This window comes from Manihot esculenta, chromosome 15 (assembly GCF_001659605.2).
Source record: "Manihot esculenta cultivar AM560-2 chromosome 15, M.esculenta_v8, whole genome shotgun sequence".
Lineage (NCBI taxonomy): Eukaryota > Viridiplantae > Streptophyta > Magnoliopsida > Malpighiales > Euphorbiaceae > Manihot > Manihot esculenta.
In genome coordinates, this window is record NC_035175.2 from 12,885,074 (window position 1) to 13,168,672 (window position 283,599).

Here is a 283,599-nt window from a genome sequence, read left to right on the forward strand (position 1 = left end):
AAAATTAAAATATTATATTAATATATAAATCTTATCATATTTTGAATAATTTTTTTTAATTTTAAATTGGATAAATATATACACTGTGTGTTTATAAGAATTTTTTAATTCAAATAGTTAAATTATGAGAGAAAAAAGAAAATAAAAAATTTCCTTTATCTTCTTATTTTCCTTTTCCAAAATAAGGAAACGCTCCATGCTGATTTTTTATTAATAAATTATTTTTAAAATTATGCGTATATATATTAAATAATAATATATTAATAATTAAAGAAATTATTATTATTATTTAAAATATTTGTTTCTTTAAAAAAAATTAAAAAAGAGAAAAAAGAGATGAAGCATGTCTAAAATCTGAAAAAGGGAAACAACGGGGGGTGGGTGGTAATGAAACTTGTGTCTTTTTCCCGTTTTTGCTCCCATTTTCTCTTTTGACGATTAGAGTCGTCTCCCAGGCTCCAACTTGGACTATTACCAACTCGGATGACGTGGCGAGTGCAGAATTTTGCGCTTTCTGGGACCCACTTGCAGGCTTGTTGGCATTTTTTAAATTATACTATATTTTTTCCCATTACTAATTAACACGAAAGGTATCGTATTTTCCTGCGGGTGAGACTATTTGCACCTTGCCACGCTGGTGTCTTGTATATCCATTCTCCAATAAATCATCACGCCTATTTTTTTTTTTCAAAACTCGAGTATGCATATCTAAATAATTTAATTTCGAGTTTAATTAAAACTAAGTAATCCAAAAATATTAAAATTTTTTTAAAAAAATAATATTATTGAGAGGGACTGTTACTACTTAAAAAAAACCCTTTTATGAAAATTATAATACAGATAAAAAATTAATAAATAAAAATTCATTAAACAAATTCTTCAATAGCCAATCACATAACATAATTTGGTTGTCACATTTATATTTTTTAATATTTATAACATGATTTGGTTTGAATAATTATTATTCAGAACTTATTATTTAAAATAATTTGTCCATTACTCGACTTTCAAGTTTGGTTTCTTTCTTTTTTTAAGGAGAGTTTTCAATTCCTTTCTCTTTAACTCAATGACAAGTGGCGAAAGACTACTGGATCTAGATGTTTGTGATTAAGCTGGAGAGAAACTTGTGATTGCAACCCGATTGACAATGTAACGACCGCATAAAAGCCCATCAACGGTCGAAACACCAAAGATCAGATGATGAGTGATGTTAGCCGTCACTCTCTCTCTTCACCACTATGCCGACTTCTTCTCGCTTTCTGTCTCGGAGAAAACTTTCCGTAGACGGCTCAAGTGCTCAGTAGAATAAAAACACTCACAAATTTCAGATGAAATAAAACCACACCCTCTTTACCTCTATCTTCATGTTTGAGGATAAACGAGTGGGTTTTCTCGGCTTTTTTTGGGGTCTTGTGCGTGTTTTTCGTGGTTGTTGCTGTTGCTCTTAACAAAAGCTTCCGCCGCCGTTTCTTCTTGCAGCGATGAAGGACCGTAGAAAACGCGACGTCGTTTCGTGGAGTCGGTTCTTTTGGTGTACTCTCTTTGTTGTTTTCTCTTGTGTCCTCTTCACAGGCTTCAGTTTTTCCACTTTTCGAATATTGTTTGGAGGTAACTCGTTTCTCTTTACACAATGATTAGGGAGTAAAGTTCAAACTAACTTGGTTTAAGCTCTAAATTTCCTTAATTTTTATTTTAGTAATTTTTGGTTCGTTCTGTTTAATTTGGAAATTTCGTTAAGAATTGTAATATTTCTTAAAGGAGGAAAAACTGAAATTTATTACTAGTGGATTGTTCTCTGTTTTTGTTGAATCTTTTTTTTTTCTTGTGTTCTCCAACAGATAAATTTCACCCGGAAATTGTTTATGCATGGCGACCTCCGGCGTTGCGGGCCATAACCGGCGAGTCTCCGGGGAATTCGGATACTATCTCAATACGAGAAACCGTTTTACTACCAGACGAGGCTGTTCTTTTCCTTAAATACCCTCAATCAGCTCGCTTATTTACCAAAGAGGACTTGGATTGTGCTTATTTCTCGACCGACTCGTCGTCATCAGCCCAGCCACAGTTCAAGCGCCCTCCTAATCGAATAGATAGTGATGATCCGGATCATCAGATCGTACGGTGTCCCCTTAGTCCACGTGGCTTAGTAGTTGCTCTTGCCTTGAAATCTGGTGGATATATCAACTCCGGCCCAATCCACCGGTGGGATTCGCTCGTGTATGAAGCACTGCTAGACCGCGACAATACCACAGTCGTATTTGTGAAGGGGCTCAATCTACGGCCAGACAAGCTCTACAACACGTCAAGATTCGAGTGCCTGTACGGCTGGGATTTCAGGACGCCCAAGTTTCTATTACGATCAAGTGTCATGTCAATAGCCCAAGAGATCGTACGGTGCCAAACGCCTCTGAGCATATTGAGCAACCCACAGAAGGTAAACAATTCAATCAAGGTCTCAATTAGAGTGAAAGGCAGAGGAACATTACACTCTATAGCCAGACCACGGCTCCAATTGGACCCAAACCCGGACCTGAAAGCCCGAAAGCCACACCACATGTGCATATGCACAATGTTGCGCAACCAAGCAAGGTTCCTTGGGGAATGGGTCATGTACCATGGCCGAATTGGGGTCCAACGGTGGTTCATTTACGATAATAATAGTGAAGATAATATTGATAGTGTGATAGAGTCATTAATGGATAGCAATTACAATATTTCAAAATATGTGTGGCCTTGGATCAAGACCCAAGAGGCGGGGTTTGCCCATTGTGCACTACGGGCACGAACTTCTTGTGAATGGGTTGGGTTCATAGACGTGGATGAATTTTTTCACTTGCCAAATGGGTTGAATTTGCTTGATGTGCTAAGAAATCAATCCGAATCCAATAGTAATGTTGGAGAACTACGTGTATCATGCCATAGTTTTGGACCGTCAGGGCTCCAACACGTGCCGACCGAAGGAGTTACCGTGGGGTATACGTGCCGAATGATATTGCCAGAGAGACACAAGAGTATAGTGAAACCTGAGGCATTGAATGCAACATTGATCAATGTGGTGCACCATTTTCATTTAAGGGACGGGTTTAGGCATGTGAATGCTGACAGGGGGGTTTTGGTGATTAACCACTACAAGTACCAAGTCTGGGAAGTGTTTAAAGAAAAATTTTATAGGAGGGTGGCTACTTATGTGGTTGATTGGCAAAATCAGCAGAACGTTGGGTCCAAGGATCGTGTCCCTGGGTTGGGGACTAGAGCTGTTGAGCCACCGGATTGGGCCAGTAGATTTTGTGAGGTCACAGATACTGGACTCAGGGATAGAGTGTTGGAAATGTTCAGTGACCCAATAACAAGGCTTTTGCCATGGCAGGAAGATACTGGTGGTCTGGATGTGCAAAATTGAGTTTTTCTCCATCAGGAGAGAGGGTAAAAGGTTATTTTTTATTTTTTTACTTTCTTTTTTTTTGGATAGTCTCTGTTTTGGGTTGAAAAATATGTAGAGATCAATGAGTAGATAACTCTTTCTGTAGATATATATAGAGAAATGATAGTTATCTTTCGATGCTTTTGTTAGAATGTATAGTTTTCTTGATAGATTTAGATTTGAGTTTACCTAATTCCTTACTCAAAGAAAATTTTATTTAATTTAATGTAAATTTTCTATTTTATTTTGATTTTTTTATGATTATATTCAATTGGGGTTTAGTTTTAATTACCAGAATTGTTTCTTTGAATATATAAAAATTTTATATGTAAGCTAAATTGGTGATTGAAGAATTTAAGTAAGGTTAATAGATATGAAAGTGAGAAATTAAATTTGGCAGACCAGGATCTTTCATGAGCAGCATGTGTTCGTGAAATTAAATGACGATTTTTTTTCTTTCTATTAGTTTCCTAATTATACTCATCTTGATGCTTGGCAGATTTGTTTGGAGATTTGCTTTGCACCTAGTACCACTTCTTGTGGACACAGATAACCAAAAAGTTTAACCCTTCTGTACTAACTATAGAAATTTCCATTTGGCGATATTGATTTCATTAGTAAGAGAATGCAGCAACCATGATTGTAATTATTTAATCATTGGAAATTTCCATTCTTTGGACATTTTTGTTGATCTACTTAGTCCCGAGAAGTTTTCGTTGTTTGCAGTTTCTGTAAGAAATGCTTAAGGTCTGCTGCTGATAAATGTGGAAAGAAGTGTCCAAGGTGCGGACAGCTGATAAGGTGTGAACTTCACTAAATTAAACTGTTTTTTTAGTAGGTAAGATATTTAATTATGGAGCTTACATGATTATCATATTTTCTTCTGTGGTGTGAATTTTCAGCAATGGAGATCTTGCACTGTGAACACAGTTCTTTGGAACACAATAGAGCTTCTGTTTCCTCAAGAAATTGAAGCAAGAAAGGCAGCTGGGGCCTTGAATAGTCGAGAAGCAGATCGTGAAACCCAGGAAACAAGAATCAATACTGGTGAGAGAAACTCAAGCATTCGCCCTTCCAGGATCCAAGTAATTTCCAGAAGACATGTAACTGCAAGGACAAGAGATGAACTGAACCAAGGTGAAGATTCTGCACTAGCTCAAAGAGGTTGCATAGAGAAGAGCTTACACTATTATTATTGAATAGAGAGACAAGTGGAAGGAACAGAAGAGGGATAACTAGCCAAGATGAGGATGCTGCATTAGCTAAGGCTGCAGAGAGGAGCTCATGGAGGCCTTTGGAGGATCCCATGCTCAATCAGGAAGATCTCTTTCTTTGGCTAGAGCAAACTAGAGAGCTTTGGCATCAAGAGCTATCGACCCTCGCATGGGAAACCGGCCAATATAGTTCTACTTCTTGTTGAAATTGGATAATCTAGCTTTCTTTCAATCCAAATGTTTATTTTTTAATCCTACTTTCTTCTGATAGTTATCTGTTTTATTTTTTGTATCAATATTTGGAATCAAGTTCACTCATGACTGTTGAGGACACCAAGCAGGACTTAATGAAATTCATGCTTCTGGCTTGAATAATGCAAGGATCACTTGGTTTTTCCTCTCTCCATGTCTTTTTGTTGATGAATTCCAACAGAAAATGGAAAGCAGGAATTTCAAACTTTAATACAAGGAAGTAGCAGGCATGATAAAAAAGCTGTAACTTCTAAACAAAACGTTAAGTGGAAATTTAGAAAATTAAACTAAAAGCAAGTTTAATTTGTGCAATGAAACAGAAGGGCATGCTGAAACCAGCAACTTCTTAAAAGTAAAAAACTTGAAACGTTTAAATGAGCTTTGTCCAATTTGGCAACACCCAGCATGAACCGTCAACAAGGAAAAATTATTCCATACAAATAACAGATAGATTTTAACTGTTGATTATAATGGAATTTACATGAAACTCACTATAATCAATGGCGATGATAAAATCGTTGTATATATGATGATTATAATTTAAAGTTTCTCATCTAAAGACTAGAACTGGGACATTTAGGTACAAATGTTCCTAGTATGCCCAAGTGCACCAAGAGATTAACAACATAATTCATGGTGTTAGACAGGTTCTACGCATTGAGATTTGCTTCTGTCAAATGTTTGGCTGGTATAATGGAGTACATCACAATACTTGAAGACAGAAACTGCAACTAAGTTGTAATGATCTCTTTATGTTTATTAAACTGGCAGCGATGGAGTCTCTTCTAGAAGGTTAGCATTTGATTATTTCATGATTTGTAAAGGTCAATTTTTATATTAGAAACACCTAATTATGAGCAAGCAACATTTTTTTTTTTTGTAAAGTGCTGTATCTTTCCTTCTCATCTGAAATAAAGCTATCTGTGAGTTTCTAGGAGGAGACTTAATAAATTGAGTTTAGTCTGTTAAGTTATTAGATATGGCAAGCAGAAGACTATTCATTCACCTGTCCTCAATTTGCACGATTTACACAATGCTACTGCAAGCTAAATGTGAAGGGGGCAGTGCCTGAGCCAGCTCCAGCTCCTCACCGCATTCAGTTCCCGGTGCCAGCTCCATCTCATACCGGAGGCACTAATGTTGCTTCTGGTGACAGCTCTCCTCATCTGTTTGTTATAATATTATTTGCTTCCTTATCCTTCTGGTTACCATTGTATCTCTCAGTGTTTTACTAGACACAGCCTATAATTAACTGAAATCTTTTATCATATTATTTTTCGTATCTATTTTACAATTCATAGAAAATAATCACTTGGTATTCATAGTCATTCTCTCAACAATCACTTTTAAATCTATAGGAGTTCAATCGTTACATTCAACACTTATTAAATTATTTTAACCATTAAAAAAAGCTAAAAACTTGGTCTAAACTTAATCTCTCTTCTAAAACGTCTAAAGTTCCATTTCTAACATCTAGATCTAACTAGTTTTTTGTTGTACAACTTATAAGCCTAATGACATATACTCTGAGAAAAAAAAAACAGTAAAAGAAGCAAGTTCTACTAATTAGGGTTGCTTGGTTGAGGCGACTCCAATTGCTTATTATGAGATATTCGCCTTTATAATAAAAAGAGAGAGGACTCGACTGCCTCTGTTGCGTACACATACACAATCAATTGTATCAGCTACTATGAGGTTTGAAGTGAGAGACATAACAAGAATGACAAATAAACTTGACCTTAGAAAGGGATCACCATCATAGCCAACATAGTTTGAGATTACAATGCTAATCATTTATTTTTCTTCTGGATCTGAATCATTGCAGTGTATAACAAACTCCAAGGAAATGCTTGTCCAACACCCCTCAGGGCCACTAAACTGAGACATGTCATGCTCAAAAAGAATGGTCAAATACGAATACCTGCAATGAGTGAAACTGATCCTATCACTTACCAACAATAGAATCCAATACCTCATGCAGTTATATGGCCATGAATTGGAGATGTTAACGGTTACCTTATCAACAACTTCAAATGACTAAAAGAACCTGTAAGAATTAATGAACTCATCAGATTCCGGCACCAGTTGAGTTAAGTCCCATTTTCTGATCAACTTCAATGGTAAGCATTTCAAATGTCTTGGAAGTTGCAAACAAAAAGTAACAATCCATTTTCTGATCAACTTCAATGGTAAGCATTACAAATGTATTGGGAGTTGCCAACAAAAAGTAACAATCTTTACAAAACCCGACATCGAAAAATCTTTAGCATGCCCTAAACTGAATTCAGATACAATCAACTCAGAAAGCATATGAGTGAGCATGGCAACTTAAAGCTACCGTTGCATTCATGCCAAGTCACAGAAGCCATACAGACAAAAAAGAAAATCATGGTTAATGCCAACAATAATAGTTCAGTTTATACTAAGGTAAAATGCTGGTTTAGAACAAATTAAAATATCACAGCGAAGCACAAATTTGAATTCAGCAGCCCACATCTTCCTACATGATTGCATCATTGGAGGAAAAAAACTAAAAAAAAAAAAGGGAAAAGAAATTATTCTTATATAAAATATTAAAGAAAAGGAAAAACAAAGATTCATTTCTTGTTTTTTATCAATTGCCTAAATACACAATCGATACCCTTGATATACACATCTATCAAATACACAAGGATCAGTTGATAAAGAATCGATCTTGACAGCTATCTGCAGGCACACATTGGAGTGCGGAATTGAGGCCTCATATCCATAGTTTAAGAACGGAAATGCACAAGATTTTCATTTTTTAATCTTGAAATCAATAATTTCCCCTTAAACAAATTATCAGAAGAATTAGCACAATAATCTGATTGGCTTCAATAGTGGCCTACAAGAACTTCATACAAGTTGCAAAACGAAAGGGCCAGCTTGACTTCTACGTGCTGTTCAGCATTAAGGGCAGCGCTGAATTGGTCTGCATTTTCCCTGAAGCAATAAAATATCAACTGCGCCAAAAATGAGGTCACCAAGGTACAGAAGAGGAAGGAGGAAGGCAAACAAGCATCACCGTGCAACAAATTAGTGGGCATGGAGAAAATCTCAATCAATGAATGAAACAAACCATCACAATGACCAATCATCTCCCAAGGGTCAGAGAAAAAGTGTCTAAACACCACTTTCAATGATCCATTAAAGCAGTTTCAGTTTCTGATAGTGGAGCTGCAAGAAAATTAAATATCTGTGACTTGTCTTTATCTAGAAAGGGAAATAAAGAAAAAGGGAAGAAAACACACACAACAGCAACACAGCAAAGAACAAGAGAAAACTTCCCTCTTAGCCATCAGTATAACTCGTGAAGGATGTGCAAATTTTCGTCACTCTTCTTTCTTTTTTCTTTTCTTTTCTTTTCTTTTTTTTTTTGTGGGGGCCCCAGGGAGCAACAAAGTACAGAATGGAGAAAATTCTGTCTTGTTTTAGTAAAAAAAACTCAAATTCCCACAGGTAACTCTCTTATCAACTTTGCCTAGAAATTCAAGGCGGGGACCAAACATATTATCCTTGGACATACATTTTAGGTCTTAAGACAAACTGACCAACCCATTTCATATACACACAAGAGCAGGTGCAAGAGAAATAGAAAGGGTCAGAAATCAACTAACCAAGTTCCAATAGATTTTAAAAAGCGACAATATCAAAGAAAATATAAACATAATTTATGTATGGAATAAATAACATGACATGCCAACGCAGAGACGTGCTACATGCTAGCTTAGCACAAAAGAAATAGTATTTCAAAAATCTATATAAGTATCATTGTCAATTACACCACCTAGATTGGACTGTAATGAGGTCTGAAACAGATGATGAACAAAACATACATATAACGGGGATAACTTGCAGTAAAGCAACATACCAAGTAAATCCTCGAACGAATCTGCTAACAGTGATGTGTCCATTAGCAAAGGAGGTGAGAAGACCTGATCATGAGGTTCCTCAATATCATAAAAAGACATATGTCCATCAGACATTGCACCATTTGAGCCAGCAGCTGAAAGAGCGCCACTTATGTGGCCATAATCTGTAAAACAATCCAAATTATTTAAGATGTCCGGTATCTCATTGTAATTGCCCCCAACTTGACTATCAGGAGCATGATTCTCAAGCAAGGCAGTGTCCTTTTGAGGTGTAAACCATCTTTTACCCCTCCTTGAAGCCACGTTGTTTTCTAGGTGCAGGCTAGAAAACCCAGCTGTTGTTAGAGGTAAAAAGAAGTGCTCAGAATTTTCATCAGTGCGACTGTCTCGAGATGATTCCAAATTCAAGGATTGTGCAGATAGAGCTGCTTCTCTTACAGATCTTTTTAAGTTTTGAACGTATAAATTATCACTGTCTACAAACACACAAAATTAAGAGTCAACCTTCACCTGAAGCTCTTAAAAGGCAACTTTTTATCAGAAAAAAGAAATGCCTTCAACAGGCTAATAAGCTTATGTATATTCAGATTGGATAAGATTACAAAGTGACAAAGAGGTGCATCAAACCTTGTGGCACATTATCTAAGCGACTATTTGACAAATGTTGGTCCAGAGAGTTCCTTTCAGACATAGTTTCTATCTGGTTGGTTTGGAGAGCTAAAGTTTGTCTCTTCTGTACGTTACCACTTTTTCCTGAAGAATTTGGGGTCATACTAAATAACTGTGGTAGCTTTAAAGCAGGAGGACTAGCAGACACTTTGTCCAGATGAACAGTAGACATTTTTGAAGTCACCTCAGTAACATCATCTGAGCTACTTTCCTAATAATTCCCAAAAGGAAAAATCAGTTCCATACAAGTCACAAGGTCAGGCACAATGCCTTCCATAAAAAAAATTATCAAACAGTTACCAAGGTCCTTCCACTGCTCTGTGCCTGTACAGGTGATGTTGCTCGACCGCGATGATTGGGCATCGGTGGAAGGCTGGACGATATATTATTTACTTTCTCTGTACACTCTGCTATTGAGTTTTGTATTGCTGGAGCAACTTCCTTGAGTTGATTAATAAGCACCTGACAGAAAAGTATTTAAACAGGAAACTCAACAAGAAATCAAGTACACAAGAAAACATAGTGATCTAAATAACATTAATACAGGAGTTGCAGCGCAATTTAGAATAGTAACCTAAAACCAAATTCTTATAACAAATATCAGGTCCTAATCACAAAAATGCTAGAAACTCAAAAGGAACAGCAAAATAAGATAAAATAAAATAAAAAGAAACAGTAGTTCAATAATCTTGTATCTCCAAGGAAGAATATGCAAAAAGCATGAACATTACTGCTATTAGATAAGTGGTAGAACTAATTACTGGCTACAGCAACTAGCAAGCATGGAGAATCAGCTAACCTAACTATAAGGTTCTAAAATTAAAATCTATGACAATATCTTAGAAACAAATCAACGTGCAACTAATATGATGTACCCTCACAGTTTGGGCCGGTAATCACTGCTTGACATCCTTGCTCCATGAATGCAAGGCAGAAGCTCAAAGAACCAATAATTATCATTGTCAACACAAATCACAGAAGAACAAAACAAAGAATATGTCTGTACAAATGTCAAATATGTTCAAAAGTTGTAGTCCAACATCAAGTGGAATCAGAAAATTGAAATCATCCTACTTCAAGTTGAAGTGCTTAAGCTTTTAGTGAAAGCTCTTTCACTGGTGTACAGACATTATCATTTTACCTGAAAACTAGCCAGGTGTTGCTGATGTTCAGCAAGAGTTGCAGCTAAAGACTCAGTATGGCCACTTCTATCGCTGTCATGTGAAATTCGTAATAGATCTGGACCTTCTCCATCATTAGCTTTGGCCTGCAAAATAATTGTTGCACAATAGCACTACATCAGTAACGGCAAATTCAAAAAGCATCTGATAATTCTAAAATATACTTTTATTTATCTTGTCATCCAGTTCACTACTCTCCTTTTTTAACACACATCCGGTACCCAACTTTTAATGGTAAAAGCACTAATTTTGTTAACATTTTTGGAAGACAATATATCTATGTGTTGCTTTCCAAACTTCCCTAGATTTCATCTTCTAGAAATTTTATTAATGACAATTTTTCAAATTACATTAAATTCTGCATGGAAACATCAAAATTGGCAAAACATTCAGAGATATCCCAAAATGGAAAGATAGAAAAAGAAAGGAGACAGAGGAAGTAATGTACTAAACAATCAATCTTAAGACATCTAGCTAGCTCGAGCATATATAGCACACCATGAGATGGAAGTTCTACAACTAATCAGCAGACTGCCAGGAAAAACGTGCTCGTCCTCAGAAATTTGAGAGAGAGAGAGAGATAGAATGGTAAATGGAAGGAAAAATCCAACAACACAACCTTGCTTGCACATGCGAGACATCCCACGGAATATAATATTGATGATAGTATTATTGCCCAAGCATAAAAATTTGTAAGCACAAATACATTTGCAATCTCTTCAACAAATTAGCTAAAAAATGAGCAACAAGATAATCTTTATACTAGTAATTCAAGAATTGGGGTTATGCCAATGTTCTAAGAAGATGACCAAAAGATTGCATCCCAACAAACATCAGAAAGCCCATTTCATGATGCAAAGTAGAGGAAGGGGAAGACATCCATTTTAAATAAAATTTTCCTAAATGCAATGCCATATTTACCTTCAAGTTCAAGAAAAAAAAATGTCAACTACGTTAAAATACTTCAATCTGAATTCAAGATATGAAAATGCTTATGCAAACAAATTTTGTTGGAATAGCTACAACTTTTCTTTAATATATGTTTTTCCTTTTCCTTGCATCACAAATTCACAAGAAGGATCTGGACTTCACCTGTCAACTCAAGCTCATCATAGCATGAATATCTATTTAAGCAAAATTTCGCTACTGAATTCCAAAATACACACCAAATTAATGATTATACATTGTAAAGAAAAAAAGGCATAGGACATTGATGCAGGATCATCTAGAGATTTTAGGATTACTTATTTTAGGAAAATTTGAGTTTTAGTTATTTTGGACGTTATAATGTTTGGATTCCTAATTAGTATTTTCTTGTTTAGGGTTCCAACTTCCAAATCCTATACCAGTGGGAATATAAATACAAGTAACTGTCTTCTAGGTATTTTGCGGAGACCTGTTTTCTACGATTGATAATTAAATTGAGGATTTGTTTCTCTTTCCCTTTGTCTTATGGGTACTGCATCACATATATTTCATGGAGAACATGCAGAAAAAGAGAACTTCTACAATTTAGCGAATTGCCAATTGGATAACAAATCTTATGGCCACAAAAAGACAATATCGTACCAGATGAAGAGACTGTTTATGAATACGTTGCAATGCATGTGTCCAACGCCTAATAATTTCCGCTACATCAACAGTGGGCTGGACTCTTCCACCTCTATCATCTGCCAAAGAATGTGTATCCCCATTTGCTTGCAGATGAGATGGATCCAAATTCTTCAGCTTTTCCTTATTTACATTTATATTTAACCCATCACCTTGTTCTTTGACACCTAAATTTGTATCCGAAAAAGGACCTTGATAACTCTGATCCATAGCAGCGAGCAAAGATGATCCAGAGATGCGATATCTGAAAAGAAAATACAAAGCATGAAAATTGTAGGTGAATCAAAAGCCTCTCAAGTCTCAAGCGTTCAAAATGACATCCAACAGTTATTACCTATGCTCCCGATGAGCTATTAGATCCTCAATTGGGCCCGAAGCAAGAACCTCATGCTGACCTACAAAAGGTGACAATATATTCTGGCTTATTCAATGAAATCATGGGAATGAAACAGAATTAGCATCATTTAAGCTAGAATGTAAGTTAAGATTTCAGTTAAAATCAATTCGGGCCAATATAACGGTAACACTAAGGTTTTAAGCTGCTGTTTGCAACATCTAAAAGATTGTGTGAAGGGAGGGAAAGAAGAAGAAGAAGAAGAAGAAGACCACAATGCCCAAAAAGCACTAACATAGTTAAAATTTTGTAGGCAACAAGAAAAGGAAACGACAATGCTTTTCAACTTACTTTTACGAGCTAATATAGACTCCCACAATCGAGTAGCCTTTGAAACTAAATGAGCATTCTGACTAGAACTTGATACAAGATCATCCCACAATTCTCCTTCCAATTTCACTTTGTTCCTCAAATCATGCAGTTTTTCAAGTTCTTGCTGCAAATAAGCCTGGCATCCAGGTTTCCACAGAAAAGGGTAAACAAAAAGCTCAGTTGCTGTCTGCTGAAACTTTCACAAGAATGCCAAGAAATTTCCCCTTTACCTCTTCAGCACAAAGACCACGAAACTCTGCAGTCATTTCATGAGCCAAATTGGACCACATTGCCTGTCTCTGTACAGCTGTTTCTGCGCTTTTAAGAAACCTCCTTCGTTCCAGTGCTATTCTAGCCTGTTTAAGATAGGAGTATCAAATTCTTCTTAATTCTATTCAAAAGGACACAAATACTAAAACACATAAAATAATAAGTATAGCACTCCAACGGAGAAAAACAAGAACTTGCAAACCCAAGATGTTGGTCCTCTTTTGGGTTTTTAGATCATGTCCCATTATCCTTCTCTTTTTTGAACGTGACAAGGATGCACAGCACAACGTATCACCCATATCAGGATCTCAACTACCCTTTTACTCAAGTAAGACATATTTATGGACTCCAAAAGCTTATCATTAATACCCCTTAAAATTGTGATTGGCATTATAATTTTGATCATAAGAGACGTTTCACACTTCTTTAGAAGTTCTATCTTAAACCAAAGCTTTTAGGATTTGTAATTGAAAGTATGAAACCAATAATAATTATGCCTGTACTATCAAATGAAAGTTACTCCATTGGTGAATTAAAACCATCTGGAAATCGCAACATTGAACATCCTGGTACATCAATTAAAATTTATTTCTGATGCTTTGGTGTTTTTAACAGAAGTTAAACAAATGACATACTTTTTATTACCTTTGTTACAGGGAGCAGTGTAGCTGCATGCTGAAAGGCTACATCAGTTAGGGAAGCAGGCAATGGATTGGAAGCTACATCAGCAGCAAATGTCCGTCTATGAACCTCCCGCAAAGCATGCAAGGAAAGCTGCCATAGAAGTTCAACAAACCTGCAATGGCATCGGAAGCTCACTGCATAAGTAAAACTATAAAATACCAAGTTACCAACTATGCTAGCATGCACAATTAACTACTTATTAATCAATTAAATAATTCACAAGAATCAGATCTAAGTTCAGATTTAATGATTTATTGCCCTCAAAACTTCTCAAGTTCTTGCACATTCATCCACATGCAAAACCCAAACAAAATAGACACAAAGTGCACTTGTTAAACATGACTTTTACTACTGCATTTCATTTAGTCAATTGGGTTATATGCAAGGAAAATATTTTGACAGCATTCTCATGAATTCATAGACAAAGGCAATTTTCACAATACTCATCTTGCACTATGAGAACCAAACCTCCACTAGCCTCCAACCAAATGAATTGGCTAAGTGGAGAAGCCTAAAATATGTTGAACAAGCAAGAAGCGCTCACGATTCCATTTGCATCTATATATCCTAGGTTCCAGAAAACTAAATTTAATTCACTTCCAAACATAGAAGAGAAGAAACGTAAATCACTAGACCCACCTCGGTCCACAGCAAGTAGCAAGGGAAGAGACCCTCGAATTGCTCCTTGGAAGCGCCCCTTGAGATTCGAGCTCACTGATAATCCCTTGTACAACCTAACCACCAAAGAAATTTCCAATTCAAATTCGATACAAGACACAACTCCAAGAAAAGTCTAAATCAAATCAAACAGCGAAAACAAATTTTAAATTCTCAGAACCAACATAAACACAATTCAACCGAATCAAACTCTTGATGTAAAACCTTAACCATACCTTACGAAAATCACGCGACTGTGCAGAATCGAAAATAGGCCAAACCTTATCGAAATCCTGAAAGATCGCAGCATTAAAAACAGAAAACTAAACGAACAAACACTTGTAATAAACAGAAAAGCATAAAATTAAAACAAATATTCCTGTACATATGCAGGCTTGCGAGTATGAAAATGCATACTTTAGCAGATTGAACGGGACCGCGAAGGGAGGAGAGGATGAAGTAGAGGAGCTGCTCGCCCAATTTAGGGTTGGAGTGGCGGAAGTGTCCAACCCGAGGAGTGCCGTTGGATGCTCCGGGTCCGATAACGTTGGGATCCAGACCTAAAAGCAAGCAATTGGTGTACATTGCGCTTTCTAGCTCCATCTCTCTCTCCTTCTCTCTGTCCATCGTCATCCAAATTCCGACCTCCTCTCTCTCTCTCTCTCTTTAGGTTTCTCCTCCTGCTCCTTCGTTTCTCTCTCCTGCCTGCTTTGCTTCCTCTGATTCTGGTTTTCTTTTTTCGATTTCTTTATTTTGATTTAAATTTTTTTAAAAATGGAGGTCCCTGGGGAGTTTCTTAATTGCGACATGGGCCCAAGTTAATACGAGAGAAATGGGACAAGTTTTATATTTTCGAAATTTACAGGGGTTTATTTTGAGGTTTTACTTTTCGAAAATGGGCCCAGAGGGATAATAAAGCCATCAAGGGAGTCACGTTCTGGCGAATTTGAAATAACTAATAAGGCTAACGTGCGCCGGATAGTACTGTTGCCAAATGCCGGCCAACTTCAAATCGTTTCGTTGTCGTAACTCGATGCGTCAATCGCTCTACTTTAATTTTTTTTTTTTTTCGATTTCAAACCAATAATAGCTAATTTGGTTTTTTTCTTATATACTGTAAGAGATATTCTTTTATAAGAAAATATTTTTGAATAATTTCATGTGCTAATAATGTATTTCTATTCGTATCAATAAAAATATTATTTAATAAAATCATACATTTATTGATTAAAAAATAATATATTTATTTTTAACCAAATATAAGCAAATAAATAATGTATAAATTTTTATATAAATAAATAATGCAACGTTAAGTTTGAATAATAAACCATAATAATGAGTAATGGCATTGCAATAAAAATTTTCGATATGTGACGTTTTATATAAAATTTTAAATCTTTATTTTTACTTACAGACTTAATTTAATAATAAATATATTTAAATAAATTTTAAAAATTTTATATCTTACTTTCTCAATCTCGATCTTTATTTAAAAAAATATTTATAATTAATAATTTTTTTATATAGTTAATTTTTTTTTAATTTTAAAAAATATATTTTAAAAGGTTTAAATTTTATATAATTGTATAAAAAATATTTAAATGATTTTTACAAAACAAATTATACAAAATGAATAGTAATATTACTTAAATTAAAATTGTATGCGGCACATTTACTGCTCAATAGTAATAAACACAAAAGTCATTGATATTGACATGTCTTGCTTGTTAGAAAAAGTTCGATTCTACCGTCTTTTAATTAGTTTAGTGAATAAAATTAAAGATTTACTTTTTAAATAGAATAAATTTTACTAAATTATGAAAAAGTGATTGATATAATAAATTATTAATAATTTAAAATATTAATAATTAAATTATTAATTATTTATTGATGAAATTTCTTTAATTATTTTTTTAATTTATTGTAAAGTGTTTCTCACTTAGGTTTTCAAAGCGAAACTTTTTCTCATAGGAAACTTTTTTAATTGTGTGAGAGTCTGTAATTTTAAAGAGTCTGTTGCAACTCAAGGAGTCTATAAATAAAAGCCCTCATTTAAAAAAAAATCATTTTAATTCCTCAATTTTATATTCAATCTAATTACTCTTTAAATTTTTAAATTATAAATAATTTAATTCTAATAGTGAATGCATATCAATACTTCAACTTTTAATTATTTAATAATTTAATTTGTATAATATAAGAGCGTATAAATATTATATATTAATTATAAATATTAAATTATTTTATAATTTAAAAGACAAATAGATAAATAAAATTAAACTAAATCTATGAAGATGTCTGCCATATTTTATCAATTTTTATAGGACTTTATACACAAAATGATAGACTCATATAGTATCTAGACAAAAATAGCAGCTACTTGATAAAGATAGGTTATGGTTTGACTTACAAATTGAAAAATGTATTGATTGATTCAAGTGGTTTTAGTCCAAATGGCCATAGATCGAATATGACTCTCTAGAATTTCTTATGAAAGCAAAAGCTATCTTGTAAAATCAAAATATTTCTCTAGAATCTGTTGCTAGAGAAGCTCCCTTGTCATGTGAACATTCATAAGTATTTACAAATTCATTCCACCCAATGTAAATTTTGCGATGGTGAGAATAATTTTTTTTCATATTTTCTTTGAATATCAACATGTGATTGCCATTTGGATACACTCTCCTTTACATTTGAGATCATCTCTTTTTCTTGCCAAAAAATGCTAGATTGTTGATTCTTACTGCTTAACATAGTACAATGTCTTAGGTAATAACTTTTATCCTTTGATAGATCGTTTTAATGGAGAGGACAACTGCCATCAACTTATAAGAGTAGTTTAATTTAGCAAATAATCATTTTGTTTTGAGCAATGATGACTTTTCAAATTCAGAAAAGATCGTGACTGTTACAAGTTTTTTGCGTTTTTCGATTTGGCAAGCACTTGAGACTCACTACAGTAAGGTTAATTTTAATGTCGGTGTGAACTTTATAAGCAAACATGATTCAAGAGCAATTATAGTTAGAAATCATAGAAATTATGTTATGGCTTAATTTCGTGGATTGTGAAAAGAAATATTGGATCCTCTCATCATGAAGAGTCTAACTTACAGGAAAACTATTTCATTTGTAAGGAACAAAGAATAGTATCAAGTTATTATCGAAGGAGATTGTTCTACTAATATTAATTTTTGTACCGAGGGTCGTTTAAAAAATATTTTACTATGTATTAAGGATGTTGTAGATGATATTATTTTGTTAATTAATCAATTGTTTTATATCAAATTCAACTTTGTAAGACATGAGGCAAATGTGTCCGCTCGTACTTTAAGACAAATTTCTTAGGATGTAAGCTTTCGTTTTATTCTTGCTTTTGGGGGTTCTTTTATAGTGAACTATTGCAAGTCTTTAGCTTCTTTTTATATACAATATATTTATTTAGATAAAAAAATATCTTCTTTAAAATACTATTTATAAAATATTAAAAAAGAATTTAAAAATATTTTTGATATAATTTAGTTATAAAAAAATTAAAATAAATAGTTTTTCCAAACGGCCTTTTTCAACCCATGTGCTTTGAAAAAAAACAAAAATTTTAACTCCCAAACACCCCATGTAAGAGGGGGAAAATGGAATATCTGTGAAACCACGCAAAGGAAAGAGAACATTTACACTGTACGCACCAGTATATATATATACACGCGCTCTTGCTCTCGCTGTTTGTGTTTTGGGTATCTTTAATTCCCTGATATTTGGTGATGGTTCTGCACCTCTGCCTCTGAAGAGAAGGAGACTCACCACCATTGATATCATGGAAGCCGAAGCAGCTAAGGTCTTTATTTTTTTTTTTTAAAGCTTTTAATTCATCATCTTTGTATGAAAATATATGTTTTTGATATATGGGTCGATCTGGGCTTTCTTTAAATTAGGTTTTTTTGTTTAGGCGGTTGATGATTAGTGGCTTGGTCGATTACTCGATTCTTGCTCTGGATGTGTTTCCTTTTCTTGATTCTTTTTAATTCTTTTATAATTTTGAACCGTTATTATATGAGAGAGTTTGAAAGAATTAGTGAGCTGGTCATATCTTGGATCATAATTTATTGAAAGAAGCAGGGAATTTAGTGGAAGAGTCTAATTGGGCTATTGCAGATGAAGCTTAAGTTCACATTGTTGTAAACTGAAATCACGATTACTGCCTTTAGCAAGATCCTATGATGTAGAGTTGTGTTGTAGATTTCCTCTGGTTTCTTAGTGAAGTTGGTAGTTATAATGCTTTAAGTGGTCACTAAGTAACGTTTTTTGATCTTGGAGCTTATACTGCTGCAACAGATTTATTTTTTACTTTCCGTAATTTATCAGAACATTTTTAAGGTTGCGGCCTTCAAGATTTTGAGTTTTGATTCTTTCAAATTCTTCATTATCTTATGGTGTTCTATCATAACATTTTTTAAGTTGGGGCCATCCAGATTTTGAGTTTGGTTTCTCTCAAATTCTTCATTATCTTATGGCGTTTTGGTTTTCTGCTTGTAGCTTTATTGTGGATATAGTTGCCATTAAACTGTGGAATTATCCTTATGCACTGCAATGAATTCTGTCAACATTTGAAGTAATTGGCAACTGCCTTCTAATCCAAAAGTCACTTATCTGTTCAAAAGCTTTGTGATTTCTTGGAGAAAATAGAAGTAGCAGCTTTGAAGAAGGGGTTATGAGATTTATTCCCAAATAACTTATGCTTTCTTTTGTTTTTGTTCGCAACAATTCGGAAAAGAGAATTTATTATGAAATGTTTCTAGTGTAATATGGTAGCATGTTATTTCATTAGTAAATTTATTTCAATATAAGTTGGCTGGATATTGCAAAGTTGATATGTACCTAGTGCTTATTCTTTCTTTTGCTTCTTCAGATTTTAGCTCGAATGGAAGCAACTGAAACATGCATTGACGCTTTGCAGAAAAATATCAATATAGCTCGCCTTCATGCTCTATACTCATTTCATATCTTAATCTATTACATGTGTATGTGTTTCAGTTGAAATTTACATCATTTTTATTTTCTAAAATGACGTTTCAATTTAATTTGTCCTGGAACAAGTGTGACTTGTACTTCACTGATTAGTATTAATAGCTGGGACATGGATTTGGTAGTCACTGGATTTAATGTAGCTTAGACCCTGCTTTTCTGATATTTTCTGTCATGGTTGTGACACTTTTTCATCATATCAGGCCAAGCTTGCAGATGTCAAAGAAAAGGTTGGGCGAGATGTCCGGGTTTTTGAAACATCAGGGTTTGCTTCATCAACAAATCAAGTTTCTGAAGGTGGTATGATAGACTCAACCTTTTATGCCCTTATCAAGGCTAGAACATGATTACAGACTAATGTGGAACATTATTGATTTAAAGTCCCTTACTGAGCTTTTTTCTTTCCATTTTTCCTTTTTCTTTTTCTTATGGGCAGAGGAGTCAGATGATTTCTATGAGTTCACTGCAGAGGATTATCATAGAATATTGGCTACAAGAAAGGAAGGTAACACCTAAGACAGACATATTATATAAGTGAGAGAAATAAAATGTCTTATCCTATCTGGCTCTTTCTTTGCAGTTACAAAATGATTTGTCCATATTCTCATTGATAAACATGTTTCCATTTGTGCTTTTGCTCAATAATACCCCCTCCGTCCCATAATTTTTGTCTATCTTTTCTTTTTTGGTTGTCCCAAAATTGTTGTCTACTTTTCTTTTTTACATTATAGTAACATATAAATTAACTATTATAATTCTATTTAATTTTATCCCATTTCCAAAACATCCTCTCATTAAATGTTATTTTTCTAAGTGAATATTTAAAATATTTCTTAGTGTCTAATAAAAGTTAATGTCTTTAAGATGGGTATTTTTGGAAAGTTAATAAAAAAAAGTTGTCTTTCTTAATATGTGTGAAAAGGTAAAGTGAACAAAAGTTATGGGATAGAGAAGAGAGTATATATGATGATCACATACTTTATAAATTTTTGGCATTAGTGAAGTGGAGTCCAATTTATCATATGCTATCTATATCATTGAGGAATGGGGAACCATTCTTGTCCATATCTGTGTGTTTGCTAATATGTTCATGAAATAATATATAGATAAATATTTGAAGACAAAAAAAATTCGAGACGCAGAAGAAGCAGCTCGCCGTTCAAGAGTAACAAAGGTTCTCACTGGATCTTTTTGTGATTTTTTTTTTTTTAATTTCTATTCCTGAGTGCTAAACTCTTTTCTAATCATAATAGGGTTTGATAAACATTCCACAGGTTATGCTAGTTTGGTTAGGGCTTGACCTGTTTATATGTTCCTGTATTCAGGCTGTGATTAGGGTTCGCTTTCCTGATAATCATACATTGGAGGTGGCTTTTCTTCCGTCAGAAAAGATTCAGAGCTTATTTGATCTTCTCGTAAAAGTGATTGCACGACCAGAACTACCATTCCATTTATGTATGCAAGAGAAGGCCAAATTTTATTTTATTTTCACAAGTACTTTATTTACTTATTTTTTACTGAAGCAAGGGCTTAAAGCCTTGAACTGAAGCAGTTAACCCTTGCATATGCTCATATTACAGTTACAACTCCTCCCAAGAAGAAAATAAAGGACTTGTCACAAGATTTTTACTCGGCTGGCTTTATTCCTGGTGCAATTGTGTATTTTTCATATGATCTACCACAAGGTTAGTTCACACCTTGGATGCGTCAAATTGCTAAAATATACTGGCTTGAATTCTTATGTCTACTTCCAAGGCCCCACTTCGGGCTGAGGTTGGGAGGCCAAAAAGCTCTTCTTGGAAAAGGACTATATTTTTTAGAAAAATTTTTTACTTGCTTTCTTATGATTAAAACATGAGTCAAAATTTAAACCAATTTTAAATGCCCTCTAACTAAAACATTTAAGGATTTTATTTTTTAATAGTAGTTTCAACAACAATGCCAAAGAAAATTTTCAGTTGTGTTGACATTTTCTTTTTAATCTAATCCTTGTATTCATTGATACTGAATATTGAGCTTTTTCCCTTTGTCCTATTATGGTGATTTGGTTGAGTATTGCAAAATTTTCATCATGGGTTTTGGTACTTAATATTGAAGGGTCTTTTGACCTTTAGTTATAGTGCATTTAGCTTCTTGTTGGTATGACCTGGGAATAATGCATTTATAATAACAGCTAATTTACTATGTGAGTGAAAAAGGCTATTTATCAACTGTTTCTGGACATATATTTCAGGTTTGATAAATCTGTTTAGATTTGTACTAAATCTAGGGCGAAATTATGAGAAAACCCAATTGAACCATATTTTTAAATAAAGGCCATTATATTATGTAGTAGCCATTCTACAAACCTTTCAGTTCTCTCTTGAGCAGTTGAGCTAAGATCATCATCGGTCTTTCCAGTTCTAGATATCTATTTCTTGCAAAAATTGAGTTCTTTATTTTTACTTTTGTTTTGTTTTGATTATTTGTTGAAGAAAATTATGTTGGATGCTCTTTTTTTTAAGCATTAGCTTTAAGTTGATTAATGCAATTAATGTTTATGAATGATGGATTAATACTTCTATTAGATGTATTTATGCTTATTCTTTAGTTGTGTATCTAATTTTCACTTATATCTTCAAATATCTATCATTGCATGAGCTCTGTAAAATTTTCAAAATAATAATAATAATTATGCACTAATGGGCTGCTAGTGTTACATTATGGACATTACAAGCTTGTTTCTGTTCCTCATGACCTCGATTGCTGTAAATTTTTTTCAGAAACAAGAGTTTTGCGCATTTGACATTTTGCATTTGTCTTCTGTTGTTGTATGCCACTTGAATATAATGTATTACTGCTGCTTTACTGACCTCTTCTTCCTTTGAACATGTCATATTGAAGGGAATTTCAGAGGATTCTATGTCAATATGCACAATTTGTTGGTTGCTAAATAAAAAAATATGGCATAATTGATATTTAATTCTCATTGCGATGTTCAGGAGATGATTCTGCAGCTCTGAGTTCTGGTCCCTTCCTAGGAGAAGAGATAATGTCTTTGAAAGGTTTGGAACTGATTTCAGAACCAAGAGAGCCTGTTGAGGCTGCTGAACCAGAACCAGTAGCAGTGGCGGCTCCTCCTGTACCTCAAGAGTCCAAGTCTGCTGGGAAAAAACCCATCAAACCAAAGTGGCTGAAAATGTGATATTGACAATGCTTCCATTTACCAATCGTAGGACATGTGGAAGCCACTGTAAGCTGAATTTGGTAGGAAGTTGTAAAAGAAGGCTCAAGGAATTCACTTTTTCATACCCCTAACTCTTTTGTATCATGTGAATATTAATTGTAGCTTGCCTCTATTGGTAACTTTGTATTTGTTTGATTGATACTAAGTAGGGTCCCAACATGCTTACACTGAAAGGTATTTTCTTATGAAATTATAATATTTAAAACTCATTTCCTTAAAACAAAACCAAAAGATATCTAAATTTTCTCTTCATTATCATCAACAAAACATCAAACTTTAATCTAAAAATTTCTTTAAAATTTTTTTTAAAGTATCATTAAAATGTACATACTCTACATATTAGATAAATAACAAAAGTTATAAAAATATAATGAAAATTTAAATTATGAAAAATAGTTATATATTTTTTATATAACTAATAAAAAAACTATAAAAATAAAAGAATTATAAGATATTTTTTTATTTTTTGTTTATAGTATAGTTCAAATATCATATCTATATAATAAAATAAAAATTAAATATTTAAAAATCCTTTTAATTTATTTTTATTTGATGATATTTTCAATTTTGTTTTATTGAATATAAAAAAAGTGATAATAAAGATAATAATTAAAGTGTCTTTAAGATATAATATTAAACATTTTTATTTCTATAGATTTATAATTTCATACAAATATATGAAAAACGTTTTAAATTTATTTTTTATTTGATGATACTTTTACTTTAAATTAATTTTTTTTAAAAATGGATATTTTCATTATTATATATATTTTTTTATAAAAATTTGAATATATATTTACTTCCATTCAATTCAATTATACAATTTTTAAGAATTTAAATTTTACTATCGAAATAATTAAAATTTTTTAAATTAATATATTTGATTATAATTTTATTAATAAAGTATTGTGTATATTATTTTTTTGTAATTTTATTAATTTTATAATTATTATTTTAAAATAATTTAATTTATTATTTTTCAGTAAAAATATTATATTTTTATTTATATAATTGATTAGATATTTATTTAATTTAATTTTTTAATTTTAATTTAATTCGATTAATATTTTAAAAGTCGATAACATTTAGATTAATTACATGGAATTAATTTTACTCCGTGGTTACTTTGTGGCTCGATGCATTTTTCTCTTATTTAAACTTAACTTCTTTTTTCTCCTTATTTATGAAAAATAATTTGCGTCAATTGACTATCGATAAAGAAAAATATATTATTATCCCTATTTAAAGCTCCAGATATTCCGATCGTGACTTATAATTTCTGTATGGTGGGAATATTTCTCACATACAATCCAATCAATTTTCAAAATATGCAGACTTTTTGGCAGATTTATGGCGGCAATTCTCAGATAATTATTGCATTAAAAGATTTGGTTTCTAGTTACAAGCCGGATATTTTATTTTTATAGAAACAATAGTTCTTAATTCTCCTTGGAATTTTTTCGTAATTTTTTATATTGGGAGGAGACCTTTTGTTAATGTGAAAGAGTTATGGGTTTATTTTTGTGGTTGACTTTTCTTCAAATTTTATTGATTCGGTTATTTCGAAAGGTAATATTCAATGGAGATTTACCAATTATTATGGGTTTTCGAAATCACAACGACGACATCAGTCTTGAAACCTTATTCGAGATTTATCTCGTAGAAACGCTCTTCCGTAGTTTTGTTCGGAAGACTTTAACGATTTATACTCGAAAAATAAGAAAAAAGGAGGAGTATCGTTGACAAATTATCTTATAAAGAAGTTTAAACATGCATTTGAAAAGTATTTTTGTCAAATTATCTTATACAGAGATTTAATTTTGAATGATTCTAAATATTTGTTAGACTTTAGATAATTTATCGTAATACTACTCTAACTGCTTATATTTTGACTAGAGAATCTGGTTAAAAAATCTATCAGGTATAATCGTCTCTATTTGGAATGATATTCCTCTTTATTTAATGAAATTTTATTACTACAATTAATAATTTTACTTTTAAAAAATATTTAGATTAATTAGAAATTTGTTACCCATATACATATTTATATTCAATTATTTTATATAATTGATCCCACGTCATTATAAAATAATGACAATTATTATCTATATTTGTATATTATATATTAAAAAAATGGAAAGGAAAATTTTAGGAATTTTCAAATATACCCCTAGATTTATAATTGAATTTAAAATTTAAAATGTATAATGATTTTATTATTTAAATTAATTTGAAATTTAAAATTTTCAATTTTAGATATATATAAATACGAAAATATAAAATTTTAAGATAAGATTATTAAATAACATATTTAAATATTAAATAATTCTAAAAAAAAAGAATGTAAACAACAATTTTGATAATATAAATTATTAAATAGTTGATTTTTTAATTATTAATAAATATTTAAATTTTAAACTAAAGATTAAATAATTACAAAAAAAATTAAATAATTTGACAGTATAAATTTATTAGATAATAGGTTGTTGCTTTAACTATTAATAATTATATTTAAATTTTAAAGTGACAATTTAATATTTATTATAAATGAATATTTGAATTTCGGTTATGTACATTAATAAAAAGTTATAAAAAATTAAAATAATATTATTAAAATAAATTTGATTTTGATAAAATTAAATTATTATATAATAATTTTAATTTAAAAAAATTATTATAGGATAATGATAATTTAATTTTTAGTAATAATCGCTACTATTTTTTTACAATAATTTACAATATTAATCTTAGTTGATTAAATTAGAAAAAATTATTTAGAAATTTTTTCACCGGCTTAATTATAATATTTTTATAATTCTTTTGAAAAATTATTGTATAAACACTATTGTTAATAAAAATATATTATGAAAAAAATATATTATTTTTTTAAAGCAATTATTTTATGAAAAATATGTTTCAATTTAAAATTTGTTATTTTTTCTGTTCATATTATTTTAAGAAATTAAAATTAAAACATTTTAATTAAATTTTAAAATATTAAAAATAAGATCGAAAGAAGAAAAATAAAGAAGAAAATGATGCTTTTAAATAGCATATTCCAGTGTGGTAGTTCATCATAATACGACAAATTCTCATTTGAAAAGGAAATTTGGATCTCCAAAGTTTCTGACTTTGAAAATTGATCCCTAAAATCAAACCTTTCCAAAATCTACAAAAATCTATTTCACATCTTCACTTCTCTTGCTTCCTCTTCCATTGCTCATGGACCCACCAACCCACCATTGGTTCTTCAACTTTCATTTCATGTGAGATTTTTTCATTCACCTACTCTCAACACTGTTTGGAATATTACATTATTCTTTTTAATATTTCATATATTCCTTATTTCATAATTAAAATAAAATATTTACAATAAAAAATTAAATTATTTAATAGAGTATTATGTAATTTGAAATAAAATATTATTTTTTTGAGTTAACTTTTGAAATAAATTAAATGTGGCTAAATTTAATTTAATTATAAAAATAATTAATAACGAGCATAGTTTATTATAAAAAATAATATAAAATTTATTATTTTTAGTTACATTAATTTTATTGAATTTATTTTACACACCTGCCTTACACATGGAATCTAGATTAATATTTAAATAAATAATGGGTTGATGTTGGGCATATCACATGGGGAAACTTAAACCTTCACCTATCAACAATTATGGAATTATGGTTCAAAAATGTATTCAACTACCGCTTTGTTTTGGATTAACAACTTAATTAATTTCTACTTAAACTCCTTTTTTAGAATATTTCCTTTACTTATACCTAAATATTTAGATAGGATAACTCAATTAAAAAATTTAAAACTTTTTAAAATGTAAAAGTTATTTTTATTTTATTGAAAAGTTCAAATTTTTCTTCTGAATTTTTAAAAATTCAAGACTTAACTTAGTTAAATTGCTTCGTGTGGTTTAAATCGATTACTTTCATTAAAAAAAAAAAACTTTCTAAAACATAAACTAACACGAGAAAAGTAATTTACTTTTTATTTTGATATTTTAAAATTTTTTTAAAAAATAGAGTTTATGAAGGTGTGTTTAGATAGGATAACTCCTTTTTAAAACGTAAATTAACATGAGAAAAGTAATTTACTTTTTAATTCAATATTATGAGATTTCAGAAAAAATAGAGTTTATGAATATATGTATAAGTTTAGCACGAGAGATCACATATCCTCTTTTATTTTTTTATTTTTTAATGACATATATTCGCCACTCTATTATAATAGAATCTATTTCTATCATATAAGTCTATATGTATGAATATATTATAATATATTATTGTATTCATTTTTGTCAGGTAATTATTTAATTTTATTTTCGTATTCGTGTTGATAGGACTGTGAGATATTAAAAGTAATTATTGATGTAAAATAATTTTTAAATGTTTTGTATTAATTAAATCTGATTAATTATAACAAGGTAAAACAAATTTTTATTTTTTTATTAATTAACTCTCATTAAAATTTGAATAAAACTTTGAAAATTATGAAAATAATTTCAGAATTTTAATTAACTCTTTGTAACTTAAAATATTTTTTTAGTATTTTCTTCTGAGAATTGTTTTATTGACATTCAATGTAGATGGGGCCCTTTCGAATCTTAAAAGATGCGGTCTGTTGGTCAACATCGGTCTTCTTCGTTTCGGGTCAATACAATCTAGACCGTCCATTTGGTTTATACGTGAAATAAGATAGCGGGCACTATCTTCTTATTGTGATCCTTAAAGCACCTGATTGAATATTTATTTGCTGTTCGTCTGAATTGGTGGGAACGCCCAACTACCGTCGAATTCCTCCTGCCTCCTCATTTTGCTCTCATATTTTTCACTTTCGTACTCCATCACTTATCATTTTACATTTCAGACCCCAATACTTATGTTATTTCAGTTGCTAATTTGATTATTTATGCGGACTTTTTTTCCCAATCCAAAGCCGACTAGCTCCACTAAATCAAATTCGCACTACGATTTTTTTTTAATTTTAAAAGTTATTTCATATTTATTGTTGAAACTCGATATACTTAGTTTAAAAAAAAATTAAAGGTAATTTTGGCAATAAATTTTATTTTATATCTAAAATTAAAATATTTTTTATAAAATAATTTTTAAATTTTCATATCAAATTACTAATAAAAATAATGCTACTTACAATATTAATATATTAATACTATTAATTAAAACATATTATATATAGTTATTCATATAATTAGAGATACACTAATATATTAAAATTTATTAAAATTTTAAGATAAATGGATAAACATATTCCATCAATCATGGGATGCAATTGAAATCTCTTACAGCAGAGCTGGGCACAAGTTGAAATAAATAGGAAATACAGGGAGTTTGCGTGAAGTACAGTTCCCGTTGGCCTGGGCGGCTGGTGATGGTAAATTATTGGTAGTGATACTCTTAATACCAAACAAGAAGAGTTTGGTGGGGGAATACAACCACTACAAAAACTAGACCAAATTATTAACAACTTTTCGAAACAGTGAATTCAAGCATCTTTTTTTCCTCTGCATTTGACCCCTTTCTCTCTCTCAGTCTCCAGCTCCGTGTGGACCTTGCTGGGCTGAGATTTCAAGCTTTCTGGTTTGGTATGTTACTGGGTTTGATTCTTTTTTCTTTCTTTCCCATGATTTTCCTTTTTGGATTTTGGGTTTTTGAATGTTTTCTGATTCCTGTTTGGATCTGTTTGTTTCATGGGATTTTTCTTAAAACGCTTATGAATTCTGTTTTTGCTTGCCTATTATGATTTGCCTAATCAGTGGTGATTTCGTCTACCTCTTCCTGTGATACACTATCTTTGCTGACTTCTAACCCACTTCTTTGCTTACATATTTCAGGAAGCTAAATCTTGATTCAAACACTCTCTAACGAGGTAGAATATGGATTCGGGTAAGTGGTTAATGGAGAAGAGATCTACTTTTAGAAGTGATTCATTTTCTAAAGAATATGAGAGTGTGCTTGAAACCGGGTGCCTCTCCATTATCGTGCTTGGTGCCTCTGGTGATCTTGCCAAGAAGAAGACTTTCCCTGCTCTCTTTAATCTTTACCGCCAGGTATAGCGATAATTCTTTCCTATTTTGTCGGGGGAACCTGGGAGTTTTATAGTGGAGTGTTCTGTTTTTTGGTTTTGGAACTGAAATGCTGTTGTTAAATTGATCTGCTATTATCTAATAATTATCTTGCTAATTGATATTGAAGACTTTCTACATGGTGGGCATTTTCGATTTCTTCTTTTTTACTGGCGATTAGCCAAAGTTTGATCATCTGTTTGCTGGGGTATTTGCAGGGTTTTCTGCAATCAGATGAAGTTCACATTTTTGGGTATGCAAGGACTAAGATTTCAGACGATGAGCTCAGAAACCGTATTCGTGGGTGAGATTTCTTGCCAGTTTATTTGTTCACGAGTGAGAATGTGTGTTCTAACAATCTTCCGGGTACCATACATCATGGGCAAGAAACAAGAAGTTTGTCATTGATTTTTGTCTTTCACACTTGGAATAGTGGGGAATTGGGGTAATGGGAAGAATAGAGCACTACTTGTTGACAGCTGTTTCGCTTATTTGTTTCATTATGACATTATTGTTTCTTAATTTTCAGTTTTATATGATCATTTTTTTTTTATACCTTACCTTATATATTTCGGTGTAACACATTATTTTATCACCTCTTCAATTGTGTTTTGAAATGTCAATTTTGAAAGATAAATGAATATTTTAAATGATAGGATTTAATTTGGATTGAAACAATACTTGCAGATATCTTGGCAAAGATGCCTCACCTGGGCACTCAGAAGATGTATCAAACTTCTTACAGTTGGTTCGTTCAGCCTTTTTCTACATTGTTATTCTGTTGTCTTTTCCCATCTGCTTGCCTATAAGAGTAATGGGCTGTTGCTTTTGTGATCTTGCAGATCAAATATGTTAGTGGTTCTTATGATACTGAAGAGGGCTTTCAGCTGTTGGATAAGGAAATTTCAGAGCATGAATTAGCCAAAAAGAGTGCAGAAGGATCATCTCGGAGACTATTTTATTTTGCACTTCCACCATCAATATATCCAATTGTCTGCAAGATGATAAAAAAGTGTTGCATGAATAGATGTAAGTTTTGCTGATTTAATCCATCCGTATCACAGAAAGTAACCTATCCGTGAAAAATATTTTCTAACACAATATTTATATCCTTAGGTTTAAGCAATTGGAATTTATTTATTGGCTTTTGGGTAATGGGGGATAGGGAACATTAATTTTCTGTCAGTAAATAAGACTCTGAAGTCTCTTGACTTACGAGTACTTCACTTATTCTATTTATAGTTGAAGACGAGACAAATTTTTACCAAAAAAATAAATAATGATAAATTTTGTTTTTTCTGCCATTCAAAGAGAGATGGTGATGGCTGGAGATGATAGGTTGTAATTAATAGATAAATGGGCTTATGCTTATGTGATTCTCTTCTAAATTCCTTTTCTTTTTATGAATTTGTATAATTCAGCAAATGACTTCCTGTTTTAAAATGGGAGTCATTTTCCTTTAGAAGGGCTTAATTATTTCCCTAAGATTCCGTTGACCAATTTTTTGACCCAAATATTGAAAATGCTTTTAATTTTTTCTGAGGAGATATTTCTTCATCTGCTTGGATTAGAAAATTTTGTTTGTTCATTTACTGGCTTGACAAGGATATTTTGTTGTAATTGTTGCAAAACTTTCTAGGTTTCTTCTAAGTATAATGTGAACAACTTTCAGGAAATTACTTTCACTTGATATTTAAATATATATGACTGAGGTGGTAATTGTTAGATGACCTATAATTGACTGGGTATTGACAGATGTAATAATGCGACTCTGTATTTATCTCTTTATGTCCATATGTCAATTCTTCTTTTGGTCTTCCATCAATCTACATAGCATAGTCAATGACAATTTAGGCTCCTCTGAGCTAAGGCTATGGTTAAACAATTGGGCTCATAATCACTCTAATAATATGCTGGCAGCTTATGTCCCTTAAACTATAGTACAGAACATCTACTCTTGATTTTTGGGAATGCCTTTCATGTTGTGTTACTTTTCAGCTGATCTTGGCGGATGGACTCGGATTGTTGTCGAAAAGCCTTTTGGCAAGGATTTGGAATCTTCAGAACAACTTAGTGCTAAGATCGGAGAGTTATTTGAGGAACCTCAAATTTACCGAATTGATCACTATTTGGGAAAAGAATTGGTGCAGAACTTGGTAAGAATGAGATATGTATAAATAGGTGTTTTATCATGGTTCACCCTGGTTTGGTAACTCTGCTTAATTTTATCTCTTTGTTTCTTGAATTTTGTAGTTGGTACTTCGTTTCGCAAATCGCTTCTTTCTACCCCTTTGGAATCGTGACAACATTGATAATGTACAGGTGTGAATCTTTGTTCTAGTCCATTTATTTTTAACTTGCTCCCAAAGGCAGTTCAAGTAGATTGTGAGCATCAAAGAAAAATTTATACCCATCCTAATGTTGATAGTTTTACAAATTGTATCATGATCCATAATTATGAATTTACATTTATCAATGATTAATTTAGTACACAATTGATGGTCTTGTTGTCAAGTGTAGATGCGTCTTATTTCCTAGCTCTAACATATTTAAAAATTTTAATCTGTATCTCCTTGTATTGCCCATTTGGCAGATTGTGTTCCGGGAAGATTTTGGAACTGAAGGACGTGGTGGATATTTTGATGAATATGGGTATGCTCAATAAATGGTTATTTCCCAAATAGTCTATAGAGCATGATCTCTTAGCAAAAGGATAGTGGAGTTTCTCCTCCATTTACCATACATGTAATTTTGATTTGCATTATATATATATATATATATATATATATGCAACTTAACTCCATATATTCACGGTAAATGTGGGGAAAATCAAATTAACTTGTGAAAAATGATTTATGTTGTTGACCTTTTCGACTGTTGTACATTTACAAAGTTAAGAAGTTGACATGATTATCCTTTTCTTTGTCCCCTGCAGAATTATTCGTGATATTATTCAAAACCACTTATTGCAGGTATATTGAACTGAAATATAACTTAATAATGTAGTATTTGAAGTCTGAATCATCCTGCATATAGGAGAAACCATTCTTATTGGAGCATTTGGATATTGGAAAATCTTAAGTTTTGTGTTATATAAAATAACTCAAATTTGTACTTGGATTTTCTAGGGTAGGTAACTAAAAACTTGAGACCATTTGTTCTGTTGGGCAATTTCCCAATATTACATACATATATATATATTTTGTTTCTCCAACAGTAATCATGCAAGAAAAAAAGAAGAGAATGAAAAGGAGACATTCTATTTTTGCCTAATAGATTTCTTGCTTTTCTATATGAACTTCAGGTTCTTTGCCTAGTTGCCATGGAGAAACCTGTCTCTCTAAAACCTGAGCACATTCGAGATGAGAAAGTGAAGGTTTGTATTCTTGCTTTCTACTAAGTGCTAATGTAAAACATCAGCAACCTTGTACTTTCTTTTTTCTCATTTCCCAAGAATATGGCCTGAGATCCCCTTCAGTACAAGTTGATCCTGAACCAAGGGGTTGGACAACAAGGGATTACAAGAACTTAGTGTACCTAACTCTGTGGATTTTCCCATTCTAGTGAATATACTCCATCTTCCTTTTTGTGCGTGCTGAAGGTTCAAAATATATCATTTTCATGCCAATTCTTATTATTGGTTGAAATGCAGGTTCTTCAGTCGGTACTTCCAATCAAAGATGAAGAGGTTGTTCTTGGACAATATGAAGGCTATAGGGATGATCCAACAGTTCCTGACAATTCAAACACCCCAACTTTTGCTACTGTTATTTTGCGCATACATAACGAAAGATGGGAAGGTAATATTTCCCTTATCATCCTTTAATGTATGAGTTATGAAATTCATTCTGACTTGTGGACTTGATTTCTGAATCCGCCATTTGAACTTTACGTACATGTTGCATATGAGATTCATCAAAGCAAAATCCTTATTTTGATTTGTGGTAGCTGCTAACTGTATGTTTGTTGTTTCAGGCGTTCCTTTTATAATGAAGGCAGGGAAAGCACTAAACTCAAGAAAGGCAGAAATACGTGTTCAATTTAAGGATGTTCCTGGTGATATATTCAAGTGTAAGACACTGGAACTTCAAAATCCTGCATTTTCTTGTTTCCATTGCACTTGTTCTGCGGTTATGTTGAATTTGGGATTAGGAAGTAACTATATAATCTGAATTTAGAACATTGCTGTCTCATAATAAGCAGAATAGTACTAAATGTGTGGATGCTTTGCAATTAGTTTTCATCTCAAACTTTTTTACCTGTATGAGCAATTATTGCTGCTGGCTGCTGTGGCATTCTTTATTTTGCTCATAAACTTTGTTGGCTTAGGCATATTCCTTTTCTCTTTGTTGCTTGACTTGTGTGACTGTGTCTTATGATTTAGGTAAAAAGCAAGGAAGAAATGAGTTTGTAATACGTCTGCAACCCTCAGAAGCTATATACATGAAACTTACGGTGTGTACGATACTGGTATTTTATGCAATTATTATTATTACTAATATTTGTGAATCCAGAACTGTGTGCACGTTTTGTCTGCTGGAAAACTGTAGCTGAGCATGTTTCTAGAAACTTGTCTCCTATGTGTTCCTAAAATTTAAGCTGTGATCTAAAAATAGAATCCCAAGTACGACGCTGCCACAACTGGGTCTCACTTGCATTCATCATCTTGCTATGCCTATTTTTTAATGTTGTCGATTACTAGTTACTACTTACATTATCCCCCTGTTTGCAATGAAGAAATTTCTAAAATTCAATGTGATTGATCTTTTCTTTTTGTTAATTTTCATGTTTAGAATTAAAAAATTGCCATTGTAAAAGAAATAGAATCATGCATGATTATGTAAGGATTCAATTGATTTTTTCTTGGCAAATTATTTATTCCAAATATGGGGAATAAAAATGAAATAATCCATCATGTGTTCTTGATATACAACATCATGTATTGTATTCCTTCAAGACAATTACCAAAGTGTTCCATCCTAAATGATAAATTAGGTCAAGTAGAATTTTATGCTATGAAGGTAATAGCTACAGAAATTTGAGCAATCTTTGTACCCGTTCTCTGTATTGTTGTCACTTGAGCAGGTCAAGCAACCTGGACTGGAGATGTCAACTGCTCAAAGTGAACTGGACTTGTCCTACAGGCAACGATATCAAGGTGTTACCATTCCAGAGGCTTACGAACGTCTAATTCTTGATACGTATGATTCCTATCCTAATTTATGCTGGCTGGTATTTATGCTGCAATAACCACTACTGCTTTTATCGTGTGGCTATAAGATGCTTTTGTGACCGGTGAACTTAGAAGGCTATATATATGCTAAAACACAAAGTTTCGTATTTGTTGTGCAAAATATAAAGTAAGCTGATGATGAGATTGGGATTTGATTTTACAGAATCAGAGGCGATCAGCAGCATTTTGTTCGCAGAGACGAGTTGAAGGTAAAGTTACTTCAACCATGCACATACACTTTTTTTTTTTTTTTTAACTGAAATGATAAGTTCAAAAATTTGACGGCTACACCATTTCAATCATCAGGCGGCATGGGAGATTTTCACCCCCCTTCTGCATAGGATTGACAATGGTGAAATGAAGCCAATCCCATATGAACCAGGCAGCCGAGGTCCTGCAGAAGCAGATGAACTTCTGTCAAAAGCTGGTTATGTTCAAACACATGGATATATCTGGATTCCTCCCACACTATAGAAATGCACAGCTCAGCATGGTTATCCAACCAGTCTACGAGTGACTTACTACTGCCTTTTGTTTATAGTTTGCTGAGAGAATTTTTAATGTAAGCTTGATCAATTGCCACCCAGAATACAAAACCTGCTGTGGTGTGTGTAATAAGGATCCAGCATGATAGATCTGTGTAATAAATGTGGAGTTGAAGAGTTATCCTAATATCCATTGTAGGGTCAAAATCCTCCCCATTTCTGCTACAAAGGAATGAATTCTGTTCTTATACCAGTACAAGATACTCCAGTTTGCCTAGAATGCTCACCCTCCGTTGATGAAAAACGAATGAGAATAAGAATAACCATTTTTTGACTAAATAAAAATAATTATTTAGTGAGTAAAAACGATGTAGTTTTGATCTAAGAATCCAACTAGTTGAAAAAGCTTGAAGCCCTACTACGGTTGCCAAGTGCATCCCGATTGTGCCTTTGAAGAGCAGTTCTGCAGCTCTTCACTAGACCACTCTCCAGCCCACACGCCGCGCCGCATGCCCTCAGTTGCACCGCCTAGCTTCTCACATCTAAAGCCGGCCACCGGCCGCATGCTCTGAGCAGTTCAGCAATTCTCTGCATTCTTCTGTCTAGCTGCATGCCTGCGCCGCACGCCTCCGCTCAACCTTTAGCAGGATTCAACGAGAAGACATTCAATTCTTCGAATCAGCTCTTTTCTTCCATGTTTTACTCTCTTATCTTTTATCTATATAGTATAAAATATTTTAAATAAAATAAACTATAAAAAATCTTAATTAAAAGATAATAAACCTAAGTTTCCAAATTATACAAAAACCCTTAAATCCCCAACCCTAAGATTTCTCTCTTAACTCTCAAGTCTCAACACGGTTGCCCTCCCCTCCCCACTTCGGCCTCTACTCTGGTACAGCCGCTCGCCTTCCGCCGATCGTCCCTCTGTTCATCACGCTGTCAACGTCGTTGCTGCGTCCGCTGGTCCTGGTTGCTTCTTCGCTCTCCTCCGCCGCTTCCTCTGGTCCAGTCGATTTGCCGTCCGTTGCTGCTCCTCGCGGCGTCCGGTCCTTACCTGGTACCATCCCTATATAGCAGCAAGAGAAGTAGCGTCCATGGAGAACGGTGAAATTCCTGAAAACGCCAACGAAAGTATGTGTCTTTTGTTTTTTTCCTTCCACTCTATATCTCTTAATTCTTTTTTTTCCTCCTGAAGTTAATTTCATTTCCTGATTTCCCCCTCCTCTTGTTGTAACTTGTCTATTACAGATTGCCCTGGTCCTCAATCGGAATCAGCTGGAAAATCAGATGATTGCCAAGGATGCCCTAACCAAGAAGCTTGTGCCTCAGCCCCTAAAGGCCCCGACCCTGGTCTCTCTAACACTCCTTATCCTTATATCTACGTATTTTAATTTGGCAGAATTTTAGTTCTTCTAGTTTGTTATGCTTGCTATACTCAATAAGGTAGAATTTTCCTTCTTTTTTTTTTTCCTTCCAATTACTTTGTTGCCTTAGTTTTGGTTTGGGGATGAAATTGCCACTTTATTTTCTTCAGCAGCTCGTATTATTAGAAAAGATATGTTATTGTCCTGATTTTGATTACTTGTTCATGATTGTTTCATCTCTTAACAGGTAATTGATGGCTGTGTGTCTCATTTTTTTTACTAGTTATCATTGAGCTCATGTATGTAAATGTAGTTGCCTTCTCATGTATAAGAATCCTATTTTACACTTGCTATTACGCCTTTTAGTAAGTATAGTTTCTAAGTTAGCCACCCTTTTGGCTGTCTAAGTGCATAAAACATAAATGGCGTTTTGATTGGTATAGGGAAAGTTCAAAATTGGATGATGGTAGTTGGTACTGTCCATATGAATTATGAAATACCTGATTATCTGAAAAAAGTACTGCTTTATTTATTGCATTATAATACTCGCTCCCCCCATCCTCAAAGATATGCTTCTTCTCCTTTTTCATTCGTCCCAAATTAGAGGCCACTTTCCTTTTGAGTTAATAATTTATTTAATGGGTTAAGCTTTGTTCTGCAAATTCTTTCATTTGAAAATGGAAAAAACTTCTGAACTTGCAAACCTGCATCTCATATAGATTAGACTTATTCCGCTATTTGCTTGCTTTGATGACAACATTATGTCTTAACTCAAATGTGTTTGCTTAGTCTTCTGTTCATTGGTTTCTGCAGACTTGGTTGCAATTGCAGAGCGGATGGCTACTGTAAAACATAAGCTATTGATTTTATCAGGGAAAGGTGGAGTTGGCAAGAGTACATTTTCTGCCCAACTCTCATTTGCACTAGCAGCTATGGACTTCCAGGTTGGTCTTTTGGACATTGACATTTGTGGACCAAGCATTCCTAAGATGCTTGGCCTAGAAGGTCAAGACATTCACCAGAGCAACCTTGGCTGGTCTCCTGTATATGTTGAGTCAAACCTTGGGGTCATGTCAATTGGTTTCATGCTTCCAAACCCTGATGAAGCTGTTATTTGGAGGGGGCCCCGCAAGAATGGTCTCATCAAGCAATTTCTAAAGGATGTGTACTGGGGAGAGCTTGATTTTCTGGTGGTTGATGCCCCACCTGGGACCTCAGATGAGCATATCTCAATTGTCCAATTTCTACAGGCCACTGGAATAGATGGTGCAATTATTGTCACTACTCCACAACAGGTCTCTCTAATTGATGTGCGTAAAGAAGTGAGTTTCTGTAAGAAAGTTGGAGTGGAGGTCCTTGGGGTTGTTGAGAACATGAGTGGCTTGTGTCAACCATTGACGGATTTTAGGTTTATGAAGTTGACCGAAGCTGCTGAACAACAAGACATCACAGAAAAGGTTTTGGAATGTATGAGAGAGAAAGCTCCAGAGATGCTTGGTTTGATTGCTTATAGTGAAGTATTTGATAGCAGTGGCGGTGGTGCAACACATATGTGCAGAGAGATGGGGGTGCCTTTTCTTGGGAAGGTACCATTGGATCCACATCTGTGTAAGGCAGCTGAAGAAGGGAGGTCCTGTTTCGCCGATCAGAAGTGTGGAACAAGCGCTCCTGCACTGAAGAACATTATTGAGAACTTGCTGGCGGCAAAAAAGTGGAATTAGAAAATGCAGACTACAGCAGATTAGTATAAGATGACAAATAATTTTCTACACCTCGCTTGGTTTTCCTCTTTTCTTATAACTTAATATTTTTTCTTTGCTAAATGGAGTCTTCTCCACCTTTTTCTTTTTCATTGATTTTCCGAGTTACACAAGTTAATCACCTTTGCTTTTGTATGCATCAGGTCAGTATGTTAAGGTCTACCTTTTTAGTCACTTGGGCTTCGTTGGTGCTTTATCGAACTTTCACTTCCTCATTAGACGATTGTTATCGTCTGTTTGTCTATTAAAATATTAAAGAATTTGTAACTTGTTAGAAGTTGTATTAAATCTTATAAGTTTTATTTTTTTTAATAAAATTATTAAAGTGTTTGATTATTATTGGTTGAGAGTAATAATTTTCCCACAATCGTAGACCTATTATGCCCGTTCACTAGAAATGACAGGAAACCACCACTACAGAACTCAGTCTACGAGACCTTGTGAAATTATATTGCGATGGGGTGATTTTACATAAATATATTGATATAGGTTTTCTTTTAAAATTCATTTTTATATAATAAAATTAATTATTTCAGTAGGGAGTTAGGAGACTTAAAATTTAAATCTGTCAAACAGTTACATATTTAGTTACTAAATCAAGCTGGACTAGCTAGGTTTATAAAATTAATTTTTATCTATATATCTATATTTTTTGAATTTAAACATATATTATGTTCTTATTTATGATTTTACATATAAAACACTTTTTTTTAAACCATGAAATATATTTTATTTACATCCAAATGGATGTACTCAATAATAAATAAATATAACTATGGGTAAAACTATATTCTCGCTGCATATTTTGATGGATTTTTTAGATAACAGCCTAAGATCAGGTATAATATTTGACCATTGAAAATCGCCGATTGTACAGGCGTACGTAGAGCTACTAACATCAGAGTTTACATGGTTACCTCTGCGCATTTTCATAGATATGAGAATCCTACTTTTACCGATTCTTCCGTAAAATGAAGAAAGGATCATCTATTGTCACCCCACCGCTTTTGTCGATAACAACGGTCACGACCTTAGAATTGCATGCTTCCCACACTTCTTAGCTCATAACGCCACTTCCTCAGTTCCTCTCGTAACTTCACTCTCTTCTACATTGCTCTGCCCTTCAATTACTCTTTCTTTAGATCGAGATCTCTCTCTTCCATTTTCGCTTCATCTGCTACAAACAATGGCCAAGGTTAAGATCGGTATCAATGGTATGCGATTCAATTTCCTTCTCATTCCTCAATCACGTTAATTTTCAATCTATGGTTGCAAGTATTCATTTTATTTTCTTCTATTAGGATTTGGAAGGATCGGTCGTCTGGTTGCTAGAGTCGCATTGCAGAGAGACGACGTTGAGCTCGTCGCTGTTAACGATCCTTTCATCACCACCGATTACATGGTACTTATTAGTTTTTATAATCCTGTTCCAATCTATTTGCATGTATGGCTCTAAATTTTAATCTCAATTGTCCTCCTCCGATATTTTGAACCGCAGACTTACATGTTCAAATACGACACCGTTCACGGACAGTGGAAGCACCGTGATATTAAAGTTAAAGATGAGAAGACTCTTCTTTTTGGTGACAAGGCTGTCACTGTTTTTGGCGTCCGGTAATGGTTGGAGCCTTGAGGGATGATAAGTTTTTCTTCGTTTCTTAATTATTAATCAATTATGATTTAAAATGTATTGGTTCACTTGTGATCAGAAACCCAGAGGAAATTCCGTGGGGACAGACTGGTGCTGAATACGTGGTTGAGTCCACCGGAGTTTTCACTGACATGGACAAAGCAGCTGCTCACTTGAAGGTGTGTTTGTATGTATGATTGGTTATGTATATCGTCATCTTACAATGGCTTGTATTATTGGGTCTTAGGGGGGTGCAAAGAAAGTAATTATTTCTGCGCCTAGCAAGGATGCTCCAATGTTTGTTGTGGGTGTTAATGAGAAGGACTACAAGCCTGACCTTAACATTGTCTCCAATGCTAGCTGCACTACCAATTGTCTTGCTCCTTTGGCTAAGGTACCCCTCTCTCTCTCTTGTGAGCAGTTGTTTCATAATAGAGAAATCGAGTTAATCATTTTTACTATTATCTTTGCAGGTTATTAATGACAAATTTGGTATTGTTGAGGGTCTTATGACCACTGTCCACTCCATTACCGGTGGGTTTGTTATATTTAATAAAGCTGCAGTCGGTGTTTCATGTTTGATTGAATTGCAATTTTTTTTTTAAATGTTACCAGCCACACAAAAGACTGTTGACGGACCATCAATGAAGGATTGGAGAGGTGGTAGAGCTGCTTCCTTCAATATCATTCCTAGCAGTACTGGAGCTGCTAAGGTACTAATTAACCAGCATCAATTAATAAACCTGCGGGGTCTTCTAACTTGCTGTCATCAATTAATCTTCTGGATGATTTGTTAGTCCTGGTGTCTAGTACAGTAGAAATGAAGCGTATGTCTTCATTTTCACTTCTTATCTTGTCACTGAAGTGACCAACCTAGACTTGTGTTTTCACTAATACTTGGGGAACTAACATACACATTAATTTCTCTGTTGTTTAGCATTGTTTTTACAATTTTTGACATTTTTCTTATTGTTCTTTTCCTAATTCTTTAGGCTGTAGGGAAGGTTCTGCCTGCACTGAATGGAAAATTGACTGGAATGGCTTTCCGTGTTCCCACTGTTGATGTCTCGGTGGTTGACCTCACTGTAAGACTTGAAAAGAAGGCAACTTATGAAGAGATAAAAGCAGCTATCAAGTAAGGATGAAGAGCCTTTCTCCATCTTTCAGCTGCTGGTCCATCCTATACGCTTTTATTAAAATTTGATGATTCCTTTTAATTTTTCTACTAGCACTAAAACACCAGTTACATCATGATTAAACTTGAACAAAAATTTTTAGGCTTGCTATGTTTTATCTTATAATTGGTTCACACACGTTGTAGATGGTGTGGAAGTTCCTTAGGCTTTCATCTTCTTATTATACAGGGCAGAATCTGAGGGAAATCTGAAAGGAATCCTTGGTTACACTGAAGATGATGTTGTCTCAAGTGACTTTGTGGGTGACTGCAGGTGAGAAGTGTTGTCTTGACATGTATGAGATGGTTTCCTTTTGGGGTACAAAAACTGATTTCCCAATGAATGCATAGCTTGAGATCTCTCTCGCCAATATGTTTCTCCATTATGTGAAGTTAGATTCAATACTCTTTTCATCCTCATTTGGCTTTCATTTTCTCATTGCTTCTGCTGACAATTTCTATGGCTCCATTCCGCAGGTCAAGCATTTTTGACGCCAAGGCTGGAATTGCATTGAATGATAACTTTGTGAAACTTGTCTCTTGGTATGACAACGAATGGGGTTACAGGTAATTAATTTGCAATTTGCATTCCAAAGTACTTTGAAGATGTTTCTCAATGAAAGATTTGTTGCTTCATTTTGAATGAACATTCGCTGTTGGCTGCCAGCTCAAGAGTGATCGACTTGATCCGCCACATAGCCTCCACCCAGTAAGCAGCTCTAATAGCATGAAGCGGGACTTCCTCCTTTCCGGCTTAGGATGCAGTTTTCCAGAAGAGTTATTTTAGGAATAATTAAGCTTTGAAGAACATTTTATGCATCATGTGGTTTTGATATGAATTTTGCCGCATTTGTACTTTGTATTGGGAAGTTAACACAAGGCAATCGTTGCCTAAACCTGGTTTGGTGGATTTAAGACATAAATAAATGGGTTTCATTTAATTTTCATATAGAATCTATTATATCATTATGTCTTGGTCTCACACGGCAAAGTGCATGATGATGTAGACAAGCTTTTTGGTTAACACAATGCCTCAAAACTATTAAGAGACTTAGGTTCCATTTAAAAAATAAAAAAAAAATTTTCAAAGAAAATATTTTTAATATTTTATGACATTTAAGATATTCAAAAAATTTAGTTAAAAAAATATTTTATTGGTCAAATAATTAATATTCTCTTCTAATTTCATTTTCTTTAATTAAAATTTAATAAATTTAAGATATTTATACTAGTAAGAAGATATTTATGATAAATACAATATGCAATACCCTAAAAATTTCAGAAATATATAATTTTTTTTATTTTTATTTTAATATTTTCAATAAATCCTGAGATCTATTTTTGAATTTTTAAGTATTAAGTTAAACTTTTCAAAAAGAGAAACAAAAGTTAATATCTGTATTTAAACATTTAATAATTAAAGTTAATAAATTAATAGCAAAATTTCAATTTTATTAATAATGGCTTTTAATTAATGCTGAAATTAAAATTTTATTTACATTATATAATTACGTAAATATTTATAATTTTCAAAAAAAAAATTGTTAAGTGAGTATTTATCTGATATTATTTGTGTAAATATGTATATCGTTGTGGCTGTAAATATTTGAAATTCATTAAACTTTATTATATGAGAAGAAATTAGGAGAGACATAAGTAGTGAGAAATAATTTTAATTTGTTATAACCTATAAATATATAATTACATATAAAAAAAATTTTATATTACTCAAATAAAAGTTGAGTATTTAAAAAAAAATAAAAGTTGAGAAAAAAAATAAGAAGTTAAGTGACAATATTAAAAAAACAATTAAGAAAATTAATTTAGATTGACTTGAGAATCTACAATATCCAATTATGTTGCTTTAATAATAATCAAATTGAGTTTAAAAAAAATTAAAATTAAGTGATATTGCTAAACTTAAGTGATGTTATTAAAAAAGTGAGTTTATTTAAAATTAAATTGAATAGAATAAATTAAAAAATTAAAAAATTAATATTTATAAAAATTGAATTGATTTTAAATAGAAAATTAATTTGAATTAAATCAATTTGATTTAATTTAATTTAATTCGATTTGATCGATTGAATTTTTTAATAGATTTATTATTTATTATTTTATTTTTAATATTTTAAAATTTAATTAAATTTTTTAAATATTAATTATGATCTAATTTATTTATATTATTAAAAATAATATTCTATTATCACTAATCGGTTCGATTTAATTTTTAAAATTTTTTTAATTAAAATTAAATCGAATCGAAATAATTAAAATTTTTAAAAATAAAAATTTAATTGAATCGAAATAAATAAAAAATCAAACTAAATTTTTAAATTAATTTAATTCTATCAATTTTTTCAGTATGAACTAAATACTGCTCGTTTATAATGACATTAGAAAAATAAATATTTATATATTTTAGTGATTTAATTTGGTGTTTAAAAATTTATAATAGAGTAGTTCATATTTTTAAAATTAATTTTAATTTTATTTAACATTAAAATTAAATTTGAGAGAAATGTGTATAATTTTATGTATCAAAATAACTAAACAATTATATGAAAATTTAAAGAATTAATTAAGTTATTAAATATGTAAAGATTTGTTTTTTTAATGTTAATATGCGTAAAAATGATATCCTACAATTATAATGGTAATACTGTTGAAATTTAATGGAAATATTTTTAGTTGATTTTTTAAAATTTTACAAATTAATTATTTAATATATTTTTGAAATATATGGACTAATTCATGTACTAAATAGTAATTTTTCAGAAATAATTTAATTTAATTAAAATAGGAAATCAAAACCAAAACCCTAACCGCTATCTCTTGAACTCAGAACGGACAACTCCCAAAGACAGCCTCACGGCCGCAGCGTCCCATTCTCTTTATCACGATCCTTTCGGTCCCATCCTCGCCTCCAGCCCGCCGCTCGCTGTCCAGGCTCGTTGACTCCCGCTGATCCCGTCCTCGCCCCCAGCCGTCCGCTCATCTGGTTTGCATTTCCTCTATATGTGATTGCATGTGCTCAGCAATTTTTATTTTTATTTAATATTCAGTATACTAAAAGTGAGTGCGCTTGTGGTTGAACTGCTCGAAGTTGAATTTGCTGCTTTTATCTTGTTTATTCATTGTTTATATTGAACATTTTTTTCTTCCATCAGTTTATCTGTACTTGACTTGAAACTTTTTGGGGTATTTGTTGGATTAGCATATTTATGTGAAAATTAGCCTTAGTACTGGAGATGGAAACATCACAAATATGAAAATTTAGTATATATATAGTTCAGTCTTTCTGCTCTCTTTTGAATATATTGTGAATAGAATTTACCGCGAGCATTATTTTCAGAACTTATTAGAAGATAAAATAAATCCAAACTTTCAATATTCAAAAATTAAACTTTAAAATTTTGTATATACTATTAGTGTTGTTAGAAAACTGATAGAAACAAATTTTAGTTGATAGAGAAAGATAGAACCTAAATAACATTTTTTCAAAGGAATAAATGGTATATAATTGAGAAATAAATTTACCCAGATACCAGATAGCATATTAGAATTTTTTTTCAGATTTTCTGAAAAAAAATTGAAGCAGCAATATCACAATTAATACTAAAATTAAAACCCACTCAGCATTGTTTAGTAGCCTTTAGAAGCGGCAATCTCATATAAACCAGAAATATAAGAGTCCAAAAAGCAGTTAAGATAAGAAAAATAAAGAGAATATTGGAAACAACATTTTAAAAGGCCCAAGAGTGTAAAAAATGGAAAGATGGGAGGTTTGAAATCCTGGTATGGTGGTTTGATGAAATTTTAGTGAGTAGTTATCTCCCATAATCCTAATTCTGAAAATCTTTTAGTGCATCAATATCAAATTCTGTTAGACCAGCAGATTTCACACCAAGTTTTTATTGTCAAAGATGGAAATAAAGAAGGTGTGCCTTCGTATAGCCTTATGCCTGGAAGAAGGTTTGTGCCTAGAGCCCAATGAGTCTTGATTTGAGCCTGAGGCATGCCTTTAGTAACTATCTGCAGTAATTGCTACTCTATTAAGTATCTTTTCATTTAGTTATTATTACTTGCACATCGAAAACAAATTCTGATTGTTCTATGACCCTTTTTTTAATCTACTGATTTCGTCTACCAATAAAAAAGTGTGCCTTGTATCTCTCAGGCATGTCCCTTTTTTTAATTAAGAGGGGGGATTTATTTTTGGAATATTCCTGCCAAAATGTTAGCAATTGAGATAGTTATATGAACTTTCCCAAACATCTGCTTATCATGCTGACGAATCTTTAGCTCATAGCTGACAGAATGTGAAAGTTTATGTAAGAATGTGCATGAATTTTTAATTTGTGCAGCATTCACGATTTGTAATTGTTAGAGCTAATGTTGCAGGAGCTATGGCAATGAACCACATAAAATCATTGAGAGTTATCATGATTGCTAAGGAGGCAGTTAGGACAGTGGACCAACGAACATTTGCTACTGGGACTGGCAAAGCCAAAAAGGGTGGCAAAGGAGGAGCAGCAGCTGATGCTCCAAAATCTACACTTAGCAAAGAGATTAAGTCTACTACTGTATTTGGTGCCAATATTCTCAAGGATGGAGCAGATCCGAAAATCTTGCCAGATTCTGAATACCCTGATTGGCTGTGGCATCTTCTTGATAAACGGCCTGCATTGAGTGCGCTAAGGAGGGAAAAAATTGAAATTCTCCCCTATGAAGATCTCAAACGCTTTGTCAAGCTGGACAACCGTGCAAGAATCAAGGAAAATAACTCTGTTAAGGCCAAGAATTGACATAAAGCAATTTGTAAGAGGCATTGTCTTTTGCTTTTGTTTAAGAGATCCTTTTTGTCTAGGGTCCTTTATGTGATTGAGTTGCACTGTGAAATGATGAAATGGGATTTGAGGGAATGCAGAAATGATTTGGTATATACCCGTAGTTTCAGGTGCCACCCTTTTTTAATTAAACTCTTTTGCTTTCTCCTTTGGGCTCCATATTCTGTTTAGAATAGTATAATGATGGTGCTTATGGTGATAGCAGTTTTGGTTTGTTGGCTTGACTCCTCTGTGCACCTCACTAATAAAAGGAAAGAAATTATATCAAGGCATCTCTATATTTTCTTCTTTCTATTCATCAAGACAAACTGATGCTTCATTTCATTCACTAGTCTTGGTAGTCTTCACTAGGAGTCTTTTCATATCCACTGTTTTATTCCCTTTTCAAATTTTTTTAAATTTTTATTTTTTATTGTGGTTAACATGCCTTAGCTGCCAGATTCCCTTGTAAACACACTGCAAAAGGATTTGCGAGTTGTGACATGGTATTTTTAGGACTATGCTGCTAAATTATGCTATGCGTATGCTTGGATGGTGTTGCAATAAACCTCTCATGCGGGATGTGAAGTAAAAAACCTGATTTGCCCAAAACTTCCCAAAAGAAAATTTCTGCTAACTATTTTAATCACAGCAATGCTTTTTGCTGATATTTCTAGCCAGTACCAACTCTCTCTCAAGTAGACCCCTCTGTAGAATCTTTTAGTTGATGGGTTGCCATCTGTTTCTATGTAAATTGACATATAAAAGTGTGAGCAAATATTGCATCATCTCCAGCAATTAGAAAGGTCACTGAATTATGCAGTTGGGCCCAAGTTGGAGACATTGTCATTGAGCTTTTAATAGGTGGAAGCCACCTCCTGTTGCCTCCCTTACCCAACTTAACAAATGGTGACCTCTATCCTTGCTCTGGAGATTCATATTGAGGTAAAAACTTTTCCCTTTTCTTCCCTCTTATCATTAACTTGGTGGCCCTTCTATGCTTATGAGTAGGTGTACGACAACTTTGGAATTTTCATTATTAGCTTTAATATTTTCTTGTTGCTTAGACTAGAAAATATTAGGTGTGAACAATTTACAATAGGTATTATGATCATACTTATCTTTTTATCTTCATAATTAGGTGGTCCAGTAAAGTTGGAGGCCCTACAGTTTGATGGCCTCAACCAAACGTGTATCTATAATTATGCCTTGTAATATGTATGATCTAATCCCCTTGTACAAGAGTTAATGTGATTGGGCCAACTGGGGTGCTGTGCTACAATGGAGATGGTCTTGGGTTGCTTTATTATGGCCATGTGATGTGGAGATGAAGAGCAGTGAGTGAAGGAGAGTGAGAGAAAAGAGTAAAAAAGATGGCTGAGCAAGCAAGAAGATATTAATAGATAATTGGGAAGTTGACGTAACATGCATTATTGTTTATTAAAGTAGGCATGAGGCAACCCACGCCCTCTTTGCAACCTTTTTCAATGTAGCATTCAAAAAGTTAAAGCTGCTTCTCACATGGCTATTTTTTGCTTTTAGAGGCTGTGTCTCAAGTGGTTGGATTGGGTTTTAGGGTTTTCAAGACGCCAAGCTAATGCTGCCCACCAAAACTTTTAATTGTAATCTTCTGAATCATAGTCCTTCTGTGACCAAAGTTAAGATGAAATTAGACAAGGAAACCTAAATTATTATTTATTTTTTTTGAAATGGAAGGAAACCTAAATTATTAACTGGCCATTTCTTCATACCAACAGATGGTCCCCGACTAAGCTTGGTGTAGGACACAAGAAGTCTGTTTGAGCTTACATGATAAAATACAACACAGTTGGTAACAAATAAGATAATTGTTTTATAATTTTTTACTGGTTATCAATAACATGATCAATCTATATTAATTATTGTGATTTTTATAATTTCAGATATTTAAATTTCACTTCCATGAGTTAATTTCCCCTAAAATACTTTCTTCACAAGACATGAAAAACACACAAAAGGCTTGTGCATGGTGCAATTCAAATTCCAAAACAACATAATGAAAGGGGTAGATATGCAAAATTTGAGATGTACAAGGACCTGGGGAGTAAAAAAAATAAAAGCAGGTGTGTGCCCTAGCAGGAGGGAGGAAGGAGAAAAATGAAAAGAAAAAAGAAATTATGAATTAAGGACATTAATCAGAATGATTATATGTACTTAAAAGGCTTCCTTTTGAGCCATTTCTTCATTAAATTATTCGTCAACGTGCACTGTCTCTTCCAAGGACGGAATTATTCTCACATTTAAAAATTGGAAAAACAAAATCTTAATTTATTTTTTTTAATAAAACATAAATTTTGATTAAATTTAACGACGATCAACTCAGAAATATAATCAGAAGATAAAAAAAAAATTTTAACCAAACCCAGAATATCATAACTAGTTCGAGCAAGATAGAAATTATTTCTGAGATAAGAGACTTACAATAAAAGAACAAGACTATCAAATGATAACAAATCCTGATAATTAAAATCAGCTATAACTCGAATCAAAAGTTGAGCGTCTTACTCCATAATAATCGAGAATCAACCAACATTCTTGAGTCAGCTTAAAACTTTCCTAAAAACTATACTCTCAACCGTAAAAATATCAAAATTACTAAGAATTTATTGTTGATATGCTGCAATAAACTCATCATTCTCTCCTTTTAAGACATAACTCCATTCTCTCCTTTTAAGACATAACTCAATCTCATAGCATGATGTAGAAATAATGCAGCATCAACATTTAGCTTAAAACTTTCAATAGATGGCTTTCTCAATTAGATGCAAATCGAAACATTAACAATCAACTCCTTTCAATTTCTATCCGTCTTCCAATATTGAAGAAAAGACTTTGCACGCCTAATCATAACATGAGGTGGGCACTTTTTCTATTTTCATACCACAACGTTTCTATTTTCCCATAAAGGTCAAATTATCATAACCACAATGTGTAAAGTAGAAACAGAAACTGAATTACATACTCAAATAAACCAATCACCAAACGACTGCAAGGGGGAAGAGCCAATTAGATTCAATCATCATCCAACAATCACGGGCAAAAGAGTAACAAGAGCATGTATTATCGTTTCATTTTGACTAGAGCGAACAGGACAAGACTCACTGATTTGGACATTGCTACGAATTAAATTAACCAAGTATGAAATAGTATTAAAGGAAGTCCGCCATCCGCAACTGAACAATTCAAATGAGTAGTCTGTATAATTTATAAATATTTCGAACTAAATATAATTCACATTTCTTAAATTTTCATACCCAATTATCTGCTTGGCAATGATACTCAAAGGTTTGCTGAATCTTAATTTATTTGTTTTAGTAATAAAGTGTATTTTTAATTTATCAAAATATCTCATGCAAAATTAATATTTTCAGGATTGTGCCTGATATTTTCAACAAACCTAAATTATCTTCAAAAAATAATTATTTTTATGATGAAAAAAATATTATTTAATTTCTATGTTATAAAAAATTTAATAGTTGGTTTTTTTTATTTTTAAAAATATATTTTTTATGATTTAAAAATTCTACTATTTAGTTCTTTCACTATTAAATATTTTATTATTTAATTATTATAATTTATAAAAATTTATTACTTAATCTTTTAAATTTATAAAAAAATTTATTAATTAATTTTTTCTTATCAAAAATATTTTAAATATTTTTATAATATTTAATAGTGAAAATTAACGAAATGGCTAATTAATAAATTTTTTAAAATATTAGAAATATTTTAGTGTATTGTTTAAAATAAATAGCATAAAAATTAAATTGTAAATTTTTTATAGTAATTTATAATATAATTTTTGAAATTTAATAAATTCTATTAATAAAATAATAGTTATATTTGTAATAATTTATTTTTTAAAATTTAAACAAAAAGTTATTTTATTAATAAAATAAAAAATAAAATTTTTTACAATTATAAAAATTGAGGCTGAATTACTATATTATAAAATTGTCTATTTATATATTCAAACTGACATTAATTGTTTGGTAGATAGTAAGGGTTAATATAAAAGTTAAGTTGGATAATTAATAATGTTTTTCTATGAAAATTCAGGATCCGTAAAACGTAAAAATTAAACACATGTTGCTTAGCCTGCAATTTCTCCCAATTCGTAAAGTCATCATTCTTTTATTTTATCGTAAGTAAATTAATTTCCATCAATATCTTTTTTTATTGATAAATACACACCATCTAAAATATTAGAAAAGTAAAGGATTAATAAAAACCTTCCTTAAGTCTTATTTTAAAAATAAAATCTAAATATATTTATTCCTTCTAAATTACTATTTTAAAAAAACTACAACTTAATTTTTATAATATAAATTTTTTTTATTAATTAGTCTATATATTTTAAAAAATATATTAAAACATTTAACTGTTGAAGATGACATTACCCAACTAAAAAGCAATTCCTCCAAATCTAGAAGCAATCTAGTTTTGCTTTGCTTTTATCATTACTCCAACATCTGTGTCCACTGTAATAACATTCCTCTCCATTGTATTAGTTTCCCACCTCCATTATCACTTCAAAGCCCAAGGAAAAAAAAGCTGTAAAGACCTCTCTCTCTCTTTTTCTCAAATTTCCCATAGATCACCATCATTATTTCTTCATCCTCTTACACCTTTCTTTCACAGATTAGAGACAACATCACCTTCTTATTATTAATCCACTTGTAGCTCTAAATCCCATTTGTTTTCCCCTGTGAAAAGTTCAGAAATTCCCTCAAGCCCCATTTTTTAAAACCCAATATCATCTTTGTCTTGTTCTATTCTGATGATTAATATTTTCTAATCTACCCTGAAATGCATGTTACCTTTTCTGTTCTCTTTGTGTGCTTTCTACTATCATTTAGTTAATATTGTCTAATCCAAAGTTATGCTTTCTTCTTCAATTTGATTTTCCCATGTGGTTCTTTCATCATTCTTCTGTATTTTCTTTGTCAGAGTTTTAATTGGTTTTGTTGCAGGTGGTTAGCTTAGCTGCTTGAGTTAATAATATTAAAGAGCTCCAATCTGTTGATCTTCCTGGGTAGGCCTTGTAACTGCTTTTCTTTATTTATCCATCTTGCTATTCTCTTCTCTTTCCAATTTTAACTTGTTAATAGTTAAAATTGCTTGATGCTCTACTTCTTCTAGTTTTGTGCAAAGCTCATAGTATGTTTCAATCATTTCAATAGGTTCTTTTGTATAGTTCATTATTGGGTTGGAATTTTTTCCTTTGTTTTCTTTGAAGTAAGTTTCAGTTTTGCTTGTAGTGCTCTTGTTTCTATTGTCATATTGAGTTGGTGTTTAATTGTCTTCCAAGTGTTTGATCAATTTCCCTGAAATTTGTTCTTTTGCCTGATCATATTTCGTCATTCTTTTTTTTTTCTTCATTGTCATAATGCCTCCCACTTATTTCCCTCTTCGTTGGGAGAGTACTGGAGACCAATGGTGGTATGCTTCTCCCATTGATTGGGCAGCTGCTAATGGCCATTTTGATTTGGTCAGAGAGCTCCTTCGCATTGATAACAATCACCTTATTAAGCTCACCTCTCTTCGGCGAATTCGACGCCTTGAGACTGTATGGGATGATGAGGAACAGTTTGATGATGTTGCCAAATGTCGCTCTCAAGTTGCTAGAAAACTTTTTCATGAGTGTGAATCCAAGAAAGGAAAAAATTCTCTCATCCAAGCTGGCTATGGTGGATGGCTTATGTACACTGCTGCTTCAGCTGGATACTTGAGTTTTGTTCAGGAACTTCTTGAAAAGAACCCTCTACTTGTTTTTGGTGAAGGAGAATATGGTGTTACTGATATATTCTATGCTGCTGCCAGAAGTAAGAATTGTGAGGTTTTCAGGATTATCTATGATTTTGCTGTTTCTCCAAGGTTTTTGACAGCAAAAGGTGGAGAGTTTGAGGAGCATATAGGAGATATTCCTTCTCTATACAAGTGGGAGATGATCAATAGAGCTGTTCATGCTGCTGCAAGAGGTGGGAATTCAACCATTTTGAGGGAGCTTCTAAGTAATTGCAGTGATGTCTTGGCTTATAGAGATAAGGAAGGAGCAACTATTTTACATGCTGCTGCTGCCAGAGGTCAGGTTGAGGTGAGGCTCCAACTAATATGTTGATTCTTCACTTTCTTATATGTGAAAAAAAAAGTTTTTTTTTTTAACTTTTAATCAGCTTAAATGATAAATAGAAACCTGGTTAAGTTGTTTTCTCCTGCTTTGAAGTGATAACAGAGGCACTGGACAAATCAAAACCAAGAGTTCCAGTTTTCACTGAATTTATAGATATATGGAGTGTCTGCCCCCCCACCCTCCTTTTCTCTAAGTTCTCTGAAATTTTAGTGAGAATGAAAAGATGTGAGATCTAAGAAGCAGCACAGATAATTCCCATTTTAGTACACTTTCTGTTAATTCTTTTTGTCTAAGAACTAAGATTCTTTTCTCACTTGTCGACAATGCACTGAACTAAAATGAAGTTTGTGATCCATGGTTTCTGGAAAAGATTGAAACTTAGTGTCTCAAGATGAGGTGCTGTATATCCTTAATGATGAATATGAAACAACTTCATTCATTGGTTCAGCACAAGACATGCATTTTTGTTTCAAGGGAACTATTGAATCCATGGATTAATGCCGCTTGTTTCCATTGTTTTACTTCTGAATAAGGGAAAACGTTCAAATTTCTAGATTCATCACATTTGTTCGCATTCTGAAAATACTGTGTTACGGATAATGTCATGATGTTTAAGCTTATGAATTCTGCCATGTGTTATGCAGGTAGTTAAAGATCTTATAGCCTCCTTTGATATCATCAATTCAACAGACCATCTAGGCAACACAGCATTGCATATTGCTGCTTATAGGGGTCAGTTATCTGTGGTTGAAGCTTTAATTGTTGCATCTCCTTCATTGATCTCTTCAACAAACAATGCTGGAGAAACTTTTCTTCATATGGCTGTGTCTGGTTTCCAAACTTCTGCCTTTAAAAGATTGGACCGGCAGATTGAGCTTATGAAGCAGTTGATTTGTGGGAAATTTTTCAATGTGGAAGACATCATCAATGCCAAAAGCAATGATGGAAGAACTGCACTACACACAGCCATCATTGGGAATGTTCACTCTGATCTCGTGCAGCTCCTCACGTCTGCTCGGTCAATTAATGTTAATATTCCTGATGCAGATGGGATGACGCCTCTTGACCTTCTTAAGCAACGGCCACATTCTGCATCTTCGGATGTATTGATTAGGCAGTTGATTTCAGCAGGTGGGATATTTGGCTGTCAGGACTATACGGCAAGAAGAGCCATTGCGTCCCGTTTGAAGATGCAAGCTTATGGAGTCAGCCCTGGAACATCATTCAGAATCTCTGATGCAGAAATATTCTTGTATACAGGTAGTGAGATTGTTTCTGATGCTAGTGCTGATCCAGGAAGTGAAGAAAGGATTTCAGCTTCAACTGAACATCTTGACTCGACCAATGAGAATCAGAGCTCAACAACTAGTAGGAAGTTAAGTTCTGTGAGTAATGCAGCACAGCAGTTAAAAAGAGTCCTCCATTGGCCCAGTCTGAAAGGGAAGAAACCTGAAAGATTCAAGAACTCAATGGATCAAGTTTCTGTTGAATCATGCAAGCAATGCAATTGTGCAGAAGAAACTCCAGCCCCACTTCGCCAGAGATTCACGAAGGCCCCATCCCTTCCTAACAACAAGAGGACACTTTCTGTTAGGAGTAATCAATCAAGTCCATTAGCCAAAAAGAAATTTGCTGTAGGCACAATGCATGGTGTTATGCAGGCTATGCCACAATTAACTGTTCAAGGTCGATCGCGCTCGAGTTCATTTTCAAAATCATCCCCATCATCTCCTAGTTCATTGGATAAACAAAAAGGTGTATTTATCGACAATGATGTAGCTGGGCCATCATCTTCCAATCAATCATTTGATGATAGAACACCAAATGTGACTGGGAAAGAAGGCTCCACAACGAATAAGAAGTTGAGGAACCAGTACTTCTGTTTCGGTACATCCGGCCTTTCTGTGAAAACCCCAGTTAGCCGGCCACGACAAACCCATAGTTCAAATGCTTCTGTTGTCTCAGTGGCTTGATAAGAAAGGAGTACAAAGCTGAGAGCCCAGAAGAAAGCAAGAAGCAGACTGCCTAACTTAGAGGAATATTAACAAGTTCTCTTAGATTTCTTGCACGTTTTTTCCTTTGTAGAATGTTGTCTTGTTTGATATGAGTAGGCCAAGTAATTGTACCTGACTTTCTCTAAAGCACATCTTGTGCTTTTGTGGTGTGAAAGCCGTGAAGAAATGTAATGTTCTAAGCTGTTGAGCACTTATTTTTCTTATTTCTTTCAACTAGGAATACAGTTATCTTAAAAGTTTCCAAGCAAGAAAAAGCAGCAACATGCTTCAGTCTGTTGTAATGCATAGACAAGCGGCTGATGTTCCCGAGAATCTGTAGCTGAGCAAGAGCCAAATTTGATGGCGTAGTTTCTCAGTTGCCATTGGCCATCCCAATTGTTGGACAGTTGGGCCTTGCCTGCTCCCTTCAAAACTATGATTGGACAAAACAAGGGCCACAATTGTATGCTAAGACAGGAAAACTCACCATGGATCATCTGCAATTCTGTGCAGAACCCATATGGGCCTGTTTTGATCCTTATTATATTGAAGGAGGAGAGACTCGATTTCAAGAGACCAGAATCAAGCATGATGTTCTTAGCTACTAATTCAATATAAATAATTTATTTTTCTTTATTTTCTTAATATTTTTCAATAAATATCAAATATTCAAATTTTTTAACCTACTTATTCTTTTTATAAATTTCTAAATTACTAAATATACAAGCTTGTGCTTACATAATCATGGCATCACAATGACATGAACATATTTAGAGATTAAATAATAGACAAATTACCTAATTAAATTCTAAAAGAATCTTTTTATTATTATTTTTTAAGAAAAAAAAATGATTTTAATTGGAATCTTTCCCTGTAATAATTAAGCAAGTCAATTGTCTGAATCTGTGTGTCTGATAATTGTATGTTAACATCATCAGGGTAGATCCAACTATACTCTCCATTGCTTGCAAGTCTTTTATTTTGTGACAGTTTTGGAATTTTCACGGATTTTGTAAACATGAAAATTAAAAAATAATTCCAAGCTTAATCTTATTCAGTGGATAATATTTTTTTAATATAATTGACTTTGGTGGAATCTCGAATTTGTTTATATTTTTAAAATTATATTTGATACTATTGAATTAAAATTTATTGGTCTACTCAGAGTAGATACCAAAAAAAAAAAAAAAAAAGAGTTTGTTGGAATAATATATAAAATATTATAAAATAAAATAATATATGGTAATTAAAATTTTTTATGCATCCAATCCCTATTTTCAAAATTTTAAAATCTCTATTTTCTTAAAAAAAATTTCCGAAACGACAAAACTAAGCCTCCATCCATGGATCAAACACATTTCTAATTTCTTCATAGGAAAAAGGATAAATTTTATGAGTTTAATGCCCTTTCATCAAATAAAAATATATCATTTTTCATTTTTATTTATTTCAAATTATATTTTTAAGTGATTTATTTATTAATTTGTTAATATATATTAAAAATAAAATTTATTAATTTAAAAAATAAATAAATAACGGAACGATATAAATGGAGGATGTATCAAGAAACACAATACAAAATTATTGCTTTAATTATATTAATAAAAAATAAAAAAACATTCTTTTTGAGATAGGAGTAGTATTTGATTTTTATATAATAAACATGTAATTCAAACTTAAAATCAAAGAAGAAGAAAAATATATATGAAAAAAAAAAAGAATGAAAGCTCAATAATTATAATCATTTTACAGCTAATTAATTATAATGATTTTACAAAATAGTGATTGGCTAATAAATAGAAAATTTCAAAAAGATGAAGCGTAGCTTTCTGTGGCGCTTTGTGTTCACCACAACTTGCAAGTCTTTCTGCTACTTTGGCTGATAATTCCAACAAAATGTATGCAAGTCAAGTGGTACCTTGTCCTTTTTTTTTTGATATAGACTTTTATGGGTGATTTTCCATTCACACCACTAAATTTTATTATTATTTTATTTAAATTAAAAAAATTAAAAAAATTAATTAATTTAAAAATATTACTTTTTTATTTTTAATTTAATTAAAATTTTTACTTTTAAAAATTTTAATTATTTTAATTTTAATAAAAAAATTAATAAAATCGAATCAATTCGATTAGATATTGCTCACGAGAAAGAAACAATAGGTGATTGCCGCATTTCCACTTTTAATATAAATATTTATTAGAATGTATATATATTTACGTTTGTATACTATTTGAATTTAGCCTATTGAATATTTAACAGTAATTAAAATTTATTAAATATTTAAATTTGTAAAATATATAATAAATAATATAAATTAATTAAATGTATATAATATTAATTTCAATAAATAAAATTAATAATTAAGCGGTACCATGAAACATGTATTATAGTGTGACACACTCCTTATATTTAAAATTATATTCGAATTTTTCGAGTGTGACATATTTATGAGAGGTTTAATATTAATGAAAAAATTTTGATATATTTAGGAGGAGTTCAAGGAGAATCTGATATTATGTTAAATTTGAACTAAATCTAATTTATTTTAAAAGTTTATTTCAAAGAGAAGATGACCTATATTATTTATATTTTAAACCGATATAGAATTCAACCGACTCCTTTTATAACTATATTGGAGCATTAAATATTTATGAGAGATTTAAATCAGAAACTCTAAACGTTAGTTAAATGGGAGATGTGTATAAAATTATTATACAAATTATATTATTAATTAATATAAATTCAAAATATATTTAAAAAAATTTAAAAAAAATATTATATTAATTTTTTTTAAATATGTGAAAGTAAAATAAGCCTATTTTTATAATAGAAATTGAGTAATTGAATCAACTCTTTATAAAAATAAAAAGTTGTTAATAATTTAAAATAATAATTAAAAACGTGAAAAGTCAGTCATTTTAATTGTCATCTATTGCCGTACTTATGCCAAAAAGCAATGTAGGATAGAGGTTATATTCACTTATGCATATCTTATCTCCTACTACAATTACTATTCTAATCATTTGGCGGAATATTTTTTTACATAAATTATTTGATATTCAAAATAATTTATTAATTTAAGCTATTAATATTCACAATAAATATATTTAATAAGAGAAAAAACACTTTATTTTAAATTTTAAAAATATATTACATATTTAAAAATTTTAAATTAAAAAAAAATTTATGTTATTTCGTTCGTTAAAATTATTTGATAATATAATTTTAAATATGATAAATTTAAAATTTAAAATCTGTAAGTCAATTTCTCGTTTATACGAGTGTGAATTTGTTTATATATTCAAATATGTACAACTCAAGAAAAAATTTTTAAAAAAAAGGCAGCCGCAGGTTTTGGTAGTTGACAAATTTGAAATTTTACAAGTCAGCTATACCACAAGGATGAGTAATGAATAAATTGATAATTGTTCATCTTTTATTTATTTTATAATCATCCATAGGATATATAGTAATATTTTTATTTTTGAAAAAAAAAATATCTGCCCAACTTGCCACAAAATTAATAAGAAGAGCGATAATACACATTGCAATGTCCAGATCGGTGAGATATTGCATTCATATCAGTGGGTCATGCTGATTAAATGGGCTACAAATTAATTAGAGTCGTTTTCTATCATGGAAATTAATTGAAAGTAACAATATTTTCTGAGAAAATTAATATATAATTCACTTGTATTTTTAATATAAATTAAATTATAAATTTTGAAAAAAATTGTGAAATCATAGTATATTTTTTATATTTTACGTTAATTATTAAATTTAATAAGATGTTAAGTCAAAGGCTCTTATCATTTTGTTAATTATATTTTGAAATTTGTGAAATGACGAGGCACGTGGACTCGAGCATCACGCAAAACAAAGGAGATGAAGTATTTTTCCGGCAGTCAGATTAAGAAAAAGAAAATTCTTTGTACTTGGAATGGTTTGCTAAGTAAGTAATTAAGTAGGACTGTTACGCAATGTTTGAGCTTCCATATATATGGATTAGTTAAATTAAATTAATTTATAAAGTTGACAAAAATTATATGTTTGTTCGAAATAATTTTATAATTTTTAATTTTTTTGTCGTATAATTTTATTATTTTATATATATTTAAAAAATAATTTTTTATTAGAATTTTAATTATATTTATTTTAAAAGTATTTAATTTATTATAATTTATATAAATTCATCTATTCAGCCAAGTCTTAATTTTTATTTAAATATTTAATGGATTCATCTCAACCATTATAAATATATATTTTATCAATTTTATCTTCTAAAATAAAGGTGAATTACTATTAAATTCATGATTTTTTTAAACTATCAGTAATTTTTAATTTCAAATTATTTAATTAAAATATTCATATATTTTATAAAATAACACCTTTTTATTACTATCTTTCATTTTAAATTTAAATATTATTTTATTTAATTAAAAAAGTAATCTACATCTATCAGCCGTATTAAAAACGGAAGTTTATGATAATTAATAATCTTTAAATTACCTATCAAACCATATATTAATCTATTACTTGTACTTGCTCTCAATTTTGCTCATTTGTCTTTGTTCTCTTTCCCACATAATTTCTAAGTGTCATGTACTGCAGAGCATTTCATGCTTCTAAATTACCAGAAAAAAAATATTATTTTTCATTCCTTTTGTCCTTTCTTTTACGTTCTTCTAAAATTAAAAATTAATTAATTATGTCCAAATTCTTTAATTTTTTTCTTGTTGTGCTTATACATCAAAGAGATTCCAAAAGATTCTCTCTAGCGTAATTTCTTGCCCAATTTAGCAATCTGACAGATGAATACACCTCTCATTCATGTCAAATTAAAGAAAAAATTAAAAAATATTTATATGTACACGTCAGCTAATTCATTTGAATTCAATAGAATAAATTAAAAATTAAAAATTTATTATTTATAAAAATTAAATTAAATTAATTTAATTCGATTTATTTAATGAGATAAAATTTTTTATTTTTATATTTTATTTTTAATATTTTAAATATAATATAATTTTTTAATATTATAAAAATAATATAATATTATCACTAATTTATTTACTTTTATATAATTTTATAATTAAAATTAAATTAAACTAAAATAATTAAAACTTTTAAAATTAAAAATTAAGTCGAACTGAAATAAATAAAAAATTAAATTAAATTTATGAATTAATTTAGTTCGATCAATTTTTCAGTCTGAATTCAATAAAAAAATGATAATAATAAATTATTTTAACATTTTATATTATGATATTAATATTAATTCAAATAATATATATACATATAATTTTTTAAAATATTTTAATATGAAACTCCAATTAATATAAAAGAGAATTCTAATAAATAATTATCAAGTAAATTAATTTTGTTGGATTAACTATGATTCAAATAATATATATTCTATTTATATTTAAAATAGAAAATTGAAAATATCTCTGTATTATAAATATGATAATTAAATTAATTAAAAGTAAAAAGTAGAGACTTAAATTATGGAATGAACATAATAATACGTAAGAATTAAATTATTAATATCACTTTAAAATAATTTAAATTAATATATAAAGCAATACATAAAAGATGCAACATACACTATGAAAGTCAATTAGGAACTTCATTTTTTATGTTTTGAGAGAAAAATCGAAGATTGTGATAAACGAGAGATGGAATTAATGGCAGGTAGGCTGTATTCCACCATTGGAAATGGACATATGTGCCAATTAAATAAGAACAAATTGGAAATATTGATGATTGATTTGTAGAATTATAGAGAATCCACCAATTTCTCTGAAATGTTTATCTGTCCAAAAGTTTAGCAAAAGTGACATGTGTTATATGTGATCAAGACAACCTAGCTTTCATTAAATAACACTATCGGAATGAGATGGGATCTAAAGAAAGATATAAGTTTAAAATCTATCAGAACCCATTAAAATAGGTCGGCCCAACATCTTGTATTTCAATCCATAATTAAGATAGATCAGACTGATCCAGATCCATTAGGAAATAGCCTAATCCGGTGACGTGATAGAAGGTAGGAGAGTAGGTCTAGTTATCTCACAATTCTATTAGCATGCGCGCTGGGAGAATTAAATGGTCGTGTAACAAAAAAAATATGTTGATACATTCGTACAAGTTTGACAAAAGTAAAAAAACATAAAAGAGGAGAGGTGAGTTTTTTTATTAAGTTTAAATTCTATTTTTTAAATTTCAGAATATTTATTTAGTAATAGTTTTTTTATTAATTTAATAATTTTTTTTAAAAAATAGTAGATATTCAATGTGTTAGAATTTGAATTTATAATGAGTACAATGTGTAAAACGAATTTGAATTTGAAGCAACACCATAGAGAAATAGTTGTATTTAAAATCATAAGAATCTTTATCACATTTAGGATATATTTATTATATATATCTTAATTATTTTTGTATAAATCTTAATGTAAAAAATTAATTTAACAATTCTAAATCCAATAGCTAACCATCTTTAGCACCAATGGTTTTCTTTTTTTCTTTGAATTTTCTGGGAAACGCAAGGAAAGTTCAAAGGGTGCATGACATTGACATATGGAGTAGTGCTGAGTGTTTGGCTTTTTAAAAATTCCAATTTGTTTGTCCCTACCAAAGACTTTCTCAGTCAAACAAAAAAAAAAAAAAAAAAAAAACCCTCTCTCTCTCTCTCAGTCTATAAATAGACCAGACGCTCAGTTATTAGTATTATCCATCTCTCTCATCTTCCCTTGTGTTTCTCTGTAAATTCTTCAAGTTCAAAGACATGGTCAAAGACATGGGCACTGAAGCTCCTACTGGTGCAGATTATACCCATAAACCTGTGAGTCTATTTCTTTCGCTTGCTCTGTCGTTTTTGTCTTTTTGATTGTGAAGATAGTGCGTTTACTATTGGATTTGCAAGAACTGAAAAGAACCAAACAAAAAAAAAGTGAAAAAGTAAAGCAACTTTTCCAAAGTTTTTGGAGATTTGATTTTGTCTTGAGGCTTCTCTCTTTCATAACTAGTTTATTGATTCCTTCGTCATTAGCTGCCAATTATTTTCTGAAAATTCCCTCTTCGTTTTTATTTCTCTTTTCATTCTTACTATTAAGATTCAGGAACCCATAAATCCAACCTTTCTCCCTTTTTTTTTTAATTACCATTGCAGGACTCTCATAAGCTAAATTAAAAAATATATATATCTGCAATTTTCTTGTAATTTTTTGTTGGATCTGCACAAGATAGTTTTAAAATCTCTTTCACCATTGTATGAGAATTCTCTGAGTTCATCCATACGATAAATTTGGCATTTCATTGGCTGATGGGAGGTTGGTGCAACGAATTTGGAAAACGCGTATGTACATAAAAAGGATATATATTTTTTTTTAAATACACTCATTTATGTATAATTAATTGCGAGATAATTAGTACTGATTTCTATAATTTTTTTTAAGTGTAGAATTAATGAATAATAATATTAAAATATAATTGGTCTATTTTTTAAAAGAAAATAAAAAAAATGGATGTGCATCGTGTGATATTTCTGGAGTATAACGTCGTTATTACGGCATTTCTATATTCAAACTTTTGACTTAAAATTTATGTAAACGTCATAATAGAGTTTGTTTTATTTGGCTGTAAGAGTGTATTTTTTTTAATGTAAATTAGGGGTTTATTTGATATTTTATTATAATTTTTATTGAAAAATATATTCTTTAATTAACGAAGAATTATGTCAAAAATAATTTTACATAATTTACTTTTATAATAATATTTCAATCTTTTTAATACTTTAATGAGTTTCCGGACGTGAAACGCTCTTTTTCTCTTACTGGCAACACAAGTTTTGGAACCCAACTTTGTCAATTTTTGTGCCGCTGATTTGGGTACCGCTTTCCTTATTTTCAAGGCTGCACGCATCTTGCATGTGACTTGGTCAGAAATTTCTGTAATTATTAATGTTAATTAATTTCAAGCAACTGCAAGAATCTCTTGAAGCTTGCAAATTGCTAAGGCTCAAATTTTATTTTTTAAGATTTTCTCAAGTAGGTGGGTGCACCAAAAGAAGCTTTGTCATCCAGAGTTTTTCTTCCTTTTTATTTTTATTTAGAATTTGATTGTGTCAAATTTACCAATCTGGTTACTGGGTTATAGTATTTGAATTTGGTGAGTATTTGGACAATAAGATTTGATGATGAAATGTTTTATAATGAATCACAGACTGATGAACAACTAGCAAAGCAAAAGGCAATTGATGAGTGGCTTCCCATTACTTCTTCAAGGAATGCAAAATGGTGGTACTCAGCTTTTCACAATGTTACTGCCATGGTTGGAGCTGGTGTCCTCAGTCTTCCTTATGCCATGTCAGAACTCGGATGGTAATTTTAACTCGAAATTTCATAATCCTGAAAATAATTACACTCGTTTCGAAGAGACTTAAATCAGTTTGTAATCCCAGGGGTCCTGGTGTTGCTGTTCTAGTTATATCATGGGTGATTACACTCTACACTCTATGGCAAATGGTGGAGATGCATGAAATGGTTCCAGGGAAAAGATTTGACAGATATCATGAACTTGGTCAATATGCCTTTGGTGAAAAGCTTGGTCTCTACATTGTGGTTCCTCAGCAACTCATTGTTGAAGTTGGCGTATGCATTGTCTACATGGTTACTGGTGGCAAATCATTGAAGAAGTTTCATGATCTTGTATGCAGTACCTGCAAACCGATCAAGCAAACTTATTTCATAATGATCTTTGCTTCTGTTCACTTTGTACTCTCCCATCTTCCCAATTTCAACTCCATCTCCGGCGTCTCTCTGGCGGCTGCTGTCATGTCCTTGAGGTATTCCTTATCGTTTTTGCATACCCTTTACTAAGTTGCACCAACGGACTTAAGGGGCAGGCAAAGGCTGTTGCCCCATGAATTTAAGTGGCAGTAAGTTAAACTTGTTACATGTATATTTTGCTTCTATCATGTATAAAAACTGAATATTTTGACCTTGTTGCGTTTGCCTCCAGGTAAGTGCAAATTTTACATTTGCTTCCCAAATGTAAATGTTGCATCTGTCGCTGCTGAGTTTACTGTAGTGATTAACTTTTGGGTGATGTTTTCTTGCAGTTACTCAACAATTGCTTGGACAGCTTCTGTCCATAAGGGTGTTCAGCCTGATGTTCAATATGGTTACAAAGCTAAGAGCTCTGCTGGGACAGTGTTCAACTTCCTCAGTGCCTTAGGAGACGTGGCCTTTGCCTATGCGGGACACAATGTTGTGTTGGAGATTCAAGCAACAATCCCATCAACTCCTGAGAAGCCATCGAAAGGACCCATGTGGAGAGGAGTGGTCGTTGCCTACATAGTTGTCGCCTTGTGTTACTTCCCAGTTGCTCTCGTTGGCTACTGGATGTATGGCAACGAGGTTGAAGACAACATCCTCATCTCATTGCAGAAACCTGTATGGCTCATTGCAATGGCTAACTTGTTCGTTGTGGTTCACGTTATTGGAAGCTACCAGGTTTGACTCAAATTTGCTTGATTTTCCTTCTAATTAATCTCATATTTATCTCAGTTGCAGAATCATTGATCTTTCTTTGGTTGTACTGCAGATTTATGCAATGCCAGTGTTTGACATGATAGAAACTGTACTGGTAAAGAAATTGCATTTCAAACCCAGTATGATTCTTCGTTTCATTGTACGCAACCTTTATGTGGGTAAGTAAATTCTTGAATTCAACCACTATATTTTAGGTTTTAGTCTGTGAAAATTTAGCAATTGTGAAATTACTGTTAACATTTTAACTGATTTTTTTTATGTCGTACAAAAAAAAAGTAAATTGGTATCTTATGCTCAGCGACCAACGGTCTTCAAATCTTACTCGGTTCATCTTTTCAAATGATTTCAAGTGGAGTTTTGAGCTTGGATTTACCATTTTTTGCTTTTACTTGCAGGACTCACCATGTTCGTTGCCATTACCTTCCCTTTCTTTGGTGGTCTCCTTTCATTTTTTGGCGGATTTGCTTTCGCCCCAACAACATATTTCGTAAGTCACAATCCATCTCAGTTCTTGATGATCTATCTCCCAAGAGATTTTGAGCCAATGACCAAGTCTGCTTTTTTTTTTTTTTGGTCAGCTTCCCTGCGTAATGTGGCTGGCCATCTACAAACCAAAAAAGTTCGGCTTATCTTGGTGGACGAACTGGGTAAGTTGATTAGTCTTGAATCTTTTTGTTCTTCAATTTTGATGAACAAACTTGTAATATTTGATTGATTCAATTACAGATCTGCATTGTGCTTGGTCTTCTGTTAATGATTTTGTCTCCCATTGGAGGATTGAGGCAAATAATAATTCAAGCTAAGACCTACAAGTTCTACTCTTGATCGTCTTCCTCGATCAATATGAATCGGATTGCAACAGAAGTTGAATTTCAACTAAAGAAAACCAGGACAAAGTTGAAATAGTTGCTGTGTAGCAATTATCCGAATCCTGACAGGTTGTGTTCAGACCATATACAAGCCTCAGAAGGAATAGAAATATACTTTTTTATAAACTAGTTGTGATGTATATTTTGGTCTTTCTTGGTTTGGCCAGTGAAATGAATTTCTCAACTCCTCCCTCTTGTTTTTATATTGAAATGAATACAAAACAAACATATTTCCTCATAAATGCTCATATATTTACACAAAAGCAGCAAAAATATGGGTTGTCATATTCTGTTAAAGGCTGCCATGGAAAGATGCTGCTTCAGCTGTTTCTATTATAAAAAGATTTTTAAAAAAAAAATTATGATATTTATGGATAGTTAGATTAAATTATGATTGTTTGAATGATTATAACCTTCACGATCTCAAGGCCTGCATTCTTGTGAATATGAAATTGTTTTATTCTGAATATCTTTCTGTTAACTGTGATTTTCACGAAGTCATAACCTGGATGACTCATCGTTACGTGAATTACAGCAATGCAGCTAATTAGCTGGTTTTTAATTAATATTTAATAAGGGAAAATAAAGTAGAAAAAGACAAAAATATATAGTAATTTACTAATTTCATGACAAAGATTATTACTTTATATGATTATTAAATGAATAAATAACGTTTTTATATTTTAATATAAATAACAGATTCATCTTATATTTTTAAAATCGAAATAAAAATCGCCACGGGTGAGCAAACCAAGCTTCTCCAGCAATCATCACAGAAAAGAAAGACAAAATGGAGCACAAAAGAGCAAAGAGCACAGTAGAAAGCCTCGACGAAGGAAACCCAGAGAAGCCTATTCCTTGATCTAGATGGACCCTTTAGAACCCTTAACTAGATGCTTCACTAGGTTCTCTATTTCTCCATGCAAACAAACTAACTGAGGCTCTCAAAGAAAGCCCATCATAGGATATTGAGCAACTGAAAAAACAGCAGTGGAAAGCAAAGTCAAGGCCAAGAGTAAGCTGAAAACGAATACGGCAAAATAAAAAAACAAAATGTTATTTAATTTAAGCTATTGGAAAAATATTTAATACAATATTGCTGTAAAATATGAAAAAATTTAATCACTAAAATTTTATTCTATTAGCATATAGTCATTCAATTAAAATTCATCGTTGGATGTTAATAATTTTATTTTATTTTTAATTTTATCTTTTAAAACAGCTTAATCCCTTTAATTTTAATATTTTTTAACAATTTACTTTTTATAATTTTAATATTTTTAATAAATTAATTATTTCAATTTGGGTTAACTTATTCAATTAATAATTGGTTTACAATAAAATATTTGTTACAAATAGTCTCTTAAATGACAGGAAATAAAATATTTAATATAAAAATGTTATAAATATTTTGATATAAATAAAAAAAATTAGAGATTAAGAATATAAAATTTATAAGCTAAAGAAAATATTTAATAAAATATTATCGTAAATATTTTGATATATATTGAAAATTAAAAAAAATTGGGATTAAAAATGTAAAGTTTAATTGATTTATTCATAAATAATAATAAATTTAACAGAATGAAAATTTTATTAATAAAGTAAAATTTTAAAAATTAAATTATTTAATTTTTTTTTGAAAGCAAATATTTAAAAGTAGGAATTACATTGCAAGTATATTCAATTTTAAGTAAATTATATATATATAATTACTATCTTACCGCAGCTATGACTGCGGTAAGACTTGTTTAATCTTTTTTCAAAATTTTTTGATGGTAACTGCGCCTTACAGACGGGTCTATTAAGACACATATGCAGGTTCTCTCTTTCTTTTTTTTGCCTTCACCGGGCAAAAAGCGCAGATGAACAGCTATTCCAGGAACACTGAACGGATACTGCATTATTCGTAGGAATCGCAACGACGCAGTTTAATTCTATCTCTGAGTTCCGTGTGTGTTTTATCTACGATAAAAAAGAATTCACAATACGCAGTAAGATGGAACACATCCATTTGAATCCAACCCAAAAAAAGAAAAATCTCAGCGTATTGATGACAGACCAGGAGAAAGGAAAGAATGAAGAATTCCAGCTGTCCCAAGGCGTTGTCATTCCTATTTTGACAGACCTGGAATTCCCTTTTCAAGTCATTTACTTGCATTTCTAGTCAAAGTAAACTATGAATATTTGTCACTGCCAAGTATAAATTGATATCAAAAACGGCAACTACCCATGAATGCAGGGTCGTTTAGGCCATGTAAAGAAAGTACAAAAAGAAACATTCTTCTTTAATATGTGAATATCTGTATTCTGCTCATGATTCTATTCATTTAATCAAATATCAAACGTATTTGGAATTTTTAATTTCCTTATCTGTACGTTATTGTTTGTCATGGAGCTGGAAAGACGGCTTTCTCTTTATGGTCATTGTCAATTACGATATTTCCTTAGTTTATATTTTCTTATTTAGATCGCCAATTCTTTCTGATAAATGTTCCTTTCTCATCTCTGTCCAGAAATTCTCTTAGGATCCACTAATGGGTGTCCAGGAAGAAAATCGTGATGTCCCCAAAGAGAACCCTCAAGTCTCCAGCGATGTAAGTTTCCTTCTCTTTCACTGGAATCCCTATCTCTTTATGTTTGTAGAAATGTTTGACCCAGCAGGGATGTGGGCTGTATATATATATCTGCTTATATGAGTGCGTCAGGATACTGCTATTCATGTTGGATAGCGTTTCCAGGGTCCTTGAATCTTTATTCTCAATTAATCAAAGACAAAATTATGGAGTATGAAGATTTTCCCTTCATAATTACTTGCAGATAGCTGCAAGGCAGAAGGCAATAGATGATTGGCTTCCTATCACTTCTTCAAGGAATGCAAAATGGTGGTACGCAGCTTTCCACAATGTTACTGCCATGGTTGGAGCTGGTGTCCTCAGCCTTCCATATGCAATGTCAAATCTTGGATGGTATGTTTCATCCACAAGCAATATAATTCTATCATCCCTTTTGATGTACAGTAGATAGATCTCCATTTTCACCAAGTTTTTCTTATCTTTAATTTCAGGGGTCCTGGTACAGTAATCCTGATCCTATCATGGACCATCACTTTATACACTCTATGGCAAATGGTTGAGATGCATGAGATGGTTCCTGGGAAACGTTTCGATCGATATCATGAGCTTGGTCAGCATGCCTTTGGAGAAAAACTTGGTCTTTATATAGTAGTGCCTCAACAATTAATTTGTGAAGTGGGTGTAGACATAGTCTACATGGTTACTGGAGGGAAATCTCTACAGAAGGTCCATGATATAGTTTGCAAACACTGCAAACCGATAAAAACAACCTATTTTATAATGATTTTCGCCTCTGTTCATTTCGTACTTGCTCATCTCCCCAATTTCAACTCCATCTCTGGGGTATCTTTGGCTGCAGCAGTCATGTCTCTGAGGTATATAGTTGCTGTTGTCTTTACATTCATGTCATGGACTTTTCTGTCTTATGATTAGGCCCCGACTGGGGTTTGAACTTGTAATCTCACTGCTGTGTAGATGACTAGATTAGCTTGATGTCATGTTTTGCAGTTACTCTACCATTGCTTGGGCAGCTTCCGTCCACAAGGGTCGTCAGCCAGATGTGCAATATGGCTACAAAGCCTCAACCACTTCAGGAACAGTATTCGACTTCTTTACTGCATTAGGTGATGTAGCTTTCGCCTATGCTGGGCATAATGTAGTTTTGGAGATTCAAGCAACAATTCCTTCTACCACAGAGAAGCCATCCAAAGGTCCAATGTGGAGAGGAGTGGTCATTGCCTATATAGTTGTGGCTTTGTGCTACTTCCCAGTTGCTCTGATAGGATATTACATGTTTGGTAACAACGTTGAAGACAATATCCTCATCTCATTAGAGAAACCGACCTGGCTCATAGTCGCTGCTAATATGTTTGTTGTTGTCCATGTTATTGGAAGTTATCAGGTTTGATATTAATTTGTTTTAGTTCATGACAGAAATATCATATAAAATTTTCATGTTCTTGTTTCTGTTTCTGCTATTGCAGTTATATGCAATGCCCGTTTTTGACATGTTAGAAACATTGCTAGTAAAGCAGCTGCATTTCAAGCCTAGTACAACTCTTCGATTCATCACGCGCAATTTATATGTTGGTAAGAAAACTCCAACAAAAAGTTACTGTGAACTAAGGATTGTGTTTACACGAGAAGGCTGATGTCTATTGTTGATTTCAGCATTCACAATGTTTATTGCCATATGCTTTCCTTTCTTCGGTGGCCTTTTGGGATTTTTTGGAGGATTTGCTTTTGCCCCAACAACTTACTTCGTAAGCCCTTTTCTTTTCTTCAGTTTCTTTATTGTTTGCATTTTACAGCAACGGTTTGAGGAAACTTGAATGTTTTCTCATGTTTCAGCTCCCCTGCATCATGTGGCTTGCAATATACAAACCGAAGAGGTTCAGTCTCTCATGGTTAACCAACTGGGTACATGACCTTAAACTAATGCTATTTCTGTATGCATAAGAACTTGGAAAAAAACAATTATTTTGCTTATGTTTTTCTTCCTTACAGATCTGCATCATACTTGGCATCTTCTTGATGATTTTATCTCCTATTGGAGGGTTGAGGAGTATCATACTTAAAGCCAAGGACTACAAGTTTTTCTCTTGAACAATTACTGCAAATCAAGACAAAGTTATATCTATGCAATGGACGTCTTGTATCTACAAAAACAACAACAATAATAATAATGGATTGATGATGATTTCAATGATTGAAAAGACTAGGCCTGGCGTAGAAATCATGATCAGATCATAGGTTTGTGTCCAAAACAATCTTGGATTATTATTTGTTTTCAGCACTCAGCTACACTGCAGTTTCATATGTTGTATTCTTAATTTGTGTAATCTGGCAAGTATGTTTGGCTATTCACCCACTTAAAATCTATGAATTTTAATTAGTCTTCATAGTGGGGCGTAATCCAGAGCAACGAAGTCATTTTCCAGTTATTCTGAAGGTATAACGTCTTGCTTTGAAAATTGGAGCCCATGGCTGAAGGTTTCTGCCCATAGGGTGCACCCTCCAGCAATGAGGATCACAAAGAAAGAAACCTGCTCTCATGAGATTGTTATTTTGCAGTTTAGCAGTTTATTTACGCTATATCATGCATGGCAACATAATACGTACAGGTTATTATGCTTGCCTGCTTCTTCAATACTATTAGCTACATGGCAGTGACAAGTTAGAGAAATTTCTGAAATAGTGAATCTCGATGGAAACATACAAAGATCCAGAAAGTGACCAAAAACCAGCAACTACATTAACTAAGGAACTTCAAGTTTTCAGGAAATTGATACATCCAGTTTGTGTAGTTTGCATGTTTTTTTAACTTCCTCGGAACTTAAGAAGCTACTTCCTTGAAATGAAGGTAAGTAACTTACCTATAAGTACACATTACTTTCTGGAAAGTTACTTACCAAAAAATAAAGGATTTGAACCAAACAAGTCCTAAGATATTTCTCCTTAAAAGACTACCTCTCCATCTTTTCTTTCACATTAAGTAGCCTATGTGGAAGTTTTGGACAGAACAGAGACAGCACCTTGAGATGCGACTTCTAAAACTAGCACAAATTCATCAAACTAGCGAGTGTAATGCAAAGAAAACTAGTTAATGAAATTAATTTCTGAACTCCTATCAACCGTACTACCACAAATGCTAATTTTGATATTAACAACACACTTTGATTCTGCACAAGGACGGTGCAGCTGCCACACCCAAACTGGCAGGTACAGAGGGAAGGGCATATTCAATTAGACAACTTAAATGCTAGACCAGTTATTACATGTTCTTCAAATTACACCTTTCTGGTAGGCTACTTCCAACCAACCTTTTGACAACATAGTACAATGTTTCATCTAATATTGCCATCTATCATATCATAGGAGTCATATTTTCTTTTCGCTAGCTGACTGAACAACTCTGCCTTTATGAACTGAGAACAAGACAATTAATAATAAAAAAAAAAACAAAAGCATTAATCTTTGAAAAGTTCAATTTTTCCCGTTACTTTGCCTAAAATCTATAGGCTCATTATAAGCATAATCGGCTAAAAACAATAAATCACGAAAACACACAATTCTCACATTAATGAAGTTCAACAAGCAAACACATAAATATACAAACTACATATTCACATAAAGGGGAAAAGAACACCTTAACGTAATTTGATTATAACCGAAAATTACATCAAGGATAAGGATACAAAGAGATGTTAAAAATAGGTATCGACAATGAGCACTAAACCCACAAAGCTTCAAGTGTTAACACAACATTTCTATGATTTAGAAAATTCTCCAACCATAGAGCATAGAGTGAACAAAAGTTTACATCTAAAAAACCCTTATTATCTCAATTTCTTCTCAAATTTGCCCTTCCTTTCTCTATACAATTCAACCCATAAATTGGTAATCCACAAAATACTAACAGAAATTGCCGTTATCACAACAATCATCCAAGAAACCCAAACCCACTTGGGTATAACGCTATCTGCAACCCCACTTATATAGAATTCTCCCATTCGATAAACGAAATATGGACCCAAAAGACCCCTCACCAAAGAGTAGAACGCATAGAAAGGCGGGGACAGGAAACCGTACACCTTAGCTGCGAATTTGGCATCCGTCCTTCGTGCACCGGCAAGCGTCCACAAGTTCTGGCAAAAACTCGTCACTTCGGCGAGCACCAGCAAGGAAAGTATGGCGTACGCGCCGTGATAGACAACATAGCGGCAAGTAAGGAAGACGAAAAGGGTAGCCAAGTGGTGACCAATAAAGAGAACATCGCTAGGGAAAAAAATGAGGTAATGAATCAGATCCATTAAAAAATAAGCAACGCTATAGTCAAGAACCGCAGCCTGGATTGCGGTGTTCGGCGATGAGAAACCCCGATTCGGGTCAATGATTATGGCGTAAGAAGCTAAAAAAACAGCGGGCGTGCCGTGAAAGAGGGAGATTAAGCAACTGGAGGCTTCAGGGCGGACATTGGGGCTCCAATTACGAAAGACGAGGAATTGAGCTAAGAGATAGATGAAAAAGAAGAAAGAGAAGAAAACAGGAAGATCGGGAAGAGATTGAATCAGAGTTCCCATTAGTGTATGGAAACCCTTTGTGGAAATTGAATTGGGAAGAATGAAGGAGATGAATTGAAAGGGAAAGAAGGCTAGGGTTTATGCTTTATAGAGGGAAAAAGATAGTGGGTAGGGTTTGGATTGACTGAGATTTTATCAGACAAATTTGAATTTGTTTCGTACTTCTCGAGGAATTGTCGAATTGAGAGGAGAGATCGCAGATGGGATGGGGGGATAGGAAATTAAACGACGCTGTTTTTAGGCACAGATGACAGCTCTGTCATCGTCGCAACTATCCTGTCTAATGCGAGAATATCTTCATCTTGCAGTTGCACCAGCACACTCCAGCGCTATTTTGCAAATAAAAAAAAAAAATTTAAAATTAAAATTTTAGATAAATTATACTTAATTCTTAAATTTTAATATAATTAATAAACTAATTTTTTTACTTTTAAAATTAAATTTTTATAATTAATTTATTTAAATTAAAAAAATTTTTATTTATAATTTTATTAATCGATCGATAAAAAAAATAAATATTTAAAATATTTTTTTATTATTTAAATCATTTAATTACTTTTAATATAAAAAAATATTATATTATTTAAATTACATTTTAATTTTTAAATTTTAATATAATTAATAAATTAATTTTTATATTTTTAAAATTAAAAATTCTTAAATTTTTCCATATTTAATATGTTTAAATTTATAATTATTCTATAATTCAATTCTAATAAATGATCAAATTTCTTTTGAAAAAGTACTATTTCTTTCTAAAGTATTTTTATAAAAATTTATAATACATGTAAATATTCATTTAGTACTATTTAAAAATAGTTAAATAAATATTTTTAAAAATTTTTAAAATTATAAATATTAAAGTATTTTAATAAATAAAAATTAAGTTAACGGAAATTTAAGTATTTTTTTAAATAAAAAATATATAATCAATGTTTAAATTATGATAAATAAAAATAAATTGATAATATCGGAATTAAATATATTATTTAAAAAATTCTAAAAATTAATTTATTAACTATATTAAAATTCAAATATTTAAATATAATTTATTCATTTAAAAATAGTAATAAAGATATTTTTATATCATTAAAAATGATTTAAAAAATATAAAAATGAAGCAATTAATTATATTAAAATTTAAATATAATTTATTTATTTAAAAATAATAATAATAATAATATTTTCACACTTTCTAAACATAAAAAAAAATTAATTTCAATAATTTAATTATAGAAAAATTTAAAAGTAAAATTTAAAGATAGAAATATAATTTAAAAATAAAAATAAAATATAAAAAATAAAATTTTGAATCGAAAATTTGAGATTTTAACAATTTTGCTTTTCTAGATTAAATCAAACTTAACGTTAGCCTTTTATTGTTTTCAAATAAAAAATGAAGTTTGATGGAAGGATACCAATAAAATATAGTATGGTTGATTAGTCTCGTATACGAAACCTCATAAAGTTAGACCTACATTTCCCTAAATAAAAGTTTCTTTTTCGTTGAATTTAATATGCTTCGTCTTACAATTGTTTAGTTAGCTATTGTCTAAGATTTGAAGTCATGTTATTTCAAAGTTTTTTTTTTATATTCTTTTTACCTTTTACTAGGTATAGAAATTTAAAAAATAATTTATTTATCACCAATATAAATAGGCGTAATGATAAAATTTTTACAAAAATATCATTTAATTTAAATAGATTATTTTTTAAAATAATTACATTTGAAAGAAAAAATACTCTAATTTTTCAAAAAATTAGAAAAATATTAATAAATAAAATTTTAATACTTATTAAGAACTTGAATTTCGTAAGATAAGATATTTCAACTAAGACTTAAATCTTAATCACTTCTTGAAAATAGCATTACTGTGAAAGACGGACTACAAACCATGAGAAGTTAATTTTTTGTGAACAGTAAAATATAAACAGTTAAAATATTTGGTCAAATAAAATATTAATAGTAATAATAATTTATTTATTCTATTCTTTTAGTTAATTATAAGAAAGGATAAAACGCCAAATTAAGCATTCATTAGTGGAGACTTATGTTTAGCGCCTATTATAAGGATAAAACGCCTTTTATTAAAATTTTCATACATAAATTTATTAATAAATTTTATTTTTTAAGTTAAAATTAAATAATAAAAAATAAATTATCTTATTAAAAAATATTTAAAATAAATACAAATTATTTTGTACAGAGTTCAAAAAATACGAAAATAGCAAATAAACAGAAACCAAAATCTATTGTCAATCATTTTTATCCCTTAAATAATTCAAATCAATGAGTTTATAAAGATCAAGAAAAATCACAAATGCAAAGACATTCAACACTCACAAACATTGGTGAGCATTCGGTCGGTTCGGTTCAAAACCGAACCGAACCGAACCGAATAAACCGAAAACCGAAATTTTAGTTTTTATGAAAACCGAACCGAACTGATTTTGGTCAGAAACCGAATCGAACCGAACCGGTCTGATTCGGTTCGATTCGGTTCGGTTTGATCGATTTCGATTTTTAATATTTTTTTAATTTTTTACACTTTATTTTTAATATTTTAAAATTTAATTAAAATATTTTAATTTTAATATAATTTAATTCCTCTATATTATTAAAAAAATATATTATTATTCCTAATCGGTTCGTTTCGATTTTTTCAGTTTTTTTCTGATCAAAACCGAACCGAACCGAAATAACTGAAATTTCTGAAATTTAAAACCGAACCGAACCGAAATGTATAAAAAACCGAACTAAATTTTCAAATCGATTCGGTTCGATCGGTTTTTTCGGTTTGAACCGAATTCTGCGCACCCCTACTCACAAATTCCGACAGACTTTGCAATTCCATAGCATATAAATTTTCCTTTCTTTCCTTTTTATATTTTTAATTTGATGCATCTTGCTATTTGTTAACGTTAGTAAAGTATACACTTGCAGCATGTCAAGCAGTTAGCTGCCCTATTTATCATACAAGGCCTTAATGGTCCTAATCCTATGGCCATATTCTTGGAAGCTTTCATTCATTGGGATTTCACGAGTACACAGCTCAATCAATTTCTCCCTCTTCCACGTCGTTTATAGGAGGATTTGGAACATTTGACGGCTCGCCTTCTTCCTCTTCATCATCCTGTTTCATGAACAAGCCAAGCTGTTCCAGGGGGTTACTTCCCCCGAACTTGAAACTGCCCAAGCCATCATGTGACTGATCTGGGCTCGTCTCATCTACAGAGCTCGGTAAATGCTCGGGAGGTGCAGTCCTAAGCATTTCTAAATCTTCCAGAAACCGAGAGTTCTCATTAATTTCAACAGTTTTTTCCATCTGCGTAAACAAATTTATATTTATAAAATAAAGAACAAAAAAATTCAGGAACAAGGCTCTACTTCCACAACTTGAATATTCAATTTTACCTTCAACAATGCCTGACGTGCAGCTTCTCTTTCAAGCTCCCTCTTCCGCCTAGCCTCAGCTGCAGCTGCTACCTCAGCTCGCCTTTGGGCATCTTCCGCAGCCTTGGCTTCAGCTTGTAATCTAGCTTTTTCTGGATGGATACAAGCAAATAATTACTTTAAAAAAAAACTTCAATACAACACCACATATGAAGTGTGTACAGTAGTATTAACACTAACACGCAATCAGAAACATTCATGTGAAAATCACTAAGACAAAAATTAAAAACTCAGTCTGTACCTTTCTTCTTCTGCAACTCAAGCTCCTCCATCTCTCGCCTCAGTTTTTCAGGATCCTTATCGACCTAAGCATACCCAGAACTCATGCCGCTCAGAAAAAGGCACTCACAGAAACATTTAAATTTACAGGCAGACCAAATTTGTAACCTACCTGCAAAAGCGCCTTTTCTCGAGCTTTTAAGATCGTATCAGCAAATCGTTTCCTCAGCATTGCAGCCCTGATAAGCTTCTCAGGGGAGACCTGCCTGTCACTTGGAGCACTGTCCCCTAAGATTCCAGCGAGATATGTGAGATGCTCAGCCCAAAATTCAAAGAACAGAAATTTCTTCTGCACATTCATGCTTACCATCCTGGCAATAATCCGACTCAACAGAACTTGGCTTTTGCTGGGAAGTCTGCTCAAGTTGATCCAACCCACTAACAGATTCTGGACACGACTCTGTATCAATGAAGTTCATAATTCTATAAATACACAAAGCAAAAGCATAGAAAAAACAAAAGAGGGGGGGGAAGAGGGGTTGGTTGAGACTTAAAATCAGGTACAAGAGACCATATTTATTAGCTTTAAAAGAAATAGCAAAAAAATTGGCTTTGAACCACCATTAAATAACTTTTTTCAGGGTCTCCATAACTTTTGTATCAAAATGTAAGGGTTTAAACTTCTTGACATAATTCAGGTCCACAATAATTTCACAAGGAATCCCTATATGATGCTTTCCAGAATCAGAACACTTCAAAAGAAAAATGGTCCACTTAAAATATCATGACAGAAAAATGTGTTATGGTCCCGGGTTGTGGATCTGGTTATGGGTCAATGGGTTAAGGATATTGCAGGAGTTTGAGTGTTTGGGTTAAAAAGTCTTTTTACGACCTTTGGTCATTAACAATTCGGGCTCTAAAAGAGGGAACCTGAAACCTCTAAGGCTTAAAGCGCTCAAGACTTACCTGATTTTGGAAGCTATCCTCTTCATTGATGTTATTGCTTAAATACAGAAAGGAAGTATAATTGCATCCTACATCAAAGGAGCACTACTTCAACATGGAGGAACACCCTCCGCAACTAACCACATGAAATAAAAAGTGGAGGAATATCCTCCCACAAACAGGGAATCATTAAAACAATTAACTAAAAGATATATACTTGCAGTAGTTTGGTAACATTACTTCCCGTCCTCAAAGGAAGCTTGTCCTCAAGCTGAAAACCTGAATATTTGGCGGAGAATGCATGTACCTTCTCCCATGAAGCATTGGCAGGAGAAGAATGATTCCAGTGGACGAGAACCTTCTGACTTCCTCCTTTAATACGGTGGTCTAGAATGGCCAAAGGATGAACAGGTTCTGGCAGCGGAAAAGATGGCAGCAATGGTGTAGAAGCAGACTGACCTTCATGATAAGGTTTTAGACTTGAAACATGAAACACTGGATGGAGCTTTGAATCGGCAGGAAGATCCAACTTATAGGCCATGGAATCGACACGTTCCACTATCACAAAGGGGTCATAAAATCGTGCCGAAAGTTTTTGATTCCTCCTTTTAGCAACTGAAGTTTGACGATGAGGCTGTAAACGTAGTAGAACATTCTCCCCCACCTTAAACTCCAAAGGGCGATGAGATTGATCATATGTATGCTTCATTTTTTGTTGGGCGTGCAGTAGGTTTTCACAAAGTGAGAGGAGCATCTCATCTCTTGTCCTTAAAACAATATCGACAGCTTCAATGGTGGAACTACCAAGTAGATATGACAATAATCTGGGAGGAGGACGGCCATAAACCGTTTCGAAAGGAGTAGTTTTAAGAGATGAATGGTAGCGGGTGTTGTAACAGAACTTAGCCCAGGACAACTAGTCAATCCATTTGTTCGGAGTAGAACTTGTGAAACAGCGAAGATAAATTTCAATGGTGCGGTTTACCACCTCCGTTTGGCCATCCGACTGTGGGTGATAAGAGGAACAGAAACACAGCTTGGTACCACTCAAACGGAAAAAATCTTTCCAAAAGGAACTTGTGAATGTCACATCTCTTGTCACTAACCACAGTTTCTGACAAACCATGTAATTTAAAAATGTTGTCAAAGAAAGAGCGAGCAACACTTACAGCTGTATATGGATGAGACAAAGCCAGAAAATGCCCATACTTCGAAAATCTGTCGACGACTACCAGCAGTACATTTTTCCCACGCGAAGTTAGAATTCCCTCGATGAAGTCAATAGAGATATCAGCCCAAACTTGCGTTGGAATGTGGAGAGGGTGAAAGAGTCCCGCCGAGTGCAAAGTTTCTGTTTTATGCCGATGACATGTATCACAAGAGCGCACAAAATCTCTCACACATTGCTTCATTCCAAACCAAAAAAAATTCCTTGTAATTCTGTATAGGGTTTTTTGGTATCCTTCATGGCCCTAGTTATAGAGAGCACTGACCACTAGTTGAATAGATGAGGAGTTATGAGAAAGGTAAACTCTGTTGTTGTAAAAGAGCAAACCATTCTTAAAACTCCATTTGGAAGTGGCCGCTCCAGTATAAATCGCAGCGATTCATTTCTGCACTTCTTCTGAATCATGCTGCTCTTTCTGAATATCGTCAAACAGGGTTAGTTGGGGCATAGAAACTGCCAAGATGGCAGATTGATCAGCATCCCGTCGAGAGAGTGCGTCAGCAACTATATTGGATTTTCCAGCTTTGTATTCACCTATAAAACAAAAGCCCATAAGTTTACTGACCCAGTGTTGCTGATAAGAAGAGAGATGGCGCTGCTCTAACAGATATTTGAGTGTGTAGTGGTCCGTTTGAACAATAAATTCCTGACCCCAAAGATAAAAATGCCAATGTTTGATTGACTTCACCAACCCAAACAACTTCGATTCCTGTACCCGAGGCATCACATTCTATGACAAAGGTTAGTTCAAAATCAGGGAGAACCAAGATTGGAGTTGATTTCATTGCCTCTTTCAATTTGTCGAATGCCGCCTCAGCCGCTTCAGTCCAACGAAAATTGTTTTTCCGCAACATAATTGTGAGTGGAGCGGCGATGATTCCATAGTTTAGGACAAATTTGCGGTAGCAACACATAAGCCCTAAGAATCCTCTCAAACCATGAACTGTGTTGGTCTTGGGCCAATCTAAGACTGATGATATTTTGGATTGATCCACCTGGACACCATTATGAGAAATAATATGACCTAAATATGAAACTTGAGTCTGGCCAAAAACGCACTTGGAGCGTTTGAGGAATAATTTGTTCTTCACCAACAATTGAAAAACCAGTCGTAAGTGGTGGAGGTGTTCTGCCCAAGACTGACTAAAAACCAAGATGTTGTAAAAAAAAAACGAGAACAAATTTCCTCAAGTATGATTGAAGTACCTCATTCATTAAGGCCTGCAAGTTTGAAGGTGTGTTGGTCAAACCAAACGGCATTACCAAGAATTCAAAGTGGTCGTGATGCGTCCGAAAAGCTGTCTTCTCGACATCAGAAGGATGCATGCGCACTTGAAAATAACCAGAAAGCAATCCAGCTTTGTGAAGTATCTAGCACCACCCAGTTCTTCTAATAAATCATCTATCACAGGAATTGGGAATTTGTCTTTAATGGTTTTGGTATTTAATTCTCTGTAATCGACACATAAACGCCAAGAACCGTCTGCCTTTGGTACTAGGATCACCGGAGAAGAGAATGGTGATCAGCTTGGGCGGATTATGCCTTGTTGCAACATGGCCGCACACTGCTTTTCGATTTCATCCTTCTGCCCATGTGTATAGAAGTATGGTCGAACAACCACCGGTTTTGCTTCTGGTTCCAAAGGAATACGGTGGTCACAGGCCCTGCTAGAAGGTAATCCGATTGGCGCACTGAATAAAGAGGCAAATTCTGCCAACAATTTCTGTAATTGAATTTCGAAATCTGGGGAATGCAAACTGCTTTGTATAGGGAATTGAAATCATGCCCTGCAATTCGATCAAGGTTCCCTGTTGAAAGAAACACATTCTCATGACAGCAAGATCTCATAGAATGGGTCCCAAAGTTCAAAGCCAGTTAACTCCCAAAACCCCATCAAAACCGATAAGTGGCAGAACAAATAAGTCCACGGAAAAAGAGTGGGAATCCAGTACATATACCTTGGCCGTCCAGCTGCTCACCATTGGCGACATTAACTTTCAAGTCATCCTGCCCATTTACTTCAGCACCAAGTTCCTCGACTTTTGTTGCAGACACAAAACTGTGAGTGCTGCCAGAATCAATTAGAATTAAGACTTGTCCCCCCTTACAATATCCCTGTAGTCGCATGGATTGAGGATTTCAAATTCCAGTGATGGCGTTAAATGAAATCTCCGGTTGTTCTAGCTCCGGATCAGAATTTGTGTCCTCTATTTCTTCGATCTCCACCAAGTCTATCCAAAAAAGCCTTTTACATTGGTAGCCGCGAACAAATCTTTCTTCCATCTCCTCACAATTCAGTCGCTTCACCCATCGGTTGGCACGAGGTGCAAATGTGAAGGCAGCGAGACAAGTGTCTCTCACAGCCGAAGAACTTGGGAAAAGTTTCCGTTCATACAGCCGGGAGATACTCATTGCATTCACCAAATCTTTTGGATGATGTAGCTCGACCTCAACAACAATGGAGTTCTGCAATCCACTGAGGTACAACTGGACCCTGCGTGAGGGTGCCAGCGCATGACACCAAGGCTTCGAAACGGTTCTGATATTCTGCAACAGAACCAATTTGCTTTAGCTTCGCCAATTCGCCTAATTTGTTGCTGCAGATTGGAGGCCAAAACCAAGATTACATTGATGTGTGAACTCATCCCAATTGGGATCTGGAATGTCATCCAGCAGCTGCATATACCACAGCTGAGCAATCCCCTCCAAATGGTACGAAGCTAAACTCACCTTCTCCTCTTCGGGTGTTTGTTTGTGCCTAAAAAAATGTTGGTATCGAGCAAGCCACCCCAAAGGGTCTTCCAGCCCATCATAACGAGGAAAATCAAGCTTTGTGAATTTCGGTACTATCAAACTTCCTCCCGAACTTTCGAAAACCGAAGCACCCAAAATTTCCTTCTCTCTCCTTGATTTTGCTTGACTGCCAGTGCTGCTAGATTGCAACCCTTTCTTAGTCGATTCCAATTCCCGAGACATTGCATCCAATTTGGCATGCAATTGCTCAACTTTTTCATTTCGGTCTTTGTTTGCTTGCTGCTCAGCCAACAACAATTCAAAGAGCTTGGCGAGTTGATCTTGAACAGAGTCTCCCATAAATGCAGCTGTGATACCAAACCATTATGGTCCCGGGTTGTGGATCTGGTTATGGGTCCGTGGGCTAAGGGTATGGAAGGAGTTTGAGTGCTTGGGTTAATAGTCGTTTTACGACCTCTGGTCGTAGGCTCTAAAAGAGGGAACCTGAAACCTCTAAGACTTAAAGCGCTCAAGACTTAACTGATTTTGGAAGTTGTCCTCTTCATTGATGTTATTGCTTAAATACAGAAAGAAAGTATAACTGCTTCCTACATCAAAGGAGCACTACTTCAACATGGAGGAACACCCTCCTCAACTAACCACATGAAATAAAAAGTGGTCCTATATCAAAGGAGCACTACTTCAACATGGAGGAACACCCTCCGCAACTAACCACATGAAATAAAAAGTGGAGGAATACCCTCCTACAAACAGGGAATCATTAAAACAATTAACTAAAAGATAACTGAAAGATAACTGAAATATTTGACTAATTCAGAGGCTCAATATATGGCTGATTTGACTTGGATCCATGACTGAATCGGGTATAGACTTGCAGCGGTTTGGTAACAAAATGTGATTTCCAGAATTTCCTTCAAAGTATAGATATGATCTCCACAAACTAGATTACATATTTTCAATCTTATATGAACTTATTCTTCCCAATAATAGTGGGGAACAAAAAGCTAGAATAAATACATGGCTTTATCATAAATGAATGTCATTTTTAATAAGAACTTGTGACTTGTAACATACAATCCATCAGCCATAAAAATAAACAGAGAGAAATGAACTACTCACGATTTATCTCCAAAGGATCACCAGCACATGCTTTATCATCTAATTGAACTCCATTGCATAAGTTTTCAGAAGCCTAAATAAGTAAAAAAAAAAAAACATTTCACATTTGAATTATCTCATACTGCTATTTGCAAAGGATCAAGCAAGCTTATCAGCCACAACAGAATTAGTTGCATGATTAGGAATTCAAACTATAATGTACCTTTGTTGCAGTTATTGGACTTGAAGCTCTACCATCATCAGATACACTTTCAGAAGAACTATCTGAGTCTGAATCTGAAATGGATAGATAGCAAAAAGGAGGAAAAGGTTACAAGTTGCATGACAGAAACAAAACAGCTCACTTCCAATTCAAACAAAGATTTCCTTTTTGGGAAGTTGAAATAAGTTTATAGCATGTTAGCAGGCAATACATGTTAGAACATAATTTATTAGCTTGGATTCTGGAAAAGCAAACTAGAGCAGTCCAACTCTTGGTGCATGTTCAGAATGATGTAATCCAATTTAACAATGTAATATAATGAATTTTTAGTTCATTTTTTTTATTTAAAATTTTGTTTTGTTACATTCAATTGATCTTGCAGAATGACATAAAACACGAGGAGAAAATGTAATTTACCACTAGAGCTGCTTGAACTGACACATTTAGTGCCCTTGAGGCCTGTATCCTTTTCTATCTCTACAGGAGGATAGCTTGAGATAGGAGGCCCATTGCCACCAATATCAACATCCTCGTCACCTGGATCATTCCCTAAAAGTATAAACATGATAAAAATAAAGTAAATGAGAAGTTGCATTCAAAATGCAAACCTGACTTCCAGCTTCTACAAATGCGACAAAGCATTAGACACTAACCTTTTTGTTGCTGCATGGATGAATTGCTTAGACCAGATACATTCAACAGCTGCATCAAGGAATTGTTTAAAAAAAAAACAAAAACAAAAACAAAAAAGAAGAAAATTCTTGTCATACATGTGCTCAAGAAAGAAATGAAAGAAAAAATACTAGTCAACCAAGGGCATGATACCTCGATCTCACAAGGTTCCCCCCTAACTTCATTCTTTTGTTTCTCTAACAAATAGTCATCCAAAAGCTTCCGCAATGTGAACAAAGTATCATCACTAAGATCATCAATATCTATCTCGATTTCGTGCTCTCCTGCATCCGTTCCATTTGAACTATGCTCCCTCAAAAATTCAATAATATTTACAGGCATTTCTCCCAACAAATCCGCCAATTCTCTTGCTAGATGCTGCTTCTCATCATCTGTCATTACCTGCCTAGCAGGCTCTGGAACAATTTCATGTTGATACGGACCTCCTGTTCTCTTTTTGATGGGAGTGGCTTTAGTAGTTTGTAGGTCTTCATGAGGGCCTGAATTTGCCGGTAAAGCCTGAGTACCAATCCTGGGTAATTTCTTTTCAATAGCTTTCCATCTCACTTCAAAGAATTTACCAAGAGTATCAGCCATGATGTGAACATCATGTCCCTTTGGATTGTACTCCTTAGCGTTATTGAAAGCAAGCCTCACATCAGTAAGAAATTCCAGTGGGCTTGAGTACACACCAGAGACCATCTTCCTCTTTATGGTTCCCAAATCCATTGGATGCTTAATAATAGTAAAATAATCAGGAATGTTCAACTTCACTACATCAACTGGCTCGTTAAAGACCCATCCATACTGATGGGTCATCAATCTGCTCAACAGTGTCTCACACTGTTTCATCACCATCATATTTGTAGTGCTTGGTGCTGGACCATGCTTTACAGATTTGAACTTTCCAGAACTACTCCTATTCCACTCCCGCCCTTTACCTGTAGGATTGGCTTTCTTCCCTGGCCCAGAGGTCATCACTGATGACTTGCTACAGTTTGCAACCTGAGGCCCATTTGTCCCATTGCTACAACTGAGAATGTCGCTGGAAGAAGACATTGTAACAGCATTTGTTCTCTGTGACTCCACTTTCTTTTGGAGTATCCTTAACTGTTCAAGTTCAAATTTCAACCTATGTATTAGATCCTTTCTTTCAGATGGCGACATGCGAGATAGAGAAATGAATTCTAGAGGAACACCAAATTTGTCCTGTTTATTGGAATTTAAGTTAATGCATTTCCTTGTCGGGGCACTTGAATCCTCAGAAGCAGTAATCTCTGTATCAATCCGTCCTGAGCTACCAGAACCCTCCAATTCACCCATTGTGTCAAATGTATTTCGATAAAATCCTCCATGGAATTTATCATTCTTCGACATCATCTTATTCTAGTACTTCTTTAGTTTCTTATTGCTCGGATAAATCAGTTCACTCAATACCCAACTCTGCATAAACAAAACCATGAGAATAATATTACCTCCTCATACTTCCAAATAGCCTTATCTAGCGGTGCAGCTTGAACAACACATGATAAGGCTCAATTGAGATAGGATAGAAGCATTTCTCAAGCCCCTTTTAACTAGATTACCATAACAAATTTGTAGTTCACGTTCAGTACTAGGGAAAAACAAGATCCGAATCACTTATCTACACACTGAAAATTAAATAAAATATCATCAAAATTTCCAAGTTTACAACTCGTAAAAGTGAAACCGCTTGAATAATTGAACCCCCCAATGAAATAAAAGAAAATATAACTCACCTTCAAAGCTAAGAAATGGTTCATATAAATTAAGATTTATTGTCAGCTAAGTTCCTAAATTTAAAGTCAATTTTTACACCTCCAAAGTAAAACTGCCTAAGCAACAACATACTTGAACAAAAGAAACCCTAACCTAATCCAAATCCACCCATTTGCTTATAATAAAACTAACACAACGCAACCTCAGAACACAAAGTGATTTACCCGTCACTTATCCCTTGCTGGCTAATTGAATAGCGAAACCTTTCACCGTAAAAAACTCCGACAGAAGCCGACAAGAAATTCATAGACCAGATGTATAGAATCCAAAAGATAGAAGAAACATAGCAAAGATCATACCACCACCACAACCAAAAACCCTAGATCGTAATGTTGACCCGAAATCGAAGCTTTTAATCAACTTCAATGGAGTACAACAGCTGTCTTCTTTGCACTGGATCGAGAGCAGAGCCGCCGGAGTCGAAGAGAAGACCCCTTTAAAACAACGGAAAAATAAAAACCTAGAGAGAGAAAGTAAGTAATTAAAATACTTGGCTATTGTGTCTGTGGGTACACAGCATGAACTTCTGTGTGGATCAACTGTTGGAAGTATCTGAGCCGTGGGATTTATGACTTGGACTAATTGGACGGTTTTAAAGTGCTTTGGATATCAGCCATCGGATCTGACAGCTGCCTAAGGTGTAATTGCGTACAGTTAATCTCTGTTAAGTTATTGGAGAAATTGACTAGAGAAAGTCCAAGATGGATTGTGATTGGATGAAATGGGTTTCATGACGAAAATAGTAATTTGATTGGAGCATAATAGGCGCAAATTGTGAGTGGTAGTGTAAAGTAGAGTTATCCTCGGACGGTGCCAATGTAAAATAATCAAATGGAGCACCGCCCGGCCGACAATTACCGCTAGAGTGAGTAAGATAAATTAAGGTTAAATTACATTTTATTTTTAAATTTTAATGATTATATTTTTAAAATTAAAATTTTCAATTTTTATATAATTAATATGTTCAAATGGAATAAATTTAATTTATAATTTTGTTAAACAATTAATTGAAAGAAGAATAAATATTTAAATTAGTCTGTTTTACTCATTTTTTGTTCAACTTAAAAGCAACGAGATCCTAGACGTCCATTTTAGATGAAAAAATTTTAACTACTCAAACCATTTGCTCTCATTCTTGCTTGTGGAGCTCTCTTTTGCTCTCATCTCTGTTTTATCTTTCCTTTTTTGCTCTCACCTCTGCTTTGATTTTTTACTCTCTTGCTCTCTCCTCTGTTTTCATTCTTGCTCACGCTTATTCTCCCCTATCGTCGGCTCTCAGCGAACACAGAAGAAGAATACCGACAGTCACTAGCTCTGACGAGCACAGAAAAATCCAGACAATTGTTGGCTCTCATCAGTTAGTGAACATAGAAAACGAATATGGTCTATATTTTATGGTCTCCAAAGTAGAGTTGTTGCTTGGGATTGCATCTCTGTTTCTTAAGAGTTTCATATACTCATAGAAACAAAGTTCTTGAGTTGTAATTTGTGGATTTGTAATTATGTTCTTGAGTTGTAATTTAAGATTTTATAATTCATAGATGTGAATGCTAGATTTGTAATTTGTGGATTTATAATTAAATTCTTGAGTTATGATTTGAGATTTTATAATTTTTGGAAGAAAATTTTTGAGAATTAATCTATGGATGGTCTGAATTTGTAATTTCTGAGATTTGTTTAGATTTTATTAATTTTTGTTTAATATGCATGTACCCGAAAAAGGTTCTTCCAACGATTCTTCCATACTCTAAATGAAAGAGAAGAAACCAAATGACTGAATTGAAAAAACCAATTCTATTCATTTTGGTTTTTTTCTTAAATCGATTTGATTTAATTTTTATAATTTTAATAAATTAATTTTTAGTTTAATCGGTTTAATTTTTAATCAAATCAATCGAATACTTATATCTAACAATAGATGAGGTGGAACTGATTCTAGAGGAATTTATATATATAATTTTAAAAATATAGGAATTTATTATTAATTATATTAAAATTTAAGAATTCAAGTATAATTTATTAGTTTAAAAAGAGTAATAAAGTTATTTCTAAATTTTTTACTTAAATTACTTTTCATTCGGACGGATCGATGATATAAAAATTTAAGTGTTGAGTTTTAAAAATATAGAAACCAATCTGTCAATTATGTTAAAATTTAAAAACTTAAGCGGAATTTATTTTAAATTAAATAAAGAATTTTGTAAATATAATCAAATAATGTATTTTTAATTTAATAAATTAAATAAATATTAATTAAGCTCATTGATTATAAATAATCCAATATATAATTTTTATTTAGAAAGAAAACTAAATTTACTCTTAAACTGCAGAGTAAGATCCAAAAATACTAATTTTGATGTTTTCTTTCATAAATACTTTAAATTATTATTAAAAAGGAAGATAAATTCAAATAGCTCAAACTTTCACATTTTAATAAATAATTGATTTATTTAATCTTTTAATAATAATATAAAGATAAATTAAAATAAAAAAAAATATTTTTAATTTTTTATATATAATTTAAGGGTAAATTTAACTTTTTAACTATTTTTATTTTATCAAATTAATGACTAGTCGATTTTGTTAAAAGTGCATGAACGTTTATGCTCAAGCATTTAAGGGAGAATTTCTTTTTACCCTAAGAGATAGGTCTCTTCATCTATTGGTATTTAGGGATGAGCATTCGGTCGGTTCGGTTTTAAACCGAACTGAACTGAATAAATCAAAAACCAAAATTTTAGTGTTTATAAAAATCAAACCGAATTGATTTTGATCAGAAACTAAATCGAATCGAACCGGTCTGATTCGGTTCGATTCGGTTCGGTTTGATCGGTTTCGAATTTTAATAATTTTTTTATTTTTTACACTTTATTTTTAAAATTTAATTAAAATATTTTAATTTTAATATGATTTAATTTCTCTATATTATTAAAAAAATATATTATTATTACTAATCGGTTCGGTTCGGTTTTTTCGGTTTTTTTCTGATCAAAACCAAACCGAACTGAAATCACCGAAATTTTTAAAATTAAAAACCGAACCGAACTGAAATATATAAAAAATCAAACCAAAATTTTAAATCAATTCGATTCGATCGATTTTTTCGATTTGAACTAAATACTGCGCACCCCAAATGGTATTTGTTGTTGTCTCTTCTCTCTTCCCTCCTTACTTTAAATGTGTGGATCTCTACTCCATGCCTTACAAGGTTTTGTTGTGAATTTTTTTTTTTTTTTTTTCCTTTTGTGCATGTTTATTGTTAACGAAGATGGACCTTTCTTTAACTTTTATATATATATATATATATATATATTTTCGTCCACAATCGATATTAGTTTTTGATTCTTGAGAAACTTTTTAATTAAATAAAAATATCCTTTGAATTTATAAGTCACAAAAATAAATTTTTAATTCCCAGTTGATTTTAAAATTTTTTTTATTTTTTGTGTCGACTTAATTATTATCAAAATTTAATTAAAAATTATTAAAATTAAAGGGTGTAACTCAAGTATATTTTTTAAGTTATAAATCAATTGAAATAAGTAAGTTAAATTTTAGATAAAATTACTTCAAAATAATTTTAAGTAGTTTAAATATTTGGTTAAAGTTCTTAAAAATAACTTAATTTATTTAAATAATATATCTTTTTATTGCAACTCCGCTTATGTTCAATAATTATTATGTTGTTGTTGATTTAGATTGATTGGTTTTCATTTATAATTATATTAATGTTATTTGTTTTAATTTTTATCAAAGTTTTATATTTTTTTATGATTTATTTTATATATTTATCTTTTAATCATTTTAAAGTTTATATTTGATTTTGTGAGTTCAGTTTCGAGTCTTCCTACTTAATTTGTAAAAATATTTTTATTAATATTTTTGTAAAATAATTTAGAGTTAATATACTTCCTATGAAATAAATTCCTAAAATGTATATTTTCTAAAAAATATATATTTTCCAAAAAAATAAAGAATAAAATATTTTGTTTTGCGAGGCAGAAAAAATAACAATCTTAATGTCCCTGATATGAGCTCTGCTCTAGCTAAATCATCATTCCCCTTCTAACTATTTTAGCTATCCAACTGTGAATGAATGAATCTAATCTGCTCAAAACAGTACTGGAAGGTCCTACAAGCAACACAAACACAACCAGTGGTAGAGCCAGGAGCTTCCCTTTGGTAGGGCACTGCAACTGCACTGTTGCGGCACCACCGGCTGCGCCGCTGCGGCACCTTCATCCCCCTTCAAAGCATTTTCCGGTCGCCGGTACGACACGTGCCCCCTTGCCGTACCCTCCCTCCGCCCCTGACCACAACCGCATGATCATGTTCGATATTCTCAGATAGAAAACAGTAAAGACAATGATTTATGTATTACATAAAGATCTTTTTTCTACAAAATTTGGATTTCAAGCAATTCCCTTTTGGGATTTGCTCTACAATTCCAATCAAAGCCTCAAGACTTCAGGGAGTTCCAAATGTAGTTGAAGACCTTCCCTGTTCAAATTTCTCTCATTGATTGGTCAGAAGTCTTCCATGGACAATAATTAAAAAACCATACAGTACAGAGAAAAATAACTGTTAGCAGTAGCACTTGAAATCAAAACAGCACATTAATTATTCTAAACAAACTAAAAGCATGCAAATTTCCAAGTATTACTCACATGCAAAAGTAGAGAGAATAGAAGTTGGAGTTGAGTAAGATGCCACTTCAAAGCATGTAAATAATTTCATTCACATAGGTTATAAAACTTAAATAAGGCAAAAACTTGAATAGTTTTCACCTCTTCCATTTGAGATTACTCTGTAAAACTTATTTTTATGAATGGAGAAAGAAATGAAGAGTAGAGAAACACAGAGAAGGTTAAGGAAGAGAAAGGAGAGAGAAGTAGGAATTAGAGATAGAGAGAAAGTTGTATTTCTTGAGTGATCGTTGTAGGAGTTCCAGGTAAGTCTTTCTACTCTACTTATTCAGCTCAATGACCTAAGTAACTGCCTCTAACAAAATAACTGCCAAGAGAATCCAACTCTGATTGATCAACTTTTCTATTTCTGCCTTCTGAATGGGGTATCTATAACCCTAATGTTAATAAGCTAAGTATTAGGCTGTAAGGGAATATCACGATTGTGACTCCTGAAGGGTGGCAGCTGAACTGGTTCTTTAAAAATATTTTGGTATCTAATAAAAGTTTTACATCAGCACCTAAGTTGGAGTCGGTTTCTATAATTTGCATCTCACCAGCAATTTTCACAATGGTGACTCAGTCTGAGAATCAATTCCCCTTTGAAAATTCCCTTCTCAGAACAACGTAGTCTGTAGGCTGCAGCTCCCCTGTCAAACCTTGCAAGGACATGTGGTTCTACGGTTCAGCATGCAGTCCGTTCAGTTTAAAAATGAAACAAACTCAACAAGTAGAAAATCATAATTTAAATATTTGTGAAAATCATACCAAACCAAAATAGGAGAGAAGCCTAATAGAATCAAATCGGTCTGATTCAGTTCTGTTTAATCAGCTAGATTTTTTATTTTGTATCTTATTTTTAGTATTCTAACTTCTAAGGTTCAATTAAAATATTTCAATCTTGATTAGAGTCTCATATCACTACCTTATTAAAACGACATAATATTACTAATTAACCGATTCAGTTTGTTTTTATCAAATTTTCTAATCAAAATTAGAATAAAAAAAAAAATATTAATTCGAACTGAATTTCTAAATTAACTTGGTTCCTCAGCTTATTTCGATTTGAACCGGATATTGCTTGTCTCTATTTGCTTCCCATCTTTCCTAAAAGAAACTTTGAAATCATTAAGTCAAAGAGAACTAGGTTAAAGCTTCTCAATCAATCTATTCCCCATATCATATCAAAGCTGCCCAATTCCAGAATCCCCAAGTCAAAAATGAACCGGTGAGATTGAATTTTCCAGTTAAACTTCTGACATTTGTGATCACACTTCAGCAATTGTAATAGTGGTAGTAGAGATCTACACCATAGGCAACCTCATGTCTGCTACCACTTTCTTGTCAATAAAACTGCTGGCACTGTCAGTGTCAATGAGGATCACCAATTGTTGTCCATAGGCCTTCTTAGAACTTTTATAGTTTCTGCACCTTCACTGCCTTCCACTGCATGCACAGACAGCATAGGCTCGCTGTGGTATGAAATCTCCTCATCTTCGACTTCATTCTTGCTCCAGCAATTCAACTTTCGTGTGCCATCATCACAACTTCCCCTATCCCATTCCTCACATCATGTTCTACTTGCATACTAGCTAGGGTTTTTGGTTTATATATCTGGTCTGACCCTTAGTGCTTCAGGCATGACCCTTTTCATTCTAACCCTTAGTGCTTCAGACTCATTTTGATATTCCTCTACAGAGTTTTCTTAGCTAGATTTCATAAATTCCTCAATATATACTCCAAACCCGAATCTCCAAATTTACACAAATTTTCCTTTCAAATTCTTCGCAAGATTTATCACCCTTTTGTTCCAATTGTGGAACCATGCATCTTCCTTGTCTACTAATAATAGACTAGCTAGTAAGAATCAATTAGTTATGATTATGTCCTATGATATTTTTTATAATTATGTCCTATGATTTAGTTATCTATATATGGAAGGAATCAATTAACTAACTGTACATGCTCAACACACCCCCCAAATTGGAGTATAGATGTTAATCAAACCTCCACTCGTAAGTCCATATAATGCTTTCGTGAACAAGTCACCAGATTGCTCTTCTAACCTTACATATCCGATAGAAATAATATGTTTTTGAAGTTTTTCTAAGATAAAATGGCAATCTACCTCGATGTGCTTGGTTTGCTCATGATACACAGGATTAGAGGCAATATGAAGAGCACTCTGATTATCACATAAAAGTTTCGCTGGAGACGAGATATCCAAACTAACCTTTGTTAATAGATGGTTTATCCATAAAATTTCACAGATAGATTGAGCTATAGCTCTGTATTTAAATTCTGCTCTAGACCAGGATACAACACTCTATTTCTTACTTTTTTCAAAATACTAGATTTCCTCCTACAAAGATACAATGGTTCATAGTGAATATTTTATCACTTTTATATCCAACCCAATTTACATATGAGAAACACAATATGCATGTGGTCATGATCTCTATACAGTATACCTAGTCCAAGAATCCTCTTCAAATAACATAAATTTATTTTAAAGTTGTCAATGTTTGACTGTTGCTGCCATTCCTATGAGATAGTTCAATTTTCTAACTAGCTTCTTGTATCTCTCAAGATTACCAAAGGGACCACCATCATTTTTTACAAGATGTATATTGGGAACCATGGGTGTGTGATATAGGGTTTTGCTTTCAACTTTTCAGTTTTTGCAAGTAAGTCAATAACATACTTTCTCGAGATAGAAAAATTCCCTTTTCACTTCTTAAAACTTCTATTTCCAAGAAGTATTCCAGCTGGCCCAAGTCTTTTGTATGAAATCTGCTATGCAAAAACAACTTTAGAATATATCCCTCCATGATTACTCACTGTAATGACAATGTCATCAACATATACCACAAGAAGAATAATACTAGCTTCTTATTATCTGTAGAAGACTGAGTGATCACATTTGCTCTTGTTTAATCCAAACTCTTGAACTATTTCACTGAACTTGTCAAACCAATCATGTTGACTCTACTTTAAACTATATAGAGATTTTTTCAAATGACATACTTTTCCATTCTCCTCTTTAGCAATAAAAGAGACCATATGGTTGCTCCATATATACTTATTCTTGGAGATCATCATGAAGAAAAATATTCTTAATATCCAGCTAATATAAAGGTCAATATTGAGAAGCAGTGATGGATATGAATAAACAAATATAAATCATCTTGGCCATAAGAGAGAAAGTGCTGGAATAGTTCACTCCACAAATCTGTGCATATCCTTTAGCTACAAGTATAGTCTTCATCCGAGTTGCATAACCATCTGGATTGACTTTGATTGCAAAAGTTCAAAGCATCCCATAACTTTCTTAACTGGAGGTAAAGTGATTAGATCCCATGTGTGATTATCATCCAAAACTCTTATCTTCTCTGGTCTTGAGATAAGCCACAGAACCATCTGTATTAACTTTGATTGCAAAAATCTAAAGCATCCCACAATTTTCTTGCCTGAAGATAAAGTGACTACGTATGATTATCATCCAAGGTTCTTGTCTCCTTAAGCATAGCATCACACCAACCAGAATGAGACAGTACCCCTTTGACTGTTTTTTAAGATATGAAAATAGAATTTAGAGAGGGAATTAAACATTTAGAGGAGATAAATGATCATAGGAAATAAAATTGACAATAGAATAAGTTGACTTATATTGCCATTTACCTTTATGAAGACTAATGGGGAGATTAAAATCATTGGGTAGTGGATCTAATGATGAAAAGGAAGCTAGTGTAGGATATGTATCATCAGACACCTCTTGTCTTCTAGATTAAAATCACTAGGTTGTTCAACTATTACAGGTGAGGGAGATAGAGAAGTACAAAGATATATAGAATTATTTATACCGACATCTCGGTTGGTTGCTACAGAAGTTGAGTTAGAGAAAAGCAAAACTCAACAAAAATAGTCAAAATCAAAAAATAAATAGCTAAAGACACAGAAGGAAAAAATGTTGAAGGCATTTGAAATTTTGTCATACATAATAGGTATCCTTTCAGCATTGTTGAGTCAACGTGAACAAAACCACTTTAAGAATAACAGTAGAAATTAGGCTAAATATATCTCTAACTAGTGCTTATGAAATTGCAGAAGTGTATATGAAAAATGAGTACAATAAAATAAAAAATATATATAGCCTCATTTGATGGATACGGAAGGAGAAGGAAGTAACTATAATATGTGATAATTGGAGTGAGCCAACACATATGAGTATAATTAATTTCTTTGTCAGTCTAATCAAACAGAAGCACAATATTCTACAAACATGTTGATGCATCCAATGTGAAGCATAAAGATGAAGAATATTCTTTTAAAATTATGAAGTAGTGGAAGAAGTAGTCCAGAAAAAGTTGTTCAAGTGATAACGGACAACGAAAACTGCTGCTAGCAAATTAAGAGGGAAGAAACTAATGGAGTTCCTTAATCTATATTGGACTGCTTGTAGTGTTTATTCTATTGATATGATTTTAGAAGATATTGGAAAGAAAAAAGTGTAAAGAATATAATTGACTAAGCCAAAGTAATTATTTAATTTATTTATAATCATAATTGGTTATCAATTATAGGGGTGAGCAATATTCAGTTCAAACCGAAAAACCGATTGAACTGAATTAATTTGAAAATTCAATTCAATTTTTTATTTATTTCAGTCCGATTCGATTTTTAATTTTAAAAATTTCAGTTATTTCAGTTTGATTTTGATAAAAAATCAAAAAAATCGAATTGAATCGATTAGTGATAATAGTATATTATTTTTAATAATAGAGATTAGATCATAATCAATATTTAAATATTTCAACTAAATTTTAAAATATTAAAAATAAGGTATAAAAAATAAAAAGTTTATTAAAAATACTGATCAAATCGAATCAAATTGAATCAGATAAGTTCGATTCAGTTTCTAATCAAAATCAATTCGGTTTGATTTTCATAAATACTAAAATTTTGATTTTCAATTTATTTAGTTCGGTTTGATTTTGAACCGAACTGGCCGAATGCTTATCCCTAATCAATTATATGAAAAAAGTTAATGGACAATATAGATATTATTCAACCTGGCATCACTAAATTTGGTACAAACTTTATTGCTTTAGAATCTATTGTCTGTTATAAAGTGAGGTTAAGGAATATGTTCGAACCAAAACATTGGGTAATGAGCAAATATGGACAAACAACAAGTGGTCCAGCATATGAAGTAAGAAAAATTATGCTTGGCTTAGGCAATGAAGGGGGAAACTTTTGGAAGATGACACAACAAATAATAAAAACTCAAGAACCTCTGAAAGTTTTGAGATTAGTTGATGGGGTTAAAAAAACTAATAATGAGCTTCATATATGAGCCAATGGAGCGAACAAAGTTAGCTATTTAAAAAAAAAGTTATTTAGAATATTGGAGAATAATTGATCATAGATAAAATTTTCAATTGTATCACGACTTACATGCCGCTTGTTAAAAAATTGTATTATAATTTGATTGCTTAAAAAATAGAATTGTTAAATTAAGAGATAATTTATCATTTATTGTTATATTTTACTCTGCATAAAATTTTTTAAATCCTATATCAATATGATCCGTATGATATTGGAAATGATAATAAAATCATGTTGGGTCTAAAAAATATAATTCAACATTGAGAGGATTTAATAAACCAAGGAAAGACATTAAATCAAGTAAGTAATAAGATCATTCTTAAGTGTCAGTGTAGTTGAAGCTTGAACTATTGAAGTTAACTTTTTATATTAGAAAAATAATTGAAATTTAGAATATATAGGCCGTATTTTTTCAGGACAAAAAAGAGAGTTTCAGAATGGCTTTGCCGCAATGACAATTAAGTTCGCTAATCTGTATACTATATTGGTATAATTAATATAAAATAAATATAGATTATTTTAATTCATTCAATTTCATATAATTATGTTTATTAAAATAACAAAAATTTAAAATTATTTTGTAGTGAAGTGGTGGATTAATTATAGAGGAAAGTTCTCTTGAATTGAGAAAAATCATTATCAAAATATTGAGCTAAACAACTTCCGTGAGACTGAAATTAAGAAATATGATAAGAAAAAGCTAACATGAGTTAGATAGGAGCTATGATCCAATTAATTTGGATTATATTTTTTAAGAAAATGATTTATTAAACTCTTGATTAGAAGCAAGAGCATCTCCATTGTTTGATGGACAATCAAATCTATGGTTGGAGGATGAAGAGACACATATTGATAAAAATGCTTTGTCATTCAAGCTTAAGTTCAATAATGTGGTACTAGTGATGATTTTTTTATTTTATCCAACTCTAATAGTGATTATAATGAGGATGATGGTAATCAAGGTGGAAGAAGAATCACAGTTGAAGGAAGTGGCAGTTCTAGTTCACAAGATCCACCTTATCAAAGACAACTGAATTAGAATTACTTTTGAACCATCTCCATTACGTACATATCAAGGGCTCTCAAAATTCTGGTATTGGTGGCGTTGAAATATCCCAAACAAAGGGTAAAGGTGTTACATATGAGAGGGATCAATTAATTCATCTAATTATGTATATGGCTATGGCATGTATAATCCAAATTTCATCCACAGTGGTGGTAGCTCTCATCAACTCAAAATATTTCTTCATCAAATTATGAGTTTCATGGCCAATTTAGAGGGGTGTCATATCCATATCCTCCTACATATTTATATTGCACCTTATCAAGAGCATAGACAGTTTCATCATACCCTCAACAACTAACTTATGTTGATCCTAATGATATGAATAGTTCCTTGTTCAGTTTTGATCTACAACAATACTGTCAATATTAATAGCATCACTTTAATAATCAAAGCCCGAAAAACCAAAGCCAAAACTAACAAAAACCTGCAAGACATTCTTTTTTATGGTAGCGAAGTTAATAATTTTCTATATGATGTTTAATTTAAGCTAAATAGTTTATATTCGATATATTTATATTTATTATGTATTTATATACATTGTTCTGAATTAAATCTATCAATATCATGTCATTTTATGAACTTTACAAATTGACTTGAAAATTTTACATATTGTCAAACCATTACCATTACAATTATAACCATTACAGACCTATTTCCATTACCTGCGACCGCAATTTAAAACCATGCTCCTCCAATTCTGCCATTCTCAACATGTCCGCGTTTGCCACCACTGACCTAGTCATCTTGTGATCCTAAGAATGCTCAGATCCACAGAAATTGTCTCAAGTAACTGCTCAAATACTAAATGTTATGATTATAGAAAGAAATGAAGAGTAGAGAAAGACAAAGAAGATTTAAGAAGAGAAATGAGAGAAGTAGGAATCAGAGAAGAGAGCGAGAGAAAGAGAGTTGTATTTCTTGATTGAATGAATTCCAAATCACTCTCTACTCTACTTACTCAACTCAATGAGCTCAGTAACTACCTATAATAGAATAAATGCCAATTTGCTTTTTTTTTTCTCGCCAGCATTATATTACAATCAAAACTTTTTTTTAAATCTTATACGTAATAATTATTTTTTATGTTTTGAGTATAGTGTAACTCTAAATTTTCTATTAATAAAATTTTTTAAATATTTCATATGTTAGAAAATATGGAAAATATTTTCTCATTAAATATTTTCTATAAAAGAAACGACAGCAAGGTATAAGTTTTTCTATAATGTTTTTTCTATAATGTTGAGGACCACTCCTTAAAATTACAACTGGCTAACATGTATTCAATATTTCAGTCCAAAATAAAGGCAAGATTATCTCTCATAGTAGCAGCCAGCAGGGCCGAAACTAAAAGACTCGAAAAGGCAGACCCAAAATGCATGAGCAACTCAACTCAGCTCAACATCCCAAATTAAAAGATAGCAAGTACCCATAAGCCATAACAGGCCTACCATATGAAATTTCGTACAACATAGTCACAGTAGTGAAAGGAAATTTTCATTTCTTTAATTTTAATCCTCCATTTTGTATGATTTATTTTATAAAAAAAAAAATTTAATGAATTTTTATAAAATCATATATGATTTTTTTTGTTTAAATAAAAATTTTGTAAGTTATTATTTCATTTTAAATAAGATAATTAATAAAAAAAATTCAATTCTGATGAAATCTTTGATTTCAAATAAAGGGAAACCGAAGAAAATATTTGCAGAAACTCATAATATATTAATCATTCTTAATTGTCTGGATCCCAAATATATATTCCAAAACCACCATAAAAAAATAAAAATAAAGAAAGAAAGGTCCACATAACAAAATACAGAGCAAAGAGAGAAAGATGTATGTATGGCTCAAAGCAATGGCGCTTTTCCATTTTCTATACGAGAAAGATATCGTTAAATAGTCTCTCCCCACCCCCCCACCCCCTCTCCTTTCTGGAGAGGTATTCATGGGCATGGCAAAGATACAGCTAATGTTATACATTAATTCCGGATATTATCATTTTCTTAAATTAAATTTATATCAAATACACTGAATAAGATCATAGAAATTTTTAACTTGTGACTTACGTATATCTACTCTATTATTATTTCCATTAATATAAATTATATATATATGTGTGTGTATTAAAAGACATGGGCATCCCTGAGGAATGCATAAACCCCATCCCCAAAAGAAAACATCTATTTTTACATTAAAATTATTATCTTACTTTTTGAGGTGTTTAAAAAAATTTCAAATGGAAATTTAAATATTTTTATGTGAATTGTGCGATTGACTTTCTTAATTTCATATGCTTTCTTTGTCATCAAGCGTCATGAAAACCCTTGTTTGGATTGAAGGTTAAAAAAAAAGAGGAATCAGAATAAGGAACATAAGCTTTTTTCTTGTTTGGTTGAAAAGGGAAAATAACAAGAGTAAGCAAATAATTCTTATAATCCCCTTTTACCCAGAGTAAGCAAATAATCCTTATAATCCCCTTCACTCTCTAATTTGGAGAAAAAAAAAGTTTGGAGGTTAAATTACAATAATCATGAAAATACAATTCTAACATTGTTAACTTCATTGAAACTTGAGAAAAATTGCAAACACATAAAGGTAAAATTATATATTATTTTGTTTCCTCTCTTTTTCCTCTTTTTCAAACAAAAGTAAAATATTTTTATTTTATTTTATTTCCTTTATTGTGCTCTTATCCAAGCAAGAAAATAAAAAATAAATAGAGAAGGTTATAACTTTATTTTCCCTATGTATTTCCTTCCTTCCTTCATACAATAGCCAACCTGAGTGTAAGATTCAAAATAGCTACTTATAAGCTTTCTCCTATTCATATGTTATATAAATATGTGCTATATCAGACGAGAAATAACGTGGTTAAAATAACATATGTAGGTGCTTTATTTATAAGTAATTGGGATTATGATACATTAAATAATATCACGTCAAGTAACATCATCTAACTCAAAAAAAAGAAATGGAACAAAAGCATGCATTTTCCATTAAAAATAGCAATGTTATTATTTGTCATTTATCTATCAATAATATTGATCATTATTTTAATAAATTATTTTATTTTCTACAAGAATAGTGAATTATACAGAGTGCACTGAAGATCTTTATACCACACCCTATCCTTCTTACATAATCTCAGTAATATTCTCATAACCTATACATTATGGTCTCTATGCTCTTGATTTGATGCCATTCGGGAAGTCTAATGCAATGCCTTAGCAGTTCAAACAAAAAATCAGTATCCTTTCCTAGTTTCATCTCACAAGAAAATCCACTTAAAATCCTCGAATTTAAATGTCCTTTGAGAAACAAGCAAGACATCTTTTGCTCTGTGAACTTTTTCTTCTGATTATTATTATTATTATTATGAATAAAAACTTAATGGTATTAAAAAAGAAAAACTTAATGGGAACTAGTCCTCCATCTCAAACTCCTATTTATGCCAGTAGGTAAGGAATTGCAATTGCTTTTGTGTATGCGCGTGTGTATGTATAGAGAGAGAGAGAATATACTCGTTTGTAGAAATCACAGAGTTTGACTTTTGTTTCCATTTTCTTAATTGGCAGAAAATTAGAAAATTATGTCTGAAAAAATGAAAATAGTTAAATCTAAATCAGATTAATTTAACTCACTTTAAAATTTCACAATCAATATGAAATTCAACACATCCCTCACGCCCAGAATTTTACATGATATATTTATAAGAGGTCCAATATCGAATGGAAGACTCTAACGCCATGTTAAATTTGAATCAGGTCTAACTCATTTTAAAAGTTAGCTCAAGAAGTTAACTCAAGAGGGAAGGGTGTTTATGACCCATATAGAGGCACATTACCTTTTTTCAGAATCGACGTGAGATTCAACAAAAATTATTCAATGATTTTAAAAGAAAAACTGCGATTATGAAAATTTAGAATTAAAAGAGGCCTTATGATTTCTAACTAGACCTAAGTTTCCATCAAGTAATAAAAAAGAAAGAAAAAAAAAAAAAGGAAACACATAATCAAGGGTTGTCCATGTGAAGAAGAAGATAATGATAGACGTTTTGCTAGAGGAAAATATCAAATGAATATATAGTTAACATGTTATCTATAACTAATAGTTAAGCACTTTAAAGTAAATCAACTATTCTGATGAATTGATTGCAAAAAGAAAAAAAAAAGCTTTTGTGATGAATTTATAGGTGATTTATTTTGGTTCAAAAAGTTTACTAATGGATAAAAATACTATTGAATAAAAATCTCGTCAGATTTACATCGTTATTTTTCATCAGTGAATTAAATTATCTTTTTTATCGAATCAGTTAATTAAATTATTGTGTTAGAGAGAATCCAGCCAGCTACATGAAAGTTGAAGCCTTAAGAGAAGAATGCATTGTTTTATAAGCATGATATCATATGTATATCCAAGAAAAACAAGCCAGTCTTCTATACAAGAGAGAGAGAGAGCCCTGTTGGCTATTAACTGGTATTATATAAGAATGTAGGTCGATAAAGTGAGCCAACTGAATTTCCTCCCACTTAATTTACCTGCCAAAAGAAGCAGAAAACAATGTGAGTTCTAATTCTACGTTGATCTAGTTATATATGTACTTTTTTTCCCTTATTAATCTGAAAATGTTTTAAAAGGAATTCGATTTATATATTGATTGTATGTTTGTGTATGTGGGGTTTTAGTTTGTGTTGGTTGAATTGGACAGCTTAAGTGACATGTTTTTCAGTCGGATATATGTGTGAGAAGCTTTTAATTAGTTGTATCAAAAGTTTATAGTTTGTCCACCTGTCCTCCTTGTCGATTAGCTAGCTAACGTTTTCTTCCAAATCGCCATTTCCCTCGTCTAAGCCAATGAGAGTGACTACTATACTTAAAAATCAAGATTAATCCAACTCTAAAGATTCCTAAAAATCTCAACTCCATTTCTCACACCAATCAAACCCTCTATTACTGATCCAATCGTTTGTTTCTTGGTTTTTTAGTGTCTAAGTCCGCCAATCCAATATAAACTAGTAGCAAAAATTTATTCGTTAGTCACATTACCTGATAAAGCTTCCTTTGCTTCTTGGTCTTTCGATTTGGAGGCTTTTTGCAATTGTTTCAACGGCCCAAACCCAGTGCAGCCTCAACATCCAGTCTCCATGCAAACCCTCCGCAGTCCATTCTCCAAACATCACATGGCACCATCTGTGACGAGAACTTCTCCTCCTTCCACGCGTACTGCAATCTCACCCAGCAAGTAAATGCAGAGCTGTACATGTACGGAACCAACTTTTCTTTCGTTACCAACCACACCTTTACTTCCACTGACTGCCCCTGACCCTCATTTTCTTCCTCCTTCATCACTGACACCATCCTCCTGTATGGCCCGTTCACCCACCGCACCCTATTTGAACCGTCTGATATAAACCCTGGACGCGTGTCCTCCTCTAGATTCTTCACTCTTTCCACGTCCGTACACCCTAACCCTCGACCTTCCATGCAACCGTTTGTGTCTGTCACGCTCTCCACTGTCACCCACGATTCCAGTATCAATCTCCTTTTCGGAACCATCTCCACCGTCTGATGATCTTCCCCGTAGATAACCGGCTGTTTTAGCTTCAGCCGCATGGATGCGGCTTGATTATTCACTGGATTATGAACTAAAAATTCTTCTGTGAGATCGAGATTGCACCACGATCTCCCTCTTTCTGTCGAGTCCTTAAACTGATCATCGCTTCTCTCCGGTAATAACTGCAGAGTTACGACCTTTTCAAAAGATCCATCCTGTCTTTCGTTACCTTTTCCATGATCTGATGATGATGGTGATGAAACTTTTTGGTTTCTTTTGATCAATTTGTTGTTCTTACGAATCCTAACGTACTTTCTTTTGGTTCTGCGCTTGGAAAGCAATAAGTTCTTGTTGTTCAGGTAAGACAAATCGGAATCTGGAGCACCGCTGACAGGTTTCGGTGCAATCGGCCTGAATCTGAGCATTATCTGGTCGATTATCGTCTTATCCTGCGTACCAGTAGCGCATCGTATCATGCACCGCCTCTCTCCTCCGTCCATCGCTCTTCACCGTCTCTCTCTCTTTCGCTCTGTGGTCAGTCTCCCCTTTTAACAATCTCTCCACTCAGCGGTGAGCTCAGGCGATAATCAAAACAAGCAGTACAAGGGAGAAAAGCGGAGAACAACACGTGTCTAGGGCAAGCGTGAAGCAGATGAGAGATGTAATTGGCTGGAAATATTTGGAGGAGAGTGAGTCCGCGCAAAAAAGAAGCGTATCCAGGCGTAATTAAGCGTCGAGAATGGTCCCACTTAAGCAACCAATGAGAGAAAGGAATGTGTGCAGCACTGCCGAAAGAGAGGACACGTAGCCCTGGCCTTGATTGTCGTGTCACTGTTTCAATGAAGTGGAAATGTGCCAAGGAGGCTTTTTGGTTAACTTCGAGAAAAGGCACACGTAGTTCGATTCTATTAGCCCATCACATCGAAATTCCGGTTTTACACACTTTGGTTTTTCAATCCCTGCACTCGCTCTACGGACCGTGAGCAGCACTTCTTATCTTCATAAAAATGGAAAATTCCAACTGAATTCCTCAACTTTTCATATAAATCTAAAAAAATTAATATAATTTTCAATACTAAATCTAAAATCCTCACAAAGTAAAATAATTATATTTTGGATTTTTTATTAATAAAATATAAAAATTTTATACTTTAACAATTAATATTATCAATTACTTTTTCTTGCTAAAAACAAATTTATCAAGACCCACTACATCAAAGAAAGCCATATTTCTATTTCAAGGTTTGGTTCTTCTCTGAACCAAGGAGATCACTGGTTGTGGGTTTGTTATGCTAAAGATTTTTAATTTATCGATTCCTTTGGATTTTAGTTGGAGGTGTTTCTTCATGAATTTTTATTCTATTTTAAAATATTAAAATAAATTGAACTTTGATACCCACTTTAACTAAAATTTTTTGTTGACAATGTAAAATACATTATTTTATTAAATTTTAAAAATATCAAAATTGTCATAAATTTAATAAACTTTTAGCTGTTTAAAACTGCCATATGCCTTTTTAGTTATTTGAGAGATCAAATTATTTTAATTAAACATTCAATAATAATTTTAAATAATACAATTAATTTTTATTCATTTAAGACTAATTTATAAATTTTTTTATCATGCAATATAAATTGCATTAAAAAATTAAATTAAAGGATAAAAATATAGAAAGGCTCATTACAATCTAGAAATAATACAAACCCTTCTCCCACCACAAGCCCATAAATCCAATCTTAAAACTACTTTCAGCTATTGTGGTTTACAAGTATTTTTTATTTTTTAATTTAAAATAGTACTGATACTAATTATAATATATCGATTCAAATTAATTTAAATAATTTATGAATTTATTTTAATAATTAATTTAAATTATTTAGTAATTATTAAGCTAATTAATATATATTTCTTATAAATGTTGTTGAACTTCACAATCTTACTCGCGAAATAAAATTAAAGTAAACGAGAGAAAAAAAAGCAATCATTGATAAAATAATAGAACCACATGTAATTTTAAAATAGAACAACGAAACTTAAATCAAGCAATCTACTAGCAGCATTAACTAAGTAGATGACGCAATCATCTCAACAATATAAAGAAAACTATCTTGATTATATCATTCACAATTTTTTATAATCACAACGTTATAACTTACGACAATTATCAGTAACCTAAATTAAGACTCCATAATTCTTTAAGTGTTGGAAAAACTAAGGAGAAAATAACAAAGTAAACCCTAACAAGAAAAAACAAGTTACTTGCACTTAGAAAAAACATAACCATGTTTCACTAAGATCACAAACTATACATAAATTATTAGGTCACAAAACTATACAAACTCAATTTGTCAGTTGAATCAACTAATAGGAGTTATTTTTTAAATTATAGAAAAAGTAAAGTAGATTCAAGAATTTATACTTATAGAAAAAGTAAAAAATTAATAATAGTATTTAAAATGAGCATTTCAGATAAAATTTAAAAGTATTATTAAAATTTATGTAAATATAATTTAATAAATGTTTAAATTTTAATATCAGATATTCAAGACTATTCTATTAATTTATATTGTTATGTATTATATTTACTTAATTTTAATATAAATAAAAAAATATTTTTTCTTTTGAAAATTATTTTTTAATCAGAAAATATTTTTTATTTATTATTTTCTTAATATTTTAAATTTTAAAAAATATATTTTATGAAATAAATTCAAAGTTTAGTTATGAATATGACTAATTGATTGGGTTTAAATTTATCATGAATGATTATAAATGTGAACTTCCTGAAAGTTTTCACCTTGTTCGTCCTATGAGTGGGTTAAAAATTGAAAGTTAAAAAAAAATAAATTTAATTTCGGTGGTAGAAAAAAAATATTGATTAGTTTATTAATTATCAAAAAATATATTACAATATTTATAAAATTTTTAAAAATATATTAATTAATTACTTTGTTAAATATTTTATTATTTTATATATAAAACATTATTAATTAATATTTTTATTTTGTAAAAAATATTTATTATTTTATTTTTTTGAAATGGTATTATTTAATTTTAAAATTAATGTAAAATTAATTAGTAGGATGAATAAAATTTTATGGACTTTTTAATTTTATTTTTTTTAATAATGGAGTAATTGATGAGTTTCTGGATCAAATGATAATTTTTTCAATTGAAAGAGATAGGACGCGTGGAGAAGGTGGGATTGGAGAAAAGAGGAGAGAGATAGAATGGACGCGTGGAGGTAAGTGCATATTAGAGCTTGATTTATGGCGTCATCCGGGTTTGAAGGAGAAAGTTGAAATGGGATGTTTTGATGGTGCCACGTGTATCCATCTGGCCTTTTCCGAAACTCTACAATTCAATTCCGACAAATTTTTTGAAAATTTTGAGAGCGACCTTATCTTGCATCTCATTGGAGGATTCTCCTTGCTCCCCCTCACTGGTTCCCATCTTCTTTTCTCCATTTTTTTTTTTTTCTTTAATAAAAATAAAAATAATAGATTTTTTTAGCTCATTCGAAATATAGTACTTGAAGTTTTGAAAAATTATCACAATTTAGTTTCTACTTTTATATTAATATATAATAATCAACTTAAATTTAAATGAATAAATTATTATGAATGTAAAATTGCATAAGCTAATTGTGCACAGTGAAACATAACCAATTAAACTGTTATGATTTAATAGTAAATTTTAATAAAATTATTATTTTTGTTATAAACCAAATATAATCTAAAAATTAAATATTTTTTCTTAAAATATATAGATTAATTTTTGGTTTTGACTAAATCTTATAAATCATATTGATGCAGTCTTGAAACGTATTGACCAGATGAATAATTTTATAAAGCGCAAAAAATAATGGAATTGGCCTCTAAAGCCGGTTATTATAACGTTTAAAATATTAATTAATCTTAGAATGTTACATTCTAAGTAGTTGAGTTTAGAATTATGAACCTTAATGTGCATTTTTCCTATTTATATAGGAATCGAAATGGTGTTTGTTACCTATTTTCGTATAATTAAAAGGCCATTAGTTAATGGATACGTGATTTCATTCTAATTTTATTTTAATTAGGTGATAATATATAAAAAATAATATTTTAAAAATCGTGACACGTATACATATGAATCGAAAACTTTTTCATCCGATAAGATTGGACAGTAAGAAATCTGATTTATTGAGTACAAAGGATCACATTAGCAAAACACTCCTAAGTTTAGCAAAGTCCTAAACGGACAAACTGACATTCTCAAAGACCGGAGAGAACGGACAGACTGACCTCCTTAAAAGCTTGTACTACAATAAGGCTTTGAAAGCCGATGTGGCCGATCTCAGTAATTATAAAAAACTCATTTCTATGTAGGTAGAATGAGCCCAACACGACCTGACGAACTCAGGGTAAAGATGCTGACCTCCTGTGAGCTGGTCACCTCCTTGATACAATACAGAAATCATAAGCGCGCATGTAGACAGTACGAACAGGCCAGCTCCGCATTTATTGTCTTATAGCGTATCATTAATATATTACCTGATACACCTGCACAAAAGCATCCATACCCCATCAGAAGAAGACACGACACCAGGAACATCAACTTTATTCAAAAGTATTTACTTGATCACACAGAGGGAACTCGAAACCTCTATTCTCTTATCTTATCTATTTTACTTCCCTTAACTCCACTAAGTTCTCAAATATGACTTAGCATTGGAGTGTCTCCACTGAGAACTCCCCCAGTGGATCCCTGACCGTTTACTTCATTTTACAGGACTTCTTCCTCAAAGCTAAGCATGGAGAGACCTAGCAAACCGATCATAGATCGATGATCAATCTAGCGAATTAGACATCTACCTAGGTGTCCTCATTTGGACGCTCCGCCGGATCTTAGCATTATTAAGTGGCACTGTCTGTGGAGACGAAGAAGACTATCTTATTGCTGGAGTTTCCAAATAAAACCCGTTCAAATCCACATGGCAAATCAAGAAATGCTAATAGCCAAACAGTAAAAAATGACCAAAGGGAAGAGAGATGGTGAAAGGCCCAAGAATTGCTAACGACATCTAAAATCCACACAAAGAAAGTCAGAAAAAGGTCGACGTCGATGTGAGGAGGGAATGCAACACAAGGGCAATCCGTCCAGTGTTAAAGAGAGGTGACATGCGCGAGTTAACTAATCTACACAATTATCTATTTAGTCCAAAATATTTTTATCATCATGACTAGTTTCAAACAGTAGTCATTCTGAATATATAATTGGACATGATAGTATTTTAAAAACAACTTAAAAAGCTTTCATCGGTGATTAATATTGGTATAAATTCGTTAAAAAGGGTATTATTTGCTTAAGTATACTGCTATGAGTATTAAAAGTTGTAAAATGATTTATGCATGCAAAATATTATTTATTATATTTTTTAAAATTATATGAGATGATATAGTTGAACAAAATTAATATTTTGTATTCAGTTGAAATATGAAGCTAAATATCTTGTTGTTCAAATTAACAACGAGCATTCTTATTGCATATATTTTGTACAAACTTTTTACTTCGTCAACCAAACGAATAGGTGGCATCGAATTAACAGGACGGGTTCTCTTCTGTAACGGTCATAAAAAAACTATTGGAGAAGCGAAAGGGTAATTGACATCGTATAAAAAATAAGACTCCCAAGATCGTGACATGTATACATGTGAATTGAAAGCCTTTCCATCTGGTTGGACCAGATAGTAAGAAGTCAGACCTATTGAGTACAAAGAATCAGACTAGCAACACTCCTGAATTTACCAAAGTCTGAAAAGTCTGAAACGGATAAACTGATCTCCTCAAAAGCCTGTACTACAATAAGGTTTTGAACGCCGATGTGGCCGACCTAGTAACTGGAATGAGCTCATTTCTATGTAGGTCGAATGAAACTAGCATCACTTGATGAAGCATCCTATGAGTTGGTCACCTCTTTGTTACAACACAGGGATCATAAGCGCGCATGTAGATGGTACAAATTGACTAGCTCCACATTTATTGTCTTATGACTATTATTAATGTATTACCCGACACACCTACACAAAAGCATTCATGTCCCATCAGAAGGGGACATGATACTAGGGGCATCAATTTTATTCAAAGGTATTTATATACCGAACTAACCCTATAAGAAAGGATCTCTCATTCTCTAAAAAAGAATCTATCTATCTCTCTCGGTCACACAGAGGGAATTCGAAACCACTATTCTCTTCTTTTCTCTGTTTTACTTCCCTTAACTCCACTATATTCCTATAACTGACTTGAATGTTGGAGGGTGTCCATTGGGGACTCCTCTAGAGGACCTCTGACCATATTCTTTATCTTACAGGATCTTTTCCTCAAAGTCAAGCATGAAGACACTCAACGGACCAATTATATATCGATAATTAACCCAACAAATTAGACATCTACCTAAGTGTCCTCATTTGCACGCTCCGCCGAATCTCAGCATTATCACTAGGTTTTATCTTACAATTTAAAGTATCTCTCGTTTGGTTGGTTGACACCAAATGAACAACCTGATATGTTGTTACTACTCGATTCGATGATTTCAAATTGGGTAAAGTCTAGATTTCTAGGACCCTGTTCCAATCATTTAGTGATCAAAGAGTCAAATTTAAAGTATACCGAATGATCCATATCATATTCTATGTTATTTTTAATTTATTTTCACTCAACCTTCCATATTTATTTTACCATTTTTACATTTTTAACCTACCCTTCTCTCTAATTCTTTCGGTTAATCATTTTATTGCCTCATTGTCTTTAATTGTTATGTACTCCTTGCTTTTAAATTGAAGTTTTGCTTTTCATTACAGAAGATTTCATTCGTAATTAAATTAATTTTTTGTTGATTTATTTCTTTCTTCTTAGCTGTGATGTTGAAAATTGTTGAATGAATTTTATAAAATACCATATTGGTTGGTCAAGGGTATTACTAAAATAAATTAATTTAAACATTTTGATTATTACGATTTCAATTGTTTATACGTGACTTTAAACAGTAATACTAAAGATGAAAAATGAGTTTTCTTTTCCAAAACTATTAATTAATTAGAGTTATATTGAGTATTCAAGTTTTCATCAGTTGCATATTTAGAAGAAAACATCTTCTAAATTTTAGTAGACGACAAATCATTTCGATGTTTATTCCATTAATGAGCATTCCCTATCTTACAATAACGATTTTAGAGAATTGTCTCGGTGTATGAGAACAAGAGTCATTCTTAATTTTAAAGATAATTGTCTTCCTCTAATATGGAATTAGAGTCATCTCAACTTTACATATGATTATTGGCCTTTATTTGAGATTAAAATTTTTTTAATTTTAAAAACAATAATTATTTTCATATTTAAATGCTATTATCATCGCCTAATAATATAAACTATTTTAATTTATTATAAGTCTTATAACCAAATAAAAAAATAACAGTGAACAACTCATATTTAGTAAATTAAAATAATCGAGTTATTTAGTTGGCATTTTATTCTAATTGGAGGAGGATACTTAATTCACTTCAAAAGGAGTAACTTATGGAAGTAATCTACTTCTTAACAAGTGAACTTCTCAAAATTGAAATCCTAAGACTATTTGGATAACCCAAAACCATAACCCAACTTTACAAAAATATGTAGTTTAATATCACCTATAACAAAACACTTCAGCCAAGCCATAGGAACAGGAACCAAGTAAGGGACGAGAAAGGATTTAGGCGAGACACCTTGTAAAAAAAATACATGCAGACATGGAAAAGTAAACAAAGCCCCGAACTAATTAGCCGATAAGGAGCGGAGGAGATCTACTCTTAGCAAACTCACTTATATGCTTTATGACTATCTGCACTTATTAACTAGAGCAAAACATAATAGAGTATACGATCTAAACTCTCTATGCTTCTTAAACTTATAAGACAAAAAGGAGAAGGATCTAAAGACAACCTTCCAAAAATTAAGGAGGGCATTGTCAAAATTTCTAAATAGCATTTTTCTTCTAAGTTCAACAAATTAAAGCATCCTTCAAGTAATATCCAACAGCTATGGAGAACTTCCATGTAAAAAAAAAACTCAAACAAAACAAATAATCTAAACGTGGATCTAAAAAATACCCTCTTCAAATAGTTCAAATCTATCTAAAACCACACGACCAAAAACAAAACTATGGGCACCATTGAATTGAATAGTGGAGAGAGTGAATCTACGAACTGAGAGTAAAGATCTACCTTTTCTTGTCTAAGTGACATAAAGGACGGCCAACTGAAGTACGCAGAAAATGTTGACTCTAAAAGTAAGAAAAAAAAAAAAAGATGAGAGTTTCTCGGTAAGAAATAGAGTGGGAAAACGCAAAATAATAATAATAATAATTTTTTTTTTTTGCTGAGGTTTTGTCCTGCATTACAATCATTTCATATGCCTCTTAACTTAACAAACATCATCATTGCGTGACAATCCTTTTATGGAACGGCAGCTGTTCCATTTATTCTAAATGTAGTATGTACTCCTAGCTAGTCATACCCACTAACGCATTTTTTTAGAGAAAAATAAATAAATAATATTTTATTTTATTTTAATGTTATGAGGAAAAAAAAAAAAGAAAAAGTTGCTTCTAAAAGTGAAATTTTTATCATTCGAATTTATAATTAAAATAAATTTAATAATTTTATACGGATTTCATTCCACACTCTCCTAACTTATTTTTATCTCCGTATTTTCTTTCTTTCTATCAAATTAGTCATAATTCAGAAACTTATAATTATAACAACAAACATAATGTAATTATGTCATTGATATTTTTTTTAAAAAAAATAATATTACTGTATTTGAAATTTTATTTATTTTAATTTTTATAAAATAAAAACTTATCATTAATAAAAATACGATAATTTTATCATTAATAAAATTACGATAATTTTATCTTGAAAAAATTTTAATACAAAAAGGATTAGTGTAGAATAAAACAATCAAAATTTTAAAAAATAAAAATTAAATCGAATCAAAAATAATAAAAATTAAATTAAAATTTTAAATTAATTTAATTCAATTGATTTTTTTTATTTGAATCGAATACTGCTCTGCATTAATCATACTTTATTGGTGAATGATTCACCTTTATACTAAAAAAAATTGAAAAGCTGAAAGCTCTTTCTTACTATTTTTTGAAAATGACTGTTCTTTGAGCGCAAAACTTGACGATCGATATCTTTTTATTTGAAATTTTTTTAAATTTTAACTTTAAATATTATTGAAAGAAGGTATTTTATATTGATTTGATTTTCATAGTGCTCTTCTAGAGCCGTGGCGATTATATTTTCATTTTTATTTTTAGGGATTTTTAAAAAAAAAGAAAGAGTTGATTTAATTAGATGTTGTAGTTTAAATTTTTTGATTTGATTTTGTTAGTTAGAGTTAGACTCATTTCACTTGATTTTGTGTTGTATGATTTGATTTGTAATTCCGTTGTCTCATGGGTGTACTCAGCATTTTATTTAATTTAAATTTATAAATGTGGCAACCTTATCCAGTTTCAATCTCTCAAATGATTTCCAGACAAGAACAGGTCACTGTCATGTTAGAAAATTATAAAAAAGTTTGGATAACCAATTGTTACGAGGGACCACCAATAAGAGTTTAATTGCTTTTTCTTTTTTTTCTTAACAAGCGAATAGATTGCATTGAAATGGCTTAGAAAATATACTCAATTACACTATAAGACCAAATCCAATCCATACATTCAAAGCACTCCAGATATTAAATTCAACCCAAATGCAACATAAGTATCCAAATGATACACCCTCTTTTAAAAGTGACTACCGATCGCACCAATCAAATAACTCGGTAATGTGCCGACAATATAATTTATTTAACAACCATGTAGTACAAGAAGAAAATAAAGAAGTATCATAAAGCAGATAACCACCGCAAACTAAATAGGATAAAAATGAAGCAATCAAAGAAAAATCATATCAAATCGAGCGCTTATGCTTTAATCCTATCGCATCACATCACTGCAAGTTTAATCATACTGCTGAGAATTCCAAATGAAACTGTATCAACAATAAAAGTATGGCACATGATATTTTCAGTCTAAAATAGCTATAGAATAGCCATAAAGAGTTAGCTCGTAACTCCGATGCCAAAATTCACTATTCTCTCACTCTACCGTTGACAACGATACATGCAGAGTGCAAATACAAACATTACAAAAGAGACCCTCACTAAAAAGAGAGATAAAACTTCACCGTGACAAACCAATATCAAAAGATATGCAAATCAAACGGATCTCAAATTCTCAAATTTCACCATAAAAAATATAGGCATCATGAAACTCAAAAATAAAATTTTACAATAAAAAAAATATAATCAAAGAGAGCACCAAGATAAAACACACCGCCAGAGTTGTTCATTTTCCTTTCTCTCTTCTATTTCAGAGAGTTGTTCATCTTCCTTTCTCTCTTCTATTTCAGAGAAACTTCTTACACCCTCTCGCGAAGCTCACACTCTTTCCTTTTGACCTAATTGCTCCTCTCATTTCCATCTCTTCATTATTGATCATTACATAATAAACATATTTTGGCACGTGTGAATTTTATGAAAAATTCATTTTATAATGGAACAATTTTTAATTAAATTGAATCTATAAATACATCGAATTTTATATAAATTTTATTATTATTTTATATTATAAATTCTATCTAATAAATTTAATTTTGATTGAATTTTTTTATATCATCCATTTTATAAATTTTATGTTATATTTTAAATTAGAATAACTTTTTTTTTTAAAAAAAAATCACATGAATTATATATATAGTTAATATTTTATCCGATGAATAAGAACATTAAACTATTGATTAAAAAAAAGGCAATTATAAAAAAAAAGATTTACTGGAAGGCTCTTTCTTTTCCTTCCTTTTATTTTATTTTATTTTTTTTACTATCTGCATTTTATAATAACTGTAATTTAAAAAAATATCTAAATTATATGCAACTTTAAAAATTTAAAGATAATATTAAATTTTATTTTTCATATACATTCTTATTAGTTTTTAAATTATTTAATATTAATATGTGGGAAAAGATAACCTTCTAAAGAGTATTTATTAATAAATTATTATTAATTTTTTAAATTAAAATACTTAATTAATTTTTGTGATGGAGATAATAAAAAATTTAGATCTCAACGAAAAATGATTAGAAAATTAATTTGTATAGTACAAACACATGATATTTTTTTAGAATATCATATTTGATGGATTGTTCATAAGATTTAAATTATTTAAATTGAAGAGATAAGATAAAATAATAAATATGGATTGAATATATATCAATTTATACAATTGATCATACTTTAAAAAATACAAATAAATAAATAAAAATTACAATTTCATTTTTATTAGTTAATTTTTTAATATTAAAAAATATAAAATTTTAAAAAATTATAATTAATTTTTTTATTATAGAAATTAAATTGTAATTTCATGAATAATATACCTTAAAGACATCTTCCCATTGTGGCCCCCAGTAATGGGTGGCTTAATGGCGATACAATGTTAAGAGCACCTAAAAATATCTACCATATTTTTATTAAAAAAGAAAAGAACCCTTTGCATTCCATTTGCTGCTTCAAAGCAATCGTTTGCTTTTTAATATTATATCTTAAAAAGATCTTTATTTGTACATTCAATTTAGTTTTTAAAATAAAATATAATTTTTATAAAAAGATATTTTATAATTACTATCAGTAACAACGCCGCTGCTCTTCTTTTATCTTTGATGAAGTTAAAATATCTCCAATTAATCCACTAATTTATGATTAAAAAATGAAATATTTAAATATTTTAAAACATCTAAAAATCTTTTCTTACTTGAAAATTTTTCTTCCAAAAATAAACATTATTTTTTAAATTTTTTTAATTCTTATTTTACCTTTAAAAACTTTCTTTGAACATAGAGGTAAGTTTCTTATTTGTGGATCATGATATAATAAGACTTAAGGAGGGAAGAGAATTATTCGACAAAATTTTTGTTTTTTTCTATATTTTATTTTATATTATTTTCAAGTCTTAGTTCGTTGAAATTTGTTTTTTAAAATAAATTTAGTAAATAAAGTAACCAATCTATAAGTATTATGTTAACAAAATGTCATTTAGAAAAGCACAAAAAATTAAAAATTTTAAAAAATTCACTATTTAGCATTTATATTATAAAAAATTTATTAATTAATTTTTTTTAATTTTAAAAAATAATTTAAAATATCTTTAACATTTAAAAAAATTAATCGATTATTTTCTCAATTAATTTTAACTATTAAATTTTATAAAAAAGTTTAAAATAATAATAATAATAACTCCAAAACCAGTAATCCCTAGAAATGATTTCTTTTGGTTATTCAAATCTAATTTGCATAAGAAATAATAATAATAATATAAATTCAATAATGATTTATGTATGTATAATGCATTTACAATATTATTCTAATTAATAGATATAATAATTGAGCTGATATATTTTTGAACATAAGGTCATGTCATGTGAGTCAGACTAAAGCAGGGCTCCATCTTTTATATATATAATAAAAAAAAGGAAGCCTAAGTTACATGGAATGCAACTGCACACAGAAGAAAAAGTGTGCAATGTGTAGATTGTCCAATTGTGCATGGTGGATGCGTATAACGTGTGCATGATGGACAAGCATTGCATATTAGTTACACACTAATTGATTCTATTCCCTTTTCCCATTTCATTTTTTGAGTAATAAAAATTTTATTTTTATAATATGAAGTATATTTAAACTGTAAACTAATATATAATTTGTTATTTTATTAAGATTATATTCTAAATTAATGATTCCAAATTTGAGTGGTTAAATTAATACATAAATAGCTAAAATGAATAATGGAAGGATATCATATATCATATATAATAGTGTAGCTATTATTCGCACAAAAGAATATGTATTATTTTAAAAAAATATAAAATCATTTTTATTTAAAAGGAAAAAGAAAATGAGAGTTTAACTTTGTCCACACTGATCACATAACACTTGTTCGTTTTCTCGAAACTTGTTAGTTAGATAGCGACACTGCTCTGAGCTCTTAATGTGACGCGTTATGCTTATCCAGAAATTCAATTTACCCTAAGGTAATTCATAAACAAAAAGAAACAAACAAAGATAATTTCCAATTTACCGTAGTTAAAAATTTTGTCCAATTAAATCACATTAATTTTTTTTTTAAAAATAAAAGACACAAATTATAATCACTGAAATTTAAATTAAAACCACAGTAATTTAAACCACATACTAAAATTAGGACACATATTTGAAAGCCACAATACTTATATAGTATTAGCACACAAAATGTGACATAATTTAAGAAACCCTAGAAATGAGAGTAATACGCAAAGTGAAGTCTGTGCAATTTCATATACACATAGCCATCAAACAACCAAAAAAACAAGTCAGGCCAATTTGGAAGGTTCTCTTCATCCCCCCACCCCCCTGCGTGGCAACGAGACCACAAATCACGTAAAACCCAGCAATTCATCCATCGACACACACTTCCTTTGAACCCATCCATCTCATTATTTCTCCTCCTTTGCTTCTTCTCCTTTTAATTTTTTTTTCCCCAAATCTTGTTAATATATGTGTATATATAGATATATATAGATAAACTACAAGCCGACCCCTCTTGGTTTTTGTAGAGTACAGCCTTAGCTACTGATATATAGTAGATATTTAGATAGAGATACAAACACAGCCTTACCTAGTTACCTTTTCCAGACTTTGCTTCTTCAGCTTATCAACAAAATTTATTAGGTGATAGAGAAATGATAAAAGCTTATACCTGAAATGAGAGGTCTTTGGTTTTCTTCTCTATTTTCAAAGACCCAGACTTAGAGCTGCCTTAATGTCTAGCTTCCATGCATACCCACCGGATTCCATCTTCCATACATCACACGGTACCATCTGTGAGAACTTCTCCTTCTGCCACGTGTACTGCAACCTAACCCAGCATGTAAATGCTGGGTTGTACAGATATGGCAATAGTTTCTCTTTTATTGCCAACTTCACCGTTATTTCATCCGCCGGTGGGTACTTCCTGTTGTTATTTTCCGGCCGCACCATCACCATCTTCTTATATGCTTCGTTCACCCACTCTACCTTGGTTCTACCGTCCGATATAAACCCCGGACACGTGTCCTTCTTCAGATTATTCATTTTTTCCTCGTCCGTACTCCCTAATCCTCCCACCAAATCCATGCACGTGTCTGTCACGCTCTCCACCGTCACCCACGTCTCTATCGTTCTCTTCTCGGCCATCGCCGCCGTCCGATCTGTGAAAGTAAGCAAACACAGATCATCAGTTACCTGTTTTCTGGAGTTCAACAACGAGGATGGATCTGTACACTCTTGCACAAGTTCTTTTCTGACCGTACGATCATCACGACTACTAGATCCTTTAACTATGGTTGAATCTTGTGTTAGATCAGTTTTTTCTGGAAGTAGCTGGAGCGTTAAAAGCTTCTCGTTTGAATCATCTTCTCTACCATCTCTTTCTAGATCTGATGATTTCTTTTTTCTTCTTCTTTTGTAGTATTCGTTACTTTTCTTAACCCTAACGTACTTCCTCTTTGTCCTTACACTAGTAACACCACCGTTCTTGTTCTCCGGCTTCCAGGAGCCGGAGCTTGAGCCGTCGGTTACTGGTTTCGGCGCAATCGGCCGGAATCTGAGCATTACACTGTTGATTATCGTCTTATCCTGAGCACCAGCGGCGCATGTAATCACGCGCCACCCTTCTCCTCCATTCATCTCCCCCCAACCACCACGTAACTCCTCTCCTTTCTCTCTCCCAGAGCAAAAACTCTGCCCCCTCTCTGTGTGTTCTTTCTCTCTCTGGGGGAACACAGACGATAATCATAACGGCATCACGGTGGCTGGGTGTAGAGGCACCACGTGTCTAGGGCAACTCAAAACAGTGAAGAGAGGTGATTGGTGGAATTTTTTTTCGAGGTGGAGCCCACTGAATAGATTGACGTTTTTGAGCTTCTAATTGGCCCCTTCATCTCACCAATGAGAGAATAGTACGTGTCTATCTATCGTGGAAAGGAGTACACGTGTCCCCTATTGTGGACTATTGCATAAAAAGTGCTGTCAACTGCAGAGTGCTTTCGGGAGTAGGTTCGAGAAAGTTAACACGTGGTGCAATCCTGTTAACTTGGAACAAGTTATTTAGATTTCATCTGCTCTACCTTTTCTTCTTCCCCCACTCTCCTTTCCGCTCGTGACAGCAATGCCCCAAGAATAAAATATACTATAAAATATAAATAAAATTATAATGCATGATTAAATACGAAATAACTATTAAAATAAAGTCTTAATTAGTTAGTCTTAAATTAATATTTTAATACGAGACTTTTATTTAAAAAGTTTAATAATTGATAGCTTATAATGATATTTAAAAATGTTTTATTTTATTTATGATTTTTTAAAAAAAGTAGGTGAATCACACAACTTTATTTAAATTAAAGAAAAATTAAAATAATTAAAGGTAACTATTTTTTTATAATAAAAGTTATGTGTTAATTTACATATTCAATATGTTTGAATTTATAAAAATTTATAAATTAATTTCTATATTTATTTGAAATATGAAAAAAAAAAAGAAGAGAGAATTATTGTGAAGAAGGTGCGTGAATGGTGAGAGTGGGCAAAGGTTAGTTTTGTTAATGAGAAACACGAGACATTGAGATGAGGACGCGTGGATGGTCCGATGACGAATCGGATCTTAGGATAGATATGGTGAAAGGGAAAAGTCGCTGTCCTACGCTCAACCATGATCCATGGAAATGATACTATGCTATGTAGGCTCCAGCAAATGAGCTGGATTAGCACATTTTACAATCATCTCATCACCCCAACACTCACGGACTCTTGCCCTACTGTTCATTGCAACCCATTACTAATTTGATTCAAGATAAAAATAATAATTTTTTTTTTATATTCAAGAATTAAATAATTTTTTTAGCCAAAAATCACCTCTAGTCTGATAATTGAAAGTATATTACTATGCTGAGAAATCAAATTGGAGTCAATCTCCACTCAAAAGAAGGAAAAAAATGCCTCCAATTTGGTGACTTCAATCCCTTTATCGTAATATACCTAAAACAAACTCATTTTAAGAGAAAAAACAAAATATATTTAGACCATATCATATAAAATTTCTTTTTATTATTTTTAATCATTAAATATAAAATTTTTAATTCTTTTAAATAGAAGCTTATCCATTTGCTTTTTTTTATATATAAAATGAAAATAAATAATAAATATTCAGTATTAACTAAATTGAAATCATTCATAAATTTTTAATATTATTATAAATAAGTTTAATTGTATTTTGTTAAATATTATTTTTATTATTATTTTCATATTAGAATTATAATAAGCTACCACTAATTATAATTTAAATATTTTATCTAATTAAAATATTTATTTAATAGTGTATTTAAAATAAATAAATAATATAATAATAAATAATAAAAAATAACTAGTTTAGTTATTTAGCTTTTTCATTAATTGAATATATTAAAAGATACTGACGGCCTAATTGGTCAATCCGAATTTCACATAATAATAATAATTCTTTACAATTATAATAAATAAATAATAAATAGTATTTAAATTTAAAATTTAAACATTTTTTCTGCTAAATCTATTTTTTTATGAAATAAAAATAATAATAATAATTCCTTACCGTTATAATAAATAAATAAAAATGTGTTCCTATATAAGCCACTCATGCACACGAACATCTTTTGATATGATAGAAACAAAAAATATACCATTTTTAAATACAAGTCTAAGGAAATTAAGCAGCTATATTACGAGTGCCATTTGGGAAACGAAGTGGACGCTTTTTGTTATGGAATACAGAATTAGAAGAGCGGAGTGCTAGGTCAAAGGACATCTCTACTTATAATTTTTTTTTGTAGATTATCTATAATGCCAAAAGCTAAAAGCAAGTGAAACACAATCTCTGTCTCCAGTTATCAAGTTATTAAGAGAGGAAGTTTCTTTTCGAAAAAAAACTTCCCTTTTGAGAGTTGGTCTTCCTTTTTTTTTTCTGCCACTAATCGATTTCTTCCTGTCCCGTTTGAGTAGGAAAAATACTTTTTCCTTCGTGCATGGACAATGGGCTCCCTCTCTAGCTCTAGGTGGTTGTTTTGAGTTTTGTTTTCACTTTTCTTTCTTGTGCTTTTCTTAGCAATCTAAGGCTAAAAGAGAGGGTTTTTTTTTTTTTTTATTTGCCTTATTAATTTTCTCTTTGTGTTTGTCTTGTTCTAGTTGTTGCAAGTAAGAAGTTAGCTTCTCAGATACGATACCTAGCTTTGCTCTTTAGTCCGGTGAGAAATAGCATGGTGATTACTCGTGAAACATGTCTCGAAAGGCGGCGTAAGTGGGTTGCTAAAGAGCGAATAGAGTCCACCTTGTTTCGCATTGCTTAATCTATAGAAAAGCCTTTGATCCAGTTGGTGGTTATTGCGGTTTTTTTTGCTGCTTAGAGTCATCTTCGTCTTTGCTTAGTAGCTCTATTTCTGTTCGTTGCACGTACTCTATGATCGAGCAGTGGGTCTCTATCCTTTGAGTTGTAATGGTTTTATCCTGAATCTTCTTTATTTTTGACTCCTGGGGGCTTCTGTATGTTGAGTATTTCCAGTAATGACTATCGTTGCAAGAAGTCCATTAGCCTTCAAAGTCTTCTTATTTCAAGGCAGCCTGCGTATCCAAGAGAAAGAGCGACGATTCTGGGCTCTCTAGAGTTTTTAGAGTTTTATTTTTCTAGGCCTAGAGGCCCATGAGCTATATGAATTGGGCCTTGGGCTTCTACTTTGTATTAACCTTTCCGACCAAAAAAATCATTGAATTCAAGATGAATTATTTTGTAGTGAATCAATATTCAATTGAACTCGAATAGTCTTCATGTTTTAAACATGTTTCAGTGGTCAATCCAGGACACAAAGGGTCATTATGTAAAGCCCTCACCGCCTTGATTCTTCTTCAGTTTTGCAGATTATGTTTTGTGGTGGTAATGTTATTGTTCATCAAGCCTAAATTGATCATACAGGAATATGACAGTGAAATACCTGAGCACCATTAATTCCACCTACTTGGAAAGTTGTTAAATTCGAAACTAGGCCTATACTGTTAAAGCTCTTTCCACGAAAGCCTCTTCCCATCCTCGCCATATTTACAATCTTCATGTTGAACCCTGTTTGTCCACTTTAATGACAATGGAACATCAAATTTCTTATCAGGAATTATGAATAAAATGTCAATATGACAGATTCCAGGAAAATCTGGAGCTTAGCTTCTCCATGCCATTGTAGCTTAAAAGAACATAAAGAGGACTTGATGATTATTTTTCAATGCATCTCATTAAAGCTTAGCATAAGATGCAGGAGTAATTTCAATGGAAGGTTGTACATCCATAGAAGGTGCAAGTACCCTCAAAACATTCAGAATAAATTCGCACAAATGTAGTGAAAATTGCAACCGGAACAGAAAAACATCTCACTTCCAAGGAAAAAAATAATCTAACAAAAACTTCACGTCAGAGAAACAATAATTTGTTGTGCATATGGAGTAGCTTATTTTTCTTCCTCAATTTAATAAAGGACTTCTCAGATCACTCCATCACCATTACAATATATCCAATTTTGCCACAGCAGAAGCCTAGTTTTCTGACAAAGTATTTATTGCCAATTTCAAGTCCTTCCAAAAATCACTGAACAAGTGAAACAGTTGGAACCTAGTTGACGACGTCAAGAACAAGCCTGCGAGACTTGAGAACTGACCACCTCAAGCGCCGGTAATATGCAGCCTGAAGTAATGCCAGTGAGAGTACAAATATCCATTTAAACCCCATCTGCATGGAAGGAATATCACGGTCAGGTGCAATAACTCTAAATGATGAGTCAGTGAAGACAGAATATCAAGCCAAAAATACCAATTTTCTTTCTTCCATTTCTGGCTCTGCAGCCCACGATAAAAATGTTACAATATCTTTTCCCATCTGCACCACAAACAAGGTTGAAGAGACTCAGCTATATACCTCACAGATAGTGTATTCAATCTTGCAGCTAGGTGTCTCTTCTCACACAAAGTAACAAATACAGGGAAAACCAACCTGTGCTTCTGTTGCAGGGGTACCATCTTCATACTCTACAGCACCATCATTCAGCATTTTAGGCATGGCAATAGCTCCCCCAGGAAAGTAAGGATTGTAATGCAAACCCTCTCTGATCTACAATATTTCATTGTTTAAAAATTTATAGTTGAAGTTAGAAAGGGGAACAGTGAAGAAGCATTGAGATAATAGAAACATGAACTCTACAATTGTACAATGAAAGACATGTATTTTCCACTGACAAAAACAAGCTTCATCATGAAGTTTATCATTAAGCAAAGGGCAGTAACACCTTGAAAGATAAAGTCCCAATCAGGAAAAAGCAATTTGACACGAGAAAGGAGTTCACAGCATAGCATACATTCTTCACTGTGAAACTTAATGAGATTAAGTATTAATGAGTTTCAAGGCACATCCAGGACCAGAGATCTTTCCCCCAAAGACAACAGAATTTCCTACCAACACACTGGCATGCACAAGAAAAGAGGGGCACAAAATGTATTAGATTCATACATTATATCAAAGCTTTTCCTTAGGAACTTAACCCATGCTGGACATTTATCAATCTCCACACAGCACATATATACACAGTTGGAATCTGTATTTTTCAACTAATCTATAAAGTTAAATTTTTATATATGGTGGAAAAAACCAGGTGGTAAAAAGGCTGATGCAGTCTATCAAAGGAAAAAAAAAAAGACCAAGGCAGAACTTACAGAAACACCAGCAGGAGGATCACGATAACCAGTTAAAAGAGCAAAAACATAGTTCTGACCATTGTGACGAGCCTGCAAAAATAAAGAGTTAAGAAATTCAAGAATGCACCATTGAAACTTCCAAAAAGATTATGAAAAACCGTCAGGAAGTACTTTCGTAATAAGACTTAGATCAGGAGGATAGGCCCCTCCATTAGCAAATCTGGCCGCTTGTTCATTTCCATATGGCTGAGGAAAACGATCACTGAGTTTTCCAGGACGAGTAAACATCTCACCCTCATCGTTGGGCCCATCAACCACCTCGATTTCAGCTGCCATAGCTTTCACCTCCTCTTCTGTATATGCAACACCTACCAAATCACGATATGATATCAAAGACATGGAGTGGCAAGATGCACACACTTCCTGGTAAACTTGGTGGCCACGTCGAATCCTGCCATGAAATTACCCCATTAACCACTTCATATTATATCTATAAACAGCAACAATAACAATGTTCCAGGGCTAAAATATAATATCCTAAATTATTTGAATAGGTATTTCTACAACTGTGGACATGAAACCAACGCCACTAGACACCAAGAGAAAGTAAAAAAACAAAACAGGGAATCAAAATGAGGCTCAAGAAACTTCCCCCTCCTTTTGATAACATAAAAATAGAGAAATTAAGAGCAGGAAAAAAGTCAAAGTTTACAGAAAGTCAAATGTATTCTATAAATAGTTTATCAGTATAGTGGTTCACATTGAAGACAGTGTAATTGTAGCCAAATATAGACAAAAGAATGGCAACTTGTGATCATATTCATAGGAAACACATTTATGCATTATTTGGCTGAAGTTATGCCATTAAGCATCGAGTGGAATTGTGCGTCCAAGCATAATTTCTATGGGCAAAACATGGCAAAATCATACTACTTACGAAGCATGGTCATATGAACTGAGAATGCCTTTGTGAGGCCATGGATAGTTTGGACATTCCAAGCCGTGTTCAGCCTCATCAGCAGATGCTACAGTTGCAAAACCCAGAAACCCTGAAAGGCCAGCTCCAAATAGTGCAAATGTTCTTAGGGACTTCATACTGGCTGATCCAGCATCATCATGAATTTTCTTTGAAGCAAAAATAGATAAAAGTGGAGAGGCCTGCGGAATAATTCAGGCAAACTATTAGCGAGAAATATTCTCCCAAGATGCATGTCAAGCAATGCCACTATGCAACTGAGGAGATCAAAATTCATAGCATTAAGACAAGCACTGACTATCAAGCAGAGGGTAGAAGGGGGGAATCCATCGCATATGATACTACTCGGATGAAAATATGTATCACCATGAGATACTGAGGAAGCAAATAAAACTAAGATTAAACATCAAGGTGAAGAGGTGGGGGAAAGGAGAATTCTTACAGAAGAGTATTGCTGAAGCTTCCTCCTCAAAAGCTGGTGGATGACTCCTCCTCCAGCCATTTCAATGAATATTTCTGTAAATAGGTTCAACTATAATAAGAATAACAAACAATTAGAAAATGAAGATAAACAAAATTCACTAAGGTTATGTGCAATTTCAAAGTCAGAATTTTGCTCATCAAACCCACAAATAAGATTTCAGTGTCTAAATTGAGTTCTGCCTCTCTAGACCCTAGGGATTATTATCCCAAACCATTTTACAGCACAAGATATGTGGAATAAGTGGGCCAGATGAATCAGGATAAAACTGAGACTTGAGAGTTATATATGTGTGAGGTCAAGGTTCATGGTATGATTTTTCAAGCTTTTCAAGAAGTGGGTAATAACTGGGTTAATCATTTATACATTCATATAACAGATCAAAAAGACCAAATGCATCGAGATTCCAAGCTCAGTTCTTACTTTATCAGAAAGGTTTTGGAACTGTGGTGATCAATTCAATCTTACAAATTAAGCATAAGCAGATATTCAAAAAAAGGTTGAGATTTTCAACATCCATCGTAAGGAGCATTCTCATCAATTTCCTTTTTCTACTTGGGAAGGATGATGACTTGAAATAAACGTGGTAAAATTATATTCTGAATTTCCAATCTCCCTCTCTCTCCCTCTCTCTCTCTATATATATATATTTCTGATTCAATAACAGGATATCATCGAAGCATAAATTTTACATATCAAAATAGAAAACCACACAAAATATTAGCTTCTCTAGCCCCATCAATTGGTTCTTACAATCAATTCCACCGTAATCAGACTTGTCACTTTCAGACATTAGAGTCTGAACAGTCCCATACCACAACCAATACATGACAGGCAAATAGAGAATTGTTCTATTTGTTGCAGATCCCCACGATAACACTAAAAAGACAAAAACAAACTAAATGACTAACAATCAAGCTTCAAAGCTAAACAAGTCTCCTAACTGCCATAGAACATAGCTTCCTTTAACCCTCAAAAGAACAAAAGAAGCCCTGCAGAACACATAACGCACAACCCAGAAAGAACTATCTGAAGAAAATTGCATATACTCTAAGATGCAGAGTCACATTTACAGAACGAATTAGATGGACAAATGAATACCCAAAAACAAAAATGCCAAACCCTTCTTGACAAAAATGATCTCTATTGAAAATCACATTACCTAAACAAATCTCAACCACAGCAACCATAAACTCAATATTCTTGAAACAAGGTCTATAAACATTTAACTTCTACTAAGTGCGCGTGGTACTATGAGCAAACCAGCAGCTAACAGACGAATGAAGGCACACAAAAAGAATATATGTACATGTATACATTGAGGCATGTAAGCCCTACAATGCTTCATAGATCGAAAAGGAATAGTAGAAGAAGATCAAAAGCAAAAGCGAAATTGGCAGTGAACTTACACGATGAGATTGGAGACGGAAGCGGTCAACAGAGCAGCGCGCAGCTCAGAGATCCAAATGAAGAACACAAGAAGAAGAAGACGACTGGTAAATATGAACCACATACTCACCCTTTTCCTTCTCTTTCGGCCAATTAATTCTCTGGGCTCTCTCTGGTTGGGCTTGCCTTTGGATCAAAACTTGAAACGCTATTCCTTTTTATGGGTTGGGTTCTCTGAAATTAAATAAAGATACTAAAAATAAAATAATAATAATTAGATGCTAATTTTAAAACTATTTATTCATCTATATTTTTAAAATTTTATTTATGTTTTTTTATTGCTTTCATATTTTTATTTTTTTGTATTTACTATTATTATAAAGTTTATTTTTTTTTACATTTAATGTATATAGCTAATGTAAATAAATATTTACTTTTATCATTAAATCTTGTTATGTTATCATGGTCTCAGAGGGGAATGGAAAGGGGGAGGGGAATATAGAATATTTAAGTTATTTTTATTAAAGATAGCTGAAATTTACTTAATAAATTTATGTTGTTACAGTTTAGAATTTAGTATTTCTTCGCTTTGATTTAAAATTGAATAGAATTATATAAATTAAAAATTGAAATTTTAGTATTTATAGAAATTAAATCGAATCGATTTTAAATAAAAATCAAATCAAATTGAATCGATTTAATTCAGTTCGATTTGGTTGATCGACCTTTTTAATATATATATATATTTTTTTTTATATATTTTAAAATTTAATTAAAATATTTCAATTTAATTATAGTATAATCTCTATATTATAAAAAATGATATATTATTATCACTAATTTGTTTAATTTTTTAAATTTTTTATTAAAATTAAATTGAATTAAAATAATTAAAATTTTTAAAATTAAAAATTAAATTAAACTGAAATTTCTAAATTAATTTAATTTAATTGATTATTTTTAATTTGAAAGAAACTGCTACAACCTGTTCAAAATATTCTTCTTCTTTCACTTTGTTCAATCAGGATGATACGTATTTTTGGCACTTCACAAACTCTTGTACAGTGATAAAAGTTTGATGGCAAATAATTAAATAAAATACTGAATTTTATAATAAAAAAAAATCTTTCAACAGTAAAAAATTTAAAAAATATATTATTATATATCTAAATTATTTAAAGATATAATTAAAATAATCTATCATGAGACTACTTATTATAAGGCCAATCTCAATAATGTTTTTAAATATTTGAGTTGTACCATAGGACTTCTTTAAAATTTAAGATTTTAGTGAGATTTTTTTTGAATAAAATGAAGAACTATAAATATGTATTTTGTTAATAATTGAAAATAATATAAAATATATATTTATACCACTAAATTTTATTAAAAAATTCTTATACCCTTATTTTTAAAGATATTTTATAATATTAAATTATTTAAAAGTAAAATTATCTAATATTTTGCTTATAAAAAAATACTTATATTACAGTACCTACTACTTTCTCTATTTAGGGAGCGCACAGTTAAAGTTAAATTGAAAAATCAATTTAATTAATTTAAGAATTCAGTTTAATTTTTTGTTCAATTCTGTTTGATTTGATTTTTAATTTCAGAAATTTCAGTTATTTTAATTTGATTCGATTTTGATTAGAAAAAAATTAAAAAAACTGAATCGAATCGAACCGAATCAGACCGATTCGGTTTTTGACCAAAATCAGTTCGATTTGATTTTCATAATTACTAAAATTTTAATTTTCATTTTATTCGATTTGATTTGATTTTGAACTGAATCTACCGAATGCTCACCCCTAAAAGTAGGAGAGAGCAAAAATCGATTTGAACTGAAAAATCAAACTAAATCTATCAATTTCGATTTAATGATTCGGTTAATCAAAATATTCAGTTCGGTTCGGTTAATATTTTCCAGTTTATTCGATTTTTAATTCGGTTCGATTTAAACGTATTAAATAATCGATAAACTAAATAATCGATTTTATACATAGTTTTATGATGTGAAATACTGATTTTACATGTATTTTTTACTTTTACATGAATTTTTATATATTTTATAAATATTATTATACGTATTATTATTATATATTCAGATAATATTTATTGTAAAATATTTATTAAATTATTTTACTGAAATTAAAAGTAAAAAATTTAAAAAAATTATAGATTTCGATTTGAATCGAATTGAACCGATAATCGATTCAGTTCGATTCAATTATATTTTTATAATTGATTTTTTCAGTTTTTAATATTTTTACAATTTAATTTTCGATTTTTCGTTTGATTCGGTTTAGAACCGAACCGAACGATTTCACACCCCTACCTAAAAGCATAAATAAATTCCATGCACCGACTATGAAATGTGATCCACGTCTAAGAAATTGATGATCCAAGGTGGACAGCCCCTCCTAGAATTCACCTTGGACGAAACAAAAAAGCACGCGTCCACATGGGCGTACAAGGAAAAAACTCAAGTATAAAACCAGTGGCGCCTGACTATTCTCTTGTCTTTCTAAGAAAATCCATCAAAGCACCGATCTTTTTCTTTTTCATCAAACATTCCACTTCTCAGTCCCTCTTTCTACGTATAAAAATAGGTTCTTTCTAGTTTCTTTAATCTAGACAGAAATGGGTAAGTTAGGACACGATACCAAGCATCATCTTTCGTCAAAACTAGTGTTTCTGCTATTTTGTGTAGGACTCCTCGGGGTCGTTTTCATTGCTGATGTCGTTTGGACCTCGTCTTCGTCTATTTCTTCTGCTTATCAATCCGTTGCATTCAATTGGGCTCTTCAGACGTCTGGGAAAGTTTTGTTTGTCAACGCCACTGACAAGAAAGATAATGAGGTTCCTTTTCTAATGCTTTGCATTCACCATATTTTCTTCTGATAATTAATTTTGGGTTTCATTTAACATAGTGGGTGTTAGTGTATGAGTTTGTGTTTTTCTATTAATGGATATTTATCCGGGTTATGATTGTTTGTTTGCTGAGAAAATCGTTTTGTTTTTCTTTTTTCGCTATGATAAGATGCTAAACTAAATCAATGATAGCATTATTTCCAATTCAAATAGGTATCACATTCACTCATTTACGAATTACTGCACCATTATCATTGGTTTTTCTCCATTTATTTGTAGAAAGAAGCTCCCAGAGGTAAAAAGCACCATCCAGCTTACAAATTCTTGCCGGCAACTTATGCTGATTTACCGGCACCGGAGTTAGAATGGGAGCAGATGCCATCAGCACCAGTCCCTCGTCTTGATGGCTATGCAATACAGATCAAGAACCTTTTATATGCATTTGCAGGATATGGCACCCTTGACTATGTGAGTCTCTTTCACCTGTTTTTGCCGACATTCTTATACTTTAAACTAGGCATATTCTCAGAATTGCTTTTCTGGGAATTTTTCTGAAGGATTTCATATCAAAGTAACAATGCCATGTTGGATTTCAGCATTGAAACACTTCAAATGTAGTAAATGTGATATTCTAAAAACATTTTTCTCTTGTTGTTGAATTTATGTTTCATAGGTACACTCACATATTGATGTATACAATTTTACTGATGATACATGGGGAGAGAGGTTTGATATCCCAAAAGACATGGCACATTCACATCTAGGGATTGCAACTGATGGAAGATACATATATATTGTCTCAGGACAATATGGTCCCCAGTGCAGAACAGCTATAACTAAGTCTTTTTCACTGGATACGGAGACAAAGAAATGGCGGAGCATGCCTCCATTACCAGCGCCAAGGTATGTAACCCAATTGTGGATTGAGATATGCATGTACTATGTTACCGTCTATGTAACTCAACATGCGCAACAGAATAGGTACGACACCATAGGAGGCTATTGTCTGAATTAGCTTCTTTAGGTGCTAGCAGCAGCAGAATAGGAATTACTTCTTAATGCCTAGGTAATAGTTATAGTTGGGAAGGAACAAAATTCCTTTCCTGGACTAGCATGTTGTGATATAGATCTGCATTGACATGTTAGAACTTAGAACATGAAAGATTTATAGTCTGAATGCTAGAAGAACATTGCTTTTCTATTGGAGATCTAGTAAACCATTAACACTATCAAAGGCTGAAATTTACGTGCAAACTATTTAGTTCATGCTGTATGAATTAACCTGAGAGTTTTCAGGTATGCCCCTGCAACTCAGATATGGAGAGGCAGACTCCATGTGATGGGTGGCAGCAAGGAAAATCGCCACACTCCTGGAGTTGATCACTGGAGTATTGCAGTAAAGGATGGGGAAGCAATAGAGAAGGAATGGCGAACTGAAGTACCCATTCCCCGTGGGGGGCCACATAGGTCTGTTGGCTTTTCATTATCTTTATGTTTCCTACAGGAAAAGATTCTCTTTGGATGGTTAAATCTCTGAAACCGTTCATCTATGAACATTGTCTTTTCAGCTACTGAAACAATATGAATCATGAATGCCACTTTGCTAAACAGGGTTTGTGCTGTCGTCAATGATCGGCTTTTTGTCATTGGTGGTCAGGAGGGTGATTTTATGCCAAAACCTGGTTCGCCGAGTTTCAAGTGCTCTCGAAGGAATGAGGTATATCAGCTAATTGTTTTGTTTCCATTGGGTCGCATAATTGGATTGACCTTTAGCAGATTTGAGTCAGTCAGTGGCATGCCCACAAATAGCCTATAAATTCTTCACCTTTTTCAGGTTGTTTATGGTGATGTTTATATGCTAGACAGTGAAATGAATTGGAAAGCTTTACCTGCAATGCCAAAACCCAACTCCCATATTGAGTGTGCTTGGGTACTCGTGAACAATTCGATCATCATCACTGGAGGTACAACAGAAAAGCACCCAGTGACCAAAAGGATGATCCTTGTTGGGGAAGTGTTCCAATTTCATCTGGATTCTCTGGTATGATCGTTTTCAATTCCTGTGTCATATATGTGCAAATCATATGCTTTGTCGGTTTCAATTATCTAGTCAGATTCTCCTTTTAAAGGGTTTATTAGACTTATAAGTAATTAATCACTGAGGTAAAACACAGGTTGCAACAACCTTAAAAATGACCTTTTGGGGCATTGAAATTAAGAGCTTTTTTAAGAATTACAACCATAAGATGCCTGTGTTTGTGAAATTCTGACCTGTTTCTTTGTCCATAATCAAGCTCTTTTCTTCTTCTTCTTCTCTCTCTCCTTTTTTTGGCACCTGTGTCTTTGTTCAATTAGATTTGCCTATCTTACTGTATAGCTGACTTTCATCCATGTTTTGCTAAAATAGTTACAACTTATGATACGCACTCAGCTTAATTAATCGGTACCTCGTTGTATAGCCAAGGATCAACATTCTTCATGAATGATATATCTTGCTTGCAACAGTAATAATTTCTTATCCTCCACCTTATAAGGAGGATAAAAAGGAAAAGCAGCTATTGCTTGGCAATGAATCTACATCTGATAGTCACTGGTTGCATGCCATAGTCAATTACCATCTAAAATTTCCCTGGTTGAATCAAAGCTCTCTGGCTAGCATTTATTTAATTTCCTTTTAAACTTTTTAATGTGTCATTTATCAACTAAGATTGGTGATTGCTTTAGCTCTGAACTTATGATGGCTGAGAATTTGTGATCTATTTCAAATTACAGACATGGTCAGTGATCGGCAAGCTTCCTTTCCGTGTAAAAACTGCGCTTACTGGCTTTTGGAATGGATGGCTGTATTTTACATCTGGACAGCGGGACAGAGGGCCTGATAATCCACATCCACAGAAAGTTATTGGAGAAATGTGGAGAACCAAATTGCATCTATGAACTCCTTTTAGCCTTTATAATGACAGTATATCAATTCATGTATCCCATTTTTAAGAATTTAATCTTGTAACGTTGTCTGGTAGTAAAGGTATGTTCATCTGCTTGCTTGATTCAAGTTCGATTCTCCAAGTCTTCATATTGTGTAGTGTGTATGGACTCAGCTTTGTGGACTGGGACTAAGTACCAATAATTGTTGTGAAGATCATGTGTCAGGTGACAGAGGTTCTGCTTCAGGAAATAAACCACTCATGCCGGGTTCTGAAGCTGCGACTCTGAAGACTTGCTAAACATATCCCTAAAGAATTCATCTGGGTGTAGAATATATAACAAAGTAGACCTACCCATCATGTAAAATTTTCAAGTTGTCTTGACCATCAATTCTAAGGATTTTACGAAGTTGTTGATTTATCTTTTTTTTTTTGGCCAAAGGAAGTTGTTGAGTATCTCGATGTACGATTTACATAGGAAAGGTTTATACAAAGTAATTGAACCATTTGCTATAGTGCCAAACTGCGAACTTGAAAATCCTATTGTTGAAGCGGCTCCTGATCATAAGGAGGGTTCTCTTGCAGTATTTTTCCGTGTTGCCTTCTCTTTGAATGCCAACCTCGGAGATCTTGACTGCTCAAAGAAAGAGCACTAACAATTCCTTTGACTGGCTAGTTTCTTATGGAAAACTACGGAGATGGCTTGTGCCTGGAGTGACAGCTAGCTGCACCTCCAACTGGGCTGCAGATATCATTATAAACCAATGGATAAGCAGGAAAATAGGTTATGAAGGGTAGAAAGGGCTGGATACAATCATCAGCTGACAAAAACAAATTATCAAAATCTCTTTTGCAAGATCAAGATAATTGAACATATTGGTCGACTGAGGATTCATACTGCTAGCCAGACTGGCTTGCCATTCAAATTCTATCTCAACATTTTTATACGATATCTCAATATTTAATCTTCAAAGCTCGTAGAGTGCATGATTGCTGATTTGTTATAATCAGCGGTATGCGAGAAGGCCCAGCAAAAGAAAAGAAAAAAAAAAGAGTTGGGACAAATCATGTGGCCGGATGAAAAGTGTACTCAGATATACAAATTACAGCAACAGTGTTCAGCGAGGCAGGGAATCCATTTCTACATTTACAAATTGACTAGCATCATAGCTATCCTATGCTAGTCTGTCTTCTTTCTTCTACCCATGTTTCTTTTTTCACGTGCTAGCTCACTCTTTACACAGATAATAAAAAACTACCACAAAGGATGATGGAACAAATTAAGTGAATAGAAAATAATAGACCATGAAGAAGCTAAGGTTAATCTATTCCGATCGTCGCATAATCAACAGGGAATCCACGGATTCCAATCACTTGAATGGAACATGAATTGACTATTGCTCTTAAAAGGCCTGGCTAACTATCCCATCTCATCCGCTGCCTTAAGCAGTACCCAAGCCCAACAAAAAACCTGCAAAAAAGAGAGGCTTATTAACTAGAAAATGCAGCTGAACAATCTATCATTGAGCCAAACTTGGTAATAGAACAACTAAATCTTATAAACCCAAAATAAATATATAATTTGCACTCGGGCCATAAGAAGAAACTTGTCGAAACCCAAATCAAGAATGAAGAACAGTGCACAAATACTGCTCGTAATCCAAGAAATCCTCAAATACATTTTATATCCGTACAAGGGCAAAAGTTCAAACTATTGGGACTTGATTTCAATCAGCCCCTGAACTTGGATCCCATAACAATATCATTCTAGATAAAATCACTCTTACTTGAGATCAGAGGTTTCTCAGATAACTAGCATACGTAAACCATAAGTGGTGGCAACATCAGCAACAGTCACCACCTTCTTCTTCTTATTCTTCTTGAACTTGGATCCCATAACAATATCATTCTAGATAAAATCACTCTTACTTGAGATCAGAGGTTTCTCAGATAACTAGCATACGTAAACCATAAGTGGTGGCAACATCAGCAACAGTCACCACCTTCTTCTTCTTATTCTTCTTCTACTTATTCTCTTCTTCCTTCTCCAAACAACTGTCGTGCCACCTTTTTATAAGGCTTGCCAAGCTCTCGGTCATCAAGAAACTCCTTTGAGCAAAATTTGCATGTAAACGACATTTCATCATGATGGCTACTATCAGCAACCAAAGGCAAAATTGCTAACCTCTCCTTGGCAAAGGAAGAAACATTTACATAGCACTGATGCACTATTTCTGCGAGTTTCTTTTAAGAGCAAACCAACTCCAATAAGAGCTTTTCAGTGCTGAAATCTTTAGAAGCTTAAGACCTGGCCACTGAAGTTGAATTTCCATACAAACTTGGATAAGAGATCTCCAGCTAACAAATAATTTTAAAAGCTTAATATAAAAGCACACGAGCTTGATGTAAATCGACTTTTGAACTAGGAAATAGCAATCCTTTAAAATATCTATGAAAACCTCTTTTGGCATTATTCTAGTTTTACCATTCCTTTGGTGTTGACATTTATGGATTTCGGATGCTGCCCTGGAAATTTTTTGATTTCATTTTGTGGATTTTTTCTTTTAAATTTCTAGTATTGATTTTCCATTTGCTATTTGTTGATTTATGGAGATGAAGTGAGATTTGAGGGGAAAGCGAGAGAGATGATGAGAAAAATGTGTGAGAGAGAGAGTGTGCAATGCGCATGTGTTTGCCTTTGCCCCACAAGAGAGAAACAGAGGGACATAGAGTTGAACCAGAGACAGCGTAAACACAAGGTAGGTGACTTGGTGAGAGAGAACAGAGTGGAGAGAAGATATTTCAAGTCTCTCTCTCTCTCTCTCTCTTTTCCCTTTCTCATTGATCCCTGCCACATTACTGCTTGTAACTGGGAGACCTTCAGAAGTGGTTTTACTGTCAAGTGTAATCAAATTAAAGTTGGAGAATTTTAAAATACAAATTAAAATTCAAGGATGATGTTTACATAAGAGTTAAGGTTTAGAAGATGGAGATTGAAATTAATCCAACTATTAGAAACAAGAAAACAAGATATCGGGGACACTAAAACAAGGATAAGTTTCCTTTCACTATAAATTGCAGAAAGAGTTTCTCACAAAATCACCATAATCATTTTGCCTCTTCCAAACATAACATTATCATTTCATGCGCATGAATAAAATTTCAGTAGTACATAACAATTCCATTTTTAAACCCATTCACCATAATCCAAAAAGCACCATTGCTTTAGGTTTTTTACCTCACCCAATAATTCTAAGGTCATAGGCTCTGTTTAAGATATCAAAAAATTTTCCTTCATTAGTTTCTAACATCATTTCCTTGATTAAGAAATTTAAAATGCTAAGTAAGTTTGAGAAAATGATCCGAAATATGTTATATCTATTAAAATTCAAAAAATTTCAGGTAATTTAAAAATAATTTCAACCTCCAAAGATACAAGCTATACATTAGTTTGATTTTATAATTCATCAGCTCAGTGGATTCATGAAAGCAGTAAAATTATACCATTTGTGGGCTTCATTCCACTAACCTCATCTATATTTTAGCGGAGAAACCCATGTTCCCATTGCAAAGTAGTTCCACAATTGGTAAGATCCACAAGGCAATTAATGATTTCTGCGGAAAATTTATCCAATTTAATATTGTTATAATAAACAAGTAAAGAAGAAATATCTATGTGAGTGTGTGCATTTGTATGTGTGTGTGTGGAGGGAGAGAGAGAGAGAGAGAGAGATGCCTTTTCTTCATTTCAATATAGGGGCATAAGGAGCTGGGCATGGAGAGACAGTATGATCAGGTAACTGGTTTATCAGATCAAACGTTGCCTGCAGGCATGCATTTAGAATTTTCTTTTCCAATCTAACCAGCTGAGTAGCAACTCGTTTTTTAGGGTTCAAATTATGGTCTGCCAACTAATTTAGACAGAACAAAGAAAAAAAAAGGGTAAATCTCTGTCAAAATAGATAAGAATTTAACAATCAAGAAATCTGATACAGCCAAATTACCATCAATTCATCTTCACTCAAGCTAGTGGAATAGCCAGCCAGGCGGTTCATGAAATAATCCACAAGCTGATCCAACACAGCTCGTTCCATACAAGGGCTCACCTATACCACCCAATAAATTACAGAGTAAATGTCAGAAAGATGACAATCAATTCGTCTAAAAGCAAGGCAATTTCCCACAATCATCCCATTATTTGAAAGCCTTCAAAGTAATAAGCAAAATAAAGTCATTATGTTACCTCCGGTTTGCTCCATGTATAATTTAAAAAGTAAAATCTCAGAAATATGAGAATCAATTCCTCTGGAAGAAAAGAAATTTCCTACAAGTCATTGCTTTATTGAAGGCCTTCAAAGTAATGGGCATAATAGAATTGTCATTTTACCTTGTCTTTGCTGCATTATATTAAAAGTATGTTCTCTTTTGGACATCTTGAATCAGTATGCTTACCTCACAACTTCTACATCAGTTTAACTATCAATTTATTTTATTAAAAAAAAAAGTTGCACAAGGCTCCCCACTTCCTGAGGATTGAGGTAGGGCTAGAATATTGGCAATATTAGAGTAAATAAGAAATTGAGTGAAACTTCAACCAACAGGAATTTGGGAGTGCAAACATAAATATCAATTTCTTAATAAAAATAAATTGAGGTGTTCCAAACAGCAAATAACATCCAAACTAATAAACTCAATACAAATAAAACTTACCGGACAAATTGGACCTTGAGAACAAATAACGGTTTGCATCTCAGAAGGATCTGATACATAGCCCAATCGCAAATAAGGAAGCACATCTGAGATAGCTTCTTTCTCCTTTCCTACATATATCTGCGGAAAGGAAACATTAAAAGATTCAGCAGAAAGGAAACATACTCTGAACCTCCATTGGCAGAAAAGTTTCATACCTGAAAAACTTGTACAGAGAGTCTGCCATTTCTTTGTGCAACCATTCTCTTTTCTTGATATTGAGGATCCTCGGTGTTGAGAGCTGCCTGGAACATCCAGGACACAGTGAAACATGAACACCATTGAGTTGGAGGGAAAAAATGCAGATAAAAAAGGTACAGCACAAAGTCAAGATTACCTTTATAACGATACGGTCATATTGATTATCTTCATCAACAAAACCATAGTTTATAAGCAATTTTGAATTAGGTTGTGGCCCACACCTAAAAAGAAAACCTTCAATTTTGGAATTAAACAATACTAAGGCCCTGAGGACAGGAAAATTGGGGCTAGCAATGACATACCAGACAACAATGGGTTCCCCAGCCTTGTATGGACGATCAACCACTAGTTCAACGGCACCATCAACAGCACTTAACATTGCCTTGCAGTTGCTCCTGTAAGCTAGCAAAGGGGGTCCAAGAGGAACCAATGCAAATCTCCGAGCTAAACTGACTTTCTGCACAGAAAAGTACATCAACTGATCAACGTCTTATTTCAGAAACAGTCACATAAACAGAAGATCACAGATATAGTAAGCTTGCCAAGTTAAATTGGACACCAAAAGAGGACTTTACTAGTCATGAATGCAGCGTTACCAACAAAACTGACCACAACAGATTCTTCCACTATGATAAGTACATAACAATTGCATACAGTCAAGTAACAAACCCATTATTTTGGTGTTAATAAGAGTAATATTGGATAAGGAGAATAAATTTTACCTGCAAGTGCACCACACAGGACTGAATTGCAACAAAAGCTTGTTTAAAAATCTCAAAAGGAAATGCTTCAGTTGGTATATCATATGGATATTGCTGCGAAATGCAAATGAAGTAATTACAAGAATGTCAGAAATATACAGGAAATATCAAAAAGAGATTTATGATTAATAAACATAGTGCTGTTTTATAGAGCAAGTCATGCATACAAGGGTGTAACCTGAAACAGAGAGCCAGCCATGAACCAGACAGTATCAAGCTCATCATATTCCCTTTTAATTCCATCTGCCCTTTCGAGAACTTCAGCCTACTTCACCAACAACAGAATGTAGTCTTTGAAAATATTTAACTACAGGGAATTCCATCAAATTAAAATGCACAAAATTGAATAACATTATGATACCAGAATCCATTATTAAACACTATGGGAGTACAAGCATACAGTACCTTAGTGGGACTCCCCGTCAGGTATGCCAATTCATCTTCTGACCACAGAAGTGGAGATTCAACAGCTAGCTGGCCTCTTCCCCTCTGACGGTCAAGCTCTCTTATATATGGGTACCAAAATGACTTCTTTCCTTGTTTCTTCTCATACATAAGATACAGTGCTAAACATGCCAATTCCGACAATTTGTTTGTGGTTAAAAGTTCCGCTGTGCAAAAGACCAAGCAGATAAAGAACTAAACATATTAAAAAGATCCATGAGGATTGTGTAACAGGAAATGTAGCATATAAATTCTAGAATCTAAAAGCGCTACAAGCAGCATCAAAACTAAACAACTAATGGAACTTAAAACGACAGTCCAATTTCATCCTAATTTTATATCAATGAGACCAAATAATTAACTATGCAAAGTGTCCCAAATCAATACAACTAACCAACCAACAATAAATTTCAATCAGTGAAATACTAAAAGAAAGAAACTACAAGTTACCAATGGTCTCGTTTCCTAATACTCTCTCAAGCGTCACAACAAGTGAATTGGGAACTGAAAATGCCACATCGCCAGCCTGCATGTACACACCTACAAAGCTTCACCAAAGCTCTAAACAAGAAGATAAAAAACAAGAAAAAAGATCCACAGAATGACCTGAAGATCCTCACTGGCGGCAATGTAATGAATGGGCATATGCTTAGCATCATGTGAAGGTCTCTCCAGAAGAACCACTTTACAAGGAGGCAATCCATTCTTGTGCATCCAAGATTTCAAATCCCCAGACGCATCCTCTTTCTTGCTCACAACAACTCCACTACTACTCTGCTTCTCATTATCCTTCCGCGAATTAGCCACCAAAGCCTCGGAACTGGAAGCGTAGCACAAATTCCGTTGGCGAAGGGATCGAAACGGAACGGTCCGTTTAGAGGAGTTGCAGAGAGAGGTTGAAACCCTAGAGTAAACAGCGAGAGGGACAATGAATTTATCGTGTAAAGAAGCGAGTTCCATGGAAGGTAACATGTGTGAAGAGAAAGAGAAAGACAATAATGGGGAATTGAGGAATCAGAGAAGATGAGAGGAGTGGATAATCGTGGTGTGCTGGAGATATTTTTTGAAATGTTGTGTAGGGTCGGAGGGGGATAAGAGATGCAAATGGCGTGAGAATGAAGTGGCACTGGAATATTGGATTGGTTTGGAAGAAACAAAAACAAAAGGAAAAATTAGAATGTTGATTTTTTTTTATTTGTTTAATTAAATAAAAACTTAAAAAATTTAAATTTAATAAATTAAAATTTTTTTTATACCGAAATTAATTCTAGTTAAATTAGAACTAATTTTAAATTATTATAGTGAATTTAAACTATAACAGTATATTTTAATCTCTGAAAAGTAAATTATGTGTCAATAAATACTTTGATATTTAAATGTGAATTTTACAGCGGGTAAACTTTTAATCAATCTTACTTTGAGAAAAGCAACAGACCAACAGTTTTCCAAGAATTTGTGAAGCTGGTTGTGTTAATGCGAGTAAGCATTACTGTAATATCTCAATTAAGGAAATCTGCTTTTTTTTTTTTTTAATTAAATATTAAACCACCCTTGCAATTTTATTTGAGAAAAATTTATAATTTAATTTCTAAATATTATCATTATTAATAAATTAGTTTCTATATTTTTAAAATTTATTAAAATATTTTTATTTTTTCTTTTTGTCAATGAAATAGCCATTCCATCATTTTTTTCTTTAATTTTTCTTTAAAATTAGATAAAGGAGGTTGGAAAAATTTTTAAAATTCAATTTTATCTTCAAATAAAACCCCTTATTTAGTTTTTAAATATTGCTATTTTTATCTTTTTTTATATTTACTAAAATATTTTTATCATTTTTTTCATCAATTCTCTATCTTTTCTTATATCTATTAAAATATAACGTTTTTTTTGTCAACAAAATAGTCCCTATCTTTTCTTGCATCTATTAAAATGTTTTTATTATTTCTTTTCATCAACGAAATAGTCTCTCCTCCTCAAAAAAGAAAAAGATGAAGAAGAAGAAGAAGAAGAAAAAGAAGAAGAAGAAGAAGCAAAGGAAGAAGGAGGAAGAATTGATAAAGAAGAAAAGAAGGATGAGAAAAAGAAGGGGGTAATTTGATCTTTTATTATATTTTTAATCGTTGACGGAGAGAAAAGATAAGTACGTTTTAATAAATTTCTAAAAATACAGAGATTGACTTGTTAATAATGATAATACTTAAATACTAAATTATAAATCTCCTATTATTCTATTAGTCATTAACAATATTCATCCAATTAGATGTTAATTTACTATTAAATAATATTAAAAAAACTAAATTACTCAAATTCTAAATAAATTTTCAAAATTAACAATTAAAAAAAATTAAATTATTTGATTCAAAAAAAAAAAAAAATTATACACAGAATCCAAAAAATTTTAAAAAAAATCTCAAAACTTACTTATTATCGAAACTTATAGAAATTCATATTATTGTTAATTTTGATATTCTAAGATAAAAATTATTGTTTAGTTGTTGTTGCGAAGGAGAGGAGTTGGAGATAAATAGATTTAAGGAAGCTGGTTCACTCATTAAAGAAAAATTGTTTCACATTTATAATTAATGTTTATAAATCTTACTCTGTTGCGACCGAAAACTGATATTAATGACATTTATAAAAATTATAGAAATAGAAAGAAAATGAAGACTATGGAAGATCTATTTAGCTAAGAAATTTTCTAGAAAATTTCTATTTGTATTTTTTTCAGGGGTATTTAGCGAATAATCTCCTTTTATTGTTCGCTAAAATAAAAATAATTAATGATAGAAAAATAAAAATTTAAACGAATGTCTTCCGTAATTAATTGAATAAAACTGCTAAAATATTTTAATTTAATATAAAAGTAAAATACATTTTAATTAGATAGGTCAAATACTAAAAATATAGTAGTAATTTATATTTTTTTAGTGGAAAGATAATAATTCATGATTAAAAAAGTATATATTGTTGAGTCTAAAAAGAATACGTAGTCCACGCCCAACACAAAAAATTAGACCTAAAAGAAATAAAAGAAACCTTTACAGCAAAGCAACACTATGATAATCAGGCAGGCAACCCGATCCAGATTGCAACTTGTCCAAACACCAAGAAGACGAGAGGAGAACACCACCGATCGAAGGTAACAATTGTTAAGGAGAGAATCACCAGAAGATGGGTCAAAATCAAACCTCATTTTTTAAAGAAAATAAATAAATAAATAAATAAAAGCTTCAAAGTTTCTAAAGATCTACACAATATATGAGATAGGGATACCATATAAGGTTCAAAAAAGGCAAGGCCGTGGTTAGAAGAATCACCATGTATATGGTTAGGCAGAATTTGAAGAGCATGTGAACGATGAAAAGAAAATCAAAGGACGACCAACATGCAATCGTCATTTTCTCTCTCTACTTATGGGTAAAAAGAGGTTTCTTTAAAAGGGGTTTTTTCTGTATCTAGGCCAGTGATGCGGTCTTCTCCTGCCCTCTTTTAAACAGAGAAAAAAATTTTTCCCAGCCCTAGAGAGTAGGTCTTCCTTTCCTATCTCTAGGACTGTGTTGTAAATATTTTATTTTGATTTTCTCTTTGCTGCAGGTTTGTGGTTTTGAGAAAAGGGATTATTGAAACTTGCATGTGCTGTTTGATGTTTCTTTTGGTTGTAGTTTTGGTAGATCTTTTCATTAAGAGAAAGACTGGCAGTCTCAATTTCATGGTTTCATTTAGGTTTTGATGGGTGATATTCCTAAAGACATTCACGACACCCATCATGGAGGAAAAGTCTTATTTAATAGCAAAAATAGAGTGAAGGACATAAACATGATTCTTGAGCAAGCCGCGTTGATAAAAGTAAATTACTTGCAAAATTGAGGATAAATTGATTCGCTCATCCACTTTTAACATGCAGAGAGTGGGAGTTGCTTTGTGTTTGAGTCTCTTCGTCCATTTATTCACTTTTTTATAATAAAAAGATAATTAGCCACTATTAAATATTCTATTTAATTTTTACTTGCAAAAAATTGCATTATTTATCTTCAAAATTATAGCGATGTATATTACAATAAGACTCAAATAATAAATCCACCAATATTAAAGTAATATTTTTCTAAGACAATGATATCCATAAAAATATTTGTCTGATGAGATAGTATGAGAAAAATAACATTTAGCATATATCAATGGCGATTATTATTGTATAAATATTTTAAAATTGACGAATTTTAAAATTTATAATAATTTAATATAAAATTATAGAATTTAATCCATAAATAATAGACTGAAATCTAATTTTAATTTAATTAGTATTGACAAGATTTAATCATCACCTAAAATATAAAATTTCTAGATTCTTTTTGTTATTTCATATATTATAGGAGAGCATTATTTTTAACCACAATAATAATAATCAAAGATAACATTTATTCCATATTATATCACAACTAAATTTTAAAGTTCCTTGAGATGGAGGACACAAGTAATGAGAGAACGAACATGTTGACTATCAACTGAACATCTTCTCATGAAGTAGTCCACCAATGCAAGAACTCTAGAAAGCCCACTAGAACAAGTCGACACAGCAAGAGATGAGAGACCACGTTGCTAGCATGAAAATATTCTATTTATCTATAACAGTAAGTCTATAATTCATTATATATATTAAAAAAATGTAATTATATTTAATTATTAAAATATTCTTAAAATTGATAAATTTTATTTTCATATACAAATTAAATAGGAACATATTGAATAAATAAATAAATTATTATTTATAAAGATTTATGTTTGAGATTGATTAAAAAGAAAAATAAATATATATTTTTGAAACGGAAGCAATAATTGAAAAAAAAAATGAAAAAGAAAAGTAAAAGGCAGCCTTTTCTTATTAACGTATCAAAATGGGCCCAACTGGTAGACCGAATGAAATATGGTCCATGGATCGTGACCAGCACAGTGGCCATACTGGCCAACCCAGTCAACTATCACCACCATCTCTTTCGGCAAAAAAACTGATCGCGCGATTCTGCACTCCAACTGAAAATTAACGCTCATGCATGCACCGTCAGTTTCATCATCTTCCTTCCCTTCACCCTCCATAAATCTCCAATGCAAATTTCACAACTCGCTTCAAATTCTCAATGTTCCGTTCACTGCAAAAGTACACTGCAATGCAAAACTCCTACTGAGCTTCAAATATTGGCCTCTGCATAGACGGGTATGGACATACTCTTCGCTCAGATCCAAGCGGACCTCCGCTCCAATGACGCTTTACGCCAGTCCGGTGCTCTCCTCCATGCTCTCCAGCATTCCGCTGCTGGACACGACATTTCCGTCATCGCCAAGACTGCCGTCGAAGAAATCGTCTCTGCACCAGCCTCCGCCATCTGTAAAAAGCTCTCTTTTGACTTGATTCGATCCACGCGCCTCACTGCCGATCTCTGGGACTCCGTCTGCACTAGCGTAAGTGCTGATCTCCAGTTCCATGATCCTGATGTCGCTGCGGCAGCTGTCTCAATTCTCGCTGCTCTGCCTTCCTACTCGCTCTCTAAACTGATCATGGATTCCAATGCTAAAATCTCTGCCTGTTTTGATTCTCCTAGCGATAATTTGCGGTTTTCGATCACTGAAACCCTTGGTTGCATTTTGGCGCGGGATGATATGGTCACTCTGTGTGAAAACAGTATGAATTTGCTCGATAAGGTCTCGAAATGGTGGGCGCGAATTGGCAAAAACATGTTAGACAGATCCGATGCCGTTGCCAAAGTTGCGTTTGAATCAGTTGGTAGGTTGTTTCAGGAGTTTGATTCGAAGAGAATGAGTAGATTAGCGGGTGATAAGTTAGTTGATAGCGAAAATTCATTGGCAATTAGGTCTAATTGGGTTTCATCGATGGTGGATTTCGTTTGGAAGAGGAGAAATGCTTTGATGTCAAGGTCATTGATCTTACCTGTAGAGAACTTTAGGGCTACTGTGTTCCCACTCGTATATTCAGTAAAGGCTGTGGCGTCAGGGAAGGTGGAGGTGATCAGGAAGGTTTCAAAGGGGGCAGCCAGTGGCGCCAATGGTAGTGTGGTGGATTCCAATGCAGACAAGATAGTTGGAGTTTCAGATATGGTCACACATTTGGCCCCCTTCTTAGCCTCGTCGTTGGATCCAGCATTGATTTTTGAGGTGGGAATCAACATGTTGTATTTGGCTGATATGCCTGGGGGCAAGCCGGAGTGGGCTTCACAGTCTATAGTTGCCATTTTGACGCTTTGGGATAGGCAGGAATTTTCTTCGGCAAGGGAGAGTATTGTTAGAGCTGTTGTTACAAATCTGCACCTTCTTGAACTTCATATGCAGGTGTGATTTTGGTTTTTCTGTTTAATTAAAGAAACTCACAATTTTTCTTATATGGGGACTTGTAATCTAGAAAAATTTAATCCCTCCGTCCACAAAAATAGGACTTATTAAATTTTTTACTTGAAATTATAGGCCACTTTATATAATTAACTTCCTAATATGTACATATTTATACTTCCATTATTAATTAGTGTCCTCAAACTTCCTAATATGCTCAAATATAATATGCATTGAAAAAGCAAAAGTCATTAGGTAGAATAGTAATTTAGTAACATAAGTCATTTAATTTTTAGAAAACCAATATGAGTGGAGGACATATTAGAAACTGATTAAACAAAATTTAACACTTCAAGTATATTAACTATTTTTTCTAATCTATGCAAAAATACAATTAAGCCTACATTTGTGGGACACGGAGCATGTGCAAGTTCTATACATTCTGCATCTTAACATTTGGTACTTGGTACACTCAAAAGCAGAAATGGTTTGTTGAGACTGCGAGTTTTCAGGCTTGAGCTAAGTTGTTGAATAATTTCTTCACCAAATTAACTCCAATGAAGATTTATGGTTAAGAGTTTAGAAGCAGCAGAAGTTACAGATTAGCAATAACTGAAAATAGTAGTTCTATTGTGAAATTTATTCAGGCATGTGAAGAATAATAACAAATTCTTCTTTCCTTTTCCTGGTTGACAAACACCATTTGTATCTGTTGTATTTAGTCAACATTTTGAAGTTAAATGTTACTTTGTTATGGTTGGTTTTTATTTTTCATTGATATTGTCAAGTTTATGTTTAAAGGTTTCATTGTTTAAAAGGCTGCTTCTAATGGTGAGAAATTTGAGAGCAGAATCAGACCGTATGCATGCTTTAGCATGTATTTGTCGGACAGCTCTTTGTGTTGACCTTTTTGCTAAGGAAAGTGTACGGAGAGGTCAGAAACCTCTTGCAGGCACTGAAATTGCTTCTCTTTTTGAGGATGCGAGAATAAGGGATGATCTTAATAGTGTGAGAAATAAAAGCTTATTTAGGGAGGAGTTGGTGGCGTCACTGGTGGAAAGTTGCTTCCAGTTATCTCTACCTTTGCCTGAACAAACTCACTCAGGAATGGAGAGCAGAGTGATTGGAGCTTTGGCTTATGGAACTGGTTATGGTGCACTGAACTGGACAGAGCCGGCTTTGGAAGTAGTGGAAGTTTGTAGACCTTGTGTCAAATGGGATTGTGATGGCAGGACCTATGCAATCGATTGCTATCTGAAGTTGCTTGTAAGGCTGTGCCATATCTATGATACCAGAGGAGGTGTAAAAACTGTTAAAGATGGTGCTTCGCAGGATCAGATTTTAAATGAGACTAGACTGCAGAACTTGCAGCGTGAACTTGTGAAGAATCTGCGCGCGGTATGTAAGCTGTTATCAAATACTGAAAAATAAAGGTTAGCCATTAATTTTAGAGGAACTAGCTATTATGTGGTTTGTTCATAAAGAGTATCATATAGGGTTTATGACCTTGAAAAGTTGTAGGTGTTCTTAAAACAGACTATTGATCTCTATTTTTTATGCTTGGAATGTGGAACATAGTTCTCAGTGTGAAGTTTTCCTCCTGCAACAATTATATGATATCTCAGGAACTAAAAATTCATTTTGAAGATAACAATATTAATTTAAAGTCATATGGTTTCTATTTTTCAAAAGAATATTCTTTTTTTGCTTCAATCCTTGGCTCTTCTGATAATCATATTGTTTGAAAAAAATAATGTATTCATTCTCATTCCAAGTTCCTTTAGCTCATTTACATTATGTGTAACAATTGCTATTTTAATATATGTCAACTTAACAGGTAAATACGCCAAGAGTATGTGCCCGTCTTATTTGGGCAATTGCAGAACACATAAATCTAGATGGTTTGGATCCACTTCTAGCTGATGACCCTGAGGATACCTTGAACATACTTGTATCAAATATCCACAAGGTCTTATGCAGTGTTGATTCATCTGCAAATACATCAAACAGGCTTCAAGATGTTCAAGCAGTTCTTTTAAGTGCTCAACGGTTGGGATCCCGTAACCCTAGGGCTGGCCAGTTACTAACTAAAGAGCTGGAAGAGTTTAGAAACAATGGGTTGGCTGATTCTGTCAACAAGCATCAGTGCCGTTTGATATTGCAGAGAATTAAATATGTTCAGAATCATCCGGATGATAGGTGTGCATTTATCATATTGCTTTACTTCTGAATTCAGAGTGTAAATGACTCGAGTATCTTTACAGCTTTGAATTTGCTGACGCTGTCATATTTCTGAATGTTACTGCAGACGTGCTTAGGACATGTTAATGCTGAGTTGCATTTTAATTCCTATTTAGCTCAAAATAGGTGTCATTAAATTTCTTCCCTTCTCCATTTACTTGCTTGTTTTGTACCAGGCCATGTGTTCTAAGAAATGGAACTAGGAGAAAGATACGACTTCTCTATATCTACACCCATACATTTTCTTGTTCTCTACAGCATTTGTTTGCCTTTTCTCTTAGACTAATAGTATTATCTTTGCTATAATGTGCATTGAGAGACATTGTTTCTCTTTTAGGTGGGCTGGGGTTAGTGAAGCCACAGGAGACTATCCATTTAGCCATCATAAACTTACTGTTCAGTTTTATGAAGCAGCTGCTGCTCAGGACAGAAAATTAGAAGGATTGGTTCACAAGGCTATTTTAGAGCTTTGGAGGCCAGATCCTAGTGAATTAACTATTTTGCTAACAAAAGGAATTGATTCTAAATTGCTAAAGGTTATGCCTGCTGCATATACTTTAACGGGTAGCAGTGATCCAAGCTATGTTGAAGCCTATCATTTGGTAGACTCGAGCGATGGAAGGATCACTTTGCATCTGAAGGTTAGGAATCTTTTCTCCATGCATGACTGTTTTGATGTTACTGTTGACCCACATATTTGTGTCCTCTGGAATATATCATATGAAGGTTATCGTTCTAAGTGATTTACTCTATAACATGACACCTTAACACTCCTTATCACTTGAAGAAGGGAACTATTGGTTACTAGAATTCATTTCATATTACTTCCTGAATCTAGTTACTTTGCAGGGAGATTTCATCACTAATTTGTATCCTAGGACATGTACGTGAAAACTCTAATAAAGTTTGCATATTAAACGTACAAAGATTATATATAACCTTTACAGATGATAAGACTCTAACTTTACGGAGTTCTATTTACAGTAACTTTATAGATGATAAGACTCTGTACACTCAGTTGTACATAGTTTTATTTATGGTAAATTAACTATATTTAAAATACAATATTTTATCCTATCATTCTCTCTAAAGTTGAACTATCTATAAGAAGAGATAGTCAACTTGTTTCTAAAATCTTGAAATCTTATCCGTGTTAATGGTTTGGTAAGAACATCTGCAGTCTGATCTTTCGTGGATATATGGCAAACTTGAATTTCATTTGCTGTAACTTTCTCACGAGTGAAATGAAGATCAATTTGTATATGTTTCATATGACTGTGATAGACTAGATTGACCGTAAGAGATGTAACTCCCAAATTGTCACACCACAAAATCGAAATTATTGGTTTCACACCTAACTCACACAATAAATTACGAAGCCAAAGTACCTCAGACATTATATTTGCTACAACACGATATTTTGCCTCTGTGGCTAGAAACTGTGTTTTGCTTTTTCAAACTCCAAGAAACAATATTACAACCAAGATAAATTGCAAAATCAGTGGTGGATTTTTTATCCTCCACACTTCCAGTCCAATCCACATCACTATAAATCGAGATATTGAATGGGTTGTTCGGTTTGAGCAGCAGTCCATAAGTAGAAGTCTCTTGCAAGTAATGAAGAACTAGCTTTACCTCTTACTAGTGGTTTTCAGTTGGTTCTTTCATATGCTATGCTAACTTGTTGACTGAATAAAAAATGTCAGATCTTATAAAGGAAAGGTACTGAAGACTACCGATAGTGTTACGATATAATGTAATATCAGCAAATTTACTGAATTTACTGACACTAGATTTTGGTAAAGCAACTGGGATTGAAATTAGCTTGGATGCATGCATATTGACACGTTTCACCGAGTCTAAAATATACTTGGTTTGTATGAGCAATAAAGTACCTTTCGACTAGTGCTCTTGAATTCCAAGGAAGTATCGAAACTTCCCCAAGTTCTTTAGCAAAAATGACTTTGCCAAATGCCGTTCCACCTGCTGAATTAATTCGGAACTCTTGCATGTCAGGATAAGATCATCTACATAGGCCAAACAATACATAGTATGTCCATTTGATCGAAAGATGAGCAGTGAGTGATTTAACATGAACTGAGTGAAACCAAACGAAAGGAGAGAATCTTTTAAACAATTATGTCATTCTCTTGGCGCTTGTTTTAGCCCATAAAGAGAGTGATGCAACATACATGATGTGGTTTGGAATCATCAACAAACCCAAGTGGCTGTGTCATGTAAACTGTCTCGTTGAGCTTACCATGCAGAAATGCATTCATAACATCATACCGTTGAACATCCCAATTATGAGAAACTGCAAGACTTAAGACTGTTCGGATTGTCGTCGATTTCACAATAGGAGAAAATGTTTCTCCAAAATCTAATCCCGGCCTTTGGTGGAATCTTTTTACAACAAGCCGAGCTTTATAACGAGCTATAGAACCATCTGAATTTTCTTTAACTCGAAATACCTATTTACTTCCAACCACATTCGCCTCTTGCGGAGGTACAAAAAGTTTCCAAGTCCCTAGTTTTTGCAATGAATTGAGTTCACTTGTTAATGCTTCACGCCACTCACGATACTTTTTAGCTTCGGCTATTGAAACAAGTTGCAAAGGAGGAGTAATTGCAGTAAGAACCTTCGATTTAGTTTGGAGTGTCATTTTCTTTAACTGGAAATACCCATTTACTGCTAACCACATTCGCCTCTTGCGGAGGTACAAAAAGTTTCCAAGTCCCTAGTTTCTGTAGTGAATTGAGTTCGCTTGTTAATTCTTCACGCCATTCACGATACTTTTTAGCTTTGGTTATTGAAACAGGTTGCAAAGGAGGAGCAATTGCAGTAAGAACCTTCGATTTGGTTTGGAGTGTCCAGTTTGTGACCTAGTCAACATTGAATAGGCACAGGTGGAGGTTGGAATAGGGGTGCAGGTAAAGAGAGGAGAGGAATAATGGGTTCAGATACAGCAAGCTGAGTGGGAGCTACATCTATTGGTGAGGGAGATGCAACAGGTTCAGTGAAAGTGGGTGCGGGAGATATAGAAGGAGCTAGATTAGTAGTTAAAAAATGTTAAACAACACTTCTGGTAACCTGAGACGGTTTCGGGATTAGGTGAAGGGGTGAAAGTCCCAAAATCCCTTGGCTTGTAACTACTGGCAATGGCACCTTAGAAGATGTGGCATAATTATTAAAAACACGTCCTCGGACACAAGGTGCTTTAGACTCTAACCTTAATACATCAATAAGTGAAAGGCAGTTAACACTCACCAAGCAAGCATCTTATGTGCCTAGGTACGCGCCTTGTTCTTCTAGGTGCAAGGCTCTTCGAAGGCGCACCTTCTTTATTTCCACCTTCAACAAGCACTTCCATTGACCAAAAACACTACTTAGCTTGAGATTTGCTGATCTACCTGAATTTGGTATTGCACATTTGGAATTTTCGGAATTAATATCATTGGTGATAACTAGTTGCTAATATCTCATCAAACTATCACACCTAGGTGTTTTTCCATTTTCAACACTTATGGTCCATTTTTAGTTCCATAATTGGTAGAAGAATTAATAGGAAGAGATTTTCCATATCATCAATTTTGTTGGGTTATTTATTAAAAAATAATAATAAAGTACTTTTAAGTTTTCTATTAACTGGTATACACAAGAAACAATTAGTCCCATGTAATCTAATTGTTTTTCTTTTTTAATCGTTTTTAGCTATTGAATTGCTTTTTTGTATTTATATAATCATGACATAGTTGATTTTGTTTTTCAATATATCAGCGGAATTTTTTTTTTTATCAATTATGAATAATTAAAAAATATTATAATTATTAAAATTACAAAAATCGATAAAATCGGAATTTTGTATAAATTTTCTAACATAGTATGAAATTTTTATTTCTAATTAAAGTCTTGAAATCCAAATGACATTTAAATATGAAGCTCATACTTGGAATTAATATAAATATTTTTTCCATACAAATACCAATTTCGTTTTAATTTCAACTAATATGTCTATAAAAAATATTTTCATATATATTTTTTGCTATTTGTCATTGTTGTCTTTAAATAAACATAGACAAAAATTAAAAATGATAATTTTATTTATTGTGTAAGGTATATTTTAAATCTTCTAGCTCTTTCAATTATTCCAAATCATTTTATTATTTATTATTAAAAAATTAACTATTTTCCCGCTCTTACTAAGTCCATGTGTTTAATTTTTGAAACTTTTAGGTCATCAATTTATTTTGAATTACAATGACATTCGTGATCAAGTTAAATATGTAATATTATTGACAAATAATTTACACTTCTTTTATAAATCCTTCTTCACCACAATTCTTCGCTATAGAAAGCTTAATAAAATTTTAATTAAATCAATCATATTTTAATTAAATTCATATATTAATTTAATTTTATTAATGTGTCAATAAGTTTTTTTAATTTAGTTAACATTATGTTTCGTTAAAGTTTTCAAACAACCATAATGTAAGAATTAAGATTCATCGAAGTAAAGTTTGACTTTAAGTATTTTGATTTTAAATTATAGTGATTTATGTGATCAAATTAAGCATAGAAACTAAAAGAAAAATTGAAAATTTGCAAGCAATTGAGAAAACTTGATTATTCAGGGGGGAAGAAAAAAGAGAAAAGGTTAATATTTCTAAACTATAATAAGGTGGTATATTTAATAAAATTCACATTCTGTTTTGTTTTGTTATTAAGTTTTTAATCCAACAAATGTTCTTAAATATTACATGTTATTTTTATACTATTTTTTTATCTAAATAAAAATTTATATTTAAAAGATTATGATTTGAAAATATATTGATTAAAATAATAAAATATACATTTTAAAAATAATTAGATATATGTGTAATGCATGTATCACAGAAAACTAGTTTTTGTTAATTTGGGTTTTAAATGTCCCGCCTTATTTTCATTTATGTTGATGGTATTCCCTTCGTTAATTTAATGAACTATTTGCAGGTTTTAAACTTGACCGAACTGGAACTAAATCGGGCGGATATTCGGGTTGGATTATCTGGTGCATTATATTTTATGGATGGAGCTCATCAGGCTGTGCGACAGCTTAGAAGTCTTGTTTCGCAGGTACATTTTGTGCTTTGCTTTCAAAGACATTTTCCCTGAAATATTTCTCATATTTTCTGCAATTCTCCATTTGCAACACTATCTCTTTAGTTTGTTATTCTTGTTTAAGAGGATTTCCAAAAAGGCAAAAACTAAGTGTCATTCTTAGAGTTAAACAATAAATTGAGCATGTGATTATAGAACACCATTTTACTAGGTATTTACGTGATTACGAGGGGTCATGGGAACTTTATCATTTTTCATGCTTTATCATGAAAGTTCTCTTAAAGATCCCAACTTTTGCTTGGGGTCCTGGGAACTTTTTTCTTAAATGGTTGTGAGTTCTGGTAGTTTCTTATAAACCTAGCATCTAATCCTAATAATTCAGAGGCTAGATTTTAAATTTGTGATTTATGGAGAAAGGAGATGTGAAATATAGAAAAATGAAGTTACGTCCTTTGGGATAGCAGGTGAGCAAACAACATAATCGCATATACATTGCCCAAAAAAAAAGTTAGCCTCAACGTAAGCTCACATGCATAGCACAAAGGAAGTTAGTAGATTAAGGTAGGACATAAAGAAAATATATGAATTGGAAGCAAGGGCTTGTCCAAAAAGGTCTTATTTGATCTATTTTTAAAATTTGAAGAGTTTATTTGACATTTCTAAAATTTAAAGGTCTTATTATAGGCTAAACTTTAAGGCCTAAACTTTGCCTATTTCTCCTACTTGCAAAATACTAATATTATTGTTCTTCCCTTTTGTACTCCCACTTATTTAGATGTTCTGATTCTTAAACTTGGTAGGATCCAGTACTCTGCAGTGTGACAGTGGGTGTCTCCCACTTTGAAAGATGCGCTCTTTTCATTCAAGTCTTGTACTATCCATTCTATGGAAGTGGTGCAGTAGGAGATTATGATGGTGACTATGCTGAGGAAGATCCACAAATCACGAGACAGAAGAGAAGCTCAAGACTAGAACTAGGAGAACCTGTGATTTTGAGGTGTCAGCCTTACAAAATTCCACTGACTGAACTTCTTTTGCCGCATAAAATATCGCCTGTTGAGTTCTTTCGCTTATGGCCTAGTTTACCAGCTGTAGTAGAGTATACTGGTACATACATATATGAAGGAAGTGGCTTCAAGGCTATTGCTGCACAGCAGCATGGGTCTTCTCCTTTTCTTAGTGGACTTAAATCTTTGTCTTCCAAGCCTTTCCACAGTGTTTGTTCCCACATCATCAGGACAGTGGCAGGATTTGAGGTAGGATATTTTCTTTCTTTGATGTTTGAAATCTTTACTTCCGTGCATTGCACTTTCGTTTGTCGGATTTTCTGGACAATTAGAGCTAAATGTCCCGTCAATAATATTGTTTCTCCTTTCATGTTGATTATGTGGGGGAAAAAATAATTAACTTTTGAGAGGTTTGAAAGATGACTTATTTATCAAAAAAAGATGTATAAACTACTTCATACCATGTTAAATTCTGTCATTGAACAGCTTTGCTATGCTGCAAAAACTTGGTTTGGAGGCTTCATGGGTATGATGGTTTTTGGAGCCAGTGAAGTTAGCAGAAATGTGGATCTGGGTGATGAGACAACCACCATGTTGTGCAAATTTGTTATCCGAGCATCCGATGCGTCAATCACTAAGGAGATTGAATCAGACTTACAGGGTTGGTTGGATGACCTTACCGATGGGAGTGTTGAGTACATGCCTGAAGATGAAGTGAAAGAGGCTGCTGCTGAGAGGCTCAGGATTTCAATGGAAAGAATAGCATTGCTAAAAGCAGCCCAACCGCCTCCTAAAAGTCCGAAATCTGATGATGAAGAGGAAGCCGAGGGAAAGAAGGAAAAGGACGGGGAAAAGAAAGATGGTGAGAAAAATGGTAATCCTAAAGGAACCTTGTCAAAGCTGAGTGCAGAGGAGGTTGAGCACATGGCTCTTCAAGCGGCTGTGCTCCAGGAGTGGCACGCGCTTTGCAAAGAGAGAAACACCCAAGTTAATTGATTCAGCCTTTCTGGAAAAAAAAAGGGGCTTGTTTGTAGTTTTTGTTTTCTCTTGTAATCAATTTTGATATTTTTGAATAGGTATATAAAGGCTCTTCATTTTTTGTGATGTTATTCTTTTGTTCTTTTGGGGATGTATTATTCCCTTGTACATACTGTCCCGGCTAGGCATTCCTCATATAATCTTTCTTGGTGGATATCGGCCATGATTCGGTTCGGACCATAAATCGGATTTAAATCGGTTAAATCTGGGATTGGACTGGTTAACCGATTTTAAAATCTTAGATTAAAGAAGTCACTTACGGTTCTTCCTCCTGTGAACTAGATCAGGAACCGGTTGATTCGAGCCGCAAGTTCAATTTTAATTTAATTTTATAAGTTAAATTATCAAATAATTGTGTATAAGTTAAATTATCAAATACTTATGTTTAAATTTATTTTTAACTTATAAAAAAATATTATTTACATTTAAAATGTAATATTATTTTATTTTTTATTTTATATATAATATTATTTTATTTTTTATATCATATAAATAGATACATTTTATATATTTATTTAATAAAATATATATTATAATATTTAGAATTTATATTTATTTTTTATATTTTATTTAAGTTTTTTATTTTTAATTTTTTTATAATTTAAATTAAATAAAATCAGATTGATAATCTATAATGTAAATTTAATTAAAATTAAAATATTTAATTTAACCGCTTTAAAATCCGATGACAATTGTTAAAAGATGGTTTGTTGTTAAAAAATTAAAACCATCTTGAACTATTCTAATTCAATTTGAAATATAAATCGGACTGCCGGTGCCGATTCTACTAGGAGGAATGCTCCAAGCTTCCTATAATACTTCTTTGCGTCTTAACCGCTTTAAAATCGGATGACAATTGTTAAAAAATTAAAACCATCGAACTTTTAAATCATATCGATTCTAATTCAGTTTGAAATATAAATCGGACTGCTGGTGCCGATTCTACCAGGTGGAATGCTCCAAGTTTCCTATAATATTTCTTTGCGTCTTACCCTGCCTCCCTCCCTCATGCGTGGTTGCACAACGATTATACAAATGAGGAAGTCGCTAGAACAGCACTAATACATTGTTTGACCTTTTGTTAGGAAAACATTATTATTTTAAATACATTAATTAAGAGTCATTAAAATAATAACTTTACTTAATTTTTCATATTTTAAGAGCTAATTGAGTCGTGATATTTCTGGTCAAATCTTGATACAAGGAAAGGTTTCATCTCGATTAAAGCATATAGTGACTCGACTGCAAAATCCACCATGTTAATGATGCTCGACGCCCTCTAATGCCCACTTGTTGGTTAAACCCTCGACTTGAAGAACCGTCTAACTTGGATATGTTTTTTTCAAAACAAACCTCCTTGCTCCTACGACAATCTTACAATCGAGTGCCTCCCATAATAAAAGACCTTCAATTCACAGCTTTTTTTCTCCCCTGAACATTCAACCTACAGTTTTAATGCATCAGACAACTTATATAGTTCTGTAATGTGCCAAAAAGAGATGTGCAACTTATGTGAGAAATTGCTTTGCCTTGAGAAGATTCTGATGCTTCATTTGTCATTACTGCATAGCAAGATCAGCATCCGGGACAAAACATAAATAACTCGATGAACCCGGGCACTTTCTTAAAATAAAAAGCATGGTTGAAAAGAGTTGCATAACTAAACTGGTTTGTTATTACAATCTCAGAGGAAAAAAGAGGGTGCTTTGACATATGTACTGATTTCCAACTGGTGGAGAAAAGGTGAAAATTTTCACTCTTTGAACATGGAGCGTGTAGAACAACATTATGAGTTTAGCATCATTTACCATGTCCTGCCAACAACCTTCTACTCCCTCATACGTTGAATTTCTGAGGAACACCATCAAAGTCATCAAAGTCAAATCTCTGACGCTCTCTCCCAGCCTGGATGTACAACATAAGCATCATCTGATCAGCACTAAATGTTCCAGAACAAGGTTGGTCACATACAATAAAAATTAAAAGGGTAAACCAAAGTATGGCTCACCTTTGCCAGGTACAAGGGGTCACATGACATAAGTTCATCCATTGCAGTTAACTTCTTAGACAGTTCAATTATCCTGGAAAAACAAAGGAAAATAGTTATGGATCTGATGAACTGCTTTGTTGCAACTTTTCTACCATGCCATCAGCAATCAACATTGTTCAGCCCTAGGTTACCTGAAGTGTGGCATCAGATCACTCTGGTACAAGGAATAAATGGAACAAAAACAGGAAGGTAAACTGTTCTTGTCCACAAATATGGTAGGTAGGTGTCTGTTCAGCTAAAGTTAATTACATCTAGGCATGTTCTATCGCTGAGGATTGATTTACTTGGTTCCACTTCAGTGAAATATTTTTACTTGCAAAGTTCTCAAGCTAAAATATGTTCTATGTTAAACTGTTGACTGGAAACTGCAGGCAAAGTGAAAATACTTGTCCAATAACAAATAACAAAGTTACAAATACTATACCTCTGCATTGAGGAGTCAATATGCTCAATCATCCCACAAGTTTTATATTGCTCAGGATCCTCTAAGAATCTCACCATTCCATCTTTTTGATTGATTGTTGCATATATTTCACCATCTTGGATCTAAAATTTGACATATGAAGTATTAGTCATGTGGCATATGATCAGAGATTGCAAATTTAAAGATATTTTCCAGTTAAAGACTTAAAGCCTATCAGAAAACAATATGGCCCCACCCCCACCCCCCTTCTCTTCCCAACCAAAGAAAGTATTTTTGTATGGGAACTACCATTTGAAGCACATGCATTTCTGCCTCTTTTGGGCTATTGAGTCGCACTATGTTGGCTATGTCTTGGAGGGACAGAGTCAAATATGTCTGGGTCAATCTCTGGATATTTCTCTTATACATGGACAAGACAACCTGCTTCACCAATCCGAGGTTATTGTCCTGCAATTTTTAAAAGCATCTCTTAGAAAAGGACAAGTGAAATTTCATTAAACTAACAGATAGATCTCTGATTGTGTTACAAGTTGCTTGAAATATATGATAGTAGATCTCTGATTGTGTTTCAATTGCTTGAAATATATGACAGTTTACTCACACTTTCAAACTTCTCCCTGTTTGTCTGCACATATGACTCTAGCTCTGCAATTTTTCCAGTGCTATAACTATTTGCCAATTCAATGTATGGCTGCTTAAGGAAAAAAATAATGTATTAAAAGAATAGAAGTAAACAATTGATTCGACAGAAACCAAATAATTGGAAACTCTGCATGAAAATGTAAAATTAGTGGCATTCATACAATACAAGTAGTCTAGTCTCATTACTTATAAATTTTGTTACTACAGGATGGCCATAGGCATGCAGGCAGAACTTCAGGGAAACAGAACAATTAAAATATTAAATATATATATATGCATGTATATGTAAATGTAGGAAGATCACTATTTTCTGCACATAATCATAGTGGCCTATCATTGGATCCTGTATGGATGATTCTGGTTCCATGAATGCTACGCTCAAATACCCAGAGGTGAGTTTTCTATTTTAAAACGAAAATTCACATGATAATAATAGAAGGATCCAATCTATTCCTGACAAAGGATATCAGTTCATTCATATTGCAGAATGGTATTCCCTATTTTGTACTGAAAATAACATTCTGTTCATATTACGGTCGCAAGTTCCTTCAAAGCCTCAACTGGGAAATTTCAATATGGTTAAGGGAATCAGTTAAATAAATGATCTTCGCCACTTCATCCCAGTTTAGTTGATTGGTAAATGCCACTGAACTAGTAGTAGCCTAGAGGCCCAGTCCTTGCATTGTAGTGTAAAAATTCAGTCCTCTTAACCTCAAGCTCCCTTCTGCTTGAAAAGTTTCCAATGTACCAAAATAGAGCATTAAATTATTAATGCAAAATAAAAAGTAAGTACCAAAAAATGTTTAGCTTAATTTTTCCAATTACCTGACTGAAGTTCTTCAGATTTCTCTGAGCTGCTGAGGAAGCATATTTAGGGAGACTGGTGGAGAACTGCCACCAAAAGAATAACATCATATGCCAAGCCAGGTTACAAATTGCTTGGGCTGGACATTTGAACAAACACTACTTAACCTAGCCTGGAAAACATGTGTTTTTCCACACAACACTTTATGTCTAAGAATTATTCTGATTGTACTTTTTAACTTGACATCCCAAGTTAATATTCATTTTAAGCTCACATTAAGCAAGGGGATGGAGAAAGAACAAAAGTGTACCTGTCCCTGGTGAATGAGGGAAACCAATATGTATTTTTTGTAAGCTTCAACGGCTATGGCATTTATAGAAGACATAGGAGCAGTCACAACCTGAGATGAGAATACTAACAGAGTCAAACAACTATTATGCAATAAGATGATCAAAATAAAGGATTGATATGAGAATAGAAATACATACATTATGTAGAAGCTCTAATGCTTTCTGAAAACGTTTTTGTCCAATGCATATCATCCCTCTGTCAAATGTCAATATAGGAAGCTGTCAAGCACTGAAGTCTACAGCACAATGCAGCTTCTAAGTTTTGAATAAAGAAGCTATCTTTTTCTTCTTCTTCCCTCTTTATTACTTATTATTGTTTATTTACAGCAAACCAAAATAAATTATCCACACTCTTAGTTATTTTCCTGTTTTGGAAAGAGAAAAATAAACAAAATTGTAAATCTGGTGATAACAATCAGCATCAGTTGTATGATGATGGTTCAGTGATTCATTACTGAAACCAGCAACAGATGCATTAGAATTTAAAATGTGAAACTACCTATCTTTTAATGCCTCCCAGTTCATTTGAAAGTGAAAGCTCTTCATCTGACGCTTTCTAGTGTAAAGGATTCAGATATCGTACATGCATATAAATTGAATTGTTATAAAGCTCAAAACGCAGGCTTCTCAAAGATAGACCAGTAAGCCTAACAATTATACACACACACATACACATATAACAACGTGATTTTATCCAATAAATATCCTGGTATTGATGAATAATGGAAGCTGATAAGAGAAAGATTGTTCATACACCAGGATGTTTAGTTTGTCCCTCCCGTCTCACTTAAAACTGAGAAACTAATGTACTTAAATGGAATTGAACAAAAGCATGTCCAGGTTGTCAATCTTCAACAGAAGACACATTAGATATGCAACAGTAATCCGTGACAGAAGAGAGAAATAAAGAAGGATGCCACAAAGAAGTCAAAAGCCAGACAAAGCAAGTATGGACATCAACTGATACAAGAACAGCATCCCAATAATAAAGCATTTCAGCACAACGAAATTAAAAGAATATCAGTTAAAGAAATAAAAGATAGCAAAAAAACATGAAAGAAAGAAAAAAACTCACCCATAATAACAATAGAGAAACAGGTCTCTTGGCTGATCAACCTCAAAAATATCATCCTCCAGAACAGAAAGACCAGTTTTATAACACTTTGACAACAAGCAAAGTTGAAGGAACTCTGGATGCAAAGCGGTCAAACGTGCAGAGGAAGACTGAAGCTTTTGTACAGCAGCCAGCATTGGAGCTACACCCTGCACAGGTGCTTCAAGCAGCATAACTTGGTCCTTGAACCTCTTACAAACAGATACAACTGCAAATTCAATGTAAATTGAAGTGAATGGCTACACATAAAGAAGTTTTTAAGAGATTAAACACCATCTAGCATATTTTTGTTCAATTCAAAGTAAAGAAGATTACACTTATCAGATGCCAAACGAATCTGCTCCGCAACACAAGAATTGATGAACCTGGCGAAGATCAAGACCACCGTTTTGGCTTGCTCTTTAGAAATTGGACCTGATGTGCATGCATCTCTGCCACCAGAAGTAAGCAAGTAATGAGAAGTCTTTACTACTCACCACTCCAAACACAAGCATGGGAATGGAAAACAAAGTAAATGGAAGGTAAAAGAAAGGAATGGAATAGCATGTAAAGAAAGCTCAATTACCCTCACTTTATTTTAGAGGTTTAAGAATAGAGTTGGACATCTGAAAAAGGATGACGAGAGATAAAAGGAGAAGGGAGAGGAAAAGATTAAAAAGTTCAATCCATTCCCTTTAAATTGCAATCCATCAAGAGAATTTTTGTGAATTAAAAATTAAATAATAATTTTTTAAGTAACAAATTAAAGCTAAGAAATAGAAGTGAAACAACCATTTTTGGATGGCTGTTAAAAATTACACAAAACAATTAAATCTATGATGTGGTCTACTTGGAAGATATAAACTCAACCGACGGATCAGTAGAGTTCAAAATTTCATCCTCCATATACTTTAGCAAACCATCTTAATGAAATGAACTTTATATCCTCTCTGAAGTGACGGGAGCAGAATTTATACTTAAGATGGCCAATATAACATTATTAGGGGCTCAAGTATTCACTGACATAATATTTACACATAGTAGGAGTAAAGTATACCTTTAACAAGTTCAAATTCAATATATGCTGAACTAATTACAATTTAACTAGAATTAGATTTAGTGAAAATATAATTCTAATTTATTAGATTTTTATTTAGTCATACCAATAAAAAAATCAACTTCTTAAACTTAACAAAGAACGAGGGGCTACACATGGCAGTACATTAAAAATAAAGTCATATTCAACCAACTCCCTTTAAAAATAAAATTTCAGAGTGCAAAGGAAGGCCCCTCCCTTAGGTGCATCACTGCTCTCTGTTCTATTTTCCTCAGCAAACAGAACAATGGATACAGCAAAAATAAATCCAATAATTACGCCCAAAACCATACGCTATTGCACCTAACCTACAATAGGCTATTCAGATTAATTGGATAAGCAAGAAAGCAAATGTTGCAGCAGACTGTTGAGCTAAGCTGTGCCTGAGAAATGCACTTCCAGGTAATTGGCTCACTGTGATGAGCGATCCTTTTGTACAATGATGCCCTCGGAGCGTCGTAATGCAATATAATTTGCAATTCCAGGAAAAAAACATTAAATAGCCTAAGCGACTAAACCCTAACATCATATATTCACTATCAGTTATTATAAAATAAAAATGACAAAAAAGAAAAGGAAATATAGAATTGAACAGAGAATGAGAAGATACAGGATGTAGAGGTAACCGAGAGAATGTATGGAGGGATCAAGCTGGTCAAGGAAAGGCAATAACCGAGTGGACTCAGTGTGAAGCAAATCGTCAGCTTGTTTCAAGCAAGTGTGAAGCGCACCGATATCCGTAACGCTGCCCGATAGCCCTTGGATCTGCGTGACCACCGATTCTATAGTATTCATCCTCGCTTTCCTTCTGTTTTTCAATTAATCAGCCAATCGATCACACCACGCTCAAATTTCACTCTCCAAAAAGAAAAGTGTAGTTCATGTGCTAGTGTGCTCTGCGTGAATTCACTCGTTGCAGAGGGACTCGGCATCAACTCGGATACAAATAGGAGCAAGAGGTTTGCAGGCTGGATCCTGCAGGCCCAAAATAAGGCCCAATTCCACTATTTGAAATTCGGAAAATGAAAAGATTTCAAAGCAGGAGAAAGAGGAAGGAGAAGCAAAATAGTCCATTGGAGACATTCTCAAAAGTACTTTCAACAGCTGGATTCTTCTTCTTCTTTTTTTTTTTTTCATTTTTCCAATTGTTTGATTATTGTTAAAAAGAAAGCTACTTCTAATACTACAACCTAAAATGAAATGAAAACCTTCTAAATACAAAATAACTAACTAAACCCTATAATTGAATCATCTAATAGTATTCCCTACAACAAAAATACATACATCCACCAACAAAAACTCTATACAAAAGATTACATCCTAAATAACTTATTCAACAAGGTTTAAGCGTGCTGCAGAAAATGCATGGTCTCCACAGCAGTTTCAGCACAATCTGCAACACAAATCTGTTCCCATTGAGAGGCTTTCCAGATGAGAATGTCTCCATAGGCATTTTCCTGCTTCACTTGCACATACCCTTTACTCTTCAACACCTGCAAATTCATAAAACCCCACTCAGTTTTTGCATCACATTTATTCACATCTGAGAGTTAAAATGTTAATGGCATGATTGGATATTCTCTGTTCTGTAAGGTTGAAACAACTCAATTACTCAAATAAGTTTGTTTAAAAATTAGTCATGAGCCAGCCATCAGTTCAGTTCATTTCCTTTTCTTGATTACTAGAAGAAGACAAAATTTAGCATGTGTCACAAAATGAGCAATGGGACTTAAAAGGGTCAATGGGACTAGGAACCAGCTGGTGCAATGGATTTGAATAGTTTTCTTCACCATAAATAAAGAGTATAGCAAGTTTTGATTCCCCTTCTAACTACTTGCACCTTGTCTGGATAACTAAGAGGAGGGAAAGTAACTAAGAGAACATGTATTTAGTTTCCCTTCTTTACTTTCCTCTTTAGTGTTTGGAACTTTGGATGGGAGAAGGATGGAAAAGAAAATAAAATTAATTTTCTATGAAAAGAAACTAATTAAAATTACTGTATTAGGCTCACTTTATAATGTAGAATCACTTTTTTACTTAATAAAAACAAATAAAAATAAAATAAAAGATATACATACATGCGTATATATATAATTTTACATGTTTCAAGGTAAAATCCCTCGACTTCTTATTATTTCCTCTCCAATTTGGAGAGAAAACAAGTATGTCCTCCCTCCCTCTATTTCCCTCTCCCTTTCCAAACAAAGAAAAACGAAAATTCTCTTTATTTTTCCACTGCTTATTTTCCTTCCTTTCTATTTTTCTCATATCCAAACAAGGCGTTAATCCTGTTGGAATAATTAAAAGTTGATTGCAAATGGATTATTTCTCTTTCAGAAAGAAGGATATGAAACAGTAAAAAAATAATGATAAATATTTTCCACCTTATTAGGGAACAATATTTGGATGATATTCAAACTGGACTTTCTCCTAGCCAAATATGATAGATAAATTTGCTTAATATATCAAGTAAAACTGATAAATTATTTGAAACTTAAATTAATCATACCAGTATCTCATAGAAGAACCTTGCACTTTCTTTTTTGCTTCTTCCTTCCAGAAGTTGCTGCAAATTTACAACTTCATCCTCTTTTCTGTTCTTTTGATTTAGAAAACTCCTACACAAGCATCTCACTACCACTCTGCACCATAAATTTTACAAATTTAAGGGAATTTTACAATCTAGGTACTAGAAATTAATACTTCAGCTGAATAAGAAATTTGCAAACCCTTGTCCAAGTTACCTGGTTCTTTCTGACCACCCATCTGCAACCATATACACAACACAAGAATGTCAATAGTATACAATTCTAAATAATCTTATTAAATTAAAAAATAAGGGGGAAAAAAAAGAAGCTTCAGATAGTTCTTACACTGGTCCTGGTTTTGTCCTTCAAATAAATTTATCTCCTGTAAAGGGGGAAAAAGAACATTCTCATTTCTGTGGTACATTGATGCAAAACGTATCTGGCATGATATTTTGTATTCTTTAGTTAACTATACATAGCCACTACTTTACCTCATTCATCAGACTGAGATCAAGTTCTTGTTCTCTGCTAGTAGATGGCTCTCTCTGAGCTATATCAGAATCCAGTCCGACTCTATGTAAAACTTCAGGACTCTCAAAAGACCTCAGCGATTTTCTCTGCAGAACTGGTGTTTCAGGAGCAATTGACATTTGCTCCAATGATCTGCCAGCAGTAGGGGACTTGGGCACGTCCAGCTTTTCTGGAGGTTCCACAGTTTCAATTAGTCTACCAACAGCAGGAAATGCTGAAACATTCAACTGTTCAAGGGACTTCGTATTTTCTACCATTCTACCATTGGTACAAGATCTTGACTCATCAAACTTCTCCAAAGTTTCAACAGTTGGACACTCAGATGTGAGCTTTTCTGAAAGTTTCTCAATGTCAACTGATTCTGGAACCTTTAGTTTCTTTGCGCAAAAAAGGGATCTAAGTTCCGACGAAGTGCCTGTGGAACACATGGTCAGAACCAACTATTAATATGTCAAGTAAATGATGAGAGTGAACTTACAAGGAATCAAAGGCTCCAAAAAAGACTGAGGAAGACTGGAAACTTGATGGGCTCTCCATGCAGCAAGAGCAGTATGAGGAGTTTTTTTCCGCTTACACACCAAATTACTTGCATCTTCTATGTATTGCTTGATTACACTGTAAAAATCGACAGGAATATCATCTCTTCTAACATTTGCAACATTCATTTGAAGGTTTATAACACTGTGCTTACAGCTTGTTTGGATGGAGACTTTAGAGATTAAGTACGGTTTTAGTGCTTTAGGAATTTACAAAACCCCACATTGCTTGATTGCAAGGAGGTTTTAATTGGCAAGGCATGGATTTGAGGGGTATTTTAGAAATCCCCCCATTTCTCAACCCACCAAATTGATGGGTTTGGAAAGGTTTTCTTTGGGCCTTGTAATATTTGAGTTCTACCAAAATACCCTTTTTTCTTTTAAGGGTTTGCAAAGCATCGAGGCTAATATTGTATTTTCATTAGTTCACCTTCATTTACCTTTATCTACTTTATGGAGCTTTCCCAAGCAACTTAACAACCTCCAGAAACACTTACCAGTGGAGAGTCTGTCTAAAAACCATACCTTATGAAGTTGCCATTGCTAAACATAGTGCTGTAATGTAATAGGTATAATACCCAACACAGCATATCCTATTATTACTAGAGGGGGCAAAAATATAAAACACCACTAGAATAAATAACATACTACTGATGTCTAAAGGACAAAAATGATTTATCTATATTGTAGTAGAAAATTTCTCTGGTTATTATGTTATCCTTAAAGCAATGATTTCAGACAATTAATATCCAGAATATACTAGCGCAACTAAACCACCCAAAATTGCTTCAAATTGAACCCAATAAAAAGATTATAACACATACTTGTTAGGAAATACTATCACATCATCAAAAATACACTTTCTTTTCCTTGGAACTCGAGCACCCTCCCTAGCAGCTGGGGTAGGAACAACAAAAAATTCTGGAGCAGTAACTCCTGCATTGAAAGAATATTGTTCAAATTATTAATAACCTAATCATGGATGCTTGTTAGAAAAAACTTGTCAAAAATTATAGGTACACTACAATACCGACTAAATTCCATCTCAACCCCCTCACTGGCCTCATACAGACACCTCCCCCCCCACCCCAAAAAAAAAAAAACAAAAATAAATAAATAAATAAAAAGGATCCATCTATGCATAAATGAAAAGACAGAAAATATGTAAAATTTTTTACCACTCACTTTATAAAAAAAATATACCAAATTTTCCCACCGACGACATTGGCATTTAAGTTCTAAATTACCATCTCAGGTAATTATTCCAAAAGGTCACATGGGACATCACAAAATCCTCTTTACCTGCAGCATTTGGGAACTTGGATTGAGGAGTTGTATCAAGTGATATAGACAAAGGATAAGCTTCTGTGAAAACCTCATGTGTTCTATTTCCTGGAGATAGGATTCCAGACAATATTTTGGGTTCACCACTCATATGCTCTTCAGTAAAAGGTATAGATTTTTCTGGAGGCCCCTCAACCTCCAACAACTTTTTCAGCTCTGCATCACTCTGATGCTCTTTATCAAATGTTCCACCATGAGCTGATGGCTCAGCCAAACAAAATATTTCCATGTCCCTACATTCTTCTTGAGAGACAATGTCTCGAAGCTTCTCCACACTTGTTTCAATATCACTTAAGTTGTCTTCTTTAATAACCTCAATGTTTTCATTATCTGATTGTACCATATCCGGAAGCTTTATCATTTGTCCATCCATTTGATGATGTTTGCCAAAGGTCTTAGAAGAGTTTTCAGGTTCTTCCTCAACCTCACCAATTATGTTTAAACATGCTTCTTGATTGACGCTATTATGCCAAAGCTCTGGCATGCTCGAGTCTGCATGCATTTCACCAGAATCTACCACTTCTAGAACCCTTGTTGTACACTCTCCGCTGTTAGGGTGATCTTCACCAATTGATTTTACAGGATTTGGAGGCTCTTCCTCAACTGCAGCAACCATTTCAATTTCTATCGATTCATGTAGAGAGGAGCTACTGCCCTTAAGTTTCTTTATGCTAGCTTCTAAGTTGCTTGAAGATATTCCCACCTCCATATTAAAGTCGATCAGGTGAGAAGAAACAATCCTGCAGCAAAAAATATGAAATCAAAAACATTGAAACAACCACACAAGCACATGTGCAAGTGCAACCATACATAACAAGTGCACATGCATGCAATAGAGAGTAGGAGAGAGAAGGATATCAGGAAAAAAAACAAATGGAGGAGAATTTGAAGTTCAGGGTCCTTACGCTTCATTTGGAGTGTAACCCATGGAGAAAGTATCCTTACAGGCAGTAAATTCATCACAATGATACTGCAAATATGTCAATAGTGATATTTGTAACTACAGATATCATATTGAAAATTCATCAAGCAGAATCATATCAGGATCATCCTTTGCTATTTCACCAGTTTACCCCCAAAAGAGCACTTAGAGATTGTATAGCCACTCTATTAATATAAGAGCATGTTAGCTCTCAGTATAAATATCAGTGGTTGTATGTGAAGATGCTATCACTTAATTGCATGATTACACAAGTTTTTCTGTAGAAAAATTATACATTGATGTAAAAGGGAGAAAATTAACAAACAAAAGCATCTTGTAAGAAGTTAAATAGGAGAGGCCTATGCATTCTCAACTCATAAGACAATTAACAACATTAAGATAGCATAATTAGATGACAGATACCTTGGCTAGAAAGTATGGCACTATTTCACCAGTTTTTGAAATTCCATCTGTTTCATTAACATTAAATTATGTAAATAACCCTAAACAGAATGAAATAACAAGACATAACTATATGATGAAAATAAAATACCTTTAAGTGTGATTTCTTCATGAGGCAGCACATTGTCTCTGTGAATTAGAAGAAACAAGCATATTAAGGGTGATCAATATGATGAGGAATGAACTTAAACTACTCAACTTTATAAACTCGAGAAACTTACTCGCTGGTGTCCTCTAAGATCTCTAGATCAAAAGCATCCAATTCAAATCTTTCAGGCAGGGTTATAGAGAAATAAGGTGCACGGAGAGTTTCCACAAGTGCCATATCTTTATTACTAATAACAAATTCCTTGATTTTAAGCAACACCTTATTGCAGTCATTGAACAAATATTCAACCTTTTTGGAGAATATTCTGACAATACCAAGAAGAAGGTAGGCAAGTACCCTATATGTGACAACATCAAATTCATCTTGCAAAATTTTATCTGCACTAGGCCAAAAATACAGAGGAAAGTAACAGAAAACTCAGTTCACAATCTGTAAGTAAAAAGTAAGTCGATAACAAAAATTTTTCAAAATTACACAGTATACCTATATTGAATATGTCACCTCTGCTCTAATAGACATCAATGAATATTCTACAGAGTTTGAGATTAATCTACTTACTAAAGTACCACAACCAGTTCACACACTAACTGAATGATTAAACCATAACCATAGTTTGGTTGATCAACATTCTACCTTACAATTTGTGCATCTTTCTATAGTATCCCACGTTGAAATTAATCTAATTGATCTCTAAGTTATTTATTTGTTTTGACAGCCATAAGTAGAAAAACTAGAATTTCAATTCCATGCATGCAATAGAAATTTTTAGTCGAATCTAAATTTTGTTCTAATGCATAAGCAAGTGGGATTAACTAAAGCTACAAAAGATGTCTCAGTAAAACAGTAAGTTCTAATAATGGAGAGTTGTATAAAGTGGAAATGGCTTCATCGCATATTCTGTTCATCATTGATTCCAAAAGAATTATGCGTGTACCATTTAACTATCATTTTGCCCTTAGTAATTTAGTCTTGGTCTTCCGATAGAACATTGTTGGCAAATCATTTGATAGCTCTAACTTAAAGAGGAGAAACAAAAGTAGTGTGCATGAAAATAAAATTTATGAAAAAAATCTCCCTTCTATGTTCTCTGGCATTATGCTTCTTTTTCTGTTGAATATGCATAAGTTGCAGTCATTTTAGTCCCAAATTAAGGGTAATCCAGATTGGGACCTGTAAGAGACGTTGCTAAACTGCACTTTAAAAATTTACCTTGTAATAGGTTTTGTTCTCTTGCTTTATCTTCAACATGCATTTCAAGTAGCAACTAACTAAAACTCAAACAATTGCAGGATAACTAAGAATCCAGAAATTCTCTCTTTTTTTTTTCCTTTGGCCATCTCTTTTTTCACCGATATAAATCGACTACACTAATTGAATAAAATTCAAAACCTTCAATATAATGTCATAGTCTATAGCATGGAATGATAACACAAAAATCCAAATGTAGATTAATAAAACCAGAGAAAATTATAATAATAAGGCAAATTTGTGGGATAAAATAGACTAAACCAGCATCCACATACGATGACCTAATATCAAAATCATTTACACTTAACAGAACCGTTTCCCTAGGCAATCAAAATTATTTCATTTCAGCCTATTAAGAGACCAAGCAGACCACATCCACATGAAAAGCAAGAAAGCCAAGGCAACAAACTCACCAGAAAAGTCATACCCAGATTTTTAGGTTACAGAAAGAATTTACCTCAAACCAAAGTAAATAATAAAATTATTCTTCAAAAAGGCAAAATTCACAAAACCCAGTTGGATTTAAGCTAATTCATCCATTAGAAGTAATTACCACGTAAAAAGCAACACCCTTTTTCAATCAATTTATCATACAGCTCATAAACAACTTAACCATGTCACCTATACATAACATAAAGACGTTTATTTCACAACAGAACAAACAAAACTTGCTAAACCCACACAAGAAATCCCCACACAATATTCTGTTTCGCTCTAGCAAAACAATGACAAAAAAACAAAAAAACAAAAAAAAAATCCACTAAGATAGCAAATGGTGGCTAAGAGCAAGCCAAACTCAAAAATTAGAATTATGGTCATCTTTTTTCTTCCCTACCATTGTGTGCAGAATTTTCCAACTACAAAAAGAAGCGAGAAAGGTGAAAAGCAGAAGAGGGAAAGAGAGGAAAACGAACCAACAGAAGAGGAGATGTCAGTCTGAGTGACCTGTGCTTTCTTAAGTTTCTTAAAGCAGTAAGCGGCTACCCATATAGCCCCTAATGGGCCTTTCCTTGAGAGAAAACAGTGCGAGTAAAACATAACTTCCTTTCGCTTATCTACTTTCGGCTATCTGCTCGTTGATTTTCTCGGTGATTTTGCAGTTCAAACACGGAGCGAAGGGGACATGGGAGGAAGAGGAAGTGAGAGTGAGAGAAAGAAGAAATGCTTGATAAATAAACGGTCGAGTAGATTATTAAGGAAGATTCCTATATATGGAATTTTATTTCATTTTTTTCCATAATTTAAAAATTGAGACAAAGATTCTTTCAAATTTAAGATTTTGTATCTTCTGAAAAAAATATATTATAGGCAAATTTAGGGTTTAAGGGAATTTCATATTTTTTATATATATGATTTGTTATAAGAATTTTAAAATTGAGTTTAAAATTGAATTTTATGTAATAACAAAAATCAATTGCTATTAAATTTTTTCTCTCTTAGCCCTCTCTTTCTATGAGTAATGAAATTTTATTTAGTTTTTTTTAATATTTTTTTAATTTTTATATTTGAAATATTTAAAAATTTTAATTAATAAAAATATATTCTTAATTAAAATAAAATATAAATCATTTTAAACATTTTAAATATTTTATTAAAATTTCATATATAAATTTATTAAGATATTTTATTTTTTAAACTTAAAAAAATAAATTATCTCATTAAAAAATAATTTTAATGTAAAATATTTTTCTAAAAAAAAAATTTAAATATAAATTATTTTTTACAAATAAATGAAGTTTTAAATTTAAAAAAAAAAAACTAATCTGATTTACTTGTATAATTCATTCATTTTAATAAACTTGTACAATTCAATTCATTTTGATTTAAATGTTATAAATTTTCAATTTATTTCAATTTCTGCTACACTAAAAAAAATTAGCAAATGAAAACTATTTGTTCAATTTATTTTAATTTAATTTTTTATTAAAGTTCGTCTCATTAGATTTTTATTTTTTAACAAATTTTTTATTTAATTAATTTGATTTTATTCAAAACCAAATCGGTTTTTGCTTGCCCTTTCTTTTGCCTTTTTGAAAATTTTGTATTTAAGAAATTTTCCATTTACCATTATATATACAATTGTGTAAAATTATCTATATTGTAACAGCCCGGACGTAATCCCCGGCACTGTTACCGTCCACAGTCCAGGGCTATCTCTCGTCTGGCCTCTTGCCACCTCGGGCTTTCCACCGGCATCGTGAACGGCTCTTAACATCCATTCACCCTCACGGGTTCCTGGCAGGATTTGTCCCCTTGGGTTCTTGCATCGAATGCATCCTTCCCCAAGTTTCCAATTGGAACAATTGGTACTCACTCTCACCAGACTATTCTCTTAACGTGGGAGGTCAAGGGTTCAAGTAGTGGGGGAGACGATCTAATTTCCAAAGGGAAATTTGGGTCAAATCCACTTGGGGAATGATGTATTCGATGCAAGAACCCAATGGGACAAATCCTGCCAGGAACTCGTGAGGGTGAATGGATGTTAAGAGCTGTTCACGATGCCAGTGGAAAGACCGAGGTCAGGCGAGGGATAGCCTTGGGCCGTGGACGGTAACAGTGCTGGGATCATGTCCGGGCTGTTACATATATTATTAAATAGACTTTCTTTTGGAAATCGTTAAATAGACTTCTACATATGAACTATTTAAATGAAATTTCATTTAGGATATGTTTTTAATTAAAATTCATTTAAAATAAATCGTATATTAATAAATGATTTGAACAAGCACCACATCAATGGTAAATTTGTACATAGACAATTTTAAATTAATTTTTTTTTAAAAAAAAAGGAAATTGGGTTGGAACAGTAACCGACAGTAATTTTGGCATCTGGATGAGTTCGTGTTTCACTGGCATCTGATATTTCGGAATTTTGACTCGTGTAAGCAACGTGTCACGTCTGACCAAAGTAGCCAGAAGGATCTTCCATTTTCAGAGCACTGTCTAAATTTTTATTTTGGTTTAATTGCTTAAAAATTATGTGCTTTAAAAATTTTTTATAATTCTATTTAGTGTTTTAAAAGGAGCTAATTTAAATTTAAAATTTTAATTTATAAAAAATTAAACTTAATTATTAAAATTTTTATTAATTTAATAATAAAAATATTATATTATCGCTATATTATTATAATATAAAATAAAATAATTATTAAAAAATATATATCTTACTATTTTTATATTTTAAAAACATTTAATTTAATTTATATTTGTTAAAATCTTTATCGATTACGCCAAACAAATAGTTAAAATATCATTTACACTTTTAAATAATTATACTAAATTATTAAAATAATTATTAATTTAATAATAAAAATATTATATTTTTTAAAATAGAGATATCATATCATTATTATATTATTATATCACCGTTATATTATCTAATATAATATAAAATATTTATAAAAATATAATATTTTATGTTTATAAAATAATTATTAAAATTAATAAAAAATTAATTGATAATTTTATAAAAAAGATTGAATTTATCCTTAAAATTTATAATAAATTAAAAATATTAAATTTATTATTAAAAAATTAAATAAATTAAATAGATAAAAAATAAAAAATAGATAAATTAGGGTCATATTTAAATTTTTAATAATATTTTAAAAGTAAATTAAAATATAAAATATAAAATTTAATATTTTAATATTGATATATAATTTAATATTAAATTTTGCTTTTTAATTAATTTTATATTATGTAGCATAATTACATATTATTTTTATTAATGATATAATAAAAAATTAATGTTTTTTTAACGGTTTAATTTAATTGTTAAAAATTTTAAAAAGTATAAAATTAACTTACTTATTTTCAAGTATAAAATAAAATTATAAAAAATTATAAAATATATAATTTTTTTAGCGATTACTTTATGTTGTATTATGGTAATGTGGTCTAACGGTAATATCACATAATATTTCCATTAATAGAAGTTTTAATATAGAATGTTTGAAAAGTTAAAAATATAGATTTAAATTAGATATTTTTAAAATATAAGGTAAAATTATAAAAAAATATAAAATATAAATTTTTTTAACAATTAATTTTTTTTATTTTTTTTAAAATAAAAAAAAATTGTGAAATTTATTTTTTTTACGTAATTCAATATATTAAAATAGCAATTTTATAGTTTTGAAATATTTTTAAGATAAAATATAAAACATATTATGTAATTCTATTTATTGTCATTTTAAAAATTATATTTTTATTTATATTAAAATTATATCTCATTATTTATTTGATATATTATTATTTTTTAATAATATCTAAAAAAATGCCATTATTTAATAATTTATATTACACAATAATCGCATGAAAAAAGCCATGCACTGACATTTGAAAATAGAACCATGTGGTGAGAGTCTAATCAGATGATGTTCGGTCTCACTGAAAAAAAAAAAAAAAAAAAAAAAAGACTCGAATACTTCAGTTCGGTCTCAATTCGACTCTTCCTCAAAACTCGCTCTCCCTTGAAGAGCTTAAGTTTTGACGGCAACGGCTATAATTTAGTAGACCCCTTTTACTTCTGGAATTACGGATCCTCGACCAATTAGTCGACGAGATCCCTTATCAACAAGCTGGCCACATCATTGCCAGATTTCTAGGAAATACTATAATTAATTTTATTCTCATATAGTATAAAACTCAACGATCACAGAGACAAAGGTACGTATTTTGATACAACTACTCTTAAGTTCAGAGTATTACATTACATTCGTCTTCTTTTCCAGTTTATTGACTTGAGTATGGAGTGGTTGCTATAGGCGCCAACCACCTCACGTTCTATTTCTTGCAGCATTGACCAATCACAGCACAACTCTATTTTTTTATTATATCATTTGGTTTCATTGCTGGGAAGTCTATTGAATTTTCTCTGTTTATTTGGATTAAAACCAGTCTTTTGTCCCCTTTCTCTTAAAAAAGAATCTTTTATTTTCACTATCTCGAAATGGTCGGCGATTCACGAGCCACTGCTAAGGTTGCTACCAATAAGAGCAACTGCGAACTTCACTAGATGGCTAGAGGTGATAATGAAGAGGCTGATTTTCTAGTCAAAATGGTGATGACAAAGGAAGGAGAATCGTGGATGACACCCATGTACCACAAGATGATCTGCTGACCGATGAATGGTCGGCTAATGTAAGATGTAAAAGAGCTTATCAAGAGGTGTCATCGATGTCAAGCGCATGCAAACACCTCGAGATTTTAGGAAATCCTAAAAAAATGCAATTCAGGAATAGAGCCCGGTCACATGTCCTTAGTGTAGGAGACTCGGTCCTTAAAAGAATGGATGTAACAAATGGTAATGTCGGATATGATAAGTAGGGCAAAAACTGGAAAGGACTGTTTAGGGTCTCGAAGGTCATTCGCCCAGGGTCCTATAAGCTGGTCAAGTTAGATGGTCGAATTAACTCCCACTCTTGGAATATCGGTAATCTGAGGAAATTTTATCAATAACAGTTAACGAGATATTTTTTCATATATTCTTTAGTGACAAGGAACGTTAGTATTGCCTTTTTCAAAACAAAAATTAAGGATCATTCATTGCAGGCCACAAGGCGAATTCCACCATGCTAGGCCACAATCCGTGCATCGGTCTCACTAATAAAGGCTATAAGGTGAGTTTTGCCAAGTCAGGTCACAAAGCAGGTTTTACCAGGCCACAATCCAGGCATTGATTCTACTAATCAGGGCCACAAGGCGAGTTCCTCCAGGCCAAACCACAAGACAGGTTTTTTCAGGCCACAATCCAGGCGTCGATCCCATTAATTAAGGTCATAAGGCGGGTTCGCCAAACTATGATTCGGGCATCGGTCCCACTAATTAAGGCCATAAGGCGAATTCTGTCAGATCACATTCTGGGTGTTAGTCCCACTAGATAAGGCCACAATGCGGGCTTCGCTAGACCAAGTCATAAGGCGAGTTTCGACTAGACTATAATCCAAGCGTTGGTCCCACTAAAAAAGGCCACAAGGCCATCCGGGTGTCTGTCCCGCATAACAAGGCATCTCATACTAAGCCACAAGGCGAGTTTCACTAGACCACAATTCAAGCGTTGGTCCCACTAAAAAAGGCCACAAGGTCATCCGGGTGTCGGTCTCGCATAACAAGGCATCTCATGCCAGGCCACAAGGCAAGAATTTGCCAGGCCATTCGGGCATCAGTCCCACTAAAAGCCCACAAGGCCATCCGGACGTCGATCTCACATAACAAGACAACTTATGCCAGGCCATAAGGCAAGTTCTGCTAGGCTATTCGAGCGTTGGTCCCATTAATCAAGGCAACTCATGTTGGGTCATAAGGCAAGTTCTGTCAGGTCATTTGGGCCTTAGTCCTACTAATTAAAGCAACTCATGTTGGGCCATAAGGCAAGTTCTGTCGGGCCATAGGCATGTTCTGTCAGGCCATCTGGGCACCAGTCCCACTAATTAAAGTAACTCATGTTGGGTCATAAGGCAAGTTCTGCCAAGCCATCCGAACGTCGGTCCCACTAATCAAAGCAACTCATGCCAGGCCATAAGGCAAGTTCTGCTAAGCTATCCGGATGTCAGTCTCGCATATCAAGACAACTCATGCCAGGCCATAAGACAAGTTTTGCTAGGCCATCCAGGCATCAGTCCCACAAATCAAGGCAACTCATGTCAGGCCATAAGGCAAGTTCCGCCAGGCCATTCGGACATCAGTCCCGCATCATAAGGAGTTTTAAGGCACTTAATGTCAGGTCACAAGGTGGGTATATGTCAGGCTGACCAACCTAATATTAGTCTTATTTTACAAGAAGTTTCTGAAGTATTTGATGCCAGGTTACAAGGCAGGTACACGCCAGGCCGACCAACTAAATGATAGTCCCATTTCACAAAAAGGTTCTAAGGCATTTCATGCCTAGGCCACATGGCAGGTATGAGTCAAGCAATGCGACCACGCATTGGTCCCGTTTCACAGAAAGTCTCCGAGGCATTTGTCGTTACTCTTACTAACACTCCCAGAAATTCAAAAGTTTTTGTGAAGGAAGAAGGCTTATTGTAGGCGGCCGAGACTTTTTCACGATTAGCGAAGGAAGACTGTTAAGCGAACAAGTGAAGTCCGCAAGGAGGAAAAAGACCGAAAGCTCGTCAGAGCTGGAAAATGCCCGAAATCTCATCAGGGCTAAAGAATGCCCGAAAACATGCCAGGGCTAGGTAATGTCCAGAAGCTCGCTAGGGCTGGTTAGAGCAAGAAAAAGCCCGAAAACTCGCCAAGGCATTATTGTATCACTCGGATCAATTTTGGCCAGGCACTGAACAAGATCTTGTATCAGGCTGTTTGGCAAGACGAGTAAGAAGAAAGCAAGGACAATGCATGCTCAGCTCGGATATAAGCTGACTTAGTTTGACGGACTAAATTAAAGCTGCACGGTTCCACTCAGGACAGTCGGTATGATTTACAGTTCAAGACCATGACACATTTCACGACTAAGCCACTATGAGGGTATCCACTAGGCTAACGACCGAGTGCCAATCCTGATTAATAAAATTCTCAAGTCATGACTCGATGTTAAATTTGATTTATTAATTATTTACGGGCAGGATCAGGCAACCAGTATGGAATGCTAATCTAAACAAGCCATGTGCCCCAGATCATGAAGACGATTGTCAACTTCGAATCTAAATAATCAAAAACCAGTAGGTAGACTTTTAATATGACACAATAATCACCCAAAGAAGGTCATGTACTAGCACTCGAAGATAGGACTACATGATAGGGGGTCTGATCAGATGATACTTAGTCCTACCGAAGAAAAATAAAAGGCCTAAACATTTCAGTTCGGTCTCAGTTCGGCTCTTCGTTAAAGATTTGCCCTCTCCTGGAGAGGTTGGGTCTTTACAGGAAGTTACCGTTAGCAGTTATAATCTCGTAGACTCCCTTTTATGCTTATAATCACGAGATTCCCGACCAATTAGCCAGCGATATCCTTATCAATTAGTTGGCCACATTATCGCCGAATTCTCAGAAAATACTATAATTAACTCCATTCTCTTATAGTATAAAAGCCAACAATCACAGAGACAAAGGTACAGTTTCTGATACAACTACTCTTAAGTTTAGAGTATTACATTACATTCGCCCTTCTTTTTATTTTACTGATTTGAGCGTCGATATGACTGTAATATGTGTCAACCGCCCTCACGTTCTCTTTTTTATAGAATTGACCAATCACATTACAGTTTTATTTTTCGATTACATCACTAACAATATTAATTATTATTTTAATATAAATTAAATAAAAATTTTTAAAATAAAAAATCAATAAAGCGGTATAATTTTTTTATACATTATTTTTTATTAGATAAAAAAACCTTTTGTTCAATACTTTAATTTATTTTTATTTCATATAAATTAAATAATAAATAGTGATATATATAAAATTAACTAATGTTACTTTAAAAACTCCGTACTCATATACTCGTAAAATTAAAAAAATTGATATACGATTAAATTGTCTTTTTTTCTCATATATATTATTAAATTGTTCATTAATAAATTTTATTTCTAATACATATTAACATAAAAATATTTTCTTAAATTATAAAAAACTAGATCCCCGAATCTACTTCAACTTCTGTGCACAACTATCAATGAAAAACATTAAAGATAAGGATTAAGAAAGAGAAAGGAAAGAGAAAGAGGCATAAGGTGATTTCTCTGGTTTTCTTTGTTTCCATCGTATAGAAGATTTTACTTGCCACATTCTATTGTTGTCTTAATGTTTTTATTTTTCTGTCTTTAAAATTTTTCCTTTTTACTTTCGTGGCTTCATTTGTTTGAGTTTGTTTTTCCTTAAATTTTCTTCTCTCACTTATTAAAATATAATAATTTTATTTTCGTTTTAACAAATCACTATGATTTATTTATAAAAACTAAATTTATTACATTCCTATTTATTTTATTATGATCTTTTTTTTTCTAAACATTTTATATGTGTTGAGATAGTAATTCTCGTTACCGTCATATTTGATAATCCATACATCTCAAAACATAGTTATTATATAAAAATATATTCATTTTAATTATTTAATTGTATGTGAATCAATTTAAATTTTTATTAATTTTTTAGCATATTTTTAATTTTTAAAAGTCTTTAAACGATCGATATTAATAATTTTCGGTCTGAAGTTCTAATTTTTAGGACTTTAGTTTTGGTGGCTAAAAGCATTATGCCACTGTTAGTCTACCGATTGAAAGGTTAGGAAAGGGAGTTGAAAAGTTGGGAAGATTCTGAAGCATCTTTTAGATTTGCATTTAATTTGATTTTTTTAGTCCTCAATTGGTTTAATTAATTTAATTTCTTTAAAGCTTTGAGTTGGGCTAATTTGGTATGCATTGGTTAAAAAAAAAAAAGGAATTAAGCTTCAAGGATAGTTACCTGATAAAGCACGTGTGAAATTTTTATAAAATATCCTTACATAAATTATTAGGTTAAATAAAATTATCAATGATATGCAAAGTGATTTTTTCATAAATTTTAAGGGTAATCTGCTACAATTGTTATTGATAAATATATTTATTTTAGATGTATTAATTAAAATATCAAAAATTAATTTGTTTATAGTATAAATTAACCATAAAAATATTTAATTCCAAAAAATAAAAAAAAATTATAGTTTTATCAACTTAATAGAAGCATAGGAGATAAAAAGTTTTAGATAGAGCAAGAAAAGTTTTAATTTTGTTTTTTTTTTTCCAAATTGACAGTGGTTTGCCTCGCCCAGCAGTTGCTAAGTGTATAGCCGAAGCTCGTGGAGTTCAAGAGAAGATTGGAGTATTGTTAAGGTGTCTCCAATGAAGAGGGTGATTCGTTATGGAGAGGTTTCTTTCTAAATCTGATTGTAATTCTTAATTTTCACACCGTTTATAATATTTATTTATTTTTTAGGCTATAATAATATATAAATGAATTATTATAATTTTATTTTATTTTAAAAAAATTTTTAAAATATCTTTTAATATTTAATAAATTTTAATATAAATATAATTAAAAAATTATATTTATTAATATGTATAAAAAGCAAAAGAATAAAAATTATTGGCGGAAAGGAAGTAGCATATAATGCCCTCTGAGATATTAAACAGTCTACAAGTTGTGTATAAATTAGAATTAATTTAATATAATTATATTGAATTAAAATTTATTAAGAATATACTTTAATCTAGGTAAAAATGCTATATAAATGAGTACTGTAATTCTAAGGGTAAATGTTATTTTCGTTATTATTACATTTTATTTGATTAATCACGCTAAACAAAGTGCATATTTTTACTTGTTATAAAATTATTTATTTTAATAATTTAAAAATAAAATAAAAAATAATTATATTAATATTATTTAATGATTGATATTATTTAAGAGTTATAATAATATTCTAAAATAATAATAAAAAATAGATAGAATCAGAAAAAATTCTACGATATAACCATTTCTCTCCTTTTAATTTTGTAGAGATATTTAACCATTGTTCTTCTTGCTCGAACTCCTTTTGACAGTAACAGTACTCATTTTCTTCCCCTCTTAAAATTAAAATCTTATAAGTTCCTCCTCAAATCTCATAGGATTATAATTGGATACAATAATTTTTTTTTAGGTAATTATTTATAAGAACGGTATAAATATAATAATACAGTTGATGTGATTTTATAATCTAATATCGAGATTAGACATATTATATAGATTATAAAAATTATAATCGTTAAATGTTATCATATTTTATAATTAGATTTTAAAAAATAAATATTAGTAAATTATTCTTTTAATCAATCAAAATAAAAATAATTTATAATAAATATAAGGGAGATTTACAATTTAGTCCCTGAGTATTGCCATTATTAACAAGTCAGTCTCTATATTTTTAAAAAACTATTAAAACATTCTTATCTTTTTTTTCCGTCAACAAAATAGTCATTCCATCTATTTTTTCCGTTAAAAATATAGTAAAAAATCAAATTACCCCATATTTTATATTTTTTACCGTTAAAAATATAGTAAAAAAAGATCTATATCTCTTTCTCTCTCTGTCACACAGAGGGAACCTGGAATCACTATTCTCTTCTCTTCTCTATTTTACTTTCCTTAACTCTACTGAGTTCTTAGATCTGACTTGAGTATCAGAGAGTCTCTACTGGAAACTCCCTCGGTGAACCCCTGACTGTCTTCTTAATCCAAAGCCAAGTATGGAGAGATCCAACGGACCAATTACAGATCAATGATCAACCCAGAGAATCAGACATCTACCTAAGTGTCCTCATTTGGATACTCCACTAGATCTCAGCATTATCAAGTTGGCGCCATCTGTGGGGATAAAAGAGACTATTTTGTCGCTGGAGTTTCCAAACAAAACCCGTTGAGATCCACATGGAAAATCAAGAAAAGCTAATAGCCAAATAGCAAAAAAGGACCAAAGGGAAGAGAGATGGTGAAAGATCCAAGAATCGCTAACGACATCTAAAAACCACATAGTGAAAGTTAGAAAAAGGCCGACGCCGATGAGAGAAGGGAATACGACACAAGGGCAATCCGTTCGGCGTGAAAGAGAGGTGAGATGCGCGAGTTAACCAAACTACACAGTATCTCTTTAGTTCAAAGTACTTTTGTCATCATGACAAGCTTCAAACAATAGTCCTTCTGAATATATACTTGGATATGATATTATTTTAGAAACAGGTTAAAAAATTTTCATCGGTGATTAATATTAGTATGAATTCCTTAAAAAAGGTATTATTTGCTTAAACATGCTGCTATGAGAATTAAAAGCTGTATAATGATTTATGGATGAGAAATATTATTTATTAGATTTTTTGGAATTATATGAGATTATATAGTTGGACAAAATTAATATTTTGTATTCAGTTGAAATATGAAGCTAAATATCTTGTTGTTCAAATTAACAACGAGCATTCTTGTTATATATACTTTGTATAAATTTTTATTTTGCAGATAAATTTTAAAAGTAAGAATAAGGCTAATAAACCTGGAAGTCTCGGCCATAAAACCAGAGGACCTCAATGAAGTAGGTGACCAATTCGGAAATAAGACTGCCGGCACCACAAAACCGGTTGAGAAAATGAAGATCTCAATGAGATAGGTGGCTGGTCTCGAAAATAAGACCGCCGGCACCACAAAATTAGTTGAGGAGATGAAGACCTTAATGAGGTAGGTGACTGCTATCGAAAATAAGACCACTGACACCACAAAACCAGTTGAGGAGATGAAGACCTCAATGAAGTAGGTGACCACTCTCAAAAATAAGACTGTCGGCACCACAAAATCGATTGAGGAGATGAAGATGGAAATAAGACTGCCGGCACCACAAAACCGGTTGAGGAAATAAAGATACAAATGAAGACCTCAATGAGGTGGTGACCAGTCTCAGAAATTGACCTCTAGCACCAAAAAGCCGAGTTGAAGAAAAAGAAGTCCAAAAGTAGACCAGCGAGCTAAAGAGCTCGAATAACAAAGAGCAAAAGCGCTCGGATGAGATTCAGTACCAAGTACCAAAAAGTCCCCTCCAAAAGGAGCATGGATTGAGAACACACAATGACAAGGGCTAAGCATGTCCCACAAGAAATACAAGAAAAAGTCTAAAATGTTCGGACTAAGGTCAAGGGCAAAAAGCCTAAAATCTCCTTAAGAGCAAATAGCCCAAAATAAAAAATCAGGGTTTTGAGCCCCAAAATGCTTAAGAGCAGATAGACTAGAGGAGCAAAAATGCTTAGAAGAAGTTCGAGGGCAAATAGCCCTGAAAGCGAATAAGGGTGAAAATAGTCTGAAAAGTGCTTGAGGTAAAAAAATATTTGGAAGTTACAAAGAGTCAAAGAGCTTAAAAGAAAGAATTAGTGCTAAAAAGCCCAGAGTATCATATAGAAAGCCAAAAGAGCTCAGGTGAAAAATCAAGGCTAAAGAGCTCAGAAAAGAGCTAAAATTCTCATAAAAATAGTCAGGACTAAAGAGTCCGGAATAATATAGAAAACCCAAGAGTTTGGACGAACGTTTAGGGCTAAAGAGTCCAGCAAAGAGCCAAACCACTCGTGAAACCAATAAGCTGAAACGCTTATTAAAAGACTCAGGGCTTAAAGCCCAAAAGATACCTCAGAGTAAAATGCTTAGAAGAATACCCAAAAGAGTAGACCATTAAGGTCAGGTCGGAAAGACAAGGCTAGAAGGGCAGAGCACCCAAGTCAGACCTTACAAAAGAAAAAAACTATCAAGGTCAGACTTTTCATGAAAAAGACCACCAAGATCAGATCTCTCAAGGGGATGATTATCAAGATATAAAATTTACTCTCTTGGTTCGGTCCATATTCAGTTGAGCAATTTCATTGATCGTACTTCCCTTCAAAATTCATAAGCGTCAATCAAATGAACATGTGACGTTGAGTTAGCAGATGGATTCCTTTCTTCAACGGTTATAAATAACCATCGAAGAAGCGAAAGGGAAAGTAATAACATATAAAAAATAGGACTCCCAAGATCGTGATACATGTACACGTGAATCGAAGCTTTTTCATCTGGTCAGATCGGGCAGTAAGAAGCTTGACTTATTGAGTATAAAGAGCTAGACCAGCAACACTCCTGAGTTTACTAAAGCCCGAAACGGACAGACCAACCTCCTCAAAAGCCCGTATTACAACAAGGTTTTAAACGACGATGTGGCCGATCTCAGTAACCGGAAGGAACTCATTTCTATATAAGTCGGATGGATCCGACACGATTTGATGAAACCAAAGTAAAGATGTCGACCTCCTATGAGCTGGTCACTTCCTTGGTGCATCACAGGGATCATAAGCGTGCATATAGAGTGTACGAACTAGTCAGCTCCGCATTTATTGTCATATAACCCATCATTAATGTATTGCCTGACATACCTGTACAAAAGCATCCTGCCCCATTAGAAGGGGACACGACACCAGGGGCATCAACTTTATTCAAAGATATTTATACACCGAATTAACCCTAAAAAAGGATCTCTCCTTCTCTAAAAAAGGACATGTCTCTCTCTCCATCTCACAGAGAGAACCCGAAATCACTATTTTCTTCTCTTCTCTGTTTTACTTTTTTTAACTCCACTAAGTTTTCAAATCTGACTTGAGTGTCGGAGGGTCTCCACCGGAAACTCTCCCGGTGGACCCTTAACTGTCTTCTTCATCTTACAGGATCCCTTCCTCAAAAACAAGTATGGAGAGACCCAACGGACCGATCACAAATCGATGATCAACCTAACGAATCAAACATCTGCCTTGGTGTCCTCATTTGGACACCTCGCTAGATCCCAGTATTATCAGGGTAGATGAGAAAGTCTTAATATTCTTCTTTCCCACTTTTATATATAGTATAGATAAAACAATTATATATTAATAAATTAAAAACTAAAAGCAAATTTCATTGCAGATGGTGCCTTTTTTCAAAATTTTTAAGAAAATAAAGGTCCTTTAAAATTAAAGTGTAGTTAATTATCATATATTCCTTTTATTTTATAGAAAGAAATTGACTAACAATGAAATATATAATCTTCTGCTCCTAAACCGTGTCATTGAAATTACTTCATTGAAATTACTTCATTGAAATTACTTTATTGAAATTACTTCATTGAAATTACTTTATATAAAAAGATACTTGATATTAGCTGAAATTAGATTAATGATGTGATCGGAAGAGAGTTATGCTGTGATTAGCTAAAACCTGCAAGAAAGAAATGTGAAGCGGTGGCAGGTGCATACGGCAGTCACTCCAATACTCAAATCAATATCTTGAAAAATAGAGAGAATATAATGGACTAATTAAAGTTTGTATAGTATTAAAGATAACGTACATTTGTCTCTGCGATAACTCTCTTTTTATACTCTGAAAAAATAGAGATAAACATCGGATTTCTTATTAATGCAGTAATAATGTGGCTGACTACTCAATAAGGGATATCGCCAACTAATAAGTTAGTAATCCTGCGATTTCAGGCGAGATGAGAGTGTGTTTGACAACAGTAACTCTATGCTAAGATTTGGCCTATCGGGAAGGGCGAGTTTTGCCGTCAAACTGGATTATTAAAGTGTTTGGGTCTTCCTTTTTTTAGACGAGACTGTATTTCTCATTTGTCAGTTCTTTACCGCGTGCACTCAATGCAATGACAACTCATAATTTATTTTAAACGAATGTCATATAACATCAATACCACTCATGTTAACAAATTTAATGTTATAAATTATTTCACTTTTTTTATATATTTATTTTAAAAGAAAATAATTCAAATGAAATGATATATTATTTTTAATTTTTAATTTTTAAATAAAAATAATAATATAATTAATTAAATTAAATATTGACGCGATTTTAATTACAAAATGGGTTAACGTTCCCTAAATTCAAAAAAAAATTACACATATGCATCTATGAGTATTTATTATTCTTCACAGAACACATTTTTAAGGACAATACATCACCAAAATTGGTTTACATGAATAAAATATTTTTTTTAAATTTAATTATAAAACATGTTAATCGCGAAACACCAAAATAACTTAACTTATATATTTTTTTTATACACGTGGCATTTTTTTACTTTTTTTAAAAAAATTCTACTAAATTAGTGATGCAATTAATTAAAAAGTCAATATATAAAAAAATTCAATGAAATATATATTTCACCTAATTAATTAGTATTGTTTAAATCGTAACTTCGAAGATTGAGGACAAAATATCCCTTTAGAAACATTAAAAAAAAAAAAATTAAATCTAATTTCTTATGTGATTTGGTCTACTAAATTTTGATTTATTCGAATTGGGTTTTTTTCATGTTTTACTTTAGAATTTATTTAATTAGATTGTTTATATCAAATTAACTTATAACCTTTAAAAATTATGCTTTCAAAAAAAAAAAAACCCTTAAAAATTAGGCAATTCATTTAATTTATAAATAAAAAAATAAATCGAGGGAGACCTTTTTTAATTTTAATACTTATAAACACTAAATTTGTAAGCTGATTTAACAAATTAAATTATTATATTGTTTTAATTTAATTTTAAAATTTTACTATATATTTTATTTAATATTTTTTTAATAATTTTATTAATAAATGTGTTTATAAATTAAGTATTACAAAACATATTAATTATTTATCAGCCAATTTTTTTTTGAAATGGATTTATCAGCCATTTATAAACATTTAAATTAAATATATAATTATTAAAATTTTGAATGCTTATAAATCTTAAATAATTTATAAGCAGCAATTAGTGTTTGTAAGCTAATATTCGGAAGTTAAGTCAAAGATTCATGGCAGAAGTAGGGGACAAATATTTTTATATATATAATTTTTAATTATTTTACATTGTTCCTCTAAAATTAATAATAAGATTTAAAATATATTCAAGAGTCTTTTAAAATATTTTTAAAAATATTTTAATAAATTAATATAATTTAATTTTTTATTATTTAATTTTAAAAAACATTTAGTGGATTCGATCTATTATAAATTAAATCTCATCCCATATAATGAAACTTATTTTCCTGTATTTTGTGTCCATAGAAGATTAAGTCTACATAAATTTTAATATTATTTTTATTTATTTTATATTTATTTAATTTATTATATAGACTTGTGTTTGCTCCAACAATAAAAATTTATAGTTTCGTCTCTGCAAACACTCTAAAATAATTTATAAGGATTAACACTTATAAATTATTCTCTCCGTCACATTATTTTTATTCATTTTTTAGACTATTTTAATATATAAATTAATTATTATAATTTTATTTAATTTTTAAAAAATATTTTAAAATATTATTAATGTTTAATAAAATTTAATATATTTAAAATAATATAATTGTAAAATTAATAAAAAAATTATATTTTTTAATATGTATAGAAAAATAATAAAAATTATAAAATGAAATATATTCTTTTATTATTATTATTTTTTTTATCATGGAGAAGTAAGTTACTTCATTAAATTACTTTATATAGGAAGTAAACATTCCAAAAAGTGATGCATTTTCAAATAATGTCTTAATTTAGTTTGATATACTAAAAATTTTAATTTATTTTAATTTTTAAGACAAATAAAATTAAATGTAGAAATGGCTAGAAGCTCAATAGCAAAGACCAATAACGTTAACCATAGCGATAGATTTAGATGATGGGTTGAATCCAACGCCAATATGGGCTTTCTTTAAGCTTCAAGTATTTACAACATATTTATTCACATGAAATAATTAAAATGTCTTTTTTTTTTTTTCACAACTTAAAATACACACAATTTTATAGTTTTGAATTGTCTATCATATATTGGAATGATATCATACAGAAATGAATACATGTTTGTTTAACAGCAGGGTTAACAAAATTGGATTCATTCCATATCCCATAAACCTCAGAAATCTCTTCCTAGTACAATGCTGAAACCAAAATGTAGCATTGTTATTTAGCAATACAAGTAGACATGTCAGATGCCTCTCCATTACTCCTGCGACATGCGCCATTTGCACCGAAGCAAAAACTTCTGAACCTGAATACCTTCATCCTAACAAGTACATGCCTGTCTTCTGCAAATTCAACTGCTTACAGTAAAAGTTGCATGCTCATTTTGAGGGAACTCGACCAGCTGTGAATTTTCGGCATACCCCTTCTTGCAAATGTAGCTGTGTATTCATATGTTCATGCCCATTAAGAGCAACGATATTGTTTTTACCAGTCAAATAAACCACCTGAACTGTTATTATATCACTAAGAAGTATCACTGTTTAATTCCTTGTTAAGATCTTCATCGCTTTTGACATCATTTGAGGCCTTGTCTGAAAGCATTCTCTTCATTTTCTTTTTCAGAGCCTTGTCAAAATCACAATATGATAGTGATAAAACCTGGTTCAGCAGCAGTTTGACTCCAGACTCCTTCACTAATGCATACCTTGGTTTTATCCTCTCTTCCAAACTGTAGCCAAAATATTGAGGAAATTTAACAAGCTCTTCTTTTGAATAATCCATGGTCAAAAAGAATTCCCACTTCGGTATCACATTCTCTGCCAAGCTAAAAGTATATAAAGCTCCATATCTTGAAATCATAGTCCCAACTTCTTGAATACTGTACCCCCTTCCCAAGAAGAATTCTGTCACGGGCTTCAAGTTGGACTCAATACTGAGGCCGAAAGTCTGTGGACATCGGTGCAGAAGAACAGCAACATCAACCCCCAATGAACGGAAGTATTCAGCAGTTGGTCGTAGTTTGTCCTCAACACTGTAGCTTATAATGTTTGGGCAACGTGTTAGAATTTTACCGATGCTCTCTTCTGAGAGACCCATCTCATAAAGGAAATCTATAGTCACTTCAACCTTTTGCCTGCTATAAGTAAGAAGTGCTGGAAAACGGTAAATAACTTTAGCCCATTGTCTCTTATCCACACCCAAATTTTCTAAGAATGTCATAGTGGGTATGAGATTTTCCGAGAGACTAATTCCACACAGTTGGGGCCTTTTGACAAGGATGGTTGGAAGGTCCGATTTAGGTACTCCAAGATCCAGAAGGAACTCAACCACCGGCTTAATTTTGCCCTCCAAGCTGTAGTAAGCAAAAGCAGGGAATCTACGTGTGATTCCCTTGATCTGTTCAAGATTCAGGCCAAGGTCCATAAGATATAAAGTACGAGGGGGAAGCTTCCCAGCAGGGCCTGCCTCACTTACTCTAGACAAAGCTTTCAGCTTCTTTGAATCAAGTGTTATATCCGGTGGAGATAGAGGTTGAACTGGTTTTCCTTTAACAGGTGGGTTAGGAAAGTTCTCCACTAAATCTACCAGAACACTTCTGTGCTCTTCAAGGAGAGATTCTAGGTACGGAATAAGAGCGTCCCTGATTTCTAGAGTTGTGAGCTCTCTTCCTGCAATGCTGAAATTTGATTAGAAAGGGGCCAATTTAGAATAAAAAAGAATCAAATTATTTTGTGGCCAAACAGATGCAATCGAACCTACTAGATACCGAGATTTATGAACTGAATGAAGCCTTGAGACAAGGTGGTCAATGAACAGGTCCGATTTGTTGATAGTTCTAGCAGCAACTGCATTGCTTAAACCTTGTTTCTTCAAGAACAAGGTTAAGATAGCCTTGGCTTCTTCTTTTTCTGCAGCCAATAGGGTTGGAGGCACTACTTTTGAGCTGAATGATCCATCTACTCCAGAATCAGCTTTATAATATTGAAAGCAATTGGTCAGTGCTATAAAGAGAGAAGGATCCAGGGTAATATTAAAAAATTACAACTTTGGCTTGATACAGAACTTAAACTGGCATTGCAAAGAATCACTCTACAAAAATTTGGAATTAACTCTTACCAAACTTTGCCTGGCAAGAGAAGAATTTCCTAGGAAGAAAAAGTTGAGCCCTGTGGAAAAATAAACCAAAGTAAATAAACTGTGCTAAGAAGGATGGAAATCATCTACTTATATATCAATATTTTCTCTGCGAATATATGATTAAGGTAAATACAGAATTTAGACTAATTATAAAAAGAGTATTTTAATTTTTCATTTTTCTTAAAAAAACTATACCTTTATAATTGCATTATGCTAATGTTCCATATTAATTTTTATGCTCTCTAATGGGTAATGTATAATGTTCTGTTCTAATAAACTTTGCGTATGCAGCTTGCCAAAGTGCTTTCTACTTATCGAAAAGTTACCAGATATAACCTTATTTTAGAAGTTTCCAGAGTGTTAAGTAAACTAAAAGTTCTATCATCCAAGTGTTAATACTTATGACTTGAACTTGCACTCACACTCTCGCAAGCTTGAAGCTTTATCATTGCACCACACATGGTCCCCTAAGCACAAGTAGTCTGCAGGCAAAGAAAAAAATATTCTGTGCATTCTCTCTTTTTCACTTGAAAGCATGTCTCCATCTCTTACCCTTGTTACCATGACAACAGAAAAGTGTATCTTCAAGGGCATGTAAATTTCTATAGATGATTCTGTACTATAATTGAATGGAGGAACTTTACGGCACCCTTGGCAAAATGCACCCAGCACCGTAGGCTGCTGCTAATCGAGCAGCTCTAGAAGCATGTGCATGCAATTTTCTTTTGTATCTCGATAAATCTATTAGAGAATTTTCACTTGAATTCTTCATGCCATACAAGCTATTTGTAGACTGACCAACACTTCACTTCAAGAGGAACCCACATGCATATAAAAGATATTTTCCAAACTTTATATCAACTCAATACCAATACAAGGGCATTCTTTCAGCTAATCCTCATCTTCATTCAAGTATTATGGTGCTACTAATACAAGCAATTCATATTGGGATTAATAGTCAAACATCCATGAGTCTTACTCCAATCAATCATTATCTCCCCCCCAAAAACAAAAACAAAAAAAAAAATCCTTAGTGCATTCACTGGTACATTATTCATTGTTACAGGTTATATAGGAAGTAAATATGTTCATATAGGAAATAAATATTGATAGATGGGTTAGTTACTTAATCTCAGGGATTGTATAATCATACACTTGATTTTTCTTCCTGTTTAGATATCGTCTCTCATATATAAATAGGTTGTAATCTCTATTGTGAAATACAACAACAAATATTATCTTTCTACATGGCATCAGAGCCATTCACGTAGAGATTTAATTTTTCTCTCTAGTCAAGCTTTAAAATTTTTGGAGACTTAGGGCTCCTGTTCTTTCGTATTACCCGTCTAGGATAATATTTGTCTCTCATCGTCCACCTAGAGAGGACGCCGAAATTGCTTTGCAACCCGCTTGTCAGATCTGTGGTTCTTTTGCTGTTTGGGTGTTGGGTGGAGGAGTTTAATTGCCTTGCAACCCGCTTGTCAGATATGTGGTTCGTTTGCCGTTTGGGTATTGGGTTATCTTCCTTTAATTTGTTTGAAAATAAAGGAGTATAGAGTGTTGGTTGAAATGGTTTTTGACAGTAAGACCCATATTATTAAAATTATTCCAACGTCTTCAGTAGTTACTGAGACAAGTAAAACGTGTCTTATTTCCTCTTCATATAAATGGGTCATTGATTCTGGTGTCACAGATCACATGACAAGTAATCCTCATATTTTTACTAGCTTTCGATCTCATAAAACACCTTCTCCTGTTATTATAGCTGATGGGTCAACCTATTTTGTTAAGGGTTCTGGGACTGTTAAACCTACTCCTTTTATTACCCTATCATCTGCGCTAAGTTTACCTAATCTTGTCTTTAATTCAATCTCTGTGAGTAAACTTACCAAAGACCTAAATTGTTGTATCTCCTTTTTTCCTTATTATTGTCTCATTCGGGATCTTGTGACGAAGCAGATTATTGGTAAAGGACATGTATCTGGGAGTCTCTACATTTGGATGCACCCAATTTTGGATGCATGGGTGCCTCAGCCTGTTGCCTGCTCCAGTGTCGTTTCATGAGGTATCTTTACTGAAATGTGAGTCATGTTATTTTGCAAAACATCATCGAATCTCTTTAAGTCATAGAGTCAATAAACGAGCTGAGTCTGCTTTTGAAATAGTTTATTCAGATGTTTGGAGCCCATGTCCGGTTGGATCTAAGACTGGATTCAGATATTTTATCACTTTTGTAGATGATTAATCTAGAATGACTTGGATTTATTTTATGAAGTATCGTTTAGAAGTGTTTTCTCATTTTTCTGCCTTTTGTGCTAAAATCAAGACTCAATTTAATGTTTCTGTGAAAATTTTGCGGAGCGACAATGCTAAAGAATATATATCAAAATCATTCCAAGCTTATATGACTAAATATGGTATTCTTCACCAATCATCATGTGTTGATACACCCGCTCAAAATGGGGTAGCCGAAAGGAAGAATCGACATATTCTTGAGACTGCTAGAGCTCTATTGTTTCAAATGCAAGTTCCTAAAGAATTTTGGGCTGATGTTGTCTCTACTGCATGCTTTCTCATTAATCGCATGCCCTCCGCAGTACTAAACGGTAATACTCCTTATAATGTCCTCTTTCCTAAGAAGCTATTATTTCCTCTCGAACCACAATTGTTTGGCAATACTTGCTATGTTCGGGATGTCAGACCTCATGTGACTAAACTTGATCCTAAAGCTTTGAAATGTATTTTCTTGGGATATTCTCGCCTTCAGAAGGGTATCGGTGTTACTCTCCAGACCTCAACAAGTATATGGTCTCAACAGATGTAGTCTTTTCCGAGAAAGTTCCTTTTTATCCTGTTGCACAAATCTCTCCTGATCAAGAGGATGATGATGAGTGGCTCATCTATAAAATCATATATGATGGTGGGACCTCTTCGAGTATGCCTTCTATTGCACAATCTGATGGTAACATTCCTCCTAATACTCAGCCTCCTGTTAACCCGTCAGTTGTACAAGTTCACTCTCGAAAACCAGTACCTGATGATACACGTCCTGCATAAGAATCTTCTTCGCCATCAGATCTACCACCAACTGACCTTGACCTCCCCATTAGTCTTCGTAAAGGTAAACGACAGTGTAAATCTATCTATTCTATTGCTAATTTTCTGTCTTATGATCATCTGTCTCCTTCTACCTCCTTAATTGTCTCTCTAGATTCCATTTCTTTGCCTAAGACAGTTAAAGAGGCTCTGGCTCATTCTGAATGGCGTGATGCAATGTTTGAGGAGATCAAGGCTCTAGATGAAAATCATACTTGGAAACTAGTTGATTTACCCCCTGGCAAGAAGGCTGTAGGCTGTAAATGGGTTTTTGCCGTCAAAGTCAATCTAGATGGCTTCATAGCGAGGCTTAAGGCCCATCTTGTCGCCAAAGGTTATGCCCAAACCTATAGCGTTGACTATTCTGACACTTTTTCTCCTGTGGCAAAAATGACCTCAGTCCGCTTGTTCATCTCCCTAGCTGCTTCTCAACATTGGCCTTTACACCAATTAGATATCAAGAATGCATTTTTACATGGTGACCTCCAAGAGGAGGTGTATATGGAGCAACCACCAGGGTTTGTTGCTCAGGGGGAGTATGGGAAAGTCTGCCATTTGAAGAAATCTTTGTATGGTTTGAAGCAGAGTCCCCGTGCATGATTTGGAAAGTTCAGTGAAGTTGTTCAAAAATTTGGGTTGAAAAAAAGCAAGTGTGACCATTCAATCTTCTATAGAAATTCAGATACTGGTATTATTCTCCTTGTTGTATATGTTGATGATATTGTCATTACAGGGAATGATAGTACAGGGATCTCGTCTCTCAAAAGCTACTTGCATGCAAATTTTCATACCAAAGACTTGGGTCAGCTTAAGTATTTCTTAGGAGTCGAAGTCTTGAGGAGTAAAAAGGAAATTTTCCTGTCTCAAAAGAAGTATGTCCTCGACTTACTTGTAGAAACTAGGAAGATGGGAACTAAACCATGTAGCACACCAATGATTCCTAGTATATATCTTACAAAAGATGACGGAGACCCTTATGATATCCAGAGAGGTACAGGAGGTTAGTTGGAAAGCTGAACTACCTTATGGTGATGACTCGGCCGGATATTGCTTTTGCAGTAAGTGTTGTAAGCCAGTTCATGTCTGCACCTACGGTGAAACATTAGGCCGCTCTAGAACAAATTCTATGTTATCTAAAAGGGACTCCTGGACTCGGTATACTCTACAGAGATCATGGGCATACTGTACTTGAGTGTTTTTCTGACTTTGACTGGGCAGGATCCAAAAGTGATAGAAGATCGACTACAAGCTACTGTTTATTTGTTGGAGGAAACCTAGTGTGTTGAAAAAGTAAAAAGCAAAATATGGTATCCAGTTCCAGTGCCGAGTAATATAGGGTCATGAGTCAATCGACTTGTAAGATTTTGTGGATAAATCATCTACCGAAGGAAGTTGGTATGGATGTTGCATCACCTGCAAAACTTTAGTGTGATAATCAAGCTGCTCTTCACATTGCTTCCAATCTAGTATATCATGAACGAACTAAACATATTGAAATTGACTGTCACTTCATCCGTGAAAAGATTTAATAAAATTTAATATCCACCAGTTATCAATTGGGTAATTTATTCACCAAAACTTTAAATGGCCTCGAATAGAATATTTTTCTAATAAATTGGGCATGATAAACATTTATGATCCAACTTGAGAGAGTGCAGGGGAGTGTTACAGATTCCCATAAATACGTTAATGTTACATTAATAAATATTGATAAATGGGTTAGTTACTTAATCTTAAGGATCGTATTATATAGACTTAAATTTTTCTTTCTGTTTAGATACCGTTTCTCTGGTATATAAATACATTGTAATCACTGTGAAATACAACAATAAATATTATCTTTTTTACATTCATGAATCTTACTTCAAGAAAGCATTATTCCTAAACACTTAAAACCAATTTATTCACCAAAAGCAAGTGTCAAAAAGACAATTCTCTTTCAAGTTTCAAGAAAAATAAACTATATAACTAACTGCAAGCATAATTCAATCTTAAAAAAAAAATAATGAAAGAGATACCAAAATGGCATATATACCGAGTCATTCAACTTTCCTGGTCTAAAAATGTAAGTGAAATAGACCCTAGTAATTTGAAACCACAACAACAACACAAGAAACAAGATTTGCCACAGTAACAAAGAACAAATTTTCAAGACAAAGGCACTTCACATCAGAAATGCTAAACAGAGAATCTAAACAAAGAGAACACAGATACAAGAAAAATGAAAAAGACAAGTAACGATTGGTAGAAAAAGGGTACTTGGGTATGAACAGAACTCCTCTAGAGAGATAAGTAAGGGCCACAGAACGGATTGCAGGGGAAGTTCTCATCTTTTGCAGCTTGAAAAGAGAAAATTTTGATTGAAGAATGCTGTGGAGGCGAAGTTCGGAGATCTATCTTGTTGAGAACACTTGCTTTCCTTGAAATTTTCTTCTACTGAGCGAAGGGAGCAGAGAAAGACAATAGAGAAATGGGAAAAGTTGGGGGGGTTGGATACGTTGCTGTGTGAGGTTGGAATATCTGTGGCTCAGAGGAAGATGGAACTGCTCGCACGTGCCAAACCAATTTCATATATATAATTAGGGCATGTTGGCTCAAAAAACCTAAATTTTAGGTTTTTTCTTCCTTATAATTTAAACTTTTTATTTAATTATCCATTTAAATATTTTATATTTCCTTAAAATCTTTAAAGTATTATTATATTTTTGATAAATTCAAACTTATTTTACATACCTCTCCTTTAGGCACTTATTATTTTAATATAAAAAAAATAGATAATAAAAACCAAATCTTATAATTTTTTCATTATCCATTTTATAATTTATTATTTTGACAATTGAAATGTAATATATGAAAAAAAATTCAAGTTGTTATTACAGTTTGCGGCTGCAAATATTAAAAGAATGTTTTTGCAATGAATATGTGAAAACTCGGTTGCAATCATCGGCGGAAGTATTTTTAAAATAATTTATTATTTCATTTTTATTTATAATTTATATAATTAAAATATTTTTTATTTTATAAAATCAAATTTTTCAATTTTTTTATAAAAAATTATCAATTTATCTTGAATATTTATATTATTTAATTTTATAATTTTAATTATGAATATTATTTAGTATATGTAAGTTTAAATATTCAAAATATTTGCACTCCAAGGCTTAGCCTGGTGGAAAGTGCATCCTATAGCCTTGAAAGGTCTAAGGTTCGACTCACCCAACCTCCTATTTCAAAAAAAAAAATATTCAAAATATTTAGTTTTTATGGTAATTATAAAATAAATTGAGTAATAATTTTTTTATAAATTATTAAAATTTATGAAATAAAAAAACATTTTACTGAAGCAATTTTAATATAGAGATGAACTAAAAATTCAAAAACTTAATAGTAATTCTCACATAAATAAAATCACAGCCTCAAAGACCATTTTGCAATGACCACCTTATTTTTTAAATTTTTTTCAATCCAAATAAATTGTTTTTAATTTTCAAAATTTTAACTTCAAGTATTCTATTTTTTTAAAAGTATTTATAAAAAAAATTATTAACTTATTACTTAATTTATTTTTATATAATATTTTTTAATTAAGAAATGATAGTTATGTTTATTTTATGTTACATTATTTAAATAAATAAAAATAAATTTTAAATTTTTTAAATTTAAAAAAAATGAGTTTAGTAAATTATGAGCTAAATTTTATTTTTTTTTAATGTCTCAAATATAGATAAAATCAAATCGTGTTTACCTGTTTAATTGGTTAAGCTATTCAAACTTTTTTTAAAAAATTTTAAAGTGGACAAATTGATTTAATTTGGAATATTCGTCAATTACTTTGAATTTAATTTGAGAATTTTATTTTTAATATTTATATGAATATAATTTTTTAGAAATTTTTTTTTGAAAAGTTGAGAAATATTATTAATTCAAAGCGATCAAATAAACTATATGAATAGAAAGGACATGAATCTAAACTCCTTAACCTGACTCAGAATGAGCCAATGTTGCTAGAATATGAGCGACATCATTCGCAGACCTATGAATAAAATCACATCTTGTTTTTTCATAACTGGATAGAAGCAATTTACAATCTTAAACTAAAAGATCAAAAAGTGATAAATCATCTAACGAAACATTGTTAATGGATACAATAAGAATCTGAGCATTCGATTCGAAAAGAACTCGATCTCAATCCAGTGAAGTTAAATTAAAAGTCTTATTAAAAAAATAAAATTGGAGTCTGGACTTAATTTACGAATCCGCAACTTATTGCAATGAGATGTGTGTTTCTTTAATAGCATATATTGAAAACGATGTTCTTAATAGTATATTAATATTTGAAGTTATTATATAACATCTTTAGAAAATAATGTCTAGTTCCAAATCCACCATTTTTTAGCAGTATATTTTTTAAGAATTGCAATTTTAACCCTTTAAAATAAAGAATTTTGTAAGAATTTAATTTAATTTAATTCTTTTTTTTATAAAATTTTTATTTTAAAAAAGGAAATTTAAAAATTTTTCATTATTGTATGAAAATAAAATTATAAATAATTTTATAAGAATTTCTTTGAATTCTTTCTTTTCTTGTAAAATTTTGCATGTGAAATGAGGAGTAAAGAATAAATATATTTAGTATAATAAGAAATAAAATTATATTTTGCACTTCGTAAAAAGCGTTATTTTTTAATTTATTTACTTTCAATTAAATAAAATCTGAAAAATCATCTCGTACGGTCTTTTAAATGGCAAAAATATATATGGAGTCAATCGTTTAGGTTCAACTCCAATTCTTAATTTTATTTATTAATAAATAAATAAATAAAATTCAGTAAATTTATGTTATACCAAAAAGCTATTATTATATTAAAATTACTTTTTTTACTCAATTATTGTTACATGATAATGTTTATATGCATTTTTATATTTTGTCTTTTATTAAATAATCTATTATTACATGCAATATTCCCTTTTTCTTTGAATTAAGTAAAATACATTTTTTTAATTTATCAGAAAATCAATATTTTTTATTTTTTCTTTCAGTAAAGCGAAAATAATTTATTCCTTAGCAAAATGATAGAAGAATAACACATAGAGAGAGGGAACTTGCCTCTACCATTTGCTACATCCAGCACGTAAGAGTTCAGAGTTTTATAAAAGACTGAATTCAAGAGTTGGAACAAGTTTACAACTGAGGTTTTCTGCTTTTTTATTTTATTTTATTTTTAATATTAATCTTGTTCTTCATGTTTGGATTGATTTTGTTGGTTTTTTAATTAGTTAATATGTTTGGTTTATTTTGTTTTTGTTTGTATTAATAGGTTAATTTCTATGGTGTTGTCTAGTGGATTTTATTTATATTTTTTAGTTAATATTGTTCATAAGTATAATTAAATAAAATTATCTAAATATGTAAAAACTATTAAAATTAATTTCTTACTTTTTCAAAACAATATAAAACACGATAGCAGTGAGTAGAATCGAATTACGAGCAGAATCAATGGTGCAAAAACTAACAAGAAACTAATTTTATTGAATAAATAAAAATAAAAATAGAGGATATTAAATGCAAGATAATAAAAATTAATTTAATAAAAAAATAAACTAAATTAATTAAAAAATCTAACGTAATTAAATTCAGGGGAGAGAACATCAATATAAGATAAATTCAGTCATAATATTAATTTTAATTTCAGTTTTATTAGTTATCATAGATATAAAGATAATTCTAAATTATTTCGTGATAAAATAAATTATAGATATCGAATACGTTTTAAATATGTAATTCTTTATTAATTTTTAAATAAACTAAGAGGTGGTAGTTAGTTTTAATTCTTGAATAACCATAGAGATACTCTTAAAATTTAATCCAATTACCGTATTAAAATTTTGAATGACCTAATTTTAATTAATAAATGCAAGACATTCGGTTTATTTAAATTAGATTATATTATTCTTTAAGAAGCTTTTATGCAACCTAATTCATCACTTATTTCACATTAAACTAAATAATTACGGATATAATCAATATGTATAGTAATATATTATTCTAATAATTACACAACAAGTCTTATTATAATAATTAATAAAATAATAATAAACACCGGCTATAGAAATAATAAAAATATTAAAAAAATAAAAAAATAATAAAATTAATTAGATCTCACAACCAAATAAACTGAAATTTTAATTATCTTTTAACTGAAAAGAAGATTTAGCCACGCATGTTCATAGTTGAAACACAATAACAAGAAAAAGAGTTTTTCAGTTTTCCAAAATTAATTCAGAACAAAAGATGATATTGTATATTAAAATATCATCTTTTTATAGTATTAAAAATCTTAGTTTAATCTAAATACTAATAACTAAAATAAGACAGGAATGTTTTCTCCAAATGAGTCGAGTCTGATATGTCTTGGTAGATGAGGATTTTCTGATCGTGTATTAGATTTGAAATTGGATTATTGATTTTTCCTATTAAATATATTGTGCTCATAACGTAATTCTTAAAACAGTATGTCTGAAAATTAGAGTTTAAGTGTGATTATATACGATTTTTTTTTTATTATTATCTAATTTTTGCTTATACTTTTAAGATATTAAAACTTAAATAAACCAACATTATTTTAAGTAAAATTAAATTCAAAATCTAAGTGTTTTAAAATATTAAAATTACACAAATATATAGATTATTAAATACATTTCAATTGCCCAACTTTCCCTACCATGTATTTCTTGACTATTTTAGTACTAAAAAAATTCCCTTTTAATAATTAATTGAATTATTTATGTTGGTATTTAATACTAGATCATAATTTATTTATGTTGGTATTTAATACTAGATCATAATTTCTGAAAAACTTCTTTTTGGTTTTTCTTTTAGAGAGAATATGTCTCTAATTGATTTTTTTTTTTATAGAAGAGTAAATTCCTCTTTTATGTCAATGTGTCAATTTTTTCCTTCTTGGTCTGGACAATGGAAAAACATACTTCCTCATTTTTCTCTGCTTGGTCTGAATCATTTCTCATTGCTTGGAGAGTGAGTTCCTTCACCACCTCTAAATGGTGTTGATTTTTTCTTTAATTTGTTGAGTTTTTTTGATTTGTTTTTCTTTTGCTTCTAATATATTCAGATCCAATACCGATAGAGTCTTATAAATTTATAATATCCATAATTTTTTTTATCTTTAGAAAGTTTTCTTGACTTGCATGCAGATTTTTTTAGCTAATTGATTTAGATCTGACTTTTATTTTAGCCCTATTTATATCGGAGGCTAAATGTCCCTCACTCTACAATGATCCAACTTCTCCTTTATTACATCTTTTGCCTATTATGCTCTAAAATATTAAACATCTACTATTGGCTAATTGAAGGGTCTTATTGTTTAATACTGTGAACCCTACTGAACTTTAACAACTTTTCTTGAGGGTTGTACGGTCGATCCTAAGATAGATATAGACTAGTGGAGCTCTTATGGCATTCTTTTAATAAGTTTTAGTGAATCTTGGGCTGATTAATCCAAATGTTTTAATTTTAAGATTCTAAAAACATGGTTGATTTCTAAGTTTGGTTCATTTGTGATGCAATGGTCTCATTTTCCCTTTTTGATAATTTTGGCACCTTGGACATTATGTTTTTAATTGGCTGATTTTTTTAAATTCCATGATTTTAATATGTAGCCTAGGTTTGGTATAATTGATCCTACTTTTTTTTTCTTTTTATAACTATATAATTATAATATTGTATTAAAAAAGTTTAGTGCGCTGCACCACAGTACAAGAGTAATATTCACAACAAGATCACTATCAAACTTAGAGCTCAAATGAATAAAAACTCAATCTGAAGGAAAAAAACAAGAGTCCAATATCATCTAGGACATCTGGCCAACTTCAAAATTGTACATGAATCATCGCTAAAAATCGTTATTAATATCAAGAAATACAATGATAAATAAAGCAACAATCCGCAGACAACCCAAAAAACCTAACAACGGAAGAAATAAAAGTGAAAATTACTAAAACGCCCATGCGTGCTAACAAGAGAAGAATTGTCATAAGAACAAAATCAAACAATGCATGTCAGAACCCATCATCACCACTTCGCCACCAAAAAGTACTAGCCATACATTCAACTAAAGTTTTCGCTCATTACAGTCAATCATCGAAAGAAAAGATCTACCCATGGCCTTTTCAATCTACAAAGTCACTTGAAAAGTTAACCAAGCTCTAGCAACAAAGCCACTAGCATAGCCCTCGTGCAAAGTGTGACATAATATTGAGGCAAATAAGATTCAGAAAAATAATAGTCCAAAAGACCATTTAAACCTATAAAACCGCTCACAAATAAACCTAACCCCCAAAATGCACCAGTAAAATTATTCACAAAGGTAAATAAAACAAACTTGCATCCACCATTGAAAAGCAGCACATAACTCTCTCTCTCCCTCTGTCTCCCCCTTTGAGCTTGGTAATTGGGTTTTAACCTTCTAATTTAATGATATTAATCTTTGGGGAAAAAGATTAATGTTAGATTAGGGTAGGTGTTTTTTTTTTAAAAAAATAAAAAAAATATTATTAACTCAAAGCGATCAAGAAAACTATATGAGGAGGAAGGACATGAACTAGGAACATAAGCGATATTATTCGCAGACATGTAAATAAAAACACATCTTGCTTCCTCATAACTGGATAGAAGCAATTTACAATCTTGAATCAAAAGAAGATAAAAAGGTGATAAATAAAGTATTGTTAATGAATATAATAAAAATCTGAGCATTAGATTCGAAAAAACCTCATATCCCATCTGCACTCTTTAGTCTACCAGTAGGTCAGGTGTTAATTGTAAAGGAGTTCAACGCCACATCATCAATTAAATCTAAAAACCCCCAGAAGAGTGAAAAACCCTACGCCGAAGAAGACGATGCTTGTAATGAAATTATAATAGAGAAACAGAGAGAGAAAAAGAGAAAAATGGCGATGCTTCTGAGACGGGCGATTTCTTATAGAAACTCAGTTATGCTTATTCGGAGCTGTAATAGTATCATCCAAACTCGCAATCTCCTCTCCATCCCTGTAATCCCTAAAGCTCAAATCTTGCCTTCCTTTGATTTCCTCAAAGACAATCGTCGAGGCTTTGCCAAAGGCAAAAGATCAAGTACTTCTCTCTCTCTCTCGCTCTCTCTTATTTTTCCCTTCATGTGTTTGTATCTATTTTGCCGCCTGATCGAGTGCTTATTCTACACTTTGCATTTGTTTTCAAGATTTTTCAAAATTTTCATTTGGGTATTATAAGGTTGCTGCATTACGGTAATTGCTACCATTTTCCATGGAATCTCAAGGAAATTCCTCCTTTTATGTGCATTTTAGAGGATGATTCTGCTGGTGATACGGTTCAAGTTGTCCCTGATATTGGGCCTACTATTAAGGCAGTCGCTGCCTCGCAGATGGAGGCTGCAATGGTCGCATTGTCTCGTGAGTTAGCCAAATTGCGGACAGGACGGGCATCTGCTGGTGCGATTACCATTTTGTTCTTAGTTTGGGTTTCACTTTTTAGCTCATGGTTTAATCATTCTAATGCTCAATCTATTGTATGCTTTAACAGGAATGCTTGATCATATAATTGTTGAAACTGATGGTGTAAAACTGCCTTTGAATCGGTTGGCTGTTGCTGCAGTCATAGATCCTAAAACCCTGTCTGTGAATCCATATGATCCAAATGTAATGATCTGAAATTCCTTTTTATACTCTTTTTTTCCTCTAATATTGGTAGCTTTTTTATTATACACTACATATATAGATTGGCGCTGAATGGATGAAAATTCTTTTTCTTATTAAAACGCCGGCATTTGGAATTAAAACTTCATGTGTTTATCCTTAAAGGCTTGCATTCAGGAAAAAAGAAAAAAAAAAAGAATAAGGCAGTTGGATTTGCATATATTTATAATTTTGAATCCTTTTTCTTATTTGAATAAATTTGCTTAAGCACAAATTTTAAGACCCATTTTATAAGATACCTTGGTTTTCTGTTGCCTACTATGCACAAAGTTTGAGACTCTTCTCTTCTCCCTTATTTTTCTCAGAGTCTCTCTCTGCCGTTCCCTTTTATTTTTTATTTATTTATTTATGTGTCTGCAGACCCTTAAGGCACTAGAAAAGGCCATTGTTTCGTCACCATTGGGTTTAAATCCTAGAGTGGATGGTGAACGATTAATCGCATCTATACCACCGTAAGCACTTGCCAACTTTTCTTTCACTTGTCCATAGTTGTTTCATGATGGCATGCAGAAATATTTCGCCAGCAAATTTTATGTTGATTTCAGCTAACAGAACCCTTGTCAAATTGATCTGATTCTACAACTGCCTAAATGTTTATGAATTTTTTTTTTCTCTACACTGATATACCTTTTGCATGCTTTCCATTTACCAGATTAACCAAAGAGCATATGCAGGTGAGAATATAATAAATTTTCTGTTTTGTTTATTTATTTATTTATTTTCCTCTGTTATTACTACTGATTTGTGCAATATGATATCCTACCTGAAAATTTGCAGGCTATGTGTAAGGTGGTTTCCAAGTCTTGCGAAGACGTTAAACAGAGTATAAGAAGGGCTCGCCAGAAGGCATGACAGTAAATTTATTTTATTTTATTGCATTGATGCCATTAAGAACTTAACTTCAAATGAAAATTTGATGACATAATGCCCCATGGTCATGAAGGGATGAAATTCCATGATCTTTCATGTTACCAAACACCAAATTGTGGTTGCACCAGATAAATACATTTGTGGAAGCCATGCTTAGTTTCAATAGATAAGCTTCATAAGCAAATAGGTAGTTGCTAGGTTTGTGGTTATCTAACTGGTGTCTAGTGAGTACTGAGTATATGGCTAAGTTGATCTGATCTTCTGATGTTAGTGCCTAGGAAGTATAATTTATGGTGTAACGCATTGATTTATGTGTATTTGTTGGTTGGATTTTCAGGCACTAGATACAATAAAGAAATCAGGTTCCAGTTTTTCCAAGGATGAAGTCAAGAGACTAGAGAAAGAAGTGAGTTCAGAGTCTTTTTCTTTTTCCCTTTCTGTTTATATGGATTTTGAATGATTTTTAAGTTTGATCTTCTTAGGTTGATGATTTGACAAAAAAGTTTGTCAAGTCAGCAGAAGATATGTGTAAAGCGAAGGAAAGGGAAATTACAGAAGGCTGATCGCATAGTATTATTGTTTTGAGGATAACTTGAGGCCATACCGCTTAGGTAGAAGTACTTGCCTCCAATTTTTTTAATTATCAAAATCCATGAATAATCTTTTTTGGTAGAATGTTTCTATAGCATTTGCAAATATTTTGACATTGATTTGAAAGATGAAGTGAGGCTATATGCATTTTTATATGAGCAGCTGAAGGTAATTTTTTACATTTTCAAAAAGTCATCAGAACATTCTGAAATCACCTCTCTAGTTGTTGATTGTCATGCTTCATGTATGAGAAATCACTTAACATTATTAACATTGCCATCTCTCAACCGTCCCCTGGAGCCTTGGTGACAGTTGATTTTTGTATTCAGATTCAGATTTTATGCCATTTGTCAGCTCTAGTGGCCACAGTTTACATAGTAATCTTCTTGGAATGGAAACTCAAATGACAGTGTTATTCAATCAAGCGCTGTCGAATATTTACATTTAAACGTGCAGAAATGGACGCCATTAAGGTTATCAAGCACCCAATAAAATTATCCAGTTCCCATACTTGTTTTTCTAATCACATTTGTGGATTTTACAATTGGACAGCCTTGGATATGAATTTCCTAGATGAAGATGCTATTCTTGTTCATCAATCTCATCTGAAATGATGTAGAGAGGCAGTGATTCTGGTGATAAGACACTAGAGATGTACTTTTGGTTTCTTGTGATTGAAACATCAAGCTCGTTATCACTATTGTTTATAAATTTCTAACGCCTGCCTCGTTGAATTTGAGTTGCCATTTGCCAATGCTCTCGAAAGTTGAGTGAAATGATATAGGTGGGTGCATGGGACAGCTACCATGAAGTCTGTACAACAATCGAGTCATACCAAATTTACTTCGGATGAGAAAAAGCATTTACAGCTTCCAGGGATCAAAACCTTTACAACAGTTCAAACTACTTCGAGATGAAGTACTCTAAAACATCTATATATACTTCCAAAGTAAGACATCGCAATACAAGTCTTCAGCCTGCGTTCAAGATCATATGGCCGTCCTTGTCACCAGTTTGATGCCTCTTACCCACAGCTCAGCCATTTCCAGCCCACCATTGCATTCGAAGTGCAACTCTTTGTTCTTGGTAGTCAACACCCGAAAAATTCCAGGTGCATTTGCGTCGCCCTTGTTTTTTCTATTTTTCTGAAACACTGGGCTAGGACCTAATTCTACCTCCCGGCAAATAACATTCCGACGATTTGACATACCCCATCGAAGCACTCCTGTGCTTCCTATCATTATCAACTCCTTCCCATGTGGTGCTCCTTTGCCTCTCTTTCTGTGCTTCTGTACATGGGAACCTCCTAAAACCAGTTCGCGAGCTAGTTCATCTAGTATCGCATTTACAGCACCATTAGTCATACCACCATATTTTCTTGCAAGTGACAGTGCTGTTTCACCTCTAAAATTCATAAATTCGCACTCTGCTCCATATGAAATCAAAAGTTCACAGGTAGACCCATGGCCCTCCTTTGCTGCTAACATGAGAGGAGTGTAGCCATCCCCATCAGGGAGATTAACATCGTAACCTCTGCTTGTCAACAATTTGACAGCATCCAAGTCTCCGCGACGAGCAGCACAATGTAATGCATAGAACCCACATGCATTGCGATTACCCTTTTCAAGTGCAAATTCAAGCATCACTTTCTCAAAGAGATCGTGATTCTGGTTCATTTTAGATAAGGTGAGAGCCGTTTCACCAGCTTTGTTACACAGCTTTACATCAGCCCCTGCATAGACCAGCAATCGGAATGCTTCAACATGACCCTTTAGAGCAGCAAACATAACTGCTGAGAAACCATCATTATCTTGATAATCAAGGTCAATCTCTCCACAATTAAGCAACACCTTTAAGGCCTCTATGTCACCAGCTTGAGTTACAAAGGTTAGAGGAGAAAACATGGAAGTATTGCTTGATGTGGGTATCATTCCAGCCCTAATCACATCAAGCACTGTTTTCTGAAAACCAAGGAACCACCTGTTTTTCTCAGCAACTGAACACACAGATCGACCAGCAACATTAAGCAAGCCAAAATCAGCTCCAGCCACGGCCAACACTCTCAGACTCTCTTCTTGTCTGTATTTTGCACTTGTCATCAAAGCTGTGTCACCTGCGTCTGTCCTGGAATTTATATCGCAACCTGAGTTTATTAGACATTTAAGGATGGTTGGTAAGCCTAAACGGGCAGCCATGTGTATAGGTCGGAACTCAGTTTTCCGACTTTTGACAGAGAACTCCACATTGGCACCAGAACTCAGGAGCACATTGACAGCTCCAGCATTACCACAGAGAATGGCATGGTGAAGGAGTGTTCTTCCATTGAGAGTAATGTTTGGGGAGAGATGTTGGAGAAGCATGTGCAATATAGCACCCGTAGTTTCAAAATACTCCACTGCACACCAGGCAATGGCATAGGGCTCAGCTAGTCCTGCACCCACTCGGAACTCTTCTCCAGTAGTTGTGTCCCATGACCATGCTCCGAGCTTCACTTTTACATCTGTCCTGGCACCATTCTGTATCATTTGATACCAATCAGAAATTCCAATAATGACGAAATATTAAGATCAAAGGGCTTTGTTATGACTTGGAACAAATTATCCTAACACCAGGGCAAGGTTTACAATTTCATTGTTAGCATTCTCATGACATAAAGATGTTAGTTAAGCTAATCAAAGTTGCCGATCCATCCTCTCATTGTTGTTATGAGAATGTTATATATGCATCTCAAGCTCACTCAACAGGTTAAGCATAAATTTGCTCAAGTTTTATTAGTAATCACTTCCTAGAACCCCTGAAATTCATAGGTTCTGTTAAAAAATGATTATTGTAGCCAAATAAAATTTGCACAAGTTTTATTAGTAATCACTTCCTAGAACCCCTGAAATTCATAGGTTCTGTTAAAAAATGATTATTGTAGCCAAATATAACTTTGCTTTTGAAATGTTGAAAATCTTCCATTTCAAATTTAAAAGTAACTTTGTTCAATCTTAATTGGGGAAAGAAAACGTCAAAGAAGACATCCACACAAACAGCGACCTAGTACGAATCATTCTCATTCTTTTAAATATTGAAAGAAGTCTACCTTTAGCAGCATATGAACAACAGCAACCTGCCTACTGACAACAGCAGCAACAAGTGCAGTACAGTCGACATTTGTGTGCAAAGAAGGTTTTGATGACAACAGCAGCAATCTATCAGTCGCATTGACATCCACACCATGCTGCCATAAACCAAGAAAAATCAAGTCACTCACATATGAACCGTCAATTTATATAGAAGTGATTTAAAAGATCAAATAGATGAACCAGAAGACTTGCTGTTAAATACATAATAGCTACAAATTCATTCAACATAATGCAGAATACTCCATAGATTCCAGGGAAGGCCTAAAGTGGTTCTCATATTATGGCAGCTAGTTCTTGTGGGATAGAAAACACATGTTTAGTGAGCGAAAGAATCATAAAAACAAGAAAAAGTACAATTCTCTGTACCCATACAAAGCTCATGAGATTCCTTGGAAATGCAGAAAAGTAGCAGCTCAAGACAGTCGCACACTTACGTTTTAACATGCTAGAAGTCAAACTGTAAAGGAGCTAGAACTGAGCTCATTGAGATGCTTTACAAGAACCCAAACTAATAAAGGGATCATTATTTGCTGGAATATGTAAGATGTTTTAGCAGCAAGGGGGATTACCTTTATCAGAGTATCTACAATGTCCGCAAATCCCCTGCAGCATGCAGTGACAAGTGCATGCACGGCAACATGGGGCCTAATCAAATCAGAGCACATGAGCAGTTCCACTAGCCTTGCCTGCCCATGACAGCTTGCCTCCAATAAAGCCTCCTCACAAGCTGGCTGAGATGCTCCAGCTTTAAGTAAAATCTCCAAAATCTCAAGGCGGCCCTCTCTCACTGCTGCTGTTGTCGCGAAGCCCCTGAAGAGTTTCTGGTTCACGTCAGCACCTGTGCTCTGTCATTTGCAAAAGCCAACCTTTTTAGAACCTTGCAAATTTACGCTGCGCTCATTCAATGTTATTTGTTGCTTTCTATGAAAAGACTCCAAAAGGGGACATCATGCTCAAACTTTGTTCTTTGTCACTTTCTGCTTAAAATCTTAATAAAGGATACATGAATATGAGAAAACAATAAATGTATTAAGCAGCTAGGACTTCAATTACTAAAGGATGTCATGGCCACACAGACAAGTGTAGAAAAAAAATCCTGATGTGATAGACAAGGAAGCATGGAACTTGCATCAAGCAGCAAACTATATGCACTAATAAAAGGAAAGGGGGATGTATCATGTATGTGTACTCTTACGTACTTCAGGCTCTGATCAATACTCAGAGACAGCTCAATATGGGCCTCACAGGCCATATCTCTGTTAGTTAAAATAGATTATTTATTTTAAAAATACATGGCCTTTGTTTTATCATCGCGTACTTCAATATATATTATAGTACACAGAATGGTACAAATAACGAATCATGTGCACCAAGAACATAGCAATTATACATGAACAAACAAGTCCTGGGAATATCAGGAATTCTGACTATTTTCTTCTATAATTTAAATATACAACAGTGTGAATTTGGTTTACCACAAGCCAATCAGTTCAAACAACAAAAAATGAAGAAGGCCAAAACGTTACTGTATATGCACTTTATTTCCTGGATTACGCTCTTTTTATTTTCCTCCTCTGAGTTTAGAAAGACAAGTAAACAATATAACTAATCAACTACTAATTAAAATTAAAAACATTTAGAATAGAACCTACGTGTGAATCAGACATAGGAAAACCAAGCGCAGTGGATAGAGGGCCACACTACCCATCTAAATAAATAAACGGTGCATTCTAAACTATATCACTGTAGATTGTGCAGATACTAAACATAAAAATACAGCTGGAATTTCTTTAAAGTTGCGAACACAAGATTATGTTTTCAAAGAACACCCAACAAAACGTTAAAACCATATATACAACACAAAGTAAGGTAGAGCTTTCCTGGGGAATAAATAAGCTCATCCTAGCCGCAATAAAATTCAAGCATTCCAAAGTGATGTTTACACGCACTTTTTGACAGAGGACTGTTCTGCTCTAACGCATTTTTTTTACAGTTCACTGTGGAGCATGTGAAGGAGGGATGTTGAGGTTAAACATGCTAATATGCAGTAACCATCTCCCACAAAATTCATATACGAAAATAAGACTCTCAACTAGTGAGAATTCTTTTGCAAGCTACTGTCAATTAAATCAGAATTTAGAATGATAATAAATGTTAATGGGAATCATACAATGGGATTTCGTTTCAGAGCTGGAATATATAATTCATATCCAACCTTGAACAGAGTGATTAAGGTATAAGTTCTTATACTCCAATTGGATCATAGGATATCACACCATTAAACATTAATCATGGACCCGACATTGAGACAGTGAATCTTCAACTTTAATTTCCTTAAAAAAAAAGGCTGCAGATTCTTATTAGTCATCTGTTTTTTTCTTTTTTGTTGAAAAGCAAAATCTATGTTGTTAAGTAGAGTAAATTAAACTTAAATAAATTAATTAAAAAAGCAAAAGCTTAAACACTACAAAAGTGAAATTTAACCCAGCTGAGAGAGAGAGCGATTCTGTTTGTTTGCTTGGAAAAAAATAAAAATATGTAAATAATTTTTAGAAAGGACGTCGGTAAAATATGAAGCTTCTAAAATATAAAAAACCAAAAAGTACTGTGAAATTTTCTAATCTCTTGCGTTAAAATCGACGACAATTCAAAATTCAAAAGAGTTGAAGTCACCACCTTTAACTTTTCGCTTTTTCTTATTTTTCCCCCCAGCAACCATACAGAAAAGGACGAAGTCAGAGTGAAACAGATTTGGAACTCCAAATTGAAAAAACGCAAACAACCAAGCTAGAAATGACATGATCAAAAGAGTTTCGAACTTACTCAAAATCAATAATGTAAACACAATCAAGTTATATATCAACTTCAATTGCCAAATACAGCTAAACACGAAAGGTAAAAACTCATTTGACACCAGCAGAACTTTAAAAGGAACACCACAACGATTAAAAATGGATACAAACGACAATGTTAATAAAACAGTTCAAAACTCCAGAAAACATAAATGTAGTACCAGCAATTTCTTTACGAGAGCCACATTTCCAACATGAACGGCTATGAACAAAGCTGTAACGTCAGTTTTAAACTCTTCATAGTCGACGCAAACTTCACAAGGCGATTCGTCGCGCAAAACGACCACACTCTTTCTACATTTCAAGGAAACCGCGCCGACGAAGTTGATATCGACGAAGGAATCGGCGATGCACTCGAGTGCCGATTTAAGATCGCCGGAGAGAGAAGCTTCGAGGAGCCGCTGCGAGACCTCAGCCTCACAGTCCACCGGGACCACCTGCTTGACGGAGAACACGGTCATGGCAGAAACACGGAGGTCGTACGGGGATAGCCTCGACGGTTCAAAAACTTCTGCTGCAGCTTCTCAGGTGAGATTCGGTTCCTTCTTTTTAGTTCTTTTTTCTTATAAAATATTTATTAGAATTTCTCTCTCCCCAGAACGCGAGACTCGAGAGAGAAAGAGAGGAGAAAACTTGAAAGAGAGAAGAGGGAAGGCACGTTTAATATATTGAAAGAGAATGGTAAAATGGCGTTAACTTCTTAACCCAACGAATTTTAACTGCGGTTAAAACAGAGTTTGACTGTTGGTTAAAAAATTCAATTCTGGTGGGGACCTTATTTACTGAAAACATCAGATGCTGGGTCGGCCCGCTCGGCTGGTTACGGTCTCGTGAGCGGCTCGGCTTGATTTAGCGAGGAGATATCTGAAGCAAGTTGGCGGGTCCAATCAAAACCGTTGTTGAAAGTTGAAAACAAATCAGGACCGTTGATAGGATGTCAACTAGGTCTTACTAACTTCACCAACTTATGATGTTTTTAGCATATTCATTATTATGGGTAATCAATTGGGATTTAATTTGCTTAACCGATACTCAAATTTCTTGCCAAATATTAAAAGTTGGTTTTTGCGTGACGTGATGATATTCTAAATAATCTTTTCTTAGTTATTTAAAAAAATATTTATATATTAATATTAATTAAGTATATTAACTATATCAAAGGCATAATTATTACATATAGATTATTCAATCATGTAATTATGGTAATATTATTAATTGCATCTTGAAATGTGTGAAATAAATCTAGTTGTAGATTAATATGAATGGATTTACTTGTCATTTTTGTAATAATTTATCCTTACAGATAAAATTCTTTTTAGATTTTTCAGATAATGTGGTTGGTTAGTTTTAACTGCAATATAAAATACAAAATTTTAGTTTTTTAATTAAACACAGGATTAAAAACTCAACAATTAAAAATGAACTCCTATAAAAATTTAATTATATAGTCTCGCATATTATAAAGCAATTAAAAAGTATTTTAGTCAGTATATACCTCTAAATATACAGTATATTTTAATTCTTAATGTGTCAAAATTAACAATAGTGTGGCTCGATTTATAAAAAATAAATAGTTCATGGAATTAAAAATATAAAATATTTAATTTTAAAAAATGGAGGGATGCTTTCCCAAATGGTAATTTAAATGTTTACTGTGTGAAATAAAATACAAATAAATGAATTATTTATAAAAAAAATTAGATACACGTATTTATCTATTAGAATTAAATTGGCATAGGATGGAATAAACCCTTCTAAAAATTTCCCCATGGGATTGCCACTGCCTTCGCCTATCGATTCTTATGGTCATGGATTCTCTCCCTCCCCTTTTTCTGATTCTCACTGTTGGCAAGCTCAGTCAAACAGCCCTTTGCCCAAACACTGTAGAGAATCACTGGACGCAGAACTGTGATTCCACGGTGCGGACATTAAATTTCAGCAAATATCTCCGGAAGCCAAATTCAAACACTTTTGAGAAAACCCTATTTTCACAAAATAAAATCTCTCATTGTACTGTCATCACCGATGATTTTCTGCCAGCTGTGTCTAAGCGACCCACTAGCATTGCTGATATCACGGTACAGTCGGTGTACGGTGTACCAGAGCTAGATCTCTACTCTAGTTGTAGATGAGATCCGGAAGGATCTCATAGGTCCCTCGATGATTGCAGCTACTCGTAAGCTGCAGCTGCATACGCATAGCCGGCGATGAGCGCGTTTTATTAGTAGAAATGAGTTTGGAGTATCACGTAGGATTTGATTTGAACACGTGAGAAACGCACGTGTATTGATAATGTACAGCTGTCGTGGGGATGGAGGCATTGGAGTAGTATTAGTAGAGTTGGAGACAGAAATGCTTACGTGGATGTCTACACGTGGAAGTAGAGGAGACAACTACTTCCATTATTTTACAGATTATGGATTTTGTTATTAATTTATTATTATTTTTTTGGTAGTTTCTGGACAAACAGATCAATGGATCATGATGATCCCACGTCCAACTGCTTCCGGTAATTTATCGGATAGTTTTTGAAGAAAAAATAATTACTATATTTTAAGTTTTGTTTTTTCTGAGGTGTACTACTGGTATAACTTTAATCTTATGCTAGCGTGATAAATTTTCAATGCAAATAAATTATACTAGGCTTGTTGATTCTATTTATTAAATTTAATTAATTCAATTTAATTAATAAATTTAATTAAATGTTATATTAAATTAATTTAAATATTTTATTTAATTTTTATTAATTAATTAATAAATAAATATTTTATATTTAATTATATTTCGTAAGCCTAATTTAGCTTCTCCATTCTAATTTTTGTATTGATTTGAATATAATATTAATTAAATTTTTTATATTTTTATTATTCATATTTCAATTTAATTATTTTTATTTTTATTTTTTAATTTCTAAAATATTAAACTTAGACATATTTTTTTACACATAAAATATATTTTGTAAATACATTTAATCACATTTTAAAAAATTAAAATAATATACATAAATTATTTTATTTTTTAAATTTCTGTAAAATTAAAATTAATCATATTTTTTAAAAAAATAAATATAATGTACAAAAAAATTTTAATTTGGACAAAATTTAAAAGTAGCTATATTTCTAAAAATAAAGAGTTAAAATAATGTATAAAAAATATTTTATTTTTTAATTTTATAAAATTAAAATTAATTATATTTCTAAAATTAAAATAATATATAAAAATTATTTTAATTTATAAAAAATTAAAATTAAAAATATAATTTTTATTTTAAAGTTAATTTTTTAATTTGTAAGATTTAAAAGTGTATAATTATAAAATTAATAGGTGTTTTGTATTCTTCGAAAAATTGAATTTGAGATCTCTTAAATTTATTTGGATGTACTTATTATCAAAATAGGCTTGTGAATACCTTTTTATTTATGGATTATTACGTGAATTTTAGCAACATGCATGTGCATCTTTGGTGGGTATTTTTTAATATATAGAAAAATCACGTCATTTTAATAATTAAAAAAATAAATTAAAATAAACATTTGAAGAGAATCTACACCCATTTAAGTAGAGAATAAAGACAAAAGCCTAGCTATATAATTTATAAGTATACTGCAATTGCATGCCATAATAAATCACCGGCATAAATTATGAAACATCACACCCAAAATCTAACAAAGTATATATATATATATATATATATATATATATATATATATATATATAATTCGATTGAATTCAATTTAAAATTGATACTGATTACTGTATAATTTTTTTATTCTTGACCGTTGGAGCCACTTCTACATTACAGTTGATGAGGATCTTGAATTTGTGAAGAACTAGTATATAAAATCTCTCCAGATTTTGACTGGATCCAGAATCTAAGGCATTAATATTGAAGGGAAACCAAACGGGTTATTCTTCCGGCAGGTCAAAATATGTAAGAATTTTCTAGCATACAAAACGTGGAAGAATTTAATGTCAGAGATGGACATAGTCAACAGATAACGAGGGGAAGTGAGACTGCTGAGACCCTACACGTGATTGGCAAGTGACGACGTTGCAATATCCCTGGTTGTACTCGATTATCTTTTTTGTTATGTCATTGTTACTGTAAGATAGTATTTGCTTCTGAGTTGATGTAGAGGACCAGCTCATGCGAGCGTGAGTCACACCGGTGGAGACAGTGAGGGGACGAGGGACCATGCCCCTGAAAGATTTCAAATTTTTTTAAGATTATTTAGATAAATTTATTTTAAAATAAGAAAAATTATAATGAGATGTTTATAAGCTTAGAATATTTATTAATCAGTTTTCATTTCAAAGTTATTTAATTAAAATATTTTATATTTTATAAATTCAAACTTTTATTTTTTATTATATTTATGTTATATAATAGTATTTTTAGTTATATTATAATATTTAATTCATTTCATTCTCTATTATTTTTTAATTCAAAATATTTTTCTTTTATTTTTAAAATTTCAATACTAAGTATTTTTTTTTTAAATTATTTACTCGTAATCTAATTTAATTTTATATACTATTCTTGTTATCAATAGCATATTTGATATGAGATAATATTTAATAGCTATGATTGATTTTGAATTAAAATTTACACTAAATTAAAATTTACATTAAATATATTTTTAAAAATTGTTAATTTTTTTTTATCTTATTTAGCTAAGAGTCTATTTATATGATTAAAATTATACGTTAAATTATTTAAATTTAGAGAAAATAAAATTTATTTTTTTAATAATAAAAAAATTTTATAAGTAATATTAGATTATTTAATAAATTTATGAATTATTTAAATTTTAAAAATAAAATTTAAATATAAAAAGTATAAATTTAATAGATAATAGACTAGATATTTAAATTTTAATCAATGAACAATGGATAAGGATTATTATAATTTTATTACATTATTATTAATTTTTATATAAAAAAATTCTTCTTAATATGTGTTTTATTTTTATCGGACTTCTTTAATTTAAATTTTTGCATCCATCACAGTAAGTCACAGTAATGTGGTTTTATTGTTAGTTTCCATTTGTAAAGAGAGGTACATACGTAATCGTAGCCGCTTGATACTTTCTAAAATGGATTAGATATTTAATTTTACTCTAACATTTTAAGTAAGCGATATTAAGTTTTAAGAGTATAAAACTAAAAGCGCTGTTATAATAATGGTTAGCTGTTTTAATAGTAGATAGTTATTTAGATGGTTGTTGATTAAATACTATAAAAAAGAATAATTTTATTATAATGGGAGATTTAGTATTTAGTTTTTAAATATTGTCATATTCTGTATTTTTTAAAATGTATTAAAATATTTTTATTTTTATCTCTGTGAACGAAATAGTTTCTGCGTTAACGAAATAGTATTTCTGTCATTTTTTTCGTTAAAAATAGATAAATAGTATTTCTGTTATTTTTTTCATTAAAAATAGATAAAGGATGAGAGAGAAAAATTTTAAAATTTAATTTTGTGCTCAAATAAAATTTTTTATTTAGTTATTAAATATTGCTATTATTAACAATTCAATCCCTATATTTTCAGAAATTTACTAAAATATTTTTATCTTTTTTCATATTTATTAAAATATTTTTATCATTTTTTTCCGTTAATAAAATAGTTTCTCCTGCTCCTCAAAGGGGAAAAATAATAATAGTCTCATCCTCCTCTCTAAAAAAGAAAAATAAAAAAAAAATGAAAAAGAATTAAAGAAGAAGAAGAACCAAAGAAAAATACGAGGAGGAAAAATCGATAAAAGAGGAGGAGGAGGAAGAAAATAAGAGAGTAATTTGATCTTTTGCAATACTTTTAATGGCAAAATTAGACGAAAAGACTATTTTGTTGATTGAGAAAAAAGATAAGAACGTTTTAATAGGTTTCTGAAAATATAGAAACTGACTTATTAATAATGACAATACCTAGGAACTACATTATAAATCTCCCGATTATAATCCACTTACGAGTTAAAATACTCTTAAAAAATTATATTATTAAAAATTATTAAATAGTGGATTATGAAATGATATTTAATCAAAGATTTAGCTGATGGTTACTAGAAAAGCTAACAAGTAGTAGAATTGTTAATATTGCCAAAAAGATCTAAGCTCTTATAGATTTAGACATTCTGAGTTGTATACAATGTAGGACGGATTTTAGTTTGCCAATGTCTATCTCACGATATAATATAATGTAGTATTATTGAATTACATTGATATTTATTTTTTATAATTTAAATATTTTTTTATAAAATAAAATTAAAATTAGGAGAGTGGAATACGAGAACTCTCAGATTTAGCACTTATAACAAGAGTAAATCTGTATGTGTTACAACTTAAATATTGTAATTAAATTACTATTGACCTTACATTTCATTTTTGTCCTAAAAAATAATTTTAAAATAAATATTTATTAAATTTTTTTATGTGCTTTCAGATAAATTAATTAATAAAAAATATTTTCAAAGTTCTTTTTTAAATAGAATTATTTTCTAAACTTTTGCGAATCTCATTAATATTATTAATTTTTTTTATACATAAATTTATTAATATTATTTATTTTTTAATATTACAACTATACAATAAAAAATATATGTTTACATATACTATATTTTCCGGGATAATATAAGTAGTCTCAATTGGATTTGCCTATGCTTTTAATAAGGTGGGAATATTATACATTTGAATTGATTATAAATTTATTAATTTTCTTAATTTTTACATTAATTTAATTTAAAATAAAATTTATAAACTAAATTCAAATAAAAAAATACTAAAATTAAATATGATTATAAATATTATAAAGATGAAATTTAGCATGAAATCATTTTCAACTAATCACATAAGGCTCAAGTTTAGCAATCAAGAAAAGAAAGAAAGAAACCTCCATTACTTCAAAATTTGATACCCAAGGAATCAAAAAGAAATTTCAATCATTACAAATTTAGAATCACTTTGGCTTCAAGATTAGCCTTCTCAATTCAAATTGCCAATTGCTTCTATTTTTCAATTATTAAACCACAATTAATCCACTAATTAATAATAATAAGAAAAAAAATTGATTCATCAAGTTGATCAATATTAACTTGAATTAATGGAATTATTTAAATAATTTTTAAATATATTTTTATTATATTACCTTTCTGAAATATTTAACATTAACTTTTCAAAGTGATTATTTAACACCCACTAATTTTATTGGATAAAAAATATTTATTATATTAATTATTATTTTATTTTTTTAATTAATTATTATTTATTATACTGGTTAAAAATATTAAATAATCACTTAGTTATATTCAGGGGTGAGTACTCGGTCGGTTCAGTTTAAAATTGAATCGAACCGAATAAATCAAAAATGGAAATTTTAGTATTTATAAAAATTGAATTGAATCGATTTTGATTAGAAATCGAATCGATTTTGATTAGAAATCGAATTGAATCAGTTTGATTCAATTCGATTCGGTTCAATTTAAATTTTTAATAAATTTTTTATTTTTTATACTTTATTTTTAATATTTTAAAATTTAATTAGAATATTTTAATTTTAATATGATCTAATATTTCTATATTATTGAAAATAATATACTATTATTATTAATCGGTTCGATTCATTTTTTTTAATTTTTTATGATTAAAATCAAATCGAATTGAAATAATCAAAAATTTTAAAATTAAAAATCGAATTGAATCGAAATAAATAAAAAATCGAATTAAAATTTTAAATTAATTAAATTCGATAATTTTTTTCGATTTAAATCGAATGCTTTGCTCACCGTATCTGTGTCCAGCATTTGTCCAACTTAAAATTCATTTGTTTTGATTGAGAAAAGAACAAAATTTCATTCATTTGTTCAACCAATCCAAGTTATTGCTTGTGTCTCAAAGTTCCAAATCTTCAAGCAAATATGATTTTGTCTCATTTTAAATTAATAAAAAATAACATTTTTTTCTTTCTTTTCTATTCATCTTAAATTATAAATTATCTTTTCTTTTTAAAATATAATTTATTTATTATTTTATTAATATACTCCTATTTAATAAGTATATAAAAAATAAATTTACTAGTTCTAATAATAACCTAGTAAGACTTAATTAATTTTTAAAATATATTACAAAAATATTAATGATAATTCTCTTAATTTATATGAAAATAAAGGTAAGCTTTTTAGGATGAAAAGAATAATTTATTTTCTATTTCCTTTTAAGGTGAACTTTAGCTTGTCTCTTAAGCTAATATGGCTTATTTTTTCTTTATGTCAATTACTTGCATTAACATTCAAGTTTCATTCCACAACAAATAAATTTTCAAATGTTTGATTGAGCAAGTCAATTCCTCAAACAGCCAAACCTAGGAGGAAAACAACTTTAATTTGGGAAATTATATAAGCAATTCATTATTTAAACCTAATCACAAAAGCAAGACTATTTAGGGTTGGACATTAGTTATTAATTCATAGTTAAATTAAATAACTATGAGACTCTTTTTGGTATTTAAATCTTCATTTACTTATTTTTGGTTTTTAAGAAACATGATGAATTTAAAATTTGAATTATGCATTTCAAAAGTTGAGTGATTTAAGTTTTATCTTTTATTTGTTGACTTTTATTTTTTTTTTTAATTCAAAGATTTTACAGTATTAAAGATAATATTGTAAATAAATTAACTGATAATATGTGTTCTTAAAAAAAGAAATTTGTTATTTTTTGAAATCCCAAAAGAGTGTGGAAACACATAACAAATAACTCCAGTTAATTCGAATATGGTAAGATCTTTGGTGCAAAAAGGGTTAGTTTTTATTTTAGAATTACTTAATTAAAAATTTTTTATATTTTATTTATTAAACTATTTAATTATTTTGTCAAAAATATTACTAATTAATTTATTTTAACTTTAGTCAATAAACTAAATAGTAAAATTATTTAAAATTATAAACTATATAATATAATTAAATTATATGAATTAAAAGTATAAATATTAAAAATAATCAACTTTTCTTCGCATAAAAATTAAAGAATTTTATTTTATTTTGATTTTTAAAATAGACATAAATTAAAAAATTTCATTAGAAAATTAGAAATATGATAATAATATTTCCTAAATTAATTAATTAGAAGTTGGGAAAAGATTTTAATGACACCACCAAAGGCAAAGATGTGGAGTGAAGCTGTTCAGCTGCGTATCCGTTCTGACAAACGCGGTTATTAGTTATTACAGACAATCACAACTACCAAACTGTCAGTAAATTAGTAATAACAACTACAATTGGACTGGTTACAGTAACCCACCTCATTTATTTATTTATTTATTATTTACATCCAAATAAATAACAATTTTCCACACTAATGCATTTAAGTAAAATTATTTTTCTCTATATTTTAAACATTTACTTTACCCATTAATGAGCTTTGGCTCTATTGCACTAATCATTTTTAAGATTTTAAAATTATGAATTTACATTTTTAGCATGGCTACTCATCAATGAAATTAGACAATTTTCCAAAGTTGGACATTTTCCTAATATCCCATCTACATAAGCAGCATTCATCTCCGGTGATTCTTTTGATTAATTTAATAGTCTTTCAGTAATAACAGTTGGATTCATCTCTTTTTTTTTGGGGGCTAAATAAAGCAAGAAATCACTATTTTTAGACGTTATATTATAACCTCTAAGAGGAAAAAAAGTACTTTCTTTGTCTTTCACGAGTATCACCATTGAGGCTTAATCCCAATAATTGAGGGAGTCTTCAGCACAAACAAATTATAGAAAATTGATTATTAATTATAATAGAGTCTACATATAATCAGCCATAATGTTATACATACAACAGTTATATTATAAAATTTATTCAAAGAACTCAAAAGTGCCATGAAAATTTGGAAAAATTGATTGTGACCAGGTGCACTTGTGTTCTATCTAAGGATTGTTTGTATAACCACCTCAACTTGTCTTGTCCTGAAGAACTTAGCTCAGGATTTTCTGCTGCCAAATATGTGTGTTCTCAACGAAGAGAGAGCAAGTTTCAGCAAATTCTATATCACTCACTCAAGGTAACACTCATGCCAGCCAAGTGCAAAAACCAATTTCCAAAATCTCGCGCAAATTACTAAAATATCTTCTTGCAGTAATGGAAAAAGAATGTCTAATCACAGAAATGAGATGTAAATCATAATTGCATTAGAAAAGGTGCACTGGGATTTACAATAAAAGCTTTGCGTGCTCGCTTGCAATTGAAATCAGATATTATTTTACAAGCAACTAAAATTTGCTCTTACTTTCTCGTATCAGAACTCAGAAGGAAGACAATAGCAGGATGAGAGTAAACTATGTACCAATTAAATTCCTACGGTAATGACCCTTTCAACATCTTGTCCTCTGAAGAAGACTCCAGATAGGATATTACAAGATCAGCTGCTCTGCATCCAGATGCTATTGCTTTGCCCACAGATAGTCCACCTTTATGGTTGCCTAACAAGTTCAACATTTACCCACAAATAAGACTAGCATAAAGTTCAAAGCTTTTTTTCTTTTAACTTTATAGAAGACTAGACCCAAGCTGTCGGCAACAACTTTATATTAGAAATCCAACAATCTTGGCAGTTATTGTTGGAGTTCATGAAAATAACACAAGGCTTCAATTTAACTTTCCATATTGTGCTCAACAGAAGCCAACATCCCAATCTTTGAAATTTTTATAAACTGAATTCCAAATGCACCCAATATTGAGTTGGGAACAACAGCCTGGATCACAAACTATTACATTCCATACTTCATGTCAATAAGTGGTTACCTGCATAGAAGAATCCAGGTAAATTTTTCTCCATCTTCTCGATCCCTTCTAGCACTGAAGCATAATTCCTCCCATACAATGGAAATGCTTTACTCCAATAGAAATGACTACCACCAGGTAAAACACAAGAGAAGAAAAGAATGAATCCAAGATAAACATAGTATTATAAATTCATTAAGAATAACAGGTTTTAACTTTTACACACTCTCTCACTTTATAGACTAAAAAAATTGATCCACATACTTCACAAATGTGGGCTCTCCCTCTGCTCCTAACAGTTGCCTAAGGTCAGAAGTAACAATCTGTTTCAGATCATCCCTGAAAGAGAAGTTAAAAAGGGGACAGATAATCAGTTGCACAAAGTGCAAAAAATGCTTTAAGGGTGAGAGTGATATTTGAATACAGAAGTGTATAAGCTTGTACGTTGAAGCTTTTGCCAGTTCCTTGTTTCGGCTCCCACCAACAAAAGTTGTATAGAGATATAGATCACTGGGTGCACGATCTGGAAACATCATAGAGGAAAAGAGTGTACCTGCCAAGTAAATATGTATATGTTAAAATGCTGAAAATTATTACTCAATTCTATTTGGGCTAAACCAGACATTACCAAGAGTTTTTAGACCATTTTCTTGCTCTTTAGAAGGAACTAGCACACCGAAGCCTTCAAGGGGTCTCTTGACATTCTCCTTCTTAAAAGTGGTAATAATGACTGATAAGGGCACGTAACTCACCTGCATGATGTCTTGGCAGAGAGTACATGAATTATACAAAACCTAACCAGTAAATGTGCAAAGAAAGGTTCTAGAAACTGAGAGTACGCAGGACTTTGGGCTATTAAAAATTTTAAAAACAACAATGTGGTATCTAGTTTGACATACTACTTCCAATATTTGACAGAATTACATATATCCTTATCCCTACCTAGAAATGATCATTAACCAAGAAATTCCAAAAAGGCCTGTAATGAAAACATCAAAATCAAATACATAAGATCTTATCTGCAAGGATATGTGTCTTAAGTATTAACTGTTATTGTACCATGCATTGAACTTTTTAGCAATTGTTTTTGCAAAAATGCATGTGTATGAATGCCGCATTTCAAGTGCATGGTAAATTTGCAAGAAGATGCTTAGTGCCCAGGACAATGATAAGAATTTTATTACAGGAATAAGCACCTCAGGAAGAAAGTCCAGCGGGAAGAGATTTCTCCTTTTTGTGATCTTCATTTCTTTAACATTGCACAGTGGAGCCTGAGATAAAGCAGTTACTTGTTACTAAAAAAAGATATTGTTCTAGAGGTCATTTGGTATGGGGGAAGCAGAATGGAGGTGAAAGATAACAGGAGTAATATCTAAGTAAAGGATTAAAAGTTATGAATAACAATTAAGTGCATTTGGTATGTTAATTAAGGTGGTAAAGAATAAAAAGCGAAAACAAATATATAATAATGATACAATAATTATAGTTATAAATAAATATGTATAATTATATAAATAAAATTTCTTTTGAAAACCCTCCGTCTCCTCCAAGTTTACCAAACAAGGGGTAAGGGTGTTAATGGGGAGAGCTTCTCACTCCTTTACCCAGCACCAAAACACACCCTAAAAGCGAATGCTACAAGTGTGGCCCATGTACATGATTGTGTTAGACAGAACAGGAAGCATTCCAATTTCTAAGAACAAAAAGTCTATGCGTGATAAGGAGATAAAAGAGTCCATCCTCCACCACACCTCGCTTCCCTTTTTTTTTCTCCACTAGTGATATAGTTTTTTTGGTCTGTTGAATGCATCTATAAACAGCAAATCAGAGTGATGTCAAAATATTGAGGGACAGGTTTCTCCATGAAAAACTTAACTTTCAATGGATTCAACTCAATCATGGAGTTGGGAGAATTTTAAACAGTGGACATCTTGGTATGCAAGTATTATCTTTATCACGTTCTTCCTTTTAATTCTTTACTGTTCCATTTCAGTCAATTGCCTCATACATATTTGTTGAAAAAGTTCTTGGCACAGCTATGTGCCTATGCTAGAGTGCGGAAATGTATCGCATGTTTTGTAAACATGTTGAAAGAGGTCCTTACAAAGTGGTTGAACATGTTTTTTGCACCAGCTATGTGCATATGCTAGAGCCTAGAGATGTATTATAGATATGTATGTTTGACTGAGGTACAGTAATGCAGTATCAATAAGGAAAAAAAAACTACCATTAATGATGTTGCTGGTAAAGAATTTACTAACCGTTGCGATGACAGCATCATAAGATGAGTCTTGCAAACGTTTGGCACCCTTAGAAGCATAAGAAACTGACCAATTCTCTAACGCTGACTTTGAATCATGATTGTAAGACAATGACAAGACCTTTGATTCTAGTCTAAGCTCATCTTTCTCGAGCTCTTTGGACAACAAGTCAGTTAGAGTCTGCAGAGAAACATAGACCAGAACATGATAATGACACTTTTAGGTTATATGTTAACTAACATACACAAGCTAGTCAAATCTGCATAGCCTCCACTAGCCTTAGAATGCTAAGGGTTGGATCCTTGTTATTAGTTAAACAATTTAGAGTTCATAAATACAATTTTCCCCTTATTATTGTTGATTTGGCATTTCATTAACAAAAATACATTTTCCATCTGTATGGACTATTATAATCATAAGGGAACTTTCAGCAGAACTACCAACATCATATTCCTTATGGTATTTTCACCTGCAGTCCTGTTAACCTTAAAATAAGCTATTATTAATACAAGAATGCAGTTTCCGAAATTCACTATTAGTGATACTCCCAAAGAAAATAAAACCCTCTACAGTGACTGATTCAATATTTGTTAAGTGGATGAAGTAGAGCAGCACAATTAGCAAGCCAAAAAAAGCAATGGACTTTGCTTAATATAATCTCCAGTTGAGTTTCAATAGTTCCAGATTTTTTTAAGGAAACTGATCCACCACAAAAGAAGAAAGAAGAATGAGTAATGAAAGAAATTCTGAATTGCTAAGCAGTAAGCAATATTCCTACATGTAAAGATGATTGAGTCATACTAGAATAAAAGGCATAAACAATATCTCCTAGCAAGGAAGAAGCAACACTCCAATAACTACCTGCATTCCACCCAGAAAAGAAAATGAACCACGCTGGCGTTTCTTCTTTTCTGAAGATACTTTTGTTTCCCTGCTCTTCTCCCTTTTGGCAGATAACTTTGCCAGAACAGCCCCAGCAATAATAGAACCAAAGCTTGTAGCACAGAAAAATTAATTTGCACTGATCAACTGGTGTTAATTTGGAGTAAGCATCATACGTGAAACAAATGTCTTTCCCTAACTTCCATTAATGGTAACGGTAACATCTTTTGTTAGTCATTTTCTTCATACTAAATAAATTGATACATAACAGTACTTGTAAACTGAGGCAATGCAAGGGGTCACATCTATGTTCACAAGCAGCATATAGTTTTAAACCTATCTTGAAAATATCCTGCCTGCAAAATTTGTAAAATGACTTTTTTTTTTTAAATCAAACTCTACCATCAGCAAAAATTGAAGTATATACAGCCACCTCTATGTAAAGAGGATTGCTGATGCAATTCTTCCTCCACAAAATGTTGTTTACACCTTTTTTCTCCCTCTACAATAGAGAACCCCTCCAACCATTAAGCTTGCTTTCCAATTTTTTAGCAGACTCAGAGAGTGCCGGAAAAGGCGTACCACAGGCCACACCAAGGTGTTCTTAACTAATTAGAATGGATGTTCTCAAATGATGTCATTCATTAACCTCTATTCATTTGTTACTATTATGATTCTTACAAAAACACATATATTGTAGTATTTGTTCTTAGGTTGATACGTGCAAAAGATGGCTGTCTTGTAAAGAACCAACTACAGAGGTTCAGTACTGTTATAAGTTATAGAAAGTAAATATGTTAATATAGGAAGTAAATATTGATAGATGGGTCAGTTGCTTAATCCTAGGGATTGTATAATCATAGATTTGATTTTCCTTCCTGTTTAGATACCGTCTCTCATGTATAAATAGGTTGTAATCTCTATTGTGAGACAATAACAAAATATTATCTTTCTACATGGTATCAGAGCCTTTCTCGTAGAGATTTAATTTTTTCTCTCTCTCGTCAAGTTTAAATTTTTTTTTTTTTAGAGACTTAGGACTCTGTTCATTTGGATTACCCATAAAGGGTAACATTTGGATCTCACCGTCGTTAGAGTCGCCACACCGTCCCCTTGTCAGATCTAAAGTTTGTTTGCCGTTCGGGTGTTGGGTGGAGGTGTTTTAGGTACTATTCATATTCGGTACTGTTCATCAGCACTGTTCACGGATACTGTTCATCGGTACTGTGTCACGTGGTACTGTTCATCGGGTACTGTTCAAGCCGGGTACTGTTTTCTGACTCTGTATTTCTTTTGTTGCTATCGTTTTGGATTGGTTGTCCTTATGGCTGAAGTCAAAACCACCGCCGTAACTGATGTGATTCCTATGATGACTAAAATCACGGAACACAAATTGAATGGATCTTCCGATCAAGAAATTTTGATATCTGCAGATGAGTATGCACAATTCATCCAATACCGGGCATCTCTAAAATCCTCTAATTCCTCCTCTATCACTGCAATTGCCGAGTCAGGTAACTCTACTGCATGTCTTGTGTCTTCATCCTCCAAATGGGTTATTGATTCTGGTGCTACCGATCATATGTCAGGTAATTATACCCTTTTGTCCAATCTTGAGTCTCATACATCGCCTTCTTATGTTACACTTGCTGATAGAACTAAATCTTCTGTCATGGGTTCTGGTCATGTCAACTTAACCCCTTCTCTTTCTATATCCTCTGTGTCGTGTCTCCCTAAGTTCGCATTTAATTTGCTTTCCGTGAGTAAACTCACTCGTGCATTGAATTGTTGTGTCTCATTCTTTCCTGATCACTGTGTTTTTCAGGATCTTTCGACGAAGCAGATTATTGGTAGAGGGAGTGAGTCAGAGGGTCTTTACGTCTTGGATCAGCAACTACCTCGATCTCCTCGATCTCTGGTATGCTCCACGCGTTTAACACCTTTTGATGTTCATTGTCGTTTGGGGCATCCTTCTCTCTCGGCTTTGAAGAAGTTATACCCACAGTTTCATTCTTTGTCTATTCTAGATTGTGAGTCTTGTCAATTTGCCAAACATCATCGTTTACCTACACTGTCTCGAGTCAATAAACGGGCTTCGTCCCCCTTTGAGTTAGTCCATTCAGATGTTTGGGGTCCTTGTCCTGTTGTGTCTAAGTCTGGCTTTAAGTATTTTGTTACTTTTGTTGATGATTTCTTTCGTACTACTTGGTTATTTTTAATGAAGAGTCGTTCAGAATTATTTTCTATTTTTTGTGCATTTTATGCTGAAATCCAAACCCAATTCAATACTTCCATCCGGATATTGCAAAGTGATAATGCTAAAGAGTACCTCTGGGGAATTTCAATCTTATTTGTTACAAAAAGGGATTCTTCATCAGTCCTCTTGTGTTGCCACTCCTTCACAAAATGGAGTTGCTGAAAGAAAAAATCGACATTTTCTTGAAGTAGCCAGAGCCCTCTTATTCCAAATAAAGGTACCTAAATGTTTTTGGGCTGATGCTGTATCCACTGCTTGTTTTTTGATCAATCGCATGCCTTCCTCCATCCTTCATGGTGATATCCCTTATAACATTTTGTTTCCCACTAAAACTTTGTTTTCTATTGAGCCACGTATCTTTGGTTGTACTTGTTTTGTTCGTGATATTCGTCCACAGGTTACTAAATTGGATCCCAAATCACTCAAATGTGTCTTCCTTGGCTACTCTCGACGTCAGAAAGGGTATCGTTGTTTTTCTCCTGATCTGAATCGGTGTCTTGTGTCTGCGGATGTAACATTCTTTGAGTCCACTCCGTTTTTTCCGCCATCATCTGTTTATAACACCCAGGAGGAGGAAGATGACCTCTTGTTATACACTGTTCGCTCTCTGTCTCCTCAGACTGCTCCTACACCTTTCGCTCATGTGCCAGGTCGCCCTCCCATCTTTCATGTGTATTCCAGACGCTTAAAGGACTCTGACTCCGTTCCGCTACCCGCTTCTTCGTCGACCGATCCTGCTCCCACTGATCCTTCACTGTCTGATTTGGATTTGCCCATTGCTCTTCGCAAAGGTAAACGTACTTGCACTTATCCTATTTCATCTTGTGTCTCTTATGATCAATTATCCTCTTCTTCTCGTTGTTTTGTCACTGCTTTAGATTCTATTTCAATTCCCAAAATTATTATTGAGGCTTTGTCCCATCCTGGTTGGCGTGCTGCAATGGAAGAGGAAATGATGGCCCTTGACACTAATGGTACTTGGAGTTGATGTCCTTGCCCCCAGGAAAGCGGGCTATTGGGTGCAAATGGGTGTTTGCAGTGAAAGTAAACCCTGATGGATCTATTGCTCGCCTCAAGGCCCGTTTAGTGGCCAAAGGTTATGCACAAACTTATGGAGTTGACTATTCTGATACATTCTCCCCAGTTGCCAAGCTCGCATCTGTCCGATTGTTTATTTCCTTGGAGGCTACTCATGATTGGCCTTTGCATCCACTGGATATTAAAAATGCTTTTCTTCATGGTGATCTTCAGGAGGAGGTTTATATTGAGCAACCACCTGGTTTTGTTGCTCAGGGGGGAGTCAGGTAAGGTTTGTAGACTTCAAAAATCTCTTTACGGCTTGAAACAGAGTCCTCGGGCATAGTTTGGCAGGTTTAGTGAGGTGGTCCAACAGTTTGGAATGAAGATGAGTAAGTGTGATACTCGGTGTTTTATAGAAATTCTGATAGTGGAGTAATTCTGCTTGTAGTATATGTGGATGATATCGTTATTACAGGAAGTGACATTGCTGGCATCACATCCCTAAAAGAATTTTTTAAAACACAGTTTCATACAAAGGATTTGGGTTCCTTGAAATATTTCTTGGGAACCGAAATCATGCGGTGTAAAAAAGGCATCTTCTTATCTCAAAGAAAATATGTTCTTGATTTGTTGGCAGAAACAGGAAAATTGGGTGCTAAGCCTTGTAGTGCCCTAATGACCCCTAACCTTCAACTTACCACAGAAGATAGTGAGCCATTTGCAGATCCTGGAAAGTATAGAAGATTAGTTGGCAAGCTGAATTATTTGACGGTGACTCGTCCTGATATTGCATATTCAGTAAGTGTGGTAAGTCAGTTTATGTCTTCTCCTACTGTTGCCCAGTGGGATGCTCTGGGACAGATTCTTTGTTACCTTAAAGGGGCCCCAGGGCGTGGCCTATTCTATGGTAACCATGGGCACTCAAATATTAAATGCTTTTCTGATGCTGATTAGGCAGGCTCGAAAGTTGATAGGAGGTCAACTACTGGGTACTGTGTTTTTGTGGGAGGTAACTTGATCTCATGGAAAAGTAAGAAGCAAAATGTGGTCTCCCGTTCTAGTGCTGAATCTGAATATCGAGCCATGGCACAAGCCGTTTGTGAAATCTTGTGGGTACATCAACTGTTGGAAGAAGTTGGGTTCACAAATTCGGTGCCTGCTAAGTTGTGGTGTGATAATCAAGCAGCTATCCACATTGCCTCCAATCCAGTATTTCACGAGAGGACTAAACACATCGAGATTGATTGTCATTTTGTTCGTGAAAAGGTCCAACAAAAGAAATATCAACAGGACATATCCGAACTGGAGAACAATTAGGAGATATTTTCACTAAAGCTCTGAATGAGACTCGAGTTGATTATATATGTAACAAGTTGGGTATGATTAACATTTATGATCCAACTTGAGGGGGAGTGTTATAAGTTATAGAAAGTAAATATGTTAATATAGGAAGTAAATCTTGATAGATGGGTCAGTTGCTTAATCTTAGGGATTGTATAATCATAGGTTTGATTTTCCTTTCTGTTTAGATACCGTCTCTCATGTATAAATAGGTTGTAATCTCTATTGTGAGACAATAACAAAATATTATCTTTCTACAAGCACAATGTTATTGCTAAACTATATGTCAATCTCATTTTGGACCGTACACAAATGTGCATGCACTGCAGATTTTGCTAAAGCAGAGTCAATAGAGAGAATTCATCTGTATCATCCAAAATAGTTCTCATATTGATTATTTTCCTTTGAAATTCAAGTCTACTATATGTAGGATTTGCAAAAGGCTGAAACTGGGAAACGAAAGGTAAAAAAAATAAACATATAACAAATCTAAACAATGTAAGAGGAAATAATGATGCAACATTTATCAGCAAAAAAATGACAATAGGGGCATAAAAAAGATACCGGTTTTCCAGATTCCATAACTCTGGAAAAGAATGGCGTACCTGTTTCAAAGAAAGATAGGAGATCAACAAGATTGTGGCACAAATGGAAAAGAGAGGACACCAAGAAAGCTCATTCCATAACTCATTGAATGCCATAGCTCTTACATTGCATTTGGAACCAATTAAAAATAGAATTCAATTCATCTCCAAATTAATTTCATATCACATGCATTTTTAATGATTTCTTATATTCTGCAACAGAGATAGTTCCAAACAAACTAAAAGAAGTCCACTAAAACTAAAATTGTTAACCAGATTACGATGACGTGTAATGCAAACGGAATTTCTGGCTAAAACTCCACTAGCTGGGTATTAATAGTTGATGATCAAGACAGAAAAAACAAAATTCCTATAAGCAGTCAAAATGTCAAAGCCATTACTCACAGAAAGGGATTCAGGATCTCCACCACTTGTGCCCTCTACAAAAGGGTCGACAAGATAATCAACCACCTTACAAGAAAAAATATAGGAAAAAAAATTATTATTGAGGGTGTCAAACAATTCCACTCCACCTGAAAACTTCACAAATCTTAGTAATTCCCAATGCAAAATTTATCGATTAGATAAGTCAAAATATCTGCTTGGATCATTAGAAAAGAAATATATCACAGATTTGATGTGAATGCAATACCTCTTTGCCAAAATGACGCTGAAAAAACTCACCAACACTGCAAGATTTTCAAAAGTAATGATGCTGAGAATATCAAAACTCATTAATTCAAAATAAAATGAATTAAATAAGAGATAAAGTGCAAACATAAACGACATTGATTTGTTGGTTAATCACCTTTCCTCAGTATAAGCATTGTACACTTTTGATGACTCGTGTTTCTTCCACAAAAATGGCTCCAGAATGATCTGACACTGCAAGCACACAAACAGACACCACATCAACATACGAATCAGAAAAATATGGAATCTTTATGCAGAGCATCAATTCATCAAATATGAATCAACTAGACTTGTTTGAATATCACATATTGTCTTTTTTTTTTAATAATAATAATAATAATAATTGTTTGTAAGTCAAGCAAAATGTCAATTTATAGTTAAATTTTTAAATTCATCAAAAGCATGAATATCAGAAGTTGTGGACAGCAAAAGGCTTCTTACAAGTTACAATATGTGTAATTTGTATGAAAATCAAAATGCCATTCAGTTCTGTTACATTCAAGTTACACTTTCCATTTCCTAGCTATCACAAACTGGAATTAGAAACTTCATAGAGCCCACTGCAAGTATTGCAGTGAATATAGCCACACCAATTTGAGTGGGATAATGGATGGTTCACACAATGTCTAAGAAGTTGACAAGAGTGAGAGTCAACCACTATTCTAAAAGTTTCTCCTAGATTCTAGAACTCAAATTCCAAAGGCCAGAATCTAAAACAAGGAGGTGTAATTGCACACATTAGAACTCCATATAAACCAAGCACTACATATGTTTATTGCACACAAAAACTACATATGTTTTCGGGCAACAAACTCTTCCTTTCAGACACATGTGAGATCACCATTCTCACATAAATAATACTAAGGTCCAGATTTCTTCAACTCAACAATTGAAGAAATAGACAATAGCCCAGCCTTAAATATTCCCCGGGTTTTGAGGTAGCTAAGCAACAGTCACTCTATGTGCAACAACTGAGTAGCCTGATGTTAAAGTTGATGATGATCCAAGAAGACTTTACACAATAAGGAAACAAATCATTGGATATGACTTGTTGAACATTTTGAAAGCAATGCCTGGGTATCCAAACCTTTGATTGTGCAGAAAGAAGGCTGCTCATGATTAGCGCAATGGGATTTGTGGGTATCTAGCATGAAAGATTAAGCAAATTTATGCTAGCTGTCAGACAGATTTCAGGATAGATGAGGAAAGTAAATGCAGTAAATATATATGTTTTAGTAACAATAAAAAGATAAACTCTGCTGCAAACAACTATTTATTGCATGGTCTTACCATCACTGGCTTCCCATTTCTTACAATATACCGTTTGTTCTGTGAAATCGGCTGTAATAGTAGAAAACTTTCAATTAATCAACATGAAGAAAAGGGCCTTAGATTCTGAAGTTAAATTTGGGAACAGAACAGAAGAACATCATTTCAAATAAAAAGTGAAACTGACTTGAATGATAAAGTTAAGTGCATTCATTCTAACAATGAGATCAGTTAAGTTAAATATGGCATAGAAAACCTTACAAATTGCTGTTTGTCACGAATCCCAAGATCATCGATTAAATTCTCGACCTCATGTTCACCCTCAGTCTACAAAGAGTAGCAAAAAAAATGTCAAATGAACAAGAATACGATCAGTTTCAACTTTCAAATTGGCCGGCAAGAATCTGGGCAGCTTGCCAAAAGAACGAGAAGAATTTTCTAATTATGCATCAAACAGACAAAAAGGAAAACTAAAATTCAACTGAACAAAACATGCCATGGTATTTGCACCCTCCTCCCAAATCAAACCATCATGGGAAATACTTCTCAGCCTTCCTCCAGCTCTTCCTTCAGCTTCAAATACTGTGACCTTCAAGCCATGAGATTTCAGCTTGTACGCTGCAGCAAGCCCACTTGAACGTGCCATATCGAACAATGACATACCCCATTATCAAACACAGAAAGAAATATAATTCTCAAATAAAGCAAAGAAAATACAAAATCCCTCAAGTTCAAAGAAGTTTAAAAATTAAGAAAATCAATAGATGCACCTGACACCAGCACCTACAACAGCTACTCTTTTACCAGAACCTGATATGAAAAGAAAAACCACGCTATTATCGTTCTGTATCGAACGCTCTGCATTCTAAGTGTTTGAATTAATTACTCAATTAGACAAAAAGAGAGAGTATCATAGTAACTTACTTGGGTTTCTATCTCCTTTCGTAGCTGATGCCATTTTCCGGGTAATCGGAAGAGTGGGTTTCGCCTGAGCTTGAGGATTGTTCAACGGTAGTTAATGATACCGTGCAGCGCTCACGCACCCTTGACTATATTGTTTTGGGCTTTTTAAATATATGGGCCGCCGTCGGGTTTAGAATGGTAAACACCTCACATAATCCAAACCACCCATGGATTGTTTATACAGTGAGTTGTGGTTTATTAGTGTTTTTTTTTTTCATTATTATTCATTATATTTAAATAAATTCCTAACTTATAATTAAATACTTAATATAAAATTCGACTCCATGAGAAATGCTGGTATTTAGGGTCGAGCAGTATTCGGTTCAAATTAAAAAAATCGATCGAATTAAATTGAATTAAAATTTTGGTTTAATTTTTTATATATTTTGGTTTGGTTCGACTTTTAATTTTAAAAATTTCAGTTATTTCGGTTCGGTTCGATTTTAATAAAAAAAATCAAAAAAATCAAATCGAACCGATTAGTGATAATAATATGTTTTTTCAATGATATAGATAAATTAAATTATATTAAAATTAAAATATTTTAATTAAATTTTAAAATACTAAAAATAAAGTATAAAAAATAAAAAAATTATTAAAAATAGAAACCGATCAAACCGAACCGAATCAGACCAGTTCAGTTCGATTTGGTTTCTGATCAAAATCAATTCGGTTCAGTTTTCATAAATATTAAAATTTTAATTTTCAATTTATTCGATTTGATTTGATTTTAAACCGAACCGACCGAATGTAGTATTAGTTTTTGTATATTTTTCTCGAGTATTTTATCTATTATTAGCCTCATAGCATCCTATAACAATTTTTTTAATAAAAAGCAAATCATTGGTACGTTAAATAGATCAATATTTAATTAATTTAGTTTAAAATTTAATAAATTAAAAATTAAAATTTTAATATTTATAAAAATAAAATAATTTTAAATAAAAATCATTTAAATTAAATTAATTTAATCGATTTGATTTTATCGATTAAATTTTTTAATAAATTTATTATTTTTTATATTTTATTTTTAATATTTTAAAATTTAATTTAAATATTTAAATCTTAATTATAATCTAATATTTTTATATTATAAAAAATAATATACTATTATTATTAATCAATTCGATTTTATAGATTTATTATAAAAAATAATATACTATTATTATTAACCAATTCGATTTTATAGATTTCCTTTAAATTTTTAAATTAATTATTTTCGTTTTGATTTTATAGATTTTTCTTATTAAAATCGAATTAAACTAAAATAATATAATTTTTTAAAAATAAAATATAAATTAAAAAAAATAAAAAAATTGAATCGAATTTTTTAATTAATTAGATTGGATCGATTTTTTCTATTTAAAGAGAATATTGCTCAAACCTAACTATGTCTTATAATTTTTTTACTAGTTTCATTGGTATTCAACTTAACCTAGTTCAGATTTGGAGGTAACTATGACAGCTCTATTTAATAATAATTTTAAAAATAGTGTTTATTATTTTAATTAAATTAAAATTTTAATATTTAGGGATAGGAGAAGTGAATTATGAAAATTTATTTTTTTTATAATATTTAATAATTATTAACTAAATAACTATTTACTACTAAAATGACTGAACACTACTATATAATGGTTAGTATTACCGATAATCGTTAATAGTAATTAAATAAAAAATAATTATTATTTTAATTAAAAAATAAATTTTTTTATTAACTTTTTAAATATATCATTTTTAATTCAGAATAGAAAAGATAAATTTTATTGAAATAATAAAATCATTATTTATAACATATAATTTGAATTAAATATTAAGAGGCAATTTAAATTTTTATTTAGAAAAAAAATAATTAATAATAATTACGCTTGAAAATAAAATAAAATAAAATAAAAATATAATAATCTATTTATATATTAAATATAATGTGATATATTAATAATTTGCCTCTCCAAGGTTGTATATTCTCTGATTTACTAGAAGATCCGTCCCTCCCATCCTGGAATTTATTTGTAGAGATAAATGGTAAAAAAAAAAATCAAATATTTTAATAAATATATCTCAAACTCTAAGATTAATTAAAATATTTTAAATTAACTGTATAAATTTATCTATATTTAACTATCAAATGTAATAAAAATATTATTTTATTATTTTAATTAGTATTAAAAATTAGTATTTTAATGTAATTTAAATTTTTTTCAATTTTAATGATTATATCATCATTTTTTAAAAATAAATATACCCTAAATCATTTATTTATTTGTTAATTTTAATTTAATTTATTTATAATTTTAAATGATATATTTATAAGAGCTAACAACTTTTTTTAAAAAAATTTTTTCATTTATAAATATAATTTTTTTTACGTAGTTATTAATAATAAGTATTATAATAATAAAACTGCTAGTAAATCAATATTCACTATTCAACATTAATTATATTTATTTTAATCGAGTTAAAAATTAACTATCAATCTAATTAATTAAAAATGAGACAATTTAATTTAATTTACGACTATATTTTATATTTTATATAATAAATTTAATTATTTTAAATTTATTAAATTTGTAATTGACTTTCGGCTTAATAAAGTGAATATAATAAATACAACTCATTTTTTAAATTGAAAAAATATAATAAATATAACTCATTTTTTAAATTGAAAAAATTGTGACTTTTTATTTATTAGAGGTAATATTATTATAACACTTATGATTTATAATTATGTAAAAAATATAAAAAAATTAAAAATAAATTATTGAGTTTTAAAATATGTGATTCGAAATTATAAATAAATTGAATTAATATTAAAAATTAAATTAAATTAGAAAATTGATTTGAATATATTTATTAAAAAGAAAGTTTAGAATATAATTATTGAAATTGATAAAATTTAAAATTTTTTCAATAATTATAGATTATATTAAAATATTAATTTTTTATACCGATTAAAATTTTTTTATTAGATTTTATTGCCAAATTTAATAATAAAATATATTAATTAATTTTTATAGATGGTAATACATGTGTTGCTGAATAGTTTTGAATTTTTATTTGGAGATTTGTAATTTAATTTTTAGATATTGCCATTATCAATAAGTCAGTACTTATATTTTCAAAAACTTATTAAAATGTCATTATTTTTACCGTCAATAAAATAGTCTTTTCGCCTATTTATACTGTTAAAAATATAGTAAAAAACTAAATTACCGCTTCTTTTTTTTCATTGATTCTTCCTCTTCTTCTTTAATTGTTCTTTAGTTCTTCTTTTTCTATTTTTTTTTCTTTGATTTTTCTTTTTATTATTCGTTTTTAAGGAGGAGGAGGAGATTTTTTTTTTTTCTTCTTCTTCTATTTCTTATTCAATATCATCTTCTTCTTTTTCTTATTCAATATTATCTTCTTCTTTTTCTTCTTTTTTTTCTTCTTCTTCTCTTTCGTCATCATCTTTTTCTTCATTTTTTTCTTCTTTTTTAAGGAAGAGGAGGATGATGGACTATTTCGTTGATGGAAATAAATAATAAGAATGTTTTAATAGATAAGAGAAAAGATAAGAATGTTTTAATTGATATTTAAAAATATACACTTATTTGTTAATAATAGTAATATCCAAGAACTAAATAAGGAGTTTTATTTGAAAGTAAAATCGAATTTTAAAAATTTTATCTCTCATCGTTTATCTATTTTTAATGAAAAAAATAGTAGAATGACTATTTTGTTGACGAAAAAAAAAATTAAGAATATTTTAATAGATTTCTGAAAATATAAGTACTGCCTTATTACTAATGGTAATGTTCAGATATTAGAATGTAATTTTTTTTTTTTTTAACTACTATCCCTTATTTGTGTACCATGTACAAACTGAATTGTGACGATGAAGAGTCCAAGCTCTTCGAGGTGAGCGCTCAAAATCTGCAACCGGAAGGATTATGCACTTGACACTAGATGTTCCTTAGTTACAGCATTTTCAAATCTATGTTATTAAAAAAAAAAAATTAAATATCCAATAATTTAAAAAAAAAAAAAAAAAAAAACAGTAATTGTTAGGACGTGAAGCCAAAATGAACTCCTACCTCCAAGTTTATACAATGAGATCTTTGACTTAAGTTTCAATTACACTCCCACAAATTATCAAAGAGATATGATATTATAATTAATGGTTTGTGTGGTTTAATTATTAAATATAACTAATAACTCATAAACAGTTATCTGATAATTGTTATAAATACAATTAATTTATATTAAAATTGTTGGTAAAATTTTGTGCAGAGTGAAATTATAATTTATTTTAAGATAAATTATACTTTAGTGTCTGAATTTTAATATAATTAATAGATCGGTCTTTCTATTTTTAAAATCAAACACTTAAATTTCTATATAATCAATCCATTCAAATTGAAGATCATTTTATCCATAATTTCGTTACTCAATTGATCAAGGAGAGAATAAATATTTCAAATATCTAAAATACCCTTATAAACACTTAAATCATTTTCAATATAATCGAGAATTTTATATTATATAAATTATATTTTGGTCTTTAAATTTTAATATAATTGAAAAATCAGTTTTTTATATTTTTAAAATTAAATTATTAAATCTCTCTATATTTAATCCATTTAAAATTACAGTTGTTTCATTCATTATGGACATTAGTTTAAAACTAGTGGATGATTAAATTTCATCTGAAAGTATAATTTCTTTATTTGAAATTATAAGTATTCAAGTATTTTAATTAATAAAAATTGACGAATAAAAATGTTAAAAATTAATTAAACGAGATATTATAAATAAAAATTAATATGGATTTAAAAGTTATTTCAAATAAAAAATAAAGGATTAAAATGTTTAAATTATAATAGATGAGAATTGGCATAGATTTAAGTATTTGATTTTAAAAATATAAGGACTGATATATTAATAATGTTAAAATTTAATAATTTAAATATAGTTTATTCATTTAAAAAGGTAATAAAGATATTCCCACTTGAAAATAAATGAAAAAATTTTTAATTTGGACGGATCAATTATAAAAAAATTTAAATATTTAATTTTAAAAATATAAAAATCAATATGTTAATTATATTAAAATTTAAGAATTAAAATATAATTTACCTATTATTTTATTGTTAAATAGATAATATAAATATTAATTTATTATATCAACAATTTATTTTATTATTTGAATAAATGTATAATTTTATTTATTAAAAATTTATTTATTTCATCATTAAAATAAATAAAAAAATTAAATAACAATAAAAAAGAACAAATATATTATGGAGATATATAGGTTCAAAGAAAGAGTTAAATGATATTTTTAGTTTTAAACAATAGCCGTTGATCGGCCAACACGTTTAGCCGTTGATCGGCCAACACGTTTAGCCGTTGATCGACCAACACGTTTAGACTCTATTTATTTTATTAAAAATATTTTATATTTTTTTGTGTGCGGACGACCCATAAAATTTAATAAATAAAAAATATTTTTTAATAAAAAATATTTTTTTAATAAAAAAATAAATAATTTTAAAAAATATTTTTTAAAAAAACTTAGTTTTTTAAATTTTTACTAAGATTTATATATATAAATTTGTTGATAAATTTTATTTTTTAAATTAAAATTAAATAATAAAAAATAGATTATTTTATTAAAAATATTTTTTATGAAAAATATTTTTTAAATAAATATTTTTTAAAAAATATTTTCTAAATATAAATTATTTTGAAAATTTAATCTTACAAATGTTTTTGATATAACAGCTCAGGTCTATCAACTGAATGAATAACCGTATGTATGAAATCTCAAACATCCATTCTAACCTATAATTAAAATGCCTCTAAGACAAATAAGCTGAGGCATTCTCTCAACTAGTTCACCCCTTTATTTCAGCCAAACTTGTTCAAAAAAAAAAAGAAAAAAAGAAAAAATGCAAATGCTAAATTAGCTGAGATGCTATTAGTACTGGTTCATGGCTTGAAGGTTCAATTATTAGTACTGCATGGGAAAAAAAATTATTTAGTCTATGTATACAATTAATTATTTAGTTTTTTTTTTATTTTTAAAAATATATTAATTAACTTCTATTTTTTTAAAATAATTATTTATTTAATTTATTATATTAATTATATAAACTAAGTAGTTATAATTTTACAATTGTAAAAATTAAATGGTTGTAATTTTGAAATTATAAAAACTGAATAATTATGATTTTGTTTGTGTAGCTGAAGAAGAAGAAAAGAGCACAACATGGCTAAAAAATAAAATTGCATACCAGCAAATAAAAACCACTGTTAGCCAAAACTGCAAGCAACAATACAAATTTTTTACCATCGCCACTAATGGCGAATCTAGAATTTCAATTCAAGGGGATAAATTTTGATTCTGTCATATAAATATAGATTTATTTTTATTTATTATAAGTCATTTTATTTTTTAAAAATATAATTTATTTATTAATTTAGTATGATGTTAATATTTAATATATATTAAAAATTGATACTACATAAAAAAATTTTCAAAATAAATTGTGAGCTGTCATCATAAGATAGGATTATATGACAAAATTTGATAAGTAGATGAGCGATCCTACCTGTGGAAAGGAAGACTCGGACGACCGGCTTCTAATCAGGACTCGAACGACCATCTTCTAATCAGGACTCGAACAACCATTATACTCAGAACCAAGAGAAGGGACTCGATCTTAGGACAGGTCGGCTTCAAGTCGGACAAATTTACCATCTCAAATATTAAGGCCAGTCTCCATAAGGAAATTACCGTTAAACAGTTACAATCCAAAAGATCCTCGTTGTATCTACGATCACCGGATTCTCGGTCAATTAACCGATGAAGATCCCTTACCAATAGGACGGCCACAACACCGCCAGATTATTAGGAAACATTGTATTCGTCTCTACCTTCTTATAGTATAAAAGGGGAACGATCACAGAGCTAAAGTTATACTGTTCTTAAACACTAAAGTTCTAAACATTCCATTACACGTTCTCTACCCATCAAGATACTGACTTGAGCATCGGACCACCACCTCACGTTATCTCCCTTGCAAGTTCTAGCCAATTACAACACAGCTCCATTCCGACACGTCATCAATCTTATTTCCGCAACATCATTTGGTTCCATTACTAGAAAATTCATTGAACTTCCTCTATTCATTGGATTGAAGTCGGTCTCTTATTCCTTTATCTTTTGAAGAAGCACAAGAAGATCTCTCTCTCTTCTTTGGCCTTTTGAGATGGCCGGAGTGGTACATGTCATCACAAGAGGACCTGATAGGGGCAATGAGAAAATAAACATGAGATAGGAGATGTTTTATATGTCCATCAAGAACGATGGGCCAAACAAGAGGTAAAATTCGGTCCTGCTAACAAGGCAGTAGGGTTCTTTCAAAACGACCTCCTGATCATTAAGATCTTGTTGAACCGATAGGAGGTAAGGTGGGTACTTATAAATACAGGTAGTTCTATTAATTTTCTTATCTTAAATGTTTTTAACAAGTTAGACTTAGATAAAAATAACCTTGCTAGAGTTTTCTATCCTCTAGTAGGATTAGGAGATAAGGTTGTGGCAATGTTGGGCACCATCAACCTCCCTCTAGTGTTGGGTGATGAGAGATACAGGCGAGAGTTATATGCAGATTTTGCAGTGGTGGACATCCCATTTGCATACAACGTGATACTCAGCCGTACAGTCTTAAACTGCCACAATATCATTATTAACATGGGTGCTATGTGTCTTAAGCTTCCAGCTTCAGGAGGCATAGCAGTGGTCCGAAGTCATCCGAGGTTAGCCAAAGAAGATTATGAACACCCAATAGAAAGTCTCGGGAAAGCAAATATGCCCATTGACTTGCTGAAAAAACCAGAATCTCATGTAAAGCTAGAAGCAGCTGACTCGGTAGAGGAGGTCCAGATAGGAAAGGAGCAGAAGGTACAGTTAGACATAACACTAACCGGTAAAACAAGGGCTTGTCTGGTAAAATTATTGAAAAATCGGGTGTCGACTTTTGCCTAATCTCCAAAACATGTCATGGGTGTAGGCTCGACCATTATCACTCATAAACTGTCTATTGACAATAACGTCACACCAGTTCAATAAAAGAAAAGAAGGTTCGCATTTGATAAACTTGTGAGTGTAAGATTAATAAAGGAAGTATAGTATACTACTTGGTTAGCTAATACGATTCTGGTTAAAAAAGCTAACGGAAAGTGAAGAATATGTGTGGACTTCACTAACTTGAATCAAGCATGCCCGAAAGATCATTACCCTTTGTCGTCCATCGACAGATTGGTAGACTCAACCTCAGGCCATGCGGTGATTTCTTTCCTTGATGTCATCTCGGGATATCATCAAATCATAATGGACACCGAGGACACAAAAAAGACCATATTCATAATAGACGAGGGAGTTTTTTGCTACAAGGTGATGCCTTTTAGGTTAAAAAAGTAGGAGCCACGTACCAAAGGCTGGTGTCATGGATCTTTAAAGACATGGTGGGGTTAGTCGTGAAAGTATATGTCGACGACATGGTGGTTAAAAGTCGGTCATTGGAAAAACTTTCAGAGGATATCCGGAGGGTCTTTGATGTCCTGGATAAGGCAGGTAAAAATTTAAACCTGAAAAAGTGTACCTTCGGGATAAATGCTGGGAAATTCCTTAGATACATCATCTTGGAAAGGGGCATAAAGGCAAATCCAAAGAAGATCAATACTATCCAAAACATAGAAGCACTTAAGACAATCAATGAGATAAAAAGGCTAAATGGGTGAGTCACTGATCTAGACCGATTCATATCCTGTTCAACCAAAAAGTACCTCCCGTTCTTCAAAGCTTGAAAGGCAAAGATAAGTTTGAGTGGGAAAAAGAGTGTGCAGAGACCTTTGAAAGTTTAAAAACCTTTCTATCCTCCCCCTGTTGCTAAGCGCACCTGTCGAAGGCGAAATTTTATTCCTATATTTGTCTATGACGCAGGAAATAGTTTGCTCGGTACTTGTTCGTGAGAGGAGTGGAGAACAAAGCTCAGTATATTATGCCAACAAAGTGATGAAAGGGGCATAGTTAAATTATCCTCCTCTTGAAAAATTGGCTTTTGTAGTACTCATGTCAGCCACAAAATTACGGTCGTACTTCGAATTGCACACCATAGAAGTTAGGACCGATTATCTCCTGTGAAGAATCCTATACAGACCGGAACTGTCAGTACGATTGTCCACCTGGGTGGTAATATTATCAGTCTATGATATCAAGTATATTTCTAGAAAGGCCATGAAAGCCTAGGTCCTATTCGATTTTGTGGCAGAGATGACCCCACCGCTGGAACTCCCGGAGTCCTCTAGAGCAACCATAGAAAAATGGAAAGTTTGGGCAAATGGAGCTTTTTGAGCCGGAGGCGCATAAATTAGGATCCTCCTACAATTCCAAACTGGCATAAAGTTTCGATATGCGACGAAACTCGCCTTCAAAGTCACTAATAACGTGGCGGAGTACGATGCCATAATAATGGCCTTAAGAATCATCAAGGTGCTAGGTATTAAAAAATCTTTTGTTTTTAGTGACCCATAGCTAGTTGTCAATCAGTACCCGGGACAATTCAAGGTTCGAGAATTGATTCTCATCAAATATGAGGAAGAGGTCTAGACCATAATGAAGAAAATCCAGGGAGGGCAAGGTGGTTGCGAACTTCACCAAGTAGTCAAAGGTAACAATGAAGAGGCAAATCTATTAGCCAGGATGGCAGCAGCAGGTGAACAACATATAATCCAACCCTTTTAGTTCGAGGAGTTGCATACTCCAGAGACAAAAATGGAAGAATCTTTTCCTATAGAAGAAGGAGAGTCGTGGATGATGCCTGTATACAAATTCTTGATACAAGATGACCTTCTGACGGACGAGTTATTAGCTAAATAGGTAATAAGAAAGTCTTCTAAGTACACATTAATTGATGATTGATTATATAGAAGATCCTCCACACACCCATGGTGTTGCAATGTGTGACAAAGGAGGAAGGCCAAGAAATTCTAAAAGACATCCATAAAGGTGATTGTGAGAGTCATGAAGGAGTTCGAAAAATTATCCGGAAAGCATTCAAACAATAATACTATTGGCCAATGATAATATAGGATGCGAAGTGACTTGTCCAAAAGTGTCAAAAGTGCCAGGTGCATGCAAACATCCCAAAGACACTAGGATAAATGCAAGTGGCCATTGAAAGTCTTTGGCCTTTCTTTCAATGGGGGATAGACATCATTAGCCCTTTTTCTAAGGCGTTCGAGTCAAGAAAGTTTCTCATCATAGCAGTTGACTAATTCCATAAATAGGCGGAAGCTGAGGCAGTACAATCCATCACTACCCAACAGGCAATCTCTTTTGTCAGCAAAAATATATTTACCCAATTCGGAATACCCAAAATAATAATCATGGATAATGAAACTCAGTTTGCAAGCATCAGGTTTAAAGATTTTTGCAAGAAATAAGAGATTGATTTAAGGTTTAGCTCAGCCTACTACCCCCCAATCCAATTGTAATACCCGGCTAGACTCCGGTATCGGAATTCCTACCGTCCGGTGGAATCTCGGATGTCGGAGACCTCTAGAAGGGTAGAATCATGTTTTATAAAGATGTTTTTAATGTGTTTTATGATTTTTAAGTATTAAATAAAATGAGTTTTTGCATGAAAAGTCTTTGGAGGAAAACCCAGGTTCGGCCGCCGAAAGTCAAGTTCGGCAGCCGAACATGCATGCGTTTTGGAGGCACGTTAGGCCCCCGAAAGCATAAGTGAGGGCAGTCCAGGTTCGGCCGCCGAACATTGCATGGATGCGGAGGCACATTCGGCCCCCGAACGTGGCCTGGCCAGCCACCTATAAATGGGGCACTTAGCCGAAATGGGCGAGCTTTCTCCCATTTTCGGCCACAGCAAGCTTCCGACCTTCCCTTTGCAACTCTTGTGTTCTTCCTCCAAATCTCTACCATTTTTCTTGAGTTTTAAGCTTGCATTGAAGGTTTTGAGCTTTTAAACCAAGTTTTGGAGCTTTGGGAACTCAGGAGCTCTTTTTCGTGGATCTCCAAGTTTGGGTCGTCTTCCTCTCGATCTTCAAGAGGTAAGGGCCGATCCTAAGCTCCTCATGTGTTTTAAGTAAGTTTTATGCTAGATCTAAGGGTAGAAATGCATGTTAGGTTATATGTTGAGTTTATGAGTTATTTTGATGATTTGAGCAATGTATGTTGATTTTTGTATGTTTGAAGTGTTGTAGTTGGGGTATATGATAGTTTGAGACCCCTAGGTGTAATGTATGTGTGGGATGCATGTTGTAGAACGAGATTATGCATGATTGGAGGCTTTGGGAGGCAAGAGGTTCGGTTGAACCAAGTTTCTGCCCTTCTGGCAGAAACCAGGTTCGGCTGCCGAAGGGAGTTTCGGCCGCCGAACCCCCTTTGTGGAGGCAGCATTCGGCTGCCGAAGTTGCCCCCGAAAAGAGACTTTCGTCTCTGTCTGGGACTTTCGGCCGCCGAAGGTGCCGCCGAACCTACCTGAGTTTCGTCTCTGTCTGGGACTTTCGGCCGCCGAAGGTGCCGCCGAAAGTGCCCTGTTCAGCCACCCCATGCATATCTCTATGTGTTTTTTTCAGGATATTTTAGGGGGTTTTTGAGGAATATATTAGAGTTATGTTTATGTATGTTTGGTTCCTCATTGGAGTCCACCTGTGTAGGTTCGGACCCGAGGAACCAAGGACCCCAGCAGTGAGCCAGCTGCTACAGAGTTTGTCAGAGTCAGCCAGAGGTGAGTGGAACTAAACTTAACCTTTTAAATTAAGAAATGAAATGCTTTTATCATGCTTCATGCATCATGATCATATTATAGGTTGTTTGCATTAGAATTCACGACTATGCCGCATTGTATTGTTGTGATAGATGATAGTGGATGGACATTAGGATGATTCATTAGCCTTCTATATACGAAGTCCTGTGGTGCCCATAATAGGGCCGGGCAATACGAAGACCTGTGGTGCCCATAATAGGGCCGGGCAATAACTCCGAGTACGAAGTCCTGTGGTGCCCATAATAGGGCCGGGCATGGAGTTGAGGGATTTTTGAATCAGTCCATCCGTGGTGTGATTTATTTGTGCAGTGACGCATTCCATAATAGCATGTTTTAAATATTCTTTTTACAGTTCTACTCACTGGGCATCTAGCTCACCCCTCTCCCCTAACCCCCAGGTTTGCAGGTACGGGATAGATAGAGAAGGCAAGACGAGAAAGAGTCATATGTATGTAATAGTTAGTTTATGGACATGACAATTGTATTATGATGAGATGTAAAAATATTCAGGATTTTATGTAATGAGGTTATTGAGGATAGAGTTGTGCTTGATCATAATATATTGTTAATCCCTTTGTATATACATGATCTTATGTTATGATGTTTATGTAAACTAACTCAACACAGGTTGTTTTGCCTTTAAGGCTTGATGAGATCCCACAGAGGGACTATGTTATGTATACGATCAGAGTATGCACAGGTTGAGTTAGTTGATGACAGTATGTATGAAGAAAAGTTTTAAATTTTATGCATGTTGTTGATCATGTATGGGATTATACAGGTTTACAGGTTATATGTCAGGCTTGCTACGGGTCCCGGCGGCCTTAAGTCGACCCGGACCCTAGCGCCGGTAGCGGTCCGAATTTCCGGGGCGTTACACCAATGGTGTGACGGAAGCCACAAATAGGACTATATTATAGGGGTTGAAGAAAATGCTCGATCAAGCTAAGGGTAATTGGCCCGAGGAACTGTCTTACATACTGTGGGCATACAGAACTACTCCTAGAACAACTACTGCAGAAATATCATTTTCCCTGGTATTATGGGGCGGAAGCAGTCATTTCCATGGGAATACAAGTAAGCAGCTTCAAAACACAACATTCTAAAATCTCGGAACACCCTGAGTAAATGTAATTTAATTTAGACCAAGCCGAGTTCTTGGGGGAAAAGGCCGCAATAAAGATGGTAACTTACAAGAACAAAATGTTCATGATATTCAACAGCAAAGTCAGGCTGAGAGTCTTCAATGTGGGAGACTTGATCCTCAAAAGAACATATATAACTAAGGGCAATGCTGAACCCAACAAGCTAGGAGAAAATTAGAAAGGACCGTTTAAGGTCTCAAAGTTTATTAGCCTAGGATCCTATAAGCTGGCCAAGCTAAATGGTCAAGTTATTCCCCATGAAATATTTATAACTTAAGAAAATTTTATCAATAAGAAGTTAACGAGGTTATGAAGGCCACAAGGCAGTTTTCGCCAGACTAGGTCACAAGGCGACTTTCGTCAGACCCTTCGGGCGTTGGTCCCATTAATTACGGCTACAAGGCAGTTTTTCTCAGACCATATCACAAGGTGGTTTTCACCAAAACACTCAAGCATTGGTCTTATTAATCAAGACCACAAGACAACTTCAACTAGGCCAGGTCACAAGGTGGTTTTCGCTAGACCACTCGAGCGTTGGTCCTATTAATAAAGGCCACAAGGCAATTTTCGCTAGGCCAAGTTACAAAGCGGTTTTTGCCAGACCACTCGGGCTTTGGTCTCATTAATCACAGTCACAAGACAACTTTCGTTAGGTCGGGTCATAAGGCGATTTTTGCCAAACCACTCGAGCGTTGGTCCCCATTAATCAAGGCCACAAGGCAGCTTTCACCAGGCCAGGTCTGTGGACCACTCGAGCGTTGGTTCCATTAATCTAGACTACAAAGCAGCTTTCACCAAGTCAGATCATAAGACCACTCAGGCGTTGGTCCTATTAATCAAGGCTGTAAGGTAGTTTTTACCAGACTAAGTCACAAGGCCGTTTTTACTAGACCACTCGGGAGTTGGTCTCATTAATCAACACCATAAGACAGTTTTCACCAGGTCAGGTCACAAGGCAGTCTTCGCCAGACCACTCGGGCGTTGGTCCTGCTAATCAATGCCATGGGGCAATTACCAAGCCATCCGAGTGTTGGTCTACGAAAACAAACATTCATAAAAGCCACAAGGCCATTTAAGTGTTGGTCCCATATAAAAAGACATTCAATCGAGTGTTAGTCTTGCTTCACAGAAAAGTTTCTAAGGTATTTCATGCTAGGCCACAAGGAAGGTATACGCCAGGCCGATCAACTGAGTATTGATTCCATATCACAAGAAGTTTCTAAGATATTTGATGATAGGCTGTAAGGGCTATAAAAAATGTATAGAAGCTCGAGTAAAAGGAGCTCGCAAGAGTAGAAAAATACCTGAAAGATCACCAGAGCCATTGGAGTTAGAAAAATACCCGAAAGCTCGCAAAGGCATTTGGCACCAAAAGCTCGTCATCGTTGTAAAGGTTAGGAAGCTCATAAGACTGTATAAGGCCAGGGAGCTCGCAAGGGTTAGAAAAATGCCCGGAAGTTCGTAAAGATTAAAAAAAGCCAAGGGACCCATAAAGTTTAGAAAAGTGATTGGAAGCTCGCAAAGGCATTTGGTGCCAAAAGCTTGACAAGCCTGCAAAAGGCCTAGAAGCTTGTCAGGGCTAGAAAATACCCATAAGCACAGATCAACTTTTGTTGGACTAGGTCTTAGAATTGACTAGTCGGCAGGACAAATAAGCCACATGAGTCAGATCATGGAAATAACTATCATCTTCGAATCTAAAGAATCAAAGACCAGCGGGGATCTCTGATGCTACATAAGAATTTTTTAAAGTAAACTGTGAGTTGTCACCATAAGATAGGATCCCGTGGCAAGATTTGATAAGCTGATAAGCAGTGCTACCATAGAAAGGAAGACTCAAACGACTAACTCCAAATTAAGCTTTGGACGACTATTATGCTCGAAATCTAGAGAAGAGACTCAATCTCAGGGTAGGTCGACTTTAAGTCGGATAGACTCACCCTTTCAAACGTTAGGCCCCATCTCCATAAGAAAGTTACCATTAAACAACTATAATTCAGAAGATTCTCGTTGCACCTACGATCACAAGATTCCCTGCAAATTAGCCAGTGAAAATCCCTAACCAACAGACTGCCACAACACTGCTGATTATTAAAAAATATTGTATTTATCTCTACTTTCTTATAGTATAAAACAGAAATAATCACAAAGATAAAAATATGTTATTCTTAAACACTAAAGTTTTAAGCATTCCATTACATTTTCTTTATCCATCGAGATACCGACCTGAGTGTTAGAGTGACTGCCGTGAACACCCACCATCACCTCATATTTTCTCCTTTACAGATTTTGACTAATCACAACACAACTCCATTCTAGTTACATCCGCAACATCAAAAATTAAAATTCATTGCTTCTAAAAATAATTTAATAATTTGAGTTGTTTAATTCTAAGATATTAATATAAGTGGATAATATATTATAAAAAACCGAACAATATTTATTATTTTTAAATAAATTAAAAATATTTTTTAGTAAATGTAAAAATAAATAATCAATTTTCTTATAAGAACAAAAACTTATAGTATAAAAATCAATGAAATTAAAAATATATATATAAAATAATATTTAATGAATTATTGATATTTAATTTTATTACATAAAAAAATAATAGAAAATAATTTTTTAATCAATACAATTATAACAAGTGCAAAATTATGAGTTTATAAATTAAAAGATGTAAAATATATTTATTTATCTTTTTGTTATTTTCTGATAATATCACTATATTACTAATATTGGTTACATTAAAAACTTTTAATTACCAGTTATTAAAAAAAATCTTTTAATTCAATTCATATTCATATTAATACATATCTTTATTTTTTTTAAGAAAGAAATATAAGTTTTTTTCGAATTTTTTTTTTAAAGAGAGGGACAAATATTAATTTTAAATTAAGGTGGTGATTGTGCGCCTTATCCGTGGTTTCACCGCTTATCACCACCTCCAAAGACTCTTTCACTACCATCATTCAATCTAAAACCAAAGGCTTGAGTCTCCAACAGAGCAAACACCGTCACAAAGAAAGATATGCTATAATGCTTTTGGCTTTTCTGAAATCTCTGAGAGTGAATAATGAAGCTAAGAACCAAACTGCAACGCTTCCAAAATGGGCAGACCAAGCAGATGCAGCTGACACAAAGATGAATAAATCAACTTGACAAGTCATCTTGGTTTGGTCCTCGGCTGGACAGGCATGCATTGCATAGACTCCACCATTATCTGACAAGTCCTTTTATTTTAAGATTTTAGCTCTCTCCCTTTGCACTTTGGTGACTTTTTCCTTTGATTTTTCCCAATAAATTTTAAAATATATGTAAGCTATAGATAGCAGAGTAGATGATGCTGAATTTTCAGTGAAACTGAGTAATGTATTACCTCAAAGTAAGTGTCTTCTTTCATCATTATCCATTGAATCAAATCTTTGTTGCTTTAATCTTTAGTGTGCCTGTATATAGGTGAGCAGCCGAACCGATTTGAAAATTTAGTTCGTTTTTTTATATATTTCGATTTGGTTTATTTTTTAATTTCAGAATTTTCAGTTATTTTGGTTCAGTTCGGTTTTGATTAGAAAAAAATTGAAAAAACCGAACCGAATCAATTAGTGATAATAATATATTTTTTCAATAATATAGAGAAATTAAATCATATTAATATTAAAATATTTTAATTAAATTTTAAAATATTAAAAATAAAGTGTAAAAAATAAAAAAATTATTAAAAATCGAAACCGATCAAATCAAATCGAATCAGACTGATTCAGTTCGATTCGGTTTCTGACCAAAATCGATTCTGTTCGATTTTTATAAACACTAAAATTTCGATTTTCAATTTATTCGGTTCGGTTCGATTTTAAACTGAACCGACCGAATACTCATCCCTACCTTATATACAAATGATGAAATTTACAATTTAGTTTTTGTTTTTCTAAAGGTAGTTTCTATTTTTTTATTTTATTAACAAATAGTTATTATATTAAATTAATTTATTATTAAATTGTATAACAGTAAATTTCAATAAATTAATTATTTTATTAATATAATAAAATTTTAAAAATTAAATTATTTTTTATTAAAAGGCATTCCATCTTAGGCTTAGGGATGACGATGACAATCCTAAATTGACACTTTTCCATCTCAAAAATAAATGTAGATTTTGGCATCTTTCCCACTTTTTAAATTTGAGTAACTAATAAGACAACCTTATCAAAATTAGTGGTCCAACACACTACTACAGAATCCAAAGCTAGTTCATCTTTACATTATTTTTTTTTAAATTACATTTGGATAAGTAATTTAATTAATACAAAATCAAGGCATTTTGACTTTAAATAGAAATTATTAAGCTTCATCGTAATCTTAAAATTTACTCCCTTATGGTTATTTTCCTATTTTAACCGTTGTATCAATTAGTTTCTTAATATATTTTTATTTAATATATTATATTCTGAAATTTAAAAAATATTATATTCTGAAATTTAAAAAATAGAATTTACGAGATCGGAAAAAAAAACTTTTCTATTTTTTTATTTATTTTTCTTTTATTTATTAGTGACGTCTAACCGTTTTTCTGTTAGTGCTACATGTGTTTGACACTCAAGTTCGTATGTACAGATGTTTCAGAATCTCTTTCTATATCAGATGACTATTTAATTTTTTCGGCGCACATGTGGACAGAGTTGCGAGGTAACTTGACCTGCTCTTCTATCTATTGTCACGTCACTGGACTAGACTTTTTTCAAATAGATCCGTGCACGTGGTTTATCCGACTTGATTATCGTTACTAGACTAAAATGCATCATATAGAGTTAATTTGATTTGAAAAGAGTCTGATGGGTATCAGGTCTATATTCTTCTTTACAGCTTATTTTTTCTACATTTAGCGATCATCAATATATATTTAAAAAATTAAAATTTATTTATTTTAGCTGTATTAATTATATTTCTTAATTCATGAAACATAATAAGTTATCATTTTAATATTTAATGCATAAAATTTATAAAATATTAATTATAAAAAAGTTAAAATACCATTATTTTTTTAAAAATAAGAATTGAAGGGAATTACGAATTTAAAATTTTTTAAATTTATTCGAATACACGTACCATTAAATTAAATCTGTATAAGATAAAATACCATTATTAAAATGATTGGAGATCAAATAATGCATTGTTTGAATCATATTTTAGCAAAATCGTAATAATAATACAAAGTTTCAAGGGAATAAATATAGGGGTAAATTTGTCAAAACAACATAAACCAATTCAAACACAAACCATCCCATGTGATGGCAAATGCAGCTAATACCACAAGAATCCAATCAAAATTTTCAAAGTCAAAATCAATCAAATTAAACCAAATCAAACTAAAATAAATCAAACCAACAGCCTGGCAACACAAACTCACATGTCACAATACAATCCCTCTCTGTCTGAGTCTCTGGTGCCTGCGTACTCTGTACAGAACCCCTTCCACTCCCCTTGTCTTCTTTCTCCACAAAAATCCGACCCCATTAACGCCTCACTTGCTGTAGCAGACCAGCAGTAAATATCTCTCTGATTACTGTCTGTTTGTACGGTCCTTTCTTCAACTACCTTCTTTATTATATACACCTCTTGCATTTAATACTGTCATAGACTCTGCTTATTGTTGGCATTCATGGCAGAACAACTCCATTACTGTTGATGCTTCTTAGCTTTAAACCTCAGTTCCTCTTCTCAAGGTTTTATATTGTATCTTGCTTTGCTTAATTGTTTATTTCTTCTGCCATTGACTGCTAAGTTTTTTGGTTCCTGGGTTGTTTTGTTTGTTCGTTGTTTTTCTCAACAGAATCTTAACTACATTCTTTGCTTCGTCAGCTTCACTTCGTTTCTTCGTTTTGTATTGTTTTCGCTGCTGGGTTTTTCACTAGTTTGCTCTAATGTTTGGCGGTTTTCCGGGAAATGTGCCTTTTTCATTTTGAATTTCCCTTGTCTTTTACTTGAGATTTCGGCTTTATTGATTCATGGGTTTCCTCGAAGTTTCAGCAACGGTTTGATGAGTTATTAGGTACGGCCAAAGCATATTTGAAGTCCAAATTTTCCGGAAATCTCTCCTTGGGCTCGTTTGAATCAAGGAAAACTTCAATTTTTTATTTAGCAGAGTTATCTTCTAAGCTTCTATATATCTTGCATCGCATTTATTAGTCTTCTTGGGGTTTTCTTCAATGCAGTGAAACTTACAGTTTGGTGTTTGAAATTAGTCCTCAATGGTGTGGTCAAACTGGTTTCTCATACTGTATCTTTCATGGGCTTTCTTTATCTCCAACACCCATGAATTACAAACCTATCAGGCTCACCTTCTACTACAGCTGAGGAAGCATTTAGAATACCCTTCACAATTGGATACTTGGGAAAGTTACAATGGAGACCTCTGCAACCTGTCTTCAACTTTATATATGGGAATTGTTTGCGAGGACAATGTGATTACTGAGCTCAAAATTAAGGGAGATAAGGTTGTCAAGGTCAGTGATTTCAAAGGGTTTGCAATTCCTAATCAGACTTTATCTGAGAGTTTTTCAATCGATTCTTTTGTTACTACACTGTCAAGATTAAACAGCTTGAGGATTATTAGCTTAGTTTCATTGGGGATATGGGGACCACTTCCTGATAAGATTCACAGGCTATATTCACTTGAATTTTTGGACTTGAGCTCGAATTTTATTTTTGGTTCAGTTCCCCCTCAGTTGTCAAGAATAGTTAAGCTTAATTCTTTAACATTAGATGGCAATTATTTCAATGGATCTCTCCCTGACTGGCTGGATTCTTTGTCCAATCTTACTGTTCTGAGCCTGAGGAATAACCATTTTAAGGGTTCAGTTCCCCCTCAGTTGTCAAGAATCACAACATTAACTGTTATTGCTTTGTGTCACAATCAGCTTACTGGTAAATTGCCTGATTTGAGTACCTTAACTAGCCTGCATGTGTTGGATATAAGAGAGAACAAACTAGATTCTGAGTTACCTGCTATGCCTAAAGGGCTGGTTACAATTCTCCTAAGCAATAATTCCTTCTCAGGAAAAATTCCTGTTCAGTTTGGACAGTTGAGTCAGCTTCAACATCTTGATTTGTCCTTAAATCATCTAAGTGGAACACCTCCATCTTCCTTGTTCTCTTTGCCAAATATCAGTTATTTGAACTTAGCTTCCAACATGCTCAGTGGATCCCTTCCTAACGATCTCAGTTGTGGTAGCAACCTGGGATTTGTTGATATCTCTACAAACAAGTTAATTGGTGGACTTCCCTCTTGTTTGGGCAATATGTCAAACAAGAGAGCGGCAAAATTTGGCGGGAATTGTTTATCCATTGGTGCTCAACATCAGCATCAGAAGTCGTATTGTAAGGTGGCCAATGTGGAGTCAAAACAATCAAGAGGTAGAATTATAGGAGCATTAGTTGCTGTCATCACCGGAACAGTTCTTGTTTTGATGCTTTTGGCATTAGGAGTGCTGTTTTTGTGCAGAAGATATTGTCCCAGAAGAACACTTGAACAGAATACATTTTCTAAGGTTGTGCAAGATCATTCAACTACTGGAGTTTCTTCTGAAGTCCTTGCCAATGCCAGTAAGTTGTACATTGACAGGTTATCTTGTTAATATTCCTTATGGTCCAAGTATGAGAATGCTAATTTCTTCAGCAGGAACGTGCAATCATTTACCACTGACCGTTCTTCCTTACAGGATTCATTGCTCAAGCAGCCAAGCTAGGCACACAAGGTGCCCCTGTGTGCCGTGAGTTTTCCATGGAAGAGTTGATGGAAGCCACAAACAACTTTAATTCATCAGCATTTATGGGTGAAGGCTCCAATGGAAAAGTAAGTCTCAAAAACTCAAACATGCTTGGGAGAATTAGTGCTCAAGTATTATTTATTTATTATTATTTTTTGAAGCTAGTGGTTAATTCATTATTATTACGCTTGTTATTATGAACTGCACTTTGCACCTAATTTTGGACTTCCATTCTGCTAAGAAGTTAAACTTCTTTTTCCCTGCCTTGTAGTTTTGTAAGTGAAAATTAACTGTTAAGGGCAAGCTCTCAAATGGATTGTTGGCATGCCAGAACTAATATCTCTGAAATAATTACTCATGTCAGGCGCTTTATGCATTTTTCACTTATTAGTTGGAATAACAAATTTTTTAGGGGTATTGGACAAAAAAATCCAAATGTTTAAGATAATTCACATTTATATTCAATAATTTAAATAAAGTCAAACCTTTTTAATTTACCACAATTATAGCTAAGAGGACTAAATTGAATTTGAAAAAGTTAATGACAAATTATAATATAGTCCTTAAAGTTTTATATTATTAATAAAACATATAATCTTTTAATTTAAATTTTATTGAAATTAAATATATCTTATATTTATTATATGTAATATTAAATATATTATAAATATTTATTACAAATAAATTTATATTATATAAAATATCACATATAAATAATATTCCATTGAATGCTAATATTCAATATTATAAATTATGTGTATATTTTTTTTATATTTGGAAAACTTTACTTTCTATTAATAATATTCTAAATAAAATGAAATATTATATGTTTTAAATTGTAAATTTTTTTTTCATATTTTAAGTTTTATTAATAATCTATGATATTATATAAAAGTGAAAATAGGGAGTAAACAATGGGATTAACAAAAAATGATATTGTTGTAATAAAAATATGTATTTAAGAACTAATTTATTAGTCAAATAGAACTTTAGGGACTAAATTGTAATTTCTCATCAACTTTTCTAAATTCGATTTAGTCCATTTGGCTATAATTGTGGTAAATTGAAAATGTTTGACTTTAATATACAAGATTTAAAGTGTTGGATATAAATGTGAATTATCTAAGGGTTTGGATTTTTTTTGTCCAATGGTCCAATTTTTTATGTTTATCTCCAGATGCTCAGTTCAGTCTGTCATTATTTATTATTTATTTTCTTTGTCAGATTTACAAAGGAAAATTGGTGAATGGAACCAATATTTCTGTACGATCTCTGACTTACTTGAAGAAACATTCAATCCAAAATCTTAAATTTCGGCTGGATTTACTTTCGAAGCTTCATCATCCACATTTGGTTGGTCTTTTGGGTTATTGCATAGACAACAGTGAACAAGATGATATGAAAGTCTTCCTTGTCTATGAATATGTGCCTAATGGAAATTATCGTGCCCATCTGTCAGGTCAGTTTCTTGAGGAGCACAGAAACAAAATATGTTGATAGTTGGCATATATTCTTTGTTTCTAAAAATGTGTGTTTGAAAGAGGTTGAGAAAGGGGGGGGGGGGGGGTTGCGATTTTCATGGCTTTTGAAGATTCACAATCTTTAGTACTGCTGTACTCTCTCTCTTTTGTGTTGCTGATTTTGGTTGCATGATCAATATGCAGAAGCTCGCCCAGAGAAAGTCCTTAAATGGTCAGATAGACTGGTGATTCTCATTGATGTTGCCAAGGCTATCCATTTTCTACACACTGGGGTGATTCCTGGTACTTTTAACAATCGACTGAAGACAAATAATATATTGCTTGACGAGCATCGGATTGCAAAACTGAGTGACTATGGCATGGCTCTAATCACAGAAGAAATTGGAAAAAATGAGGTATTTCTGGACTTTAATAATACTAACCTGTAAAATTTGCACGAGTATCTTGGTTAAAAGTGGTCATTCTGATGCATTTAATCTGTGCTGTAGGCAAAGGGAGAGGCCCCAAAATCACGGTATGGGATGTTCTTGGCCTAGTTGCAAGAATTTTTTCATAGAAACACTCAAACAAGTGCTTTTCTCACCATTTCTTAATATTAACTCATCATTTCTTAATATTAACTCATCATTTCTTAATATTAAGAAGTTTGGTTGTTGGGGCCATGGAACTAATTGCCATTATTCTACTAATGTTAAATTTAGAATAATAAAAGAAAGAAGACAATAACATAAGAAGATTAACGTGCTTCAGCTACGAGAGCCTACATCCATGTCTCAAAACTTCAAAAGGGCTACATCTTTATTGAATTGGCTTATCTTTGCCTACATCCATGTTACAAAACCTCAAAAGGGCTACATCTTTTATTGAATTGGATTATCTCACTAATACAAAAGATTTTCAATTTATAATGGAAAATCTAACACATATATGGTATATGATAACATAATTCTCTAACTATAATAAGAATATATCAAATCCCGTGACTATAGGAATATATAGACATAATTATTCTATCCATTTAGGAATACAAACCCTAATTAAACAGATTCAACTTTCTATAACATTCCCCTTAATTGTAATTTGGAACCTTATCAATTCTAACACTCCCTCTCATCAATTCTAATACTCCCTCTCGATGAGATTCTGCATAAAAGCCAAAAACTTATTCATAACAGTTTCCAACCAGCAATTTATGACCACATTCAAAACTACTCACACAAAGGCACTTACACAAAATACCAAAATACAAAACAATCCTTAGAATTGCACTTCCCTCTTCAAAGGCAATACCAACGAGAAAACATCAACACAAAATTTCTCTCCAAAGGTAATACCGGCGAGAAAATATCAATACGAAACAACTCATAAGATTGAACAAACCACACCAATCGAACACAAGAGTAGGTGTGAAAACTATCCATAATCAGTACTAATAAATAGTGCCCATAAACAGTACCCAAATAAAAACCTCAAAAAATTGAAAGTTCTGATATCATATTAAATTTAGAATAATAAAAGAGAGAACAATAACACAAGAAGATTTACGTGGTTCGGCTACAAGAGCATGCACTGACACAAAACCTCAAAAGGGCTATATCTTTATTATTGAATTGGGTTATCTCACTAATACAAAAGGTTCTCTATTTATAATGGAAAATCCAACACATATATGGTACATGATACCATGATTCTCCAACTATAATAGGAATATATCAAATCCCATAATCATAGGAATATATAGACATAATTATTCTATCTATTTAGGAATACAACTCCTATATTAAATAGATTTAACTTTTTGTAATATTCTCTCTTAATTGTAGCTTGGAATCTCATCAATCTAACATCTAAACCATAGGTAGAGATCAAATCAGTGAATTATGAGCAGATGGTAACTTCAAATTAGAACTTGGGCCTTGATAGGGTGGATTATGAAAATGCATTATGATCTCTCTCGGCGAGCAGAGAAAATAAAATCCAATGGAATTTTTGTACTTGATAGGCATTCATCAATTTATTGTCATGCAACCAACAACTGCCATGGCGCCATCTCAGTAATTCACAATAATACCACCACCATTATTGATTCTGCTGACCTCCCTAACTTCCTGCGTTCACAATATCTGTGATCTGTGCCATTGATGCTGTTGTCAGTTCAATGATTCTGATGATCTCCAAATGGCCACCAATACTATTGGTGCCTTTTCATTGTCAGCATCCTAATAGCACTATCACAATACTCACTCCAGCACCCAAATATCCCTATATAATTGTTTCCATCAAGTCATTATTGTAATATTGACACTGCTGTATATCCAGCATATAGTTGCATCATGTCACCAAAAAACTGTGAAATGATATAATTAGGTCAAGATGAGAAGTAATGATTACATTACTGTTGTTAGCTTCCTTAACTTCTTTCTTTCTGGACAAGACAACCTGTTTAACAATTGTTACATCCTTCTCTGCAGACATAGGACAAACTTAGAGGATGATGTTTACAACTTTGGGTTTATACTGCTTGAATCGCTTGTTGGTCCTATAGTAACCGGAAAAGGAGAAGCATTTCTGCTGAATGAAATGGTATGCTGAAAAGCTCTTGCATCGTTGAATATTCAATTCTATGAACATTATCACACTAATCTTTACCTTTCCGGTTAAACTATTGCATTGTAACTTTTACTATCCAACTCAAGCAGAGTGTACGGATAAACTCATTAATTGATCTATCAATTTTGAATTCATTAGTTTTAGCCGTTAAATGTTTTATTAGAAGAACTCATTAGTTGGTTCCGTAATTTTGTAAAATTGTCTATTGATTAGACTCTCTTATTGAGAGTATTTTAGACTTTTTGTAACATTTAACGGCTAAAATTAATGGAGAGACTAATTAGTGGATATTTTTTTATATTTTTCAAAATTGAAAGACCGACTAATGAGTTTCTCTGTACCGCTAGGACCAAATAGTAATTTTCCCATTTTTGGGTTTCGGTTTTGTTCTTACTGATGTTTCAAACGGGATGAAAACTGATGTTTCAAATGGGATCATGTTTTAATCTCTTCCATATTAACTGTGATTAATTAAATGCTATAAACTTTGTGTGAGTTTTATGAGATTATTCAGCTTGGATTACCTCTTACTCCCGGTGCCATGAATTGCAGGCATCATTTGGCAGCCAGGATGGTCGAAGGCGTATTGTGGACCCAATCGTTTTATCTACATGCTCACAGGAGTCATTATCAATTCTAGTTTCTATCACAAGCAAATGCATATCTCCTGAGCCTTCAACTCGTCCTTCTTTTGAGGATGTTCTTTGGAACTTACAGTATGCAGCTCAAGTCCAGGCTGCAGCTGATTCCGATCAAAAATCAGATTCTACATCAGTCATAAGTTCTCATTCAGATTACAATCCTCAGGAAACAAATCCATGTGTGAGGGGCACTATTAGCACATGAGGTAGGCCTACATTTGGGCAACTTTTATGTGATTGAAGTACAAAATGTAAAGTTGTAAATGTCATATTTGATCTCTCGACATTAAGCTTAGCTAAATTTTTTATGTGATAAAGTATCCTAAAGTTCAACAAACCTGACTAAGAGAGCTGGCTTCAATACTTCTCAATGATGAGAATTAAGAAAAAGAAAACATTTAAGTACCTAAAAGGACTTGATTGAGGCTAGTAATCTTTAATACATCATTATGCTTTGAGACATTTGACAACAAATCTTGATCTTGAAAGGGTCTCTCTGCTTTTGATTTTTTTGGAGAAGTACAAAAAAGTGCATTTAGGTTATGTGGTTTAATTTGTGTCAAAATAATAATTTATGGTATCTTGCTGTTTACAGTTTTCAGACGTTGTAAAAAAATGTTGATATATCAAGTAAAATGTAATTATTAAATATTTATCTTTATATTTTTGATAAGAAAAGTATAAAAAAGTGTTATGTGGTTTACTCATTTTTATTTTGGAGTTTGTGGTTTAATATGTTTTAAAGTAATATCTCATGTTCCTAATGGCATCGTTATTGTTGTTTGCCAACGTTGCGAGGAGATGCTATTTTGACATAAGTTAAATTATAGATCTTAACGTGAAAAATTGATAAAATCACATAATAATTTTTTTGTATTTTTTCCTTATATTTTTATTCTGGTACATCAAAAGTTTAAAGGGAATAATTTAATGTCAAAATTATTGCTTGTGTCTTGCATGAAAGAGCTTTTGATATAAGCTAGCAGAAGCTTCCTTGTTTCATCATTGGATGTGAACTGTTCTTGAACTTGCTTTCAGATGCATCCAAAGATCTCAAACTTCAGTGGTTTTCTGACACATTTTCTTCACCTTTGCCTGCAAAGTCATGTGTAGCCATTAGAAAACAGATTCACATGCTTTATTTTGCCTTTCAGGTTGCTCTAGTTAAGAAAAGCCCATCATCCAACTCACTGTAATAACCTGAAACAGTAAAAGAGGTGAAGTAGCAAAATTTTGGAAAAAGGAATGAAATCCTAAAATGGGACATGTTTCTAGAGGCAAATATGTAAAGGTAGTGGTGGGCTAGTGGTTGTAACTGAAGTTTGAGGTTGCCCCTTCAAGTACAAGTCTTTCTGGAAGATTGGATCAAACATGTAAGAATTTAGAAACATTATCTGTTATGGCTGTTGTTGAGAGTTGTCAGGTAAACCTCTGAAGCTTTCAAAATAAGGTAAGGAAGGAGAGCAGTCAAATCCTACCTGCAAAAAAAACAAAAACAAAAGAAAACTTAAAATATACAGTTATCAAATGTAGTTGTCAAATTTGAAGTTGGCCTGGAAGATCAAATTTACAACCTATGATATTCCTATGGATGGAGACATTTCAACTCTCTCTCATCCTTAATCTATGTTTTGCTTCGGACTTAATTAACAGACCGAAATTAAATAGAATCCACCTATTTATATTTTAAGTCTATTAACAATTAAACCTTTGCCTAGTTGAAATCGACTGAATGAATTTTAGGATTAAACATTTGGTTGGTTTGATTTAAAATCAAATTGAATCGAATAAATTAAAAATTAAAATTTTAATATTTATGAAAACCGAACTGATTTTGTCAGAAATCGAATCGAATTGAATCGATCTGATTCGGTTCGATTTGATTCAATTTGATCGGTTTAAATTTTTAATAATTTTTTTTATTTTTTATATTTTATTTTTAATATTTTAAAATTTAATTAAAATATTTTAATTTTAATATAATTTAATCTCTCTATATTATTAAAAATAATATATTATTATTACTAATCGGTTCGATTTAATTTTTTTTAATTGTTTTTATTAAAACCGAACTAAATTAAAATAACCAAAATTTTTATGAATCATATAAAATTAATTTAACCCTAATAAATTGGTTTACCATGCGATCAACAAATTTTATAATATTTTGTAAAAAGAAGGTTGTTAAAGCATTCAAAGATTTTATTTTAGAAGTTTTAATTTAAAGACAATTTAATTTAAAAATAAAAAAATTAAAATTATTAATTTTTAAATTAAAGTCTCATTTAGTTCAAAGATATTACTTTATAAAAAGATCAAATTGAGATAATCTGTAAAAAGCTATTTAACTTTTTAGAAAGTAAAAAAAAATAAAATTATCAATTAAATAAATAAAATTTTTACATTTTAAATTTCTTTATTTAAATTATTCAAGGTCTAAATTAATAAATCAGTGAATTTAATCCAAAAAATATATAAAATTCAATTTAAGTTTAATTTAATCCAAATATAAAACTTAGTTTTTATTTTGTTTAACTTAAATAAAAATAAATATACGCTAAATTGAACATTCGCGTGAAAACAAATTAAACATTTCACAAATTAAAAGGATCAAACAATCATTTTTGTTGATTTGATTATTATACTTGGTTTAATCGTGTGGTGAGTGGCTACGCACAATTGTGTCGGCGAATATAGCCAACCGAGCGTGAAAAAGACGCAACAACCGTAAGCTTCACGCGCGCCAATGACACGTGAAACGTAGAATTAGTTGGAGTTTGGTACTCTAATTAACTCATGCATGATCCACAAACTCCGTCAGGCGTCGGTGATCATCCTCGTCAATTCACCTCATAAATTTGATTTTAACTGAAGAGGTCAAATATAAGATATTTTTGAATATTTAAATTTTAATAAAATAAATTTAAATAATTATAATTAAATTTAAAATAAATTTTTAAATAATTTTTATTGTGAATTTAAATTTTATATATAAAATATTCGCTGTTGTAATTCGTTTATATAAATAATTAATTTAATATAAAAAATATATTTTATAATAATATTTATAATTTTTTATATATTTTTTTATTTAAAAATTAAAATTTAAATAATTTTTAAAAATATTATATTTTTTAAATAAAAATTATTAATAAAAAATATTTTTTATATAAATTATTAATTAAAATATATAAAATTAAATGAATTTAAATAATAATAAGTAGATTTAAAATAAATTTAAATAATTTAAATTAATTTTTAATCAAATTCAAAAAAATTCAAATATCATTAATATAAATTAATTGAAATAGTTTAATTTTTACGTATATTTTATCTATTTATATTCTAATATTAAGTGTGTAGGCCTGAGTTCAACAGACAGCGAAGGTTCTCCCGGCCATTTTAGATCGGAAGGTGGATTACACGTTCCAGTAATGCGGGTAGTATTTTCAACACCCGTGGATTAAATTATGTGGTTAATTTAACCTGTGGGGAACCGAGTCTGTCGAGGCATGGCTTTTCGTTCTCAAAACAATTAAATAAACGGCAAAATTCCTTCCAAACGATGTCGTATTATCGACAATTAATTTACTTTTTTCCTTGGAAGTACATAAATTTCCTTTTGCCTTATTATTAATTTATTCTATTTTTATTATTACTATATATTCTCTCTTTCTCAGTCACTCGTAGCGCTCTCCCACAGATACATAAAAATCTTGTTTTATTTTGTTCGATCAAAGCCAAAACCCTGAAAGGAGACATTTCAGTTCTTGCATTTCTCTGATTTCTCTGCCACTATTTCAGAGGTAAAAGGCCAAAGAAGAAATGGTATTGGTTGTTGTTTGCTGTGTGAAGTGGAGATTTTCTACCAGTGTGTAGGTTTTGGTTAATTTTTTTTTTTTTTTTTTTTTGTATAGAATGCATTGTTGCATATCTGCTAGTTCACTATCAAAATGTGGTCTTTCATGGATAAATTTTGGTTGGCTTAATCAGGATCTGGTAAAATCGGGTTCCCAGTAGCTGAAGAACTTGCTGCAGTTTCTTTTTTGGAGGGATGAGTTCTACGCTGATTATTAAAATGAACTTCGAAAGCTTGGTTCTTTCAGCTACTTGAGCTCACTTTTTAGTATTCTGTTTTATTGTTCTTTACACTTGGGGGTAAAGGAGCTTAAATTCGGTTATGTCCTTCCTTCAGTGTTTTTTTTTTTTGTGAAGAGCTTACTGGGTAGCCATCTTCTTGGTTACTCTATGATGCTTGCTGCTGTCTTGAATGTGAAAGGCATTTATTAATCTGCTTGTCTTTTTCTGTTTGGCAACAAATATCTGCTGTTAGATTGTTATTTTTACGTGTTTATTTTATTAATAACGAGCGTTAACCTCTTTTCGGAATAGGGGCTACACGTTGCAGCTGTTTGGTTGCTGAGAAAATGCTGGGAAGGGAAAGATGAACCAAGTTTTCTGTGTTGTTTTATTTTTGGGTTTTGATTGAAATAAGGCAAGTAGTTGTGCAGAGCTCAGTTTGAAGGATTTTGTCGTTTTCCTCTGTATAGTGGATTGGAAGTCCTGTAGATTCCTCTTTCACAACATGTTTATGCAAACAAACAGAGAAAATTCTTTTACATTCTAGTGTTTGATTCTGTTGCCATATATATGTTAGATTATTAGTGCAAGTGGTTTTTGCTTTGCGGACTGCAGGAATTTGGATGCCTTGTGTTTCAATATCCACATACACGTTGATACGGTTTACTCTGGGTGGGATACAAGTTTGTGCCCCAAAATGGTTCTGGGTGTAAATGCAAAGAACAGGAGAGGTGCCTCAATTCAGGTGGATTATCTAATCCACATCCAGGAGATTAAGCCTTGGCCCCCATCTCAGTCTCTGAGATCCCTTCGATCCGTCCTGATTCAGTGGGAAAATGGTGATCGCAACTCTGGGTCTACTGATAATGTTGTTCCTTTGCTTGGTTCGATTGTTGGTGAGGGGAAAATTGAGTTCAATGAGTCTTTTAGATTACCAGTGACTTTGATAAGGGAAATGTCTAGCAAAGGCAAGAATGCTGATTCATTCCAGAAGAATTGCTTAGAATTCAACTTGTGTGAACCTCGAAGGGATAAGATCCAGATGCTGGCAACTGCTGTAATAGACTTAGCAGATTATGGTGTTGTCAAAGAGACCATAAGTGTAAATGCTCCAATGAGCAGCAACAGGAGCTTTAAGAACACGTCTCAGCCTGTTTTACATGTTAAAATCCAGCCAATTGATAAGGGTCGCAGCAGCTCTTCATCAAGGGACAGCCTATTGAAAGGGGTTTCACATGAAAAGAATGGTGGTAAATCAGTTTCAGCATTGATGAATGGAGAATACGCCGAGGAAGCTGAGATTGCATCCTTCACTGATGATGATGTCTCCTCACATTCATCTCTAACTAATGGGGGTTTGCATCCTCAAAATGAAGCGGTACTGTTCTCTTGTTTCCTTTCAATTTATTATTGTTGGTTGACTCGTCTGGAAGCTTACTTGATGAACCTTACTAGAATTGCTGGATAAATTATTAGATGAGGTCCAGAGACAGAATTCTATGATACTGCTTATTTTCATTATTTAATGCTATTAAGTCTTTGCCATATGATTTAGCTACGGGGAGCAGCCTCTTTCAACAACCATCTTGTTAAATTAGACACACACTCACAAGGAAGGAAGAAGAACACAAGTCTTTATTTGAAATCTCAAATGACTTGATGCTTCATACAATTGGCTTTGGTTGCATATTTATGTATTGTACTCGGTGCTCAAATAGATATATAACTCTGGATTCAGTTGTAACACCAAACGAAACTCAATTAATAGCGTCAAGTGAAATTCATCAAGCCATAAAGAATAAATATAAATTCAAAAAAAACAGAAATTAAGGTTAAGTACCTTTCAATTTTGGTAATACATTTAAGCTAAGCATTAGAATTGGATTGCAGAATGGAACAGACAGATCAACAGAAAGAAAAGGAGGGGTTAACAGGGAGCAGGCTGTTGCTTTAGAAGTGGACATTGAAGAACATATTGCATCACAAGAAAATCTGAAGGAGAGTTCATCCTGCTCGTCTTCTGTAGACTTTGAATTGCAAAATGGAACAGAAATATCAGCAGAGAGAAAAGGAGGGACTGCCAGGGAGCATGCTGTTGCTTCAAAAATGGGTATTGAAAAACAAATTGCATCAAAAGAAAATCTGGAGAGCTCATCTCACTTGTCTTCTGTAAATTTGTCTGCTGATTTTGAGGGCCCGGTAAATGGTCATTCTTCTGTGTTGAATACTCCCAACTCTAAATATGAGGTTGCCCAGAGTGTTCATTCTTCTTCTTCGGCCTTCAATTATGGATGTCAAGAGGAAGAACCCAACATCAGCATGACAAACAATTGCCTTCTTGATTTTATGCAGGAGGCTGATGAAAAGCTCCCTAATAGCTCAATAAAAATTGGAGGTGATGCTCACCAGGTGAGAGCTGGAAAGAATACAATGGAAAGGATTACAGCCATAGATGATGTTTATAATAGTTCTATGGAGGACATGAATAGACATGATCTGGAAGAGAAGGGTCATTTCTCAGAAGATGAACCAATTGATACATTGTCACAAGACAGTACTAGAAATGAAAGCGCACTTGGGACTAATACACTTTCTTCAAGTGGAGGCATCGAAGTGAAAGGAAATATCCTCAAACTGGATAGATTAAAGCATGTGAAATCTGTTAGGTCATCATCAGACTCATCCAGGAATAATGGATTAATTAGCAGAAATCAGCACGGTGAAGTGATGGAAATTGGTGCCTTGGGAGGTCTGCAGAACTCTGCTGGAAGCTTCAAAGTCAATGAAAGAAAAAATGCTAAGGTTTACTCACAAGATACAAGATCAACCATTTTAAATGGAAAAATCCAGCAAATGGAACACAAAATAAAAATGCTTGAGGGAGAGCTGAGAGAAGCTGCTGGAATTGAGGCTGCTCTTTACTCAGTTGTTGCTGAGCATGGAAGTTCCATAAGTAAGGTACATGCTCCAGCACGGCGCCTTTCGAGGCTATATCTTCATGCTTGTAAAGAAAGTTCTCAACCAAGGAGAGCCAGTGCAGCTAGAAGTGCTGTTTCAGGGCTAGTTCTGGTTGCAAAGGCATGTGGGAATGATGTCCCTAGGTATGCTAAAACACATGTTCTTCTGCATTTTAAGTTTTTTATGGAGTTGTCATCCATTTCAATGTTCTAGGGTCGTGAACTGGCATTTCTGTATGACAAATGCATCTGCTGCATAAACACTAAATTACTCCCTCTTGCGCCTCCCTTTTTCCAACCTTCCATCTTTCTCCTCCCCATCCACAACAGAAATTTCAGTACAATTTGATTGAGGCACCGTGCAATTGGAAAATTTTATTGTTTCAAATTGTCTCTGCATCTGTCTGATAGAGCAAAATTTGATCTGTTTGACAGAAGAAATTTTTCTTTGTGGTGGTGGGTCTATGTCTTATAGTATTATGAATTACAACATGTAATTAGACCTTCTCATCCACTTAATGGTTAACATTTCCTTGTGCAATCATGTATTCCTCCTTTATAAATTATGGCAGGTTGACATTTTGGCTATCAAACTCTGTTGTGTTGAGAGCAATTGTACACCAGGAAATAGATGAAAAAGAGCCATCAGTTTCTGGTAAAAAGAATATAGAGATGAATGGTGGTGGAAAGGGGAGCAAGATGATATCATCTTCACCAAAATGGAAGTTGTCATCTTCTGGCAGAAAGGAAAATAATAAAGTTTGTGGATATTTAGGTGACTTGGAGGATCCACGTGAATTTATATCTGCACTCGAAAAAGTTGAAGCTTGGATCTTTTCCCGAATTGTCGAGTCTATATGGTGGCAGGTCTCAATTTAATTTGTTCCTCTTTTTCTTTTTTTTTTCCTTTTTTGCTATTTTCTAATTAAATTTTCAATAATAAATGATATACTTGATCTGATTGTCACAGTATTACATATTTTTTTAATACTAAATTCTTTTGTTCCAGACTCTCACACCACACATGCAATCCACTGCTACAAAAGCAATTGATGAATTGATTGGTTCTGGCTCAAAGAAACGTCTCGGAAGGATGTCAAGTTCAGGTGACCATGATCAAGGAAACTTTTCATTAGAACTTTGGAAGAAGGCATTCAAGGATGCTTGTGAGAGACTTTGCCCTCTTAGAGCTGGTGGGCATGAGTGTGGCTGTTTGCCTGTGCTGGCCCAACTGGTAAATCTATAAATCCTTCATTTTTTTCTTCTATCTCCTTACCTTCTCTCTAAGCTATGGGATTGTGAGATGTTGGAATCTTCAACTCTCTATACACATATAAATCTGTAAACACTGTGATTGATGCACTAAAATATTTCATTTTTTTAACTAAGAGTTAAGGCTGTAATTCGAAGTTCTATTGAAGTATAAAGTGGGCAGGACTTTAGTTGGAAATTTCAGATTTAAAATGGTATAGATCAGGGAAGAATTAGTACAGGAAGCAGTATTTTGAGGCTGCTTGCAGCACAGAATTATGCAAAACGAAAGTTTCATGTGTGAACATTCTTAGGCATCACATATAGGATTAAAACCTTCAGCTCTTGCATTTGTCGCAAGTAATAGAAGACATCATCCTTCTCAATTCGTCTACCTTAGCTTCCATTGGGTTTGTCTTACCTTTCTTCATATTCTTGATGGCAGAATTAGAATTCTTGTTGAAAATAATCAATTTTTGAATTTTATTCAGCATTCATCATCATAGTTGAATTGGAAAAGCATAAAGTTCAAAGATCTTGGAGCTCTGACTCTGATATCAAATTGATGCAGCCATGTGGTAAAAGGTTAAGAGTAAGGTTGAAATTTGGGGTTGTGTTGAAGTCTAAAAGTGAGCAAGAATTTAGTGGAAAGTTCATGTCTAGAAATGTATGAGCTTGGAAAGTAAAATTAGTATGAGAAGCAAGTTTTTTTTTTTGGAGTTGTTTGCAAGACTGAATTAGGCAAAGTGAACAATATAATAGCATAGGCTTTAGGCATCACATAGCTTGAAACATGTTTACTAGAATTTGTTTTGATGAATAAAACTGACAAATAACATTACAAACATGGAGACTCGAAAAGTTAATTCTTATCCTTTAAGGATTTGGACTCCAAAGCTAAACCTTAACCTTTAAATAATCTAGAAAATAATCCCAAAATTAATCCTTGACCAACAAGGACTCTAAATGAAGACTCCCACAGAAAACCTAGATCTTTTCAGCAAATATGAAATTACAAAAGTATGCCTATGGCTTGAATAAAACCAACAACTAATGTGTGTGTGGGGGGGGGGGGTGTATATATGTATGCAAACACACACACATAAATAAAACTCTAAAAGAACTACAAAGTACTCCATATTTTCCTCAATGAATTCTATATTAAAACTGAATTATAATACTAAGTTTCTTGAGTGTTTGATTATGAATTTTCTTGAATTTCTTGGCTATATCAATTAGATTTGAAAAAAATAACAGCATAGGAAGCTTTACTACAAAGTTAAGTCAACACAATCTATGAAGTTGCTTTTGTTGTGGAAGGGCGAGCAGAAGGAAGAGTCTTTTTTGAAAACCAAGAATGTTTAACAATTATCCAGATTGATTGACATAATTTAATGTGTGATTATGTTTTCTTAAAACAATGTACCATTAGATGGCTCTTTATGATTGGTCCCAACTAGTCTGGGATTAAGGTTTAGCTTTTCGGCAAAAAAAAAAAAGAGGTTTAGTGCTGTTGTAGTACGCCATTAAAAATGCTGCTTTTTTTTTTCTAAATCTAGATAATGGAGCAATGTGTGGCTAGATTAGATGTGGCAATGTTCAATGCGATTCTTCGTGACTCTGCTGATGAAATCCCAACTGATCCAGTGTCTGACCCTATCAGTGATTCAAGGGTTCTTCCTATTCCAGCTGGTAAATCAAGCTTTGGGGCTGGAGCACAACTGAAAAATGCGGTGAGAAAATGCCAATTGCTATATTTCCCATTACCTATAGTATTATGCTTATATATATTACTTACAGTTAGGGATGTTCTTGAGCTGGCTTAGACAACTGAGATAGTTGATCATCATGGGTCATGTGCATAACCTGGTGGTCATTTTTTTTGGATTTGTATTTTTTCTCCTTTGAAGTTCCCTAGTTTTCAAAGCACTCAGTCCAGTCTTTAAAGGAGTTTTCAATTACATCATTTGGAAGTAGATGTTTTGTATTCATGGAGTTAAATTTATTTGACATAGTTTTGAGACACATTACCTCATGACTGTATCCTGTTATTATATATTTATATATACATATATATAGGCATTTCTTCAGAAGTCCTAACAGCTAGCAGTGAATGGGAAGATTACAAGTTTATATATATATATATTAAAAGTTAAAAGTAACAATGGTTGTATTTACTAAATCTGAAAGTAATTTTTCTTGTGTTTTCATATCAGATTGGCAACTGGTCTAGATGGCTGACTGATTTATTTGGCATTGATGATGACTCAAATGAAGAGGAGGATGATGATGAGAGACAAGACATATCCGTCAAATCTTTCCATCACCTTAATGCATTGAGTGATCTTATGATGCTTCCTAAGGACATGCTCTTGAACAGATCCATAAGAAAAGAGGTTTGACAGACTTAACTTGACCCTTCTCCCCACCCCCCCCTGCGGGCACAACCCACCAAAAAATAAAAATAAAAAAGGAAAACAAAAGATTGGTTTGATTAATTAAGCAGGCCTTTCAACAACTGCAACAGAAATATCGTAAATATATGTTATATAAAATTCAATAAACCGTAAAAAAGATAATAAAATCACAAATCTTATTGTTCTTTTGATATTATGCTAATATATCATACCTACCAATTGAAGTCAAACAGGTATAATACTGTTGCCTTTGTTTCTATTGCTTGGTCATTGGTCCAGTTTAGGAGTGCCTTTTATGCCTTATGTTAGCTCGTTAGTGTTATTCCGGCCTCAGTGGACAAGTCATGTGTTGCAGGTGTTGTATCTTTTGTATGGATACACACAGTACATGTTAAATTGAAATGCTGTTTTCAATATTGCGATTGTTTTTTATATGTTGAATTCATATCTAATATCATTAGGTTTCCATTGTAAAAAGAATGCAAGTAAAGAAATATGAAAAATAACCACAGAACTTTACAATCTTATTTACTGGGATGTACTTTTCACTTGTGAAGGTATGCCCTGCATTTGGTGCTCCATTGATCAAGAGGGTTCTTGACAATTTTGTCACAGATGAGTTTTGCCCTGACCCTATTCCTGAAGCTGTGCTTGAAGCCCTGGAGTCTGAGGTTGGTGATTTTCTAAATTCATCTGCAGTATTTTGCATCTGCGCTTTCTTGTAGTTGACATGAGCATATAATAGGAGTGCTTTTGATACAAATTCAAGTACTCCCTCCGTCCTATAAAACTCACTCAATTGCACAAATATAGGCCTACTTGTTGCTTCACATGGATTAAGAAATATAGTTAAAATAATAAATTTTATATTTTCTTAATATAGCATTCATTCATATTGCTCTAATATTAAATTAGTCTTGTATATATATATTCAATGGGTATATTCAGAAGGTAACAAATAAATTATCATTAAAAAGAAAAAGAGACCTATAATTTGGGAGGGATGAAAAAGGAAATCAAGTCTATCTCTATGGGACGGAAGGAGTAATACAAATACTAATATGGTCTAGTTTATTTACATTCCTAAAATAGTAAAATATCCAACATTTTTTATGAGGTCTCCATGGGTTGGAGCCCTTGTTGTATCTTAAAAGAATTGACCCAATCATGATCTAAATTCTACTGGGATCAGGTTGGGTTGGTTCCAATAATGGGTTTGGTTTCAGTCAATTATGCGAAAACCATACAGACCATCAAGTTATTCTGGTTTGGAAGCACAGCTTGAACTAACTCAGACCAAGATGCACCCTAGATTTTGAATGTCCTCGGTTGAAAATTTCCCCAACATGTAGTAAAAGATCATAACAAAATTTGCTGGTTTATCTTGATTTAGGATCCTCTTGATGCTGACGAGGAGTCTGTCACAACCATACCACATATTGCAGCTCCACCTCTTTATTTGCCACCTTTGGCAGCTTCAGTTGCTGAAATTATTGGAGAGTCTGGAAGTCAATCCCAGCTGAGAAGAAGCAGCTCATTGCTCAGAAAGTCATATACCAGTGATGATGAGCTTGATGAATTGAATTCACCTTTGGCTTCAATTTTCCATGATGGCTCTCGAACTTCGCCTGCACGAACAAAGCTTGGCTGGAAATCAAAGGAAACGGGAAAGTACAATTCCTTTAGATATGAACTTCTTAGGGAAGTATGGACGAAGAGCGAGTAACAGCCTAAATTCACAAGTACATACACGTAGATGATGAATCACCCTCATTTGTTATGTGTTGTATATCTGCAGTCAAATTTTGGGATTGTTTTGATAATGTACAAAAGGGGTCAATTTCTAGTTGTATCAGAGAACAACTTAAACTTTTCTGTAATCTCTCCAGCTTGAGCTTGGGGCATAAATCTTGACAAGATAGGGATATTGCCAGTGCAGACTCTATTTGATGACATTAGGATGCCTGAGTGCTTCTCAAAGTGTAAATCAACAAGGGCTTCAGAGATTCTGCAGGTATGGATGTTGATCTTAAGAGTCTGCTAGTCCAAGCCTCTACCTTTTATAGAATCTTGGTCTGCCTCAATTGTAACCATGTATATGTTTGAAAAATTCCCAGCATGAATTAATTGGCATGAGAATATCGTCGTTTCAAGCTACAAAGCATGGATAGGTTCATTACTGAATTTCAAGCCTACAGACGTTTATTTGGAACTAAACAAAATAAAATAATACACGAAGAATATTGATTTTAACCAAAGCTATTTCCAGTCTATTCGGGTAAGATTGAGCTTTATTTGTTTCATTCATGAAAATTAAATTCTTTAATTATGAAAATTAAATTTTAAATTAAAGAAGAGAACCGAATCCCTCGTTCTAATACTTGATGGTTGGTTAATTATTTATATAATTGCCAAAATATATCAATATTGAATTGTTTTGTACAAATACCCTATCACCTATGTATGTTCATAAATGGCACCTCAATTAAGCTCTAAACAATTCCCAACATAATCAAAACGAAAGGAATTTATATGAATGGTGGTCTTATCTGGTTTAAACTCCAAACTTTTTATAAATTTCACTTTCTTTACTTTAAGAAAATAATTTACTCAAAAGTTTGAGCATAAAATGCTAAACAAACAAGTTGAATACCTTGAACTTAGGCCAAAGAAATGAAATTTATTGCAGGTTGTGGCCAATCATAAGCTATTTTGGATAGATAGAGGATGAGATATAAAGAAAGTATGAAATCTACGTTTAAAATGAATGCTCTTCAACTTTAATTATTGCAATTCATTACTCAGATGTAGCAACGAATAAACCCAGGAATGAAATCAATGCCATAGGATCAAAGATGAGCTTCCGTAGAATTGAAGTTAAAGTTGGGATTTTTTCCGTAAATCTTACCTAAATCCGGCGTATACACTTTAACCAATTAAGAAATGTTACATTATCAAAAATACATACAGGAATTTACTTAAAATTAGGGCATGATTTACTAAAGTTATAATATATGTTTTCAATTAGTACTTTTGAGTATGTATAAAACTGTTTGTTTCAAAAAAAATATTTTTCCACATTTAACAATTTAACAAATAACAAAAGAGGAAATCATCTTTTGGATTACATGAATTTTATTAAGATTTTTATATATAATTTTATTAATATATTTTATTTTTAAAATTAAAATTAAGCAATAAAAATTTTTATTTTATTAAAAAATATTTTCTATATAAATTATTTTTCAAAAACAAACACTCTTACTTGATCTTTTGGTGCACCAACAGATTAATATGAACAGCAAGCCCAGTTAAGCATAAAATAAAAAAATAAATAAAAATAAAAATCCAAAGATTCTTATTTCTGGGTCTTGTACACCAAATGACAAAGATAAGAACAGAAAAATTTATGCAGGAGGAAACCCTCACATTTTCTTCCTCCCATCTTCTTTCAAGAATACAATTTCTCACAATAAACAGGTTACTAAATGAAGAACTTCAACTAAATTCACTTAAAATTGACATTGAATATCGGCCATTTTTTCCATAAAAAAAAAAGGAAGAAAAACGAAGCAGGAATATAAATATAAAATTATAAACCAAAAAGAGCATTTCAATCCTTGGCTCAATAACAAAAATACAGAGTCTGAAATTTGCATAGTTACAAAATCAAACCAAGTGCTTTAGTATCTTCAAACCACGGGTCACTAATTACTACAATTGTCCCATGATATAAAATGAAAAAACATTAAACAAATAAAGTGAGTGGAAATACAACACGCTTATGTTGTATTAACAGTCTAACATGCCAGTCTTCTTTGCTTTTTGCTTTTTATGTCTCGCCAAAATTACCTTACAAGCATACGGCCTCAAAATTGCACTATCTAATAGCCTAATACTTGCAGATAGCGAAAAAACTTTAAATCTGCTTGAACAATAGACGTGAAATATTATGCTTATGTTGTACATATTTACCATCACACCTGCATGCGAATGGAACCAAGGCAGATACCAATTTAACAGGTAAAACAAATCAAGCAGCCAGTTTCTGTGAAGACTTAACAGCACTCAAATGCTTGAGCTGTAATGCAGCCAACAAGCCTTGCCAGGTTTCTCCAGGTGCACCAGCTACTTGAAAGTCCACCAGTTTTTTTTGTTTCCTGTAGTAATCTTCCAATGCCTTACCCTGTGGAGAAGCAAATAATCTAATCAGCAAAGTTTCAAATTTCATTCACCCTTTTTTCATTAAATATTAACAAGCTTCAATTTTTAACACTAAAGGCAGTAGATATGATGAATCATTATTTAACAACAGAGAGAGGGGAAATAAGGGAAGAAGCTGAAGCGGCAAATGGTACATTTCTTCATATCTACAATCCCTTTCCAAGAAAAATACCTATGAAGGAACTAAGGGACAACACAGACAAGCATTTGAAAGTTAACACTCACAAAGTCATATGAGTTGGATCAGGAAAATATGTGATGATTATAAAATAAACGATATTTAAAATCTGTAACAAGATATCATTATAGTGCATTAATCTGTTAAAGGTGAAAACAATTATGTTTGCCGAGAAGGAAAACATAGTTGACAATATTAACAAAAGTTTGTGCAACAAGAATACTCTGAACAATTTGATAATAACATATAATGATATTTCAGGTGTGAGATTATATACATCACGACAATAGTTTATATTACCTGTTCTGCATATATACGGAACTTTTCCTTCAAGGCACTTCTAGCATCAGTAACAGAGGGCGTAGTGTTTCTTACAGTAAGAAAATCCCTCTTCACCAAGTTTTCTTCAGCACATTTAAAATTCACAACTAGATTAATGTCAGCAATTTGATCAAGAATTTCCTGCGAAAAAAAAAAAGCAATGAATGTTAATCACGTAAAGAGAACACCAGACCAATACAAGTCGATTACTGGGCTTTACGACCATTTCGATTGTAATGATCAAAATATGCATATTTATAATCTCGAAGAGGCACACGAATTGCAAATGCATTAATCAGAAAACAATGAGACATACAGCTTGTATCCTTGTTCGAGGAATGCCATCCAAAATGAAGCCAGTTTCGCCTCTGCTGTAGCATTCTTCAAGCCTCTTGGACAACAACCCAAAAATTACTTCCTCTGGCACTAGCTTTCCTTCATTCAACGCACTTGCAATCTAAATTTGGCAAATAAGAAAATTCAACAAGATATCTCTACATTATTTTATATTTTATATTAATTTGCCTAAATACAAATTTATACCGACACAATAACCAAATTAGGCACCTGTATGTAGAGAGAAGAGCTAGGGTTATACTCTTGGCGAAGGAGGCTACCCATGGAAATGTGAGGAACTTGTAGAAGCTTCGAAAGCTTTTCAGCGTACACGTGCTTTTGAGCTCCTGGGTCCCCTATCAACACCCAATGCATTCCTCTTCCCCAGTTCGACGCCGCCGCGGAGTCAAGCCTTGGCCCTCCTCCTTCCTCCGAACAGTACTCGTCGTCGCAATCGTAATCGTAGTCGTATTGAACCGCAGCCGCCGATCCATATGCACGGGAGGTAGCAAGAAAATGGAGGCGGCGGAGTGCTGGCGTTGCTGTGGCCAATCGCAGTCGGCTCAGCCCGGCCATGGTGGTGGTGGCGGCGACAGAGAAGAGAATCGCTTTAGTGTGGCGATGGAAAGAGGGCTTCTATGGAGAGGCCAAGTGAGGTTTTAAAGAGAGGAGACAAGTATGATCTGTAAATGCCACTGGTTAAGTCCTAAAATTACGCTAATGCCACTATGTTCTTATGGCGCCAAGTATCTAGTCCTGGGCGGCTTTTGAACATTTTATTTGCTGTCACATTCAGTTAGGAATGTGTTAATTTGTAGGTTGACAAGCGATACCGTAGACCTTGTTTCATGTGATTAGCGCTCGTTGACAAATCAAAAGAGGGAAGGTCACTTTTTAATGGGGGACTGGAGGCGTCCACGAGACCTGGGTGTGGTCGGTTAAAAACATGAAACGTGGATTTCAGAGCTGGAGTGAAAGCTTTTTTATCTGCTTATTATTTTGCCACGTACCTAATCAAACCTCAATACTACACATCATGGTTGTCCAATGATATAACGCCACATTGACATTACCGGATTATGGGCTCGTTATCACCAGAAGTCTTACGATGGCCCAAATGAAATCGCTTCTGCAGATTCAGGACCACAAAAAATTCTAAATATTTATATTTACACACACGCTTTGTTTTTAAATTACTTTATTTGTATTTGGGATATTTACTTTAAATTTTGTCACACTTATAACTTTTTTATTTAACAAGCTTTTGTATTTTATGATAATCAATTTTCTTTTAAAATTAAAAAATATATTAAAAAATTCGACTCAAAACAATTTAATCTTTTGATTCAATTAATTCGGTTAAATGAGTTAATCAATTTAATTTAAATAATTTTATAAATATTCTGATTTTTTTATTTTATTATTTTACAGAACAAAACAACTAATATTATTTATTCTTTCCTTATTTTCACAGATATTTTCTTTTAATATTTTAAAATCTAAAAAATAAAATTTACAGTATAAAAGTGCCCTTGATCAAGATGTCTCTTCCCCTTTATTCATTTTTCTTTTGTCTGCTAGTGACGTATACTATCTTTATTACCATGCCATTTGTATTAGGCGATTATTTAATTTCTCCCGACGCATATACTGTTAAGGCTGCGAGATGATTGAGTCTGCTCTCTTACCCTTTGTCACGTCACCGGACTAGACTATTCTCGAATGAACCTGTGCGCCAGGTCAATCCAACTTGTCTCATATCACTAAATCGGAGTACACAATGTTGAATTGGTCTGCTTGAGAATAGCTTGATGAACTTTAAGCATGTGATTTCAATTTTATATGATAATAAATTTAATAATTATTAAATTAAATATTAAGATTAAGATTTGTATATAATTAATTAAAATGTATATAATAAATATATAAAATTAGATACCAATATTTAAGTAATTATTATAAAGTTTATTGTCATGTGAAATAGAGCTCTTTATAGTGTTACCCAACTTTTAGTTGATATCTTATATTCTCTTATCCTTTGTTTACTTACATAATTATGTAGGAAAAGTGAAGATAAATTACACCATAATAACAAGAAATGAAGATAAATTCTTTGTTGATTTCTATTTATAATTTATATTTATTATTGAATTTCATGTTCGATCTAACTTTATTATTGGTTTTTGAATGATTTAGTTCTTTTTTTTTATTTTTTTATTTTGATTTTCATATTTTAATAATTAAGTCATGGAAATGAAAATGTTTAATATATTTTCTCTCTCTAAGTTCTTTTTAGAGAGATTAATTTTTAAGAAATGATTTTTATTTTTAATTGCATGTTTTTTTTTATGGTTATTTTTAGATATTTTTAAATGTTTAAAAAATATGTATGAAATCAACTGTATTCGATTTAAATTAAAAAAATTAATCGAATTGAATTAATTTAAATATATGAACTGTATTGCTTATAAGAATACATCGGTTATATTAAAATCAAATCGAATTATCCCGTTTAATTCGGATTTTGTTAATCTTTATATCTTGATTTGGTTCGATTCTTCTAAAAATAAACCCCAAAAATTTTCGATTTTTTACAGCTATTGGAACCGAGCCAATCCATCGCGCCAACCAGACTACTGGACAACACATTAACATGGGATAATTATCTTATACTTAATCAACTTAACCATTTAATTTATAAATAATTATTTAATAGCTTCTTCGAGGCCAATCAGCCATGGCTCTGCCACTCCAGCCACAGGCTTCATTTCCTTCCATTTCATCTTCTTCTTCAACCTTCTTCGCCCAAGGCTCGAAATTATTGGCCCCAAAACTTCGAAACGCCCTCCTCAACAGGACCACCAGCTACTCGACTTCATCCTGCAAGGCTTCATGGCAAGAGGTATTTTGAATTTTATTGTTTCTCTTTTATGTCTCTGGAGTTTCTGGAAGCTTAGTACTTTGAATTTTAATTTTCATGTTGGAAGCTTGCTGGAGTTCTGGTGTTCTCGGCGGTTCCATTCACGGCGGTGAAAGCCATTGCTAATAGCCCCTTGGGTGAGTCGCTTCAGCGGCGAATGGAGGAGAGGAAGAAAGTTGCTATCCAGGATTCTTCCAAATTCCAGGCTTTAGCAGCAAAGGCCCGTAAAGAGAGGTATTTTTAGGGTGAACAGATTGCTTTGATTTGATTTCTGATGTTATGAAACTGCGAAATTGGTTGCATGATTGGGATTGGATGGTGGGGATGATCAAAAGAATTGTTGAATACTTCAAATTTAGTGGACGAAAAGGGTTTAAGCTGTTGTCATTATTGGTTAATTGTTACTTCTAGTTTCACAATTTAGAGAGCATTTGTGATATTTCTAATAGAACCCACTTGAATATAGCAAGCCCGGTTGACAACATATGTTTTCCTTTGCAATCATTAAATCCCCAATTTTTTTTCCTATTTAGATTCCATGTTATAGGGATTTTAAGCCCTGTAGGGAATTAACCACCTCAAGGGATAGGTTAAGCCCTTTGGTAGACTGTTGTGGTGTGTTAAGCTTTATATGCAAATGTGAGCATGTATATACGTGGCAACTTAAATTTTTATCTTATTTTATTTTATTTTATTTTTCAAAAGGGCCTATATTTTTTGGGTTCTTTTGTAATTTCAGTTCATAATAAACTTCATCAAAATTTGTTCTTACTTCTTGCGTTGCTAAACACAAATCTCTGTTTTATCCTTTTCTTATGATCACCGACGTGTTACTGTCTATATCTGTTAAGGAAATCATGCAGAAAATTTTGAGTGCTAGTAGTTAGTTGCTACATGTGTCTTTGTTTCTGTTTTTTGCTGGATTAATTCTCTATTTATGAGCAGTAAAGAGTCAATAAATGAATCATTGTATACCTATCTATTTTTTTTAGAAGTTGGTCGGCATTCACCTACAATTTTGGTATGCAATTACTATTGCTAAATCAATATACAAATACATTTCCATGTAACATCTTTGAGCACATGTTCATTTGAAACGTGGACAGATATTCAGTCATATATTTTTACTTTTTACCCCTTTTTTTTTCCTCAGAAATCTTTATGATATAAGAATTATCCAAATTTGCAGCTTGTGGTATGGCGAAGAGCGTCCTCGTTGGCTTGGTCCCATTCCATACGACTACCCTGCATATCTTACTGGAGAGCTACCTGGGGATTATGGCTTTGATGTTGCAGGTCTGGGCAAGGATTCTGTGGCATTCCAGAGATACTTTAAGTAAGTTTACAATTTTTTCACTTCTTTAGTTATGCATGTTTAGCATGATCTTCCCATGTCAACAAAAAGAAAATAAAGATTTTAAACTTTTGTAGCAGGACTAATGTTATGACATTGTTAAGTGGGGTATACTGAATAATTATTTGATTATCTTGATCAATCATTGAGATATTTCAACCTACAATTTTATAAATGTTTTACTGGTGTAGCTTTGAAATACTTCATGCTCGATGGGCAATGCTTGCTGCCCTTGGTGCTCTGGTTCCAGAATTACTGGATTTATTGGGTGCCTTTCACTTCACTGAACCTGTCTGGTGGCTAGTTGGCTATTCAAAGCTTAAGGTTAGTAACTTTGGTTTCAGCAAAATCAGTAATGATCCATGTATATTTGGCTTATGGATTTGTCTAATTTGCCATTTCTCAACTCTACTCAAATTTTGTGCTGGAAGTTTATAGCATTCTTGCATTAATTTGCATAGTTCTAGAAAAATATCACCTGCTGATTTTTTTTTTTTTTTACATGCTTCTTCAATTTCATATCAGGGAGACACACTGGACTACCTTGGCATCCCAGGACTCCACTTAGCTGGAAGCCAAGGAGTGATTGTCATTGCTATTTGCCAAGCCCTCCTAATGGTAACACCTCCTTTCCAGCTGTGCTGTTTTCTGGCCTCCTATGAAGACAACTATATAATTTCATGCATTTTACTTTCTGCATATGCATAAATTATAATGCAATTAACTGTCCAAACATTTTCTTTCTACTTTGTCCCTGGTCCCCCTCCTCACAACCCCTGATGAATTAGTTCATATAATGGAGTTTATAGCTTTCAACTTTTGTCATACATATTCTCATCCTCCACTTCCCAATGATGTCTAATTCTGTCTCTCTTTCCCCTTTCCTTTGTCACCCCTTCTAGTTATTTCATATTCCACCGGCCTCGTGCAAGATGCAAACTATGTTTGCTTGCATTCACACAATGAGACCAAATTGCTTATATGAATCACTTGGATATTAGCAGCACTTTCTGCCGGTGAACTCTCTGGTCGATATAGAAACTTGAAAACAAAATATACAATACCTTTAATGCCAGTTCAGTTGATTTTTTCTAAAATACATTGAATAATTAAATAGGAATGCAACCTCTTGGATCCTGCACTTCTATAATTATGGTCTTAGAAGATCAGTGTTTATGTAAACAGGTCGGACCGGAGTACGCAAGGTACTGTGGTATTGAAGCATTGGAGCCTTTGGGAATTTACCTGCCAGGTGACATCAATTATCCAGGAGGGGCACTTTTTGATCCCTTGAACCTCTCCAGTGATCCAGTAGCTTTTCAGGAGCTGAAGGTGAAAGAAATTAAAAATGGCCGCTTAGCCATGGTTGCATGGCTAGGCTTTTATGCACAAGCAGCTTTGACTGGTAAAGGTCCAGTTCAGAATCTTCTTGACCACATATCAGATCCATTTCACAACAATCTCTTATCTGTGCTCAACTTCATGTAAATGTTCTTCTTCATTGTACAGTGAGATACTCTTTTAACAGTTGTATCCTTTGATGTTGGCTTAGCGCCGTATATTTGGCGAAAATTAACTTGTATGTGAAAACTATTTTCTACGAAAATTTTGAGAAATAATTTATTTTCTAGGAAAATTAACAATTATTATAATTCCATTTCAAAAAACAATTATTATAATTGATTTTTCTACAAAAATATAATCTTCATATATTCATTCTACGTGAAATTCACTAGTATAATTTTTTTTACCTGACTTTATCTCCTTCGTTCTTAATTGATTAGTGTTTTTGAAATTTTTTTTTACTGTTCTCGTTATATACAGTATTAGATGACTCAACCCTCTGAGACAGGTTAGAGTTATTCAAATATTGAGATTATTTGATTCAATTAATTATTCTTTTCCACCGCGGCCATTCCTGCTAGCACCGCTATTCAATATCAAATCTTAAAAATTTATTATTGGATATTAATAATATATAATAATAATTAATTTTCTTTAATATAATTAAATTTGTTAATACATAGTTTTGTATTTAATTAATATTTATATTAGTTAGATTTTTAATTCTTTATTATATGGCAATCGGTTGTATATTTAATTAATAATTTTTTAAATGATAAATTAAATATTATAATTTATTCCCTATGTTTCAAATATAAATATAAAAAATAAAATATTTTATTCCACTCAATAAATGTGGTGAATTTATATAAAAAAATATTATTTATAAAATAATTTTATATAATAATATAAAATATTTTAATACACATGTGGGCAAACAGCTAATTAATTTAAATATTTAGTATGTGAATTAGTTTAGTCTAATAATTAGACTTAAATTATAATACAAAGTATTCGCATAATTTTTAATTTTTAATTTCCATGTGAATCAGTTGGCTTCAACCTAATTAGTTAAGGAAGGGAATCCAATATATTAAAAAAAAAAAAAAACCTTAATTTCATATAACCATTAATTTTTTTTTCAATTAATTCAATATTTAAAATTTACTTTTTCAACTAACTTTTAAAAAAAATGCTATATATTTAGAATTTAATAATTCTAGATTATTCATTAAAAAAAATTTCGCTGTCATCTTATCTAAGATAAATTTAGTTTAAGTGTAAAATCCAGAGCGCCCTATTTTCTAATGGGAGTCAAAAGGTCTAAATAATGTAATTTCTTGGTTTATTCCTTCCTTAATTCATATATAGATATCCAAGGAATTCAGTTTCTGCATGCCCCAGCCATGACGTAAAAGTCTCCAGTCTTCCATTTTTATCTACGAAATCGCCGCCCACCTTCACTGCTCCTTCAACTCACCACCTGCCGCACGCGGCTTCCCCACCGTCTCCACACACACACACACACACATATATACACGCCTCTCTCTGTGCTCTCGATGAACCCAACAAATTAATCAATTCTGCAAACTCAAAAACCTTTCTTTCTTGATCTTCCATAATAAACTTGATGATGAACTCCAACAAATCCCATGAATATGAGCGTGTGTTCAGCCACTTCGATGAGAATGGAGATGGGAAGATTTCCCCTTGGGAGTTGCAACGTTGTGTTGGAGCTGTCGGAGGAGAGCTGTCGCTGGCAGAGGCAGAGGCAGCTGTTGAGTATTCGGACTCGGACGGTGATGGGTTGTTGTGTTTTGAGGAGTTTGTGAGGTTTGTTGATAGTGGTGAAGAAGAGGAGAAGGTGAAGGATTTGAAGGAAGCTTTTAAGATGTATGAGATGGAAGAAAGTGGATGTATTACACCTAAGAGTTTGAAGAGGATGCTTAGAAGATTAGGTCAGGCTACCTCCATTGAAGCTTGCAAGATTATGATTGCTCAGTTTGATCTTAATGGTGATGGAGTTCTTAATTTTGATGAGTTTAAGGTTATGATGTTATGATTAATTGAAGAAGAAGAAGATGACAGGAGGCTCTTCATTTATTTGTTGATTCATTTCATGTACATTCTAACATTATTTTATTCATAATTTAGCTTGAAATTAAATAGAATATTGTCTCTGTTGGATATAATTTCATTAATTAATTATTTTTTTAATAAATTAATTAATTACTTATCAATTCCTCAATTAAAAAAATATATATATGACCCATTTCTTTGAAAAAAATATATATTAAATATAAGAATATTACTTTTTAAAAAATTTAGTTATGTTTATCATACAATATACTAATATTCTATATAGCAATATATAAATTTATAATATATGTAATAACCTTTAGTTCTACAGGGATATGAGATGGATACAAATCAGAATAGAATACAAGAGAATAGAATAAAAGAGTTAGTTGGATTTAAAATCGAATCGAATTGAATAAATTAAAAATTAAAATTTAAGTATTTATAAAAATTGAATTGAATCAATTTTAATTAAAAATTAAATTAAATCGAATAAATTTGATTTGATTCATTAATTTAAATTTTTAATAAATTTTTTTATTTTTTATATTTTATTTTTAATATTTTAAAATTTAATTAAAATATTTTAAAATTTTAAAATTTAATTAAAATATTTTAACATTAATATAATTTAATTTTTATATTATTAAAAATAATATATTATTATCATAAATCAATTTGATTCGATATTTTTATTTTTTTATTAAAATTAAATTGAATGAAAATAATTATCATTTTTAAAATTAAAATCTGAATTCAACTAAAAGAAATAAAAAATAAAATTAATTTTTTAATTTCATTTCATTTAATTAATTTTTTAAATTTAAATTAAATACTGGTAACCCCTAACATGAAATGCTTAAAAGTGAGGATTTAAGTGATTAAAATTGACGGCCACCGAATATCGTAGTAAAATGATATGACCTTGGCCTGTTATCGTACGGATCATAAATGGTTCCAGTCTGGTTCATGAACCAGAGCCATGTAGGCGGCTCAAGTCTCAGATTTGACTAATAAAGCCAGGACAATGATGACGACCGAAAACGTCATTATGATCCGTAGAACTTCCAGGCTGACCATGTGAATTTATCTTTCCATTTCTGTCTTATATTCCGAGGTGGGAGGAACTGAACAAGAATAAGACTCAAGGGGATTCTTGTTCATGAAACTTGAGGCACCCATGCACGTTGATCAAGATAAAACCTTCAATATATAAATATACATGGATTGAAATGATAAGGGTTTTTGGCAAGTTCTTGAGAAAACGAAAACAGAGGATCCCTTATGAATACACAATGAAAAGATGGTATGCATGGTAAAAAATTAGGCACAAAGGTAATGAGAATATGGGCATTGATAGGTGGACATGGACATGAATTTATATCCCGAGTTGACAAGAACCAATAATGTCGTAAAAAGTAGTGGCTATGGTGAATTTTCCGCGCATTTCTATTCCAATGAAATCTTATGAGGAGAGTGTTAGGGAGTATCCATTCATATCTCTAATGTTCATCAGAATCTATTTGGATTAATCTGTCATTGTTGTTGTTGGGTTTTCTTGTTTTCCTTCTTTTTTGCAGGTTTAAAAGGATTAGCAACCAGCATTTTTCTTTGGGGAGATCAGCAATCCAAGCTCTATAAGTGGGGGCCTTTAGTTGATACTGACCCCAAGGCTTTTCCGGAGGTATAGTCTTCTTCTACTTCTGCTATGCATATACAATGAAAAACAACAGCACAAACTTGTAGTTGATTGTATTAATTTTCATCGAGTATAATTGTAATACCCGGCTAGATCAGGCATCGGAATTCCTACCGTCCGGTGGAATTCGAGGATGTCAGAGGTCTCTAGAAGGGTAAGAGAAAGGTTTTCTAAAAAGCTTTCAAGTGTTTTAAAGATTTAGAATGGAATAGGATTGAGTTTTGAAGAGAAAAGACCAAGGAGGATTTGGCCAAGTTCGGCCGCCGAAAGTGCCTTAGATTCGGCTTCCGAAACTCTACGTTCGGCCGCCGAACGTTGCATGGTTTTGCATGCAGGTTTGGCTGCCGAAGGTGAGTCGGTCAGCCCCCTATAACTCGTCTTCCAGTCGGTGAAATAGATAAGTTTCACTTTCCTTTCACTTTCTGAGGTAAGACCATGTCCTCCATGGGTGTTCTTCATCATTTTATCAAATCTTACAAGGATTTAAAGAGTTTTAATGTTGTTTTGAAGGTTTTGAGTTAAAGAGCTAAGGTTTGAGGTTTGGAGAGTGTGAAGAAGAGTTGCTCCATATCTCTAAGTTCAGATCGTTCATCTTATTGTTTGCAAGAGGTAAGTGAAGATCTTGAACTGCTTTTGATGTTTTATAGAGGTTTGATGGAGGCTATGGGTAGAGATGCATGATTAGGGTAAAAGGATGATTTTGAGGGTTTATGCATGAAAGCTTGTGTATGTGTGTTGTGTGATGTTTTTATTGGGGTTTTAAGTTAGTTTTGGACCCCTTTGTGCATGTACATGAGTATATGCTTGATTTGAGAGGTTGGATGCATGATTTGGGGGGTATGAGAGAGTTGGGAGACTTGTTTGCTGTCGAGGAAGAGTTCTGGATGAACTCAGGTTCGGCAGCCGAAGGTACATTCGGCCGCCGAACCCCTTGAGGAGGTGGCTTCGGCTGCCAAAGCGTGCCCCTGAGAGTTTTGAGTTTCGGCTCTGGAAGGGGGATTCGGCCGCCGAAGGTTAGAGACTTTCGTCTCTGGAGTGTGTTTCAGCCCCCGAACCTTGCCCCCGAAAGGGTTCGGCTGCCGAAAGTGGAGATTCGGCCGCCGAAGGTGCATGAGTTTCGGCTCTGGAGAGGACATTCGGCCGCCGAACTTGCTGCCGAAAGTGTCCTGTCCAGTCTTCTTTTACTTGTTTTGCATACATGTTTTGAGGTGTTCTAGAGGGGTTTGGGGAGTTGTTTAAGAGTTGTTTATGAGTGGTTTAGCGTGTGTTTGGTACCTCAGTTGTGTCCACCTGTGTAGGTTTGGACCAAGGAACCGAGGAGGCCCCAGAGTTAGAGTTGGCCCAGAATTAGCCAGTAGTGGCTAGAGGTGAGTGGAACTAAACTTAATTCTTTTAATTGAGAAATGGAATGCTTTTAGCATATTTCATGCATCACGAATACCATGTTATGTACTAGGTTGTTTGCATTAGACTTCACGAATATGGTGCATTGCATTCTATGATGAATAGTGAGGTGGATGAATGTTGAATGATCCATTAGCCCTCAGTATGATGTGTGATATGACATAATATAAGATTATATGCCTGCATAGCATGAGATGATATGGAAAGACCAGGTGTGGCCTAATCGCCCCTGGCATAGAGCAGAGAAGTCCAGGTGAGGCCTAATCGCCCCTGGCATAGAGTTATTTGAAGTCCAGGTGAGGCCTCATCGCCCCTGGCATAGAGCATTATTGGTTTGTTATGAGATGAGATCTATGTGTAAAGGGCTAATGGTGACAAATTCATCCTTGTTGTGATTGGCTTGTGATGTGATGCATTCCATGAGAGCATATATTTTATGACCTGTTTTATTGTTCCTACTCACTGGGCTATAGAGCTCATCCTTCTCCCTTAACCCCAGTTTTGCAGGGCCAGAGATAGCCATGGAAAGTCAGACATAGCAAAAGTAAAAGAGTAAAGAGATGGCTAAGGTTTTGATTGTAATAGAATTGTGGACATGATGTAAATTAAAGAATGATGTAATAGATAGTAAATCAGTGTGTTTATGGTTTAGTATGTGCTTTGCCTAGTGTATGGATAATCCCAGATGTATGCATGTATTCTGTTTTACGTTTCTTGATGAGAAATGTGTGGAACCAAGGCTGACTTGTGATATGCTGACCCTATGAGAGTGGGTTCTATGTTTTTCAGACATAGTGCATGCAGGTCGAGCTTGGTAACTCTGAGGAGAGTTTACAGTATTGTTGAATCATGTATGGGATTTATCAGGTACACAGAGAGTATAGTTGGCTTGCTACGGGTCTCGGCGGCCTTAAGCCGATCTGGATCCTAGTGCCAGTGATGGTTCGGACCGTTACAGAGGGGTACCGGTTTCCGAGCTGTTACAGATTGGTATCAGAGCATAGGGCCTCACAAGTACGGTGTGTTGAGCATTTTTGTTCAAGGATTAGAGATCCCACATCGGAAAGAGGTTGGTTTAACAGTTATAGAAGGGCAAGCACAATAGGAGAAATCATGTCCACTAGGATAGGAGATAAGTTTTGCATGATGATGTATCATGCCATGCTATGATTTATGCATGTGCATTATTGTTATGCTATTTATGTGCTGTAGGTTCATGTATTTTCATATGAACCGTATGATTGCTAATGTTTGTATGTTTGTGTGTTGTTTTTCATAGAGAGAGAGTTAAGATGCGAGGAACTCGTCGATCTGCACGATTGACTGGAGTCTCATTAGAGCTTGAGGGCATGGATGCCCAGTCCCCTGTAGTGCCAAGAGCAATGTCATGTAGCACAAGCAGAGAAAGTATATCAAGGGACCCTAGAAGGTCTTTGGATGAGAGCAGAAGGGGAATAGTTCAGGGTGATATGTCAGTAGATATGAGGGAATCAGAGGAGGATGAACAGAGGAAAGATGGCAGTTTAAGCATGGGTATGTCAGGCAAAGATATGGGAGAATTTCAAGGAGGCACTTAGGCCTCGGTTTTTATTCCACCTCAGTATCCACCTTATCCACAAGGGCCAGGGTATCCGATGGGAGGTACCTCGGAGTTCTTTAATTATCACCCATATCCCACCTTTATGCCCTATCCTTCCTTTTACCCGCCATATCCACAGTATCCTATGTTTCCACCCTCATCTTATTTTCCAGGTTCAGCATATTCTACACCAGAGAGTTCTGCACCTCCACCACCACCAGTGGTAGAACCAGTAGCCCCACTTATCCAAACACCACAACCTGGCCCATCTGAGAGGAACAAGGTAAAGATGACTGATTACTTAAAGTTAGATGCTCCTAAGTACCAAACTGGAGATGATCCATTTGAGTACATCAAAGCTGTCAAAATGATAGCAGATGAGCTAGAGACAGATGATACTAGAGCCATTCAAATGGCAGCGTTCACATTGAAATGCAGGAAAGCACGAGAATGGTTTAAAAATTATGTGGACCCAATATTGGAGAGCTTGTCCTGGGAACAGTTTGCAAATGAATTTGCAGGATGGGCTTTTCCAGAAAGTTCAAAGGAATGGAAAAGGATAGAGTTTGAACAGCTGAGACAGACAGATGATATAAGTATAGATGAGTATACGGACAGGTTTATGGAGTTGCTGCAGTATGTAGGTCAGGCCTATGATACAGATCAGAAGAAGGCCAGGAGGTATACAATGAGATTGCATCTTAGGTATTCCTCCCTGATCTTAGCTGCAGAAAAGGAGAGTTTTCACTCCATAGTAGATGCGGCTAGAAAGATGGAGGCTAGTGCCATCATTGAAGGATCAGTTAAACAACAGGTGGCACAATCCTCGGGTTTTAAAACCCAGGGAATAGAGAATGTTGATCGATCCGCTCTAGATGAGGCTGCTACAAAGAGTAAAAAGGGGGGCAGAGGCCTCAGAAGATCGAAGAAGAGTAAGTTCGGGAACAGGTTAGGGTCTAATCTGGGACTAGGTATTGGCTCGAGCTCTGGCACAGAGGTTGCAGAGTGTATGAGGTGCGGTAGGCCGCACAAGGGAGTCTGTCGGTTTGGGACTTTCGCATGTTATAGATGCGGCTAGGAGGGACACATAGCCCGAGAATGTCCTAAGGTAGTTTTTACGGCACCGTCCCATCAGACAGCTCCAAGTAGTATGGCACAACCATCAGCTCCAGCCATGGTTCGAGAAAAAGGATCAGTTCCTTATTTCTCAGGTTTCCGTGGAGAAGGTCCGTCAGCTCCGGCTCAGATCTTCACCCAGACTCAACAGGAGGCAGACACATCAGACACAGTGGTGCCAGGTATGCTCACTTTTGAGTGTTCTGATATGCATGTTTTTATGGACCTTAGTAGGATGTCAGTTGATGTGAGAATAGTAAAGTGTAATAAGGTTAAAAGTTTAGAGCAAAAGTTAAGAAATAGAGATTCAGAGATGAGTTAGTCGCTAGAGGATAGTGAACCAGGAAAGAGCTCGAGAGTGTTGCTATGAGATGTAATGGCCTTGGATTTTATAAGTCCAGGTATAAAGAGAGTGATCTCTCATCTCCGAGAGCAACCCTCAAGTATAGTGAACAATTCAGAAAGCAGAGTAAGTGAATTAGAACAGAGTAAAGGAAAAGAGAAAAGTAAGAGTAAGTTTAAGTTCAGGAAAGAGGTTTCAGTTTAGTCTGGGATTAGATGGTGGTTGAGGCAGAGGCAAGGGTAGCCTTTTCTTTAGTAGGATTCCCGAGGGAAGTTCCGTTAGCTTTAGCTCGGATCTTCACCCTGACTCAGTAGGAGGCTAACACATCAAACACGGTGACGTCAGGTACGTTCACTTGGGGATGTTTGGATGTGTATGCTATTTGTTTTGAACCCTAGTGTTTCTCTTTCCTTATTGCTTAGTGAGCCGTTGATAGGGTGGGTTTGATGACTTGTGTTTTCTCTGGGTTAGTGGACCCGAGTATGATCCATCTGAGGCAGAGTCAGTCAGATCGGTTTAGAGTTTGTAGTGAGTAGATGCGATCCAGCTGACCTTATGGTTCTAGAGTTGACTATGTGATGTCATTCTAGGGCGGATTGGCTAGCTACTCATAGTACTACCTGTGTCTGCAGAGACAAGGTAAGAGAGTATAGAGTGCAAGGTGGATCAGAGGCAGTCCTTAGAAGGGACAGAGTAGAGGTGCCTAGAGGTTCGATGTCAGCCCATCAGGTTCATAATATGCTCAGGAAAGTTTGTCAGAGGGTTCTAGCGCTTGTGAGCGAGTTTAGTAGTCAGGGCAGGGAATTAGCCTCAGTGCCCATAGCTAGTGAGTTTTAGATGTTTTTTCCCAGACGAGCTATCAGGTTTACCATCCGTTTGGGAGTTAGAGTTTGGAATAGGAATGGTGTCTGGACGCGAAACCATTTCTTTCCTTCTACCCTACAGGATGGCACCTGCAGAGAGAGAATAGTCAGAGTAGTGTAGAGAAGCTTGGTAGATAAAGGTTTTATCCGACCTAGTACCTCACCCTGGAATCTTCCAGTGTTGTTGTGGGAAACGAAGGATAGATCCTTGAGACTTTGTTATGACTGTAAGCAGTCAACAAGGTCACTCCTACGGACAGGTATTTCCCAGATAAGATTGATGTTCTATGAGAACAGCTAGTAAAAGCTAGTTGTGGTTCTAGTGTGCTCAGAGACTTGAGTACTACCTGATGAGAGTTAGAGATTGAAAGTTAGAGAAGAGGTCAGTCTAATTAAGAGAAAGGGAAAAGAGTAAAGATCAGAGTAGCGCAGCGGAAGCTGTGGAGGTCAAGACAAGTTTAGGATATGGATTGTGGAGTTGTGTCACATCTAAATAAGGTTCGAAAGGAACCAGAGATGGGAATTTTAGGGAATATGTCTCTATGTTAAACAGTCAGTGTGGAGTATGGACTCAACTCAGGAAGTTAAGAAGTAAGAAATTCAGGTGGTGATTGGCATTTGGACTCACCTTAGTAAGACAGTGTGATAAAGAGACCCCAGAAATTCTCTCTTTAGAGAGAAGTGTTAAGCTTTGCTTACTTGTTTATTTGTTGTGTGAACATTCGAGGACGAATGTTTTTAAAGGGGGGAAGAATGTAATACCCGGCTAGATCAGGCATCGGAATTCCTACCGTCCGGTGGAATTCGAGGATGTCAGAGGTCTCTAAAAGGGTAAGAGAAAGGTTTTCTAAAAAGCTTTCAAGTGTTTTAAAGATTTAGAATGGAATAGGATTGAGTTTTGAAGAGAAAAGACCAAGGAGGATTTGGCCAAGTTCGGCCGCCGAAAGTGCCTTAGATTCGGCTTCCGAAACTCTACGTTCGGCCGCCGAACATTGCATGGTTTTGCATGCAGGTTTGGCTGTCGAAGGTGAGTTGGTCAGCCCCCTATAACTCGTCTTCCAGTCGGTGAAATGGATAAGTTTCACTTTCCTTTCACTTTCTGAGGTAAGACCATGTCCTCCATGGGTGTTCTTCATC

General features: G+C 32.6%; 29 protein-coding genes across 64 annotated transcripts; 16 read left to right on the forward strand and 13 right to left on the reverse strand.

The window, feature by feature from the left end:
* The first annotated feature begins 1,178 nt into the window (after positions 1-1,178).
* On the forward strand, positions 1,179-5,015 carry LOC110601833 (glycosyltransferase family 92 protein RCOM_0530710). Of its 9 annotated transcripts, none has more exons than XR_006348684.1 (5): positions 1,179-1,608; positions 1,839-3,423; positions 3,921-4,038; positions 4,148-4,222; positions 4,324-5,015. XR_006348684.1 is itself a non-coding variant. In XM_021739171.2 (2 exons), the coding sequence occupies exons 1-2, from the start codon at positions 1,482-1,484 to the stop codon at positions 3,398-3,400; spliced, it is 1,689 nt and encodes a 562-aa protein (XP_021594863.1). In that variant the 5' UTR covers positions 1,179-1,481; the 3' UTR covers positions 3,401-3,570. The 9 variants fall into 9 exon arrangements, 1 of the variants encoding a protein (XP_021594863.1); XR_006348685.1 differs by having other exon boundaries at positions 3,921-3,970; positions 4,132-4,222; XR_006348681.1 differs by having other exon boundaries at positions 3,921-3,970.
* Positions 5,016-7,433: 2,418 nt separating this feature from the next.
* LOC110601915 (AUGMIN subunit 6) lies at positions 7,434-15,300 on the reverse strand. The gene is made up of 13 exons (XM_021739315.2): positions 14,976-15,300; positions 14,795-14,851; positions 14,541-14,635; positions 13,863-14,013; positions 13,178-13,303; positions 12,927-13,083; positions 12,576-12,636; positions 12,200-12,485; positions 10,591-10,716; positions 9,750-9,911; positions 9,408-9,660; positions 8,780-9,256; positions 7,434-8,085 (listed from the first exon to the last, which is right to left on the reverse strand). Exons 1-13 carry the CDS (start codon positions 15,189-15,191, stop codon positions 8,045-8,047), a joined length of 2,208 nt encoding a protein of 735 aa, XP_021595007.1. The 5' UTR covers positions 15,192-15,300; the 3' UTR covers positions 7,434-8,044.
* A 2,559-nt stretch (positions 15,301-17,859) lies between these two features.
* Positions 17,860-22,945, forward strand: LOC110602024 (plant UBX domain-containing protein 1). The gene is made up of 8 exons (XM_021739453.2): positions 17,860-17,880; positions 18,181-18,390; positions 19,781-19,877; positions 20,014-20,082; positions 20,684-20,751; positions 20,903-21,032; positions 21,158-21,262; positions 22,559-22,945. Exons 1-8 carry the CDS (start codon positions 17,860-17,862, stop codon positions 22,759-22,761), a joined length of 903 nt encoding a protein of 300 aa, XP_021595145.1. The 3' UTR covers positions 22,762-22,945.
* Positions 22,946-28,214: 5,269 nt separating this feature from the next.
* Positions 28,215-34,805, forward strand: LOC110602125 (glucose-6-phosphate 1-dehydrogenase 6, cytoplasmic). Its single transcript, XM_021739554.2, has 16 exons — positions 28,215-28,420; positions 28,670-28,885; positions 29,119-29,204; positions 29,588-29,648; positions 29,743-29,929; positions 30,899-31,056; positions 31,154-31,222; positions 31,494-31,552; positions 31,836-31,872; positions 32,205-32,276; positions 32,553-32,700; positions 32,876-32,971; positions 33,285-33,355; positions 33,986-34,101; positions 34,297-34,342; positions 34,440-34,805. The coding sequence occupies exons 2-16, from the start codon at positions 28,712-28,714 to the stop codon at positions 34,605-34,607; spliced, it is 1,548 nt and encodes a 515-aa protein (XP_021595246.1). The 5' UTR covers positions 28,215-28,420; positions 28,670-28,711; the 3' UTR covers positions 34,608-34,805.
* A 398-nt stretch (positions 34,806-35,203) lies between these two features.
* On the forward strand, positions 35,204-38,084 carry LOC110602126 (cytosolic Fe-S cluster assembly factor NBP35). Of its 2 annotated transcripts, XM_021739555.2 has the most exons (3): positions 35,204-35,752; positions 35,870-35,971; positions 36,799-38,084. In XM_021739555.2, the coding sequence occupies exons 1-3, from the start codon at positions 35,716-35,718 to the stop codon at positions 37,704-37,706; spliced, it is 1,047 nt and encodes a 348-aa protein (XP_021595247.1). In that variant the 5' UTR covers positions 35,204-35,715; the 3' UTR covers positions 37,707-38,084. The 2 variants fall into 2 exon arrangements, with proteins under 2 accessions (XP_021595247.1, XP_043807383.1); XM_043951448.1 differs by lacking the exons at positions 35,204-35,752; positions 35,870-35,971 and adding an exon at positions 36,043-36,064.
* A 144-nt stretch (positions 38,085-38,228) lies between these two features.
* On the forward strand, positions 38,229-41,496 carry LOC110601338 (glyceraldehyde-3-phosphate dehydrogenase 2, cytosolic). 4 transcript variants are annotated; one of them, XR_006348820.1, is made up of 11 exons: positions 38,229-38,959; positions 39,047-39,147; positions 39,244-39,359; positions 39,455-39,554; positions 39,623-39,769; positions 39,849-39,909; positions 39,991-40,088; positions 40,368-40,510; positions 40,740-40,941; positions 41,027-41,116; positions 41,217-41,235. XR_006348820.1 is itself a non-coding variant. In XM_021738435.2 (11 exons), the coding sequence occupies exons 1-11, from the start codon at positions 38,932-38,934 to the stop codon at positions 41,260-41,262; spliced, it is 1,014 nt and encodes a 337-aa protein (XP_021594127.1). In that variant the 5' UTR covers positions 38,229-38,931; the 3' UTR covers positions 41,263-41,496. The 4 variants fall into 4 exon arrangements, 2 of the variants coding, with proteins under 2 accessions (XP_021594127.1, XP_043807384.1); XM_021738435.2 differs by having other exon boundaries at positions 40,740-40,823; positions 41,217-41,496; XR_006348819.1 differs by having other exon boundaries at positions 41,027-41,496.
* A 1,868-nt stretch (positions 41,497-43,364) lies between these two features.
* Positions 43,365-45,667, forward strand: LOC110600909 (54S ribosomal protein L37, mitochondrial). Its single transcript, XM_043950840.1, has 2 exons — positions 43,365-43,550; positions 44,955-45,667. Exon 2 carries the CDS (start codon positions 44,959-44,961, stop codon positions 45,355-45,357), a length of 399 nt encoding a protein of 132 aa, XP_043806775.1. The 5' UTR covers positions 43,365-43,550; positions 44,955-44,958; the 3' UTR covers positions 45,358-45,667.
* Positions 45,668-49,876: 4,209 nt separating this feature from the next.
* LOC110602273 lies at positions 49,877-53,755 on the forward strand. The gene is made up of 2 exons (XM_021739753.2): positions 49,877-51,514; positions 52,195-53,755. Exons 1-2 carry the CDS (start codon positions 50,807-50,809, stop codon positions 53,521-53,523), a joined length of 2,037 nt encoding a protein of 678 aa, XP_021595445.1. The 5' UTR covers positions 49,877-50,806; the 3' UTR covers positions 53,524-53,755.
* A 6,487-nt stretch (positions 53,756-60,242) lies between these two features.
* On the forward strand, positions 60,243-64,212 carry LOC110602500 (lysine histidine transporter 1). Of its 2 annotated transcripts, none has more exons than XR_006348653.1 (8): positions 60,243-60,395; positions 61,775-61,932; positions 62,013-62,396; positions 62,673-63,066; positions 63,158-63,263; positions 63,382-63,592; positions 63,684-63,752; positions 63,832-64,212. XR_006348653.1 is itself a non-coding variant. In XM_021740034.2 (8 exons), exons 1-8 carry the CDS (start codon positions 60,339-60,341, stop codon positions 63,928-63,930), a joined length of 1,359 nt encoding a protein of 452 aa, XP_021595726.1. In that variant the 5' UTR covers positions 60,244-60,338; the 3' UTR covers positions 63,931-64,212. The 2 variants fall into 2 exon arrangements, 1 of the variants encoding a protein (XP_021595726.1); XM_021740034.2 differs by having other exon boundaries at positions 60,244-60,395; positions 63,501-63,592.
* Positions 64,213-66,432: 2,220 nt separating this feature from the next.
* Positions 66,433-69,876, forward strand: LOC110602483 (lysine histidine transporter 1). Its single transcript, XM_021740016.2, has 8 exons — positions 66,433-66,571; positions 66,795-66,943; positions 67,042-67,425; positions 67,559-67,952; positions 68,035-68,140; positions 68,222-68,313; positions 68,402-68,470; positions 68,558-69,876. The coding sequence occupies exons 1-8, from the start codon at positions 66,512-66,514 to the stop codon at positions 68,654-68,656; spliced, it is 1,353 nt and encodes a 450-aa protein (XP_021595708.1). The 5' UTR covers positions 66,433-66,511; the 3' UTR covers positions 68,657-69,876.
* A 305-nt stretch (positions 69,877-70,181) lies between these two features.
* Positions 70,182-71,442, reverse strand: LOC110600967 (TLC domain-containing protein At5g14285). The gene has a single exon (XM_021737923.2). It carries the CDS (start codon positions 71,131-71,133, stop codon positions 70,390-70,392), a length of 744 nt encoding a protein of 247 aa, XP_021593615.1. The 5' UTR covers positions 71,134-71,442; the 3' UTR covers positions 70,182-70,389.
* A 2,545-nt stretch (positions 71,443-73,987) lies between these two features.
* On the reverse strand, positions 73,988-83,989 carry LOC110601443 (transcription factor GTE8). Of its 5 annotated transcripts, XM_021738576.2 has the most exons (12): positions 83,692-83,988; positions 83,314-83,379; positions 81,881-83,170; positions 81,709-81,757; positions 81,473-81,604; positions 81,056-81,129; positions 80,854-80,926; positions 75,174-75,266; positions 74,979-75,094; positions 74,829-74,892; positions 74,549-74,679; positions 73,988-74,459 (listed from the first exon to the last, which is right to left on the reverse strand). In XM_021738576.2, the coding sequence occupies exons 3-12, from the start codon at positions 83,105-83,107 to the stop codon at positions 74,187-74,189; spliced, it is 2,232 nt and encodes a 743-aa protein (XP_021594268.1). In that variant the 5' UTR covers positions 83,108-83,170; positions 83,314-83,379; positions 83,692-83,988; the 3' UTR covers positions 73,988-74,186. The 5 variants fall into 5 exon arrangements, with proteins under 5 accessions (XP_021594268.1, XP_021594269.1, XP_043807014.1 ...); XM_021738577.2 differs by lacking the exon at positions 83,314-83,379; XM_043951079.1 differs by having other exon boundaries at positions 83,314-83,988.
* Positions 83,990-95,203: 11,214 nt separating this feature from the next.
* Positions 95,204-100,913, reverse strand: LOC110601046. Of its 3 annotated transcripts, none has more exons than XM_043950919.1 (2): positions 99,713-100,913; positions 95,204-95,418 (listed from the first exon to the last, which is right to left on the reverse strand). In XM_043950919.1, the coding sequence occupies exon 1, from the start codon at positions 100,718-100,720 to the stop codon at positions 99,770-99,772; it is 951 nt and encodes a 316-aa protein (XP_043806854.1). In that variant the 5' UTR covers positions 100,721-100,913; the 3' UTR covers positions 95,204-95,418; positions 99,713-99,769. The 3 variants fall into 3 exon arrangements, with proteins under 3 accessions (XP_043806854.1, XP_021593733.1, XP_021593731.1); XM_021738041.2 differs by having other exon boundaries at positions 95,204-95,456; XM_021738039.2 differs by lacking the exon at positions 95,204-95,418 and adding an exon at positions 99,034-99,204.
* Positions 100,914-114,124: 13,211 nt separating this feature from the next.
* On the reverse strand, positions 114,125-115,057 carry LOC110602025. Its single transcript, XM_021739454.1, has one exon. The coding sequence runs from the start codon at positions 115,055-115,057 to the stop codon at positions 114,125-114,127; it is 933 nt and encodes a 310-aa protein (XP_021595146.1).
* A 3,729-nt stretch (positions 115,058-118,786) lies between these two features.
* Positions 118,787-123,142, reverse strand: LOC110602514 (cytochrome c1-2, heme protein, mitochondrial). Of its 2 annotated transcripts, none has more exons than XM_021740052.2 (8): positions 122,997-123,142; positions 121,549-121,638; positions 121,068-121,288; positions 120,302-120,581; positions 120,149-120,220; positions 119,433-119,549; positions 119,253-119,318; positions 118,787-119,171 (listed from the first exon to the last, which is right to left on the reverse strand). In XM_021740052.2, exons 2-8 carry the CDS (start codon positions 121,606-121,608, stop codon positions 119,055-119,057), a joined length of 933 nt encoding a protein of 310 aa, XP_021595744.1. In that variant the 5' UTR covers positions 121,609-121,638; positions 122,997-123,142; the 3' UTR covers positions 118,787-119,054. The 2 variants fall into 2 exon arrangements, with proteins under 2 accessions (XP_021595744.1, XP_021595745.1); XM_021740053.2 differs by having other exon boundaries at positions 121,549-121,622; positions 122,997-123,099.
* A 2,349-nt stretch (positions 123,143-125,491) lies between these two features.
* On the forward strand, positions 125,492-129,279 carry LOC110601190 (kelch repeat-containing protein At3g27220). Of its 2 annotated transcripts, XR_002485783.2 has the most exons (8): positions 125,492-125,838; positions 126,130-126,318; positions 126,524-126,753; positions 127,147-127,317; positions 127,462-127,567; positions 127,685-127,891; positions 128,623-128,875; positions 128,989-129,279. XR_002485783.2 is itself a non-coding variant. In XM_021738239.2 (7 exons), exons 1-7 carry the CDS (start codon positions 125,620-125,622, stop codon positions 128,785-128,787), a joined length of 1,287 nt encoding a protein of 428 aa, XP_021593931.1. In that variant the 5' UTR covers positions 125,492-125,619; the 3' UTR covers positions 128,788-129,279. The 2 variants fall into 2 exon arrangements, 1 of the variants encoding a protein (XP_021593931.1); XM_021738239.2 differs by having other exon boundaries at positions 128,623-129,279.
* Positions 129,280-129,844: 565 nt separating this feature from the next.
* Positions 129,845-136,051, reverse strand: LOC110601189 (ribulose-1,5 bisphosphate carboxylase/oxygenase large subunit N-methyltransferase, chloroplastic). Of its 5 annotated transcripts, XM_043951033.1 has the most exons (14): positions 135,536-136,051; positions 135,380-135,455; positions 134,891-135,096; positions 134,664-134,750; positions 134,447-134,539; positions 134,027-134,181; positions 133,861-133,945; positions 133,682-133,768; positions 133,485-133,604; positions 132,779-132,880; positions 132,511-132,685; positions 132,304-132,389; positions 130,778-131,132; positions 129,845-130,635 (listed from the first exon to the last, which is right to left on the reverse strand). In XM_043951033.1, the coding sequence occupies exons 1-11, from the start codon at positions 135,899-135,901 to the stop codon at positions 132,518-132,520; spliced, it is 1,545 nt and encodes a 514-aa protein (XP_043806968.1). In that variant the 5' UTR covers positions 135,902-136,051; the 3' UTR covers positions 129,845-130,635; positions 130,778-131,132; positions 132,304-132,389; positions 132,511-132,517. The 5 variants fall into 5 exon arrangements, with proteins under 5 accessions (XP_043806968.1, XP_021593927.1, XP_043806967.1 ...); XM_021738235.2 differs by lacking the exon at positions 130,778-131,132 and having other exon boundaries at positions 129,845-130,245; XM_043951032.1 differs by having other exon boundaries at positions 129,845-131,089.
* Positions 136,052-139,859: 3,808 nt separating this feature from the next.
* LOC110600845 (protein TPLATE) lies at positions 139,860-150,723 on the forward strand. Of its 2 annotated transcripts, XM_021737739.2 has the most exons (7): positions 139,862-141,271; positions 142,070-142,666; positions 143,106-143,467; positions 143,847-144,150; positions 148,500-148,622; positions 149,408-149,863; positions 150,101-150,723. In XM_021737739.2, the coding sequence occupies exons 1-7, from the start codon at positions 140,144-140,146 to the stop codon at positions 150,608-150,610; spliced, it is 3,480 nt and encodes a 1,159-aa protein (XP_021593431.1). In that variant the 5' UTR covers positions 139,862-140,143; the 3' UTR covers positions 150,611-150,723. The 2 variants fall into 2 exon arrangements, with proteins under 2 accessions (XP_043807236.1, XP_021593431.1); XM_043951301.1 differs by lacking the exon at positions 150,101-150,723 and having other exon boundaries at positions 139,860-141,271; positions 149,415-149,581.
* Positions 150,724-152,165: 1,442 nt separating this feature from the next.
* Positions 152,166-158,048, reverse strand: LOC110601511 (COP9 signalosome complex subunit 3). 2 transcript variants are annotated; one of them, XM_021738665.2, is made up of 11 exons: positions 157,723-158,048; positions 156,353-156,468; positions 155,999-156,245; positions 155,062-155,119; positions 154,884-154,973; positions 154,594-154,659; positions 153,728-153,817; positions 153,415-153,573; positions 153,127-153,248; positions 152,661-152,733; positions 152,166-152,557 (listed from the first exon to the last, which is right to left on the reverse strand). In XM_021738665.2, exons 1-11 carry the CDS (start codon positions 157,905-157,907, stop codon positions 152,489-152,491), a joined length of 1,275 nt encoding a protein of 424 aa, XP_021594357.1. In that variant the 5' UTR covers positions 157,908-158,048; the 3' UTR covers positions 152,166-152,488. The 2 variants fall into 2 exon arrangements, with proteins under 2 accessions (XP_021594357.1, XP_043806950.1); XM_043951015.1 differs by lacking the exon at positions 154,594-154,659.
* A 152-nt stretch (positions 158,049-158,200) lies between these two features.
* On the reverse strand, positions 158,201-165,980 carry LOC110601510 (sister chromatid cohesion 1 protein 2). The gene is made up of 13 exons (XM_021738664.2): positions 165,707-165,980; positions 163,657-163,921; positions 163,527-163,564; positions 163,397-163,443; positions 162,957-163,021; positions 162,010-162,791; positions 161,532-161,643; positions 160,650-160,786; positions 160,132-160,586; positions 159,986-160,022; positions 159,857-159,878; positions 159,622-159,754; positions 158,201-158,605 (listed from the first exon to the last, which is right to left on the reverse strand). Exons 1-13 carry the CDS (start codon positions 165,828-165,830, stop codon positions 158,456-158,458), a joined length of 2,367 nt encoding a protein of 788 aa, XP_021594356.1. The 5' UTR covers positions 165,831-165,980; the 3' UTR covers positions 158,201-158,455.
* Positions 165,981-182,543: 16,563 nt separating this feature from the next.
* LOC110602163 (transcription termination factor MTERF5, chloroplastic) lies at positions 182,544-189,797 on the reverse strand. 4 transcript variants are annotated; one of them, XM_021739607.2, is made up of 4 exons: positions 189,516-189,797; positions 184,140-184,189; positions 183,790-183,994; positions 182,544-183,699 (listed from the first exon to the last, which is right to left on the reverse strand). In XM_021739607.2, the coding sequence occupies exons 1-4, from the start codon at positions 189,584-189,586 to the stop codon at positions 182,547-182,549; spliced, it is 1,479 nt and encodes a 492-aa protein (XP_021595299.1). In that variant the 5' UTR covers positions 189,587-189,797; the 3' UTR covers positions 182,544-182,546. The 4 variants fall into 4 exon arrangements, with proteins under 4 accessions (XP_021595299.1, XP_021595298.1, XP_043807216.1 ...); XM_021739606.2 differs by having other exon boundaries at positions 182,544-183,691; positions 183,779-183,994; XM_043951281.1 differs by lacking the exon at positions 189,516-189,797 and adding an exon at positions 184,583-185,340 and having other exon boundaries at positions 182,544-183,691.
* A 5,863-nt stretch (positions 189,798-195,660) lies between these two features.
* Positions 195,661-199,097, forward strand: LOC110600796 (ribosome-recycling factor). 2 transcript variants are annotated; one of them, XM_021737676.2, is made up of 10 exons: positions 195,661-195,793; positions 196,086-196,407; positions 196,620-196,763; positions 196,855-196,970; positions 197,388-197,479; positions 197,680-197,701; positions 197,805-197,873; positions 198,235-198,303; positions 198,380-198,508; positions 198,818-199,097. In XM_021737676.2, exons 2-9 carry the CDS (start codon positions 196,224-196,226, stop codon positions 198,458-198,460), a joined length of 777 nt encoding a protein of 258 aa, XP_021593368.1. In that variant the 5' UTR covers positions 195,661-195,793; positions 196,086-196,223; the 3' UTR covers positions 198,461-198,508; positions 198,818-199,097. The 2 variants fall into 2 exon arrangements, with proteins under 2 accessions (XP_021593368.1, XP_021593367.1); XM_021737675.2 differs by lacking the exon at positions 198,818-199,097 and having other exon boundaries at positions 195,662-195,793; positions 198,380-198,649.
* A 145-nt stretch (positions 199,098-199,242) lies between these two features.
* On the reverse strand, positions 199,243-205,111 carry LOC110600795 (ankyrin-1). The gene is made up of 4 exons (XM_021737674.2): positions 204,630-205,111; positions 202,186-202,461; positions 201,574-201,711; positions 199,243-201,004 (listed from the first exon to the last, which is right to left on the reverse strand). Exons 1-4 carry the CDS (start codon positions 204,927-204,929, stop codon positions 199,478-199,480), a joined length of 2,241 nt encoding a protein of 746 aa, XP_021593366.1. The 5' UTR covers positions 204,930-205,111; the 3' UTR covers positions 199,243-199,477.
* Positions 205,112-214,633: 9,522 nt separating this feature from the next.
* Positions 214,634-226,619, reverse strand: LOC110602180 (protoporphyrinogen oxidase 2). Its single transcript, XM_021739633.2, has 18 exons — positions 226,479-226,619; positions 226,325-226,364; positions 226,051-226,186; positions 225,816-225,881; positions 225,576-225,626; positions 225,373-225,429; positions 224,401-224,477; positions 224,245-224,281; positions 223,998-224,063; positions 223,573-223,613; positions 218,370-218,502; positions 217,509-217,688; positions 216,444-216,518; positions 215,876-215,999; positions 215,692-215,800; positions 215,512-215,586; positions 215,269-215,375; positions 214,634-214,946 (listed from the first exon to the last, which is right to left on the reverse strand). Exons 1-18 carry the CDS (start codon positions 226,510-226,512, stop codon positions 214,822-214,824), a joined length of 1,533 nt encoding a protein of 510 aa, XP_021595325.1. The 5' UTR covers positions 226,513-226,619; the 3' UTR covers positions 214,634-214,821.
* An 18,291-nt stretch (positions 226,620-244,910) lies between these two features.
* Positions 244,911-252,656, forward strand: LOC110602448 (probable inactive leucine-rich repeat receptor-like protein kinase At3g03770). Of its 3 annotated transcripts, none has more exons than XM_021739975.2 (8): positions 244,914-245,548; positions 245,712-247,101; positions 247,218-247,351; positions 248,490-248,724; positions 248,930-249,141; positions 249,235-249,260; positions 251,218-251,329; positions 251,909-252,656. In XM_021739975.2, the coding sequence occupies exons 2-8, from the start codon at positions 245,748-245,750 to the stop codon at positions 252,200-252,202; spliced, it is 2,367 nt and encodes a 788-aa protein (XP_021595667.1). In that variant the 5' UTR covers positions 244,914-245,548; positions 245,712-245,747; the 3' UTR covers positions 252,203-252,656. The 3 variants fall into 3 exon arrangements, 2 of the variants coding, with proteins under 2 accessions (XP_021595667.1, XP_021595668.1); XM_021739976.2 differs by having other exon boundaries at positions 244,914-245,222; XR_006348790.1 differs by lacking the exon at positions 249,235-249,260 and having other exon boundaries at positions 244,911-247,101; positions 251,909-251,945.
* A 2,990-nt stretch (positions 252,657-255,646) lies between these two features.
* LOC110601579 lies at positions 255,647-264,859 on the forward strand. Of its 3 annotated transcripts, none has more exons than XM_021738761.2 (10): positions 255,647-255,803; positions 256,390-257,455; positions 257,968-258,276; positions 258,430-259,178; positions 259,607-259,901; positions 260,044-260,268; positions 261,845-262,018; positions 262,502-262,681; positions 263,260-263,373; positions 264,096-264,859. In XM_021738761.2, exons 2-10 carry the CDS (start codon positions 256,775-256,777, stop codon positions 264,426-264,428), a joined length of 3,060 nt encoding a protein of 1,019 aa, XP_021594453.1. In that variant the 5' UTR covers positions 255,647-255,803; positions 256,390-256,774; the 3' UTR covers positions 264,429-264,859. The 3 variants fall into 3 exon arrangements, with proteins under 3 accessions (XP_021594453.1, XP_043806980.1, XP_043806981.1); XM_043951045.1 differs by having other exon boundaries at positions 256,390-256,492; positions 256,693-257,455; positions 257,968-259,178; XM_043951046.1 differs by lacking the exon at positions 255,647-255,803 and having other exon boundaries at positions 256,170-257,455; positions 257,968-259,178.
* A 1,424-nt stretch (positions 264,860-266,283) lies between these two features.
* LOC110601762 (probable adenylate kinase 7, mitochondrial) lies at positions 266,284-268,407 on the reverse strand. The gene is made up of 4 exons (XM_021739050.2): positions 267,993-268,407; positions 267,742-267,882; positions 267,405-267,566; positions 266,284-266,888 (listed from the first exon to the last, which is right to left on the reverse strand). The coding sequence occupies exons 1-4, from the start codon at positions 268,335-268,337 to the stop codon at positions 266,736-266,738; spliced, it is 801 nt and encodes a 266-aa protein (XP_021594742.1). The 5' UTR covers positions 268,338-268,407; the 3' UTR covers positions 266,284-266,735.
* Positions 268,408-270,467: 2,060 nt separating this feature from the next.
* On the forward strand, positions 270,468-273,681 carry LOC110601760 (chlorophyll a-b binding protein 7, chloroplastic). The gene is made up of 6 exons (XM_021739049.2): positions 270,468-270,663; positions 270,749-270,915; positions 271,871-272,017; positions 272,227-272,359; positions 272,561-272,653; positions 273,221-273,681. Exons 1-6 carry the CDS (start codon positions 270,499-270,501, stop codon positions 273,521-273,523), a joined length of 1,008 nt encoding a protein of 335 aa, XP_021594741.1. The 5' UTR covers positions 270,468-270,498; the 3' UTR covers positions 273,524-273,681.
* A 960-nt stretch (positions 273,682-274,641) lies between these two features.
* LOC110601763 (calcium-binding protein CML38) lies at positions 274,642-275,459 on the forward strand. The gene has a single exon (XM_021739051.2). The coding sequence runs from the start codon at positions 275,010-275,012 to the stop codon at positions 275,439-275,441; it is 432 nt and encodes a 143-aa protein (XP_021594743.1). The 5' UTR covers positions 274,642-275,009; the 3' UTR covers positions 275,442-275,459.
* Positions 275,460-283,599: the final 8,140 nt, after the last annotated feature.

Bases quoted from the DNA above. Each gene is read 5' to 3' on its own strand.
- LOC110602180 (XM_021739633.2), bottom strand. From the start codon at position 226,512: ATGGCATCAGCTACGAAAGGAGATAGAAACCCAA. The intron at 225,627-225,815 runs GTAAGGTTTTCT...CTACTATTACAG, and splicing joins TTCGTGACAAACAGCAATTT to CCGATTTCACAGAACAAACG. The intron at 217,689-218,369 runs GTAGTTATTGGA...GTTTCTCTGCAG, and splicing joins CTTTTCTGGGTGGAATGCAG to ACTCTAACTGACTTGTTGTC.
- LOC110602448 (XM_021739975.2), top strand. From the start codon at position 245,748: ATGGTGTGGTCAAACTGGTTTCTCATACTGTATCTTTCATGGGCTTTC. The intron at 249,142-249,234 runs GTATTTCTGGAC...TCTGTGCTGTAG, and splicing joins AAGAAATTGGAAAAAATGAG to GCAAAGGGAGAGGCCCCAAA. The intron at 251,330-251,908 runs GTATGCTGAAAA...CATGAATTGCAG, and splicing joins CATTTCTGCTGAATGAAATG to GCATCATTTGGCAGCCAGGA.
- LOC110600796 (XM_021737676.2), top strand. From the start codon at position 196,224: ATGGCGATGCTTCTGAGACGGGCGATTTCTTATAGAAACTCAGTTATG. The intron at 197,874-198,234 runs GCATGACAGTAA...TTGGATTTTCAG, and splicing joins TAAGAAGGGCTCGCCAGAAG to GCACTAGATACAATAAAGAA. The intron at 198,304-198,379 runs GTGAGTTCAGAG...TGATCTTCTTAG, and splicing joins TCAAGAGACTAGAGAAAGAA to GTTGATGATTTGACAAAAAA.
- LOC110601762 (XM_021739050.2), bottom strand. From the start codon at position 268,337: ATGGCCGGGCTGAGCCGACTGCGATTGGCCACAGCAACGCCAGCACTC. The intron at 267,883-267,992 runs GTGCCTAATTTG...TGCCAAATTTAG, and splicing joins GCTCTTCTCTCTACATACAG to ATTGCAAGTGCGTTGAATGA. The intron at 267,567-267,741 runs GTATGTCTCATT...TTTTTTTCGCAG, and splicing joins CTCGAACAAGGATACAAGCT to GAAATTCTTGATCAAATTGC.
- LOC110602500 (XM_021740034.2), top strand. From the start codon at position 60,339: ATGGTCAAAGACATGGGCACTGAAGCTCCTACTGGTGCAGATTATACC. The intron at 61,933-62,012 runs GTAATTTTAACT...TTGTAATCCCAG, and splicing joins GCCATGTCAGAACTCGGATG to GGGTCCTGGTGTTGCTGTTC. The intron at 63,753-63,831 runs GTAAGTTGATTA...ATTCAATTACAG, and splicing joins TATCTTGGTGGACGAACTGG to ATCTGCATTGTGCTTGGTCT.
- LOC110602273 (XM_021739753.2), top strand. From the start codon at position 50,807: ATGCCTCCCACTTATTTCCCTCTTCGTTGGGAGAGTACTGGAGACCAA. The intron at 51,515-52,194 runs GTGAGGCTCCAA...TGTGTTATGCAG, and splicing joins CTGCCAGAGGTCAGGTTGAG to GTAGTTAAAGATCTTATAGC.
- LOC110601443 (XM_021738577.2), bottom strand. From the start codon at position 83,107: ATGATGTCGAAGAATGATAAATTCCATGGAGGATTTTATCGAAATACA. The intron at 81,605-81,708 runs GTTAGTGTCTAA...TTATACTTTTAG, and splicing joins ATCCATGCAGCAACAAAAAG to GGAATGATCCAGGTGACGAG. The intron at 74,680-74,828 runs GTACAGACTGAG...GTATCCATCCAG, and splicing joins TGAGTTGCAGAAGAAGAAAG to AAAAAGCTAGATTACAAGCT.
- LOC110601338 (XM_021738435.2), top strand. From the start codon at position 38,932: ATGGCCAAGGTTAAGATCGGTATCAATG. The intron at 39,770-39,848 runs GTACCCCTCTCT...TTATCTTTGCAG, and splicing joins GTCTTGCTCCTTTGGCTAAG to GTTATTAATGACAAATTTGG. The intron at 40,824-41,026 runs GTGAGAAGTGTT...TCCATTCCGCAG, and splicing joins GACTTTGTGGGTGACTGCAG to GTCAAGCATTTTTGACGCCA.
- LOC110602514 (XM_021740052.2), bottom strand. From the start codon at position 121,608: ATGGCTGGAGGAGGAGTCATCCACCAGCTTTTGAGGAGGAAGCTTCAG. The intron at 120,221-120,301 runs GTACTTCCTGAC...TTATTTTTGCAG, and splicing joins ATCTAAGTCTTATTACGAAA to GCTCGTCACAATGGTCAGAA. The intron at 119,172-119,252 runs GTATTTTTGGCT...CCTTCCATGCAG, and splicing joins AAATGGAAGAAAGAAAATTG to ATGGGGTTTAAATGGATATT.
- LOC110601579 (XM_043951045.1), top strand. From the start codon at position 256,775: ATGGTTCTGGGTGTAAATGCAAAGAACAGGAGAGGTGCCTCAATTCAG. The intron at 259,902-260,043 runs GTCTCAATTTAA...CTTTTGTTCCAG, and splicing joins TCGAGTCTATATGGTGGCAG to ACTCTCACACCACACATGCA. The intron at 262,019-262,501 runs GTGAGAAAATGC...TTTTCATATCAG, and splicing joins GAGCACAACTGAAAAATGCG to ATTGGCAACTGGTCTAGATG.
- LOC110602125 (XM_021739554.2), top strand. From the start codon at position 28,712: ATGGATTCGGGTAAGTGGTTAATGGAGAAGAGATCTACTTTTAGAAGT. The intron at 31,057-31,153 runs GTAAGAATGAGA...TGAATTTTGTAG, and splicing joins AAGAATTGGTGCAGAACTTG to TTGGTACTTCGTTTCGCAAA. The intron at 34,102-34,296 runs GTATGATTCCTA...TTGATTTTACAG, and splicing joins GAACGTCTAATTCTTGATAC to AATCAGAGGCGATCAGCAGC.
- LOC110602025 (XM_021739454.1), bottom strand. From the start codon at position 115,057: ATGAATGGAGGAGAAGGGTGGCGCGTGATTACATGCGCCGCTGGTGCT.
- LOC110601510 (XM_021738664.2), bottom strand. From the start codon at position 165,830: ATGTTTTACTCGCACTGTTTTCTCTCAAGGAAAGGCCCATTAGGGGCT. The intron at 163,444-163,526 runs GTATTTTATTTT...TTAATGAAACAG, and splicing joins TGAAGAAATCACACTTAAAG to ATGGAATTTCAAAAACTGGT. The intron at 159,755-159,856 runs GTAACTTGGACA...TTTATGGTGCAG, and splicing joins GGGTGGTCAGAAAGAACCAG to AGTGGTAGTGAGATGCTTGT.
- LOC110602483 (XM_021740016.2), top strand. From the start codon at position 66,512: ATGGGTGTCCAGGAAGAAAATCGTGATGTCCCCAAAGAGAACCCTCAA. The intron at 66,572-66,794 runs GTAAGTTTCCTT...AATTACTTGCAG, and splicing joins ACCCTCAAGTCTCCAGCGAT to ATAGCTGCAAGGCAGAAGGC. The intron at 68,471-68,557 runs GTACATGACCTT...TCTTCCTTACAG, and splicing joins TCTCATGGTTAACCAACTGG to ATCTGCATCATACTTGGCAT.
- LOC110601915 (XM_021739315.2), bottom strand. From the start codon at position 15,191: ATGACGATGGACAGAGAGAAGGAGAGAGAGATGGAGCTAGAAAGCGCA. The intron at 9,661-9,749 runs GTAACTGTTTGA...GGGAATTATTAG, and splicing joins AGAGCAGTGGAAGGACCTTG to GAAAGTAGCTCAGATGATGT. The intron at 9,257-9,407 runs GTTTGATGCACC...GTGTGTTTGTAG, and splicing joins CTTAGATAATGTGCCACAAG to ACAGTGATAATTTATACGTT.
- LOC110602163 (XM_021739606.2), bottom strand. From the start codon at position 189,586: ATGAGAACTTCCCCTGCAATCCGTTCTGTGGCCCTTACTTATCTCTCT. The intron at 184,190-189,515 runs GTACCCTTTTTC...ATTTTTCCACAG, and splicing joins GGAGTTCTGTTCATACCCAA to GGCTCAACTTTTTCTTCCTA. The intron at 183,692-183,778 runs GTTCGATTGCAT...TCAGCATTGCAG, and splicing joins TAAATCTCGGTATCTAGTAG to GAAGAGAGCTCACAACTCTA.
- LOC110601763 (XM_021739051.2), top strand. From the start codon at position 275,010: ATGATGAACTCCAACAAATCCCATGAATATGAGCGTGTGTTCAGCCAC.
- LOC110601511 (XM_021738665.2), bottom strand. From the start codon at position 157,907: ATGAATACTATAGAATCGGTGGTCACGCAGATCCAAGGGCTATCGGGC. The intron at 154,974-155,061 runs GTATGTATTTCT...TTCTCATCTCAG, and splicing joins CATTAGAGCTTCTACATAAT to GTTGTGACTGCTCCTATGTC. The intron at 152,558-152,660 runs GTGAGCCATACT...TTGTACATCCAG, and splicing joins ACCCCTTGTACCTGGCAAAG to GCTGGGAGAGAGCGTCAGAG.
- LOC110602126 (XM_021739555.2), top strand. From the start codon at position 35,716: ATGGAGAACGGTGAAATTCCTGAAAACGCCAACGAAA. The intron at 35,753-35,869 runs GTATGTGTCTTT...TGTCTATTACAG, and splicing joins TCCTGAAAACGCCAACGAAA to ATTGCCCTGGTCCTCAATCG. The intron at 35,972-36,798 runs GTCTCTCTAACA...TGGTTTCTGCAG, and splicing joins CCCTAAAGGCCCCGACCCTG to ACTTGGTTGCAATTGCAGAG.
- LOC110601833 (XM_021739171.2), top strand. From the start codon at position 1,482: ATGAAGGACCGTAGAAAACGCGACGTCGTTTCGTGGAGTCGGTTCTTT. The intron at 1,609-1,838 runs GTAACTCGTTTC...GTTCTCCAACAG, and splicing joins TTTTCGAATATTGTTTGGAG to ATAAATTTCACCCGGAAATT.
- LOC110601189 (XM_021738235.2), bottom strand. From the start codon at position 135,901: ATGTTACCTTCCATGGAACTCGCTTCTTTACACGATAAATTCATTGTC. The intron at 135,456-135,535 runs GTCATTCTGTGG...GTGTACATGCAG, and splicing joins CCGCCAGTGAGGATCTTCAG to GCTGGCGATGTGGCATTTTC. The intron at 133,769-133,860 runs GTAATCTTGACT...TGGATGTTCCAG, and splicing joins ATGACCGTATCGTTATAAAG to GCAGCTCTCAACACCGAGGA.
- LOC110600845 (XM_021737739.2), top strand. From the start codon at position 140,144: ATGGACATACTCTTCGCTCAGATCCAAGCGGACCTCCGCTCCAATGAC. The intron at 142,667-143,105 runs GTATGTAAGCTG...TCAACTTAACAG, and splicing joins TTGTGAAGAATCTGCGCGCG to GTAAATACGCCAAGAGTATG. The intron at 149,864-150,100 runs GTAGGATATTTT...GTCATTGAACAG, and splicing joins GGACAGTGGCAGGATTTGAG to CTTTGCTATGCTGCAAAAAC.
- LOC110600795 (XM_021737674.2), bottom strand. From the start codon at position 204,929: ATGACCGTGTTCTCCGTCAAGCAGGTGGTCCCGGTGGACTGTGAGGCT. The intron at 202,462-204,629 runs GTACTACATTTA...TGCAAATGACAG, and splicing joins CTCTCGTAAAGAAATTGCTG to AGCACAGGTGCTGACGTGAA. The intron at 201,005-201,573 runs GTAGACTTCTTT...CAAATGATACAG, and splicing joins TTGTTCATATGCTGCTAAAG to AATGGTGCCAGGACAGATGT.
- LOC110600967 (XM_021737923.2), bottom strand. From the start codon at position 71,133: ATGGGAACTCTGATTCAATCTCTTCCCGATCTTCCTGTTTTCTTCTCT.
- LOC110601046 (XM_043950919.1), bottom strand. From the start codon at position 100,720: ATGGACGGAGGAGAGAGGCGGTGCATGATACGATGCGCTACTGGTACG.
- LOC110600909 (XM_043950840.1), top strand. From the start codon at position 44,959: ATGGCAATGAACCACATAAAATCATTGAGAGTTATCATGATTGCTAAG.
- LOC110602024 (XM_021739453.2), top strand. From the start codon at position 17,860: ATGAGGCAAATGTGTCCGCTC. The intron at 20,752-20,902 runs GTTCTCACTGGA...TCCTGTATTCAG, and splicing joins GCCGTTCAAGAGTAACAAAG to GCTGTGATTAGGGTTCGCTT. The intron at 21,263-22,558 runs GTTAGTTCACAC...TGCGATGTTCAG, and splicing joins TTCATATGATCTACCACAAG to GAGATGATTCTGCAGCTCTG.
- LOC110601760 (XM_021739049.2), top strand. From the start codon at position 270,499: ATGGCTCTGCCACTCCAGCCACAGGCTTCATTTCCTTCCATTTCATCT. The intron at 270,916-271,870 runs GTATTTTTAGGG...CCAAATTTGCAG, and splicing joins GCAAAGGCCCGTAAAGAGAG to CTTGTGGTATGGCGAAGAGC. The intron at 272,360-272,560 runs GTTAGTAACTTT...ATTTCATATCAG, and splicing joins TTGGCTATTCAAAGCTTAAG to GGAGACACACTGGACTACCT.
- LOC110601190 (XM_021738239.2), top strand. From the start codon at position 125,620: ATGGGTAAGTTAGGACACGATACCAAGCATCATCTTTCGTCAAAACTA. The intron at 125,839-126,129 runs GTTCCTTTTCTA...ATTTATTTGTAG, and splicing joins CTGACAAGAAAGATAATGAG to AAAGAAGCTCCCAGAGGTAA. The intron at 127,318-127,461 runs GTCTGTTGGCTT...TTTGCTAAACAG, and splicing joins CCCCGTGGGGGGCCACATAG to GGTTTGTGCTGTCGTCAATG.